General features: G+C 39.0%; 2 protein-coding genes across 2 annotated transcripts; both read left to right on the top strand.

Moving 5' to 3' along the window:
- The first annotated feature begins 90,346 nt into the window (after nucleotides 1–90,346).
- LOC145105393 (uncharacterized) lies at nucleotides 90,347–91,021 on the top strand. Its single transcript, XM_079042507.1, has one exon. It carries the CDS (start codon nucleotides 90,347–90,349, stop codon nucleotides 91,019–91,021), a length of 675 nt encoding a protein of 224 aa, XP_078898633.1.
- A 24,987-nt stretch (nucleotides 91,022–116,008) lies between these two features.
- Nucleotides 116,009–117,674, top strand: UBC27 (ubiquitin-conjugating enzyme 27). The gene is made up of 5 exons (XM_079044700.1): nucleotides 116,009–116,331; nucleotides 116,619–116,667; nucleotides 116,857–117,016; nucleotides 117,283–117,372; nucleotides 117,461–117,674. Exons 1-5 carry the CDS (start codon nucleotides 116,154–116,156, stop codon nucleotides 117,566–117,568), a joined length of 585 nt encoding a protein of 194 aa, XP_078900826.1. The 5' UTR covers nucleotides 116,009–116,153; the 3' UTR covers nucleotides 117,569–117,674.
- The last annotated feature ends 170,684 nt before the right edge of the window (nucleotides 117,675–288,358 follow it).

Here is a 288,358-nt window from a genome sequence, read left to right as displayed (position 1 = left end):
TCGAGGATAGCTATTCTAAATTCATAAAGTTTATTCGGTATAGACTCTTTTATGAATTATTTCTAGAACCCTGTGGAAGTCAGGACCCGATACACTCAGAATTAAGATAACCTTGTCTTTTCAGCTTTCGGCTTATGTCCACTGATTTAGACTTATTCCATATCATCTTTGTATTCTTTTAGCAAAGATGCCTCCTCGCAGATCAAACAGGCGCACTACTCTGATAACTCCAACTCCGCCGCCGCAATTCGATCCTGCTGATCTCCAAGCAGCGATATCCTCCGCAGTGGCAACTACTCTAGCTCATTTCGGCGAAAGTGGTACCCTCAGATCTGGTAGTGGTACCCACCTAACCAACCCCGGAGTTACTCATGGACACCCAAGGGAGTGTTCGTATAAAGACTTCATGAACTGCAAACCCAATTCCTTCGATGGAAATGGTGGAGTCATTGGTCTGATGCGATGGTTCGAGAAAACAGATTCGGTCTTCGAAATCTATTCGTGCCCTGAAGGGAGCAAAGTGAAGTTTGCTGCCTACACCTTTTCTGACAGAGCCGTGACATGGTGGAATAGCCATGTTAAGTCACAGACCCTATCAGTGGCTAACTCAATAGGTTGGGAGAACCTAAAAGAGTTAATGCTGGAAGAATACTACCCGTTGGGCGAAGTTCAAAAGCTAGAACAAGAACTATGGGAGCTCGCAATGGTCGGCTCAGACATAGTGACCTACACTGACCGGTTCAGTGACCTAGCAGCTCTATGCCCCGGGATGGTTACCCCGGAGAGCAAGAAGATAGAAAGATACATCTGGGGTCTAACCGCCCCGATCCAAGGAGATGTACTGTCTTCTAACCCAGCCACATTCGATAGTGCTAAACGCCTGGCTCAGCGGCTTATTGACCACAGAGTCCGCCATGGTGTGGAAGTCCCCGTTCCCGAGCCATCGAGGGAAGAGGACAATAGCTAGAAGTCGGGGAACAAGAGGAAGAAGAAGCGAACAACACAGGACACCCCGCAGGAGGAACAAACGAGTACTATGTACGCCGCCACAACACCTGCTACTCCAGCACCTGCCATTCGATATGCTGGAACCCTCCCGAAGTGTGGAAAGTGCAACTATCACCACACTGGAGTATGTCGGGAAATACAGTGTCTGAACTGCCACAGAAAGGGACACACAGTCCGTTGCTGCAGGGCACTGGCTCAACCGATCTCCCAAGTCCCCGGAGTTGAAGAAAACCAAGCCTGCTATGGCTGTGGTGAGAATGGACACTACCAGGAGGACTGCCTGATAACAAAGAACTCAGGAGCGGATGGACGAATTCTGATGATCACCGCAGGAGAATCGACCTTGGAGTCGCCATCAAGCAGCGGTACGTTTTCGAAATAGTAATTACTTTGAAAAAAAATTAATCTTATATTTATATAAGATTAAAACTTGGGGATAACACTTAAAAGTAATTATAATAACTCACTTATTGAAATAAGTCACAGTATTCAAGAGAACTAAGAGATCCGTTCTGAGAAGCTATGATGGCTTAGTATGTATATTAAGGGTTGTGCATAGCTAACATTTTACAGACTTAGAGTGAGTGATTCCGCCTTAATTCCTGTTCCTTGTTTGGTTGTGGATTTGAGGCAGAGTTACTCAGTCGACCGTCCAATTCATCTTAATTATCCATAACTTGTATATTCCAGGCGATCGTAGTGGTACCAAGGAGGATCGTAGTATAAAGTATCGATACTAGTTATCAAGGCACTTTCGTGGTATGTACTCGCTCATCGCGGTACGATACGTAGAACTGTTAACAACAAGGGAAAACAGAAAGCACTAGAACATTTACAAAGATTACATTTTCAAGCACACTAGGGAAGTACATCATCGTATAACAAACGTTTCTTTCAAATCGGCCAAAACTTTGTTCAGTAAAGAATCCGTTGCTATCATTCGTCATGAGTTGGCGTGGTCTTCACCATACTAAGTTCATATGTTTCTATCGCCTCGACCGTCAAGTTCGTGAAACCTTCATCATTCGTAACGACAGTCCGATCTAAACTTAAGTTTTGTCTTTCGTATTCTAAACCCCAAAGTACTCATACAAAGAGTACTTTGTCTTCCGAAACCTTGTTGTCGTATGTTTCACAGACCTTTACCACTCGTCCAACAAACCAAGTTCAAGCTCAGAGGCTAAAGAACGAATATATCCCACCTATCACTATTCAGTGTATATGCAAGGGTGGTATATGATTATGATTACGCAGATCTAGTATGTGTGTTTCCGCTCTATCTCCTGTTCCTTGTTTGGTTGTGGACCTGGGGCAGAGTCGCACATCCGACCGTCTAACTAATCCTAATTATATACAACTTGTATACATGAGGTAATGATAGATGGACCGAGTATGAATCCTCTACGGGTGGGTATTCTGCAAATCAGAGGAGCGCAACCCCAGTGGTACTGCTAAGAGAGCTAATTTCGGGACGAAATTCCATCTAACGGGGGGATGATGTGACAACCCAAAAATTTTTAAATTTTTGCCTTGTAAAGCTCAGCCAGTCAGCTCAGCTGAGTGTCAGACTCATTTCTGCTATCATTTAGCCTCGTTTAGAGTCCGTTTAAAGGTTCAAAGCTCAGTACATTCAAGCCTCGAGTATAGGAATGGATCGCGTACAATTCTGGCACCAAAATCGAGCCTTACACTCCAACCTCAGGAGTGTATGGCCGCACACCCCTCTCCTGGTAGTACACTCACGTGTACTAAGGTAGAACTCAGCCTCCTTTAATCCCTTTTCACCCTCCCAAGCCTAGAACTCGATTTTTCTCTCAACTACCATCCGGTTTTCAGCTTAGATCTTCGAGTTTGTAAGTGTTCTTCTCCCGAATTGTTGTTAATCTTCATAAACTAGTTAAATCCTTTGATTTCATCCATTTGAAATCATATTTTTTATAGATCTTCAAATCTCACCAAGAACACACACTTGTTCTTGGCGATTTTGGACCTTCTCGAGCTTCCGGATCGTAAATACCTTTTCGTTAAGCTTAGATCTTGTTAATAACACTTGTATTCATTTAATACTCATAGAAAGGACTGTAGAGTCATTTTTACTTATCTTTCATCAAAGCAGGAAATATAGGATTTTCTGGAGGAACAGGCAAACTTTCTAAACAAAACTTACTACAACTTACTACAACTTTCTTACTACTCACTTACATCACTAAAATCTTATGAAATCACCAGCTTAAATGCTGATCTACACTTTCAAAATAACTTGTATTCTCAGGAGACCAGTAGACAGGTACGTGCACTGAGATTCAGAAGATGGAGCAGTTCAGCTTCATGTCTTTTTGTTATTTGCTATGTATTCTATATTATGTGAATCACACTTTGTAAACACTTTCTTTCTAATGAAATGGTTGTTTATTACTTCGCTTACTATGATGCATGACTTATGATACTAAAAATGACGTTCTCCGCCCCAGAACGTTTCCGCCATTCCGGTTTTGGGGTGTGACAGATTGGTATCAGAGCATTGTTTATAGTGAACTATGCATATCAACCGATAAAAGATATACAAGTATAAATACAATGGGGCCGAAGTGCTCTGGATAAGAATATATTTTAAATATATAAGTATACCTTATAAAAGTATACATACTTGCTTATACATATATACATACTAGAACAAGTATCACAAGAAGAACAGAACAGAAGAAGTTAAAGGTTGAACACTATGGTCAAACCTGGACAATTATGTAATCATAGCTAGGATCAATATAGCCTGATCAACTATATTCATTCAAGATGTGACCGACATGTGTTTGGGAGTGATGTGGTGTTGCAACAGTCTTAAAACTTACCTAATTCTAGTCAAGAGAATACTAGATCAAGTACATAAGAGTTAGAATACTATAGGAGTATTCTATGATACTATAACACAATAACAAGTTTAAAACATACCAAGTTCATTACATTAAAATACTATAGGAGTATTTTAGGCACCATATAAATAACTTATGTGATAACTTAAAAGACCCTTACAGATAGGTCTATAATCTTACAATGTATACTCCCAAGGTTATATATAATTGAGAATTTATAGACTTAGAATTTGTGATCTACGCTTCACTACCTGTTCCTTGTTTGGTTGTGGTTTTGGAGTAGGATCACTTATTCGAAGGTCTATTTAATCTTGAATTATATACAACTTGTATACATTGTGCAATTATAGGAGGACTCTGTAAGGATCACCCCATAATGTTTCACTTAATCTCATAGATTCTTTAGACACATCTATTCTCGTACGACAAACCCAGATAGATGTAACTGTTGGATCAATGTCTAAGTCCATAACTATAATTGGTAAGACTTGACCCGACCCGGCATGGTCCATTTGGGTTGCATGGCATCGAGACAATTGGATAGACAAGATGAGGAAAAAGGATACTAGTGATTTATATTAATATATTATAAGTTCTAATATATTAATATATAATCATATTATTTAATTAGTATTGATCAAGAATTAATTTATAATTAATTAAGTGATCAAAAGGAACTAATTAAATATGGACTCTAAGATATATGTGTGTGATGAGCCAAGTTCATTTAGGTTGGGCTAAGCTTTCATGGATAGTCCATGGAGTGTTTAACCCATGGATCATATGAAATGAAAGGTCATGGGTATTAGGGTTTAACCCTAATCTCCACACTATATAAATATGTCCTTGGTTGGTGAAATGGGCACTAGTGTGTGTACACAAAAGGGCAAGGCCGATTTCACTAGAGAGAACCAAAGTATCCTTATTCTCAAGGTTATTCCAAGTGTTCATGGTGTTGTGTGAACCATTTGAGGTGTCACACTTGGGGCACTAGGCACTCAAGCTTTATGAAGACAAGTTACATCAAAAAAAGGTATGTATTCTATCTATTTTATTACCCAAGTATATGATATTTGTATGCTAGTATAGGGTAATATCTTGGAAACTTCATATTTGCATGTATAATAGAGAAAACATAGATCCAAGGTATTTAGGGTTGTATGTGCACCATAGGATGTTGTAGTATACTAAAACCCAACAGTGGTATCAGAGCCATGGGTTGTTTTCTGTTATATTCATCCAAATGTTTGATTTTCAAAGTTGAAAAAAAAAAGAAAAAAAACATGAAGTTTGTCAAATTTTAAGATAATTACTTGTTTTGTGAAAAACTAATTATTTGTAAAATTTGAATCATTTGCTATATGAGTTGAATTAGGTCAAATTTAGTAAAAGATAAAATGATATGATTATTTTATTAGTTTTAAAAGTTTGATCTAAATGTTTTAAGGAGTTACAAAATTTGGTGTTAATGTTTTAAAGAATTCCATAACTTATTCTTAAGTTATGGAACATGAAAAGTTTCATCATAAAACAAGCATTTAACTCCATAAGTTATGGATTATCAAAAGCTCTATGTTTCCTTGATTTATAAGTTAGTTTAGAGTAATGAAAATTTTTTTTTGTGTTTTAGTTGATTTTAATCCTAATTAATCTAAAAGTTGTTCATAAAATGTGTTTTTTTGTAACTTGTCCTCAAGTTATATGAAAACTCACATTTATGAATCTTAAAAAACTCATAAATATGCCTTAGGTTACAAAAAAAAATGAAGAGTCTTTTCTTATAAATAGTTTTTATGGCTCCATAAGTTGTCCTCAAGTTATGGATGTCCAAGAGTCTCTTCATTAAAAGTTTTAAAGCTTTACTTAAAACACATAAGTTATGAAAATCCAAGAGTTTTGAATAGTTTCAAAACTTGCCCTCAAGTTTTGGAAATTGAAAAGTTTTCTCTAATGAATACTTTAATTCCAAGTTAAGCCATTAGAATTTTAAAACTTAAAATTCAACCCTTATACTTTATAATATTATAAGTTAATAATATATATATATATATATATATATATATATATATATATATATATATATATATATATATATATATATAAGAGCAAGTCAGTCTTACCATTAGTAGGCCTCATTCACGAAGCCGGTCAATAAGGGGGGTATAAGGTTGTTGCCTATAAAATGGCAGTTTAATGGGTGTCCACTCTCACCCACCGCTTCCTTGACTGGTGGAGGGTCGTTAGCCGAACGGGTAGGACAAGGACTATAATTCTCCTTTCATTAAAAGTATTAATGATAAATACTAAGTAACTAAACTCTTATTAATACCCAATCTTAGTTACTTAGGAAAATGTGAATTTGGTGCTAACCCATGAAATTACACTTTGCACTTTGCTTAAGTCGTTAGTGGAGCGTGTGTGGTTAACCGGCACACTAACCTGGACTTAACAAGGTAGGCAAAGGGTAACTTAATATTTATCATAGTATCGGTGGAGCGTGTGTGGTTAACCGACACACTGATTAAGGGGTAAATATTAAGGGTACCAAGTATATTTGCATGGTTATTCACACCTTGTTTTGTGATCCTCGGCATCCCAGTCACAAAACCTGAAGGGCACACTCGAGATTGAAACATGCCTTTGAACAGTTCAATGAATCTCAAAGATCTAGGACTTTCAAATCCAATTAAAACCTAACAAATTATTTCTTTTTTCATGGTGGAAATTGGTGAATCGTCATTCACCTACCTTCAAATATTTTATAGCTTGGATTACGGCATCCCACTTCTAAGTTATAAAATAGTTTGTTGGGTCCTAGCCTTAATATTTCATATTGGGTGTCATATTAAGGACTTTAAATCAACTATCTTGAATATCTCCCAAAAAGATGTCTGGTCTAGACATTTATGATCTTCCCAAATCTCTTGAAACAAGCTTTCCTAAATGAAGATGATGTCCCATGGATATCATACTTCTTTCACCTCCTCCAATTATTCTCCCTAACCCACAAGTTCCTAAAAAGTTTAAGGTCACTCAAGCCCTATTGGCAAGGCAAGGTCTAGGTGTGATCACATCTTGGAGATGTAGTCACATATTGACAAGCCGGGAGAGTTGGGTGTCAAAGTATTGAGAAAGTTGGATGTTCAATCACTTTCTAAGTCAGATAGTGAGTTCCTTTGGGACTACTATGAAACAGACTATGACATGAACCTTAATGATCATATCTATTTGCTTGGTGCTGCTGAATCAGCAATGATTTGGAACGATAGTAAAGCAAATTTGATTAGAAGATCAACTTCCCAAAAACTTTATGGACAGTGACAATGGTGACACTGGAAATCCAGAAAAAGCATTCTCTTCCCAATGGAAAGGGATTGGCCATAGTCAACCCGGTTGACCAAATGGTAAAGAGAAAGGCTAAGTCTGAGATAGTCCCATTACCAAAGGGTCCATATGTTTATTTTTCCAAAGGAAGGGGCGTTGATTGCAAAGCTGCCAAATTTACCTAAGGATGTTAAAGTCAATAAGTTTGACTCTACATCAGGTAGAGCCCATTATCTAACTCTGTTAAGTTTCTATGCTGAGATTCTTATTACATGATGTGACTGGGTCACATGTTGATGTTTTAAGAATCAAAGAAAAATAAAGATAAATCTTAAAGGAAGTATATGCTGATTCTGATCGCGAAGGTGGATTTCGATCGCATCAGAATTTTGAGCAGTTGCTTAAGAAGTTATGATATATTGCTAAGGAATAGATAACAATAATTTTCCATGTGGATTGTAAGGATAAGTTTTTCCGCAAAGTTTTAAAATAAAAGACAATTGTTTAATTTTATTTATTTGAAGTATCATTACAATGGCATTTGTGGAAAATTGTTGCTTATATGATTCCACTGACAGCAATATTGGAAAATGGATTTGATTCTTTCATTTGTGGTAGTGTCTAAATTTACCAAATCAGGAAAGTTCCTCATCACCCAAGTTTCAATTGGACCGAAACTTGGAATCATGCAAGTTGAATAGTATGATGAATGAGAACTTTCAAGCATTGGAAAATCAAGACTAATTACTTGTTCACATGGATGTGTGAGTCAAGTGAAGGACTAAAGGGATCGAGTACACATTCTTGTGTACTGGTCATGTCCACCACAAAGCTCGTTAAGACTATTTGATTTACTAAAGCTTAGTAAATATGGTTATACTTACAAGTTTAAGTATAAGTCTGAAACATTGGAAAAGTCTCAATGTATGGCAGAACGAATGGGAAGAATCAAATTAGGCAGAAAGATAAAAGTTTCTCAAATCTGAAAAGATGGGAGAGTACTTTAGTATCATGTTTGTGATCATCTTAATGATTTAGAAATCATATCACAATTAGTCCTCTAAAGGTCATCTTAGTGCATTCTTATGACTAAGAAGAGGAGTCATGAATTGTTGAAATGGTTAGATCAGGAAGATGAGTCATACTTCGTTCCAAAACAATTCTTAGAGTCATACTCCAAGATTGTAACTTGAGTGACATATCTTAAAGAAAGGTTTAAAACACTTGTCAAATGTAAGAGTAAAAGTGTCCTACTCTTGTACATTTGAAATTGGTAAGTTGTGATGTTTTGGATAAAACAAAGACCAACTAAGGCCAATTGTGTGAAGTGTTTGTCTTGATAAAGAATCCGCACTATCTCTTGAATATTTGGCAAGATAGTCTTATACGTCAAGAGGATAGTGGGAGTCTTAAAGATCCTAAAAAGAATTTCAAGAACTAATCAAGAATAAAACCTGAGGTTCTTCACTAGCACACGAATTGAGGTTTATAACCTATCGTGTTGACATATTTTGTGCCCATTCCAGTTAAAGTTGGCTTTGCATAGGAGTTCTGAAAGTTTTCAATTGGTTGCATAACAACTTGGAAGCAATGGCAGGCCCTGTACTGCCAGGTGGCAAGAAGTTAAGATTGCATAAGTTCAGTCCATATGAGTTTGGATTTGTCATTATCCTTGTCTTATGACTATGGTTTTGACGATTCACATGGATAAGAACACATACACCATAAAATCTAAGGGTCATAAGGTTTCTCTCCGATTCATGAAAATGATGGTGAGGAAACACTTCCACCAAGTAGATTTGAAGCAGATGGCAAAAGGTCTAAACAATTGAGACTATGATTACGGCATCCCTTTTCATAGTTCTGAAATTGTTTAGACACACATGCATGCTATCTAAGGAAAAGTGTATGATTTTGATAAAGTTTTATCAAAGCATCTCGTATCAGAAATCTGAACTTTGGTAAGGAAGTCAATAAAGTATTGATTTCTAGAAGTCCAGCTGATTTCTGAGTACATGTCAAAGCTAGTGGAAGCATAAGTGTTATGCTAATAATCATCATGTTAGTGGGAGCATGATAATTATTGTTAGTGTTACAAGTTAGCAATGTTAATTATCGAAAACAAAAGTTTCAATTCGTGAGGCTGCAGGGATTGAAAAAGTTGTTTTGCTATAATTAAGGGAGAGGATATACTTCATTTCAGTTCTAAAGGCTTAGATTGAGACCTTAATCATCTTTAGTCAAGAATATATATATGAATTTCATGTTGGATTGGTTCAACTTAAGGAAATTCTATATATTGCGTTCTCAAAATTCGATTATGATTACGGCATCCCTCTTCATAGTCAAATTTTAAGAACATGGCAAATAAAAATATTGTAGCAAAAGACTGGTCTAGAATCATGTCTTTATGTGAGACATCATGAATCGTGTACCATTTGCTTTGGGTACATGATCGATTGCATGTGCTATAATATTTGTCATTTCTAAATTTTTCCAAATGCCGAGAGGCATTAAGAAGGGAAAAGGGCTAGAATTGGATATGACTAAAATGATTAAGCAATTGTCGAGGACAATCTGAGGTTTACCAAAGATTGGTTGCTCAGGGACAGTTGGAAGTATAGTGATAATTTTGGAAGGACCATATTGACATATTCTGAAAAGAGGCATCTCTTGTTCAGAAGTGATAGTCAAAATGATAATATGGAGTTGTCTCCATAGGTGGAAGTTATCTGTGTAAGATTAGAAAACTTAATGCAAGAAGCATGTCCAAAGCAATGTACTTTGAATATGAGACTTAGTTTCCATGGAGTTGATCTCCATTGGAATACCTTATAATGACTGTTGACAAGTCTTTGTGACTTTGTACATATTCATTACAGGAGGGTCAGTGCATATAAGTTTAAAATCTAAACAGATTTCGATAAATGATAGGAATTTGAAATTCTCACATTTTTCGATAAGGATTTGGGAGTGTGAAATTAGAATCATTGAAATTATGTTCAATTGGTTTATTTCACAAAGTAAGGATCATAGACAAACATAGAGTGCATACTTGGTGTATGGAAAAGCTATTGTTTAAGAAAAACATAGTGTACATGCTTGGAGCATGGGACAACTAGTGTTTTTAATTCAAGTATAAAGTTGATAAAACCGAAACAATGAATAATGAGTAATCAGTATGGTGATAAATAAAAGTGTTTATTTATATTCATAGGGTTTGATACCATATTTGATTCATTTATTCTTGTGTTTCACTTTGCATGTTTTGACTTCCAGAATAACTAAGTCGCTCTTCCTGAATGATTAAGTTATTCAAACCATCCACAGTCGGTCATATGTTGGAAGTAGATATGAATCAAGACTGTCATGGGTTGGTTTGTAGAGGTCCAAGTTGGTGGACAAAGCGGTGCTACAACACTCATGAGTGCTCATAAGTTCTGAGTATTGGATTCAACCCGCGCTCATTTGAATCACTTCATGGATTTTATCACGAGTGATCATGAGACGATAATATCTTATATTCTTAAAACCTAGAGATATGAGTTGTTACTATGAGTTTGTTATACATTGATTGCACGAAAACGCATTGGTAACTCGATGTTATAAAACGTGCCTTTGTGTATGATTCAACAAGTAGTAGAACAAGCCATATGAGTCGAAGTTTATCCATTCCTTTCACCTTCGAGATAAAAGCGATATCTGTGGGCCCCTCGATGATTTAGCGATGACACATGTGAGTGCTTGGCCAAGCCAGGACTGATTTGATTTGTTCAATCAGTCAGTCATCATAAATCGGAAATCGGGAAACAACAAATGGACAGAGAGAATGATTGATAATCCATGTCTCAGTCCATATGATATCTAGAATGGAGGAATATATGATCCCTTATCTAATGGACAAGTCATTGACAAAGGTCAGAGTTCATCGGCAAGGTCAGAGTTCGACAGAAGCTTTTAAGAGCTACGATTGCTAGTCAGGGTTTGAAGTCATACTCAATAATAGTTTTAGACTTATCCAAGTGGGAGACTGTTGGATCAATGTCTAAGTCCATAACTATAATTGGTAAGACTTGACCCGACCCGACATGGTCCATTTGGGTTGCATGGCATCGGGACAATTGGATAGACAAGATGAGGAAAAAGGATACTAGTGATTTATATTAATATATTATAAGTTCTAATATATTAATATATAATCATATTATTTAATTAGTATTGATCAAGAATTAATTTATAATTAATTAAGTGATCAAAAGGAACTAATTAAATATGGGCTCTAAGATATATGTGTGTGATGGGCCAAGTTCATTTAGGTTGGGCTAAGCTTTCATGGATAGTCCATGGAGTGTTTAACCCATGGATCATATGAAATGAAAGGTCATGGGTATTAGGTTTTAACCCTAATCTCCACACTATATAAAGATGTCCTTGGTTGGTGAAATGGGCACTAGTGTGTGTACACAAAAGGGCAAGGCCGATTTCACTAGAGAGAACCAAAGTATCCTTATTCTCAAGGTTATTCCAAGTGTTCATGGTGTTGTGTGAACCATTTGAGGTGTCACACTTGGGGCACTAGGCACTCAAGCTTTATGAAGACAAGTTACATCAAAAAAAGGTATGTACTCTATCTATTTTATTACCCAAGTATATGATATTTGTATGCTAGTATAGGGTAATATCTTGGAAACTTCATATTTGCATGTATAATAGAGAAAACATAGATCCAAGGTATTTAGGGTTGTATGTGCACCATAGGATGTTGTAGTATACTAAAACCCAACAGTAACCACTTCCTCATAGTAGACAATAGAGGAGTCAAGGAGGAACAAGAGCAAGTTCATGAGAAGTACTCAAAGAAGGATCAACCGAAGTAACCAAAACGTCTTACACGTCACAATAATAAATAATAATCTTGTTTAACTTAATGAGCGAGTGGAGACACTGCTCCCCTTATATGTTATTATTATTTTCTTACATGCAGCTGGTAACAATTATTCAGGCAATAGATATTCATTCGAGGATAGCTATTCTAAATTCATAAAGTTTATTCGGTATAGACTCTTTTATGAATTATTTCTAGAACCCTGTGGAAGTCAGGACCCGATACACTCAGAATTAAGATAACCTTGTCTTTTCAGCTTTCGGCTTATGTCCACTGATTTAGACTTATTCCATATCATCTTTGTATTCTTTTAGCAAAGATGCCTCCTCGCAGATCAAACAGGCGCACTACTCTGATAACTCCAACTCCGCCGCCGCAATTCGATCCTGCTGATCTCCAAGCAGCGATATCCTCCGCAGTGGCAACTACTCTAGCTCATTTCGGCGAAAGTGGTACCCTCGGATCTGGTAGTGGTACCCACCTAACCAACCCCGGAGTTACTCATGGACACCCAAGGGAGTGTTCGTATAAAGACTTCATGAACTGCAAACCCAATTCCTTCGATGGAAATGGTGGAGTCATTGGTCTGATGCGATGGTTCGAGAAAACAGATTCGGTCTTCGAAATCTATTCGTGCCCTGAAGGGAGCAAAGTGAAGTTTGCTGCCTACACCTTTTCTGACAGAGCCGTGACATGGTGGAATAGCCATGTTAAGTCACAGACCCTATCAGTGGCTAACTCAATAGGTTGGGAGAACCTAAAAGAGTTAATGCTGGAAGAATACTACCCGTTGGGCGAAGTTCAAAAGCTAGAACAAGAACTATGGGAGCTCGCAATGGTCGGCTCAGACATAGTGACCTACACTGACCGGTTCAGTGACCTAGCAGCTCTATGCCCCGGGATGGTTACCCCGGAGAGCAAGAAGATAGAAAGATACATCTGGGGTCTAACCGCCCCGATCCAAGGAGATGTACTGTCTTCTAACCCAGCCACATTCGATAGTGCTAAACGCCTGGCTCAGCGGCTTATTGACCACAGAGTCCGCCATGGTGTGGAAGTCCCCGTTCCCGAGCCATCGAGGGAAGAGGACAATAGCTAGAAGTCGGGGAACAAGAGGAAGAAGAAGCGAACAACACAGGACACCCCGCAGGAGGAACAAACGAGTACTATGTACGCCGCCACAACACCTGCTACTCCAGCACCTGCCATTCGATATGCTGGAACCCTCCCGAAGTGTGGAAAGTGCAACTATCACCACACTGGAGTATGTCGGGAAATACAGTGTCTGAACTGCCACAGAAAGGGACACACAGTCCGTTGCTGCAGGGCACTGGCTCAACCGATCTCCCAAGTCCCCGGAGTTGAAGAAAACCAAGCCTGCTATGGCTGTGGTGAGAATGGACACTACCAGGAGGACTGCCTGATAACAAAGAACTCAGGAGCGGATGGACGAATTCTGATGATCACCGCAGGAGAATCGACCTTGGAGTCGCCATCAAGCAGCGGTACGTTTTCGAAATAGTAATTACTTTGAAAAAAAATTAATCTTATATTTATATAAGATTAAAACTTGGGGATAACACTTAAAAGTAATTATAATAACTCACTTATTGAAATAAGTCACAGTATTCAAGAGAACTAAGAGATCCGTTCTGAGAAGCTATGATGGCTTAGTATGTATATTAAGGGTTGTGCATAGCTAACATTTTACAGACTTAGAGTGAGTGATTCCGCCTTAATTCCTGTTCCTTGTTTGGTTGTGGATTTGAGGCAGAGTTACTCAGTCGACCGTCCAATTCATCTTAATTATCCATAACTTGTATATTCCAGGCGATCGTAGTGGTACCAAGGAGGATCGTAGTATAAAGTATCGATACTAGTTATCAAGGCACTTTCGTGGTATGTACTCGCTCATCGCGGTACGATACGTAGAACTGTTAACAACAAGGGAAAACAGAAAGCACTAGAACATTTACAAAGATTACATTTTCAAGCACACTAGGGAAGTACATCATCGTATAACAAACATTTCTTTCAAATCGGCCAAAACTTTGTTCAGTAAAGAATCCGTTGCTATCATTCGTCATGAGTTGGCGTGGTCTTCACCATACTAAGTTCATATGTTTCTATCGCCTCGACCGTCAAGTTCGTGAAACCTTCATCATTCTTAACGACAGTCCGATCTAAACTTAAGTTTTGTCTTTCGTATTCTAAACCCCGAAGTACTCATGCAAAGAGTACTTTGTCTTCCGAAACCTTGCTGTCGTATGTTTCACAGACCTTTACCACTCGTCCAACAAACCAAGTTCAAGCTCAGAGGCTAAAGAACGAATATATCCCACCTATCACTATTCAGTGTATATGCAAGGGTGGTATATGATTATGATTACGCAGATCTAGTATGTGTGTTTCCGCTCTATCTCCTGTTCCTTGTTTGGTTGTGGACCTGGGGCAGAGTCGCACATCCGACCGTCTAACTAATCCTAATTATATACAACTTGTATACATGAGGTAATGATAGATGGACCGAGTATGAATCCTCTACGGGTGGGTATTCTGCAAATCAGAGGAGCGCAACCCCAGTGGTACTGCTAAGAGAGCTAATTTCGGGACGAAATTCCATCTAACGGGGGGATGATGTGACAACCCAAAAATTTTTAAATTTTTGCCTTGTAAAGCTCAGCCAGTCAGCTCAGCTGAGTGTCAGACTCATTTCTGCTATCATTTAGCCTCGTTTAGAGTCCGTTTAAAGGTTCAAAGCTCAGTACATTCAAGCCTCGAGTATAGGAATGGATCGCGTACAATTCTGGCACCAAAATCGAGCCTTACACTCCAACCTCAGGAGTGTATGGCCGCACACCCCTCTCCTGGTAGTACACTCACGTGTACTAAGGTAGAACTCAGCCTCCTTTAATCCCTTTTCACCCTCCCAAGCCTAGAACTCGATTTTTCTCTCAACTACCATCCGGTTTTCAGCTTAGATCTTCGAGTTTGTAAGTGTTCTTCTCCCGAATTGTTGTTAATCTTCATAAACTAGTTAAATCCTTTGATTTCATCCATTTGAAATCATATTTTTTTATAGATCTTCAAATCTCACCAAGAACACACACTTGTTCTTGGCGATTTTGGACCTTCTCGAGCTTCCGGATCGTAAATACCTTTTCGTTAAGCTTAGATCTTGTTAATAACACTTGTTTAAGTCCTTAGAACTACCCATAACTCATATTGGTATGGTGTGTGCGGCCGCACACCCAAGTGTGGTCGTACACCCCTTAAAAGACCACAAAATGGCCTCCAAAATGTGTTTCTAGCTTCACCACTTGTTGAGCAATTGTCCCACAAACCTCCCCACCTTTGGATAACGGTTTTGTTCACTCTTTACCATGAGTGTGCGGCCGCACACTCCCTGGCCGCACACCCATGGCCACACACCCATCCATTTGGACGTACACTCCCATTTAGTGAATCACATGTGATTCCAACACTTGGTCAAAGTGTTTCCTAGTCCCGTAAGGTGTTTTCTTGCATTTGGTTGCTTATAAACACTATATTTATGTCAATATAATTCATTATATGTCATTTAGGACTCGTTAAGTCTCGGGACATCATTCGTGGAACTTCTCATCCTTACGCGCGTATTCGTTTGAATCACCAACACAGGGTGAGTTCATACCCCGTAATCAATCTTTTAAACTGTTTTAAATGCTTTTAAGGGGGGAATACAAGTTGAACACAATGTTAATTGTGTAATTATTTGATATAATTGTCTTTCAAAGATTGCTTATGTCCATTATAAGTGATCAAAACATTTCAAAAACTCTTTTAAAGTTATGTTACTTTATAGTTTAGCAAAACTCCATTTTAAAAGTACCAGCATAACTTAGTAGAAAAATGAGTCTTTTCAGTAACAGTTCAAGTAAAATACTAGTCAACTATAAGGGGTATAGTTTAGGGGTTCAGTTCTTACTAGATACTAGAGCATACTATAAAGAGAATCAGGGAGGTAGAAACAATACACGATAACAAAGAGAACATACTAAGATACTATAACAGAACAAACATACTAAGATGCTATAGCATAGGAACATACTAGATCTAATTATACCAACGAATCACTAACTCATTGTTCTAAACAAAAGGTGATAGTAAAATTGGGTGTACATGATCGTATAACTTAAATGTGATCTTACACGGCCTAGCAACTGGTTTGCTGAAGTTGCGTTTGGTTCCCAGAATCTCTTGCAATGAGAGTGTATAGTACGGGTTCTATTCATCACATTATGACCTTAATAAAACAAACATGTTTTAAGGTAATCAGTACTGCAGGATGTCAATTCAAAAGACAACCGTGTACTTATAATTTCCCATTACTTTCATTTTGTAACAGTTCCACTTGAAAGTTAATGCAAACTATTTTCGAGTCAAGATAGTTGTAAACTAGGGAAAACTTACATTTTTACAACCGACACACAGAACAGTCAAGTCTAGTACATTCAGTAGAAAGGGGGCCTATAATGCTAACTTTATGATTCCTTAGTGTATGCATTCAGGAATATATATTAATCGGGTCCGACAGGTAGTAGGATGTGTGCTTTCCGCTTCATTTCCTGTTCCTTGTTTGGTTGTGGGCTTAGAGCAGATTCACCTAGCCTACTATCTATCCGATCTTAGCTATATATATGTTTCCGTATACACCAAGTAATCATAAGGGGTACCAGGTATGGGCCAGGTCATAGGACACTAATTCAATGCACCGTTTTCTAGTACAAATCATACTTTTCAAATAAAGAACTTTTGGTATTCAAAACTAGAAACTTACCCAGTAAAGGGTTTAATCCATTTTATTAAACCAATAAAACTTAAATGACCTTAGGTGGTTAATTCTATAATACCTTAGTTTATACACCAAGGTTATATATAATTAATATCCGATAGGTAGTTGGATGTGTGCTTTCCGCCTCATTTCCTGTTCCTTGCTTGGTTGTGGGCTTAGGGCAGATTCACACAATTAACTATCTGTTCGATATTAGATTATATATAACTAGTATAAACTAAGTGATTATAGAAGGAACTACTGTGGTCATCATTTTATTATAAGAAATAAGGGTTTTCTTAAAGGATCTTTTCATCAAATATAAAGGAACTATTACAGTTAACTCCGTGAGTACCGAGTGAATACGCAGGGGTTATATACAACGATGATCTAACAAACAATGGGATGTGTGCTTTCCGCTTCATTTCCTGTTCCTTGTTTGGTTGTGGGCTTAGGGCAGATACACACAATCGATTGTTTGATTACTCTGAGTTTTATATAACTTGTATTCATTTAATACTCATAGAAAGGACTGTAGAGTCATTTTTACTTATCTTTCATCAAAGCAGGAAATATAGGATTTTCTGGAGGAACAGGCAAACTTTCTAAACAAAACTTACTACAACTTTCTTACTACTCATTTACATCACTAAAATCTTATGAACTCACCAGCTTAAATGTTGATCTACGCTTTCAAAATAACTTGTATTCTCAGGAGACCAGTAGACAGGTACGCGCACTGGGATTCAGAAGATGGAGCAGTTCAGCTTCATGTCTTTTTGTTATTTGCTATGTATTCTATATTATGTGAATCACACTTTGTAAACACTTTCTTTCTAATGAAATGGTTGTTTATTACTTCGCTTACTATGATGCATGACTTGTGATACTAAACATGACGTCCTCCGCCCCAGAACGTTTCCGTCGTTCCTGTTTTGGGGTGTGACATATTCACTCCTTCACAATGCTAGTTTTCGAAAGAATTTCGGGACGAAATTCCCTCTAACGGGGGGATGATGTCACAACTGACAATTTTAGCTAGGAAATTCTATTCCTGTGTTACCATTCAACAATTGTAAAACATATACTTTAAGTAAATCTCACTCAATGCTCAGTTAGATTCATCAACTATATTTATCAAAGAGTCTGAAGCCCTAAGATCCATGGTTTAAGTCCATTTTGGACTAGGAGTTCCTTATTGGGCCTAATGGACCAATAAGCACCCAATTCAACTTTATTGGACTTAGAAGCCCTAATTGGACCCTAATTGGACCCAATCCATAAATCTAAAACATTTTGGACTATTTGGTCCTAGAATGATTCATTCTAACCCTAATGGGCCTTATTGGGCCATAACTAATCCAATTAACCTTAGTGAGCCATAAGCCATTCTTGTATTCAAATTGGGCCGTGAATGCTTCCAAGGGCCCAATGGGCCGAAAAATTCTATGCTTAGGATCCAATTGTCCTAGCTAAGGTGAATGGGCCCAAACTACTCTATCCTTTCTTCTTGGCCCAAAATCTCGGCCCATGTTTAAAAAAAAGAGAAAAGAAGAGATTAAGGGAGGGTTGACTTTGGGAGGTGCCACCTCATTTTTATTTAGAGGGTAACTAGGCCTTAAACCACCATGTATCCATAATATAATAGTCACTTCATCACTCTATCCCCTCTCCTCTTATACTCTCGGCCGAAGGAAACCACACACACACACACACATCAAACTCTCTCAAAACACTCTCAAGAATCATTCTACTACTTCCATCAAAATCTCAAAATTTGCTTGTGTTTCAAGAAGGTTTTCACAAGATAATCATCACTTCTTGGTAAGTCTTTACACATCCAAGTTTTATAATTTCATTCTCTTGTTAGATCACTCTTTTAAGCAAAGTTTTTGGTGATTTTGCTTCCTAAAACTTCTTAAGTTCGAAATCTACTCAAGAAAGCTTGCTAGGACCAAAATCTTCTTCATTTCTTCTTCAAAACCGAAACATCAAAGCAAAGGTGAGTTCATACCCCCTTGTTTTCGGTTTTTACATGTTTTTGGGGGAGAATACAAGTAAAATGTGTAGATCTATGTGTTATATGCATGTTTTGCGTGAATCCTTAGTTTATTTGGTAAAAATGTGTTAGATCTTAGTGAATCTCGAAATTTTAAGCATTATGTAACCAAGATCTAAGAACTACAACACTATATATATATATATATATATATATATATATATATATATATATATATATATCGTATTATCAAGCCAAAGGTGAACACATGTTTAAGATGCAAAAGAATTCAACAAAAACCTTGTTAAAGGCCAAAAATTGTCAAGAAAACAAAAGATAAGGGTAGAAAGTGAAAATTCTGTTTTCAAAAGGGCCAAACAGGCCCTACATGTATAAAAAGGTATTTTTATGCTAAAAATGCTTTTAAAGGGGTCAAAATGCAAATTTTAGCTTATTGGGCCAAACCTTTGGGCCTCACGGCCTATGGGCCCAATTTGCGAAAAAATGAGGTTTTGAGGTGTAAAAATGTTATTTGGCCAAAGTTTGAGTCATAAATGTAAATAAACCAAGTTTAGAGCTGAAAATGTCATTTATTTTCAAATTGGATAAAAAATGTAAAGTTTTCCAAAAATTGGGCCGAAAATGTAAACTTTTACCAAAAAGGGGCTGAAAATGTAATTTTCTGCAAAACAGGGTTTTAAATGTGAAAATATATCATTTTGGGTCAAAATTGTAAATTTACCAACATTTGGGACAAAATTGCAAACTTTTATAAATTATGGACTAAAGTGTCATTTTTACAAACTTTGGGCCTTAATTAAAGATTTGAGTATCATTAGCCAAAGATGTCATTTTTACAAAATAAAAGCCTTTTATCATCAATCTATTAAGCCTCGAACTAAAACAAACAACCGAATCAAAAGAACGAACGAAATACATCAAAAACTATTTGTTGGGCCCAATATTCACATTTCTTGGCCATTGGGCCCTAAGGGCCCAAGTGAGTGTGAAATGAGCCCAATGTGTTCCATGACATGTTTATTGGGTCTTGTGGCCCACTTACATGTTAGTTTGGGCCTAAGTTATGGACTACATGTTTATTGGGCTTTTGTGGCCCATTTACATGCCTAATGGGCCTAAATTACCCTTTTACATGTGATTGGGCCTTTGTGGCCTAGTTACATACTAATAGGGCTTGGAATGGAAATTTCATGTGTTAGTAAGCCGTAACGATACCCTTATGTAATCATAAAACTCCGTAATTTATTCAAGTACCTTTCGAATACAAAAACATCTCACAAATACGTAAACATTAAACATAATACAAAAGAGGTTAAGAATCTAGTGAGACTTGTCGGTTGGCACCACTGAGTGTACAATCGTAGCCTGTAGTTATAATCAGAGTTTCCTGGTAGGAAAGCGGGAGTTTGTGTATAGATCTATACGGGGTGACCCCCCACGCCTTAGCTGCTCGCTACAGCTAGACTATGCCAGTCTAGGGCGACAACACCCTTAGTCAAGACCGGCATTTGGAAAAATACCAAGACGGGCGACCTAGTCATTATCATGCATGGTTATAACGGCTCATATAGGGATTCAATACCTAAAGTAACTTTCGAAGATAAATTCTTTGATTGTGTCAATACAAAACAACTTATACAACGATATAAACATTTAGACATTGTTATAAAACAGAAAATATCGGATTTTCTGGGGAAATTATTCATATACACTTATCACTTATTCACAATACAATGAAACTAAACTACTCTTCTATAAACTATAACTATGAAATTCACACATGCATTTATACTTGATTTTCACAATATTTTCAGACAGCTTACAGAAAATATCAGATTTTCTGGGTTTTTATGAAAGATACAAAGACTTTTACACAAACATACTTATGAACTCATCAACATTATATATGTTGACCGTTTTCAAAATAACTTGTATTCTCAGGTAATCGTTAAGATGGAAGATATGCAAGTGTGCATGGTTTAGTTTTATGTAACAGCACTTATCGTACTTTTAACAATTAGAACTTATGTATTATAACAATGTACTTGATGTAAACAATGCCAGTTGTAATATGTAATGTTGGTGATGAATGTGTTATGCTTCATGTATATTCATTGTGATGATTATTCAATTGTTAGTCACACGAGCCCCCGGACGTTTCCGCCGTCTGGTTCGGGGGTGTGACACATCGACCCATATTCAAGAATCTAAATTACTTGTCCAACATCAAGGGTAAAAGGCCATTTTACCCTTCTCTTACATGGCCCAAAACCAAGGCCCAACCCATTTGCTCAAAAAGCCCAAATTCCTAATTGGCATCCCAAAGCCCAATATGGCCCAACTTCCTAATTGGGCCCAAAAACCATCATAGGCCTAAATCCAAGAAAGCCTATAGCCTATCAATAGCCCAAAGTCAGAAGTCTAATGGCCCAACAAGGCCCAAACCCTAAAAGTCCAAAATATGGCCCAAACTCGTGAAAGTCAACCGAAAGTCAAATTGCTGAGTATGTCGGGCGTCCTCAGACTTACGCTTAGTGTACTCCTTCCGGGGGTAGCACACATTGCGTACAAACTGAGTACGCCCCGCATACTCCGCAGATGACCAACCCAACCCATTAAACACTTAATCGGTCAAGCCATCAAGCCAAACTCTCAGATCTTATCCTAAATGGTGACTTAACACGTAAAGTTGGTATCTTTACTCCCATGCATGACTTAATGGTACTCAAAACTAAAAAAAAAACTTATTAAGGATCCAAACACATGCATGGACCAATACAACTCAGAAAGGTTGCATTTTTATGGACAAGGGACCTCAAAGGTGCTAAGATCTAACATCCATGGCTTGTGGAGTAGACCACAATCTCAAATATGGATTAAAGGACCCAAAAATGTGCAAATAACACTCTAAGTTGGATCTAGCATAAGGAACCATCCAGATGAGAGCTTTTTACCTCAAATGGCTTGCTAAGATGAAGATGAATTTGGATCTACAAGCTCAAGCCACTCCCAAGCAACCTCCAAGTGTTCTTCTTCTTCTACTTCACCAAAAACACCGCCAAAACTCACTTCCAAGCTTAAATCTCACAAATGGCAATTAGGGTTTCGATCTTAGGGTATATAGAGATGGAGGTTGTTCATTAGGAGGTCCAAGGGTGTCATAAGTTGTTTAAATAGAGCACAAACACTAAAAATTAGGTTTTGCCCCTGCATTGCGTACGCCCTGCGTACTCCCACGTACGCCCAACGTACGTGGGTGCATCCGCGATCCATCAATGGGCTAGTACGCTAAGCATACTCATAAAGTACGACCCGCGTACTAGCTAGGGACTAAAATGAGAGAATTTTTTACATTAAGGTTTAAAAGGAAACATACCAAAAATCTCGAATGTTACAATTCTCCTCCACTTGAATTAGACTTCGTCCTCGAAGCTCGCTGCCCTACATAACTCTAGCTAGTGCTCCCTTATCTTGTCCTCCGGCTCCCATGTCCATTATGAGTCCTTGCGGTGCTACCACTGAACTTTCACCAACTCAACAACCTTGTTCCTCAAGGGTTTTGTTTTTCTATCAAGAATCGTCATCGGTATCTCAATATAATTCAGGCGATCATCTACCTAAATATCCTCCAATGGAACCTCCGTAGAATCATCCACTAAATATTTCCGCAACTGAGAGACGTGAAACATGTTATGGATCTGACTAAGCTCCTTAGGAAGATCCAAACAATAAGCAACCCGGCCCACCCGGGCCTAAACCCTAAAAGGACCGATATACCTGGGGTGCTACTTGCTCCTCTTCCTGGATCGGTTGACACATTTCCAAGGTGACACATTCAGGAGAACCATATCCCCAACTTGGAACTCTAGATCCGATCGCCGCTTGTCGGCATAGCTCTTCTACTGACTCTATGTTGTCTGGAGTGTACCCCGAACCTAGTGAATCAACTCGGTAATTTAGAGTACCACTTTGGTATTCCCCATGACTCACTGACCGACCTCACCCTAACATATCAGGGTATTGTATTTCCTCCTGTAGTGCATCTCAAAAGGAGATCGATCGATGTTGGCATGATAACTATTGTTATATGAAAACTCCGCCACAGTGAGATACGTATCCCAACTCCCACCAAAATCCAATACACACTCCCGACATATGTCCTCCAAGGTCTGAATAGTCCGCTCACTCTGTCCGTCAGTCTGCGGGTGGAAAACCGTGCTGAAATGCAGACGAGTACCCAACTCCTCATGGAACCTCTTCCAAAATCTGGAAGTAAACCGGATGTCCCTGTCTGAAACCACAGAAACCAACACCCATGTCGTGCCACAACCTCCCTGATGTATATTTCAGCTAACTTCTCCATAGAGATACTCTGCACGCTGTCTGTGGCAACTTCATAATGAAATCCATGGTAATCTCTTCCCATTTCCAAAAGGGAATGTATAACGGTTGCATCTTGCCGTGAGGCTGCTGATGTTCGGCCTTGACTTTCCTGCAAGTCAAGCACCTCTCCACACACCAAGATACATCCCACTTCATATATGGCCACCAATAGTCAGGACGGAGATCTCTACACATCTTCGTCGCCCCGGGATGAATATATAATCTCGATTTGCGCGCCTCCTCCAGCAGAATGTAACGCCCCGATTCCAGGTATGGATTTACATAAAAGGTTAATTGGTTTAATGCCCTACTCGACGAGTTGGTTGCCCTACTCGTCGAGTAGCAGCGGGGTTGGAACGCGTGTTTAGTGACCTACTCGACGAGTCCACTAAGGGACTCGACGAGTAGGAGCTGGCAGATGAAACCCTAAATCTCGGGGTTTTACACCCTATTGAAGGAATGATAAGCCTCCTATGGCCTCTTTGCAGTCTTTGAGAGCCCTTAAAAACCTAATACGTGTGTGTGTGCCCATTGTGTGTTTGAAGCTTGAAGAGAGGATCCTTGGAGGGAAAAGGCTTAGAGGAGAAGGAGATTGGAGCAAGTAGAGTGTGGGAGTCAACTCTTATCTCAGTTATCATCTTCTGGAGGTAACCAAATCGCCTTTTCTTTGTGAATCTCTTCTATTGGTTGAGTTTTAGGGTTTTTGGTGAGATATTAAGTTGGAAAGATGAGCTATGGGCTAGATCTGAGGTTGTAACTTCAGATCTGGACCCTCCTTGAATTCTATAAGCATAAAGTTTCAGTTTTGGCCATGATTAAGGTCCCTCTTGAGCATGAAGTTCCATTAAGAACTTAAAATAGGCATTTAGAGCCTTTATAGCCATGCATGCACGTAAAGTTTGCAACTTTACATGATAAGCATGCCCTAGAAGCTTGGATCTGTGATTTGGAGCCGCTGCATGGCTCAAAACAAGTCTGTATGGAAAAAGGACTGAATGGACTCGGCGAGTCGCAAGGTTGACTCGGCGAGTCACATGAAGATGGCCGTGAACTCGACGAGTTGGATGAACAACTCGGCGAGTCCGATGAAGATTACCATAAGACTCGGCGAGTTGAAGAACAACTCGGCGAGTCGGATGAGTTTTCCCCAAGTTATGAATGTGTGTGTGTCCGTCGTGTGCAAAAAGGAAAACTCGACGGGTGCCCTTAGAGTTGTCGAGAATCGGAGAAACTCGACGAGTCACCTCGATGACTCGGCGAGTGGGATAGTGTTTCAAGGAACTCGACGAGTAGCTGAGGGTACTCGGCGAGTAAGGTCAACATGGACTGTTGACCTTGACTGAGGACTTTGACTTTGACCAGGGGTTGACTAGTGGGTTATGGAGTACCTTATAAGGTTAAGGACTTATGAGTATATTGTGTTATGGTATTAGGTGGTGGAGCCTGTGCCAAGTGATTCGAGAGATGGGTTTTGTCTTCCGGGTCGACATTTGCGAGGTGAGTTATCCTCACTATACTAAGGGGTCTAAGGCACCAAGGCCGGCCCATTGGATATGCTATCCTAGCAGTGTTAGATGTTGAGTATGAGTTAGTTTTGCATGCTAGTGGTTATGCCAGTTAGGTAGATCTGTAGGACTACCTGTGATGTTATGTGATTATTGCATGCTCAGTGGTTATGATATGTGTTTGTTATATGGGATGGGTTGAGGTTGTACTGCTTCGTGCGGTAGCCAACAAACCCTAGGAGCAATCCAGTTACGGGCTAAGGGAGACTCATACTGTGGGCTCGGGAGCAATCCAGTTACGGGCTAAGGGAGACTCGTATTGTGGGCTCGGAAGCATTCCAGTTACGGGCTAAGGGAGACTCGTACTGTGGGCTCGTGGGTATTTCAGTCTGTAGGGTTGTGGACCCGTTATGTGCTGTTCTGTTCAGTTTGTTATGATATGTCATGGTGTGACATGGTTATGTGGACTGTATGTGTATCGGTATTTTGGGGGTAACTCACTAAGCTCTCGGGCTTACAGTTTCAGTTTATTGTTTCAGGTACATCAGGGGATCGCGGCAAGGCGAAGGCATGATCGTACAGCTCCTCCTATTATGTTTATGTTTCTGGGAATACTCTGATAAAAATGTATTTTGAAAACAAAGTTGTAATGTTTCAATGAACTTGACATGTTTTGAAAGTTTAAATTTGTTCGAATTTTTTGGGTATTACAAGTTTGAGATTCAAAAACCCCCCAATAAGGAACCCACACCCTCTGATTGAGATTCAAAAACCCCCGGCTATCATAATCGAAGGAAGCCACCAGACCCACTATGCGCTCACTCTTTCGGTGCTCTTCCTTCATAGCCTCAACCTGAGCCTCTCAAATCTGCTCCAAGAGTGGAGTAACCACTGTCATCCTCAAAAAAATATCTCTGATTGGATCCGCGACCACCTTGCGGCTGAGAGCATCAGCCACCACATTGGCCTTACCCGGATGGTAAAGGATCTCACAATCATAATCCTTCACCACATCTAACTAACAGCGTTGTCTCATGTCCAGATTCGGCTGATCCATCAAATACCTCAGGCTCTTGTGATCCGTGTAAATAGTGTAATGGACCCCATAGAGGTAATGTCGCAAAATATTTAGGGCGAAAACTACATCCCCAAGCTCTAACTCATGTGTCGGATAATTCGCCTCATGAGGCTTTAGCTGCCTCAAAGCGTAAGCAATAACACGACCCCTCTGCATCGGAACCGCACCCCAACCCGTGATCGAAACATCACAATAAACCACAAAATCATCAACACCCTTTGGCAGGGTCAAAATCGTCGCTTCTTACAATCTCTATCTTAGGCTCTCAAAAGATGCCTGCTACTCAGGCCCCCAGTGAAAAGTGACAGTCTTCTCCGTCAATCGAATCAGAGGAACCGCTATCTAGGAGAAATCTTGAATGAACGTCCGATAGTAACCTGCAAACCCAAGGAAACTTCGAATCTCAGATTGAGACCTCGAGACCTCCCACCTCATCACAACCTCAACCATGGCCGGATCAACCAAAATACCATTCTGGTTGACAAGGTGCTCCAGAAACTGCACCTCACGCAACCAGAACTCACACTTGGAGAACTTCACATACAGTCTCTACCTCCTTAGAGTATCCAATAACTCTCTCAAGTGCTCCTCATGCTGCTCCAGGGTCTTGGAATAGACCAAGATGTCATCAATGAATACAATCATAGAACGATTTAACAGCGACTTGCACATGCAGTTTATGAGGTCCATGAATGCGGCTAGAGCACTTGTGAGCGCAAAAGGCATCACCACGAACTCGTAATGACCATAACAAGTCTGGAAGGCCATCTTCTGCACATCCTCCCCTTTGACCCTCATCTGATGATAACCCGAACATAGATCGATCTTGGAAAACCAAGATGCACCTTGAAAACTGGTCAAACAAATCATTAATCCTCGGGAGTGGATAACGGTTCTTCACCGTCAGCTTATTCAGCTCTCGGTAGTTAATACACATCCGATGTAACCCATCCTTCTTCTTCACAAACATGATTGGCGCTCCCCAAGGCGAACTACTCGGTCGAATGAACCCTTTGTCTAATAGCTCTTGCAGTTGTGTAGACAACTCTTGCATCTCTGGAGGAGCTAACCGATACGGTGCCTTAGATATCGGAGCCGCACCAGGAACCAAGTCAATCCTAAACTCCACCTGCCACTCCGTAGGCACTCCAGGAAAATCCTCCAGAAAAACATCTGGGTACTCCCGTACACTCAGCACATCATCCACAGTCGCCTTACCCTTATCCCGAGTATCCATTAAGTAGGCGACATATTCAGAACAACCCTGGTGAAGATAGCGTCTGGCCCTAGCCGCTGAACATAGAATTGGCCCACGTTGAGCACTCTCCCCATGAAGCACTAACTCTCCCACACTTGGGGTCAGAATACGTACCAACTGAAGCTCGCAATCAATCACCGCCCTATTGGGGCTCAACCATTCCATCCCTACAGTAAACTTGTTCCCGAGCAAAGGAATAGGACCCAAATCAATCGGATACTGCTCGCTGAACATATCAAGAACACAACCCCGATGAACCCTCGATACCCGAACATATAGATCATCCGCAATCTCAACTTCTAAGGGAAAATCCAGCTCCTGTGGAGCTCCAACAAACCGTTTGCTAAACGCAAGCGATACAAAAGATCGGGTAGCCCCCAATCAAACAATACCAACGCAGAGATACCGTACACAAGGAACGATCCTAAAACAAAACACATGAATATAAGCAGAGAAACTAACATAAATAAAGAGATACGTAGAAGATACATACTCGTCACCACATCAGGTGTTGCACGAGCCTCCTCGGTTGTCAGCTAAAAAGCCCTGCTCCGCACAACAAGAGCATTCGTCTTGCTCTGGCGGCCATCAGTAATCCGTAGAGTCGCTAGAGCGGGTGCTACCACTGGTCCTGCTGCCGCCAAACTCGGACAATTGGCCTTCTTATGTCTCCTATGATTGCAATGGAAGCAAATCAGATCAGATATTGGGGTGGTGATGGTAGTAGCAGTTCAATCCCTGCTAATATGACCCGTCCATCCACACTTGAAGCAGCCATAACCACCCACCTTGCACGCCCCATCATGCGTCTTACCGCACTTGCCATAGTGCCTCCATCAATGTTGGCCTCTCGATCTCAAATCAAATACATTGGGCCTCTTGCACGAACCCCCTGAACCCTGAGCCTGATCCGCCTTCCTCTTCCTCTCCATCTCTAGATCAATCTCCCTCTCTATGGCTCTTACAATCATATCCTTTAGTGTACGACAACTGGATCGGCTCACAAACTGCCAAATATCACTCCTCAGCATCTCATGGTATCTTGCCTTCTTCGTCTTGCGGAACCAACAACGCCCTCTCGTGGAACATCGTAGTGATCTCATCCACCGACTCAGTAATCTGTCAAAGGTCTTGGAGCTCCCATTGCCAACTGCTGCACCTCAATCACCGGTGTAAACTCAACTCGAAATCTCATCACAAAATCATCCTATGTCATCGAATCAACAACCGCGTCTCCCACGGCACGGCCAACCTCCTCCCACCAATCTCGAGCTCTATCTTTCAGAAGACAGGAAGCAAGTCTGACCTTTTTCCCATCGGGACAACTGCTTGAGATCGGGTCATTCTCCCCGAAGTACTCATGAGCCCCATATGCTCGGAACTTACGGAAGGTCAACGTGCGAGATCCCATCAATGACACCATCTCAAAACGAAAAGCGCTTTAGCGCTCAACAAAAATCTCCAGAATGCTCTCCTTGACCGTACCAAAGATCACTGGAGTCTGCTCAATTATGATGCGGGTAATCTCAGATGAAATGAACTCCCGCTTCTGCTCATCTAACTATCCTACTCCAGATCCCGAACCCAAACCACTGCTCGATCCTCCTCATGTGGCCACCATACTCAATGTCACACCCCCGACCGAGGCGGGGGAACACGTCGGGATGTGCGACTAAGTTCGTGGATTACAAGTAAACTGAATATATAGCACAAGTATAACAATAAACAAAATATCATTCGTATTCCATCTTGATGTTTGAATACATGGTTCTTACAGATAATAACAGTACATGAATTACCTTAACATGTAGGCAGATATAACGAAATAAAAACTAGATAATTAGGTCGCCTAATCCATGACTAACCTTCTGTCTAAGAGCTTGTTTGATGATATCCTAAGAATACATGTAGTTTAGAGGGTCAACACAAGGTTGGTGAGAGTTACCGGTTTTCTGCGGTTAGCAGTAATACATTTAAAAAGTCTAAAAAAAATATTTTCTTTGTAAGTATAACAATACTTAAAAACTGTTTTTGTAAAGAGTCTTTGAATAACTTCTGAACAACCAAAATGTATCTTTGCATAAGTAAATCCATACTTAAAATAGTTTTGAAAGAAATAAAACCCATGATTTTGTAGTAAGAGATAAGGATTCTAGTTAATGTTTGTAGTAAATCCTATAACCAAACTATGTGACGAGATGTAACCATTACAACGCTTCATTGGACATGATAGGTAAATGTTTAAGATATTTATACGGATAAAGTAGTACGGTTTAAGTTCTATGGATAAACGGATAATGTAGTACAGTTTAAGTTCTATGGATAAACGGATAAAGTAGTACAGTTTAGGAATCATGGACAAACCAATATAGTTATCTACCAGGGTTGTAGTTAGCAACTGCAGATACGGATAAACGAATATAATTATCTTCCAGGGTTGTAGTTGGCAACCGCAGATACTGATAAACAGATATAGTTATCTGCCAGGGTTGTAGTTAGCAACCACAGATACAGATAAACAGATATAATTATCTGCCAGGGTTGTAGTTAGCAACCGCAGATACAAACAAACAGATATAATTATCTGTAAAGGTTGTAGTTAGCAACCGCAGATACGGATAAACGGATATAGTTATTTTCCAGGGTTGTAGTTAGCAAGCGCAGATACGGATAAACGAATATAGTTATCTGTCAGGGTTGTAGTTAGCAACCACAGATACGGCTAAACAGATATAGTTATATGCCAAGGTTATAGTTAGCAACCACAGATACGAATAAACGGATAAAGTTATATGCCAGGGGTGTAGTTAGCAACCGCAGATACGGATAAACAGATACAATTATCTGCCAGGGTTGTAGTTAGCAACTGCAGATACGAATAAACAGATATAGTTATCTGTAGTTAGCAACCACATATACGGATAAACATATATATAATTATCTGCCAGGTTTGTAGTTAGCAACCGCATATATGGATAAAGTTGTTTTAAAAAGTTTGACTATAAGGATCATTAACTAAAGTATAGGAATGTAATTATGCAGATAAAATTCTAGTATGTTTGATAAGTATAAGCATAACAGTGCATGATATTCGTTTAAATAAGTAACAAATCTTATGGGAGTGTATGCTAATACATGTAAGAACCTAGGATACAAGTTTTATAGCTTATATATGTATATACCTATATACATATATGTAAGCACGGTATAATGTTGAAAACTATAGAGTTGATAACCGATTACGACACATGTTTTATAACAAACTTTTTATACATAAAAAGTCATATCACTTTGTAGTAGAAAGATATATCATTTTTATTAGTTGTAATATAATCATGACAACTATAATATATTTATATGACATGTGATAACCAATTTATTTGCATATGAGGTGTTATTTAATAAAATAACATAGTATAAACTAGTTATATATTTGTAAGTATTTTTCATAAACCAAATAAATTATAGTACATGTATCCCCCCCCCCCCCCGGAAATATGTAAAAGCGTTAAAATGGAGTTCTAACACTCACCTTAATGTGCAGTTACTGAGTTGTTTTTGAGTATTGGATGTGAGAATCGGGATGTGTTGTTGTGAATTTGAACCTCCGACATTAGCTTAATTTTGACGAAAGGAAAGACAATAGGAGCCTTCAGTGATGATGGGAGACATCCAAAGTGGCAGAAATTCCGAGGTCCAGAAGATTCGAAGCTTGTTGAAAATCCAGAGCTGTAGAAATCTGAAATTGATTGAGGTCCGAAGTTGGCTAAGGCCCGAATTGGTCAAGTCCGAAGTAAGTAGAAGATCCAACTAGGTATAAGTTCCGAAGGTGTTGAAGATCCGAAGCTGCGGAGTTTCGAAGTGGGTAGAAAATCTGAAGTATATAGAATCTGAAGTTGGCAGAATTCTGAAGTTGGCAAAATCCGAAGTTGGCTTGCTGTTTTCGGTTCTCTTATGCTGTTTCGAGTTGATTTCAAGAAAAGGGAGGGTTTGAATGATGTCGGTGTTTAAGGGAGAGATTATAAGGGTGGTATAGGGTGGTGGAATCAGTGGTATAAGGTGGTGTGTGTGTGTGTGTTCTAAGAGAGAGAGATAGAGAGAGTGTGTGTGTATATATATATATATATATATAGAGAGAGAGAGAGAGAGATCAAGAACTATAGAGAAGATTATAGTTGATGTTTTGGGTCTCTATTTATACTAAGAGAGTGTACATGTGTGAACGAGAGACAACATACTTCAGTCAAGTGTAAGACACACCACCTTAAGCCATGCTTGTGATTTTTAAGTTGGAGTGTAAGCAAGTAAGAAGTAAGAGAATGATGCATGTGGGTAATCAAGAGAATGGATGATAGTATGCTTCTTCTAAGCCTAGTGGGTCCTACTTGATGTTACACCCTCATTAAATGCTCAAAAGCACACATAATCGGGTGCATCGAGATCCAGATGTGGAGAATATTTTTCGAACGTGCCGATAGATTCAGTTTAATTTAAGGATTTCAACAACTCAAACGGATTAATTTTCGAGTTACGAAACTCCGGGAAATCACATTTAAAAATCCGCGTCTAAATAACCCATAACGCTCGATTTTTCGATTCTCGCGGATATTTTTGCTAAAAATATTTTGAGTATGAAATTAAATATTAGGCTATACCCTAAGTCCAAAAACGGCTCGGAATTTCCATCGGAGGTGTGTAGCTCCCTCAACGGATAGAAGCGGTTTTAACGGTTTTAAGAAAATCGGTATTATACTGGTTTTGGATTCTTAAAACGGTCATATCTTGTACATACGAACTCTGTTTTGGACGTTCTTTATATTTTCGGAAACAGGGAAACATGTACTACGAGACTAGAATGTTTGTGTTGCTCACAACTGCTTACAACGAAATTTAAGTTTTTCAGACACATTACTAGGGTTGCAATTTGAGTTGTTTGATCTGTTTATCAATTTACACGTTTGGAAGTAATATATCATCTGGTATATTATAGTAGTTGAAATGAACTCATTTATTTCACATAAGATGCACGAAAACTCAATGAGTCAAATTAACAAGAGGTTTACTGTGAACTTGATCGTTTATAGTCTTTGACCTAAATTCTGGGATGTCACACTGAAAATAGACCATATAAACCATTAGAACATACATATATATACATCGAGGAGTCCCATACTCTACAAGCTTCCTGGTATCATCGCAGCTATCCCTGACTTGAGTACGGATCCTCTGCTTCCAGTAGTACAGGTTTATACGACCTTCCACTCTATATGGACTTTCCTCAAGGACCGCTCTGAATCCTCCAAGTCACTTCCTTATCCATATATACAACCCTCAACAAGACAAGGCTCCCAACACTAAATCTCTTCCTAGGCATTTCCTAGGGAAATCACCACGCCACTCTCCGCCATCAGTTGCAGAAGGAACTCCCACTAACACCCTCTAACTAGCTCACGAATACAATTACATATCACTGACACCGGATAATTCTTCGAATGAAAGGTCTCACACTACAACAGTTGGACTCAAACAAGAGCTGCATAATATAGTTACAACTTAACTTTCTAAAATTGTTTAGTCTCAATAATATGTAACTTAGCATATTCGCTTACTAGTTAGCTGAAGTTAATGAGAGCTCCTAAAAAGCACAAGGCAAGCAGCATTCGAGCATTAAGTAATCGAAATCAAGCATAACTTAAACATGCCATCCTATCACTGACTGATTAGTACTAGCATACAAGTCTACAAGCTCATATAGCAAGCATACAAAGGCATCTCTCCTAGATCCTTAGCTCTAATATAGCATGCGATTCATATATTCACAGATCAAGCATATCATAAAACATGTATGGGTATTTTAGGAAAACTTACTTGAGCTCGGTCGATTGAATGCACCACACCCCTTTCTTTTGCTAGAAATTTCTTTTTATAAAATATTACTTTCATCAAAACCTACCAAATCCTTAGTTTGAGTTCAGTCACACCCGAGAGTGTGCCCGAATCCCTCAAACAAAGGCTCTGATACCAACTTGTAACGTCCCAAAAATTAAGGCCAAAAAATTCGATTTTTATATTAATAAAGCAATTATCCAAAACAATATCTTAAAACCATAGTAAAATCAGAGTATGTCAATATACATCCAAATACATAAGAGTTATGTAAAATGCAAACAATGTGACGGGTGCAATGCAGTCATCCCGAGCTCTTCCCCTTCGAACCAGAATTACCTGAAACATAAACTGAAAACTGTAAGCATAAAGCTTAGTGAGTTCCCCAAAATACAACATACCATACATATCAAACATATAACGGGCCTCGCCCGATATCAAGCCCTGCTCGGAATAGACCTGCCAGTCATCAGGCCCCGCCTGGCATCGACCCCGCCTAGTATACATACAAACGCATAAACACATGAAAGAATCACAAAGATAAATAGCATACAATATAATCATCAGGCCCCTCCCGGCATCGGGCTCTGTCCGGTAAACATATCATAAAACATACATGCAGAGTCACGCATACAACTAGCATCCTAATCAAAATAAACCATGAGCCAGCATTGGTGCCTTCGACCCGTTAAACACAATGAGAAAACTCACCTCAAGCTACTGAATCTCTCAAATAAAATCTCGGTTTGCTGATCCGGAAAATCCTCGTGCTAACACCATCAAATAATATTTGATTATTAATTGGACATTAACCCATATTCAAGAATATAAATTACTTATCCAACATCCAGGATAAAAGACCATTTTACCATTCTCTTACTTGGCCAAAAACCAAGGCCCAACCCATTTGCTCGAAAAGCCCAACTTCCTAATTAGGCCCAAAACCATCATGGGCGTAAATCCAAGAAAGCCCATAGCCTAGAAATGGCCCAAAGTCAGATGTCCAATAGCGCAACAAGGCTCAAACCCTAAAAGTCCAAAATATGGCCCAAACCCGTGAAAGTCAACCGAAAGTCAAACTGCTGAGTATATTGGGCATACTCAGACTTACGCTTAGCGTACTCCTTCCGGGGCCATATTTTGGACTTTTAGGGTTTGCGCAGCGTACGAGCTTAGTACGCCCAGTGTACTCTGTAGATGACCAACCAAGCCAAACTCTTAGATCTTATCCTAAATGGTGACTTAACACGTAAAGTTGGCATCTTTGCTCTCATGCATGACTTAATGGGACTCTTAACTCAAAAATAAGCTTATTAAGGATCCAAACACATACATGAACCAATATAACTCCTAAAGGTTGCATTATTATGAACAAGGGACCTCAAAAGTGTTATGGTCTAACATCCCTAGCTTTTGGAGTAGACCACAATCTCAAATATGGTTTAAAGGATCCAAAAATGCACAAATAACACCCTAAGTTGGATCTAGCATAAGGAACCATCAAGATGAGAGCTTTTTAACTCAAATGGCTTGCTAATATGAAGATGACTCTGGATCTACAAGCTCAGGCCACTCCCAAGCAACCTCCATGTGTTTTTCTTCTTCCACTTCACCAAAAACATCACCAAAACTCACTTCCAAACTCAAATCTCACAAATGGCAATTAAGGTTTCGATCTTAGGGTATAGAGAGATGGAGGTTGTTCATTAGGAGGTCCAAGGGTGTCATAAGTTGTTTAAATAGGGCGCAAACCATAAACATTAGGGTTTGCCCATGCATTACGTACAACCTGCGTACTCCCACGTACATCCAGCGTATACGGGTGCATCAGCGGTCCGTCAATGGGCTGGTACGCTAAGCGTACTCGTAGAGTACGCCCCGCGTATTACCTAGGGACTAAAATGAGATAAATTTTTACATTAAGGATTAAATGGAAACATACCAATAATCTCGAATGTTATAGCTTAAATCATTGTTCACATGTTTATATAGACTCTTCAGATCCGCCATAAGTGACGACAACTCTATTCGTCATGATTTAGAGATGTTTAAGTAAATATGGTTTTGTTTATAATATTAAAAATAATTCTAATACTTTTGAAAAGTTCATGAGTAGAAAACTAATGGAAGAATCTATTAGGTAGAAAGGTAAAAGATTCTCCAATATGTAAAGAAAGGAGAGTGCTTTAGTATCGTGTTTTATGATCATCTTAGTAATTATGGAATTATATCATAATTGAATCCTCCAAGAACATCTTAGTGAAATTGTATGATAACAAAGAGGAATCGAACATTATTGTAAATGGTTCGATCATAAGATGAGTCATACTTTGTTTCTAATCAAGTTTTAGAGCCATGCTCTAGTAACTATGAATCATATCTTGAAACTCTTATTCAATTAAGAAGGATGATAACACCTCATAATATGTAGAGTAAAGAATGAATTCCTTACTCTAGCACATTTGGAATTGGATTTGTGATGTTTTTTGTTGATCTAGAAACAAAAGATAAATTAAGTCCTATTCTATGAAGTGTTTTCTTGTCGAATGTAGGAACCCATTTTTATACGAACGGTGGATGCGGAAGTAAGATATCTCGAGATTAATCGTGTTTTTGTAAGTATGAACACGAAGAACATATTATGAGTTCATGGAAGAAGGCTAAGAACAAAGAGAGATAATAATAATATTAATGAAGAACATGGTGGGAGACAAACTCTCCCTGGGTGGGAGAACCCACTAACTTTTCTCTCTCTCAAGATTACATGATGAGAAGTGCATTATAATAAAATGACCATCTCTCCCTTTATATATGAGGGAGAGACAAATACACCAACAATACAATAAAGGGAAAATACAACCTAATAAACACTCATTATTTGTGGAGCATTTACATGCACCAACATTCTCTCCCTAAATGCTTACAAATGATGAGAGATCCAATAAGTGATACAAGGCTATAATAGAGTAATCCGACTAGCAAGTGTGGTAATAAAATGAAACATAATGAGAACCAAATGTTGAAATGTCTTTGAAACTTTGAAGTGTCTGTGAAGTCTGAAACTGGCCATGAATCTCTAAAATGAAGGTCTTCGGCTTCAAAGCACAACCGATGAAGCAGGAAAAATAAGATCCAAATCTTCAAACCAGTCATAATCACCGGAAGAAAAAGGTCACCATGAACAAGTAGAAGATCCAATAAAAGAAAACACTTCGGCTTCAAAAGTCTAAAAAACATCTCGAGTTCTCGAATCATAATACACCAAAATTCTTCAAAGAATATCCTGCTAAAAATGTGAAGCATCCATAAAATGAAGTCCGGATAAAAATAATGTGAGTCCAAAAACATGGTCCAGCAATGCCAAAAATTTGATCCAAGGATCAAAAATAAGTGCCACATCACATCGCCAAAATAATCTTCGTCTTCAACATATCACAAATCCAAACTCGTGAAACCATAAGATCTGAAACGGATGCGAACACAAAATCATCCTATGGTAGAGTCCGAATAATGAAAAATCTGAATCGGAAATTGAGTAATGCCGACAATTTGATCCGTAAAGACCAAAAATAAGTGCCACATCGCATCACTAAATAAATAATCGTCTTCAGAAGTCTTCAAAAATCCAAACTCAAACAATCATAAGAACCAAATCCGGATGATATTCTCTCCCTATTTTTGATAACCAATGACCGGATATCAAAAATCAACAAATCATCGGATGGAGAGTGTCGGATACCAAGAGCTAAGAGAAGCTCTCCCTAGATGTATGAAGGGTCTCGATAAGAAACGAGAAAGAGTAAAAGAGATACTCTTGCGGTCATGAGGAGGAGGGTGACATAGTTGTTGAAGCTGTGCTGAGAAAAATAATCTGTTGTGCCAAAAATATATATCCAAATATCCAAACTGCGGTGCCGGAATACTTGAAGTGGTCTTCAATAGAGAATAAAGTCCACATGCTCAAGATACATGATTCGTCAACCAAAAATCAAAAGCGCCAAGTCATAATATCCCATAAAGTGAAGAATGCGAAACAACTTTGTTGATCAATCGTCGTTGCGGTGCAAGCATCACAAAGAATAATATGAAGTCCGAATGCGGTAGGAGTATTCTTCCAAAAATAATCGGCATGAAATGAACCAATGTGACAATCCAAGGTTCGGTTGTGGCAAAAATTGGTGTTAAATAAAATAGTTGGATTAAAAAAAAAATTGGTTTTAATAAAAAAAAATGGCTAAATAAAATAATTGGCATAAATAAAAAAAATAATTAGCTGAATAAAAAAAATTGGCGTTAAAAAAAATTGGCTGAAATAAATAAAAAAAACTGGCATAAAAAAACTGAATAAAACAAATTTATCGTTAAAAAAAATAAGGGGTTGGAAGGAATAAGGGAAAGGGGATAAAAGGTTAAGGAAGAAGGAGGGAAGGAGGGGAGGGGAGGAGGAAGAAGGAGAGGGGGAGGAACGAGGGAGGGGCTGAAGGAGGAGGAGGGAGATCCGAAGTCTGCTGGGAGGGTTGCGGAGTGATAAGGTTGGTTGCGGGTCTAAGGTGGGTGCGGTGGGGGTCTTGGGTGCGGACGAGGGTGGGAGGCGGAGGTGCTGACTGCGGTGCGAGGAGGCTGGCTGTGGTAGGTGCGTGCTTGCGGTCCGAACTGCTGATGGGCAAGAGGGCGAGGGCCTGCGGACCAAGGCTTCGGCCCGAGGCTGCGGTCCGAGTTCTTCTATCAGCAGTCAAGGATGGACTTCGGTCAGCAGGGAAGGGGGCTGCGGTCTCTCGGCTGCGGACCAAGAGGCTGCGGGTATAGCTTCGGATCAGAGGCTGAGAACGGGTGCTGAGAGACTTCTTAGGAGACTCCGGTAGGAAGTTTTTGGCTGCGGTTCTGGGCTCCGAGAAGGGCTGAATATATGACGAAAAATGCTATTTTTCCATGAAAAATGGTACCGCAAAGGCCATTTATTCATATTTTAATGAGGGAATCTTTTATAAAGCATTTTAAGTCAAAAGGTGGTCTTGGGAAGGCAAAAAGAAGAGTGTGCAGGTGGGTTTTAGGGACAAAAGGTGATGGGATTTGTCATAGTCACATGGTTTTTGCTTGGGAAGGCAAATATGAGTGAATTACTCTTTACCCAAAAGAGCAAAAAGGACAAAGTGCTTTTTTCAAACACAATATACGTCCAATATTTCTTCAATTAAAAATCTACAGCAAGAATAAAGAGGAATAAAAGTCTTCATACCTCAAGAAGATTCATAAGCTGCTGGGTAGAATAAAAATCACTATCTTCAAGAAAATAAGCCCATTATTTTGTGTCTTCTCATCCAAGAATAAAAGAACTCCTGGAGCAAATTCTTCAACAATTTGGAGACCACAAAAAATAATTCTCTTCCCATTTTTCTTCATTTCTTCAACAACAAAAATAATAATCTTTTAAGAACATCTTTTTCCAGCAACAAATAGAATGAGCAGCAGCAGCAACAATTTATTTTTACTAAGATTTGAGTCAACCCAGAAGATAGAACTAAGAACGAACTCATAAAAAAAATTCCGGTTTGGAACCCAAAAATTTTTCTCGCAGAAACACGGAAAAATCACAAGATAATCACCGAATGGGAGTCATTCCCTTGAACTAATCGTGAGATCTTCAAGGTACGGCTCTGATACCAATTGTAGGAACCCATTTTTATACGAACGGTGGATGCGGAAGTAAGATATCTCGAGATTAATCGTGTTTTTGTAAGTATGAACACGAAGAACATATTATGAGTTCATGGAAGAAGGCTAAGAACAAAGAGAGATAATAATAATATTAATGAAGAACATGGTGGGAGAGAAACTCTCCCTGGGTGGGAGAACCCACCAACTTTTCTCTCTCTCTAGATTACATGATGAGAAGTGCATTATGAGAAATGACCATCTCTCCCTTTATATATGAGGGAGAGACAAATACACCAACAATACAATAAAGGGAAAATACAACCTAATAAACACTCATTATTTGTGGAGCATTTACATGCACCAACATCCGCAAGAACAATTAAATATTTGTTTTAGCTCTTCAAGGAATGGTCCTTGAGGAAAAAGTCATATATCAAGAAGGCATTTGTAGTCATGTTGATCTTGAGTTGCAAGAGTCGACCGACAATGATCCTTTTAGTTATCACTAGCATGCGACCTGAGATTGATAACTTGTTGTGTTTAATAGACATTTTCTTATTTTTTTGCACTACCAGTTGAGCAAGAAATGTTTATGAGTTCTATGTCCTTCATTTAACTTCAAAAGTAAGGCATTTTGGTCAGTGAAAGTACACTGATCAATATGGGTGAGCTGCTAAGAACGTGGAAGCGCTAATGAGCTCTTGTGCTGCCAGATGGTAAAAAAATTGATAACGAAGTTCAGTCCATGAAGGAAAACTTAATTTGAATTTGATTTGTCCTAAACCTTGTCTTATAACTATAGGTTGGAAATGACATATTCGCATGGATGGGAACGTATGCACCATCAAATCTAGGTGGCAAAGGTTTTGCTCTAGTTTATGAAAATGGTTATGAGGAAACACTTTTGCTAGTAGATTTTAAGGATTTGATAAATATCAATATGGATACTGGTTGTATTGTAACATCCCAAAAATTTCAGCAAATTTAAACTTTTCAAAACAACCCATTTATTAACAAAGTGTTTACAAAAACATTGATTCCTAAAACATGATCTAAAATCAGAGTCTCCCAAGATACAATCTGTTGTAAAACCAAGGATGTGTACGGGCATGCCTTCGCCTTGCCACGAATCATCTGAGGAACCTGAAACCATAACAAAACTATAAACACAAAGCTTAGTGAGTTTCCCCAAAATACCAATACATAACAAACAAATATCATATATACAACAACAACATACTACGGGTCTAATCAACCATCGGGTTGGAATACCCTAAGCCCTCAACCATCAGGTTAGAATGCCAATATACTATGGGTCTAATCAACCATTGGGTTGGAATACCCCAGGCCCTCAACCATCAGGTTGGAAAGCCAACATACTACGGGTCTAATCATCCTTGGGATAGGATACACCAGGCCTATTGACTGATGCACAAAGCAATCTAATCTCACCACATGTCATTCAATCATATCAGGTCCAATCAACCATCGAGCTGGAATACCCCGAGCCCAGTCAACCATCAGGTTGGAATGCCAATATACAACGGGTCTAATCATCCTAGGGATGGAATACCCTACGGACCAATCAACCATCAGGTTAGAATGCCCCCAGTCTGTTGGCTCACACACATAGCAGTAAAACCTCAACCACCAATCAACATATAATCAGTCATCAGATAATCGGGCAGATCTACATATCACTAAGCATATCAACATCCTATCTACCGAGGTACCAATCTAACAGATCATAACAACATAGCAACATCCTATATACCAGGATACCGATCTAAGAGATCTAGCAGATCACTACAGCATAACATGCACAACATGATATCAATCCAATGGGTCGACATTGGTGCCTTCGACCCGCAAGCACGGTGAGGGAAACTCACCTTGACAGCTGAACCCACGAATAATCTATGACCGCAGATCCGCTAGAAACCCCTCGCTATCAAACAAACTGTTGGATTAGATGTCTAAGCCCATAACTATTATTGGTATGTACTGGACCTGATAGTAGCATGGTCCATTTGGGTTGCATAACATCAGGACAATTTGTTAGGATGGACTTTTGAGAAGAGGTTATATATGATTTATTAATATATAATAAGTTCTAATATATTAATATGAACTCATATGATTTAATTAATATTGATCAAGAATTAGTTTGGAATTAATTTAGTGATCAAAAGAGACTAATTAAATCTATGGGGACTAATTATGGTAATTGGTTATATTTATATGTGTTGGGCTTATGATCCATATTGGACTAAGTTTATGTACGGATACATAAAGAGTTGGGCCACATGAACCATGGATCATAAAACCTATGGGTATGGATTTGGGTTATACCCATGACTCTTGGAATCCTACATATAAATATAAGCTCCATAACCTAAAAACGCATAATTCTAGCTCTTGGAGTTCATGGAGGTGTTTTTGGTGCATGGAAATTCTCTCTCAAGAGTCACCTTTGTCCTAGGTGAGTTGTGATTCCATTTGAGGTGCAACACCTAGGGTACTAAGTTCTTAAAGGCCAAAGTCTTCCTAGCAACATCAACAACATCAAGAGGTATGTCTAAAACTTGTCTTATTATACATATGTTATTTGTATGCTAGTTGTAGGCTTAAAGCTTTGGAAACCATATGCATGTATAATTAGAGAAAACATAGATCCAAAGCTTTTAGGGTTGTATGTGCACCATAGGATGTTGTAGTATACAAAACCCAACAGTGGTATCAGATTCATGGGTTGTTTTCTATTATATTTGATGCTTGGTTATGTTTTCAAAGATTGAAAAAATCGTTTTTGTGGATTCTGTCTGATCACCACGAGGTGGTCAAAATTACCACGAGGTGGTGACGGGTCTGGCAGATTTTTGGATTTCTTAGCTTAATTTGGATTTGGATAATTGCCATAAAATATTTTCTTGATAAAAATTCGATTTTATGTTGTGAAAATAATTATCCTCATCCAAATAAAAGATAATTGTCATAGTTTCAAGATTTTATTAGTTTATGTAATAGACTAATTTCTTGTAAATAGTTTATATGAATTATCTTGTTATTATGAGTTTAATCTATATCATGGAAAAATTATTTGATTATTGTGTTAATTGAAATATTTGATCTTAATGGTTTTTATGAACTCCATAACTTGTCCTCAAGTTATGGAAAATGAAGAGTTTTTTCTTTTAAAAGTTCATTAAGATTCATAGGTTATGAAAAAAATGAAAGGTCTTATTTTAATGTCATCTAAAAATAGTTTTCTGTCTTCCATAACTTGTCCTCAAGTTATGGAACTTGAAAAGTCTTCCATAAAAACCATATTAAACTCATAAGTTATGGAAACCAAGAGTTTTTGAATTGTTCAAAACTTGCCTTCAAGTTTTGGAATTTGTAAAGTTACCCCCCCCCCTGTATACTTTAATTCCAATCCTTAGAATTTTAAAAGTTTAAAATTCAACCCTTATACTATTATAATATTATAGGTTTAATATTTATATATATGTATAAGAGTAAGTCAGTCTTACCGTTAGTAGGCCTCATTCATGAAGCCGGTTTATAAGGGGGGTATAAGGTTACTACCTATAAAATGGCAGTTTAATGGGTGTGCACTCTCACCCACCGCTTCCTTGACTGGTGGAGGGTCGTTAGCCGAACGGGTAGGACAGGACATTAACTCTCCCTTCATCAAAAATATAATGATAAATATAAAGTAACTAAACTTTATTAAATTCCCAATCTTAGTTACTTTAGGAAAATGTGAATTTGGTGCTAACCCATGAAATTGCACTTTGCACCTTGTTAAGTTGTTAGTGGAGCATGTGTGGTTAACCGACACACTAATATGGGACTGACAATGTGTGACAAAGGGTAGCTTCATGTTAATCATAGATCAATGGAGCGTGTGTGGTTAACCGGCGCATTGATTAGGTGGTTGTAACATTAAGTGTACGAAGTTAATTTGCATGGTTATTCACTCCTTGTTTGTGATCCTCGGCATCCCAATCACAAACTTGAAGGGCACAATCGAGATTTAAACATGCCATTGAATAGTTCAATGAATCTCAAAAGATCTAGGAGTTTCAATTCATTTAAAACCTAATGTTAAATTTCGTTTTTTCATGGTGCAAATTGGTAAATCGTCATTTACCTACCTTCAAATATTTTGTAGCTTGGATTACATGTAACACCCAGTTTTGAAAGTGCTCGTTTGTGTCTTCGGAGGCCAAGGGTATAAGCGTAATCTGGAAATTCGGTCTTTTATGGGTCTCGGGTTTTATCCAAAAGGTTTTAAGGCTTGGGGTGTAGTTTGGAGCGTAGGGCTTCATGCTACATTTTCGTAGATATAAAGTTCGTCGGAAACAGACTTAGAACGAAGAAGTTATAGGAATGCGAAGTTGTTGGCAGAATCGATCCCTGAATGGAAAAGTGTTCATGCAAGGTGGCAGCCAGGTGAGTACGCCCAACGTAAGCTGGGGTACGCCCAACGTAGGGGTGTAAGGTGGACGCGGGTGTTGGAGGCGTACGCCCAACGTACGCTCAGAGTTTCTAAACCCTAATTTTAGGGCAATGCCACTATAAAAGGAATAATATGCCTCTTTAGCCAGCCTCCATTTCATCTTTAGGCAGCCACCACGAAACCCTAATCCTCCCATGAGTGTTCTTGGAGCTTTGGAGGCCATTAGAGAGCATTATGGTGTTGTGAATCTATTTTCCAAGCAAGTGAAGAGCAAGGCATGGTGGTGGTTCAAAGGAGAGATTGTAGATCTGGGATTGTTGCTTCATTTCTTACCATTTCAAGGTATAAAGATCTAAACTTGGTGATTATCTTCTTAGATCTCTTAGATTGAGTTTTTGGACGAGTTTGGTCCAAAGGTTGAAGCTTTGTGATTCAATCCGATTTCTAGGAATTGGAGTTGCTACTCTCAGTTCTAAATGGGTCCTTAAGGCAGAAAGTTGCCATCTTGGAGGTCTTAATGGGTTCATGCATGAGTTAAGACCATTTCCATGGAAGTAGATTATCATTTTTGGAGTTTGAGCTTATGTGGGTCATGCAAAGCCATCAAGTAAGCAACTTTATGGTTTTAGACGTTGAAGAGGACTTGGATCTGAAATTGTAGCTTATGGAGTAGAGTATTAAGCACTTAATGGAAAAGTGGCTTAACAGAGGAGTACGTTGGGCGTACATGCAGGTACGCGCAGCGTACACCACCCTCAGCCAGTACGCTTAGCGTACAAGGGAGTACGCCCCACATACTCATCAGTTATGGGCTTGGAGTGTTTAGGGCCTCGGGTTGGGCCAGGCAGTGGACTTTGGGCCTTTAGGCCTTAGTGGATCATCAGAAGTCAGATGTTTGGGCTTAAGGTAAGGCCCATTGGAGGGGTTGGGCCCAATTTGGCAAATTGGGCCATTAATGGGCCACTAGTGGGCTTGGAAAGCCTACCTAATGTTGGGCTTTTATTTTGGGATTGGGCCTTAGTTTTGGATCGTACTGGGCCAGGGGTAAAATGGTCATTTTACCCCATGCATGGATTAAGGATTTTGGTATGGGATCCAATTGCTAATTAGGTATATTGTTTGGTAGTGACAGCTCGGGAAGCTGGCGGGGCAGCAGCTAAGGAATTCATGCAGGAAGCTTCTGCAATGCGAGGTGAGTCTTCTCACCATACCAATGGGTCCAAGGCACCAAGGCCGGCCAATTTTATGTTATGTGGTACACTAGCTGTAGTAGAGATATGCGGTATGATAGTTAGCTTTATGCTAAGTGGTATGCTAGTGATTATATGATATGTGGTATGCTAGTTGTCTTTGTGATACTTGCATGGAAGACCATGTGGGGTAGCCCATGGCACAATGGTATAAGACCCTGGGGGAGCCTACGGCAGCCTTACAGGTTTATGTACGTGTTATGTGTAGATACTTCTGTGATACATGATATGCTATTTGATTATATATGATATTAGCAGGGAAAGACCATGGGGGGAGCCCATGGCACTTGGATGTAAGACCATGTGGGGGAGCCCATGGCTGTCCGGCAGGGAAAGACCATGGGGGGAGCACATGGCACTTGGATGTAAGACCATGTGGGGGAGCCCATGGCGTCCTTATGCATGATATGTGGTAGAGATAGCTTTTATAGCTAATGTTATATGGTAGAGATAGCTTTATGGCTGATATGTTATGTGATATGTGGTAGAGATAGCTTTTATAGCTAATGTTATATGGTAGAGATAGCTTTATGGCTAATATGTTATGTGGTATGCGGTAGAGATAACTTCTATAGCTAATATGATATGTGTTATGTGGATTGTGTGTGGGGCATGCTCTGAGGGACTCACTAAGCTTTGTGCTTACGGTTTACAGTTTTGGTTTCAGGTATCATCAGTTTGGAAAAGAAGAGCTCGGATTGATCGCAGTGCACACACCTATGATTTCCGCAATGAATGATTTTGGGATGAACTCTGATAAATGATTTAGTTATCGATGATTTGAAATGTTTGAAGTAAATGGTATCAATGTTTTAGCTATATTAAAAATGAAATTTTTTTACCCTTGATTTTTGGGTCGTTACATTACGGCATCCCTCTTCCATGTTATAAAATATTGTGTTGGGTCCTAGCCTTAATATTTCATATTGGGTGTTATATTAAGGGCTTAAATCAACTAAACTTGAATTTTTCCCTCATAGATGTCTAGTTATGACAACTATGGTCTTCCTTATCTTTTTGGATAAAGCTATCCTAATGAAGATGATATCCTAAATGGCGATCAAGGTGAAGTCCACTATCTAACTCTATTAGGATGGTAAAAGTCAAAAAATTTGACTATGCTTCAGGTAAAGTCCACTATCTAACTCTATTAAGTTCCTATTTGGAGATTCTTATTACATGACGTGACTAGGTCGCATTTTGATGTTTTGTAGAATCGAAAAATGAGAGGAAGCTTAGAAGAAGAGTATGCTGAATCTGATCGCGAAGATGGATTTCGATCGCATGATTCGAAGATCAGGATTTTGAGCTGCTGCTTAAGAGTTATGATAGATTGCTTAGGAATAGATAACAACATAGTTTTCATATGTATTTGCATTCTAAGGATAAGTTTTTCCGCAACTTTAAAATAAAAGGAAAATTTTGATTTTATTTATTTTAAGTATCCTTACAATGGGATTTGTGAAAATTGTTGTTTATATGATTCCATTGATAGCAATATTGGAAAATGGATTTGATTCTTTCGTTTGTGGTAGTATCATAATTTACCAAATAAGGAAAGATTCTCATCAACCAAGTTTCAGTTGGATAGAAACTCGGGATCATGCAACTTGTTTGTATGATGAATGAGAATTTTCATCTTTGGGAAATTAAGACTAATTCCTTGTTCACATGTATATGTGAGTCAAGTGAAGGACTAGGAGATCGGGTACACTTGGTTGTGTGCTGATCAGGTCCACCACAAAGAACGATAAGGCTATTCGTCATGATTTACTAACGTTTAGTAAATATGGTTGTGCTTACAAGTTTAAGTATAATTCTGAAACATTGGAAAAGTTTCAATGTATGGCAGGACGAATGGAATAATCAAATTAGGCAGAAAGATAAAAGTTTCTCCAATATGAAAAGATGAGAGAGTACTTCAGTATCATGTTTTATGATCATCTTAATGATTAGGAAAAACCATATCACAATTGATCCTCTAAGGACATCTTAGTGCAATTGTTTGACTAAGAAGAGGAATCGTGAATTGTTGAGATGGTTAAATCAAAAGATGAATCATACTTCGTTCCAAAATTGAGTCTTAGAATAATACTCCAAGATCGAGCCTTGAGTAACATAATGTTAAGAAGGTTTAAAACACTTATCAAATGTAGAGTACAATGTTTTCTACTCTTGTACATTTGAAATTGGTGAGTTGTGATGTTTTGGATAAAACAAAGACCAACTAAGGCCAATTGTGTGAAGTGTTTGTCTTGATAAGAATCCGCACAAACTCTTGAATATTTGCTTTGTCAAGGAATGGTTCTTGATAAGAGAATCTTATATGTCAAGAGGTCAGTGGGAGTCTTAAAGATCTTGAAAAGTTTCAAGAACTAATCAAGGGTATTGTTTATCACTAGCACACGACTTGAGGTTTATAGCCTATCGTGTTGAAATATTCTTGTTTTTGTGCCCATTCCAGTTAAAGTTGACTATGCATGTGAGTTCTATGAGTTCTAAGTTGTTTGCATAACTACTTGGAAGCAATGGTAGGCCCTTGTGCTGCCAGGTGGCAAGAAGTTAAGATTGAACAAGTTCAGTCCATATGAGTTTGGATTTGTCACTAACCTCCTCTTGTGGTTATGCTTTTGACAAAATCATTATGGATAGGAACACATACACCATAAAATCTAAGTGTCATAAGGTTCTCTTCAATTCATGAAAATGATGGAGAGGAAACGCTTTCACTAAGTAGATTTTAAGGAGATAGAAATTGTAATATTTTCATTCTCAAATATTATGATTACGGCATCCCTTTTCATAATTCGAATTATGAGCAATGGCAAAGGTCTAAACATTTGAGACTATGATTACAACATCCCTTTTCATAGTTCTAAAATTGTTTAGACACACATATGAGCTATCTAAGGAAATGTGTATAATTTTGGGAAGCTTAGATAAAGTCTTATCGAAGCATCTCGTATTAGAAACCTGAACTTTGGTAATGAAAGTCAATAAACTATTGATTTCTAGAAGTCCAGCTGATTTCTGGATACATGTCAAAGCTAGTGGGAGCATAAGTGTTATGCTGATAAGAATATAATTATCATGTTAGTGGGATCATGATTATTATGTTAAGTTTTGCAAGTTAGCAATGTTAATTATAGAAAACAAAAGTTTCAATTTGCAAAGTTGCAGGGTTTGAAAAGTTGTTTTGCAATAATTAAGGGAGAGGAAATTATACTTCATTCCAATTCTAAAAGCTTAAATTGAGATTTTAATCAAATTTAGTCAAGTATATATATGAATGTTATGTTGGAATGGTTCAACATAAGGAAATTCTATATATGGAAATATTAATTGTGTTCTCAATATTCGATTATGATTACGGCATCCATCTTCTTAGTTCGAATTTTGAGAACATGGCTAATAGAAAAAATTATAGCAAAAGACTGGTCTAGGATCATGTCTTTATGTGAGACATTATGAATCGTATCCCATATGCTTCGGGTGTAGGATCATTTGCATATGCTATAATATTTCTATGTGTTCTGAATTTTCCAAATGCCTAGGGCATTAAGAGGGAAAAAGGACCAGAACTATATATGACTAAAATGATTAAGCAATTGTTGAGGACAATCTGAGGCTTACCAAAGATTGGTTGCTCATGGATAGTTGGAAGTATAGTGAAGGACCATATTGACATATTCTGAAAAGAGGCAACTCTTGTTCAGAAGTGATAGTCAAAATGGGAATATGGAAATGTTTCCATAAGTGGAAGTTATTCTTTAAATCTGTGTAAGATTAGAAAACTTAATGCAAGAAGCATGTTAAAAGGAATGTACTTTGAATGTGAGACTTCGTTTCCATGGAATTGCTCTCCATTGGAATGCTTTGTAAAATTTGTTGCCAAGTCTTTGTGACTTTTGTGCATAGTCATTACAAGAGGATCATTGCATGTAAGTTTAGAATCTAACAGATTGGAAAAGAATCTTTTATTCTTACATTTGTCGTAAGGATTTGGAATTGTGAAATGAGAATCATTGAAATGTTTTCAATTGATCTATTCCACAAAGAAAGGACCATAGGTAAACATAGTGTGCATGCTTGTAGCATGGGACACCTATTGTTTTAGTTCAAGTATTAAGTTGATTAATTGAAACACTATACAATGAAGAATGAGTAATCAATATGACTCAAAAGTTTTGGGGCCATATAGGATTAGTATTATTCTTGTGTTTCACTTTGCATGTTTTGACTTCCCGAATAACTAGGTTATTCAAACCGTCCACAGTCGATCATACTTTGGAAGTATGTATTGAGACAAGACTGTCATGAATGGGTCTGTAGTATGTCTAGATGTTTCAGACATAGCTGCAGTATTCATGAGTGCTCCTGGAATAAGATTCGAGTATTGGATTAAACCCATGCTCATTTGAATCACTTCATGGATTTTATCACGAGTGATCATGAGACGATAATATCTTATATTCTTCAAACGGAGACGTGTAAGTTTTAGTTGTGAGTCGGTTGCGCATTGACATATGTAAACGCACCAGTAACTTGGATGTTATAAAACATATCGTTGTGTGTAATTTGATGAGTGATTACAAGCGAGCATTTGGGTTGAAGTTTATCCGTTCCTTTTACCCCATGTGGATAAAAGCGATATATGTGGGCCCCTCGATGATTTAGTGATGACAACCCTAAGTGCTCGGTCGGGCCTGGACTGATTTGATTTGTTCAATTAGTCGGTCGTCACAAATCAGGAATCGAGAAACAACAGATGGACAGAGATAATGATTTTAATCCATGTTTCAGTCCATATGATATCTAGAATGGAGGAATATATGATCCCTTATCTAATGGACACGTCATTGACTAGGTCATAGTTCGATAGCGGCTTTTAAGAGCTACGATTGCGGGTCGGGATTTTGGAGTCGTATTTGCAATAATAGTTTTAGACTTATCCAAGTGGGAGACTGTTGGATTAGATGTCTAAGCCCATAACTATTATTGGTATGTACTCGACCCGAGAGTAGCATGGTCCATTTGGGTTGCATAACATCAGGACAATTTGTTAGGATGGACTTTTGAGAAGAGGTTATATATGATTTATTAATATATTATAAGTTCTAATATATTAATATGAAATCATATGATTTAATTAGTATTGATCAAGAATTAGTTTGAAATTAATTTAGAGATCAAAAGAGACTAATTAAATCTATGGGGACTAATTATGGTAATTGGTTATATTTATATGTGTTGGGCTTATGATCCATATTGGACAATGTTTATGTATGGATACATAAAGAGTTGGGCCACATGAACCATGGATCATAAAACTTATGGGTATGGATTTGGGTTATACCCAATTTGTTAGGATGGACTTTTGAGAAGAGGTTATATATGATTTATAAATATATTATAAGTTCTAATATATTAATATGAAATCATATGATTTAATTAGTATTGATCAAGAATTAGTTTGAAATTAATTTAGAGATCAAAAGAGACTAATTAAATCTATGGGGACTAATTATGGTAATTGGTTATATTTATATGTGTTGGGCTTATGATCCATATTGGACTAAGTTTATGTATGGATACATAAAGAGTTGGGCCACATGAACCATGGATCATAAAACTTATGGGTATGGATTTGGGTTATACCCATGACTCTTGGAATCCTACATATAAATATAAGCTTCATAACCTAAAAACGCATACTTCTAGCTCTTGGAGTTCATGGAGTTGTTTTTGATGCATGGAAATTCTCTCTTAAGAGTCACCTTTGTCCTAGGTGAGTTGTGATTCCATTTGAGGTGCAACACTTGGGGCACTAAGTTCTTAAAGGACAAAGTCTTCCTAGCATCATCAACAACATCAAGAGGTATGTCTAAAACTTGTCTTATTATACATATGTTATTTGTATGCTAGTTGTAGGCTTAAAGCTTTGGAAACTATATGCATGTATAATTAGAGAAAACATAGATCCAAAGCTTTTAGGGTTGTATGTGCACCATAGGATGTTGTAGTATACAAAACCCAACACAAACAACACCCAATTAACAATTGAGTTTCAAACCAAATCCATTAATCCATAAACGGTCCAACTTATCAGGCCCACTAATAGCCCAAGCGCATTGGGCCCACTAAGGCCCAACAAGGCAAGCCCAATAAATATATACAACTTTCATGAAAGTCCTCAGCCCAACCAACTAAGCCCAAAACTCAAACAAGTCCCAAAATCAAAGCCCCAAAGTCCAATGATCCATAAAGCCCAATTCCCAACTGATCAGACGTACGTACGGCGTACATGGCTTGTACGCACGACGTACGTCGCTGGTCCAAAAATGAGCATCATAGCTGGAACGCGCGGCGTTCCCCAGTGGTACGCACGACGTTCCCGGCGACCACCCAAAAGTCATTCTAATTACTTAATCCTTTAAGCCAAACGACCAAAACCTCATAATGGCTAAGTATAAGTGACTTTATCCATAAAAGCGAAGGCTTTAAGCCTTTGCATGGCTTAATGAAGCCCAAACAGCAAAGATGAACTCCAAATGTCAAAATCACTCCAAAAATGTCTTAAAATTTCTTAATACCTTAAGACCTCTATCCAAACTTCCAAATCTGATTTCAAGGGACTTCTTAAGTCATAAAGTTTCCAACTTTATGACTTAGCATAACTCAATGGGACCCAAATCAAAACCCTAAGTCCCGAACTTCATCAAATGACTACCAAATCATGCATGGAAGGTTTCTACCCATCAAGATCCAAACTTTATGACTCCATAACCTCAACAAGGATCAAATATGAAGCTCAAAGGTTATGTAGTAACTTCTACTCATAAGAACCACCTCAAAGGGACCAAAACCATAACAAAATACCACTTAGCTAGATCTACATGAAAGAGTTGTCAAGTTTAAGACTTTATACCTCCAGAAGATTGATCTAGGTGCACAAAGCTTGGATCCAAAAGCTCTGAGTCAAGCAATGACTCTTCAAGAAGTTCCTTATTCCTCCTCAAGCACAAAAAATACTCATAAATCACTTTAAAGCTCAAGAATCACCCAAATGGAGGCTAGGGTTTCGTTCTTAAGGTTAGAGAGGATGGAGGCTAAAGGAAATGAGGGTTGGAGGTGAGTTAAGGTCTTTAAATAGGGTACAAGACCCTAAATTAGGGTTTTAATCTGGCTTGATGAACGTAGCATGTTACCTTGGGGAACGCAGGGCGTTCCCAAATGCTCCCACGTCCAAATTCCCGTGTACGCCATGCGTACCTCCCATGCATACCCTGTTTGGCCAAACCATTCTAACTTCAAATGATCATAACTTTTGCATCCCTTATCCGTTTTCGACGTTCTTTATATCCATGGAAAGGTAACGAGAAGCCCTACACTACTATAAACTTTATTTACTCTGAAAACCAACCGAAATTAAATCCAATATTCATAAAAGGCCCTAACCAATGCCTTTACTGACACCCTTGGGCTCTAAAGCACAAACCGAACCCTTTCACCACATAACCAACATTACCCACATCCAAATGGGTCTAAACCTTTCTTCCCAAAGGCCCTAAGACTTATGATAACTGATGATCGGGCCACGACCCCGAATAATGAAGCAATTCGAAACCGAGTGTTACATGTATTAATTGCATTCTCAAATTCACAATATGATTATGACATCCCTCTTCATATTTCAAATTGTGAGGAGCGGCAACGAATGGTTTAAACTTTTAGGAGATATGTTTATCACATCTTGAAAGCGTTTCAACTCATACACTGTCTGAATAAAGTGAATAAGCTTGAGAAGCCTAATAAGAGACTTGACAAAGCATCACGAAATAGGAATTTCCATTTCCATGAGAAAGTCAAAGGGTATTGATTTCTATAAGTCCAATTGATTCTGAGTATAAGTCAAAGGATATATAGTTCATAGTTTACAGATCAGTTATGCATTTCTTTGCTCAAACGCATCTCGTAACTGGATGTTATAAAGGGTTATTTCATATGTGATTTGACATATAAATTATATGACTATATAGTCAAATTAATTCGTTCCTTTTGCCTTAACAGTAAAAGCGATATATGTTGGCTCTTCAAGGATTTGAGTTGATCTATGAAAACCAGGCGTCTGGTCTAGACTAAATTGATGTGTTTAATTTTCTAGTCTAAATTGATCACAAATAGTTAGTCGGGAAACAAATAAATGAGCATGAGGTTAATCATTTAATCCATGACTTGGTTCATACGATATCTTAAGAATGAAGCAATAGCTGATCACTTATCTATACTTGCAATTGTAGTTACAGACTTATCCAAGTGGGAGACTATTGGATTAAGGTGTCTAACCCAGTAACTAAACTGATATATTCTTGTAATTAGAAGCAAAGTCGTTTTTGGATTGCACTCATAACTAAAACTTGTTTAGAATGACATTTATAGAGAAAGGATGATTTATAAGATTTTTTATATGATTAATAAACTAATTGGAAATTGTGAGGAAATGATTTGTTAATATATTATATGATTTATATATTAATTGAAAATACACAGATGGTTTATTAGTTTAATATGTGATTAATAAATTAATATTCAATTGTTAAAGTAAATGATTTGTGAATTTACCTGATTAACAAATTAATAAGAAATCAATTAGAAATAATTAATTATTAATCAGAATTAATCTGGAATTAATTTGGGTATAATAGGAATTAATTAAAGGTGTAAGGTGTGAATTGTAATTATTTAATAGTTGAACAAAAGAGGCAATTCTAGAACTATCCAAGGGTGGACAGTTTTTGGAGCGTTTCTAGGGTTTCTAGAAGCCTTATGGATATTAATAAGGAAAAGATTTAAATTGGAATTAAATCAATTATTTAATTATTCAAATATTGCTTTGTCCCTAAGTTACCTAAACTATAAATAGGACCTATTGGACACTCAAATCCATGGTTCTCTCTTCCAAGAGGGTTATGAACGAAATTCTCATATCTCCTCAAGTGTCTTCAAGTTCTAGGGTTTTGGTGTGAGCCATTAGAGACATCATCCGTTTGGTGCTAGCTTTCCAAGCTCTTCAAAGGAAGGATTAAAGTAACTTGTTTGCTACAACAAGTTTGAGGTATGTAAACCCTTAACCTTAATTTCTAGATTTCGAAATTTCTAGGGTTAATATTAGGTTTTTGTTATTCAAAGTATGTTGCCCTAATATGAAGACATAGATCCTTTTAGGTTGCATGTGCCCTTCTTAATTGTTAAGTGATTTTCTGCATTGAGAATTTTGTTGTAATCTAATAAACCCAACAAATTCCACATCATACTTTCGGAAGTAAGTAATGAATCAAGACTATCGTGAATTGATTGTAGATTCTCCATAAAGATTACACATTGCATAGGATTGCTATAATATTCATGAGTACTTAGAAAATTGAGATTTTGAGTATTGGACAAACTCACGCTTAGAGATTACTTCATGGATTCAATCATGAGTAATTCTAAGACGATAATATTTCTATTCTTCAAACGAAGATACATAACTTGTAACTTGGAAGTCGATTATGAATTGGCATTGCGAAAACGCATCAGTGAAATGATGTTATAAAATGTAGTATTATGTATGATTTAGTGAGTAAAGGTTATAGTTATGTAGTCAAATTTTATTCGTTCTTTTTTCCTTATCAGGAAAATCGATATCTTTAGGCCCCTCGGTGATTTGATTTGATCTATGAAAAACCAGGCGCCTGGTTTGGACTAAATTGATGCGTTCAGTTTCGTAGTCTGAAATTGATCACAAATCGAGAAAATTGGGAAACAAATAAATGAACATGAGGTTGATCATTTAATCCATGACTCAGTTCATACTATATCTTGTAGAACGAAGGAATAGCTGGTCATTTATCTTAGAGCCAACGTTTGATTTGAATTAGAGTCCGGTAGTAGCTTGGGAAGCACACTTCGATGTTTGGTTCAAGGTTATACTTGTAATTGTAGTTATATACTTATTTAAGTGGGAGACTGTTAGATTAAGGTGTCTAAGCTCATAAATAAGTTGGTATATTCATGTAATTGGAAGCAATGTCCTTTTTGGATTGCCCTCATAACTGGAATTTGATTAGAATGACATTTGTAGAGAGAGATAATGATTTATTAGATTATTATATGATTAAGAAAGTAATTGGAACTTTTGAGGAAATGATTTGTTAATATATTATATGATTAATGCAGTATATTAATTGGAAACAAATAATTGATTTGTTAATTTATATAATTAATAAATTAATATGAAATCAATTAGAATTAGTTAATTGTTAATCAGAATTAATCTGGAATTAAATTTGGATTGATTGGAATTAATTAAAGGTGCAAGAGGTGGATGGTAATTGTTCAGTAGTTGAACAAAAGAGGCAATCTAGAACCATCCAAGGGTGGATGATTTTGGGAGTTCTTCTAGGGTTTCCAGAAGCCTCTTGGATGTTAATAAGGAAAGGATTTGAATTGGAATTAAATCTATTATTTAATTATTCAAATCTTGTTTTGTCTCCAAGTTACCTATACTATAAATAGGACCCCTTGGGCATAAAATTTGGTGGTTACTCTTGACAAGGAGAATATTAACAAAAAAATATACCTATCCTCCTTTCTCCTCACTTGTCTTCTAGTTTTAGGGTTTGGGTGTGAGCCGTAGAGTCATCATCCTTTTGGTGCTAGATTTCCAAGCTCGTAAAAGGAAGTATTCAAGTAACTTATTTCCTATAAAAAGTTTAAGGTGTGTAAACCCTTAACCTTGGTTTCCTAATTTCTAAATTGCTAGAGTTTTTTTTATTAAAAGTATGTTTCCTTCAAAGTGAAAGACATAGATCCTTTTAGGTTACATGTGCCCTTCTTAGTTGTTAAGTGATTTTCCGCATTGAGCATTTTTTTTGTAACCTAATAAACCCTTCAGTAATGCAATACCTTTCCTTTTCATTTGTGTCCATGGGGACTTATACCAAATGGACATAACTTTTTGGCACATAGAACGCCTAAGAGGTTCAGTTGTCGACGTTTTATATTCATCCATTGGAATCTCTTTTACATCCGACGATTGGATATGTGGATTCGGATGCTCAAGGTCATGATTTAGCGGTTGTTTGGGTGTGCCTGACTCTTAATCATGCTCCCACATGTCGTTGTTATATGTCGTACCCGCATATTGCACTATAAGTGCATGTACAGTTCCATAGTTTTTAAATAAAAACAATGAAAAAACTTAAGGACCCTAAAGTTAAATAAAAATTATATGGGAGTGAAATAGTTAACAATGTATCTCCACCCCCCTTCGAGGTACGAAAATCGTGTTCGAGAGTCTTATTGATAAGTTTTAGAAGCATGGATAAAGTAGTGTCATGCTCTGCGACATTCACCGACCTCGTTTTGCAAGTCAGTAATAATTCATTCTTTATCAATTGATGGTTCAGATCCTGGCGGTGGTGGCGGCGATGGAATATCTATTCGTGCCTTCTTTTGTCGAGGCTCGTGGGTAGGGGGTGTATGTATGATGGTGTGAGGGAAGGTGCCTTGTGAACTTCTATGTCGGGAAAATCAGGGCGATCAATCCACGCTAAGCTAACTATTCACCATTCAGCACGACTCTCAACTTCTGTTGGCTCCAACTTCTGTACGAGTCTGTTATCCTGCTAACAAAATTATAAAACTATAAATAAACATAAATTATATATATATATATATATATATATATATATATATCATAAAATATTAAAATATATAAGTAGCCATACGTCGTCGATTTTTATAAACTGGTTGCACTAAGTCTTTTGTAAAGGCTTCAGTTTCGACCATGTAACAGCCCGAGGGATCACATTCTCTTGTCGGATACCAAACAAACTGGTCACAGGAAAACTTTCAAGAATCCATATCTGAAAAAATCATTTATTAGAATGTTAGCAAACAAAAAAATAATAAACTGAATCATGTAATTACCTTGAAAGCATATAAAAATCCGTTTAGGGTGTAGGTCATTTTTTGAGGTTGTTTCTCTTTCCGTCCCACTGGATGTATATGCTTGACAATCTTATTGAATACAATAATTAGTTTAGGGTTCAAATGATTCCAAATTACCCTCCCCGTGGATATATACGACATAAAAAACTCCCAATTAAAATTCTAAAAAATATTACTAATGACAATTAGTTAATCTTAATTATAATCAGTAATAAATTAACGACAAGATATCTATTGAATTCATCAAAGTTGGATACCAAAGACAAATATTTGTCTAAAATAGGTTGTTTCGTCAACCACCCATTTAGCACCTTCTCTAACAGATATAAGAGACATACACAGACCACATCCTCGTTTGATAAGTTATTAAGCGAATTATTAAACACCTTCTTCACATCGTCTCATTTGACGGTGACATTCCTCGAGACCATAGGAAACACATGAGGACGGAAGGCATCGTCTGAACCGAACGCAGGAAATTAATATCCAAAACAGAAGCCGATAACAATACAAAATTCTTTCTTCCCGAAAAACGGCTCGTAACCCCCAATCTCAAAAACCATTTCTTTTGCTTCGCTTCGGGGGTCCGTGATAACTTCGTGGCAAAAGACATAATGTAGAAGCAAAGGATACCTATCTACATTAGGAATGTCTAACCACCTACCAAAACATGAATTCCAGAACATAGTCTCGCATGTTAGGCTGTCTTTCAATGTCGCAAGAATTTCCCTGCCGACTTTGCGATTACAAGACAGTGTAACGAATGCATCAAAAACCCTTTCGTGTTGCACAAATAAAAAATTTCTTATAACCCAACTTCGGAACGAAAACTGACCAATATTCCAGACCAGTTTCGAACTAGTTCATCATGTTCCGAACAAGATTTTCGCATTGCGGAGCGTTCCAAAATGAAATTTTATGTTCTGAAACAATACATTTCGATGTAAGCTAACAATATCTAAACATCTAAACTACTTTTGGGTTGGTCCTACTGCAATGGCATCTTTAATTAAAAACTCTTGAACGTTTTCAGTTAATTCCGGAGGTGTTCTACACATTCCAGAATAGTAGTTCTCAGTGAATAATCATGTATAGAAACAAGCAAACTAGGTTTTTGAGTGAAGAACGTACTCATAAAATAATTGAGTCATAGTAGTCATCTTCCATGTTGAAGTTGTGTGTCGGAGAACGAAATCGAAATCAGAATCGCGTCGGAAAGTCGAAGAAAGATCCGGAATGAAGTCGGCGGTCCAGATGTTTTCAAAATATATTTCGAATTTTGAAATTCAAATTTCCGATCCGGAACACGTACGTAAACTCCGGAATGGGCATTCCGAAAGCAACGAAAAGGGTCGGCCCATCCGAAAACGAGATCGAAATACGTTCCGTAAAAACTCATTCCAAAGAATATGATTATTTAAAAAAAATGGGTTATATAATCTTAAAACACACAAAATAATGGTTAATTTACTCAATTTCCCTAAAATATACCTCATTTTTTTCCTTATGAAAATGTCTTTTTTTTAATTTAACTTTTATTTTTTAATATAAAAACAATATTAATTTACTAAATAAAAAAAAATAAAAAATTAGTTTACTAAAATAAAAATAAGATCTAAATTACAAAAAATTAACATATTGTATTGACTAAAAATTAAAATTTGAAAACTACATAACAATGAAATAAAATAAATTACATTGATTAGAAAACTCGTCGTCCAAACAATGACGGTCTTGAAGCGCCGTTTGGGACATGAAATAAAAGCTATTCACCGAAATTAAACATTTTTTGATCGTAAAGTATTGAACAAGATGACACTAATCGTCGTCTTTTGTATTATGCGATTATATATATATATATATATATATATATATATATATATATATATATATATATATATATATATATATATGCTTAGGTTATTTTATTTTTACTAACTATTGTGTGCCAGAATGCACAGATCTGGACCAACGGATGGAATTAATCAATGGACATGATTTGAGAGTGTATGATACTACAATGTGATAGCATCTACCATACAATCACACAATTTTTAGCAAAAGGGTATTTTGGACAATTAACTACATTTATAAAATAAATTTTTCGGATTTAGGCATAATTAATTCTCCTAATTTAAAAAATCTGATTTTTTTTAATTGATTCAATTTTAATTTTAACTTAATTTGTAAACATAACCGATTTTATTCTGTCAGAATATTTTTTTTGTTAGAAAGATTATCTTTCAGAATTTTATTCTGTTAGAATATTATTGAAGAATAACAAAATTCTTGAAAAAATAACAACATTCTAATATATTCTTATACATCCGAACTTAAATACAAATTCATACATATTCTTACAGACTAAAAGTCTTATACATTTTAATATAATTATACATATTTTAAAAGAATATCAACAAAAATGAATAAAATTCTAAAAAAATAACAACATTCTTAAATCGTGAGTATGATCAAACTTTATTCATTCTTCAAGTTATTCCTATTAGGTCTTCAACGCATTCTTCCAGCAATTCCTATCACAAATACAACAAAAACTAATACTGGTTAAAAACATTTACTTGCAATTAACTATCACTTTATATATTCTAGTAGAATACATAGAATACATTCTGGCTGAATACATAGATTTTATTCTGGCATAATACATTCTGATATAATACATATAATACATTCAAAAGTATCGTATTTACTGCTAATACACTTTTAGATTCCAAATATACAATAACGAAGGACAATAGAAATTGGAATTCAAAATCACAAATTGAACGAAAATAATACACAGACAAATTAATTACCTTTTTAAACAATTACATAAAACATGTGTTGCTAGTAATTCCGACAGAATGCATACCACAAGGTTAAATTCGTTAAACTATCTTTCAGGCATTTCAACAAACACTTGTTAGGCATTATCATCAAACAAGCCAAAATTCATCTAACAATTAATTAAGTTAGAATAATAATGTGGGTGCTAGGTGTGTATCAACAAAGACCATGATCCTTATAAATAGACAAAGAAATCATCAAAAAAAATGTTAAAAACCAATATGCGTATAATATATGCAATACATTCATGTAATCCTAAAATTGCAATGAAAAAGATGGAGTCTTATATATAGGCATTTCATCGAACATTTAGAGGGCAGCACACATGTTATATGACAGAATACATATTGCATAAAATATATGTTACTAGTAATTCTGACAGGATACATGTTGTATGACATAATACATTCTCACAAAATATGACATAATACATAGAATATGACAGAATACATAGAATACATTTTGACAAAATACATAGAATACATAGAATATGGCATAATACATAGAATATAACATAATCCATGTCTAAGATTACTAGAAACTATGTTTTAAATATGGAATTAGTCGATTTTTGAGAATTTGGCTTGAAACATCTCTTATGCATTTTATTAAACACCTTCTGTGCATTATCAAATTATCCTAGCTTTACCTTGAAATACAATGTCAACCACCTTCAACAAGTTGTATTAAACACCAAACACCTTCATAACACCAGAAATTGAACCGAAAGCAGGAGAAAGATTCATGATATCATGGGAAATCGATAGAAATCGATTACAGATGTTGAGATAATCAGAAATCAAATGCAGCTATACCAAACTTGAATTAAGAGAACGTATATCCGATTCCACTAGTGAATTTCCAGAACTGGGAGATCTTAATTGGAAAGGACTTACTTGCTTGGTTCAAATAAAATGCAAAGAAATACATACAAACAGATTGCAATCATCGATTTTTCAGAAATGTCGTTCACAAAATCATTTATCCAAAACCAAATACATAAAATTGATTAAATAAAAAAAAGGACTTCAATAGAAGAAAAAGAAACCTACAGGCTGATTGGAGAAGAAATTTATCCGTAGTCATGGGTCTGGAAACTTGATGATTGATAGTGGAGATGATGGCCGCCATGGTGGGTTTCTTCTCCTGGTATAATGAAGGAGTCGATGGTGAAGATTGAAGAAGCAATTTAAGGACGAATGGTGAGTGTTTTTCTAGGGTTAACAAACTAGTTTCACTGGACATTAAACGTTTTAAATATTTACCAAAATTAAATTTAGCCAATATTACTATTATACCCTTTTCTGATTTATTATTGAATTTATTTTTTCTTAATTCTGATTGGTTGTTAGAGGCACACAATACTTGTTGAAAACATTTGAACCTAGCTCTCTCTCTCTCTCTCTCTCTCTCTCTCTCTCTCTCTCTCTCTATATATATATATATATATATATATATATATATATATATATATATATATATATATATATATATATATATATATATATATATATATATAGGGAATGGTTATTTCGAAAACAAAAAAAACCCTAAAAATCATAAAAATACATAAAAAAAATACTTAGAGATCACAGAACTTTTTTTTTTAAATTTTTTTATAGAAAAATCGCAGCTTTTTTAATAAAATCGCAGAAAAAAAAATCAATTTTTTAAAGAAAATTTGGTTTTTTTTTTTAAAAAAAAAAATCAGCGATTTTATACTAAAAGCTGCGATTTTTTCATAAAAAAATTCAAAAAAAAGTTTTGTGATCTCTAAGTATTTTTTTTTATGTATTTTTATGATTTTTTAGGGTTTTTTTGTTATATATATATATATATATATATATATATATATATATATATATATATATATATATATATATATATATATATATATATATATATATATATCCAAAATCAACATAGAACCAAATATTACCATAGAACCACATGAAATTGACTAATGTTTATAACTAGACATACATATTCATCTATGAACATATGTATTATTAGTTATGAACATAAAAAATGTTCATAAATGACCATAATTATTTTCATGTGGTTTTATTGTTCTATGGTGTATATATATATATATATATATATATATATATATATATATATATGTGTGTGTGTGTGTGTGTGTGTGTGTGTGTGTGTGTGTGTGTGTGTTCAAATGAGAAATATATTTATTGTGGAAAACAGTGAGAATGAATTATAGCCAATTTGTAACACCCCTTATTGGGTGAGAATGAATTAATTGTATAGCTATCGGTCCCGAAACATTTTAACGGGTTTCGTTGTTAAAAATACGAGGTGTCAATGAGTATCAAAACAGAGGTGCAAACTCCCAACAAACCAGAGTCTTCTAGATATTTGGCACCTAAAATACTCCAAATCCTTAAATATGAACACATATCAAAGTAAGTCGAGAAATGATTTTTCCTAGTGAGTTATCTGAGGTTGATTTATTTAGAGCAAGGGATAACAATCCAACCTACACAAATCAAACATCCGTAAATAATCATAAACACATGAAATTATAAGGTTTAACCACCCACTCAAACAAAGGGGTCTTATATGGCTAAAATATTTACTTTATGAAAATATTTCCAAAAAGAACGCATAAGTCCCACAAATTTCTTAAAAAAGGATAAATGAAGTTTAGAACACATATAAGATGCAATGCAACTATTCCCACCCTTGTCAATCTCATAAATCCAAATCACCATCGACAGGAGAATATGTAGAGCTCACGACGGACGACAACGTCAAATTTTTCCCAATTAATTGTATGTTCCTTATAAGAACCCGAAATTTAGAGAATGTTGATTTTTTTTGTCAGATATTGACCAAAAGGGCAAAATGGTTATTAATAAGAATTTAGTGAGAATATGAAGTTATGACTACATGAAAATGGCCAAGATAAGTTTAGGTAACTTAGAGGTTAGATGAGTAAGTTCAAGAAAAAGAATGCATAATAATATGTATTTTGGATCAAAAGGGTAAAATTAGTATTTTATGCTTTTTAGGCTAAGTTTGTGACATAATAGATTATGACCCTTATTAATTCAGTGATAAATGACTTAACAAAGTTATAGATTATGTTCCCACCTTCGTATGGATATAAAGATGATAGAAAATGGGTTAGGAATGAAGAAGTTATGAATGTTAGAAGTTGGAGGAAAAGTTGTCCCCAAAGTTGGAATGGAATCATCAATGCACTTTGTTGATCTCTAGGTACCGCGGCGCGGTACATAGATCACCGCGATGTAGTGAGTGATGAAAAGGATTCAAACATAGTTCTTCTTCATAACAGAGAAAAGGCAATATATTGTTCCCCGTGACACGGTGTATGGGCACCACAATGCGGTAGAAAGACCCACCATTGCGCGGTATCGTAGATTTAAATCAGATTTTAGTCCTGTTAGAGCTCATTTCGATCATTTTAAAGGTAAAATCTATTGGGAGCTCAAAGGTGGTGATTTTTCTGGAAGCTAGAGATGGTGGGTTGTTAGGATTTTCATCCTCTCCACATTAAGGTATGATTTCTCCACTTTTGGTGAAATGTGTAGTTAGGTTAAATTGATTGAATCAATAAACCCATAACCTGATTATGATGTAGATGAGAGGTTTAGATTCTTTAGTCAAGCTTAGAAAGTAATTTCCATGGTGGAATCAATCCAATGAGATTTAGGTTTTGAAAACCTAACTAGTAATTATGAATTGATGCATTATATGTAGATTATAATGAATTAGGTATTATGGGATGCCTAATTCATTGGTTATGTGAGATTAGAATAAGAAAATGACAAGTTAGAATAATGATGCATTAGGTGGTCATTTTGACGATAAGAGTCGTTAAGCTCTTAATAGGCTAAGACAAGTATCAAGAGACTTGTATATATATGTATGGATAGGCTTATGAGCAAGAAGATGGATCAAGAATGCATAAATTGAAGAAAAGAGCCAAGAAGGCTAGTTAGTCTGTACTAACTAATAAGGTGAGTTATATCTCTTTCACTCACTCTCTTTAGATTATGTTATGTATTTATTTATATACTTGTATGTATGTTGGTGTGTAAGAGTCATGTATCTGAGCATGACACAGAGGAAGAGAAGATATGATTATATAGATTATAATCCTAATTTTATTTGCGGTTATACATGTAAGATCATGTATATGAGCATGTGTGTATAAGCAAAGTACGTAGAGTTGTGTAAGAAAGAATAAAGGTATTATAAGTGATACCTGAAAAGAATAGATGAAGAATGAATGTGATTATATGTAATATAATCATATGTATGAGTTATAGTGAAAAGAGTAGCCTTTAATACCCAAGAGATAGTAGAGAGTTACATAAGATGATTATTATGCAGTATATTCATAAAAGTATGTATGTATGTCTAGAAATTAATGATATTGTGTAGGATACCTATATGTTACTAGACATAGAAAAAGATTAATTACTTAATGAGTTAAGTACTAGAGATGTACTGGAATATCTCTTGATGACATAAAGAGATAAAATGTCTAGAGTCACATAATAGAGATAGAGATGTTTAGAAGAATGATTCATTCAAGAATGAGAGAGAGGTTCCTTTAGAAATAAAGAGTATAATCCCTTCAGGAATAAGAGTATGGTTCCTTTGTGAATGATTTTATGTCCCTGTGGGGAAAAGATATAATGATCCCTTTGGGGATGTAGATAGATGATTCCCACGAGAATCAAGATTAGGTATGATTAGATTAGAGAAGATAGAGCAGAGGCTCCTTAATAGGAACAAGATAAAAGAGTTCTTTGTAAGAACTTAATAGTAATTCGTGAGGGATTTAGAGTAAGGAGTCAGTTAGGGATTCAAGAGTAGAAGAAAGATTAAGGATCCATGAGAGATCACAAGATAGAGGAGTAAAACTAGATGAGTATACATGGTAGCATAGTGGGATGTTTTTCCCTTAGAGGGTAGATGAGATTAGAGTTGAGATGTGGCTGTTGGGTCTAGATGAGAACATAATGATGAGGAATTGGAGTGAAGAATAGATGAAGAGTAAGAAAATTATGATGCAGACATGCTAAGAGTAAGAGATATGAGAGGAACATAGTAAGAAAAAGAAAAGAGCATGCACAAAGTAAATAATAGATAAAGTATAGAGGAGATAAAGCAGAAAGGATACATAGTAGAGAGAAGATAGAGTAGAGAAGGGACAGAGCAGAGAAGAGGCCGGGTAGAGAAGAGATAGAGGTAGAGACAAAGATTGAGAATGTGCAAAGCAAGAGATGAGTCTGAGAAAAGGCCAAGAAAGAGTAATAAATGAGGAGAAAAAGTAGAAAAGAAGAGCAGAGTATGGAAAGAGTAGAGACAGATGATAGAGTATGTAAAGATGAGAAAAGATAGAAAATATAGTTAAATGAGAAAGTATAATAGTGTACACTAGGAAAAAAAGAGTTAGAGTATGCTCAGAGTATGAGAAAAAAGATAAAGATGAAAGATAAGAAAAGTAGAAAGAATAACTCACCAGACACATTGTGTCTGATGTTGTAGATATGTTTTATGTTTTGTAGGTTCAGGTAGCAACAGTCGTGGTACAAGAGGATAAGATAAGAGCACAAGGACATAGATTAGATTATATAATTATATTTCCTTGTTATTCTTTTATGTAATAGATTTTTATTGTAAACCCCTGATTTACCCTGGGAATTAAAGTGTTTTAACTTTAGTAGAATTCCACAATGTAAGAAAAACTCTGATATTTCCCCTAGATATTTGTATAGAAAATCCAAGTCCTTACAATAAGTATCAGAGCCATAGTTTAAGTGAATTAGGTTTCGTGTATCCATTCCTAGTCTTAAACCTTGGAAGATAGATGAGAAGCAGAGATTATGAGCTAGTTTGTGATGAAATATGCAAACAGATGCAAGGTACACGACTGAAGATATGTGAAAATAAAGAACCTAAAGAGTATGAGTTTAGTAGATTGACCAATCTTGAAGGTTTGGGTCCAGAATGTTAGAGAAGAAATAAAGAAAGGTCATTTTGTGAAATGATAAGAACGGGCTCAGTGTGAGAAAGAAGAAAGATAATAAAAGTAGAAAGAATAACTCACCAGACACATTGTGTCTGATGTTGTAGATATGTTTTATGTTTTGTAGGTTTAAGTAGGAACAATCGTGGTACAAGAGGAGAAAAGATGAGCACAAGCACATAGATTAGATTATTTAATTATATTTCCTTGCTTTTCTTTTATGTAATAGATTTTTATTATAAACCTATGATTTACACTGGGAATTAAACTGTTTTAATTTTAGTCGAATTACACAATGTAACAAAAATTATGATATTTACCTTAAATATTTGTATAGAAAATCTGGGTCCTTACATTCCTCTTGTATAAAAATGATGGTCGGATGTGAAGAGCTCATCATAAACGATATTGTCAACTTTGCACTAACATCCACAAACTAGGCACTAGGAGCTATCACTCTAGGCCACACAAGAGGTATCGAACCTCTAATTATGCAAGTGAGGATTTTGTAGAAATCTACACAAAAAAAACATACAAACTTGTCCATTTGGGTACCCGAGATCACATAATCACACCTATTCTTACATGATATGCAAAAATTGGATGCTTGAATCATTTTTTAAGAATATAAGCTTTTTAATTTTATAATAAAACCATTTTCCATATATAATATTTAATAAACACGCATATACATATAGTATTCAAGTAGCAAGCAAAATCATTTAAGGAAAACTCGAAAAAAATTCAAAATAAGGTAGGAGATGTATGTTCTTGGTAACCCACCTTCGTCTAAAGCTTCCAAAATCACTTCTTTTCCAGTGAAGGTTCTCCTCAATCAAAACCTAAATGATTTAGGGTAGGTAAATAAAATGACCAAAATACCCCTATAGGTCTACACAAGTTTTAAAATCCTAAAATTCCATTTTTCTATCCTTGTATAATTTATAGAAGCCATTGGCCACCAATCGGATAGCCGAAACTCAAGAATGAACAAAGTATGAAAATTTCTCAAAAGAGTTAACACGAGCCATCTCAAAATAACATTCCCTATGTAAAAATAACATTCCCCACCCCCCCGTGTCAATACCACATGTCTTCATTCATTATTTTCTTTCTTATTTGCAGATTGTACTTTGCATCAACATTTATATTATTCTTTGTGGTTTTTCTAACATGTATAGAAGTTTTTAAAACCCTTAGAATACCCTTTAATTAATCCATTATGTCCATCAATTCAAAGGGTTCATGAAACACCAATAGGAGGGTTATGAGCTTATTTGCGTGTAAGATCAGCTATGATTCATTTTGTAACGACCTGAATTTCTACCATCTAATTAACTAGGGAATTATCATAGTTTTCTACTAAATGAAAAACTCTATTAAAATTTAAAACACTCTACATCCTAAGTTATATTTGGGTTTACTATAAAATATTACATTTAAATTAAAGCATAAAGAAATATACAAGTAATAAAACTACTCCTATCTAAATTCATTGTGCTCTTATCTTCTTCACGTACACCGGTTGCTACTTGAACCTGCAAAACCTGAAAAATCTCTACAACATCAAACAACAATGTATGGTGAGTTATATTCTTTCTATTTTCATGTTCATCTACTGTTTCCATCTTTCATACTCTAATCTTTCTTATTCTCTTCTTTTTCATGCTCTACATTCAAAACTTTTATTCTCATAGTAGAGACTGTCAATCTTTCTCATCTCATCAAATCCATCTATTTTACTCTTCTTCTCATCTTTACTTTCTACTCTTTCTATCTCTCACCTCTTCTATCTCTTTTCTTCTATTTGTTCTCATGCCGTAACATTCTATTCTTTCATTCTCATACTCTATCCTATGCTCTTATTTAATAGCACACATTGTTATTCTTTTCAGTCGTCTATCTCTTCTATCTTTCTTAGCCTCTTCTCAGGCTCATCTCATACTCTACACATATTCTATCTCTGCCTTTACATCTATCTTTTCTCTTTTCTTTTCTTCATCTTTCTATATCTCTCCATACTTTATCTCATCTCATCTTTCTCTACTATTCTCTATCTTTATGCATTCTCTTATCTGTCTCTTGCTATGTTCTTCTCGTAACTCTGACTCTTAGTATGCCTTCTCATACTCATCTTGCTTCATCTAATACTTCTCATCTCAATCCCTCACAGGTCCCTTGGAATTCTCTTTTTTCCTTTGAATCCCTCATGGATTCCTTACTCTTAATCCCTCACATATTATCTTTAAGTTCTTACAAAGAAATTTGTTATCGTGTTCCTCTTAGGGAACTTTTTTCTATATTCTCTAACCATACTCAAACTCTATTCCCGCGGGAATCATCTATCTACATCCCCCAAAGGGATCATCATCTCTTTCCCTGTAGGGACATAATCTCATTCCCAAAGGAATCATACTATTGTCCCCTAAAGGAATCAACTTTCTAACATCTCTCTCTCTCTCTTTCTACTACGTGACTCATCACATAATACTAGTCCCAAGGACAATCTATCTCTTTATCTCATCACATAATACATGAAAGGAAGGTATCCTTCGTGTTAACAGTCTGACTCAAAAAGACCTGAGTCTAACCATTGTATCATTGGTGAGAGGTCATTAAGGACATGACTCATCGATCTGTTACAATGGTCAAAGTAAGGACCTTACTTTAGGTTAAGAAAGAGTAGGAGTTTCCAATGATATCAAATTTAGAAGGAAGAACAAATGCAGCACCGTCAACGGTCAATAAGTCTAAGAGTTAGAAACTCAATAGAAAAGAGACATTAAATATTATGATTACCACCTACAATGGAAAGTTAACGTGCGGAGTCATTATACAAGCCTTGTTTTGTTGATGATTCTGGGACGTAATCATCCTAAGGGAGAGATAATTATAACGCTCGCAAGATAGGGCTAGATGATTAAGGAATAATAGGATAATTAATAGTTACAACGATAGTTAGACATTATCAAAGAAGGATTATTTAGGGAAATTAATCTAAACGAAAGTCGTAGTAGTCGTGAAACTCAGAGTGTGCATATAGAGAACGTCCAAATCTGACTTCATCAGAGAAAGTTATGATTTTTACACATTTCAGCGCACCAGTATACGGCTCAGAAACCGAAGTAGAGATCGGTTGAATATTAGGAAAAACAATCTAAACGAGAGTTGAAGATCTCGTCCATATGATTCCGTCGATATGAAGATGGTCGAGAACGGATATTGTCACACCCCCAAACCGAGATGGCGGAAACATTCAGGGGCGGAGGACGTCATGTACAGTATCATAACAATGCACAATAGTAAAACAAGCAACAACATCCATTGCATTAATAATATAGTTAATACAAGTGTGTTCTGTGTAAAGTTGTAAGACACCAAAAATATATCAAAATAAAAGACGAGTCTTGAACATGCTCCGTCTTCTCAAAAGCTAGTCCAGTGTACCTGTCTACTGGTGACCTGAGAATACAAGCTATTTTGAAAGAGAGTATCAACATTTAAGTTGGTGAATTCATAAGTGTTTTAGTCTCAAATGTTTGTAGTTGTTTCATGAAAATGTTTGTGTTTGTCTATTGAAATGTTTGTATACTTCCCAGAAAATCCTATATTTTCTTCTAAAAATGAAAGTAGTCTTCTACCCAAGACCCGACTGTTTTGTATGTTTGTTCTCTTGTAATAGTGTAAAATGTATGTTTGTACTTGGAATAGTATAAAATGTAAATGGGAAAAATGAAGTTTTCCAATAGTTTTGTACAAAATACACTACTGATGCAATAACTACCTTGAAAACCGAACTGGTTAATTTAGGTTAAAATGTGATAAATTTATAACCATGTATGATTGACTAGTGTAAAACACGATGTTCTTCAGGCATCAAAAAAGTTATGACATTTGTCACCCGTAGACTTGCAGGTCCTACTGTAGCTAGCAGCAAGGTGTAGGATTGTCAATCCAGTATAGATCTATACACAAACTCACGCTCTCCCTCCAGGAGACTCTGGTTATAAGAGTGTGACATAGCAAGTATATTGCTATGTACTGAAATAGTTTCATCACGTTTTAGTTATCTTGTTCACCTATTGTATGTAAGTTCCTTTCTGTTCTTTGTAAAAGAATAGTATACTTGTATGACTAGTAATAGTATGTATGTATTGACTCATATATGTTTCTCTGATCTAGAAGTAGTATGTAGTGATCCTCTAAACTATACCTATTATAGTTTACTAGTGTGTTTGTTTGAATTGTTATTGATTTGTAGAAAAGACTCAATTGTTCAACATAAGCAACTGACTTAAGTATATTCCTTAAAATAGGGTTTAATATTCATGTAGATATTCAATAAGTATTAACTATGATTTAGCCGACAGTTGGACTAGTGATCTTACCCTAAGCCCACAACCAAACAAGGAACAAGAGTTACAGTATTTAGCAATAGTCCTATGCCCATTAAAGCATTTTTATACATAAATAGATACACGAATATGATTTTTAATAAAAACAGAAATCTAATAAATAGTTTTAAAACGGTTTTAACAAGTGTTTGAGTATAAGAAGTCCTTTAGTTTGATGTTTTGACATGTAAGTGGTTAACACAATTATATCGTGTTCTAATTGTATTCTCCCCCTAAAAAACATTTAACACTGTAATTTGTAGGGGTATGAACTCACCTTTTTAGGAGTGATTCGATATAGGAAGATAAGTTTCACGGGTGAAGTCCCGAAGCACAAACGAGTCCTATTTGGCATACCAAGACATATATATGTATATATTTAGTGATCATAATCATAAATATAGCAAGGAAACGGATTGAGTTGCAAGCTTAACTTAAAAAAGAGGGTGCTAGAGTCGAAAAGGGAAGGCTGGAAGGAGTTCACGGCTTGATGTTCTTGACAAATGGCGAGGATGCAAGGGTTCACGGACCAAGAACACTTGATGTTCTTGAGTTCACGACCCAATGATCTTGGAGATTAAGAACACTAGAGGATCCTTAGCAATATCTTGAAGAAGATTCAAAGGAAATGGATGATAGTTGAGAGGAAAGTATTCTTGGTTGAAGATCCTTGGGAGAAAGCCTTATGTTTGCGGTTAGAAAGGGCAGAAGTGAAGTAAAATCAGCTAACTCTCATATATATAGGAGGGGAGGTTCACGACCGTACACCGAGCATTCACAGCCCGAGGCCCATTCACGGTCCGAAGCCTGTTCACGACCCGAAGGTTGTTCACGGTCCTCGGTTCCACTTGACTTTCCTTCATAAACCCTAACACTCATATATACAAGTTCCATACATTTTTAGCTCCTTAATGTAACTATATTAAGATAATAAAAGAAATAAGTTTGACCCTTGATTGAATGTTTGACTTTTACAAGATAGAAATTACGGGTTGTCACAGATATCATATGAGAAAGTTAATGATTTTTTTAACAAACTTTAACAGTCTAAGTCTGTTAAAAACATAGCTTTAAAAATAAAGTCAAAATTATCCAATAGAGTCTAAAAAAAGTTAAAGATCTCGTCGAGAGCTTTCCAGGGATATAAAGAACGTCGAAAACGAAGCTCGTATGAAGAATATACGATTTTCTAAATTTTTTCGAGAAGCGCCACGCGCAGGTGGGTTGCACGGCATGCACCTTCTAGAAGGTGGGGTGTGGACCACCATATTTGTGACATGTGGCAGAAAAGGGGAGGAGCAACATCTCAGGTGTGTGCGGCGCACAGACTGTGCGCGTCACATAATTATGCTATAAATAGACTTCAACTACTCATTTGCTTCCTCACTCCCCATCATCCTCTTTATCGAAATTCTTTCGATTTTAGCCCATTTCTCTTAGTTTCTAACCTGCGGTGAAGCCCTATGACACCTCTAAGTACTTATTTGAGTAATAGCCTTCGAGTAGGAGATCCCGAGTCAGTATTCTGCCCACTTAGATTCTAGAACCTCTGTAAGTTAAGCTACACTTAGTTCATGTGAAGTGTAAGTTTTAATTATAGTCATAGTTGTTATTATGAATCTATAATTAAGGTTTATTGGTAATTCCAAGTCGTTATACTGATTGATCTACTTATGGGAGTGATGTCTACGCTGGATTTAGTGAGGTGTTTAATGTTTTCCAAACAGTATACTCTGTATACTAAACGGACCCTACCTCCGATATGATCCTACCTAGTTATTTAGATCTTGAAGTAGACTTTGGGATTATTAAGGAATGTAAACCTTTAGGATAATAGTTCCATGAAGTATGAAATAAGACTAAGACTTAGCGCCGTGTAAATCTAGGTCTGTTGGAAAAGGGTGTAAGGCGAAGCTCTGTCCAATTCACTAATCACCAAACACTTTGTTAGGTGAGTGCATAGTCCCTTTCATGAACATTATTTAATATATGTATTAATTAAAAATTAAATATCTGCTAGAAGTCGTATGTGAATTATGTGCTTATTGCCTGAATTATATGTTAGGATATATACTATGCTATGTGCGAACACAGCATGGTTCTATTTTATATTAGGATTAAATAGATAACATCATATAATAGTATTAAAAAGGATAATTGCTAAGAAGATAAAAGAATAATAATACCAAAGGCGTTGTAAGGATTATAAATACCCTAGAATTAGGTTAGTGTCACCTCAAGAATAGATTTGGTATTAAGGTTGGTTACAGACGTTGTAATCTAGTCTAGGGATAAACTTACGCTCGTGGAAGATACCTAGCTCAATTAAGTTTGATATTAGGTAGTCTCATTAGGAGAATGTGAGTAACCTAGGAACAGAGAGTAAAGTTCTGTTCCATGACACTATCAGGTGTCGATGTATGGTAGCTACGTACGGGATGACCATAAAGGGTGGGTCCCGATCAGGAGACTGTTAGCGGTATATCTGGTCACCCCCAAAGTAGGTGACAACACTTGATCATTCTATATAGTCTTGTGAATTATGTTGCTAGTGTGATCTCATTACTCACAAAGGTAGATGAATTGGAAAACCATATTCATCAAATACTCTAACGGTCCATAAGCCTTTATGACTTAAAACGACAAAGGATTCCCATATCTGTGTAGTCAACGATTCATCAGGCGAGATAATTTCTCTCTGATAATCACTGTTTAAGATATGTAAGGATCGATAGAAATGAATAGTCTAGGATCTGTGAGGATTGATAGAAATGGATAGTCTAGGATCTGTGAGGATCGATAGAAATGGATAGTCTAGGATCTGTGAGGATCGGTAGGAATGGATATGTAGGAATGGTTATTGTATGGTAACGGTTGATTTGCAGGTCTAATAATTATGGAATATTATCATATAAATATCATGGGATTGAAATCCCTATGTATCTCACTAGGTTTCCCCAACCTGACCAGCTCAGTTCATATGTATCACAGGTATCAAGACATAAGCCACTGGAACTTGATTAGGATGCTGAGTGATTAAGAGACAGCCTGCAATAGTATTCAGGACCATCAGGTCTTTACGTTGTAACTTATGTATCTGTATTGATTATGACATCCTTAGGGTTTTAACATTTTGGAAACAAACATTTGTAATCAAAATGATCTTTTGTACTGGGATTTCTCCGCAAATATAAATAAATGATTTTTAAAGAGTAAAGAAAAGTTTTATTTGGTTCTGCAAATTAGAGGATGTCACAGTTGGTATCATAGAATTAGTTTAAGCAAACTAGGAATTTGTAGGATTTCTATACTTAAATTTAGGTGTTAAGCAATGATGATGATATATGTGTCTAGGATAGTTTAGGTTCTAAACCCAAATAGACATAATCACTAGGATATTTTAGGGTATAGACCTTAAATAATATTAAGTGCTAAAAAAGAAATTAATATATATAGCATAACGTAGGATAAATACCTTATTTGCTATAACATGCACTAGCTTACTTTAGGATAAGATGCCTAATTTGCTTTTATGTGCCAAATTAATTGTAGTATAGCATGCCTTATATTACCATCTAGGTTGCTATTATTAGATTTAAGGTTTTTTGTCGACCTAGTATTAGGTAATTTTATGTGTCCATATTTCTAAACGTTTAATTACGATATTAGAACTGACACATAACTTTTTGGAGTAATAAGGAGGATTTCGCGTCTAAATCTTTTATATCTATATTTTCGTCTCAATACAATGAACGCCTTCTCAGGTATACATAACGTCATGGTCAGGACACATAATGGAGTAGGAAATGATATGGAAGACCGAAACCCTGAACCGGTTACGAGGGAAGGAGTTCAAGCTATGATTCAAGCAAAGGAAGGAGACTACATTGGGAATGTAGAATCGTTAACGGTTAGGAAGGATGACTCCAAGAAAGAGGTTGATAGAGAAGGATGTAAGTATGAAGACTTCATGGAATCCCAACCACCAAGACTTTCTGGGGAATGAACACCAGTAGCAGTTATGGATTAGATCTACAAAATGGAGGCAGTGTTCGAGAGCTGTGACTGTGGTGACCATTTGAAAACAATCTTCACATCCAGACAGCTAAAGACTAGAGTATTAAGTTGGTGGAAGTGGTTGGCTAATGCTATGCCAAAAGGAGAGGCAAGGACGATATATTGGGAGAACTTCCATGTGCATTTGAAGGAGAAGTACTGCTCATAAAGAGACCTTCTATAAATTGCAAATGAATTCCAAAACCTGAAGAAATGAAAGATGAGTGTCATAGAGTATGCTACAACCTTTTTCGAAAAGATGGAATTAGTTGCTTACCAAGTTCCTATTGAACTCTCCAAGATAGAGAAATTTGCTAATGGATTACCAATGGATTTCGGTCCTTTGGTAAAGCAAGCAACTACCTTGGGAGTAGCTATACAAGTTGTCGGGTCATTGGAATACATAGTTAAAAGGAAAATCGCCACCAAGGATGAAGTTGGGGAGAAGAGGAAGGGTAAAGAAATTTCGGAACCAAATAAGAGGGGAAGATTTCCAAAATGTAACCATAACGACAAGAAGCCTGGGTATGGAAATAAAGAAATATGGTGCGAAAATGCAGAAAGAAGCATTTTGGACAATGCTCAGAAGCTGTAACCTGCTTTAGGTGTGGAAAATTTGGCCACTATGCTAACTACTCTGCAGTCATGGCATGTTTCAAGTGTGGAGAATTCGGCCATTTCAGGGAGGATTGCCCGAATAAGAAAGGAGCGACACAAGCATCGCAAAAGTATCTGAAGATAGTAAAGGAATAAGCACATGACACTTCAGGAAGTTAGGGGTAGGAAGCTACCTACCCAAATTCAAGATATGGAGTAGTCATCGTATATAGATAGTAGTAGGATGAGAAGCCTAATATAGAGAGGCATATTGTATGAATAAATGTTGTAATTATTTCGAAAGTTATAAAATTTCTAGTCATATTACATCGTTTTGTAGCATTAAGAAATTATGATTTCAACATAATGGGTTGGTTAAGAATAAATTTTAGTATAATGTGCCTTGTAAAGTAGGACACTACACGAGAAAGAATTTATACCAATGGTTGGAAAGTGAAAATGCGGTTAAGGATACGATTGGAAGAAATCGTAGTAGAGTCTAGGAAATTTTTTGTATATGATTACTTGGACACATCTATATGTGTTAAACTGAATTTGTGATCGTAGGAAATAGTAACTTAGGAAAACCGTGAGACAACTTTTGGGACGAGTATGAGTAGGTGTGGAAGATAGTATGGGCCCGTACTACCGGAAGCACATGACTCGTACTTGGATCAGGAGGAGTCACAAGGTTACTTAGGCACTAGTGATTGCATTCAGTCTTGTTCATTTCCATCATTACCTTTGTTTCGGTGATGATTTCTATTCCAAACCTAGTAGTCAAAGCAATCGAATCTGACTAATCTATGAAGTAATTTCGTCATAGAGTCCGACTTTAGATTGAAGGAAAAGATAGTCAAAGCGATCGATAGAAGTATCGCAGTCACCGTATCCTGTAGCTAGAAGTGCTACATGCTAGAATGTGATTGTATCATGTTAGAACATGAAGGAAGATATCCTTCGTGTTAAGAGTCTAACTCAAAAAGACCTGAGTCTAACCATTGTATCATCGGTGAGAGATCATTTAGGACATGAACCATCGATCTGTTACAATGGTGAGAGTAAGGACCTTAATTTAGGTTAAGAAAGAGTAGGAGTTTCCAATGAAGATCAAATTTAGAAGGAATAATAGATGCAACAACGTCAACGGTCAATAAGTCTAAGAGTTATAAACTCAATAGAAAAGAAACATTAGATGTTACGATTACCACCTAGGATGGAAAGTTAACATGTGGAGTTACTATACAAGCCCTATTTTCTTGATAATTCCCGAAAATAATCATCATAAGGGGGAGATAATTGCAACGCCCGCAAGGTAGGGCTAGATGATTAAGGAATAATAGGATAATTAATAGTCACAACAATAATTAGACATTATCAAAGAAGGATTATTTAGGGAAAATAATCTAAATGATAGTGGTAGTAGTCGTTAAACCAAGAGCGTGCATATAGAGAACGTCCAAATCTGACTTCATCAAAGGAAGTTATGATTTTAAAAGTTTCAAAGCAGTAGTATACGGCTCAGAAACCGAAGTAGAGATCGGTTGATTGTTACGAAAAACAATCTAAACGAGAGTTGAAGATCTCGTCCATATGGTAACGTCGATATAAAGACAGTCAAGAACGGATATCATATGAGAAAGTTATTAATGTTTAACAGACTTTACCAGTCTAATCCTATTTAAAATATAGCTTTAAAAATAAAGTCAAAATTAGCCAAGGAGTCTAAACGAAAGTTGTAGATCTCGTCGAGAGCTTTCCGGTGATATAAAGTCAAAATTAGCATAGAGAGTCACCATCAGCTCAGTGCCACGGTTCGACATAATAAGACCACCATGTTTCGGCATCATTAAGTGTCACCATCGGCCGATGCCATGGTTCGACCTATAAAGCCACCATGGCTAATCACCACAGTTTGGCATAGTGAGTCACCATCGGCCGAAGCCATGGTTTGACCTAAAAACCCACCATGGTCTTCATATCATGGGTGACCTAAATATGGATCATTTTGGTTCATACGATTTTTGTGTTATAATTCAGCATAATATAAGTCTGAAGCAAGACCAGACGTCGACTTGCTCCTACTTCAGACTTGGGGGACTTGTTGGACAACTCCCTTTTCTCGACATATCGATTATATATGACACCTACAAAAGCGCCATGGTCTTCATACCACGGGACTACTGATAGTCCGAAGGGTTGCTAATAACCCGTGAGGTATGTTGTTAATCCATACGACATGTTGTTAGCCACTGAGATTGCTGATAGTCCCCAGGGTTGCTAAAGACTCATAGTTGTTGTTATATGTTGTATTGTATGAGATATTTGGGGAACTCACTAAGTTTTGTGCTTACAGTTGTGGATTAAATATTTTTGCATGTACTCATTTGGTTTGCGAAGGCAGGACTATACACACACATCAACAATTTTATGATTAGAGATTCTATGTTATCTTCATTATAACTTTGATTTATGAATTATGATTTTTGAACAAATGATTTATTTGAATGTATCATTATTAAAAATGAAAATTTTATTCTGAATTTGCTGGATGTTACATAAATGGGTTGAAAGAGAAAAAAATATATATATTTCCATATATCACTTTTATATATGTAAAGGCCCAACTAAGACAAAATAATGAAGGATCGACCGGCCCAAAATTTGTGTTTCTTGCTTTCCATCTTATCTTCGTTTTTTATTTCATATTTTATATAATTTTTATGCTTGCAAATTTCATTATTTATAAATCCAATTAAAGCATTGATGTTCAGTTGTTCATCATTTTTTATTTTGTTTGTGTTTTAACATTCTTGGTAAAACTACTAATTGATTAGGTGATTTCTTGTGTGCCTAATATTTTTGGTAATCATTTAATTGATTATTGGCATAAATAGGTATGTAATTTTCTTTATATCTATCAAATTTTATTCTCTTTGTGGTTTTATTTGTATTTAATAGTTAACATTTTATAAATACTATAAGAGACATAACCTTAAATCTCTATCTGAAAAAAGAAAGTATGAATAAGGATTTGCTGTACACATAATCCTCATATGGTATTTGTATTCCTTTTTTTTTCGGTTCCAATTTTGAATCGAATTCGAATTCATAATTTAACCTGACAATATTATAAATATTGTTTGTTTTTTAAATGGCTTATGGATATCATTAATTTACAACTATATAAGTTTTGTATGTAAGTTATAATGATTACTTAAATTAACATATACACTGTTATGAATATTGATCAACATTTTGTATGTGTAGATATATGATAATATCATGATTTTGTACAATAAAATATAAATTTCAATAGAATATGATTGAAATGAAAAATAAATAGATAGTTTAAAATAATAAAGCAATATTATATAAAATAACAAAAAAGATAATTAAAAATCATAAATTTCCGAAAAGTTCTTATGACACAACATTGGATGTATAAGTATGTATTAATTAAATAAAAACAGTATTTTATATTAAATACACAACTTTAAAATGAGTTTGGAGGCTTGAAAGCGTGTAATCGATCAAGACCCAGATGTCAAGTTTGCAACCCGTGAAAAATTTACATCTTATTCGAAGCTTATGGTTAATTTTGTTCTCATGATATAACTAATGCATATTAAAAAAAAAAAAATAAAAAAAAAAAAAAAAAAAAAAAAAACTTGTATTTAAATAAGAATGTGGTTTTTAAACGAAAAAAATATATTTATACGGTTTAAAATGTAATAAAAAATATATTTATACGGCTTCAAATGTAAATGGTCAATATTGAACAAAATTGGATAAATGATGTTCTGTTTGAAATAAAAAAAAATAGTGTCAAAACTGAAAGAAAAAATTAAATTTAGTGTCAAAATCGAAAAAAAAAATGAAAACTTAATGTCTTTTGTGGGAAAATTCAATTTTAACACGTCAGCATGTCATGTTAGCATGTCACGTCATCAAAAACTGAAACATCACATGTCACGTCAACATATAACCAGGTTGACCGGTCAAGTGGTCTGAATTGTAAAAAATTAGAAAACAGTGTAAAATTTGAGACAAAAAAAAACCACAATATTAAATTAGAATTTTAGTGTAAACTTAATGTCTTTTGTGTCATTTACCCTTCTTGCTATAATTAAAAGAAAAGAAGGAATGATTCTATAAGAAATAAATTGCAATACAATTTAATGCTCGACGTATATGAACTTTTTTTAAAAAAATTTAACAAATAACAATGACATTTCACCATATCTATTTATTTCTTTATTAAAGTGCTCAGTTTGATTTCTTTTTATTACCACATTGTACTTTTTATAGTGTAATATTGTAACCTGAAGAAAAATGTAAGTATAATTTTGTTGATTTTATAGCATTTATTTGTTTATCAAAGCACCCTAGTTTGATTCATCTGCACTTGTATGGATCCGCCTTTATACCCTTTCTTTGACAATTGTTTAACTTGTATGTAATTTTATCCAACAATAAAAAAGACTCCTTTTTCTGACATAGAAATAAAGGCAACAAAGAAACATCAATTTACAGATAAGAAAACCAATTTAAAGAATGAGAGTTTTGCAACAAAAAAAATCCATAATTACACTTTTCTGAAGCCATGGAAGATTTATGGTTACTGAGAAAATCAAATGCAAAAATGTTAATAAAATTTGTAAATAGGTCCCTTCCCCATCTAAGTAAGCTTCTAATCCCAATACTCACAGTGCCCTCATTACCTTCTTGCAAACACAACTTACTTGAATCCTGATGTAATATATTTAGTTTATATAAACAAAAAATCATCATCTATGTCTACATAAAGGGAATAAAGACAATATTGGATCAGATACCATGCATATATAAACCAGAGAATGATAATAATATATCACTTTTTTCATCGATGACAATAACCATAACTTGTAGCAGCCACTTCATGTATTGAAAACTAACTACTATCTGCCCTGTAAACGTTGTTCCTATCAACAATGAAAATGAATCAGAAGTTGCTAACCGTATTCAAAGACACAAAAAGTCAGTAATCCACGACAACCTAATTACAAAACAATAGGAAGACTACTTTTCTTTCTCTTTTGGTGAACTGCTTTCCTTCTTGCCCTTCTTCCCTGCCACTTTATATGTTTAATCATTTGAATCTAATAACATGTTAAATATCAATAGAACATTAAAAGAAATATATTACTTTTATATGTTTAATCATTTGAATTCTTGCTTGATCCCCGATCTCTTCTTCAATTCTAATTAACTGCACAAAACTTGACATTATTATTAAACCCCACATATCCTCCTAATAATCAGGACTCTGGACTCTAGACTAAGTGCTTGTTTCTTTTTTACTCAATGTGTGAAGCACTTAATCTTGACAGCTATACGTGACTACATGAGTGTTAATTTGGACAGAATGACAAAAAAAAAATTCAAACCTGATTGTACTTGGCTAAGCGCTCTCCTCTACAAGATGCGCCTGCTTTTATCTGACTCGTGCCAAGACCCACTGATAAATCGGCTAAAAAAGAATCATCAGTTTCTCCACTTCTTTGTGATATTACCACACCCCAATTACCATCTTTTTCCATCTTCACTACTTCAATGGCTTCTGTCACACTCCCAATTTGGTTCACCTGCATGTGTTTGTTTACAAATTATTCTTAACATTCATTTTTGTATACAACATTTCTCCATTTTGTCCTTGTTGATATGTGCTTTTACTTTTTTGATATTTGACTAATACTCTATCCGGTTTTATTTTATTTTATTTATTCTTTACCTTGAGAAGAAGGGCATTGCAAGCATGTTCTTCGATGGCTCTTTCGACATGTTTAGAATTTGACATCAACAAGTCATCTCCAACAACCTACATATAAAATAATAGTCATGTAAGAGATTTAGGGCGTGTTTGGTTCGTGGATTCCAACAGAATTGGAATTCAAGATTCCACTCAAGGGTGTGTTTGGTTGCCAAATGGAAACAATTCATTTTCATCAAATTCGTGTTTGATGTATTTCACCATTCCTAAGGCCAAGTGGGAGGAATTCAATTACATTCTTCCTCACTGTAACTTGTCACCGAGTATAGCTGAATTTTTTTCTTTCAAATTTTGTTTTGAAAAGTTTCTTCTTGCAAATTTGGTGCATATTGAGGTTTTCATAATACTTATGGTCCCTATTCTAAGTAAAATGACTATTTTTGGGACAAATAGTAGTCATTCTTACTTGGAGCAGGGACCAAAACTTTATAAGACATTAGACATGCCTAGTGATATCAAGAGTTGAGGTAAAAAGATCACAAAATATTAATCAGAAGACATTAGACATGCCTGGTGATATCAAGAGCAAGGCCACCATCTTCACCAACATTACATCCATGTGCACCATATTTCCCTGCAATAACAGCCTGCATTGAATTCAATAGATAAACAATTTTTCAAAAAGAAGATAGAATGAGAAGGAAATAATGGATTGGTATGATGAGCAACTCACCTTCAAATGATGATATGTTTCAGATCCCATTTGCATTGCCTCCTCAAATCCCTGTGACCCAAATGGAAGAATCATAATCTCCTGATCATATTAAAACAAAACTCTCAAAAGATTTAACAACATTGAGAAATGAGAATCGATCAATATAAACAGTTCAATCAATAAAGAAACATGCCTGCTTGGATCCTCGAGATAAAAAGAGGGGAAAATGATTGGAGAGCTGTCGAAAGAAGGGGAAGCGTTGGTGGAGCGAGATGAATAGAAAACGAAATATCCATCATAAGGCTAATCAAATTTATAAGCCATGTCTTGCAATCTATTCACCTTTTTGGAATACGTCAAGAAGCAATCAACAAATTAAAAATTGTACACACCCAATGTCTATTGATAGAAAATCGATCTGAAACTTAGAGAAGGAGATAACAATCAACATATTATGGATACAAACCCATGTCTTGCAATCCACTCACCTTTTTGGTCATTTTCATCATCATATACTGCCATAACAATGGAGGTGCAGTGGTGGTGATGGAGTATACTTATCAAATTCAAATAAATCATCTCGGAATCCAAAATCACTCAAGAAGATTTGAAAATTTTGATAAAGAGTAAATTAAAGAAAATAAGCTTGTTAATTTTGATAAAGTGACAATCAACGCCCTAAAATCGAACAAAAAGGCGATTAAAAAACACTCTTATACAAACTTACCAAAACTTATCAGTCAGTGGAGGTTTCACCATTTACGATAAAACCTTCAAAATGACGGTTGCAAAGAATCGATGGTTAATGTCGTTGGAAGCAGGAGAAATAGAGAAGAAGAAAATGATTGATATTGAAGATTAGGGGAAAACGTAACCTGCTGAATTCATTTGGAAAAACAATCATTTCCTAAAACAATCGGTTCCTAAATTAAAGGCATTTAATATGAGCATTCCAGTTTAAATGGATGAAGAGGATTAGGGATTTAAGAGAGATAAATCGATAAGATGAAGCAGATTAGGGTTTAAGAGAGATAAATAGAGAAGAACACAGTTGAAAAGGAAACCGTTTAGGGATTTTTGATGCGTAAATTGCGACCGAGAATTTGGGAGAGTTTGAATTTTGATTTTGATTTTATGGAGAAGAAGAAACATCGGCGAGCGGTAAAATGAATTAAGAAGAATGTGAAGATGAAGCGAACCATGGATTTTATTGTAGCCTAAGGATAAGGGCAGTATTGGTATTTCACTTCAAAATTTTGAGCGGGAAGAATTGATTGGGAGGTGCTTAGAGAATGCCACGTGTCAATTAAGGTCTTATTTATTAGGATAGGAGATGTGACTTTTAAAATGCCCAATTTTAATAAATTGAATTAGTCTTTAGAAAAATGGGAGGGGGAGGGGGCACAACCCTTCTCGCCCTATAGAATGTATGCCCAGTGAGGTAAACCAAAGAAAAGAAGTAAAAGAGATGGACAATATTATTAAATAGTAATAATGTACAGCGTACTTATTACTTAAAAAAAATAAAAGGGGTGGACAATATTATTAAATAGTAATAATGTACAACTTACTTATTATGATGTAATCCATTTTTTATCTAAAATTTTGGTTCCGTCTTTGGTCCCAAATTTTCATTACGCCATGTCTTTGGATTTCTCACACGATCATTTTAAAGAATCGACCCAACTCTTCTTGTGTTTGATTCATGCCCTACATACCTCTAATCTTACGCCCCACCTTAACAAAATCTCAAATTTTTTATTGTTTATTCTTAATCGCATCCTTTCTAATAAATGAAAGTTTTTTTTGTCACTTGTCACACTGTCATTCAATTTGCCAAATATAATTTTGTGGTTATTTTGAATTTTTTTCCCACATTTCATTTTATGAGTTTTCTATTTTATTAAATTTCACGTAATATTTTAATGTAATAATTGCAATAAATATAGTAATAAATGGATATCAATTTCATTAATAAACTTACCTTTTAATTTCAAAATTCTCAAAATTAAAGCTCGTTACTTTCTTTTATTTATATAAATTATTTGTTTAAATTTAAAAGATAAAAAAAACATTTTCATTATAATAATTCATTATTTTTCTTATCTTCTCTGATAAATGAAGATTTTTTTTGCCACTTGTCACATTCTCATTCAATTTGCCAAATATCATTTTATGGTTATTTTGAATTTTTTTTCCACATGTAATTTTATGAGTTTTCTATTTTATTAAATTTCACATAATATTTTAATGTAATAATTGCAATAAATGTAGTAATAAATGGATATCAATTTCATTAATAAACTTACCTTTTAATTTCAAAATTTCCAAAATTAAAGCTCGTTACTTTCTTTTATTTATATAAATTATTTGTTTGAATTTAAAAGATAAAAAAACATTTTCATTATAATAATTCATTATTTTTTTATTTTCTTATAAATTCAAAGTTCTTAAATATTTTGACATTTATATTTAGCTTTTTTTTAATTAACCCATGTAATAGATGGGTCTCACAACTAGTTTGTCAACAAACATCCAATTTAAGGTATTAATCGGTTTATTGAATCTCATTTTAGTTTGATTCATGTTGTTTTTTGTTGTGCCAAATTTAACTCGTTTTGTTTGCTAACTTCATATTAATTCGATTTTTTGGTGGTTGTGTGAAATTGAATATAGTTTTGTTTGTTAAAGAGATTGTCATAATGAACAAAGTGTTCGATCATTTTTTAAAATTGGAGCTGGAAATATTTGTTATGTATAAATGATTACGGGTGACTCATTTTTATAAAACTGGAGCTGGAAATATTTGTTATGTATAAATGATTACGGGTGACTCACTAGCATAAGTGAGTTATTTTACGTTAAGTTTTTTTAGTTGTTACGGATATCGTATTTGATTTTTTTACATTCATTATTGAACATATTTTTCAACTAATATGATTTTCATATTTCTTTATGATTGGATCTATTTATAAATTATTCTTTTATACTATAATTATGTTTTTTCAATACAAAACATGTATATAAGAAATGTTACTTGACAATTATATAAAACTAGACATATACTGGATTAGGAACATCAGGATGGTCACTCGCTATGAGGACAATGAATATGTCCTCGACAAGGAGCTTAAGGAAATCGATGAGTCTTCTGCAACTCCTGAGGAGATCACTGAGTTTAGGACTCATGAGAAGGATGCCACCAAGGTGTCTTGTATCATGTTGGCCACCATGACATCTGAACTCCAAAAGTCCTATGAGGACTTCTACCCTTTTGAGATGCACCGGGACCTGATGGAAAGATACCATCAGAGTGCTCGTCAAGAGAGGTATGAAATCATCTCTTCCATGATAACAACAAGAATGAAGGATGGTGAACCCATCACCGGCCACTTGCAGAAAATGCAAAGGTTTGTGGACCGGTTCCTAAAGCTAAATGTGGACTTCCCTGAGGAGCTGGCTATAGATATCATTCTACACTCCTTACCTCCATGTTATGATCAGTTCCGCATGACCTATCATATGAACAAGGAGGAGGTCACACTTAGCAAACTTCAAGGGCTTTTGAGGATTGCCGAAATTGGTCTCAAAGGTAAAAATGTTGTTTCTACTCCTACCGCAACTGCCCCTGTTCTGGCAATTGGACAAGGGAAAGGGAAGAATAGGAAGGCTCCCTCAAAGAGCCGCAAGGGAAAGTCTCTTTATGGATCCTCTTCAAGTGGGACCAAGGCTGGTTCTGCTGCTCCCTCTTCCATTCCTAAGGAAGTAGAGTGTTTCTATTGTCATGAGAAAGGGCACTGGAAGCGAAGCTGCCCCAAATACTTGCAGGATGTCAAGGATGGGAAGGTTAAACCCACCCATGCATGTATTTATACTATTCTATCTAAAAACTTACCACATTCTAATTCTTGGGTTCTTGACACAGGTTGTGGATTTCACATTTGTTCTGATGTGCAGGGCCTAAAAAGAAGTAAGGATGTGGAGCACAGGAAGATAAACTTGATCATGGGGAATAGGAAGGTTTCACCTGTCACAAAGATTGGAGTTTACTCTTTATTGATTAGTAGTGGGTTAGAAATAGATTTTAATAATTGTTGCTACTCGTCTGAAATGGCGAGAAATATTATTTCCTTTCATGGTTTGTACAAACAAGGTTTTAGTTTTTCATTTGATAATGAAATTGGTGCTATTAATGCTTATTATAATGGTGTTTTTTTTATTTTAAAGCATTACCTTGTAATGCTGTATATGAAATTGTGATGGTTGTAGACAACTTAGGATATAATATGTTGAACATTGATTCTTCCAATGAATTGGATAAGGCATGCTTGTGGCATTGTCGTCATGAGAAAGGGCACTGGAAGCGAAGCTGCCCCAAATACTTGCAGGATGTCAAGGATGGGAAGGTTAAACCCACCCATGCATGTATTTATACTATTCTATCTAAAAACTCATCACATTCTAACTCTTGGGTTCTTGACACAGGTTGTGGATTTCACATTTGTTCTGATGTGCATGGCCTAAAAAGAAGTAAGGATGTGGAGCATGGGAAGATAAACTTGATCATGGGGAATAGGAAGGTTTCACATGTCACCAATATTGGAGGTTACTCTTTATTGCTTAGTAGTGGGTTAGAAATAGATTTGAATAATTGTTGCTACTCGTCTGAAAGGGCGAGAAATATTATTTCCTTTCATGGTTTGTACAAACAAGGTTTTAGTTTTTCATTTGATAATGAAATTGGTGCTATTAATGCTTATTATAATGGTGTTTTTTATTTTAAAGCATTACCTTGTAATGATGTATATGAAATTGTGATGGTTGTAGACAACTTAGGATATACTGTGTTGCACATTGATTCTTCCAATGAATTGGATAAGGCATGCTTCAACTCCAAATGGCTGGAGTTTTGGAGTCATCTGACTTAAGGTCGGATGACACTTGCGAATCTTGCTTACTTGGAAAGATGACCAAGTCACCCTTCACTGGTACTTGTGAAAGGGGTGAAGGTTTGTTGGATCTCATACACACCGATGTGTGTGGGACCTTCAGAACTGCCACAGGGGATGCTAACCGCTTCTATGTGACTTTTACTGATGATTATAGTAGATATGGATATGTCTACTTAATCAAACATAAGTCAGAAACCTTTGAGAAATTCAAAGAGTTTAAACAAGAAGTGGAGAATCAGTTGGGCAGGAAGGTAAAGATGCTCCGATCCGATCGGGGTGGTGAGTATCTTAGTATCGAGTTCCAAGAAAAAACACCTCTCCGGTCACTAACCAAGGAAGTTTGGGATCTTTAGGACTCCAGGATCCATCTGCTCTGGTCACTATTACAGAACTCTTCTCTATGATGAGGAAAATGACGCAACAGATGACCTAGTAGCAAGAGGAAAATAGAACAATAGAGAAGTGCAGAGAATGAAGGTGGAATTTCAGAGATCCCAGGAAAAGACGCCCACATGTATACAACCAAGGATCCTGAACTTTGATAATGCAGGATCCTCAGGAAATCACCAGGAGAACACAACTCCTGCTACTGTTGCGTCACCCTGGGGGACAAATATGAACAATCGAGCATCTACGATCAATGATCTCCATGAGCCTTTCAATACTCCTAGAAACCTTGATTCTAGTAACTTCCTAAACAACAATACTGTCAATACTAAATCTGCTAACGTTGATGCAGGAATAAATCCAAACATGGCTAGGGAACTTCAGCAGTTGAGACAGATGATCTCAAGTGTACCCGGGGTAGTCCAACCCATACCAGAAGCATCTCCAACAAGTCACAGGATCTCGATATTTGCTCCCACGATAGCTAATACCGAAGTTCCTAAGCTCTTCCAAACTCCTAGCATGAAGCCTTACAATGGAACTACGAATCCTGAAGAGCACGTAGCACAATACCGAGAATGGATGGAGATCATTCCCATCCCAGGGAACTTGAAGGAAGCTTGCCTATGCAAGGGCTTTGGTTCAACCCTTACGAGATCAACTCTCAAATGGCTGCTAAATGTTCCTCCATAATCCATTAAATCATTTGCACACTTAGTCAATATTTTCAATAACCAGTTTTCTTGCAGCAGAACCCTCGAGAAGATCACTAGTGATCTATATCGAGTGGTTCAGGATCCTAAGGAATGACTAAGGGATCTTGTTAACAGGTTTGGCAGGGAAGCTATAAGCATCCCCAACATCGACATGGTGAATTCTGTAGAGGCCTTCAATATGGGACTAAGGAAGGATTCACCCTTCTATGAAGACCTTGTGATGACCCCATGCAAGAGATTGGACGAAGTCAGGTGCCGGGCCTTGAGGTTCATAAGGCTTGAAGAGTATAAAGAAATCCAGAAGTGAAGCAACCCTTCAATTCAATACGAGAATCCCAATAGGAAGGCCGAATCCTCGGACCCAAGATCCTACAAATCGAAGCGCTACTCCAAACCGGACCATCACAGGATTAATTCCCTCGAAGATGAAGGAGAGGAAGAGGAGCTCCCTAAGATCACTAAATATTGTTTTTCTGTGGATATTTCAGGTTTAATCTATGCTATGCAGGATCTCAGAGATAAAGCAAGGTGGCCAAAAAAGGATAACAAGTCCACCAGTTGGAAAGACAAATCCAAATGGTGTGCTTACCACGAAGAGTTCGGTCACATGACGGAGGATTGCATAGCCCTAAGAAAGGAAATCAGCCACTTCCTTAGCAAGGGGCATCTCAAATATATCCTCGGGAGAAAGAAAGAAAAGTCCAAGGAGAACAACCAGGATGGTTACAAGATCCCAGAGAAACCAGGATCTCCACCCCCAAACGCCAAGATAATTAACGTTATCTCAGACAGATCTAACATTTGTGGTACTTCTTATTCTCAGGCTAAAAGATACGTCAAGGTCACTAAAACAGAGAATGAGGATAAATTACGAAGGAATATCGTGGTTGGCAATGATAAGGAAATCACATTCGACGAGATGGACAGGGAAAGGATTCAGGATCCTCACCATGACGGACTCGTGATAACACTGTACATGACCAACCATTTCGTTAGAAGGATCCTTGTTGAAGGAGGATCCTCGGTCAATATCGTACTCCTAGACACACTAAAAAGGATGAACATCCCGAAATCAGAGATAATCAAAAGATCCTTGGTCCTCATAGGATTTAGCGGGGAAACGAAACACTATTGGGGAGATAAAGCTACCAATATACATAGAGCGGGTAAATTCTATACAAAATTTCTAGGTAGACCGTGGATCCACGAGATGAAAGCGGTGCCATCAACATATCATCAGTGTCTAAAAATTCCTACTCCATGGGGAACAGTAAAGATCATGGGAGATCAACAAGAATCGAAGGAATGTTATAAAACCTCTATGAAGCCTACGAACAAACCCCAGCAAGCATAGCAATTAAGGCAGAGGGCACGACATGTTCTAGAAACCAAGGAACAAGATGTGAAGGAAATGCCCCTGAGCATCGAGGATCCTGAAGCTAAAGTCCTCATAGGATCCTCAATACCCGAGCAAATCGAGCAATACCAGTTAAAATTCCTTCGAACCAGAAGTAAGACATTCGCATGGAAACATGAAGATATGACAGGTATAGACAAGAATATTATCACTCACAAACTTAATATTGATCCTTCATTCACACCAATACACCAAAAGAGAAGGAAGTTTGCACCTGAAAGGAATCAGATCATCCAAGAAGAAGTAGAGAAGCTCCTCAAGACAAGAATGATCAAGGAAGTAAAGTTCCCAAGATGGCTAGCTAACGTGGTTGTCGTACAAACGAAAAACAGCAAATGGCGAGTATGCGTAGACTACACGAATCTTAACAAGGCTTGTCCTAAGGATCCTTTCCCTCTACCACATATTGACTCTATGATAGATGCAACGGATGGCGACGAACTCTTAACCTTCATGGATGCTTCAGCAGGATTCCAACAAATCCAGATGGAACCATCCAATCAAGTAGATACAATGTTTATAACGCCAACATGTATATATTGTTACACTGCAATGCCTTTTGGTCGCAAAAATGCAGGTGCAACATATCAAAGATTGGTGAATCGGATGTTCAAAGACAAGCTGGGGGACACCATGGAAGTCTGTATTGACGACATGGTGGTGGAGTCAGTAAAAGCTGAAGATCATCTCAGGGATCTCAAAGAAGCCTTAGACATTCTAGACGAATACAATATGAAGCTGAATCCACTCAAATGCCACTTTGGGATGAAGTCGGGCAAGTTCCTTGGGTATATGGTAACCAAGAGAGGAATATAAGTAAGCCCGGAGCAGATCAAAGCAATCATCGAGCTGAAATCCCCATCTTCAACAAAAGACATCCAAAGGCTAACCGGGAGAGTAGTGGCACTCAACAGATTCATTTCAAGATCCTCAGAAAGGTGTAAGCCCTTCTATGATATCTTGAAGAAAAATAAGAGGTTCGAATGGACTGAAGAGCACGAAAAAGATTTTTAGGAACTCAAAAGATACTTAAGTTCCGCACCATTACTAGTAAAGCCTATAGATGGAGAACCACTTCTCCTCTACCTCTCGGTATCCTCAAACGCGGTAAGCGTTGTCCTGCCCAAGGATCTCAATGGAGACCAACATCCTATCTACTATGTAAGTAAAAGTCTTCTGGATCCTGAGACCATGTATCCTCTGTTGGGTTTTGAGCATTCTAACACTTCCTAAGTGTACATGCAACCCTAATAAACCTTGGATCTATGTTTGTCTAAAATACATGCAAAATTTGTTTTCCAAGGTTTATAACTTATCTAGCATGGCATGGGGAACTTTTAAACATAAAAGAACTAGATGAATTACATACCTTTGTTTGTGAATTGATTCCTTAGGAGTTTGAGAGCCAAGCACCAATAATGTGAATGCCTCAAATGGAAATCACAAATCACCACAAACTTGGAAAACTTATGAGAGAGTATATCTATGCTCTAGAAATCGGCCACCTTTCTTCACACACACTTGGGTGTCATTTCATGCATCACAAGCTTGTTTATATAGTGCACATGATTAGGGTAAACCCTAATAACCCATGTCTTTTCCTTTCCAAGGATCCATGGGTTAAGAGCTCCATGGATCATCCATGGACTCCCATATAAGCTTAGCCCATTACCATAATGAGTGTTAGCCCACACTATATAAATATAATAGCCCATGTTTAATTAGTCACCATTTGATCACTAAATTAATTCATAATTAATTTAAGACGAATACTAATTAAATAATACAATTTCATATTAATATATTATAACTTATAATATATTAATAAGCCGCAAATATACTCTTCTCATAATGTTATCCATATAAATAGTTCGGGTGAAGTGCAACCCAAATGGACCATGCCGGGTCGGGTCAAGTATATACCAAATAAGTTATGGACTTAGACACCTTATCGAACATCCTCATCTCGTGAAACTAATTCTTGCGTTAGTAACTGCTTCTACTAAATTAAGACATTTTTTCTAGACACATACTATACATGTGAAAACTAATTATCCTTTTAAGAATGTTATGAGAAAACCAGGTATGCCAGGAAGGATGGAAAAATGGTCAGTAAAGTTAATCATGTTTGACATTAAATATGAACCAAGATCCGCCATAAAATCACAAGCATTAGCAGACTTTGTGGTTGACTTTAGTGATGATTTACAAAACGAAGTAGACATGGAATCCAAACAACTCCTAGAAGATGAACACTTGGGAAAATGGACATTGTTCACAGATGGAGATTCAAACCAAAAAGGAACAGGGCTAGGGATCATACAAAAATCGCCACAGGGGGACATCCTACCCCAGGCGGTAAGTTGCGAATTCAACACTACCAACAACGAAGCAGAATATGAAGCATTAATCATAGGACTACTATTGGCTAAGGATCTTCAAGTATTTGTTGATTCTTTATTATTAACTAATCACTTCAACGGATCTTATGCAATGAAAGGTGAAAGATTACCACTATACCTGGAAATCCTCAAAAAATTAGCCTCTGATTTTGAAAATTTTAGCGTAACCCAAGTTCCCAGAGAAGAAAACACAGAAGCAGACGCATTAGCCAACCTAGGATCCTCCTTAAGGATCCCACCAGAAATGAAGATCCCCATAACCCACATAATAACTCCAGCCATAGAAGCCTTCTCCGACAAATCCGATGATCCTGAACAACCAATAAGCGTAGTAGCCATTGAAGATCCTGACCCTCAGATCCCTCCTTAAAGGGACCCCAACGAACAAGATCCTTAAAGAAGTCCAAGATCATGGACCCAACCCACTATGGAGTATCTCAAAAATTGCACGATTCCAACAGAAGAAAAAAGTTAAAGAGCATTCATAACAAGAGTCATAAGATTTGTAATAATCCAAGGTGAACTCTATAAAAAGTCTATGACAGGTCCATACCTTAGATGCTTGGAAGATCCTGAAGCTGTAGAAGTCTTGAAGGACATACATGAAGGAGACTGTGGCAATCACACTGGGGGCAGAACCTTATGCTCCAAGATACTAAGAACAAGATACTACTGGCCAACCATGAAGAGAGATTCTTTTCTACATGCTCAAAAGTGTGATGCTTCCCAAAGACATAGAAACATCCTGCATCAAGCAACAGAACCTCTACATCCTATTATCTCTCCATGGCCATTCATGAAATGGAGAATGGATATAGTGATAAAATTACCAATAGCCCTAGGAGGAAAAGTCTTCATGGTAGTGATGACTGATTACTTCTCAAAGTGGATCGAAGTTGAAGCCTTCGTTCAGGTAAGAGACAAAGAGGTAGTCTCATTTATTAAACGTAATATCTTGACTAGGTTCGGGATCCTGGCTGAAATCATATGCGACAATGGATCCTAATTCATAAGCAAAAGGACAAGATACTTTTGCATAAGTTGGCGGATCAAAATGATAATGTCCACTCCTATTCATCCCTAAGCTAATGGTCAAGCAGAATCCAACAATAAAATAATTGTAAACAACTTGAAGAAAAGGCTGGATAAGAAGAAAGGAAGATGGGCAGAAGAGCATCCTTTCATCTTATGGGCAGATAGTGTTGGATTAGGTGTCTAAGCCCATAACTATAATTGGTATGTACTTGATTTGATTTGTAGCATGGTCCTTTTGGGTTGCCTTCACTCATGCAACTTGACAAGATGATTAGAGAGAGAGAGAGAGAGAGAGAGTAAGATTTATTATAAGGATAATAAATTGGTACTCGAAATGATTTTATTAATATATTATAAGATTAATATATTATTTAGAAATCATATTATTCATTAGTAATTAATTAGAAATTAATTTGATATTAATTTTGGGATTAGAGGAACTGATTAATAATGGAGGGGCAATTTTGCAAATCATTGATAGTTGCAAAGTTGGGTTGATGGACTCCTATGGGAGGACTGGACGAAATCTATAGGAGGCCCTATAGAATTCGTCCAAGGCTTCTAATTGAGGAGGTCCATGGACTGCTTAAGTCCTAAACAAGGAAATTAGGGTTTCCACTTGAAAACCCTAGCAACCACAACTATTTAAAGACCCTCATGCATGGATTTTTGGCCACTCTTGTCTTTGGAAGAACCCTGGCCGATTTCTAGCATCTCTCCTACTCATCCTTTGCATTGGGTGTTTGTAACTCCATTAGAGGTGCAACACTTGGGGCACTAGGCTTTTAGAAGTCAAGATCAAGCAAGGATTGTTCTTGTTATTACAATATAAGAAGTGAGGTTATCTTCTAACCCTAATATATATGTGAATTTCGAAATTGTATATACTAGATCTAGGGTTATTGCTTTGGTGTTCATATTTGTATGTTCAATTGAGAAAAACTTAGATCCAAAGCAATTAGGGTTGCATGATCACATAGAAATGTAGATATGCTCAAAACCCATTAGTGGTATCAGAGCCTAGGATGTTTTTCAATTGAATTGGTGCAAGAGTGAACTGTCCAAAGCAGAAAAATTCGAAACTTGCTGTCTGGAGGCTGAACTCGATGAGTTGGGTGAACCTGATGAGTTCCTTTCCCAACTCGACGAGTTGACTCGTCAGATTCCAGATTTTTCGAATTTCTGATCAGATTTTGAATAGGATAATCACCATAACTTGTTTTTATTGTCTAAATTCGATTTTTCTTATTGGTAACTTGATATCCTTATCAAATTAAAGGATTGGGTTAATTTTGGATAATATAAGATTATTTTGATTCAAAGATTTAACCTAGATTTTGAAAAGTTTCAAATTACACCCTTTTGGTTTTATAGTTTGAATTTGAAATTAAAAGTTTTAATTTTTTGGAAATTTAAATGGTAAAACCCTAATATTTTTAATAGTTTAAAAATACACCCTCATGGATTTTATTAATTAATGAATTAAGTGTTTTAATTAAAAGACTATTAATAAATCCATAGATAGGTTTGGATTTAATTAAATTAAAAGATTAATTTATTAAAAGATTAAACCACTTAGTATTTTAAATGTATAAAATACACCCTTATACTATATAAGATTAAATGTTTAATTATATATATATGTATAAGAAAAGGTCAGTGTTACCATTAGTAGGCCTCATTCACGAAGCTGATCTATAAGGGGTGTTTAAAGAAGCGGCATGTAAAATGACCGCCATTGGGTATCCACTCTTAACCACCGCACTCTTGACTAGTGGAGGGTCGTTAGCCGAACGGGTAGGATAGGACATTAAATTCTCATTAAAAGTATAATGAATTATAAAGTAACTAAATGCTTTTATAAATTCACAATCTTAGTTACTTTAGGAAAATGTGAATTTGATGCTAACCCATGAAATTGCACATTGCACCTTATTGGTCGTTAGTGGAGCGTGTGTGGTTAACCGGCACACTAATATGGGACTAATGAAGGAGGGCAATGGGTAGCTCGTAAATTATCGTTGATCAAATGGAGCATGTGTGGTTAACCGGCACATTGATTAGATGATAAATGACATCGAGAGTACCAAGCTGATTTGCATGGTTATTCACACCTTGTTTGTGATCCTCGGTATCCCAGTCACAAACTTGAAGGGCATAATCAAGATTAAACATTCTGTTGAAAATTTCAATAAATCTCAAAAGATCTAGGAATTTCATTTAAAACCCAATTCATTTAAAATTTCGTTTTCATGGTGGAATTAGTAAATCGTCATTTACCTACCTTCAAATAATTTGCAATTGGATTACGGCATCCCTCTTCCGAATTGTAAATTATTGTGTTGGGTCCTAGCCTTAATATTTCATTTAGGTGTTATATTAAGGAGTAAATCAACTAACTTGAATTTCTCTCTTTGTAGATGTCTAGTTCTGACAACTATGGTCTTCCTCATCCTTTTGGAAAAAGCTTTCCGTCTGAAGATGATATTTCACGTGTCGATTAAGGTGAAAGATCAATCCATTCTTCGTGCATTGGTGGAACTGGAAATCATACTTCTCTTCCTCTACCTCCTTTAGTGATTCTCCCTAACCCACGTTTTTGTCGACTTGAAAAGTTCAAGGTCACTCAAGCCCTATTAGCATGCAAGCATCGAGATGGAAGTCCTGTGTGTGCACACGTTCTGAAGATGAAACTGCATATTGACAGAATGGGAATGTGGGGTGTCGTTTTCCCGAGGAAGTTGGCCGTTGACTTGGTTCTTCAATCACTTCCTGAGTCGTATAGTCAGTTCGTTAAGTACTACTATATGACAGACCACGACGTGGCCCTTATTAATCTGACATATTTGCTAATTGCTGCTGAAACGACAATGATTTGGCGCACTGGTAAAGCAAAATTGATTAGAAGATCTACCTGCCAAATTTCCATGGACATAGGTAATGACAACGTTGATAGTCCAGAAATGATTTCTTCTCTTAAGGGAGAGAAATTAGCCAAGGTCAAAAGGTTTGACCGTAAAAGAAAGGCTGATTCTGAGATAGTTCCATGTGTCACTCCTAAAGATTCCATTTGTTTCTACATCTAATTGAAGGGGCATTGGAAGCGAAGCTGCCTTGGCTACCTGTGAGATCTAAGAGATGGTAAAGTCAAACTGTATGACTCTACTTCAGGTACATTCACTATCTAACTCTATTAAGTTCCTATTTATAGATTCTTATTACATGATGTAAAGTTACATTTTGATGTTTTGCAGAATCTAAGAGAAAGAAGGAAGCTTAAAAGAAAAATAACCTGAGTCTGATCATAAAGAAGTGGATTTCGGTCGCATGGTTCGATGATCATATTTTTGAGCTGCTACTTAGGAGTTATGATACATTGCTTAGAAATATCTGGAAACATAGTTTTCGTATGTATTTTCGTTGTAAGGACAAGTTTTCCGCACATTATTAATAAAACTGTTTTATTTACTTTATGTTTCCTTGCAATGGCATTTATGGAAAATTGGTGTTTATATATTTCTATTAGTAGCAATGTTGAAATGGATTTGATTCTTGGTTATATCGTTTGTGATAGTGTCGTAATTTGCCAAATGAGGAAGGATTCTCATCACCTAAGTTTCAATTGGACAGAAACTTGGAATCATATGATTTAAATTGTATGATGTATGAGAATCTTGATCCTTGGGAAATTGGAACTGATTCCTTGTTTACATATGTATGTGATTCAAGTGAAATACTGAAGGATCTAGTGCACATTGATGTGGACTGGTCAGATCTACCACAAAGGACGATAAGTCTATTCGTCATGATTTACTGATGGTTCAGTAAATATGGTTATCCTTACAAGATTAAGTGTAATTCCAATACCTTGAAAAGTTTCAAAGTATAGCAGAACGAGTAAGAAGAATCAATTAGGCAGAAAGATAAAAGTTTCTCCAATCTGAAAGGAAAGGAGAGTGCTTTAGTATCGTGTTTTATGATCATCCTAATGATTATGGAACCATGTCACAATTTATCCTCTAATGACACCTTAGTGCATTTACATGACTGAGAAGAGGAATCAAGAATTGCTGAAATGGTTAAATCGAGAAGATGAGTCATATTTCGTTCCAAAATCGAGTCTTAGAGTCATACTATAGTTACTCCAATTTTTACCTTGAGTGACATGTTCTAAGTAGGTTTATAACACCTTATGAAATGTGGAGTAGAAACTTTTCTTTCTCTTGCACATTTGAAATTGGTAGTTGTGATGTTTTGACTAAAATAGAAACCAATTAAGACCAATTATATGAAGTGTTTCTTGATAAGAACCTGCACTAACTCTTGAATATTTGTTTGTCAATGAATGTTCCTTGACAGAGAATCTTATATGTCAAGAGGTCATTGGGAGTCTTAATGGTCTTGAATAGTTTCAAGAACTAATCAAGAATAAACCTTTTAGTTATCACTAGCACACGACCTGAGGTTAACAACCTATTGTGTTGACATGTTCTTATTTCTGTGCCTATTCCAGTTAAATTGATTATTCATGTGAGTTCTATGAGTTCTCATTTAATTGCATAAGGCAAAGCACCTTGATCATTGAAAGTACATTGATCAGTGTGGGTGAGCTGCTCAATAACCTGGAAGCACTGGTAGGCCCTTGTGCTGCCAGATGGCAAGAAATTAAGAATAAGCACGTTCAGTCCATATGAGTTTGAATTTGTCATAAACCTTGTATTATGATAGTGGTTCGAAATGACAAGTTCACATGGATAGGAACACATACACCAAAAAATCTAAGTGGTAAGAGGTTTCTCTCCACTTCATGAAAATGATTGAGAGGAAACACGTTCACTAATAGATTTTAAAGGATTAGAGTTAGCGGTTGTGATAATTGCGTTCTCAAATTCGAGTATGATTACGGCATCCCTTTTCATAGTTCGAATTGTGAGAAATGGCAAATAGTTTGAACATTTGGGACTTATCGCTATAAGTTCTGAAAAGGTTTAGACACATACATAAACTGTCTAATGAAAGGTGTATGAGCTTGAGAAGTCTAGATAGAGACTTATCGAAGCATCACGTATCATAAATCTGAACTTTGGTAAGAAATTCAATAGGTATTGATTTCTAGAAGTCCAGTTCATTTCTGGATACATGTCAAAGCTAGTGGGAGAATAATTGTTATGCAAGTAAGAACATAATTATTATGCTAGTGGGAGCATGATTGTTATGTTAAGTGTTGCAAAGAAGCAATGCTAATTATAGGAAACAAAGTTCTAAATTTGCAAAGTTACAGAATTTGGAAATTGTTTCTCTATAGTAAGGCATAAGGGAGAGGGCATTAATACTTCATTTCGAATCTAAAAGCTTAGATTGAAATTTTAATCAAACTTAATCATGGACATATATGAATATGATGTTGAAATGTTTCAACGTAGGAAATTCTATATATGGAAATATTATAGCAAGAGACTATCATGTCTTTATGTAAGACATTATGAATCGTATCCCATATGCTTCGGGTATAGGATCGATTGCATATGCTATAATATTCGCCTGTTCTGATTTTTCCAAATGCCTAGCGCATTAAGAGGGAAAAAGGACTAGAACCAGATATTACTAAAGTTGTCAAACAACTGTCAAGGACAATCTAAGGTTTACCGAAGATTGGTTGCTTGTAGGCAGTTGTAAGTATAGTAATGGATGGACCATATTGATATAATTCTGAATAGATAGGATTCTATTAAGAATGGATTGGCATATGGAAATTGAGGAAATGTTTCCATGATGGGAGTTGGATGTTAAGAATCTATGTGTAAGTTAGAAAATTCTATGCAAGAAGGATATTCAAGGAATGTACTTTGAATGTGAGACTTCATTTCCGAGGAATTGTCTTGTAACAATCTCAAATGGAATGCTTTGTAATATCATTGGCCGAGTCTCTGCGACTTTGGTGCCTAGACATTACAAAAGGATCATTGCATGTAATTTTAGACTCTAACAAATTCTAAAAGTGGCAAGAATTTGGGATTCTTACACTTGTGATAAGGATTTGAAATTGTGAAATGAGCATCATTGGAAATGTGTTCACTTGATCTACTTCACAAAGGAAAGGACCATAGATAAATATAGTGTGCATGCTTGGAGCATGGGATGACTATTGTTTTAACTCAAGTATTGAGTTGATTGGTCGAAACGGTAAACAATGATTAAGGTCTAATTAATATGGTGATTAATTAATAAGTGTTTTATTTATATTCAAAAGTTTTGAGACCATATTGGATTAGGTTATTCTTGTGTTTCACTTCGCATGTTTTACTTCCCGAATAATAAGATTATTCAAACATCAATAGTTGATCATACTTTGGAAGTAAGTAATGAGGTAAGACTGTCATGAATCCGACTGTAGATTGTCTAAAGTTCTTAGACATAGCAAATGTTTGATGCAGTGTTCATGAGTACTCCTGAAATAGGATTTGAGTATTGGATTAAACCCATGCTCATTAGAATCATTTCATGGATTCTATCACGAGTGATTTTGAGACGATAATATCTTATATTCTTGAAACGGAGACATATAGTTGTCGTTTACAAGTCGGTTGTGCATTGATAATATGTAAACTCATAAATAACTTGATGTTATAAAATGTATTGTTGTGTGTGATTTGATGAGTAAATAGTAGAAGCATATGATTCTAAGTTTATCCGTTCATTTTACCCTAAATGGGATAAAAGCGATATTTATGGGCCCCTCGATGATTTAGTGATGACATCTTAAGCGCTTGGCCAAGCCTGGACTGATTTGATTTGTTCAATTAGTCAGTCGTCATAAATCGGAAATCGAGAAACAAACCTTGGACGTAGAGAATGATTATAATCCATGTATCGTTTCCATATGATATCTTGTAGAAAGGAGGAATATTTTATCACTTATCTAAAGGACTCGTTACTGATAAGATCAAAGTTCGACAACAACTTTTGAAAGCTACGATTGCTGGTCATATTCTGAAGTCATACTTGCAATAATAGTTATTAGACTTATCCAAGCGGGAGACTGTTGGATTAGGTGTCTAAGCCCATAACTATAATTGGTATGTACTTGATTTGATTTGTAGCATGGTCCTTTTTGGTTGCCTTCACTCATGCAACTTCACAGGATGACTAGAGAGAGTAGGATTTATTATAAGAATAATAAATTGGTACTCGAAATGATTTTATTAATATATTATAAGATTAATATATTATTTGGAAATCATATTATTAATTAGTAATTAATCAGAAATTAATTTGATATTAATTTTGGGATTAGCGGAACTGATTAATAATGGAGGTGCAGTTTTGAAAATCATTGATACTTGTAAAGTTGGGTTGATGGACTCCTATGGGAGGACTGGACGAAATATATAGGAGGCCCTATAGAATTCGTCCAAGGCTTTTAATTGAGGATGTCCATGGACTTCTTAAGGCCTAAGCAAGGAAATTATGGTTTCCACTTGAAAACCCTAGCTGCCACAACTATTTAAAGACCCTCATGCATGGATTTTCGACCACTCTTGTCTTTGGAAGAACCCTGGCAGATTTCTAGCATCTCTCCTACTCATCCTTTGCATTGGGTGTTTGTGACTCCATTAGAGGTGCAACACTTGGGGCACTAGGCTTTCAGAAGTCAAGATCAAGGAAGGATTGTTCTTGTTATTACAATATAACAAGTGAGGTAATCTTCTAACCCTAATATATATGTGAATTTCGAAATTGTATATACTAGATCTAGGGTTATTGCTTTGGTGTTCATATTTGTATGTTCAATAGAGAAAAACTTAGATCCAAAGCAATTAGGGTTGCATGATCACATAGGAATGTAGATATGCTCAAAACACATCAGATAGGACCACGTCCAAAGTAGCCACAGGTTAGACCCCTACTCTTTGGTGTTTGGGACAGAAGCGGTGATCCCTACCGAAGTAGTGATCTCGACGGCAAGATACTTGTTCCAAGATCAAGAAAATAATGACAGGATCCTAGCCCAGGATCTTGACACTATTGATGAACTTAGAGATCTTGCCAAAATACGCATTGTCTCTCATCAACAAAGGATAACCAAGGCTTACAACAAGAACATAAAAGTCAGAAGATTCCAAATAGGAGACTTGGTATTAAGTAAGACATTCCAAAATACCAAGAATCCTAGCGCAGGTAAATTAGCCCCTAAATGGGAAGGACCATATCTCATAGATGCTGAGGCAGGAAAAGGAGCATATTGACTAGCAACACTTGAAGGAGATATTTTGCCAAGATCCTGGAATACCATACATCTCAAAGCATAGCATGTGTGAATAAGACCAATTAGTCGTCAACAAAACCAAGGTTCACACATTCTTTGCCTTAAACTCTTTGTCATTACTTATTCTCCCCTCGAATACATTACTAACTTAAGCATCGGAGGGGCGTTAGCTAGAGTAACGCCCACCCCTAGCTAACGTTTACTATCGAGAATAAGGTACAAATAAGAATCCTCATGATCCTAAAACATAAGGATCCTCGAGGTTGAACATCTCGAAACATAAGGATCCTCGAGGCCGAAGATCCTGAAACATAAGGATCTCGATACACAAATACCTCAACATCTTAACAAATCCATTATATCAACGGTATGATTTTCAAACTATTATATACACGAGCTAGAGACTGATCATCTCTCTTACGTTTAAGGGTACTTAATCCCCTCTAAGGTTTAAAGAGTTAATTACCTCTTTCGCACGGACTAAGGTTTATACATCTCTCTTGAGCGCACGATATCTAACTATGGGATACGGATAAGGGGAGCATTTCATGATGCAGTGGCTTGGAAACCCTCTTATCATTGAACATAAGTTAAGATCCTTAAGGTTTATAGCATTTTCATGTTATCCAAAATTGGGATCCTACCCCAGTAGTTACTTAAGGTTTATAACATCTTCATGTTATCTAAAATTGGGATCTTGCCCCATAAATTACATAAGCTTTATAACATCTTCATGTTATTACACGTTGGGAATTTTCCCCAGAAAATACACACGAATCATAACATTTTTATAAATAAGGATACTTCCCAAGAGATACGTCACGAATTGGGATCCTCCCCAGTACATAACATTAGATATGTTATTAGTCGAATTTGTGGTATTACCCAAGAATATTGTTGAAGTCCATAACCTAAACATGTTATCTTAAGAAGGGAATTCCCCCGTATGATCTAATGATTAAGGATCCTCATATTTAAGGATCCTCATCTTTATGGATCCTCATCATTAAGGATCCTCATCGATCCTCATTGGTGAAGAGCCTTATTATCAGAAATCAACAGCAAACTTAAGTTCTTTTCGAAGTTGAGATTTATCCTCAGTAAATTCCAAGGTTGAAGAACTTATGATGCTTAAGGAAAAACTTGGAGATAATCAGGTTCCATCTATCCTTATTCTCAAAAAATTCTAGATAAAGCTTAAGGATCCTAAACTTTATAGGATCCTAAGCGAAAACCATTTGGTTATCAGAATTCAAGCACGCTAAAAATAATTCACTAAGAGTATTTTGCTTCGGGATTATTTACAGAAACCTAGTTTTCCGGGATCCTAATTATTCAAGGATCCTAATATCATAACAATCATGCAGAAAAATCAAAAGAGAGATATGAAAGGAAAATACTACCATGACATTCAAAAAAGGGTTGCGCACCAACCCAACCAAAAGATTAATTGTTTTACCATTAATAATAAAAACAAAAACTACTTAAGCTAATTTTTTGTAGGCCTAGACCTTAGCTTGGTCATCATCGGCTGTACCCTTCTTCTCCCCTCCTTCAGTCAGCCGCAGTATAGGATCCTGGTTAGCGGTAACAGGCTTGCCAGTCAATTTGGCTAGTGCCTCGCGCCAACCGTCCACGTTCCAGGAACCTGCATTTTCGAGATCCTGTGCGGGACAGATCTTGGCCTCCCAAACAGCCACTGCAGCACTGACCTTAGCACCAGAGATCACTTCCTCCATCTCGTTCAAGTGCTCCTCCTCCTTCTCCGCCTTCTCCTTGCTGAGCAACTCCACTCTCCTCAACAGATCCTCATTGGTCGCTTTCCACATCCTCTCCTGTCCCTGAAGGGTTTGTTCTGCCCTCTCCGCCTAGATCCATAGATCAAGGGAAATATGACCAGAGACCTAAAACAAAGACATAGTAGGTCAGAAAAAGGTAGAATAAAATATAGAACGAGAATAACCCTAATACTTATAGCTTGGGAGAAAGAGACCAATTTCAAGTGCGCTTCCTCAACTCCAAGGCTCTCCAAGGATAGACCTGCTGACTTGACAATTTTTCTTTTCCAAGATCCCGGGGTCTTCACTGTCAAGTCAGTAGCCGATTTCTTAGGAGGAAGAGAGGATCATCTTTTCTCCTTCTTCACCGTCAACTGATCCTTCGACATGGTTGTGTCCAGATCAGCAAATGTGAAGCGAGCACTGGAACGAGTGACCTTGGATCCTACATAATAATATGACAGAAGATCACTAAAAATTTCACCGCAAGCAAAAAGAACCAAGGATCCTTACCTATTGACATGAGGTCAGTGCCAGAAGAGCTTTCCTGCAGGATGGTTTGATCAAATCGGAAGGATCTCTCAGGTTCAGACAAGGCCAAGAACTTAATCTTCTCTTCAGAATCCTCGGTGATGGGAACGAGCTCTTCGAACTTGAAAGTTGTAAAGAAGCAAACAAAATAAGAAGATGTGAATTCCAGGATCCTTATATTAATATTAATGAATCCTACCCTTTTTAACCCATGCATCCGGCAGGAGATCCCCATTGGGAACAGAGTCGCGTCTCAGAAAGAGGTATTTTTCTTTCCAAGCCCCATCGTTATGCTTGGTTTTCAGGACTAGAGGAGATCTGTGGGTTTTGAACTTGAGGAGGAAGTGAGAATTCCCAAAGGTTGTGAGATCGTATACGCAGGCCAATTCGGAAAGGCCAATATCAAGGCATTTTGAGTTATTTACCTGGTCGATCCAATATAGGATCCTCCAGACAATCGGCATGGCCTGTATATACGAGATCCCGGTCACCCTGAAGAATTCAGAGACTATCCCGAGGAAAGGGTATCTCAAACACAAGGATAAGGGGTACTCAGGAAAGCACACCCAGGTGGGAGAAACAAATTCTGGCTGAATAAGAGGATCGAAGGACCTGAAAACAGCCTCGGAAGGAAAAGCTCCATTGAGTCCTAAAGACTCAATATCATCATCGCCGAAGGAACACATCTCCTCGTAGGAGAGGATCCCATGGTCGATGAAGTCATCGTTGGGAAAGGCTAAGATGTTTTTGCGAGAAACGGCCATTTTTCTAACCATAACGGAAGAAATGAAAACGTAGAAATAGTTACCTTCTGAGGAATCGCTGGTACTCGAAAAGTAGCACAGGTAAAGAAAGACGAGTAAAGAATGAAGGAGATGATCACGTCTATTTATACTAAGGAATTGAGACTGATTTGACTGTTAACGACAAGTTATCTACCCGTTGGATTTCAAAATTACCTAGCCGTTGAGGGTTAATTCTGAAAAATTACTCTTCTATCTCCTTTTATCTTTTTAATTTAAGTTATTCCTTTTGTTGATATATGGTCCATTAGCATGGACTGGACCGCTCTAGCGTGCCAACCTTGCCTGGTGCGCTCCCGCCAGCCCCGCCTGGCTCTCCCTTGCCAGCCTTGCTAGGGACTCCCTTGCCAGCCTTGTTGGGGTTCTCTCGTCGGCCCGACCTGGCGCTCCCTGGCCTGGCTCTCCTTTGCCAGCCTTGCTGGAGACTCTCCCGCCGGCCCGGCCTGGCACTCCCTTTCCAGCCTTCCCTGGTGCGCGCCTGCCAGCCTTGCCTGGTACGCGCTCGCCAGGCTCGCCCGGCGCCTCCGGGCGGCCTCGCCCAGCTCCTTGCTAGCTGGGCCTGAATTAGGCTGGCCCAAGGCCTGACCTAATTCCCCTTAACCTAATTGTCCCCTATATAATGAATAGTATCTTCTCCATGGAGAGGGGATCTTCCCCTTGGCTCAACCGCCGCCCTATACTCTGGCCGGGTGGCTCAGCCGCCACCCGCCGCCGTCAGCCACCATACACAACCACCAGCACCAAGGTGGTTCTCTCTAGCTAAAGAGAACCATCTCAGATCTACTAGATGATCTAACTTGACCGTCGGAGCCCACTCCCGGGGCACAGTCCCTGGGGCGGCCCTAACGGCCTTGTCTGTTGTGACCTCGCAGATCCGTCTCCGACGTAGAAGCATCTTCTCAGAGCAGGTGGTCGGAGCCGATGTCGCATCATTTGGCGCCATCCATGGGACTCAAACGAGCAGAAATCATCTCGTTCTTATCTAGATCTGCTCAGATCTGTCGTTTCAGCTAAGGTTTTCCTCAGATCTGTTCATTTCTAGTACCATTTGGTTCAGATCCATTTGGCTTTGGCCAAGATCTGTTCAGATCAATTTGGTTCTTGGCAAGATCTTTTCAGATCTGTCTAACCATCGTTCAGATCTCTTGATTTGCTTAGTTTTATGCACAGATCTTTTGATTTACTTGTTTTTTCGCTCAGATCTTTTGATCTGTTTGAGTTTTCTCGCTTAGATCTTCAGATCTACCTCGTTTTTTTGCTCAAATATCTAGATATGTTTCGTTTTAGATCATTTGAGCAACACTCAAGTTTTAAAAGACTTCATAAGATCTAATTTTCATCTATGTTTTGATGGGTTCTTCAGCAAGTAGTGAAGAAAGAATTTCTTATGAGTTCTTAACCCATTTTCGTTTTTATTTTGGTGTTTTTTCAAGCAATCTGAGAAGAAATGAAGTTTTCATGGTGTTTTACCTCATCTCCAGTTGTTTTCCTAAAAGAAACCGTTTTTGGTTTCTGATATTCTTGGCAAAACTATGTTGAAGTTGTTTATTTAATGTTTCCTTCAAAGCTTAAAGAAGGAAAACGAATTTTTTTACAGATCTTCTCTTGCTCACATCTTGATAGCTTGTTGAGCAAGCTGAAGAAGAAAAGAAAGTTTATGAGAAAAAACCCTTTCAGATTCATTTTTGTTTATGTTTTGGTGTTTTCAGCAAGTCTGAAAAGAAAAGAAATTTTTGTTGTTTATTGGGTAGAAGTTTGGGAAAAGAACAGAAGTTTTTATGAGTTCTATCTTATTCCAGCTTATCTTGATGGTTTATTGAGCAAGATGAGGGGAAAATAAGTCTCTATAAGCTTTTATTCTATTTTCAGTTCATGATTAGCAAGAAAATCTTTTAGTTCATAATTTACTACGAACAAGACCTTCTCAGGTCTGTTTTGTTAATGTTTTGAGGTTTGTTCAGTAAGTTTCAGGGGAAAAGAAGCTTTTTACCTCATTTTTCAGTCCATATATTATCAAAATTCATTTTAGTAATGAGTTTCTATATACAAGTTTGTTTAAATTTAGAATTCAAGTTGTGCTACTTGTACATTCTAAAACCCATCTGATAGCATTTTTACCTCAAAGACCCTACCCTTTCATAAAGTCTGAAGCTTAGTAAAAAAAAGGAAGAAAGTCGTGTGTGTTTTTATTGCAAGATACATTTCATTATCTTTTACCACACTCAAAAAATACAAATTACCATATCACTTTCACAGTTTACAGCACAAGAAATAGTATAAAAAAATGAGAGAAATAGTTGTGTAGAAGCATCTTCACCAGTCGTCCCAAGTTAGCCGACAACCTCTGTTACCTTCTCCAACTAGAACTGCAACCCCGACCACCGCTGCTCCGACTTCCACCCACATGCGACAGATCCGGAGAAAGGAAAAAACGGGGGAAGGAGCCACCATCGTGAATCCCTATCTCCAATCGATACAATTTTCTCTTTTGGCTCTCTCTTTTCGGCACATAGCAGGAAGAGGCAAGAGAAAAGGAAAATGAACAGTGGACCATGTGCGCTTGTGCACAATCTGTTTAACAAAAAAAATAAAACGCAATCTGGGCTTACAACTTGTATGTTGGGCTATTACCATCTATTATACGAGAATGGGCTTTAGTAATCTTGGGTTTTTCTTTTAAACTTGTCTATTTTATTGGGTTGTCTCAATAGAAATGAATGGCCCACTCCTGCAAGATAATAGACAACAATTTAACGATGACATGTCATAAGCTCCGCTCAACACAAAATGTTTTCAAAAAAATGCATTGCGACTCAGGCTCTCCCGACATTTAAAAAAAATCAAAGCTCGTGCGCTCCAATCCAGTCAAGCTAAATCTGATTCTATAAGATGTGGTCTGACCATCTCAATGTTTTCAAAAAAAAAGGAGGGGGAGGAGTAGTACACTACTACTACTACTCGTGAAGCGTTCTGAAATAACCATCAACAATTGTGTTGCTCGGCTATTAGCAGCTATGTTGACCAACTTCAGGAAGTCTCGCTGCTCAACTCTCAACACCCGCACTGCCTGGACCTCAGCAGTCGTGTAGCCCGACCCTCACCGGCCATGCGACCCAGCTCAGCAGCTGCAAAGCCTAGTCATCAGCAGTTACGTTGTCTGACTCCCAGCAGTCGTGTTGCCCAGTTCTCGACAGTCGCGCTACCCAACTCTTTTCAGCGTTTGCATCACTTAACTCCTTGCAACAGCTGTATACCTCAGTTTTCAGAGGCTATATATCCGTCATCCCTTTTCTTCTCCTCCTCTAAGAAAAAGAGGGGGAGAAGGGTTGGTACGACACTATACAGAAGTGATTTTTTATTCCGAAGGGGTAGAGTTAAAGTATATGAGAGCCGGTACCGTACGTAATAGTACATTCTCGAGGTGACATTAGATTGAAAGGGCAGTCTTGTAGTTTAACCCTTGGGAGTCTCGTCGCCCAGCTCAATAGTCGTGCTCCTCATCCATCGCTAGCAGCTCGCTGCCCGGCCTTCAGCGGCCCTGTTGCTCTACTCCCGACAATACTCCCATTACACACCTCCTGACAACAGCTCAACTGTCCGGCTCCCAGTAGCCTCACTACATGGCTCTCAACAAAGTCATTAGAAGACGAGGCATCAATCGTCACTACAACTAATGATGCAGTGAAGCATCAAGCGCCATTACACTTCAACCCAGACTGGTCACCCAAGCAGGACACATAGATAGTAGGCTGCTATGCCCAGCCCGCAAGTTTCAACATCCTCGCCCTGAGTCGCCTGGCTTCTCAGCCCGAATCCATTATAGCGGCAAGCTCCACATGCGAGGTTCAATACCCTCGCCTTTAGTCGTCTGGCTTCTCAGCCCGACTCCATTATAGCGGCAAGCTCCGCATGCGAGGTTCAATACCCTCGCCTTGAGTCGTCTGGTTTCTCGGTCCGACTCTGATATAGCGGCAAGCTCCGCATGTGAGGTTTAGCATCCTTGCCTTGATTCGTATGGCTTTTTAGAAATCTCCGCATGCGAGGTTCAGTACCGTCATCTTGAGTCGTCTGGCTTCTCAGCCCGACTCCATTATAGCGCCAAGCTCCGCATGCGAGGTTCAGCACCCTCGCCTTGGGTCGTCTGGCTTCTCAGCTCAACCCCATCAGCGGAATGCTCTGCCAACGAGGTTCAAAGGCTCGCAACCTCTGCCTACATGATCCCACACGATGCTCTCCCGCGTGATGTATCTATGATCGCAGGCAGCCAAGCCCGATCCATTCCATGCGATGTTCTCTCGCGTGATGTATCTACGATCGCTGGCAGTCAAGCCCGATCCATTCCATGCAATGCTTTCCAACGTGATGCATTTGCGATCGCTTGCAGCCAATCCCGATCTATTCCACGCAATGTTCCCTCGCGTGATCTATCTACGATCGCTGGCACTCAAGCCCGATCCATTCCACGCGATGCTCTCCCGCATGACGTATTTACGATCGTTGGCAGCTAGGCCCAATCTATTCCACGTGATGCTCTCCTATGACATCTCCATGATCGCTAACTGCTAAGCCCAAGCTTTTCTTCTAAGTCGCGCATCGTCGTGCACCATAAGTCGTGCATTACAAGCTTATTCCACGCCCTACACCATGCTCTCGGTGTTTCCTCTCTCACAATCATCATAGTTCTCTTGTGCTCGGACGATCAACGAAGCGTTTTCTACATTACATCTTGCTATATCAAGGTTATTCTCCAGCAAGAAGGTTATCAAGACAGCAGCCCTGCAACCTACAACCTCTCAACATCTCTGTTGCCTGGCCCTCGTTAACGGCCTCGCTGCGCAACCCTTACCTGTAGCCTCGTCGCGTATCCCTCAACATCTTCATTGCTTGGCTCTCGGCAACGGCCTCGCTGCACAACCCTTACCTTTAGCCTCGCCGTGTATCCCTCAGCATCTTCACTACCTGGATCTCGACAACAATCTCGCTGCATATTTCCTACCAATAGCCTCACTGCTTTCCCCTCAACAATTCTATTGTCTGGCTATCGGCAATAGTCTCGTTGTGTGATCCCCACCAGCAACCCAACCGCCCAGATCTGAGAATATCTGCCACTTCTATCACGGTCAATAGCCTCACGGCCTACTGGTTGACAACATCCATATCGTACAAAGAGTTTTTCGCCACCTTTTTATGCCAACAACTTCGTCGCGTATTGATATAGCAACCTTGATTTATTCGTCATAGTCTGATCTGACTACCTATGCTACCCACATCAGACTGGGGGGAATCCAGTTAGGTATAGTGTACTTTGGAAACACCTTCAGGACGGTTACTGGTTCTCATGCAAAGAAGACTATGTAGATGGTTATCGGTGACATTCTGTTCGTGCGTAACTACAACAATGGTTGCGTCGGATAATAGTCTTAGGGACTGAAGGGCAAGCTTACGCTTCTCAGCTACCTTGGCCCGACGCACTATCGACATTATTGTCGCATAGCAGCCCCGCTCCGTATAGCATTATCAGTAGCCTCGCTCTACATGATCGCAACAACAGCTACGTTGCATCATATCAACCAGATTGTACTCCTAACAAGGAAAGGTCATTCAGCCAACCCATGCTCGACTCATTGCGCATCGCCACGATTCTCGTGGGAAAGGTTCGGTCGTTTCTTTTCATTCTTTGACATATTGGTGCTTTGTCTAGTCCGATCTGATCGGACTAGGGGGACTTGATGACACGTGGTTTATACGACTGAGTCCAGTCCAATGTCATTGACCGCATACCAATAACATCGGACTGGTGGGACTTGTTGATATATGATCCATTAGCATGGCCTAGACAGCTCTGGCGCGCCAGCCTCGCCTGGCGCCCCCTTGCCAGCCTCGTTGGGGACTCTCATGCTGATTTATATGACTAAGTCCAGTCCAATGCGATTGGCCGCGTACCAATAACATCGGACTGGGGGGACTTGTTGATATATGGTCCATTAGCATGGCCTGGACCACTCTAGCATGCCAGCCTTGCCTGGTGCGCTCCCGCCAGCCCTGCCTGGCTCTCCCTTGCCAGCCTTGCTGGGGTTCTCCAGCCGTCCCGACTTGGCACTCCCTGACCTGGCTCTCCCTTGCCAGCCTTGCTGGGGAATCCATTGCCAGCCTTGCTGGGGACTCTCCTACCAGCCCGGCCTGGTACTCCCTTGCCAGTCTTCCCTGTTGCGTGCCTGCCAGCCTTGCCTGGTGCGCGCTCGCCAGGCTCGCCCGATGCCTCCAGGCGGCCTCGCCCAACTCCTTGCTAGTTGGGCCTGAATTGGGCTGGCCCAAGGCCTGACCTAATTCCCCTTGACCTAATTATCCCCTATATAATGAATAGTATCTCCTCCATGGAGAGGGGATCTTCCCCTTGGCTCAGCCGCCGCCCTATACTCCGGCCGGGTGGCTCAGCCGCCACCCGCCGCCGTCAGCCACCATATACCACCACCAGCACCAAGGTGGTTCTCTCTAGCTAAAGAGAACCATCTCAGATCTACTTGATGATCTAACTTGACCGTCAGAGCCCGCTCCCGGGGCACCGTCCCTGGGGCGTTTCTAACGGCCTTTTCTATTGTGACCTCGCAGATCCGTCTCCGGCGTAGAAGCATCTTCTCAGAGCAGGTGGTCGGAGCCGATGTCGCATCACCTTTAATATTTTCGAAATTAACTCTTACATTTTCAGGAATAACTTGGGGGAAATTGTTAGGGCCAGGATCCTCAAAGCCTTTAGGACTCTCAACCCTCATCAAATATTCAGGATCCTCAACTATCTCAGGATCCTGACTATTACAATTATTATTATTTACTAATATTTATAACGGTTATATTTTGTTCTTAATCAACACATGTGCAGAAATAGTCAAGAGAAGACTTTATCTCAACGGAGTTTCGTCTCAACTATGCTAAAGACCCGGAATACCAAGTCAAGTGACGTTCGTGAAGCTGGTCATGGAGGATCCCAGAAATATCGGACATCTTGTTATCTAGTTTAGATTATAAATTGACACTTGTATCTCGCACACAACACATTGTTTTTTACTCTGAGCTTACGACTCAAATTTATTTACATGTTCTTACTAGAATATTCTCTGTAGTCACCATATTTCATTAATAAAATCATCAAGGCAGGTGATCATTATCACATCCCAAGGTTTTGTGTTGGGGATCCTAGCAAGGATCAATGGCTTTACTTGTAAACCACTGTGTAGTTCTCTTTACCATTTACCATTGCACAATTCGAGCATCACAACCTCTAATTCAATTTGGTTGATTAGTACTTGTGTAATTCTTGACCAAAACAATATGCATGCATAAGGCAACTAGCATTGAGAGTAGAGGTTCCTAACATGGATAGTAGTAAGTGAGCTTAGGATGTCCTTTGTTTGTTATGTGGCTTGGAGTGTTACTGGATGAATGTTGCTTGCTTTATGCTTTGTGGAACTCTTTGTAATGTGAGTTAACTATTAAGTGAAAGTCACACCTTGCAAAGGTTAAATAATCTTAGAGTGACAAATTTGACTCTATTGCACAGCTCTCGTTTGAGTTTAACCGTTGTAGGGTTGAGTCTGTTACTTGAAGGATTATCTAAGCTTTGTGGCATGTGATTATGTTCATGAAGTAGTTAGCTGATATTAGTGGGAACTCTTCAACAGCTGATGACAGGGTGAAGTCAGAACCTAGGAGATCATAGGAAGTGCTTTAGTGGGTTTGGTTGCGCTGATTAGCAAGTACTTGGAGTACCGGTTTGAGAAGTCAACTTGGAGGATTCGAGATAACACTTGAGGAAAGTATGGATAGGTGTGGAAGGTAGTATTGGTCCCATACTACTAAAAGCACATGATCCATACTCGAATCGAGGGGCGTCACGAAGAATCTAGGAAGCATGTGGCGGAGGATTTGGTTCGGGATCAGGTGCTGGCACTGAGCCGATTGATGAGTAGATGTGGGAGTTCATCTCGTCGGAGATCACTCACAGTATTTTGGAGCAGACTCTTGTGATCTTCGGTTCGGTCAAATAGGAAATCATGGAGATTTTGGATGAGCGTTTGGGCGCGTTCCGCATTGAGATTATGATTATTGTGGGAACTTGCACTCTTTCCTTTCGCGAGTTCCGTGTTTGTGGAGCTCCTAATTTATTTGGGGAGAAGGACCCCATTTCTAGTAGGAGGTAGTTAGCGGACATGGTGAATGCTTTTCGGACGAGTTTCTGCCCCGATGGGTCGAAGGTCAGATTTGCTTCCTGTTTTCAAAAAGGCAGAGCTCGAGATTGGTAGGAGGAGGTAGATTTCACTTTGGGAGGCGAAGCCATTACGACAATGACTTGGGATAAGTTTGTTACCCAGTTTAGGGTGGAGTTTGCCCCATCCAGTGAGGTGTACCAGTTTAGGGTGGAGCAAACCAGCAAACCGACCTAATCGATAATTGTTTTAATCGTAATTGAGGTTAAACTAGGAAATCTTTTCAACTTCTGATTACTTGAAATTAAAGGAAAGAACAAACAAATATTACTAAATCACTGTTTGATTACAGAGATTGAAACCGTATTAATTTCAAGTAGACTTAAAAAAAACTCTTATGCAAATGATTGATGCGTTGCTTTTTTTTCCTATTTATTTCACATTTAGTGCAAATTGACCAAATTTCTTGACAAATCTTTGAATGTGGATTCTAATCATTGTGTATCCTATTGTTTTAGGTAGAAATCGGAGGTTGTTGCGGTTGAAAAAAACAGAGCCATGTGGGTGACGATGATCTGCAGAATACAAATGGAATTCAGAATATGTAATCTCAAGTTGAAGTAAATCAAGTTGATGATAGTTGTATAATTTGCATAATATCATTCAGGAGCATATTTGAAATGAAAATTTAATCCATAAAAACTATGCATCTATTAAATGCATAGTTATAGTAATAAATATGTTACAAAAGTTCTCTAACGTTAACTGATTTTTCAAATGAAATATAAAATAAAAATGGAATTCAACATATGTAATCTTAAATTTGATTGTATAATCAAGTTGATAAGAGTTACTTCATTTACATTAAAATACCGTTTTCTTTTTCAAATCTTTCAGTTTATACATTGAATTTAGAAGCTTTGAATGTATGCATCATACCTACTCTGGTAACTTGTTAATTAATAAGATGTATTATTATGGCCTTGTTATGATATGGATTGGTAATCATTTGGATAATATCAGGATAAAGTTAGCTGGTTGTAATATCACTTTTTGTTGGGTTATATGTCATGTGGATGATTTTACCCCTACGATAATCTTTTATCGTCTAATGGTAGTTTAGTGTAATTGTGATGTCGATTGCAGGTATATGAGAATAAATAAGTCCTTTTATAAATTGGTTATCTACAAATTATGTATTAGCATGAGAATTTTGCAAATTTTGCAAATTTTATATTCATTTATGTGTGTGTATGTTAATGTGATTGTATCTGAACGTATGTTGATTCAACATTATTATTTTAGCTAGAGGTGAATTGAAAGTTACATTGAGAACAAGATTTTTTGGTCATTTATGTTTTAAAATTTTGGTATGGATTGATGATTAGATAACTGTTGTATGATGTGCTTGCTAGTTAATTTGAGGGTTAATCAAGGTGAAATATTGTATGGAATGAGACATTATTGAGGCTTGAGCATAAGATTTGTAGTCAAAATGAAAGTAGAATCATTGATTTAATTAGAAGCCTAGCTTATTATACATAAATCTATGACTCTATATGCTAATTAGTTTACTAGAATTGCTAGTATTTAGTGTTTAATGTTTGTTTGTGATATTTTGTTACTGATTGGAAATGGGGTTAATTTAAAATAATAGAGTCCAGACAAAGTTGTAACGTCTTTTCAAATTTCGGGTGGTAAACCGGGTGTTACAGAATGCATATGCAAATTGATATGCACAAGAATAAGTATATGCATAAGCATTTGAATAAGTATATGCATATGCATAACAATAAGTATACATATAAGCCAATTAAATACATATGATTATGCTTATGTATATACATATACATATGCATAAGAACGAGTATATGGCATATGCATATTCATATGCATAAGAATAAGTATATGCATATGCATATGAGTAAGTATATACATATGCATAAGAATAAGTATATACATATGCATATGAATAAGTATAGGTATATGAATAAGAATAAGTACGACACATGCATATTCAAATGCATATGAATAAGAATAATAAAGACTTATTTTGTTGCTAATTACACTCTGTTCATCAACGCATCATCCATAGAAAAATATGAAACATATATTACATACACCTCTAACTTACTACATACATATATAGATTGAAATACATAAACACCAAACCATAATGGAAAAATAGAAACATTTACAAACAGGGATGATTTTTGGTAAATAAAATCAGTAGTCAGGGACCAATTTTATTCATATAACTTATTATAGGGACCATATGTTTGACATCTAACAATTGCGCTTATTTCAGGCAGTCAATGGAAAATGACATTTAAAAGTAATAGTTGCTGGTTAATTTAGCTGGACTCTAAAATTGATTAAAAATAAGTACATGATTTAGTTATGATGAACTAATACATTCTTGAGTATGTTTCACTTCTGTCAAGGGCATTTATGTCCAAGTTTAAAGCATGAAAAGTGTGTCCAAGTGCTAAATGTAACTCAAGGGCATTTCTGTCCATGTTTACAAAATGGAACCTTTGGCAATTTTTTTCTAGGTTTACAATTTACAACTCAGGGGTATTTGTGTCCATGAAATAAATGGAACTAATGGATATTTGATTCCGGTTGCGAAAATAGAACCAATGTAAATGATGCATACCAAGAAAATGTTAAATGTTGAATACCAAGAAAATGAAACACGTGATGTTGCATACCTGATCTTTTTCCAACTATGCCCTCTAATTTTGCATCTTAACAAATGCCTTTGCTAATCGATAAAGGAGGGCAATTCGGTAATTTAGATCCCCGAGCCATATAATCCAACTTAAAACCAACGTATAATTTATCATTATCTTATTACGAGTATAAAAAGTTAGAACAGTAAGAAAAAAAAGAACTTGTTTGATGCAATAACATACTCACTGTTAGTAAAAAAATCATTAAAAAGTATGGTTGAGATTTTTTTTACCTGTTGTGGTTTCTTGATTGCAAGGGCTTCCATGTCAAAGAAGCTACCTATTGGTCATATATTATGAAGCTTTTCAGTTACCAAATTAGTGAAACTAAAACGGATACGTGCTTTTCTTTTATTAAACATGAAATGTTTACTGAAAATTCGGAAGAATAATTGAAACAAACAGTTAGTGTGCATGGAGCCCTAAACATAAAATCAACAACAAAAGAAACTAAAACCATCCAGAAGCTACTGATAAATTGATATTAACAGCAAAATAGTAATACACAATGTTAATGTGGCTAAGTCCTAATTCATAACAAAACAAGATAAAAATTTCGGATAAACAAACGTATTATCGATTGACATAAAAAACAAACGAAATCAGGTTAAGCAATAGGAAAACGAGAATTTATGATAAAATCGATCTATTTACTTGATAAGTCAAAAAAATCAATCGTGAATCAATAGATGATTACTGAAGAAAACGTGAAACAAATTTCTTTATTAATATGTTATTCTGGTTCTGCAACAAGTTGATTAACGATGTGAATTGAAAGAACAAATAGATGGAAAGTTTCAATTTATCGGAAATACAAAGCTAGAATCAATCAGATGTTGAGAAGATTGTAAACAAATGATACAGCGATGAAAAACCATATGAAAAAACATCTGCATTAATCTAATGCATATGTATAGTGAAAACTTTGTTCGATCTGGAATTTAACTAATTGACATTGTGTAAAAAGATTAAAAACGAAATATTGAAATGGATTAAGATCCCTTATTTAGATTGAAACGTATTATAAATGATATTGAAGGAGTTAGCAAGTTCGTTGGGAGTTACTGGTTTGTTGGTTTGCTCCTCCAAAAAGAGTTAGCTTCGTTGGTTTGCTCCTCCAAAAAGAGTTCGCTTCGTTGGGAGTCAGCTGGTTTGTTGGTTTTCTCCTTCAAAAAGAGTTCGCTGGTGATATATATATATATATATATATATATATATATATATATATATATATATATATATATATCCTCTACTGTAATAAATGAAAATCTTTTTGTCATATGTTATACTCTCATTAATTTGGTCACATGTCATTTTGTGGTTATTTCCATTTTATTAAATTCCAGATAATATTTAAATATAATAATTACAATAAATGTAATAATAAATGCATATCAATTTCAATAATTGACTTTCCTTCTAATTTCAACATTTTTAAATTAAAACTTTATTAGTTTCCTTTGTTTATTTATCTAAATTATTTGTTTAAATTTAAAAGAGATAAAAAAACACTTTAATTTTAATAATTCAATATTTTCCTAATTTTATTTATAAATTCAAACTTTTTTAAATATTTAGAATTTTCATATTTAATTTTTTTTAAATGAACCCATATAATGGGTCTTATAGGTAGTATATATATATATATTTTTTCTTGTAAAACGATGATGATGGAGTAGAAGATTTTCAAATTCCTGCCATATATACAAGGAAATGAAATTTAAAATGTAAATATTTACAAATCCTAGTACTTGTAAGTTTACAAACTAATATTCTTATTCCGTACCATTCCTTCAAAAGGTTCATCGATCACTTACGCAATTACTCGAACCACAAATATGCACCGATCTTATACACCGGTGTAGGAGTAGACGATTTTCGAATTCCTCACGAGTGTAGAACGAAAATTTTTATACAAAGAAATTAAAAATTAAAAATTACAAATATAAAAGTTCACAAATTCTACTACAAGTGGAAGGACCACTTCCTTGCTTTGTTTATACTCCACTTTACCTTGCTTTCTCAATCACCGAAATCGACCCACAAAGGTAAATTCGTAAACCCTAAAGAGAGAAACCGCGAGTGTGTGAGGTAAAGATCGCAAAAACCTGCGTATAACGTTTCCCTCTTTTGAAAACCCAATTGCGAAGAAGATGGTGGACTTTAGTAGAGTGCAAAAGGAGCTTCAAGAATGTAACAGAGACATTAATGTCTCGGGTATAAGCGTAAACCCTAAATCCGACAATCTCACCAATTTGATCGGCACAATTCCCGGCCCGATTGGTACTCCGTACGAAGGCGGAACCTTCAAGATTGATATCAATTTACCTGGTAATATATTAAATTTATAGTAATGCTACTCAAATTTAGGTTTTCAGTCGAATGTTTATCATCTTAATTCCAATTTCTGATAGATAAACATTAGCTAAGCTTGGATTCCATGTACGATCGATTCCATAGCTTGCATACTTGAAACCATTTGTTCGATCACCAAATTTGAAAACTTTTATTTGTCGAATCAGGGATTAATCGATTATACCATAATCGATTCTGAATTTATGATTGTTAATCTTCATTTTCGGAAGGCACATCAATTGTTTATATCGTATAAATTGCAGATGGATACCCTTTCGAGCCACCAAAGATGAAATTCGCAACTAAAGTTTGGTATGTATTTCCATATTGATTCATTTGTCATTATAACTGTTCCATTGATTCTCTAAACACACTAAGCATAATGTTGTAATTGTCCTTACACTTTCTTCCTTTTTTAGTTTTTCTTCCAAACATGACAAGATACTGCTATTAATTAAACATCATTGAAGGTTATTTACATCTTAACAACTTAATTTGAAGGCACCCAAACATCAGCAGCCAAAGTGGAGCCATTTGTTTGGACATTTTGAAAGATCAATGGAGTCCAGCACTTACTTTGAAGACAGCACTTCTTTCCATACAGGCTTTACTCTCTGCCCCTGAACCTGATGATCCACAAGATGCTGTAGTAGCTCAACAGGTATAAATTTTGAAATTTCTTTCATTTTTCTTATCAAAAAGTGATAACATAAGTTCATGTATTTGTATATTAAAGCTTCTTAATTTCATTTCTTTCCATTACTTTCAGTCTTTTTCATATTAAGACACTATACTTAACAAAATTCACATAATTATAGCAATTGTAGTTTCAATCTTTTTCTCATTAATACATTTCATTTTCTCTTTATAAAACTAGGTTGCTATTTTGCATCTGTGTGGATTTATTTTTTATTCGTTGTTTTTCAGTATCTTAAAGACTATCAGACTTTTGCAAGCACAGCTCGATACTGGACAGAGTCTTTTGCAAAAACATCATCTCTTGGGGTTGAAGAGAAGGTATGTATTATAATAATTATTATTGTTATTATTATTTATGAGCGAAATATTAATAATATAATGAGATTATGTTTAAATATTGGAATAGGTACAAAAGCTTGTGGAGATGGGGTTCCCTGAAGGGTTGGTTAGGAGTACTCTGGAAGTTGTTGGTGGTGATGAAAATATGGCTTTAGAGAAGTTATGTTCTGGCTAAAATATATAAATTATTATTATTATATATTATATGTAGTCGAATTTAAATTCCCATTTGTGAACACACGAAAACTTTTGAAAATGAAAAATATTTGTTATCAGAAGAATTGTGTTAAATGTTATTGTTTTGTTGCAATATTGATCTAAGAGTGTATAAATTATATAATCCATAGTAATGTAGTAGTGTAATAAAGATCGGGTACTTTATATTTCACACTTGCTTTATATTTCTTTTTAACTACATATTAAATAAAAAAGTTAAACACATGTATAATAATTTATATGAAAATAGTTATATTTGTTAATATGTGTTTCACTAACTATTATATTATAAAACAAATTAATGAATATATTGTTAATATGTGTTTCACTAACTATTATATTATAAAACAAATTAATGAATATATAATAAAGATTCTGTTATTGACTGGTTTACTTTTTATATTTTATAATTTGCTAACAAGTTCTATTAGTTAATAAGTTTTATAATACATTTTTTTAATGAAAAAATAGGTTAAAGGGTTCAAACCCAATAACTAGTTGTGACTACAGGCTTGATAAGTAGTAACATTGGTTAGAGATGTACAAACACGATTTGTTTCTCTAAATCGGATCGGTTTTGGTCAATAAATGTCTAAATTGGATTGAGCTAAAACCCGATCGATTTCAAGCCCGTTTCTAAGCAAAATTATCCAAATTAATAGGAGCTTGTTAGGATCGGTTTCGACAGTTTTTTATATTTTGCCGAACTTGCTTTTGGTGTCATAATTTAACGAAGCTTTCATGGTTGATCAGAAATTGGTCAATAAGTAAAACTCATGGCTAAGTCATTAGGTAATGTATTTTCCGGGCATTCGGGACCGTTTAAGAGGCTAAACGGTATTTTTAACTTTTAATTTTTAGAAAAAGAGAAAATTACAAAAATAGTCTAATCCCTTAATTACTTTGTAAAAAAAAAAAAAAAAAACCCAAATTACAAAAATAACCATCAAAATTGCAGATGGATTCAGCCCATCTGTGATTTTACTTGTCCATCTGCGAACGTACAAGTCGCTAAAGCACATCTGTGCTTTAGCGACTTTTACGTTCGCAGATGGACTCAGTCTAGCTGTGATTTTAAGTCCATCTGCGATTTCCCCGTTTTCAGGGGTATAAAAACGTAATGTGGGGGAGCCCATGACATTCCAGGTAAAGACTATGAGGGGAGCCCATGACACTTGGATGTCAGACCATGTGGGGGAGCCCATGACATTCCAGATAAAGACCATGGGGGGAGCCCATGACACTTGGATGTCAGACCATGTGGGGGAGCCCATGGCATTCCAGGCAAAGACCATGGGAGGAGCCCATGACACATAGGTGTAAGACCATGTGGGGGAGCCCATGACATCCTGGAGTAAGTGTGACAACCGTCAAATTCTGGTCTAGTCAAAGTCAAATAAAGTCAACAAGTCAAACCCGTCAACTCTACTAACTCTTGTATACTAGGGTTCACTTTATGAAATTACTGTACAACTCACTATTTTAATAAGAAATCATCACTTGAAAAGTTTGTATTTTTAGATTTCTTGAACCCTAATCGGGGTAAGTAAGGTAGCAAAGCGATAAAACACTATTACATACCCTTCGGGGGTGTATAAGACTCTTAAACATGGCTAAACGGGGTTTGCGGACCTTGCGTTTCAAAGCCAAACACTCAAAAAGGCCACAAAAGGAATCTCTGCCAAATCTCTCCAAGTATGTCAAATCTCTCCCAAATCTCTCCAAGTATGCCAAATCTCTCCAAGTATCTCAAATCTCTCCCAAATCTCTCCAAGTATGTCAAATCTCTCCCAAATCTCTCCAAGTATGCCAAATCTCTCCAAGTATGTCAAATCTCTCCCAAATCTCTCCAAGTATGCCAAATCTCTCCAAGTATCTCAAATCTCTCCCAAATCTCTCCAAGTATGCCAAATCTCTCCAAGTATGTCAAATCTCTCCCAAATCTCTCTCAAAACCTCTTTTGAAATTTTTGTAATCATTTGGGGCATCCCGACACTTGACTTGGTGAAAAACCATTCGAAACGGGATGATACCTTGGAAAATAGCCTTTTAGGGCCGAAGCCTCTCTATTGGGACCAAACCCTCCTTGAGCCGAAGCTCCAAAGACCAAAACCGAAGTCCCCTTAAGGAACCGCATCCATCAGACCGAAACGACTAAGGACCGGAATTGCTGAGGACCGAGGCTGATGAAGACCGCAGCGCTGAACCGAACCCGAAACTGGAGCACCGGACCTGACCCCCGCCTTCGGTCCCTTCTGATGAGATCGCCTGCGGTAACTGCTCGGACCGAAGTCCTTCCCCCTCCGGTTCTAAGGCTGCTAAGACCGGAACCTCGCCCCTGACTGCGGATTTTCCCATTTTCCACCCGGTTTTCGACCACGACTCCGTTTTAAGTCCGTTTTTAATTATTTTAACGAAGGATTTTCACCCAAACTTATATTTTGACATATAAGACCCCATATATTCATAAATTAAGCATATTTTTAGGGAAATCCTTATTTAAGAATAAAAATCTATTAAGTTAGATCTTGTGGTGGAGTGTTGACTTTGCCTTAGTGTATGACACAAGCAACCACCCCATGCCCACTCCATGACCAACCATTGTCCTTCCACCATACTTAGTCACTTCCATCGTCCTTCCCATCATTTTCTTCCAGCCATACACTTGAACAAAAGGTAGAATCATTATCTCTCCTCTCTCATTTCTCTTATTTCCACCAAAGAACAAACACCTTTCTCTCTCACTTCTCTCTCTCTCAACTTTGAGATTCAAGGGCTGATCATCAAGTTTTCTTTCATTTTTGGTAAGTGATATTATCCTCCTTATGATTATTTCACTTCCTTCTACTCAAATCATAGATATCTTACACAAACATCATCACATTCATGTTAGATCTTCGAACCTTCAAGACATCTTCTTAGTGTTCTTGAGTAGAACACTTCTTTTCTTCAACATCCATCCACTAAGAACACACAAGGTGAGTTCATACCCCTATCTTTTCATGTTTTTCTTAAGTTTTAAGGGGGGGGGGGGGGGGGGAATACAAGTTAAAACACCAAGAACACAACTAAACTCATTTAACAGCCTTCATCAGAAAAGTTTAACTCCATTCACGGACTGTTTTGGTTAACTTACACATTTTAGTTCTCAAAACTGTATTAGGTGCAAATAGTTCAGGTTCATACCTTTAAAATGACTACTTGCACATCTCCATACGATTTTTCTACAATTTATGGTGATTTTTACAAAACTGCCTATCATTTCAAGAACAAATCCGGACCAGTCTGTGATTAAGGACTTTTTCACACAAGTTGGAGGTCACTAAAAATCATAATAAAATTTATGAACAAACTAGACTCATTTTCCAAACTCTCAGAATTTACAGATTCTGATTTGGACCTTTGATGATTTTTCTATAAATTTTCTAAGAACAGTAATAGAAATGTTAATACTAGAAAAATGCTATCAATTTCATTTGCACCTTGTAACTTGTTGAGCAAGGTGTGTATCATTATGTGAATATATGTTTTTACATTATGTTTCATTTCTTCTTGATGAATTGACATACATCAGAAAACAAATGGAGTTTACCTTCACAAGTATGGTAATTAAGTTATTGTTATAAACAAAGTTTACCTCCATTGTATACAAACATTTGATAAACTATGGAAGTATAGTTTATGTTGCTTTTACATTATAAACGATTATAATAAACTATAATAGGTATAGTTTATGTCTCATTACATTTCAAACTCTTTACCTAAGGTTTTCAGTTCACGTAAATCTGTTAATGAATAAATTTGTGAGACATTCGCTTCGCGTTACATCCAAGTAACGAAATCAAAAGTCCTGTAAATTGTAACCAGAGTCTCTTGTAGGGAGAACGTGATAGTTGTGTATAGATCTATATTGGGTCTGACAAACCCACACCTGAGCTGCATGCAACAGCTAGACCGGCAGGTCTGGGGTGACAAGTGTCATTTAACTTGCGACGCCTGAAGAACGTCGTATTACGAGGCCGTCTGAGTCATAGTATGGTTATAATAACTCACATGTGGTATTAACAAAACATAAGATTTACGGGTTTTACTTCTAAATTTAACGAGTTTATATCGATTTAAACTTGCATAAATTTCTTTAAGTATAGTAAAATACTTGTACACTTCGGTCTTGACTTTTAAGACTACAATGCATTACATAAGAAAATATGGGATCTTTCTTGAAAAAACATCATTTTTACAAGAAAAGGATTTTAGCATCACCTTCAAAAGTTATGAACTCACCAACTTAATTGTTGACACTCTTTCAAAACTACTTGTATTCTCAGGAAATCAATAAACATGTAACCAAGTGCTTTTGAGGATGGGACGTAAGGCGTCAAACATTTCATTTTTGTCAACATAATGTAATTGATTTGGAAACATGTAAACTCATACAATGATGGAACTCGTTCAATTATATTTATGTTGGTTGTGTTTACTTTGATCACTATTGCAAATTGTTGTTATGATACTATACATGAAGTCCTCCACCCCCGGACGTTTCCGCCATCCTTGGTTTGGGGGTGTGACAGTAAGACCCTGGGAGGAGCCCATGACATCCCTATATGTTTATAAGCATGGCTTATGTGATTGATATGGTTTATGTAGCTGATATAGCTAATATAGATTATGTGGTTATGTGGATTGTGCGGGGTATGCTCTAGGGAACTCACTAAGCTTCGTGCTTACAATTTTATTTATTGTTATCATCGGTTTGGAAAGGAAGGGTCCGATTTGATCGCAGTGCACACACCCATGTTTTCCGCAATGAGTGATTTTGGGAGGAACTCTCATAAATGTTTTACTTAGCGATGTTGTGGAATATTTGGAATAAATGATATCTATGTTTTGACTTTATTAAAAATGCAATTTTTACTCTTGATTTTTGGGTCGTTACACGTTGGTATCAGAGCCTTGGTTTGAGGGATTGAGACATACTTGCGGGTGTGTCTGAACTCAAACTGAGGATCTGTAAAGTTTTCAAAAGAAAAATGTTTTCAAGGAAAGAGTTTTCTAAGACAAGAAAGGGTGTGGTGCATGCAATCGGCCGAGCTCAAGTAAGTTTTCCCCAGAATACCCATATATGTTATCTGTTATGACTTGATTTATGAATTTGTGAATCGCATGCTAGTTAGGGCTAGGAGAGATGCCTTTACATGTTGTATGAGCTGGTAGACTTGCATGCTAGTGCTGATCAGTCAGTGATAGATTGGCCTGATATGTGATGCTTGTAGCCTTGGGGATATTGGATGACATGCTATAATGAGAATGATTATTGGTATTGGTAACTACTAACTGTATGCTTTGACAATTGTATACGGTTAGGATCTTATAGCCTTAGAATAACTGATTTGGCCTTATTTCCTGCTCTGTGTACAATTTACATGCATAAGGCAGCCGGCAGTGAGGGTGTATGTGGAGAGCATGAGTCTTGGTATGTAGGCTGAATGTCCTTTGATAGTTTCACGGGTTGAAGATTACCTTAGGGAAAGCCTAGGATGAGATTAGTGACAGGAGTTACCTGATCGTGAATTATATGTGTGGATAGACTGGCTTGATTAGTGTATGCTGGTTAGATTTACCGTTACCTGAATGCTGCTTGCTTTGTGCTTTGTGGGATTCCTAGTGATGTGGATCAACTACTAAGTGAATATGTTAAGTCACATGCAGTACATGTTAAATAATCTAAGAGTGATGGATTTGACCCTATTGCGCAACTCTCGTCTGAGTCCAACCGTTCTAGGGTTGAATCTTTTACTCGAAAGATTATCCGATCTTTGTTGTATGTGACTATATTCATGAGGTAGTTGGTCGACATTGGTGGGAATCTTTTAGCAGCTGAGGGCAGGATGAGGATGGGAACCTAGGAAAGCCTAGGATATGCTCCAATGAGTTTAGTGGGGCGGTTCGGTGAAGTTGGGAACCTAGGGGGAGCCTAAGAATGCTTCAGTGGATATCGTGCTGCTGTTTAGCAGATATTTGGTGTATCAATGGAGTCGGCGACTTAGAGGATTCGGGAGGATTGCTGAGGAAAGTATGGATAGGTATGGAAGGTAGTATTGGGCCCGCACTACTGAAAGCACATGATCCATACTCGAATCGGTGAGATTCTTGGAGAATCTAAGAAGCCTATGGGAAGGAGAATTATTGGTTATGCTTGGACCGTGGGAATAGCTGCTGTGCAGAGTGAGGATGATCACGCATGGGGAAGGACCAGGGTTTGGTCCCGACTCCGGTGTTGAGCTAGTTAGTGGAAGGACTGCCAGGGTTTTGGGTTCGCCTTGGATCTCTTGTATCAGGCGGCAAGGATTGATTACACGATCTATTGTGCTTTCGGGATTGGAGACTATGTCTTGGGAGTAGTTTGTAGCTCGGTTTAGGGCAGAGGTTGTTTCAGCTACTGCAGTTCAGCCGTGGAAGATTGAGTTGTTGAGTGTGTCAGGGAGCGAGACCCTGAATGATATGATTTCTAGAGCCCGAGAGCGGGGGACTAATTTGGAGCACTTAGGAATGGGATCTGGATTCTGGCTCCGGCTTAGGAGCAGGACCTGGGCCAATCGATGTGCGATCACAGGAGTTAATCTCATCGGAGATTACTCGCAGAGTTTTGGAATGGACCTCTGTGGTCTTTCGTTCACCCAATGAAGGGATTTTAGGAGCTCTCGATAGTCGTCTCGGGGCCTTTCGGGCCGAGATTGTCGCGGGGGCAGTTAGGGGCTCATCTGGAGCCCAAAGCCTGTGGATCCCTATAACCTTTCAGGCTAAAGGATCCTACTGTTAGTTCCTGTCATTGGGATCAGAAGGAAGTGTTGCACCATATCCTCAGGATGGTCGAGGTAACTCAGGAGGAGGTGGTCGGGATTCCTTCAGATGTTTGCGGATATGCTATCTTCTGCCACTTCAAGTGGATATCGGGAATTTGCATCGCTTTGGAATTGTGATAAATTAGATCTCGGGACGGTTCTCTGCTATTGTCTGCGTTATCAATGGTTTTCAGATGCCATTCTACATGCTGAGGAGTCTTTGAGGAATCTTCAGACGGACGTATCTTGCGGAGTGGGTCCCGCGTGTACCGTTATTGTTCCAGGTCTTTCTCGGAATCTGTTCAGGGGTCTGGGTTGCTACAGGTGTAGCAGGGTTAGTCACGTCAGCAGGGATTTCCCACAGGGGGCAAGCCCGTTATATTTTTGTTGTGAAAAGGTGGGCGACAAGGAGGTCGACTATCTGATGATCAGGGAGGAGCGGTGAGTGCACCTGCTCCGGTTATTTTGAGGATCACCGACGGACGAGAGTTTAGGGCAGGAGCCCCAGCAGAGAGGGGCCACACTTTGCAGTGCCATACAGGGGAGATCGGAACTTCAACAAGCGAGGATGCGAGGTATGTACCCTTTTGCCTTCCTTCCAGCTTTACCTGTATTTGTGGCGGTTATCTTGCATCAGTGTGATGTAAGCGTATCGTTGGGTTGTTATCTCTGTTTGTGGTTGAGTTATTTATATTCAAGAAGAGTTATATTTCATCTGCATACCATGAATCTTCGGTGGAGTTGTATGAGGTCGTACCCTTATAAGTAGCGGATTCCTAGTGTTCGAATGTCATATTGGGCGTAGCCGGGGTTGGTTCAAGGGCTTGTACGAGGGAATTATGATTAGGTTTGATTAGACTTAGTATTTGTGCTTGGAAGGGCATTCGGGGTTGCCGAGGGAAGAGAGAGTTGTTACTGAAGTTTTGGTTAGAGTATCCGTCCTTTGGACTTCGAGATCTGGATGTGATATCAGTTTAAGCATTTGGAATCATTGATGTTGTTAGGATTCAAGAAGTGTTAGCTAGTTTTAGGAAGGGTTACTTAGGGTGCACTAGCTTTGGTAAGCACCGATCGTCAGCAGATTGATCATTGGAACGTAAGAAGGATTGGGAATCCTTCAATTTTCATGTGCCAAGCGGAATTAGTTGAATCTAAGTGGGGGAGAACCGTCCAGGTATCCAGGACAGAAGCAAGGGTGAAACTAGGATGCATTTCGCATCCCCATCGGGGAAGGGAAGGCGACCCTAGTGGCTATCTGAATGTAGGATTCTGCGGGTGGGGAGTTCGAGAAACTCCCCAACATTTGGATCGTGTCTTTTTGACATCAGATAGAAGGCTTTGGGGGAGGGAACCAGGTTAGGTTCCAGTCAGTACTTGAGTCCAGTTGGGATGTTAGACCGCGAGAGTGTGCAACGTTGAGATGGGTTCGGATTGGTAAATGTGCGATAGGGCCATGGGCAGCGGTTGAGTAGTGTGGAAAGTGTTGTAAGACTGTGGGGGAGCCATAGTATTCACTAGCAGCCAGATAGTGTGGAAAGTGTTGTAAGACTGTGCCACACCCCCAAACCGAAACGGCGGAAACGTTCGGGGGTGGAGGACGTCATGCATAGTATCACAACAATTACATCATAGTAATCAAAGTAAACACAACCATTACATTGAATAAGTAAATTATTTACATCTGTTTGATACATAGTTTGTAAACATCAAAAGTATAGAAAAATATAAAAGACGTGACTCTATACGCTCCGTCTTCTCAAAAGTCAGCGGGAGTACCTATCTACTGATTTCCTGTGAATACAAGCGGTTTTGAAAAGAGTATCAACATTAAAGCTGGTGAGTTCATAAGCACGTTTTTGTAATGAAAACCTGTTGAAGAATCCATGAAAATGTTTGTGTGTTTCCAAGAAAATCCAATATTTTCTTTAGTAAAAGCGTGATAATACCAATTCCTTTTATAACCACTTAATTTATACTAGTTATGTATAAACCAATATCGAACAGACAGTTGATTATTTGGATCTGCCCTAAGCCCACAACCAAACAAGGAACAGGAAATAAGGCGGAAACCACACATTCCACAGTCTATCAGATATTCTTCATACATAACCCAGATGCATAAACTAAGGAATTATAGAATTAACTATGAATGTTTGTTACTGTATCCTGTTGTAGAATATGAAAAAGGGTAGTTTGTATGCTTGGTTACTACCAGATGTGTTGTATAGTGAGTTCTGTATGAAAACCTCTGTATAGAATGTTCTGTATAAAAAACCCTGGCTACCTCCAGTATGTATAGTAGTTTTGTTACTTATAGTAAAACCATGTATTCAAATTCACTGGAATCCTCGAGTTGTAATGTATGATAGTTCTATTAATGAGAATAAAACTAATTGAAGAATGAATTTCCATAAACAATTGGTTAGTTTATACTATTGTGAGTTCGTATAACCATGCTTGATATGACATAGTTACCTTTACGACGTTCTTCAAGTGTCAGATATATGACGTTTGTCACCTCAGGCACGCCTGCCTAACTGTAGCTAGCAGTTCAGGTGTGAGATTGTCAGTCCCGAATAGATCTATTCATAAATCTCACGCTCTCCCTCCAGGAGACTCTGGTTATACTGTGTTAGGATTTAGTTCAGTACCCCGAAGGGTACAAAGTGAAGTAGTGTCTCACAATCCTCTATTAACTAGTTTACGTGTAGTGTTGAGATGTTCCCTTGTACTAGAAATCATATATATACTTTACAGAGTAATAATAATTATACTTAAATAATTATTTAGTGTGGTACTCATGTATTCAGAAAGTAGTGACGTATACCATAAACTATATATGTCATAGTTTAAATGATTGTTAATGTAAAATCCTGAAATGATAAAACTGTGTATTGAAATCCCAAACTATACCTATTATAGTTTGCATGCGTGTTAAGTACTCGGTTCGTGTATTGTTCTGAAAACTATGTAATTATAGTTGTGAGTTGAAAGCTTCCTTTATGCTTAGCATGTTACAAAAGGGATAAGATATCTAAATATTCTATAAAATGTGGTAATCAATTGCATAAGTTTTAATCCTGTTTGAAATTCTATGAATAAAGTTCATAAAACTATTTGTATTTAGCTTGTATCCCCCCTTCAAAACGTTAAAATAATAATAGCGTAGGGGTATGAACTCACTGTTGGTGGTGTGTAAGTGCCGGACAACGAGACTGGAAATGAGGACCCTCGAGTTGTCTCACGTGAAGTTAACGGAATCCTAATAATAATTAAACACATATTTGTATTTAAATTAGTGAATCCATTAGTTAAAGTGTTAGAAAAACACTTGCTTTTGGTTAAGGAATGTTACCGAGACTCGATCGAAGTGGAAAAGTGGATTTGCAACCAAGATTCACGAAGTAGGGCTGATTGCGGCCGTGTAGACATTACGATCGTGAACTGTTGTCGGCCGTGAACGGTTCACTGTCTTCGAAGGGTTTACGGTCTTTGAAGGGTTCACGACCTGTTCTTGGTGTACTTGGCGTTCTTGGTGAAATTTGAAGATTTGAAGGGTGTTCGGCCGTGAACTCAAGAACAGCAATGCTTGATTTTGATGAAAAGACGGATGTTTGATAGAGGGAATTTCGTGTTATAATTTTAGAGAGAGAAAGTGTGTTTTCGGCCAGAAATGTGTAAATGAGGGGTAAGAGCACATATATATAGGCCGGGTTCGGGTTGTCACATCATCCCCCCGATAGAGGGAATTTCGTCTCGAAATTCTAAAACAAATACAATTATGGATTAGGGAAAGAGATGTGGATACTTCTGTTTCATCTGGTCTTCGCGCTCCCAAGTGAATTCAGGTCCCCGCTTGGCATTCCAGCGAACCTTCACTATCGGGATGCAACTCTGTTTCGTTCGCTTGACTTCCCTATCCATAATTTTGACTGGCTCTTCCATGAAGTTAAGACTCTCATTGACCTCGATTTCATCGAGTTGAATCACAAGAGTCTCGTCGGATAGACACTTTTTGAGGTTCGACACGTGGAAGACGGGATGTACGTTGCTAAGTTCTTGGGGTAAACGAAGTTTGTAAGATACGGGGCCGATCCTGGCGAGGATCTCGAAAGGCCGAATGTATCTCGGATTCAGCTTTCCACGCTTTCTGAAGCGTATCATGCCTTTCCAGGGTGAGACCTTTAACAGAACGTGGTCACCAACCTGGAACTCCAAAGGTTTTCGTCTCTTGTCGGCGTAGCTCTTTTGTCTATCTCTTGAAGCCTTTAGTCGTTCCCGAATTTGTACGATCTTTTATGTGGTTTCTCGGATGATTTATGGGCCAGTGAGAGTGCTATTGGGGACTTGACCTCTAGCTAGCTGTGTATCACCCACCTCAGCCCAACACAGAGGGGATCTACACTTACGGCCATAGAGGGCTTCGAAAGGAGCAACCTTGATGCTAGTGTGATGGCTGTTGTTGTAAGAGAACTCGACTAGCGGTAAGTGGGTATCCCACGACTTACCAGAGTCTATAACGCACACTCTCAGCATGTCATCTAGGGTTTGAATGGTTCTCTCACTCTGCCTGTCCGTCTATGGATGGTAAGCTGTGCTCATATCCAGCTTTGTCACAAGAGCCTTCTGAAGTGACTGCCAAAATCTCGAGGTCAATCTGCTATCTCTGTCCGAGATAATGGACACAAGCACATCATGCAGTCGAACTATCTCTTGGATGTAGATTCGGGTCAGTCTTTCCATCTTGAATGTTTCTTTGATTGGCAGGAAGTGGGCAGACTTAGTCAATCTGTCGACGATTACCCAGATAGTGTCATGGCCACTCGGGGTCTTGGGCAGTTTGGTGATGAAGTCCATAGTAATTCGTTCCCACTTCCACTCAGGTATTTCTGGCTGATGAAGCAAACCTGAGGGCTTTTGATTTTCTACCTTGACTCTGGCGCAAGTTAGGCACTTGCCTACGAAGGTAGCAATCTCTGCTTTCATGTTTGGCCACCAATATAGCTTTTTGAGATCTAGATACATCTTATCCGAACACTGGTGAACAGAATATCGAGTTTTGTGGGCTTCATTCATGACCACATCTCTGTAACCACCGAACTTTGGTGTCCAGATCCGGTCCATGAAATAACGAAACCCGACACCCTTGATTTCGAAGATCTTGTCCATTCCTCTCAAAGCTTCCTCTGCCACATTATGTGGCTTCAAGGCTTCCAGCTGAGCCTCTTTGATCTGTGTGGCTAGATGCGAATGGATTGTCATGGTTAGTGCCTTCAGCTTACGACCTGAGTATTCCTTCTGGCTAAGGGCGTCCGCTACTACATTGGCCTTGCCCGGATGATAGTGAATTTCGCACTCGTAATCATTGAGTAGTTCTACCCATCGCCGTTGTCTCATGTTGAGCTCCTTCTGATCAAAGATATGTTGTAGGCTTTTATGGTCGGTGAAGATAGTGCACTTGGTACCGTAAAGGTAATGTCTCCAATTCTTTGATTCGAAGACCACTGCTCCCAACTCCAGATCGTGAGTTGTATAATTTACTTCGTGTGCTTTCAGCTGTCTCGAGGCATATGCAATGACTTTTCCTCGTTGCATGAGCACACAGCCTAGGCCCTGAATGGATGCATCGCAGTAGACAATGAAGTCCTCCGTCCCTTCTGGCAGAGACAAGATAGGTGCGCTGCATAAGGCCTGCTTCAATGTTTGGAACACAGTGTCTTGACTTTCTCCCCAACTAAAGGTTACACCTTTCTGAGTCAGGGCGGTCAGAGGCTTAGCAATCCTGGAAAAATTCTGGATAAACCTGCGATAGTAGTCAGTGAGACCCAATAATTGGCGGATTTCTGTGGGTGTCTTCGGTGCTGACCAATTCTCGATCGCTTTAATTTTGGAAGGGTCCACGTGTATGCCTTCCTTGCTAACCATGTGACCAAGGAAAGTTACTTTTCTGATCCAGAATTCGCACTTTGAGAATTTTGCATATAGTTTCTCCGCCGTTAGAGTTCCCAGCAGTTGCCTCAAATGCTGTCTGTGATCTTCCTCACTCTGAGAATAGACAAGTATATCATCTATGAATACTATCATGAACTTGTCTAGGAACGGGCGGCACACCCGATTCATCAGATCCATGAATACCACGGGTGCGTTGGTTAGACCAAGGGCATCACTACAAACTCGTAGTGACCATACCGAGTTCGGAAAGTTGTTTTCGGAAGATCACTCTCCAAGACTCATAGCTGATGGTACGCTGATCTTAGGTCTATCTTTGAGAAGTAGCTGGCTCCTTGGAGTTGATTGAAGAGGTCGTCGATTCTGGGTAGGGGGTAGCGGTTTTTGATGGTAAGCTTGTTCAGTTCGCGATAATCGATGCACATCTGAAAGGACCCATCTTTCTTTTTCACAAATAAGACCGGGGCTCCCCAGGGTGAGGAACTTGGTCTGATGAATCCCTTGTAGAGTAGTTCATTGAGCTGGATGGATAAGTCTTGCATTTCTGTCGGCGCTAGACGGTAAGGGGATTTAGCTACGGAGGTATCTCCGGGGATTAAGTCGATTCGGAACTCGACTTGGCGCTCGGGAGGGATTTAGGGAAGATTTTCGGGGAAGACATCAGGATAACTGCAGACTTCGGGGATGCTCTCGAGGTCTTTTACTTCCTATTTCTCGCTAACAACATGGGCTAGGAATGCATGGCACTCCTTTTGCAGATATTTCTGGGATATGATGCATGAAATGATACGAAGGCCTGAACTGAGTTTATCACCATAGATAATGAGGGCTTCGCCAGATGGCAGATTGAGATGGATGGATTTTTCATAACAAAGAATATCAGCACGATTGGGGCTCAACCAATCCATGCTGATGATGACATTGAAGATTTTTATGGATACTGGCATAAGGTCGATTGGAAAAGAATGGTCGTTTAGGGTAAGGGTACAACCTATGAATACGTCGTTAGTGCTCTCTTTCTTTCCGTTAGCCATCTCGATGGTAAATGTTTCGGTTAAAGGTTAGGACTTATGCTTGAGTAGATGTTTAAATGCATGACTAACAAAACTTCTCTCCACACCAGAATCGAAAAGAATGCATGCATAAGAGTTGTCGAGGAGGAACGTACCCGTAACCACAGTGGGATCAGCTACAACTTCCTCCTGGCCCATAGCTAGAACCCTCCCTGTGTTGCTAGCAGTTGTTGCCTTAGGGTAATTCCTATTGAAGTGCCCAGTCTCTCCACAACCATAGCAGGCTTGGCGTACTCCCGCTCCGGGACCTTGATTGGCTGGTTGTGCTGGGGTTTTGCAATAACGAGCTGTGTGGCCCTTCTTGCCACAGCTGTTGCATTGCAAATCACGGCAAGGTCCGTGATGATGAAAATTGCACTTGTCGCACTTGGGAAGAGTACCAGCATATCTACTGGCAGGTGCTTGTGCGGTTGGAACAGCAGCAGGAGTAGTAGCAGCGTGGACTGCCACTGTTTGTTATTTCTTGGAGGGCTCCTGCGAAGACTGGACCTTACGCTTGTTCCAAAACTTTTTCTTCCCACCACTCGCCTTTGGTGGTTCAGGAACGGCTGCTACTGTTTCATGATCAATCCCGTGATCTATAAGAGTCTGTGCTAGACACTGGGCGCTGTCTAATGTGATAGGTTTAGAAGCCAAGACGTTCCCTTGAGTTGGGGGTGTCAATCCCCATATGTACCTCTCAATCTTTTTGTTTTCCGGGGTGACCATCCCGGGACAGAGAAGAGCCGGGTCGCTGAACCTAGAGGTGTATGCAGCAATGTCGGAACCCTTCATCTTCAGGTTCCAGAGCTCGTGCTCTAGCTTTTGCATCTTTCCCCTTGGGCAATACTCCGCAAGCATTAACTATTTCAAACTCTCCCAATCCATGGCATTAGCCACCGATAGAATTAGGGATTTGACTCGGCTATTCCACCAAGTCAGGGCTCTATCAGTGAAGGTGCAGGCGGCAAACTTCACTTTGCTTGCCTCAGAGCATGAACAGATCTCGAAATTTGATTCGATCTTCTCGAACCAACGAGTTAGGGCAATCACACCTCCATTGCCATCAAAGGATTTGGGTTTAGCGTTCATAAAGTCTTTGTAGGAACACTCCTTCGGGTGTCCCTGTCCACCATCAACATTACTGAGGTTGGATCCACTTCCCGACCCGCCAGAGCCGCCAGGATTCATCTGCGACATTGCGACAGCCACATCGGCTGTAACTGCTGCCTGGAACATGACAGGATCGAACTGAGGAGGCGGCGACGGTGGAGGATCGTTGTTCTTTCTGTTGGGTCTCTTCCTGGGAGGCATCTTTTTTCTAAAAGATACAAGAGGAAAATGACGATAAGCCTCCTACATCGTTAACATAGATCTACAAATAAGGTTTACTAACATAAAACAAGGAATTGTAGGTCATTCATTTGTGAGGATTAGTACTACTTGTAACAATTCTGTGCAGTGTTATAGAACTGTAAAATACTCCTATAGTATTTTAACTCTGTATTTCATTAGTATCGGATTTGGTGAGTTTTAGACTTGTCGTAACACCACAGTCACTCCCAAACACATGTTGATCATATCTCGGACAAATATAGTTGATCAGGTTATATTGGCCCCACATATGATTACATAACTATTCAGGTTTAACCGTAGTGCCCAACTCGTCTTAAATACTTTAATGTAGTTCTTATTATGATGCAGCTTCTAGTATGTATGTATACTTGTATACTTCTTGTAAAATACTTAAATTTTAAAAGAATACTTTTAGTTTCAGAGCGCTTCTGCCCCTTTAGTGTTTATAGTTGTATACCATGTAAGGTTCGGTATACTTAGTTTACTATAAACAGTAACTCTGATACCAATCTGTCACACCCCCAAAACGAAACGGCGGAAACGTTCGGGGGTGGAGGACGACATGTATAGTATCACAACAATTGCATCATAGTAATCAAAGTAAACACAACCATTACATTGAATAAGTAAATTATTTACATCTGTTTGATACATAGTTTGTAAACATCAAAAGTATAGAAAAATATAAAAGACGTGACTCTATACGCTCCGTCTTCTCAAAAGTCAGCGGGAGTACCTGTCTACTGATTTCCTGTGAATACAAGCGGTTTTGAAAAGAGTATCAACATTAAAGCTGGTGAGTTCATAAGCACGTTTTTGTAATGAAAACCTGTTGAAGAATCCATGAAAATGTTTGTGTTTCCAAGAAAATCCAATATTTTCTTTAGTAAAAGCGTGATAATACCAATTCCTTTTATAACCACTTAATTCATACTAGTTATGTATAAACCAATATCGAACAGACAGTTGATTATTTGGATCTGCCCTAAGCCCACAACCAAACAAGGAACAGGAAATGAGGCGGAAACCACACATTCCACAGTCTATCAGATATTCTTCATACATAACCCAGATGCATAAACTAAGGAATTATAGAATTAACTATGAATGTTTGTTACTGTATCCTGTTGTAGAATATGAAAAGGGTAGTTTGTATGCTTGGTTACTACCAGATGTGTTGTATAGTGAGTTCTGTATGAAAACCTCTGTATAGAATGTTCTGTATAAAAAACCCTGGCTACCTCCAGTATGTATAGTAGTTTTGTTACTTATAGTAAAACCATGTATTCAAATTCACTGGAATCCTCGAGTTGTAATGTATGATAGTTCTATTAATGAAAATAAAACTAATTGAAGAATGAATTTCCATAAACAATTGGTTAGTTTATACTATTGTGAGTTCGTATAACCATGCTTGATATGACCTAGTTACCTTTACGACGTTCTTCAAGTGTCGGATATGTGACATTTGTCACCTCAGGCACGCCTGCCTAACTGTAGCTAGCAGTTCAGGTGTGAGATTGTCAGTCCCGAATAGATCTATTCACAAATCTCACGCTCTCCCTCCAGGAGACTCTGGTTATACTGTGTTAGGATTTAGTTCAGTACCCCGAAGGGTACAAAGTGAAGTAGTGTCTCACAATCCTCTATTAACTAGTTTACGTGTAGTGTTGAGATGTTCCCTTGTACTAGAAATCGTATATATACTTTACAGAGTAATAATAATTATACTTAAATAATTATTTAGTGTGGTACTCATGTATTCAGAAAGTAGTGATGTATACCATAAACTATATCTGTCATAGTTTAAATGATTGTTAATGTAAAATCCTGAAATGATAAAACTGTGTATTGAAATCCCAAACTATACCTATTATAGCTTGCATGTGTGTTAAGTACTCGGTTCGTGTATTGTTCTGAAAACTATGCAATTATAGTTGTGAGTTGAAAGCTTCCCTTATGCTCAACATGTTACAAAAGGGATAAGATATCTAAACATTTTATAAAATGTGGTAATCAATTGCATAATTTTTAATCATGTTTGAAATTCTATGACTAAAGTTCATAAAACTATTTGTGTTTAGCTTGCCCCCTTGAAAACGTTAAAATAATAAAAGCGTAGGGGTATGAACTCACTGTTAGTGGTGTGTAAGTGCCGGACAACGAGACTGGAAATGAGGACCCTCGAGTTGTCGCATGCGAAGTTAATGGAATCCTAATAATAATTAAACACATATTTGTATTTAAATTACCGAATCCATTAGTTAAAGTGTTAGAAAAACACTTGCTTTTGGTTAAGGAATGTTACCGAGATTCGATCGAAGCGGAAAAGTGGGTTTGCAGCCAAGATTCATGAAGTAGGGCTGATTGCGGCCGTGTAGAGATTACGGTCATGAACTGTTCTTGGCCGTGAACGGTTCACTGTCTTCGAAGGGTTTACGGTCTTTGAAGGTTTCACGGCCTGTTGTTGGTGTTCTTGGTGAAATTTGAAGATTTAAAGGGTGTTCGGCCGTGAACTCAAGAACAACAACGCTTGATTTTGATGAAAAGACGGATGTTTGATGCTCCAAAACGTGTTCTAAGGTGGATGGAGTGATAGATGAAGAGAAATCATGGGTTTTTCGGGTGATAATTTTAGAGAGAGAAGTGCTTTTTCGGCCAGAAATGTGTAAATGAGGGGTAGGAGCACATATATAGAGGCTGGGTGTATGGTCGGTGGTGGGGTCCACCAAGCCATTGATGGTCGTGAAGGGTTCACGGCCGTGAACATGATTGCGGCCGTGAACACCGAGTTGCTCGAGACTTGGCTGGTTTTCGAAGAAAAACTTGATTTTCGCAAAATTCTAGACCCGACACTTATATAAGTTTAATTTATATAACCTAAGTTGTTTTTCAGCCCTTACAAGTTTGAAAAAAGAAATTAAATTCGAAATTTTATTAATGGGATTTGACTTTCGTTGACTGAAAAGGTTCGGGTTGTCACAGACTGCGGGGGAGCCGTAGCATTCAATAGCAACCGGATAACATGGGAAGTGTTGTAAGACTGCGGGATCGCCGTAGCATTCACGAATTCTTTTAGATGATTTAGGCCAGGGTAGGCCAGTTCGCAAGGTTGTGGGTAGGCCACAACTTAATTAGAATCAGGAAACGGTAGGTCGTTAGTGATCGGGGATGAGGTATGACTACAATTGTTCTGGTAGCACTCACTTTTCGTATTGGATTTGAAGACGACGGATTGTCGGACTATTATGATCAGATGCATCAGAAGGGTTGATGGAGCCATGAGTGGCAGTATATCTAGGGAAGTTATGACTAGACGAAGCATCCTTCGGAGGTCGTGTGGGGCGAGTGTGAGGTTGCCCGTTGGTTCAGAAACCAGGCAAGAATCCGGTATTCCGGATATGGGCGTTCTGCATCTGGTTATGGTAAGTGAATTCATTCAGTTGACAACATCAAGATAATCAGGACTGGAGATGTTTTTCGGTCAATCATTCCTAGAGTAAAATTGTACGGTACGATTACAGCATGGATGGTCTGTTGGGGAGTCAGACCAATGTAAGGTGTCAAGATCCGGGAAGGAAGAAGTAGTTTTCTGCTTGAGACAAAGGAGTTATCCTTCATCAGAATTGGGGAAGGTCTGGTTTGGATGGGTTCAGTTGCCTTGGGGAGGCCATTGGACGATCGGGGTGACGGCTGTGTCCCTCAGGATGTCGGGTGTCAGTATTCGTTGGGTTCAGAACGGGTTGTCGATTATTGGTAAGAGTTGTATACTCAAGTTTCATCATGGTTGTAGTGCTCACAAGGCTTCACCCTAAAGGAGTGACACCCGATTCGGGAAGCAGGGATGAAGGCCATGTATAGTGATTCTGTCAGGATTTGGCCCCGATGGCCAAGGGGTGCATCATGTAGGATTGTGGTGGAAGCTCAGACTGATTCATAGTGCCTACTATGTTTTAGCCACGGAAGTGTTTGGAAGAGGACTCTACTGTGCTTCCTTATAGTCGATATTCAGGCAAAGGAGCGCCTGAATCATGGGAGGAAGTTAGTGCTAGTTATCAAACAGAAAATGCAGGCCATGAGGAAGTAAGGTAGTAAGGTTAGTGAAGGTGCAGTAGGAAACATTATTCGGGTCATAGTAGGTAATGGAAGTCGTGGGCGTGGCGCGTGAGCAACAACCGGATGATAAGATGAGGAAGCATTGTCCAGGCCTTTTGCATCCGAAAAACATCGAGGACGAAGTTTAGTTCAAGTGGAGGAGATTTGTAATGCTTGGTTTATCTATTATTCAGTTTTCAACATTTTTAGAGTTTTAGACTGGGACTCGAAGAGTTGGGGAGCTCCAACTCATCGAGTAGAGATCATTTTGGACGTGGGACTTAGGGTCTGCTCGACGAGTTGGAAGACCCTAACTCAACGAGTAGACGTTGTAAAGGAAAGCCCTAATTTTCAGGGTTTTGTACCCTATTTAAAGAACTTATGGCTCATTTTTGGCCTCCCTTATTGTCCTTATAGCCCAGAGAAAACCCTAGTTCGAACCATATACCCTCTTGAGTGTGTGTGTGAGCCTTGGAGAGTGATTTTGGTGTTTGTTGGTGCATTTCTTGAAGATTGAAGAAATTGAAGTGAGGAGGAGGCTATAGATCCGACATCTACCTTGTGATAGCAACCATTTGGAGTTAAAAAGTCTTTACCTTGACCTCTTGTTTCTAAGATCTTCTCCCATGGAAGTTTAGTGGATTTTAGCCCATTTTGGAACCATTTTCGGAGTTCAGCATGATTTGAAGTTGTGACTTCAGATCTGGACACCTTAGGCCTCCTTGGGCCTAAAGATTCAAGATTTATCAAACTTTGGCCATCCTCCATGCCCTAAACCTTCTATTAAGCTTAGTTTTAGGGTTTTAGCCTCTTGAGGCCTTGCATGCACGTAAAGTTAGCAACTTTACATGATATTTAAGTCCTAAGGGACTGGATCTGTAGTTTGGGGCTTTAGATTCGACCGGAAAGGCTGAATGTGTTAAGACAGGGGAAACTTGACGAGTTGCCCTGACGACTCGACGAGTTGGGACGGGTTTCCCCGTTTTCTGGATTCTGAGCGAACTCGGCGAGTTGATGAGATAACTCGGCGAGTTGTCTAGGGTTTTACCCAGTTTTCTGAACATTGAAGGAACTCGACGAGTTGATAGATGCACTCGACGAGTTGGGTCAACATGGACTATTGACCTTGATTGTTGATTGTTAACTTTGACCTTTGACTTTGGGCAAGTTAGTCCCAAGGGGTGCTTGGAGTAAACCAAATTATAGTGAAGGAGATTATGGGATTAGGGTAAGGCCCGTAAGGGGTTTGGGCCCAATTTGGAAAATTGGGCTATTGATGGATTTATGGACATTATAGTGTTGGGCTTTTGTTTTGGGATTGGGCCTCAGTTTTGGATCATAATAGGCCAGGGGTAGAATGGTCATTTTACCCCATGTATGGATTAGGGATTATAGTATGGAACCCAATTGCTAATTGGGTATATTGATTGGTATTGATAGCTCGGGAAGTCGGCGGGGCAACAACTAAGGATGTCATTCGGGAAGCTTTTGCATTCGAGGTGGGTCTCCTCACCATACCAATGGGTCTAAGGCACCAAGGCCGGTCCATTTAGTGATATGCGATACACTAGTTGATGTAGTGATATGTGGTATGCTACTTGGTTATGTGTTATGTATCATGCTAATTGGTTATGTGATATTTGCATGAAAGACCATGGGGGAGCCCATGACACTTGGATGTTAGACCATGTGGGGGAGCCCATGGCATTCCAGGTAAAGACCATGGGGTAGCCCATGACACTTGGATGTCAGACAATGTGGGGGAGCCCATGGCATTCCAGGTAAAGACCATGGGGGAGCCCATGGCACTTGGATGTCAGACCATGTGGGGGAGCCCATGGCATTCCAGGTAAAGACCATGGGGGGAGCCCATGACACTTGGATGCTAGACCATGTGGGGGAGCCCATGACATTCTAGGAAAAGACCATGGGAGGAGCCCATGGGACATAGGTGTAAGACCATGTGGGGGAGCCCATGACATCGTGGAGTAAGACCCAGGGAGGAGCCCACGACATCCCTATATGTTTATATGCATGGCTTATGTGATTGATATGGTTTATGTATCTGATATAGCTAATATGGATTATGTGGTTATGTGGATTGTACGGGGTATGCTCTGGAGAACTCACTAAGCTTCGTGCTTACATTTTTGTTTATTGTTTCAGGTATCATCGGTTTGGAAAGAAAGGGCCCGACTTGATCGCAGTGCACACACTCATGTTTTCTGCAATGAGTGATTTTGGGAGGAACTCTGATAAATGTTTTAATTAGCGATGTTGTGGAATGTTTGGAATAAATGATATCTATGTTTCGACTATATTAAAAATGAAATTTTTACCCTTGATTTTTGGGTCTTTAGATGAAAACCAGTTTCAGCCAAACCGATTTCTAAATCGGATCGCATCAATAACTAGTTTTTTGTGCATCTCTAATATCGGTTAGTAACTTACGTTGAAGTAATAGTTTAATCTATTTATTGATTTATTTTCCGATTATTATTATTATTAAACTCGTCAATTTGTCAAAACTTTCAAGAATTCTAGTAAAAATATGTTTTGCAGACTAGCTGATAAGCTAACCGAAACATATAAGAGGGCATATAATGGAATGTACAAAAATATGTTTATTGTAATCAATTGGTTTATGTGAGATTTTTTTTAAAGAAAATTATAAGCTAGTTGAAAAGCTACTATAAAAAGTTTGCTAAAATGCTAACTTACAAAGTACTTTTTGTTTGCTAAATATTATAACCTTAAAAAAACTCAAGAAAATTGTTGTCTTATAAACTAGTTATTATTAGAATTTAAGGGTGTCGAATAATAGTTGACTTGAATATTTCAAGGATCGTGATTGTATCATTTTTCGAAATGTACAATCCGTCTATGTTGCATAGGGTACACGAATTCAAAAGTAGGATAATCCAAGAGCTTCAATTGTAACCATTACACGCCTAATCATAATTTTGTGATTTGTGAATTCCATATACAATTTTTTCCACAAAGTAACGATGCAAATTTTTTTTTATGTAAGTTGTCTGCCACATCAATCTTCCTTGGACCCCGCTTGAGGAGCTACCCCCAAACCCCGCTAGAGGGGTTTCCCTTATAACCCTGTTCCAAGAGGCGCTGCCCGAGAACCCGTATTCCAGAGTTCATATTTATCAATTCAACTGTGTACCCCGCTGTCACACCCCCGAACCAGGATGGCAGAAACGTTTGGGGGCGGATGACGTCATTGTATAGTATCATAACAATTGAATATGAATGAAGCATAGCAACCAAACGACATACATTGAGATAACAAACTTACATTGTTTACATATTGTATTTTTTCACAAATTACACAAAAGTGACAGAAATGTAAATCCCATAATGCACCAAAAATATCCAAATCCCATGGTCCAAGTACCTGCTTACTGGTTTCCTAAGAATACAAGTCATTTTGAAAATCGTCAACATTGAATGTTGGTGAGTTCATAAGCATATTTGTATGAAAAACATTTGTGACGTCTTTGTTTAAAAATGGTTTGTGTATCTCTAGAAAATCCGATATTTTATATGAAAATGAATTGTAAAACTTGTTCCACACTGTGAACATATGCATGCATGTCTTTGGTTTTCCTTTGTTTGTAATTGTAAAGCGTATGTTCCCAAAAAATCCAATATTTTCTGTTGTATGAAAAATTATGGTCTTAAACCCTAGACCAGTAATGAAAACAGTAGTGTATCGAGAGGAAAAATGCAGTTTTATTTTATAAAACCGGTGAAGTGTAAGCTCCCCGTAAATCAAGATAGTATTGTTAATCCTTAAGTGAGTTATTATAACCATGTTTGATGTGACTGTTATGCCTGTTACGACGTTCTTCAGGCGTCAGAATCAATAATATATTTGTCACCTAAATTGGCCCCGTCTAGCTGTAGCGAACAACTCAGGTGTAGGGGTGTCAATCCCTGTATAGATCTATACACAACTATCTCGCTCTCCCTCCAGGAGACTCTGGTTATAATGCAGGACTTAGAATGTACACTAGGTAGGTACGGTGAAGATAGTGTCTCACTAGAGCCTTAACGGATTTACGCGAACTTTGACTCCTCTTATTGAATAATGAAAATGACATTACTAGTGTGAATTTATGACTGATATTTTATGACACGCGATTCACATGTTTCATGACTCACTGTTTATGACATGCGTTTTACAGATTTCATGACATGTAATTTATTACTCATGCTTTATGAGCTTTATGATAGGCAGATTATGACACGCGAAGTTTTCTGTCATAACTTCTGTTTTGTATATCATTTTGGTTAAATTATTTATATTACTTTTTATAAATAATCATTAGTGAACATATCTATTTGTAATATATGTTGTGAAAATAACATAATGTTTGAAGTTTTAAGCCATCAAAATAGTGACAACATAGTTACGACTATTTTACTATTAAATATTATTTTTAACAAAATATCAAAGCTTTGTAGTTTGTTTAACACACCATAACCGGTTTTAAAGTTTTGTAACACAAAATTTTTTAATTTTTTTTTACTCTAAGAAGTCACGATTTTTACTATGCCCATTTAATAACTTTAAAACTTATTTTTATTCAAACATTGGTGTAAAGTTCAAGAGGTGAACATGCATATGTCCATGAGTTAAACATGCTTAAACATATGCATGCCATGAATTCGACATTTTGAAGTGAATAAACCAAGACCACAAAAATATTATGTAACAAAGATGTCAACAACACTTATTTCATGATTTTTATGTAGCTATCACATGATAAAAGCCTTATTATCCAAGGATCTGTTTCATTTTCAACGCATAACTATGATGCATGCAATTATCCAAAGGATAAACTTATTCTAGCATACATGAAGCTTGTAAATCATGATTTGAAGGTGTGTAAGTATGAGATATTCAACATCATAAGCACAAATTGTTACATAAACACGTAGGTACATACAAATATCCAAAGGCTAAACGAAACTTGACTTGTATTCCCCGCCACCCCCCCCCCCCCGAAAAGTATGAAAAACACGAAAAGATGGGGATATGAAGCTCACTTTGAAGATTTCGTGAGTTGTAGGAAGAAGGAGAAAGAACTTGTTGAGCCTAGCCTTGTGTAACTTGAAGGTCACTTGAAAATTTCAAGTGCTCTAAGGATCATACACACGAAAATGAGTGTGTAAATGGAATGATCTTAACACAAACATGAATAAAAGCACTTTGAGTTTCACAAGGAACTTACCAAAATGCCTAGGACCGATTTTGTGGTGATGATGCTCGAAATTTTGAGAGAAGAGATGAGAGGAATTTCTTGAGAGCAAATTGAGTGAAATGAATTTCTGATGTGTGTGTGTGTGTGTTCGGCTGCAAGTATAAGAGGGAGAAGGGAATTGAGTGCCTTGTTGCATGTGGGGTATTTGTGGGTGTTGCATGGAGGCATGGAGGTTAATACAATGCTTAGCCTGGTTGTTCTATAGTTTTAAGGGGGCAAAGTCATGAGGTGTCACCACCTTTTACCATTTCTTTTCTCTTTTTTTTTGTCTTGACTCCCAACCGAAACACTAGGAGGTTTTCGGCCATAGAGGCTTCCCAAGGGGGTTTTCGGTTTTAGGGTGGCCGAAAACACCCTATGTTCTTAATGGATTTTCGGTTTGGAGTGTGTATGAGCTTTTGAACTTAATTGGGCCCAATAAGGGAGTTTTCGGTCCAATAAGGCCCAAAAGAATTGGTTTTTTCGGCCTAGAGTGTTTGGGCCAAGAATTCTTGGGCCAAGGCCCAAAATTTATTCGGTTTAGCTATTGGATCAAGTTTTTGGGCTTGCAAGAGGCTATTTCAACTTGATTCTTAGTGTATGCTCATATATATTCAAATAACATTGTAGTTTGAGTTTCACTAATTTGATGCACTAAGGTTAGATAGAGAAAATTTTTTTGTACATAAATCACCATCTCAACCCTAAATTTGCTAGTTGTGACATCATCCCCCCATTAGAGGGAATTTCGTCACGAAATTCGTTCTAAAGCAGTTTTCACGAAGTAGGGAAGAGATGTGGGTATTTCAACATCATTTGGTCTTCGCGTTCGCAGGTGAACTAAGGTCCTCGTTTGGAACTCCATCGGACCTTCACAATGGGGATGCGACTTTGTTTTGTTCGCTTCACCTCCCTGTCCATTATTTCAACTGGTTCCTCAATGAAATGGAGGTTCTCATTCACCTCAATCTCATCAAGCGGAATAAAGAGAGTTTCGTCTAGGGGTGTAAACGAGCCGAGCCGAGCTCGACCCTAACCAAGCTCGTGCTCGGCTCGTTTAATTTTGAAGAAGCTTGAGCTCGAGCTCGAGCTCGATTCGAGCCTTAAAATGAAGCTCGAGCTCGGTTCTTGAATAATTTAGTGAGCCCGCGAGCCAAAACTAGCCTATATATATATATATATATATATATATATATATATATATATATATATATATATATATATATATATATATATATATATATATATATATATAGGCTCATTTAGGCTCGCGATCCCACTAATTGAAGCTCGGATCGAGCTCGTTTAATAAACGAGCCTCATATTTAGGCTCGAGCTTGGCTCGGGCTCATTTAATTCGATCTCGAGTCGAGCTTTCAACGAGTCGATCTCGAGTAGCTCGCAAGTAGCTCGGCTCACTTACACCCGTAGTTTCGTCAGATAGAATTTCTTCAAGTTTGACACATGAAAGACAGGGTGTACGTTGCGGAGCTCTGGTGGTAACTGCAGCTTGTAAGCCACCGGACCGATCCTGGCAAGGATCTCGAATGGTACGATGTATCTTGGATTCAATTTTCCCCGCCTTCCAAAGCGTATCATCCCTTTCCAGGGAGAGACCTTAACAGCACGCGATCACTGACTTGAAATTCCAGAGGCTTCCGTCGTCTGTCAGGGTAGCTCTTCTGTCGGTCTCTGGACGCCTGGAGTCGTTCCCTAATCTGAAAAATCTTCTCAGTTGTTTCCCTGATAGTCTCGGGCCCAGTAAGAGTGATGTTTGGTACCTGCCCCTTTTCCAATTGTGTATCCCGCACCTCAGCCCAACAGAAGGGTGATCTGCATTTACGTCCTTATAGGGCCTCAAATGGAGCGACCTTGATACTTGTGTGATAGCTATTGTTGTATGAAAATTCCACCAGCGGCAAGTGGGCATCGTCTGCCTTGCCGAAATCCATCACACAAGCCCTTAGCATATCCTCCAATGTTTGGATGGTCCTCTCACTCTAACCATCCGTTTGGGGATGGTAGGCAGTGCTCATGTCAAGCTGAGTTCCTAACGATCTCTGGAGTGACTGCCAAAATCGTGATGTAAATCTACTATCCCTATCAGAGATAATAGATATCGGCACGCCATGTAATATCACAACCTCCTTTATGTAGATCCGGGTTAGCTTTTCCATTTTATACGTTTCCTTTATTGGCAGGAAATGAGCGGATTTAGTTAACCGATTGACAATCACCCAAATGGCGTCCAGTCCGTCAGCCGTTTTAGGTAATTTGGTTATAAAATCCATTGTTATTCGTTACCATTTCCACGCGGGTATCTCTGGTTATTGTAGGAGACCCGAGGGCTTCTGATACTCTACATTAACCTTAGCGCAAGTCAGGCACTTGCTCACGTAGGTAGCAATTTCAGCTTTCATATTTGGCCACTAATAGTGTTGTTTGAGATCCAAGTACATTTTATAGGAACCCGGATGGACGGAGTACTTTGTTTTGTGTGCTTCATTTATAACCACTTCTCTGAACCCACCGAACTTCGGTGTCCAGATCCGGTCCATGAGGTAGTGGGCTCTGTCATCCTTGGTTGTAAGGTTCTTGTCCATCCCACACAAGGCTTCGTTTGCGATGTTTTCTGGTTTCAAGGCTTCCAGTTGAGCCTCCTTGATTTGTGAAGACAAGTGTGAGTGGATGGTCATTGTTAGCGTTCTTACTCGGCGACCCGAGTACTATTTCCGTCTTAGGGCATCAGCCACCACATTCGCTTTTCCCGGATGGTAGCGGATCTCGCAGTCGTAATTGTTCAGCAACTCGACCCATCGCCGCTGCCTCATATTTAACTCTTTCTGGTTTAGGATATGTTGGAGGCTTTTGTGATCCGTGAAAACTGTGCATTTTGTCCCGTAGAGATAGTGCCTCCAAGTTTTTAGAGCGAAGACCACAACTCCCAACTCAAGATCGTGAGTGGTGTAGTTCACTTCATGGGTCTTCAGTCTCCTGGACGCATAGGCTATAACTTTCCCGCGCTGCATAAGTACACAGCCTAACCCCTGATTGGAAGCGTCACAATACACCACAAAATCTTCTGTCCCTTCTGGGAGAGTCAAGACAGGGGCACTGCATAGAGCTTGTTTCAAGGTTTGGAAAGCAACTTCTTGTTTCTTCTCCCAGATGAAAGGTACACCCTTTTGTGTTAAGGCAGTGAGTAGCTTGGCGATCTTGGAGAAATTATGTATAAACCTCCTGTAGTAACCAATGAGGCCTAAGAATTGCCTGATCTCCGTTGGGATTCTTGGAGTTTCCCAGCCCTCGATTGCTTTGACCTTGGAAGGTTCCACATGTATTCCCTCTTCACTGACCACATGTCCCAGAAAATCCACTCTGCGGATCTAGAACTCGCATTTGGAGAATTTCGCGTACAACTTCTCCGCCCTTAGTGTTTCCAAAACCTGCCGCAGATGTTGGTTGTGTTCTTCTTTACTTCGTGAATAGATGAGTATATCATCGATAAAAACGATCACGAAGTTGTCGAGGTAGGGTCGTCAGACTCGGTTCATCAGGTCCATAAATGCTGTAGGCACATTTGTCAGACCGAATGGCATCACTACGAATTCATAGTGGCCATAACGGGTTCGGAATGCAGTCTTGGGGATGTCTTCTTCTAGGACCAGTAGTTGGTGGTATCCGGACCTCAAATCTATCTTTGAAAAGCAACTTGCTCCTTAAAGCTGGTCAAATAGATCATCAATCTGGGGAAGAGGGTATCGGTTCTTAACGGTGAGCTTGTTGAGTTCACGATAATCGATGCACACACGAAACGACCCATCATTCTTCTTTACGAATAAGACCGGAGCTCCACAGGGTGAGAAGCTTGGCCTAATAAACCCCTTGTCCAGTAAATCACTTAATTGACGGGAAAGCTCTTGCATCTCCGTATGAACTAATCAGTATGGCGATTTGGCAATTGGTGTGGCTCCGGGTATCAAGTCGATCCGAAATTCGACTTTGCGCTCGGGAGGTATTCCCAGAAGGTCTTCGGGAAACACATCGGGAAAATCGCACACCTCGAGAATATCTTAAATGTTATTTTCTTCTTTCTTTTTATCAGCCACATGAGCTAAGAAGGCGTGGTTTTTCTTGTATAAACACTTCTGTGCTTTGATACACGAGATGAGGCGAAGGTTTGTACCGGTTTTGTTGCCATATATAACTAGGGTTTCGTTGTCGGGTAGGTGAAGGCGAACAGCCTTCTCGTAACACATAATATCGGCTCGGTGGGGGATTAACCAGTCCATGCCGATGATCACATCAAAACTTCTAATAGTAATAGGCATTAAGTTGATTTGAAATGAGTGATTATTAAGTGTTAAAGTGCACCCTATGAATACGTCGTTGGTTGTTTATGTCTTCCCATTAGTCATTTCCACCGTGAAAGTTTCATTTAACTTTTGGGGATTTTGATTGAGTAGATGTTTGAACTTATGACTAACAAAACTTCTTTCTGCCCCACTATCAAACAAAATGCATGCATAGATGTTGTTGAGGAGGAACATACCAGTGAATATTGTCGAATCCTTCACAGCCTCTTCATGTCCTATTCGGCCTGTTCCCCCTGTGTTTTTGTTGTAGGCCTTTGGACAGTTTCTTTTGTAGTGACCAGGTTCTCCACACCCATAACATGCTTGACCTACACCAGCATTGGTAGGTTGATTGTTCGGATGTGTCGGTGACTTGCAGTATCGGGAAGTGTGCCCTTTCTTTTTGCAGGTTGAGCATTGCATCTCCCTATAGGCTCCGTGGGGGTGGAAGAGGCATTTGTCGCACTTTAGCAGATTACCGGCATATTGCTCTGTGGGGGCTGATGTGGCAGGAGCAGTAGCGGCATGAACTGCCACAATTTGTTGCTTTTTGGAGAATTCGTGAGTTTGCGTCCCTTTTCTCTTGTTTCTCGTGTTTTTCTTGTTATCATTCCCTTTCTTCGGTTCAGTGACGGAAGTCCTCGTGCCCTTTTGCACCCCATGGTCATATAGCTTTTGCACAGGGCGTTTGGCACTGTCGAACGTTGTTGGGTTTGCAGCGATCACATTCCCTTGAATCGGGGGAGTTAGCCCCCAAATGAAATGTTCGACCTTATTACTTTCAGAGGTGATCATTCTCGGACACAAGATCGCCAGATCGCTGAACCTGGCAATGTAAGCTTCAATGTCAGAATCCTTTACAGTGAGATTCCAAAATTCTTGCGCAAGTTTTTGTACCTCCCCTCTAGGGAAGTACTCTTCAAGAATCATGGTCTTGAGGTCCTCCCAAGCCATTGAGTTCGCCACTGGGAGTGTTAGAACCTTGATGTGGCCATTCCACCACGAGAGAGCTCTATCAGCAAAAGTACAGGTTGTGAATTTCACTTTGCTTTCTTCCGGACATCCGCAAATCTCGAAAAACTGATTCCGTTTTCTCAAACCATCGAGTTAGGGCTATGAAACCCCCGCTCCTGTTGAATGGCCTTGGCTTCCCGTTCGTGAAGTCTTTATATGAACATACACGCTGAGGCCCTTGATTAACCCCGTTATTGGAACTGCCCGTTCTATTCACACTTCCGCCTCCATTTCCACCATTGTTGTTGATATGTGCTAGTGCTGCAGTGACTGCAGCTGAAACTGCCACATGGAATGCAGCCGAATCCATTTGTGGTGGTGGCGAAGGTGGCGGTGGTGCTGTCTCGTTGTTCTTGCATCGGGTGTATCTTCAGGGCGACATTCTACTGCCACAAGTGGAATTTGTTAAGTTTTTGATAAAGGTTATGATGTGGATACTATTGTAATAAAATATTGCATTTAGATATGTCAGATATAGTGATTATCGAATGTTATTTTGTGCATACAATTGAAACCTTGTTTTACCAAATAAAAATGAATATGTAAGACATAGCAGATAACAACATCCATAAATAAAACACATGTTTGTTTCATTAACAATAAAGTTTTGGTACATAACTTTTTTGGAAAATTATACCTTTATAAGGTCTACAATACATCATGATAATAATCCAATAGCATAACGACCCTCTGAATAGTGTAATCACTTAGACGTAGGGTCGGTCCTACATACAAAATAAAAGAAAAGGGGTAGCACTAACGCATACCCAAACATCTAGTCTATCATCGGGTGAGTAAGATAGATCCTACTCACATTGAGTCGTCCCCTGCGGAGGTTGGGATGAAGTAGAGGCACCCTGCAGCTCGGCTAGTCGGCGCTCAGCTACCCGAACCCTCTCCTCAAGGGCAGCATGCCTCACCTGGTATTCCTTTACTTCCGCTCGTGCGGTAGTAAGGTGCTCAATGAGTCGGTCCATAGGGTAGTAATCCCTCTGGAGGTCTCGAGTGCGTGCGTCCGTGACCGCTCCAGCAGCTCTCATCTCCATCACCTAGTTGGCTGTCACCTGAGACTGGTCTCCAATGTCTGAGATCCTCCGGACCATGACGGGAAGGGCTCGGTCCATGGGTCCTCCATGGCGAAGGTCGTAAAATCCTCGCTCCATCCCGAAAGGTGTACGCTGCCCCTGGTGCCGGCTCCATCTCTCCAGATCATATGCCGAGGGGGACGTAGGGCCATTGTATACCCATCGATGCGCTGGTACCCTAGCCATGTAGGGAGGGTCGATGACTTCGGACTCTGCGTCCGAATCATCCTCCTCCTCCTCCTCGACCTCCTCATCGATCTCCTCTTCCTCGAACTCCTCCATGACCTCTTCCAGATCCTCCTCTGGGTCCTCCTCTATCTACCCCCGTTCCCCTGGTTAGGGAAGTAGGGGTCTCCAGGGAGATGAAATCCTGCCATCAATCTATACGAGAATATAAGTATAAGAAGTACATGAAAGGCTCATAATGCGCTAAAATACTCCTATAGTATTTTAATTCTTTATGTTTGGTTTCCTAGTGCTTTTTTGTATAAGGTTGGTAAGTTTTAGATTCGTTTTCCACCTCGACCACTCCTTAAACACATGTTGGTCATATCTCGAATAAATAGTTTATCAGGCTATATTTACATAACAGTCTAAGTTTAATCGCAATGTCCAACTCTTCTAACTACTTCTTATTATATATTATTCTCTAATATTCATGTATGTTTGTACACCTTATAAAATACTTATATTTTTAAAGTATACTTTTAGTCAGAGTGTTTTAGTCCCATTGTATTTTTAGTTGTATATCTTGTATGGTTAGATATACTAGTTCACTATAAACAATGCTCTGATACCAATCTGTCACACCCCCGAACCAGGACAGCGGAAACGTCCGGGGCGGATGATGTCATTGTATAGTATCATAAGAATTGAATATGAATGAAGCATAGAAACCAAACGAAATACATTGAGATAACAAAATTACATTGTTTACATATTGTATTTGTTCACAAATTACACAAAAGTGACAGAAATGTAAATCCCATAATGCAGCAAAATATCCAAATCCCATGGTCCAAGTACCTGTTTACTGGTTTCCTGAGAATACAAGTCATTTTGAAAATCGTCAACATTGAATGTTGGTGAGTACATAAGCATATTTGTATGAAAAGAATTGTAACATATTTGTTTAAAAATGGTTTGTGTATCTCCAGAAAATCCGATATTTTCTATGTAAATGATTTGTAAAACTTGTTCCAAACCGTGAATATATGCATGCATGTCTTTGGTTTTCATTTGTTTGTAATTATAAAGCGTATGTTCCCAGAAAATCCAATATTTTATGTTGTATGAAAAATTGTGGTCTTAAACCCTAGACCAGTAATGAAAACAGTAGTGTATCGAGAGGAAAAATGCAGTTTTATTTTATAAAGCCGGTGAAGTGTAAGCTCCCCGTAAATCAAGATGGTATTGTTAATCCCTAAGTGAGTTATTATAACCATGCTTGATGTGACTGTTATGCTTGTTACGACGTTTTTCAGGCGTCAGAATCGATAAGATATTTGTCACCCTAGACTGGCCCCGTCTAGCTGTAGCGAACAGCTCAGGTGTGGGGGTGTCAATCCCCGTATAGATCTATACACAACTATCTCGCTCTCCCTCCAGGAGACTCTGGTTATAATGTAGGACTTAGAATGTACACTAGGTAGGTACGGTGAAGATAGTGTCTCACTAGAGCCTTAACGGATTTATGCGAACTTTGACTCCTCTTATTGAATAATGAAAATGACATTACTAGTGTGAATTTATGACTGATGTTTTATGACACGCGATTCACATGTTTCATGACTCGCTATTTATGACATGCGTTTTACAGATTTCATGACATGCAATTTATTACTCATGCTTTATGAGCTTTATGATAGGCAGATTATGACACGCGAAGTTTTCTGTCATAACTTCTGTTTTGTATATCATTTTGGTTAAATTATTTATATTACTTTTTATAAATAATCATTAGTGAACATATCTATTTGTAACATATTTTGTGAAAATAACATAATGTTTTAAGTTTTAAGCCATCAAAATAGTGACAACATAGTTACGACTATTTTACTATTAAATATTATTTTTAGCAAAATATCAAAGCTTTGTAGTTTGTTTAACACCCCATAACCGTTTTTAAAGTTTTGTAACACAAAATTTTTTATTTTTTTTTTACTCTAAGAAGTCACGATTTTTACTATACCCATTTATAACTTTAAAACTTATTTTTATTCAAACATTGGTGTAAAGTTCAAGAGGTGAACATGCATATGACCATGAGTTAAACATGCTTAAACATATACATGCTATGAATTTGACATTTTGGAGTGAATAAACCAAGACCACAAAAGTATTATGTAACAAAGATGTCAACAACACTGATGTCACGATTTTTATGTAGTGTCACACGATAAAAGCCTTATTATCCAAGGATTTGTTTCATTTTCAACGCATAACTATGATGCATGCAATTATCCAAAGGATAAACTTATTCTAGCATACATGAAGCTTGTAAATCATGATTTTAAGGTGTGTAAGTATGAGATATTCAACATCATAAGCACAAATTGTTACATAAACATGTAGGTGCATGCAAATATCCAAAGGTTAAACAAAACTAGACTTGTATTACCCGCCACCCCCCCCCCCCCCCCGAAAAGTATGAAAAACACGAAAAGATGGGGATATGAAGCTCACCTTGAAGATCTCGTGAGTTGTAGGAAGAAGAAGAAAGAAGTTGTTGAGCCTGGCCGTGTGTAACTTGAAGGTCACTTGAAAATTTCAAGTGCTCTAAGGATCATACACACGAAAATGAGTGTGTAAATGGAATGATCTTAACACAAACATGAATAAAAGCACTTTGAGTTTCACAAGGAACTTACCAAAATGCCTAGGACCGATTTTGTGGTGATGATGCTCGAAATTTTGAGAGAAGAGATGAGAGGAATTTATTAAGAGCAAAGTGAGTGGAATGAATTTGTGACGTGTGTGTGTGTGCTCGGCCGCAAGTATATGAGGGAGAAGGAAATTGAGTGCCTTGTTGCATGTGGGGTATTTGTGGGTGTTGCATGGAGGCATGGAGGTTAATCTAATGCTTAGCTTGGTTGTTGTATAGTTATAAGGGTGCAAAGTCATGAGGTGTCACCACCTTTTACCATTTCTTTTCTCTTTTTTTTTTTCTGTTTTTCTTGACTCCCAACCGAAACCCTAGGAGGTTTTCGGCCATAGAGGCTTCCCAATGTAGTTTGATTCTTAATGTATGCACATATGTATTCAAATAACATTATAGTTTGAATTTCACTAATTTGATGCAGTAAGGTTACATAGAGAAAATTGTTTTGTACATAAATCACCATCTCAACCCTAAATTTGCTAGTTGTGACACCCGCACCTTCAATCTTGCAAATTAAATTGAACTAAATTTGCCTCGATACTTAAACCAACTACACTAAAGTATATTGATAACAGTAAAATCACCAACAATTATAACATAAAATGAAAAAGGATTTTACATTACATTTGAGTTAAAAAACGATATACAATTTTGTTATTGTATTTTATTATTAAATATCTAAAGCTTTTCAATCTTTACAGAAAAAGAGTACTTACGCTAAAATTACATTTATCAGTCAAGTGATTTTTGATTAATGATGAAGAAATTCAATGTGACACGGAACGAAATGAAGAATAAAGAATAAATAAAATGTTGCAGTGATATTTTATTATTGAAGTGAAGGTGCGTCAAAAACGGTTTACAAATCTTTTTATAAAGTCTGAGCTAAATTTTACATGCATTGCTAAATTACTTGAATATCTTCTTAATTAAGCTGTTAAATAAGGATAGAAAAATAGAAATCAAGGAAACATATATCTTGTAAAATGATGTAAGAAAATTTGTTAAAATTTGTGGGAAATTGGAATTGGAGGCCTACGCAAACATTATTTCTAAGGACTAGGAGGTAAGCTGCTTTCTTTTAACACCCGTTTTCCATAGCGGATCAGTTAAAGATTTATTGGAGTCTAAGCTATGGTTTTTGGGGAAAACCACATGTCATGAAGTGACATTGCAACTTAATGGGGGATCACATATGGCTTGGTTGCCACGCCGTGGCATGTGGATGGCCACGACATGACAGTTTTTGCATCCCAAGCCCATAATTTTTAGGGTTTCTTCCATATTTAAAGGCCTTATCTGTAAAGTTAGATCATCTCCCTCAGCCCCACCCTCTTATCTCGAAACCCTAGCCTCTCTTCTTGTTTTTTGAGCTCTTTGTTGGTGTTTTGGTAATTTGAAGGTTGAAGGAAGGCTTTGATGAACAAAGGATTAACTAGCATCTTGTCTCCATCTCTTGGTGCATCTTCTGGACTTGGGTAAGTCTCTAAGTTCCCACCTTTATGGTTCATCCTTGTAGATCAATACATTTGAACTTATTTCCTTCATATTATGTTGATATGAATGGTTGGTTTTGATAAGTTGGCAACTTTATCACTTCTTGAGCTCCATAGGTCATCATATGTTTCAGATCTAGACTTTCATGTTGATTGGTGCCATGCATGGAGTTTTTGATGGGTTTTATAGGTTATAAAAAAATTACATGTAAGCGCGAAAACACTTAAACCCTTAAGTTCACATGTAACCTAGAAAGGATCTATGTTTTCTCTATTGATATCAATAAACTATGAACATCAAGAAACCTAAGAGAAACCTATTATAATTGAAATATACATAGGATTAGGGTTACATACCTTTTATTTGTTGTAGCATACAAATCACTTCAATCCCTTGTGTTTATTGGTCTTGGAAAGCTAGCACCAAAAGGATAATGCCTCTAATGGCTCATACATAAAACTAGAAACCCTATAATGAGGATGATAGAGGAAATATGAGGGAAATTTTATTCTTATGCCTTTAGGTAATGTGGTGAACGAAAATAGCACGCCAAGGGGTCCTATTATAGTTTAGGTAACTTGTAGGCAAAGCAAGATTTGAATTGATTAAATAATAGATTTAGTCGTAATTCAAATCCTTTCCTTTTATGCAACCAGGAGGCTTCCAGAAACCCTCTAAAACCATCAATACCATGGAGGGTTCTTGAATTACTTCTTTTATTCAACTATTGAACAAATACAATTCATCCCTTGCACCATTAATTAATTCAAATTAATTCCAAATTAATTCTAGATTAATTCTGACTAATAACTAATCAATTCTAATTGATTTTACATTAATTTATTAATCATATAAATTAACAAATCAATTATTTAACAATTGATCTCCTATTAATTTATTAATCACATAATAAATCAACAAATCAGTTGTCTATTTCAAATTAATATATTAATCACATAATATATTAACAAATTATTTTCCTATAATTTCCAATTAGTTTATTAATCATATAATGATCTAATAAATTATACATTTAACTCCTAATATTAGTTCTAGCTATTTCTAGTCATGAGGGCAACCTAAAAAGGACTTTGCTTCTAATTACAAGAATATACCAATTTAGTTACTAGCTTAGATACCTTAATCCAACAGTCTTGACTCCATTTATTACCCTATTTTGACCTAGTTTTGGAGAGACATGCATTGGACATGCATGTCCATAAAGTAAGGATATTTATCGTTCATTTGAGGGGAAGGAAGCCTTTTGGAAAGTTGGAGTGAAGGACTTAATGGATTAAGTCCTTAATAACGAAAATGGCTTCGGTCAGTGACTATGACGTGACCAAGGAATGACCACGACATGGTGGACTCCAGCTTCATGATTGTTTTGTCCGTACATACCCACAACATGGCCAAGGAGGGTCCACGACATGACGATGTCCTATATGTCGTCTTTTTGTCTTGTCATGCCCACGACGTGGCCAATAGGTCTCCACATCGTGGTGGCTGTTGATTTGGTTGACTATTGACTTTTGACCAGTTTGACCTTGGGTCAAAATTAGAGGATTTGGATTGTTGATTGCGGATTTATCTCTTTTGGTGTTAGTAGGCTCGTAGAATTGAGTAGTGCAGGGTCTATGAGAGTTGTTGTGCTTTTCCAGTTATTTAGTTCAGGTGAGTTTCTCATTATGCCACATATCCCACTATATATCATATGCATGGAAGGATAGAGATACTGTTAGGGTATAAGTATGCTAGTTGACGAGGATAACTCCTTTTATTGCATGTTCTATTTAGAACACTTGGTGTCTTGGTATGCTAAAAATGGTAGGGTCTTGCCTATTGATCGTATGATATTGTTAGGAGTTATGTTTGATTAGGGTAATTGGGGAATTATGTATGTTTGACCAGCGAAGGACTTAAATGAGAAATGGTTGATGGCAGGGTAACTAGGGAAGACTATATGCTAGTTTATGCTATGTGTTTATGTTATATGATTATGTAGTAATGATAGATTTGGTTCTACACAGTCTAAGTTGGATAATCTGACAAACCTTGGTCTAATTCATGATTATGATGTTCTTGTCTAATTGTTCGCTCTCGGGTGGATCATCGGTTTGACTATCTATCTGATCCTTGACTACATGTGACTCTATGTAATGTATGGAAGACCATGATCTGCCCATGGAAAATGTATGGAAGACCAAATCTGGCCATTACAATTGTATGGAAGACCATGATCTGGCCACTGGCACTTGTACAAGTAAAGACCAGGATTTGGCTCTTGGCAATGGCAAGGAAAGACCACGATGTGTGTAACACCCTACTTTTAATACTTCTGTAAATTGTAATATTAAGCTATTATTATGAAATATGAAGTAGAAATATATTACTTTTGAGCCAAAATAATCATCAAAAACATGTAGAAGACATAAATATGATTTCAGTATATATATATATATATATATATATATATATATATATATATATATATATATATATATATATATATATATATATATATATATATATATATATATATATATATATATATATATATATAACGCTTGTTCCAGGTATCATTTATTTTTCAAGTTTTTAGGGTTTTGCACTAGGACTCGACGAGTTGGGGAGCTCCAACTCAGCAAGTAGAGATCAATTTGGACGCGGGACTTAGGGTCTACTCGACGAGTTGGAAGGCCCCATCTCGATGAGTAGACATTGTAAAGGAGAACCTTAATTTTCAGGGGTTTGTACCCTATTTAAGGAACTTATGGATCATTTGTGGCCTCCCTCATCGTCCTAACTATCCAGAGAGAAACCCTAGCCATGCTTTAGTGCCTTCTTGAGTGTGTGAGAGCTTGGGAGAGTGAATCTTGTGCTTTTTGGAAGGAAACTTGAAGATTAAAGAGATTGAAGTGAGGAGAGGGCTTTAGATTCGACATCTACTTGGTGTTAGCATTCATTTGGAGGTAAAAAGTTGCTACCTTGATCTCTATTTGCTTAGATCTCATCCTATGAAAGTATATGGTCACTTTTGGTGCAAAATGGTTTCATACTCAGATTTGGACTTGTCATGAGGACATGGTTCAGATCTGGACATCTCTAGGCCTCCATGGACAAAAAGTTTCTCACTTTATCTAGTCTAAACCTTTTTCCATGCCCTAAACCTTGTATGGCCTTAGTTTTAGTCTTTTGGCCTCTTGAGGCCTTGCATGCACGTAAATTTTGCAACTTTATGTGGTATTTCAGTCCTAAGGGACTGGATCTGTAGTTTGGAGGTTTGGATTTGACTGGAAGGACTGATTATGTTAAGACAAGGGAAAACTCAACGAGTTGCCCTGGCAACTCGGCGAGTTGGATCGAGTTTTCCCGTTTTTGGTCTGACGAGTAACTCGACGAGTTTATAAGATAACTCGGCGAGTTGGTTAGAGTTTTCCTCGGTTTTCTGAACACTGAAGGAACTCGACGAGTTCCTAGATGCACTCGACGAGTTGGGTCAACATGGACTGTTGACCTTGACCGTTGACTTTGACTTTGACCATGGTTGACCAAGTTAGACTTTTAAGGTTTTGAAGGGTTGAGTTGTATACTAAGGAGTTGTTTATGATTAGGGAGTTGGAAGAGCTGATACTCAGAGCTTAGACCTATTCAGCTATAGTTTGCATTTGAGGTGAGTCTTCTCACCATACCAATGGGTCTAAGGCACCATGGCCGGCCCATTTTATGATATGTGGATTATTGCTTGATTATGCGTTAAGTTGGTATGACATTCACATGAAAGACCCCGGGGGGTTCCCGTGGCAATAGATTGAGACCATGTGGGGGTTCCCATGGCATTTGGTGTAAGACCTTGGAGGGTTTCCATGGCATCCTAGTATATTTGCATGTTTAGCTTGTATGATATTTCCTTAATTAGTGAAGAACATGTGGGGGTTCCCATGGCAGGAAGACCATGTGGGGGTTCCCATGGCAGGTAGTTAAGACCACGTTAGGGTTCCAGTGGCATTAGGTATAATACCTTGAAGGGTTTCCATGGCATCCTTCTATATTGATATGCATGGCTTATGTGGTTTATGTAGCTTTTATAGCTAATATGAATTATGTGATTATGTGGTTTGTGTGGGGTATGCTCTGGGGAACTCACTAAGCATTATCTTACAAGTTGTTGATTTGTTTCAGGTACTTCTGAGCCTAAGGGAAAGGGCAAGGCTTGATGGCGCGACATGCACTCTCTTAGGCGTTTTTATGGGACACCCCGCTATTTGAAATAAAATGATAATGTTATGAATTTGAAAACAATTGTTCTTGAGATTTTGTGGTTTATTGGAAATGTTTTGATGATTTAAAAATGAAAAATTTTTTTGGAAAAATTGGGTTGTTACACTCCTCGATATACAGACAGTCGAGAACGGAGCCTGTATGAAAGAGTTATGATTTTTATACAGGTTTTAACAGTCTAAGCCCTTTAAAAAATAAAATTAAAAATAAATTGAGAATTAGCCGAGAAAGTCTAAATGAAAGTTATAGTACTCTTCGATGGTTACGTGTGGATATAAATAACGTCGAAAATGAAGCTCGTATGAGAAATATATGATTTTTTGAAAAATATGAAAAGTTGTATGCGCACAGGGTCGCGTTGCGTCCTTCTAGAAGCTGGCGACGCGGACCACCGATCAGGCAACATGTTGTAGGCCAGGTTCCACCCAACCCACCTAACAAAAGGCAAGGTGTACCCTGCTTGAAATCACCCATTAAATACCCTTAATCATCTTCACTTATCACATCCATTTCCCACACATCTCTCTCAAAATCCAACTTCTAGAGCTACTTTAGGGGTTCTGAGGGATCCCCATTAGTGAAGTATTGTGACGTAGTAGATACTGACATATAAAAGTCTAAATGAAAGCTCAGTATCGAATTTTTACAAGCGTAAATCCTGGTTTTCTCTAGAAACTCTCTGTAAGTTAGGCTACACTTACAATGCTATAAGTGTAACTTACGTTTATAATCATACTCATTATTATAAATGTGTAAATAAGATTTACTAGTAATTCCCGATATAATACTGATTGATCTACTTACGGGAGAGGTGTCTAGAATGGTCACGTTGGCTTGGTTGTTGGATTTCAGAAAGCTATAGCCGAAATGATCATGCCTCCCAACTGTCCTGCCTAGTTGATCCTTATTTGATATAACTCTTAGTATTTATTGGGATTAGTGAAAGATCTAGCCTTTCATTACCAGATTCCCATAGGGACTAATAAGCTATAGTAACATTGTTTAATACTTGCCGAGGCGCGTTGCTCGCTAATTGGATTACTCGGTTAGCTGTTAACCACTTAAGAAATTGTCTAGGTGAGTTCTTCTCACTATATTGTATACTCCAATATGTATCCTTTGTATGTTAAGATTGTTGGATTAGGTGTCTAAGCCCATAAATATTTTGGTATGTACTTGACCCGATTATGAGCATGGTCCTTTTGGGTTGCCTTCACCATAGCAACTGATAGGATGAATTAAGGAGAAAGAGGATTAATTATGATTTATTAATATATTATATGAATAATATATTAAAAGAGAAATCATATTGTTTAATTAATATTGATCAAGAATTAATTTAGAATTAATTTTGTGGTCAAAAGGGATTAATAAAACTTAGGGGACTGGAATTTCAATTATAAGATAATTGGTTTTGGGTTGTAGATCCCTTAGGAATAAGGTGGACGAATTCAACGTGGAAGCCGACTTAGAAATCGTCCAGGCCTTGATTCTGGAAGGATCTAAAGGGAAGCTTGGTGGCTAAGCAATCCAATTAGGGTTTTGACTAAAACCCTAGCAGCTCACCTATAAAAAGAACCCTAAGGCTCCCAAAATTCGGACCTATGCTTCTCAAGAGTGCCTTGGACGAATTTTGTGCCTCCTCCTCCGTCTCCAAAGTCATCTTGTTGCTTATGGTGTTTGTGACTCCATTAGAGGTGCAACACTTGGGGAACTAAGCTTTCAAGAGTCAAGATCAAGAAGGCTTGTGATTGTTATTGCTACATAACAATCAAGGTAAGATCTAAACCCTAATTACATGTTAATTTCGATTATAGTATGCTAGATCTAGGGTTTATGAGCTTTGGATGATTATTGCATGTACAACTAGATAAACTATATCCAAAGCTTTAGGGTTTGCATGTGCACCATAGGATTGATGTAATGCTCATAACCCATCAGTGGTATCAGAGCCTAGGCTGTTTATCTAATGTATTTGATGCTAATGTGAATTGTTCAAAGCTGGAAAATTGTCGTTTTTGCTTTCTGCCTGACACCACGAGGTGGTGTCGGGTCAGATGGCAGTTTTTTTTGGGATTTTGACCTATTTCGGCTTGGGATAAGTACCAAAAATGCTTTTTAACAGATAAAATCCGATTTTTTCATTGTGGCATTGATTATCCTAATCCAAATAGTAGATAATTGTCAAAATTAAGATAATTACTTGTTTTATAAGATAAAGATTAATTATTTGTACTTTTGATTTGAATTATCTTGTAAGGAAATTGAATTAGGTCAAATTTAGATAATCACCAATTATTTGATTAATTGAATTATTTGTAATTTGATCTAGAAGGTTTTGAAAAGTTTCAAAACTTGTCCTCAAGTTTTGGAATTTAAAATTTAATTAAAAGGTCTTAATTTTGAAATATTAAATTCTAAAACCTTAGTATTTTGAAAAGTTCGAATTACACCTTTATGGTTTTTTAAAATTAATAAGTGTGTAATTAAAAGAGAGTTAATAAATCCATAATGTAATGGTTTATATTTAATAAAATTAAAGGTATAATTTATTAGATTAAACCACCTAGTATTTTAAAAGTGTAAAATACACCCTTATACTATATAAAATTAAAAGTCTAATATTATATATGTATGAGTAAATACTCAGTCTTACCGTTAGTAGGCCTCATTCACGAAGCTGGTCTATAAGGGGTGTTTAATGAAGCGGCCTGTAAAATGACCGCCATTGGGTATCCACTCTTACCCACCGCACTCATGACTAGTGGAGGGTCGTTAGACGAACGGGTAGGATAGGAAATAACCTTCCATTATAAGTATAATGTAATACAAGTAACTAAACCTTTTATAAATTCCCAAATCTTAGTTACTTAGGAAAAATGTGAATTTGATGCTAACCCATGAAATTACACTTTGCACCTTGCCCAGACGTTAGTGGAAAGTGTGTGGTTAACCGGGACACTGATTTGGGACTGGCAAGGATGGCAGAGGGTGACTCGATGTTTGCCATAGATCAATGGAGCGTGTGTGGTTAACCGGCACATTGATTAGGTGATAGTGACATTGAGGGTACCAAGTATATTTGCATGGTTATTCACACCTTGTTTGTGATCCTCGGCATCCCAGTCACAAACTTGAAGGGCATAATCGAGATTAAACATGCCATTGAAAAGTTCAATGAATCTCAAAAGATTTAGGAGTTTCAATTCATCTAAAACCTAATTTTTTTTTTTCGTTTTTCATGGTGGAAATTGGTAAATCGTCATTTACCTACCTTCAAATATTCTGCAACTGGATTACGGCATCCCTCTTCCAAGTTGTAGAATATTGTGTTGGGTCCTAGCCTTAATATCTCATTTGGGTATTTTATTAAGGACTCAATCAACTAACTTGAATTTTCTCCCCTTGTAGATTTCTAGTTATGACAACTATGGTCTTCCCAAATCCTTTGGAAAAGGTTTTCCACATGAAGATGATGTTCCACGATTGGATTGTGGAAATGGAAATCATGCTTCACTTCATTCACCTCCTCCAATTATTCTCTCTGACCCACAAGTTCGAAGACTTGAAAAGTTCAAGATCACTCAAGCCCTATTGGAAAAAAAGACATGAAAATGGAAAGTCTATATGTGCTCACGTCTTGGACATGAGGTTGCATTTTGACAAATTGGGAAAGTTGGGTGTCGAAGTCTCAAGGAAGTTGGCTGTTGACTGGGTTCTTCAATCACTTCCTGACTCATATAGTGAGTTCATTAGAGAGTACTATATGATGAACCACGACATGACCCTGATTGATTTGACTTATATGCTTATTGCTGCTGAATCAGCGATGATTTGGCGCACTGGTCAAGCAAATCTGTCTGGTAAATCAATGTCCCAAACTTCCATGGACATTGACAATGGCAACATTGGAAGTCCAGAAAGGTTTTCTCTAGGCAAGAGAAAGGCTAAGTCTGAGATTGTCCCATGTACCATTCCAAAAGAGTCATTTGTTTCTATTGTCAAGAGAAGGGGCATTGGATGCGAAGCTGCCAGATTTACCTGAGAGATCGTGAAGATGGGAGAGTCAAGATGTATGACTCTGCTTCAGGTAAAATCCACTATCTAACTCTATTAAGTTTTCTGTTTTAGATTCTTAACACATGATGTGATAAGATTGCATTTTGATGTGTTGTAGGATCGAAGAAAATAAAGGAAGCTTAAAGGAAGAAGTGAGCTAAGTCTGATCGTGAAGAAATGGATTTTGATCGCATGATTCGATGATCGGATTTTTGAGATGCTGCTTAGAGTTATGATAGATTGCTTAGGAATAAGTAATAGCATAGTTTTCATTTGAATTTGCGTTGTAAGGACAAGTTTTCCGCACCTTTTTATAAATAAAATAAATTTTGAGCTTTGTCTTATTTATATCTCCTTGCAGTGTCATTTGTGAAAATTGATGCTTGTGTGTTTCTATTATAAGCAATATTAAGTGGATGTGATTCTTAGTTATGTTATTTATGGTAGTGTCATAATTTTCTAAGTAAGGAAAGATTCCCATTGCCCAAGTTTCAATTGGACAGAAGCTTGGAATCATATGATTTGAGTTATGTGATGTATGGAAATCTTGGTACTTAGGAAATTAAGACTAATTCCTTGTTCGCATAAGTATGTGAGTCAAGTAAAAGACTAGGAGATCTGGTATGCAATGTTGTGCACCAGTCAAGTCCACCACAAATAACAATAAGATTATTCGTCATGATTTACTAAAAGTCTAGTAAATGTGGTTATGCTTATAAGATTAAGTGTAATTCTGAATCATTGAAAAGTTTTAATGAATGGCAGAACAAATAAGAAGAATTAATTGGGCAGAAAGATAAAAGTTTCTCCAATCTGAAAAGATGGGAGAGTACTTTAGTATCATGTTTTATGATCGTCTCATTGATTATGAAACCATATCACAATTGATCCTCTAAGTAAATCTTAGTGCACTAGTATAGCTAAGAAGAGGAATCAGGAATTTTTGAAGTGGTTAAATCAAAAGGTGAATCATACTTCGTTCCAAAATCAAGTCTTAGAATCGTACTCCAAGATTGTGAGATTGAGTGACACGCCTTCAGTAAGTTTAAAACACTCATCAAGTATGGAGTAGGAAAGGTTATCTTATTCCTACACATTTGAAATTGGTAAGTTGTGATGTCTTGGATAAGACAAAGACCGACTAAGACCAATTGTATGAATTGTTGTCTTGATAAGAATCCGCACTAACTCTTGAGTATTTGTTTATCAAGAAATGTTTCTTGACAAGGGAATCTTATATGTCAAGAGGTTAGTGGGAGTCTTAATGATCTTGAAAAGCTTCAAGAATTGATCAATCTGTAGTTGACATATTCTTGTTTTCTGTGCCATTCCAGTTAAGTTAACTATGCATGTGAGTTCTGTGAGTTCTCATTTGAATGCATAGAGGCAAAGCACCTTGATTAATGAAAGTTCATTGATCTGTATAGGTGAGTTGCTTAACAACTTGGAAGCAATGGTGGGCACTCGTGCTGCCATGAGGCAAGAAATAAAGATTGAAAAAGTTCAGTCCATATGAGTTTGGATTTGTCACAAACCTTGTCTTATGATTATGGTTATGACAAATTCACATGGATAGGAACACATACACCATAAAATCTTAGTGTCATAAGGTTTCTCTCCTTCATGAAAATGATTGTGTGGAAACGCTTTCACTAAGAGAGATTTTAAGGAGATAGCAATTGTGATATTTGCGTTCTCAAATTCGATTATGATTACGACATCCCTCTTCATGGTTTAGAAGCTTTGATAAAGGTTTATCGAACCAGCTAATTTCTAAATACATGTCAAAGCTAGTGGGAGCATAAGTGTTATGCTGGTAAGGACATAATAATCATGTTAGTGGGAGCATGATCATTATGTTGCAAGTTAGCAATATTAATTTTAGAGAAACAAAAAGTTTAATTCGCAAAGTTGCAGAGGTTGAAAAGTTGTTTTGCTATAATTAAGGGAGAGGAACTTATACTTCATTTCAAATCTAAAAGCTTAGATCGAGAAATTTTAATCAAATTTAGTCAAAGGACATATACGAATGGTATGTTGAAAAGATTCAACATAAGGAAATTCTATATATGGCAATATTATAGCTAGAGACTAGTAAAGTATCATGTCTTTATGTAAGACATTATGTATCGTATCCCATACGCTTCGGGTATAGGATCGATTGCATATGTTGTAATATTCGTCTGTTCTGATTTACCGAATGCCTAGGGCATTAAGAGGGAAAAAGGAACAGAACCGGATATGACTAAAAATAATTAAACAACTGTCAAGGACAATCTAAGGTTCGCCAAGGATTGGTCACTTGTGGGCAGTTGGAAGTATTGTAATGGATGGACCATATCGACATTATTATAAATAGATGGGATTCTATTTAGAATGAGTTGTTATATGGAAAATATGGAAATGTTTCCATAATGGGAGTTGGATATTAAGAATCTATGTAGATTAGAAACTTTTATGCAAGAAGGATGTTCAAAGGAAAGTACTTTGAATGTGAGACTTCATAGAGTACTTTGTAATTTCATTGGCAAAGTCTTGGTAACTTTGGTGCTTTGACATTACAAAAGGATCATTGCATAAAATGTTTGAAACTAACACGTTCTAATAATGGCAAGAATTTGATATTCTTACACTTATGATAGGGATTGGGAATTGTGAAATGAGCATCATTGGAAATGTATTCATTTGATCTATTTCACAAAGTAAGGACCATAGGAAAACAGAGTGTGCATGGTTGGAGCATGGGACAACTGTTGTTATAATTCGAGTAATAAGTTGATTATCCGAAACATTATACAATGAATAATGAGTAATCAATATGGTGATTAAATAAAGGTTTTTTATTTATACTCAAAAGTTTGGGGCCATATAGGATTAGTGTTATTCTTGTGTTTCACTTTGCATGTTTTGACTTTCCGAATAATAAGATTATTCAAACCATCCACAGTCGCTCATACTTTGGAAGTAGGTATGAAAGAAGACCGTCATGAATTGGCTTGTAGATTATCTAAAGTGTATTAGACATAGCAAAAGTCCGCTGCAACGTTCATGAGTACTTGTGAAATAAGATTTGAGTATTGGATTAAACCCATGTTCACTTGAATCACTTCATGGATTTTATCACGAGTGATTAGTGAGACGATAATATCTTATATTATTGAAACTAAGACGTGTAAGTTGTAGTTTGCAAGTCGGTTGCACATTGATAATATGTAAACGCACTAGTAACTTGGTGTTATAAAACATATTGTTATGTGTGATTTGATAAGTAAGTACAAGCGAGCATTTGAGTCGAGGTTTATCCGTTCCTTTTACCCAAAGTGGGATAAAAGCGGTATTTGTGGGCCCCTCGATGATTTTGTGATGACACCCTAAGCGCTTGGCCAAGCCGGGACTAAGTTGATGTGTTCAATTGTAGTATGTTGTCAGTCGTCATAAATCGGAAATCGGGAAACAGCACATGAACAGAGAGTATGATTAAAATCCATGTCTCAGTTCATACGATATCTAGAATGGAGGAATATATGATCCCTTATCTAAAGGACGCGTTACTGATAAGATTAGAGTTGACAGCGGCTTTTGAAAGCTACGATTGCTGATCAGGTTCTGAAGTCGTACTTGCAAAATAGTTATTAGATTTATCCAAGTGGGAGACTGTTGGATTAGGTGTCTAAGCCCATAACTATTTTGGTATGTACTTGACTCGATTATCAGCATGGTCCTTTTGGGTTGCCTTCACCATAGCAACTGATAGGATGAATTAAGGAGAAAGAGGATTAATTATGATTTATTAATATATTATATGAATAATATATTAAAAGAGAAATCATATTGTTTAATTAATATTGATCAAGAATTAATTTAGAATTAATTTTATGGTCAAAAGAGATTAATTAAACTTAGGGGACTGGAATTGCAATTATAATATAATTGGTTTTGGGTTGTATATCCCTTAGGAATAAGGTGGACGAATTCAAGGTGGAAGCCCACTTAGAAATCGTCCAGGCCTTGATTCTGGAAGGATCTAAAGGCCAGCTTGGTGGCTAAGCAATCCAATTAGGGTTTTGACTGAAACCTTAGCAGCTCACCTATAAAAGGAACCCTAAGGCTCCCAAAATTCGGCCCTATGCTTCTCAAGAGTGCCTTGGACGAATTTTGTGCCTCCTCCTCCCTCTCCTAAGTCATCTTGTTGCTTATGGTGTTTGTGACTCCATTAGAGGTGCAACACTTGGGGAACTAAGCTTTCAAGAGTCAAGATCAAGAAGGTTTGTGATTGTTATTGCTACATAACAATCAAGGTAAGATCTAAACCCTAATTACATGTTAATTTCGATTATAGTATGCTAGATCTAGGGTTTATGAGCTTTGGATGATTATTGCACGTACAACTAGATAAACTAGATCCAAAGCTTTAGGGTTTGCATGTGCACCATAGGATTGATGTAATGCTCATAACCCATCAAGGATATAGTTGCCTTGTAGTATGAAGTTAGGCCACTAGACTAGCTTAGTTAGTTGCTTATCGTGTTGAACTGTTTGTCTGTTATATAAGTGTGTGTGTGTATATATATATATATATATATATATATATATATATATATATATATATATATATATATGTAGGAGTTGAGGGCGGACCAGCTTTATGCTGAAAGCCATTATGTGTATGCATTGTATATGTATTGTGGTATATGGTATCTTGGGGGAACTCACAAAGACTTAACTTACAGTTGTTGAATAACTACTTTTCAGGTTGTTCTTCGGATCGAGGAAAGGCTCATGCATGACTGTACCTGCATTGGAGGTATTAATAATGTTTTAAGACTTTCACTAAAACTCTCTTTTATAAATAAATATAATATAATGGTTTGTAAGACTTAGGTTTTAATTAAATAAAAACGAAAAATTTTCCTTGAAATTTGAGACGTTACAAGTTGGTATCAGAGCCCTAGTTTGAGAGAATTGGATGAGCACTCGTTTGATTCCAGACTCAAACTAAGGATCTAAACATCAAATAAACCTTTTTATACAATAAATCATGCAAAAAGGTAAAGAATGTGATGCGTACAGTTAATTGGAGCCCAGAAATGAAGGTGATTTCCCAAAATATCCATATTGTTATATCTGTTGATATATGATCTGTTAGAAATGTATGCTAATGTGTAGGCTAGGGATATTTCAGGAATTATAGGAATAAGAATTACAAGATATCTAAGATGCCTTATAGCCTAGAGGATTGCTTGTTATTTGCTTCTTAGAACCTATATTGATGCTGATTAATTATTTTAAAAATACGTTAGGTTGTATGCTCCCAAAATTAATTAGTTTTAAGTTGCCCGATTCAGCGCTATTGCGCAGCTCTTTTTTGAATCCAACTGTTGTAGTGTCAGATCTTATAGTTGATAGATTGTTCGATTTTAGTGGCATCTAATCGTATTTCGTCCGATAATTAGTTAGAGTTAGTAGAAGTTCTTCCTCGGATGATAGCATGATAAAGCGGAAAGAATCCTAGGAGAGAAATCTAGGAAGTGAGAAATTAGGCCCTTGTAACACTAAGTATGTGAAAAGGCCTATCAGTAGGAAAGTGTAGTAACTTAGAAATATTGGGTCAATTCTTGGATCTAGTATGGATAAGTGTGGAAGGTAGTTTGGTCCCGTACTACCAGAAGCATAGGATCCATATAGGAATCAAGAAAAGTTGAAAAGTTACAAAGGAATTGAGAAGGATTGAATGTTACTCCAAGATAACTCAATAAATTTGTGTTGATTTAGTCTCAATTATATCTCCAACATGGTGATGATCACTAGAGCAAGCAGTTCTGCTTCTGGATCGAAAGGGTCATGACCGAGCGAGATTGATATGCGCGATTAGATAGAGGCGACGGTATCTGCAGCCATAAGAGAAATGATTCTAGAGATGTTCGGATCTATCAAAACCGAACTAATCGACATGTTTGATTAAAGGTATGTTGTTGGTTCCAGTACCACCACCGTCACAACCACTATTATTGTCGCTGCTGCAGCTTCACCTTGAGAGAAGGAGATGACTTATCGAGAGTTTAATAACACCAAGCCCCCAAAGTTTGATGGTGTTATAGATCCGAGTGTTGCAATGAGATGGATCTCATATGTAGAAGGGTGCTTCTACACTTGTGCATGTACAACAACCCAAAAGTTTAGATATGCGTAAAATCTCCTCCGTCATGGAGCGAACGACTAGTGGAACTTTGTCATGAAGGACTAATCGCCTACAGAGAAAAGATCAGTGACCTAGGAGCAGTTTGTTGAAAAGTTAAGGGAAGAGTATGTCCCGCTGGTGGAAAGGGATTGACTAGCTCAGGAATTATTATCACTCAAGCAGAAAACTGAATCGGTGATGGAGATCACCAAGATGTTCACTGAGAGATCCTTGTTCTGCCCCGAGTATGCAACCTAGGAACAAGTGAAAATGTCTCGTTATTTGAGCATGCTCAAGACTGACATCAGGGAGTTTGTATCAAATAATCGATACAAGACTTTAGTTGAGATGCAGGAGCATATCAGGAGGAGAGAAATTGAATTGGAGACCCAAACGAAGGAGAAGAGGCAGACTCCGACACCGTCTCATCTGACATCCAAGAAGTTCAAATCCACTGTGTAACATCTCAAAAATCATAACCAATTTAAACTTTTCAAATCAACCCATTTACTAATAAGAGTGTTTACAAAACCATTGTTTCCAAAACATAGTTCAAAATAAAGTTTCCCAAGATCAACAACATAAAACCAGGATGTGTACGATCACGCCTTCGCCTTCCCACGATCCTCGGAAGTACTTGAAAACATAAACAAACAAGCATGTTGGGTCCAATCAGTCATCGGACTGGGATACCCCCAGGTCCACAGCCATCGGTATGGATTACCCCTGGCCCAATCAGCCATCGGACTGGAATTCCAATATACAACGTGTACACTCACTCATCGGACTGGAACACCCTCAGGCCCTCAGTACGAGTCTAGCATACCAACTGGGCCCTTAGCTCGTATCTGGAATGCTCTCGAGCCCTCATTATGAGTCTGGCATGCCAATCAGCCCTCAATTCATATCTGGAATGCTCCCGGGTTTGTTGGCTACATCAAAAAGCAGTACAACCTCAACCCAACACAATATGTCGACATATAAATAACAGATAAACATAGAATCAGTCAAAAGGCAAAACGGACAGATCTACAGATCACTTCCACATAGCAACATCCTATAAACTAGGATATAGATCTAAAAGATCACTACTACATAGCAACATACGATAAACCAGGATATCAATCTAATAACCCAAAAGTACAGCGAGGAAACTCAACTCACAGACTGAACAATAGCTGATGAGGTCCCGACTTTGAATCTTAACTGTAACCATCACCTATCCATCCAAATGACCAATTCTCAAACACAATCAAAAATACCCAAAATACCCCTAGGTCAAACTTGGTCAACCTTGGTGAAAGTCAACGTGTCAACATAGCCGATTTAACTCAGCCGAGTTGACTCAGGTCTCGTATATGGGGCGTACTCTGGGGGTACGTGGGGCGTACAAGTGTCCAAGGCATCAGGTCCATATCTGCGTACGCACAGCGTACCCTGCGGTACGCCCAGCGCCGCAGCTGCCCTCTTCTTAACCCATTCAACCCTTATTTCTTCGACTTAATGCATCCAATTACATATCCAAGTCTAAAATATCCTCAAAGGTCATAAAGTTTCCAACTTTATGACTTTGCGTTGTCATTAAGGGCTTAAAACACAAAAACTCAACATCTTAATGCATTAAGACCTTCTATAGCACGCATGGAGCAAAACTAACCATCAAGACCACATTTTTATGACTTAAGACCCCTCCTAAGGTTTGAAAGGATGACTTATTGGGTCAAGAACATGCCATGCTCAAGAATCACCATTATTGGGAAAAAAGTGCCTTAAAGAAAGTAATGTCTAGATCTACAAGATGGAGTGATCGGGATGCAAACTTTATACCTCTTGGAGGTTGTTAACAATAAGGAAATCCCAGATCCAAGATGCTTCCAAGCTCTAAGATCTTCTCACCACCTTCTTCTTCAAGAAAACTTCCAAACACTCCAATGGACTCAAAAATCACTCTTCTCACTTAGGGTTTTCTTGGGGTTGTTTTTCACAGAGTGAGGTTGATGAAGAAATGAGAGATGAAGCTATAATGGGGTTTAAATATGGAACAAACCCTAAAAATTAGGGTTCGTACATTCCTTACATACGCCCCGTATACAAGGTGTATGCCCAACGTACCAGGGCGTGCCCTAGTACTCCTAGCGTACACAATGTACGATCAACGTACTGCACTTGGGAAAAATCACCATATTGCCACTATGGGCCATTTTGCAATCCATTTCAATCCCAAGGGCCAAGATGCAATATTATTAAAATATAGGGTCAAAATTAGAAGTACCTCATCATTGGGATGTTACAATTCTCCCTCAATTGAACTAGACTTCGTTCTCGAAGTCGGCTGCAGCGAATAACTCAGGATAATGCTCCCGCGTCTCAGCCTCCGACTCCTAGGTCCACTCGGAGCCTCTCCGGTGTTGCCACTGAACCTTTACCAAAGGTATATCATTGTTGCGCAGGACCTTCATCTTTCTCTCCAATATAGTCACCGGCCTCTCAATATAATTCAGGCGTCCATCGACCTGAATATCGTCCAAAGGGACCAATGCCTCACTATCCAACACACACTCCCACAACTGGGAGACATGGAAAGTGTTGTGGATCTGACTGAGCTCACTCGACAAATCCAACTGGTAGGCCACCCTTCCCACCCTGACGATCACCCAGAGAGGTCTAATATACTGGGGACCCAATTTCCCCTATTCCTGAAGCGTATCACACCGTTTCAGGGTGAGACCTTCAGTAATATCATATCGCCGACATGAAATTCCAACTTCGATCGACGCCGGTCGGAATAACTCTTTTGCCGACTCTGAACTGTTTGCAGTATCTGCCTGATTTTTTGAATAAGCTCCGTGGTCTGAAGGACTACTTCTGTCCTTCCCATGACCCTGTGACCAACCTCTCCCCAACATACCAGAGTTTGACATCTATGACCATACAAGAGCTCAAAAGGTGGGGCACCAATGCTAGAGTGATAGATATTGTTATAGGAAAACTACGCAAGAGGTAGGTAGGAATCCCAACTCCACCAAAATCTATGACACAAGCATGCAACATATCCTCAAGTTTATGGATGGTCCGCTCATACTGACCGTCAGTTTGCGGGGTGATAATTCGTGCTGAAATATAGCCTTGTGCCCAGTTCCTCGTGGAACTTCTGCTAGAATCAGGAAGTTAACTGAACATCTCGGTCTGAAACAATGGAGACCGGAACCTCACGGAAAGCAACAATCTCTCGGACATACACATCAGCCGACTTTTCGGCCGATGATCTCTCCCTGATGGCCAAAAAGTGGGCACTCTTGGTCACTCGATCCACGATGACCCATATAGCATCGAAACCCATGGCAGTCTTTGGCAACTTGGTGATAAAATCCATAGTGATCTGTTCCCGCTTCCACTTGGAAACCTCCAAAGACTGCAGCTTTCCATGCGGCATCTGATGCTCGGGCTTGACCATCCTACACGTCAAGAACCTCTCTACGTACCAAGCTATCTCCCTCTTCATACATGGCCACCAATAACTCAACCTCAAATCCTGATACATCTTGGTGGCTCCCGGGTGTATAGAAAAGTGAGACTTATGAGCCTTATTTAACACTAACGTCCTGATCCTACCAGAAACCAGAACCCAAACCCGACCGTACCGGGTCAACAACCCCCGACTATCGGTGACAAACCTGTCGATCTCCCCCTTGATCCTTTCCTATTTCCAGTTCTCCTTCGTAACTCCCTCTGCCTATGCCTCTCTGATCAAACCTAAAGTTGAGAATCAACTGATATCCTCATACACCTTTCTCCCACTAAAGATCCAGCTGACTTGCGGCTCAAGGTATCCGCTACCACATTCGCTTTCCCCGGATGGTAAATGATCTCGCAGTCATAATCCTTGACCACATCCAGCCACCTGCGCTGCCACATGTTCAGGTTCGGCTGGTCCATAAGATATCACAAACTCTTGTGATCCGTGTAAACGGTATAACAGACCCTATAAAGATAATGTCTCCAAATCTTGAGGGCAAACACCATTTCCCCCAACTCCAGGTCATGAGTAGGATATCGCGCCTCATGCAGCTTCAGCTGCCGAGAAGCATAAGCAATCATTCGTCCCCTCTACATAAGGACCGCCCCCAAACTAGTGATGGATGCATCACAAAATACCACAAGGTCCTCGACAACCTCTAGAAGGGTCAATACCAGGGCCTCATATAACCTCCATATCAGCGTCTCAAAAGCAACCTGCTACTCAGGGCCCCATCGGAAATCCACCCCCTTCCTCGGCAGATGATTGATGGTATTGCAATCTTGGAGAAGTCCTGAATAAATCTCCCATGGTATGCTGCCAAACCAAAGAAACTCATGATCTCCGAGGGAGATTTCGGAGCCTCCCACTGCATCACAGCCTCAATCTTGGTCGGATTGACCAAAATCCCATCTTGGATAACGAGATGTCCCAGGAACTGGACCTCTCGTAACGAAAACTCACACTTCGAGAACTTGGCATACAACTGTTCCTGCCTCAATACTCCCAGAAGCTCTCAAAGGTGATCTTCATGCTGCTCTGTGGTCTTGGAATACACCAAGATATCATCAACGAACACAATAACAGATCGGTCGAGCATTGGCCTGCACACCCGGTTCATCAAACCTATAAACACTGCAGACGCATTGGTGAGCCCAAATGGCATCACCACGAACTCGTAATGCCCATAACGAGTTTGGAATGTGGTCTTCTCCACGTCCTACTCTCTCACTCTCACCTGATGATATTCGTACCTTACATCGATCTTGGAGAACCAAGATACACCCTGCAATTGATCAAAGAGGTCATCAATCTGTGGAAGGGGATAACAGTTCTTCACTGTTAACTTGTTCAACTTCTGGTAATCAATGCACATTCGGTGTGAACCATCCTTATTCTTGATGAATAGTATCGGTGCTCCCCACGGCGAACTGCTCGGTCCAATGAACTGCTTGCCTAACAGCTCCTGAAGTCGAGAGGACAACTCCTGCATCTCGGGTGGTGCAAGCAGTATGACGCCACGCACCTGGCACTAGATCAATCCTGAACTCAACCTGCCTCTTAGGAGGCACACCAGGTAACTCCTCCGGCAATACATGGACAAACTCCCTAACAACTGGCACATCTGAAACCAAGACCTTCTCCCTCACCCGAGTACCAACCACATACGCCAGATAACCCCCACACCCATGTTGAATGTACTGGCGAGCCCTGGCTGCCGAACAAAAACCCTGAACCAACCCTGGTACCCTTTCCATAGATAACCAGTTCTCCCCCACTTGGGGTTCGAACTACTACTCGCTGGCCCTCATAATCAATCATGGTACCAAACCTGCTCAGCCAATCCATCCCCACTATCACGCATACATCCCCCATGGGGATATGGATTGTAATATCCGTTCTCTGAGGTATCGGCTTAAACTATTTATTAGGTTTGGACTTGATTGTGTGGGCTTATTTTTGGGCTTGGTGGTGGCTTGAGGCGGAAGGATTGTAGACTTACGCTGGGCGTACGGGATATGCATGTCGGGCGAAAGTCAGCTGAAGGTCAACGCAAAGGTGGTGCTACGCCAAGCGTAATAAGGGGTTACGCCCAACGTAACCTCGGCAGAACAAAACCCTATTTTTTTAGGGTTGCAACCCTATTTAATCAACTTAAACCCTCTTGATTGAACCCTATCCAGCCCCCACTCCCTCTTCAACCCTAATCTCGTTCCTTTAGCTTGTGTGTGTGTGTGTGTTTGTGGCTCATTTGTGTGTCTTTTTGAAGCTTTTGGTGGAGAAGAAGCTTTGAAGGAGGAAGATTTGGTGCTTCTAGCTCTTGGATCTGAGTTCTACTTAAGTTGGTGTATCTTCCAGAGGTATCAAGTTCAAAACTTGCTCATTGTTTGTTCTAGTTCTTGTGTCCTTTTTAGGGTTTTATGTCCCAAGTATGGAACTTTGTGAGTTTGGTGAACTCCACAGATTTTCTTCTGACCTTTTAGGTGTATTAGAGTGTTTTGATCCATAAAAATCACAGCTTGGACGTTTAGATCTCTCCATGCATAAGTTGTGTGACCTTTTGTGTTAAGGAAGATAGAGTTTGTGGGTTTGAGCTTTGTCTAGCCATGAAAAGGCTTAAGGTCAGTGAATTTATGGTTTAAAACACTTCATTTTACTTGGATCTATGTTTAGAACTTGTGTATTAAAGATTAAGACCTTGTTTAAGAAGTTTGAAGTCTAGTTGATTACGCCGAGCGTAACTCCTGATACGCCTAGCGTACCCAGGAGAGCCCCCGATCTGCGTGTGTTCTAAGGCGTACTCCCAGCGAACGATGAGGAACGCCCAGCGTTCGCCTGCTGGGTTAACTTCCGTTGACTTTTGGGTTTAGAGTCAAGTTTGTGGGCTTTTGGCCAAGGAGGGGCAAAATGGTATTTTTACCCTTCTGAGATTTAGTTGAGAGGCTTGGTCAAGGATTTTGAGGATGTTATTATTATTTATTAATTAGAGTTAAATGTGGCGTATTTTAGGCAAAGTTTAGACCGGCAGTTCGGGTGCGAGATTTATTCGCTTTTCTGCGTGAGGTGAGTCTTCTCACTATACTTACCTGTGTGGTAATTTATGTATGACCGGATGGTCTTGTTTTCTTATAACCAGATATGTGTTTTTGCATTTCTGTCTTTGTGACTTATGCTATTATATTAATTGAGTGAGACCGGAGGGTCCATAACGAGATGTGAGACCGGAGGGTCTTCAGTAAGACACGAGACCGGAGGGTCCTTATCGAGATATAGCCACGAGAGGCTAATTATTTATGTATGTGGTATTTTGGGGAACTCACAAAGCTTTGTGCTTACAATGTTGATTTAAATGTGTTTCAGGTACATCTCAGGACCGCGGGAAGGCAAAGGCATGATTGTACACATTTGCGGGACGATGTGGATTTATGAGGATTTTGGGATACTCTGATTTTGATTTATGATGATATGTATTTGACACTTTTATTTTGTCATGGGATGGTTTTATAAACTATGTTTTGGGAGATGTAAAAATGAAAATTTTGTTTTGAAATTTGAGGTGTTACAATTTGGTATCAGAGCCTTGGTTTGAGGGATTCGGGCACACCCTCGGGGTATGTTTGGACTTAAACCGAGGAGTTGATAAAATTTTCAAAAAGAAATTATTTTCTTAAAAATATTTTTCCAAAAGATTAAAGGACTTTTAATAGAAAAGCAGGACGAAGCAGTGTGTATAATCAGCCAGAGCCCTAGCGGTGATTTCCCAAAATACTCTTACTCGATTATATTATGAGATGAGTTATTATTGAGCTGTTTGAACTACATGCTAGATGATAGGCTAGGTATCTTCAGGAAGTATGTTTCCTGATTTGTGATGCTTTAGCCTAGGAGGTTGTTCTTTGATTGAACCCATCCTTGCTATTTGCTTTGTGCATGCTGCTTAGTTGTACATGGTTAAGACTTTATAGCCTTAGAATGCATGATTTAGCCTTTCTTCCTGTTCCTTGTTTTGTTGTGGACTTGAGGATGAATCATTTAATCGACTGTCTATCAAACCCTATATCATGTACGATTGGTGTGCGTGGAGTAGATGGCGAGAATGGCGGAGATCCTTGCGAGGCAGTTTGGCGATGAGGAGTAGTCTAGGATGAGTGCCTAGATGCTTAGTTTGAGAAGTTTGCAGAGTGAGTAGTCAGGTATCCATGTGGGATAGGTTACTTGTGACTTAGGGTCTTAAGAGGACGACTTGGGACAAATACGGATTGGTGTGGAAGGTAGTATTGGGCATGTACTACTGAAAGCACCGGATCCGTACGCGACTCAAGAAGAAATATTAGGATGCTAGGGAGCTTGTAGGAATGTGTAAGTATTGTGTGTACACTTTAGCCTGTCCCTGATGATTTCTGTGTTTATGTTTCAGAGAGAGTATGGTGGTTACCCGAGGTTCAGGCTCCATCAACCCCGAGAGGCCGAGTGCCAGTGATGATGAGATCCGCAGGATTCTTGCTGAGGAGGTGGCCGCAGCTATTAGGAAGGCCATTCCAGAGATGTTCGGGTCTATTAAGACCACGTTGATCAACACTTTTGATGAGCGCTATGCTGCCGTCACTGAGGCTGCTGCTGTCGCATCCGTTTATGCTATGAGCCCTCAGGGGGGCGATTCATTGATGTTCCGAGAGTTCAACAACATGAAGCTGCCAGAGTTTGATTGGACCCAGGACCTGAGTGTTGTGATGAGATGGATTTCTGATGTTGAGGGATGTTTTTATACATGTTCATGCCCTGAGAACCTGAAGGGTCGATTTGCACTGAACCAACTTCGCTTGGGGGCGGAGGACTAGTGGAAGTTTGTGATGACTGATTATTCTCCTGCAAAGCATGCTGCAGTGACTTGGGAGAGGTTTACCGAGCCGTTTCGAGACGAGTTCGTTCCCCAAGTGGTGAGGGAACGGTTGGCCCAGCAGTTTCTTTCTCTCAGAAAGAAGACAGAGACGGTGATTGAGATCACTAGGATGTTTCACGAGAGGGCATTATTTTACCCTGAGCACGTGTCTACAGAGCAGGCATGTGTGATCCGGTACTTGAGCATTTTTAGGAGGGATATTCAGGAGTTCGTGGAGAACTCATCTTATCAGAAATTGGATGAGCTTCAGACCAATGCCAGAAGGAGGGAGATCGAGCTGGAGACTCATACGAGGGAGGAGAGAGAGTCTCAGGGGAGAGACAGGAGGCCAGTGTAGTCGCAGCCGGCGACCAAGCGGTTCAAGCCTGTTGATTCTAGAGCAGGAGGCCAAAATCGCCGCACTTGTGGCAAGTACGGTAAGAGTCACGAGGGATCTTTCCGGTCAGGGATTTGCTTCAAATGCAGCAAGGAGGGCATATGGCGAAGCATTGCTCCAAGGGATTTTCGGTTTGCTTTCATTGCAACCAGACTGGACACAGGAGGGCTGAGTGGCCTCGGCTCACTCAGGGTTCAGCTCATGCTCCTTCTCCTGCTACCTTATGTATTACTGATGGTCGACCGGGGAAGACTGAGGCTCTGAAAGCTTGTGGGAGAGCATTTCAGCTGACTACAGAGGAGGTCCGCGCAACACCTGATGTTGTTGCTAGTATGTTTCTCTTTATTATATTGTCGATTTGAATTGTTATACTTATATTGTTTCATGTTAGGTACCTTCCTTGTGAATTATGTGCCTGCTTTAGTGCTATTTGACTCGGGTGCGATTCGATCCTGTATGTCTTTACCCTTTAGTCGATGTTTTAGCATCAGGCGCGAGGTCTTGAGTCGGCCATTGAGGGTTTCCATAGCTGATGAGCATGCGGTTTTTGCTACTCATATCTTTCGGGGATGTGCTTTTGAGATTTTTGGTGTTGAGTTTCCGATTGATCTGGTTCCGATACAATGGGGGATGTTTGTGTTATAGTGGGCATGGATTGGTTGAGCCGATTTGGGGCTTTGATTGATTGCGAGCGACAAATGGTGATGGTTCGAGACTCCAGTGGAGGAATGCTTACCATTTATGGTGAGGGTACTAGATCCGGACCAACCTTCTATTCTGCCGCCAGGGCAAGACAGAGTTTACAGTATGGGGGAATGGGTTTTCTGGCATATGTGGTGGATACTCGGGTTGTGGAGAAGGGTCGACTTCTGTTTCTGATGTTCCGGTAATATGTGACTTTCCTGATGTTTTCCCCGAGGAGTTACAGGGTGTGCCTCCCGAGAGGCAGGTGGAATTCCGGATCGATCTGATTCCAGGGCCGGAACCTATCACCAAGGCAACGTGTCGTCTTGCACCACCCAAGATGCAGGAGTTATCATCACAGCTTCAGGAGTTGTTGGGGAAGGGGTTCATTCGGCCGAGTAGTTCGCCGTGTGGAGCACCGATCCTTTTTGTCAAGAAAAAAGATGGTTCACACCGGATGTGCATTGATTACCAGGAGTTGAACAAGTTGACAGTGAAGAACTGCTCAAGGATTGATGATCTTTTTGATCAGTTGTAGGGGGCATCTTGGTTTTCCAAAATTGATTTGAGATCGGGATATCATCAGATGAGGGTTCGCGAGGAGTATATTCAGAAGATGTGTAACACCCATAGAATCAAGCCAATTTAAAACTTTTAAAAACATTTCAACCCATTAAAAATCATTACATCTTTGTTTTCAAAATGTATAATATCAGAGTTTTCCCAGAAACATAAACAAAACATGAGGATCTGTACGATCATGTCTTCACCTTGCCGCGGTCCCCTGATGTACCTGAAACAATAAACTGAAATTGTAAGCCCGAAAGCTTAGTGAGTTCCCCCAAAAATACCCATACCCGCAACAACACATATAATCATAAACAGCATACTATGGGTCCCGTCAACCTTCGGGATGGAATACCCCAGATCCTCAACCATTCGGTTGGAATGCCAACATACTATGGGTCCAATCATCCTCGGGATGGAATACCCCAGGCCCATAACAAACAGGTTGGAATGCCCACATACTATGAGTCCAGTCATCCTCGGGATGAAATACTCACGGACCACAACCAACAAGTTGGAATGCCCAGGTCTATTGGCTTTCACACAAAGCAGATAAGCCTCAACCGCCAAACAAACACGTACACATATAATAGATAATCACATAACAGTCTATAAACAACAACTGATCTAACGGATCGTACCACATACCACATAATATTATCCTACCCTCTAGGATACTGAACTAACAGGTCATACCACATGTCACATAATGTCATCCTACCCTCTAGGATACCGATCTAACAGATCATACCAGCATAAGATAACCAATAACAATTCAAAGGGCCGGCCTTGGTGCCTTAGACCCTTGAGTATAGTGAGGATAACTCACCTCACAATGTCGCACTGAAAATGATAGGCTCAACTCCCGAATCACCAACACGAACTCCACCACCTATTGTTACCATAAAACCCTTTTTCCATAAATTTCAAAATTACCAAAATACCCCCAGAGGTCAACTGGTCAACCCTTGGTCAATTTCAAAGTCCACAGTCAAAGTCAACAGTCCATGTTGACCCGACTCGTCGAGTGTAGTTCACCGACTCATCGAGTCCTTCCTGAACTCGAGAAGTCGTGAAATCCCTGGTTGACTCGTCGAGTTCCCTATAACTCGCCGAGTTCATGCATGTCCAAAGGTTGGGAAAAACCCTAGCCGACTCGCCGAGTCATTCGACTGACTCGCCGAGCCCAAGGCAAACTTCATCGGACTCGCCAAGTTGTTCATCAACTCGTCGAGTTCATGACCATCTTCATATGACTCGCCGAGTCGACCTTGCGACTCGCCGAGTCCCTTCAATCATACAGATGCTTTTTAAGCCATGCTAAGGCTCCATATTGTAGATCCAGCTTCCCAAGGCATGTTTATCATGTAAAGTTGCAAACTTTACGTGCATGCAAGGTGATAATGACCTAAAACAAGCTAAAAAAGGGGTTCTAGGCAAGAGAGCTTCACCAACATGCTAAAGACTGAGACTTTATGATGATAAGGGCCAAGATGAGCCTAGATCTGAAGTTGCAACTTCAGACCTTGGTTCATCACTCGAAATGCAACACCAAATGCCCAAAATGGCCCCAAAACATAAAATAGAAAGGGGGTTCAACTAGAAGAAGCTCAAGGTGATGACTTGATACCTACAAATGGTGATAAACTGAGGTAGACTTCAGATCCCCAGTTGTTCCTTGTTCAAAGCTTCTTGATCTTCCAACCTTTCCTCACCAAAATCCCTCTTCCAAGCTAAGAAGCACACCAATATAGAGAACAACACGAATTAGGGTTTCTAAATTCGAGGGGAGCAGTAAGAGAGGCTAAGGGGGATAAGTGATCCTTAAATAGGGTGGAAAACCCTGAATTTTAGGGTTTCATCTACCAGCTCCTACTCGTCGAGTCCCTTATTGGACTCGGCGAGTAGGTCACTAAAATACGCGGACCAACCCGCTACTACTAGACGATTAGGGCAACCAACTCGTCGAGTAGACCTTGAAAACAATTAAAATTATTATTTTAATTCAATACCTAAGAATCGGGGTGTTACAATTCTCCCCCACTTGAACTAGACTTCGTCCTCGAAGTCTGCCGCAACGAACAGCTCCGGATAGTGCTCCCGCATCTCTGCCTCTGGCTCCCAAGTCCACTCGGATCCTCTCCGATGCTCCCACTGTACCTTTACCAAAGGTATCTCCTTGTTCTGCAGAACCTTCCTCTTCCTCTCCAGAACGGCCACAGGCCTCTCCACATAATTCAGGCGCTCGTCGACCTAAATATTATCCAACGATACTACCGTCTCCTGATCCATAATGCATTTTCGTAATTGCGAAACGTGAAAAGTGTTGTAGATCCGACTAAGCTCCTCTGGTAGCTCTAGCCTGTAAGCCACCTTGCCAAGCCTGGCAATGATCCTGAACGGCCCGATGTAACGGGGACCCAGTTTCCCCCTCTTCCTGAAGCGGATCACACCCTTCCAGGGTGAGACTTTCAGGAGTACCATATCGCCCACCTGAAACTCTAACTCAGATCGACGTTTGTCAGCGTAACTCTTTTATCGACTCTGTGCGGTCTGCAGTCACTGCCTAATCTGCTGAATCTTCTCGGTAGTCTACAAGACTACCTCTGTCCGTCCCATCAACTTGTGTCCGACCTCACCCCAACAGACTGGGGTGCGAGATCTTCGTCCGTACAACAGCTCGAAAGGTGTGGCGCCAATGCTGGAATGATAGTTTTTGTTGTAGGCGAACTCCGCAAGCGGTAGGTGGGAATCCCAGCTCCCACCGAAGTCAATGACACACGCCCTCAACATGTCCTCGAGGGTCTGAATAGTCTGCTCGCTCAGACCGTCTGTCCAGGATTGAAATGCTATGCTGAAGTGCAACCGCGTGCCCAGTTCCTCGTGGAACTTCTGCCAAAATCGGGAGGTAAATCTAACATCCTGGTCGGAGACAATGGACACCGGAACCCCATGGCGAGCCACAATCTTGCGGACATACACGTCGGCCAACTTCTCGGCCGACGAACTCTCCCGTATGGCCAAGAAATGGGCACTCTTGGTCAATCGATCCATGATGACCCATATGGAATCAAACCCCTTCGCCGTCCTCGGCAGCTTGGTAATAAAATCCATCGTGATTTGTTCCCATTTCCACATGGGAATCTCCAGGGGCTGCAGTTTGCCATGCGGCCTCTAATGCTCGGCCTTGACTATCTTACAGGTCAAGCACCTCTCGACGTACCAAGCGATTTCTTACTCCATGCACGGCCACCAGTAGCTCAAACTCAAATCCCGATACATCTTGGTGGCCCCCGGGTGAATAGAGAAGTGAGACTCATGAGCCTCCTCCATGACCGTCTGTCTGGCCCCACCAGTCATCGGAACCCATACCCAACCGCATCGGGTCAACAACCCCCGGCTATCCTGCACAAATCGGGCGTTCTCGCCCCTGATCCTCTCCAGTTTCCAATTCTCTGGTCGCATACCCTCCACCTGAGCATCTCTGAACAAACCCACAAGCGGGGAATCTACTGTTATCCTCATACATATCGATGGGGTGGGAGTCCCAACTGACTTGCGGCTCAGAGCGTCCGCTACCACATTCACTTTACCGGGGTGGTAAAGGATCTCGCAATCGTAGTCCTTGACTACATCCAGCCACCTGCGCTGCCTCATGTTCAGGTTCGGCTGATCCATGATATGTATCAGGCTCTTGTGATCCGTGTAAATGGTACAACCGACCCCACATAGGTAATGTCTCCATATCTTGAGAGCGAACACCGCCGCCCCTAGCTCTAAATCATGTGTAAGGTATCTCGTCTCATGCGGCTTCAACTACCGTGATGCATAACCTATCACCCGTCCCCTCTGCATGAGGACCGCTCCTAGCCCCGTGATGGATGCATCACAGTACATCACAAAATCCTCGAATCTCTCCGGAAGAGTCAAGACTGGAGCCTCACATAGATGCTGTCTGAGGGTCTCAAACGCCCTCTGTTGCTCGGGGCCCCACCGGAAATCCACCCCTTTCCTCGTCAGACGAGTTAGAGGTACTGCAATCTTGGAGAAATCCTGTATGAATCTCCGGTAGTATCCTGCTAATCCTAAAAAGCTCCTGATGTCTGAGGGAGATTTCGGAACCTCCCACTGCATAACTGCTTCGATTTTGGTCGGGTCGAACAAAATCCCATCCTGGTTAATGAGTTGCCCGTGGAACTGGACCTCTAGTAACCAAAACTCGCATTTCGAGAACTTGGCATAAAGCCGTTCTCGCCTCAGAACTCCCAATAACTCCCGCAGATGCTCCTCATGCTGCTCTCGGGTCTTGGAATACACCAAGATATCGTCGATAAACACTATGACCGAGCGATCGAGCATCGGTCTGCAGACCCGATTCATCAGGTCGATGAATACTGCTGGCGCGTTGGTGAGGCATCACCACGAACTCGTAATGTCCATAACGATTTCAGAACGCGGTCTTCTCCACGTCCTCCTCTATGACCCTGACCTGATGATACCCAGACCTAAAGTCTATCTTGGAAAACCAAGATGCACCCTGCAATTGATCGAAAAGATCATCTATCCTTGGGAGTGTATAACGGTTTTTCACCGTTAACTTGTTCAACTCCCGGTGCGAACCATCCTTCTTCCTAACGAAGAGTATCAGTGCTCCCCATGGGGAACTGCTAGGTCGAATGAACTGCTTGCCCAGCAGTTCCTGCAGCTGTGATGACAACTCTTGCATCTCTGGTGGTGCCAACCGGTACGGCGCCTTGGCTATAGGGGCCGCGCCTGGCACTAGGTCAATTCTGAACTCGACCTGCCTCTCCAGAGGTACTCCGGGTAATTCCTCTGGGAACACATCAGCGAACTCTCTAACCACTGGAACCTCTGAAACTAGAGTCTGATCCCTGTCCCACGTATCCACCACATATGCTAAATAACCCGCACACCCGTGCTGAATGTACTACCGAGCCCTGGCAGCTGAACAAAACCCTGAATCCACTCTGGTGCCCTCGCCATAAACAATCAGTTCTCCCCCACTTGGGGTTCGAACTACCACTCTCTGGCCCTCGCAATCTATCATGGCACCAAAATGGCTAAGCCAATCCATCCCTACGATCATGCATACCTCCCCCATGGGAATCGGTATCAAATCTATCGGAAAGGACACTCCGAAGATCTCCAACTCGCACCCTCGATAGATCGAGTAAGCAGAAACTTCGTGTTCGTTGGCGATAGAGACTCGCAACGGACACTCTAGCTCGCCCACTGGCACACCAAACTCCCTACTAAAAGTCTGAGATACGAAAGATCGACTCGCCCCCGAGTCAAATAAAACCAAAGCAGGCAAGGAGTTCACTAAAAATGTACCTAATCATAGGTACAACGGATAAGCATAAAACAGATATAATAAATGGGAGTAAGGATAGAAACATACCAGCAACCACATATGGTGCTGCCCTGGCCTCCTCGGCTGTAAGCTGGAAGGCACGACCCTGAGTCTTAGGAGGCTCTGCCCTGAATGGTCTCCCATCGGTAATCCTCAAAGTAGTCGGTGCTGGAGCCTTCGCCGGCTTGGCGGCTAGTAGAGGACACTGGGCATTCATATGGCCCACCTGCTCACAATGATAGCAAAGCCTGACTCCGAAAGTCGGAGTCGGCTGCCTCCAATCCCTGGCCAGATGGCCCTGCTTGCCACATCGGTGGCACCCACTCCCTGCTCGGCACGTCCCTGAATGAGCCTTCCCGCACTTCCCACAAGTCCGGCATGACTGTCCCCCAGTCCTGGTATCAGCAGTCTTGGACCGCTTCGGCGCCGGCTGCAACTGTGTCGGGGCCTGCCGCTGCTCCCTCAACTGCAGCTCAAGCTCTAACTCACGCCACCTAGCGGCCTCCTGTAACTCCAGTAGAGTATCGCATCTCTGAGTGGCAACAAACTGACGGATGTCAGTCTTGAGCATGCTCAGATAGCGTGTCATCTGAGCCTGCTCCGAGGCAAACTCTGGGAAAAACATCGCCCTCTCAGTAAACATACGGGTGATTTTCGTCACCGTCTCAGTACCCTGTCTCAGCTCCAAAAACTCTTGAGATAACCGATCACGCTCGACCCTCGGAATGTATCGAGCACGGAACATGTCCCTAAACTGTTCCCAAGTAACAGCAGCTCTCTGGTCATCCGTATACGACCCCGTCATCAATCTCCACCAGTCCTTTGCCCCGGACCTCAGCAGGTTCAGGGCACATCTGACCTTCTGGTCAGTAGGACATGAACATGTAAAGAAACACCCTTCCACATCTGACAGCCACCTCATGGCTACAATGGGATCCTGAGTACCATCAAAAGTCGGGGGCTTCGTGTTATCGAAGTCCCGGTACTGGAAGCCCCGACTGGCTCCTCCCCCTCCTGCCGCTGTTACAGCCGCGGTAGCTGCAGCGGCAGCTGTCTCAGCAAGGGCTGCATATCTGTCATCAAATTACTCAATCATAGCGGACTTAATAGTCCCAAAAAACTCCGGAATCTGACCCCGGACAATCTCAACCACCTCCTCGCAGGTGATCTCCCTGACCCGATCCTCTATCAACACTGGCCCCTCCTGGCCGATAATCTCAGGTGCCGTTGGGGCCTCCTGATCACCCTGTCCTGATCCCGATCCGGATCTAGTCGTGAAACGCCTCGTAAGCACCATACTGAAACATAACATGAAGATATCAGACAATCCGCATAAATAATCGGGAACCAACTCCCGACTAAACCCTAGGGGTTGTGACTTCCTTGCTATGCGTATGGGTCCTGTGCTTTCAGTAGTATGGGCCCCTACTACCTTCCACACCTACCCATATTTGTCTTAAGTATCACCACAACACCCTAACCCCATACGCACGTGGTGGTAGCTCAACCTCACTCCTATAGGAAGGTTATGATGGGTTTTGAGCATTCTAACACTCTTATGGTGTACATGCAACCCTAGAAACCTTGGATCTATGTTTGACTAAGATACATGCAAATAATTATTTTTCCAAGGTTCTTATCCTATCTAGCATGACATGGGGAACTTGAATCAAATAAAGCTAGTAGAATTACTTACCTTGTAGTTGTAGTTGATTGCTTGGAGTTTTAGAGCCTAGCACCAATAGTGTGGATGCCTCAAATGGAAATCACAAATCACCACAAACTTGGAATTTTGAGAGAATAGTAATCACCTTTCTTGAAATCGGCCCTCTTACTTTACTCACCACAACTAGTGTGATTTCAAGAACCAAAGCCTCCTTTATATAGTGTGGTGGATTAGGGTTACATCCATGTAAACCCTAATACCCATGTCTTTTCATTTCCATGAGATCCATGGGTTAAAGCTCCATGGAGTATCCATGGACTTTCCATGCAAGCCTAGCCCATTCCAAATAAGCATTAGCCCACACTATATAAATACAAGAGCCCATATTTAATTAGTCATACTTTTTATCTCTAAATTAATTCTAAATTAATTATAGATCAACACTAATTAAATAATATGATTTTATATTAATATATTAGAACTTATAATATATTAATAAATCATAACTTATACTATTCTCAAAAGATTATCCGTAAATTGTTCGGGTGAAGTGCAACCCAAATGGACCATGCCGGGTCGGGTCAAGTACATACCAAATATAGTTATGGACTTAGACACTATCTCCAACAGTCTCCCACTTGGATAAGTCTAATAACTATAGTTGCAAGTATGACTTCAGGAACCGATCAGCAATTGTAGCTCTTAAAACTCTGTTGAACTATGAAGCGCCATTTTAGATAAATGATCATATAATCCTCTGTTCTAGATATCAGCTGGACAAATACATGGAACATGGTCTTGCTTATTGTCCAGCATTTGTTTCCCGATTTCCGATTTGTTTGACATAGAACTTAACTGAACACATCAATTTAGTTCTGACCGGGCCCGGTACATAGGTCAAAACAAAATCATCGAGGGGCCCAGATATCGCTTCTAATTCTAGAAGGAACAGATAAACTTTGACTCATATGTTTGCTCTACTACTTGTTGAATTACACACAAAAGCACGGTTTATAACATCGAGTTACCAATGCGTTTTCATGCAATCAATGCATAACCAACTCATAGGCAACAAATCATATCTCTAGGTTTGAAGACTTATATGATATTACCGTCTCACGATCACTCGAGATAAATTCCATGAAGTGATACAAGTGAGCGTGGGTTGAATCCAATACTCAGAACTTATGAGCACTCATGAGTGCTGTAGCCCCGCTTTGTCTAACATCTTAGACCTCTACAAGCCAACCCATGACAGTCTTGATTCATATCTACTTCCAACATATGACCGACTATGGAGAGTTTGAATAATATGATATAAACCATAACATAACTATTCTGGAAGTCAAAACATGCAAAAAGAAATAATAGTAAACGATTGACAAGAGATAGCAACACTTTACTCATAAATAACAGCTTTTATTTATCATCAAATGTCAATTACATTTTACAAATTTCAAGATTATCTAACTACTAAAACTAATATCATCCTTCAGCCCTATGCTCCGAGCATGCTGGAGATGCTTAGCCCGAGTCAGTCCCTTCGTGAGGGGATCTGTTGGGTTCTCATCCGATGATACCCTATTTGCCACAAGGATTCCTTCTTCTATTCGATGTCTAATGAAGTGATATTTTCTGTCAATGTGTCTGGATCTCCCATGATCTCTTGGTTCCTTGGCTAAGGCAACCGCACTATTGCTGTCACAGAAAATCTCCATTGGCTCCTTTATAGCTGGTACAACTCCAAGGTCTCCGATGAAGTTCTTTAGCCATATAGCCTCCTTTGCTGCCTCGCTTGCTGCTATATACTCTGATTCACAAGTGGAATCAGCCACTGTCTCCTGCTTGGAACTTTTCCAAGTAATTGCCCTTCCGTTTAGAGTAAAGACCCAGCCCGACTGAGAGCGGAAATTATCCCTGTCAGTCTGAAAGATAGCATCACTGTACCCTACAACTCTCAAGTTCTCACTGCCACCAAGGGTAAGGACCCAGTCCTTAGTCCTCCGTAGGTACTTGAGGATATTCTTTACCGCAGTCCAGTGTGCCTTGCCAGGGTTCCCCTGATACCTGCTAACCATGCTCAAAGCAAAGGCTACATCAGGTCGAGTACACGTCATAGCATACATGATCGATCCTACAGGTGAAGCATAAGGTATTCGACTCATTTCTGCTATCTCAGCCTCAGTACTAGGGCTTTGTGTCTTACTCAATCTGGCGTTACTCTGGATGGGTAACTCTCCTTTCTTGGAGTTATGCATGTTGAACCTTTTCAACACTTTGTCCACATAGGTGCTTTGACTAAGTCCAATTAGTCTTTTACTCCTGTTTCTCAAAATCCTTATCCCTAGGATATAGGCAGCTTCTCCAAGGTCCTTCATAGCGAAACACTTCCCAAGCCAGGACTTTACTTCCTACAGGGTTGGGATGTCATTTCCTATGAGTAGTATGTCATCCACATACAGTACCAAAAAGCTGACTATACTCCCACTAGCCTTGATATAGACACAAGATTCATCTTCACTCCTTGAAAAGCCAAATTCTTTGATTTTCTCATCAAAGCAAAGATTCCATCTGCGAGGTGCCTGTTTTAATCCATAAATGGATTTCTCGAGCTTACACACTCTACTGGGGTACTCTGTACTGACAAAACCCTCTGGCTGAACCATGTAAACATCTTCAACCAACTTTCCATTAAGGAAAACGGTTTTGACATCCATTTGCCATATTTCATAATCATGAAATGCAGCAATGGCTAACAGAACCCTAATAGACTTAATCTTGGCCACTGGTGAAAAGGTCTCATCATAATCAACTCCCGGAGTTTGAGAATAACCCTTTGCAACCAGTCGTGCCTTATAAGTGTGTACATTACCATCCATGTCGGTCTTCTTCTTGAAGATCCATTTGAACCCAACTATCTTACGATCAGGTACATTGTCAACCAAGTTCCAAACTTGATTGTCATACATGGACTGTATCTCGCTATCCATAGCCTCTTTCCATTTAGCAGCCTCAGGGCCTGCCATGGCTTCCGTGTAGCTGTTAGGTTCATCCAGATTTACCAGTGTGTTATCACTGATAAGTGTCTCACCTTCTGCAGTAATATGAAAACCATAATAATGCTCAGGTGCATTCCTAACTCTGGTGGAACGCCTCAGAGGTATAGATTCTTCAGTCGGCTCAACAGGAGTTTTCTCCTCAGGTTGAGGGCTAGGGTTTGAGGTTCCTTCACCACTTGACTCTTGAATTTACTCAAGGTCAATTTGCCTCCCACTGTCTCCTTGGCTCATAAATTCTCTCTCTCGAAAGAATCCTCTTCTTGCTACAAAGACCACATTATCACTGGATCTGTAGAAGATGTAACCAAAGGATTTCTGTGGGTAGCCGATGAAAATACACCTTTCGCTTTGGGTTTCGAGCTTATCGTGAGTCTCGCGTCTCACGAAAGCCTCGCAACCCCAAATCTTGATGTGGTCTAGATTGGGAACTTTTCCAGTCCACACCTCGTGAGGTGTTTTGGCAACCTTCTTTGTAGGGACTAGATTAAGGATATGGGCGGCAGTCTCTAAGGTATACCCCCAAAATGATATTGGTAGCGAAGCTCGACTCATCATGGAACAAACCATGTCCAACAAGGTCCGATTGCGCCTCTCAGCTACACCATTCAACTGTGGTGTCCTAGGAGGTGTTAATTGTGAGACAATCCCACATTCCTTAAGATGGTCAAGGAACTCAGTACTAAGATACTCACCACCACGATCGGATCGAAGCATCTTAATGTTCCTGCTCAACTGATTCTCCACTTCTTGCTTAAACTCTTTGAATTTCTCAAAGGTTTCTGACTTATGCTTGATTAGGTAGACATATCCATATCTACTAAAATCATCAGTAAAAGTCACATACAACCGATTAGCATCTCTTGTGGCGGTTCTGAAGGGTCCACATACATCCGTGTGTATGAGGTCCAACAAACCTTCACCCCTAGCACAAGTGCCAGTAAAAGGTGATTTTGTCATTTTACCAAGCAAACAAGATTCACAACTATCATCTGACTTTAGGTCAAATGACTCCAAGACTCCATCCTTTTGGAGTTGGCCTATGCGTTTCTTGCTTACATGTCCAAGACGACAATGCCATAAGGATGCTTTATCTAAGCTAGTGGAAGAGTTAATACACAATACATTATTTCCTAGATTATCTACAACAGATACAGTTTCATACACGCCATCACAAGGTAATGCTTTAAAATAAAGAACATTATTAAAGAAAGCATCAATACTACCTATGGGTGAGCAAAAACCGAACCGACTAAAGAAAAACCGACAAAACCGCAATAAACCGCAACCGAAAAACCGAAACCGATGCAAAAACCAATGGTGCGGATTTAATTTTTGCAAAAACCGAATGTCATCGGTGCAGTGCGGTTTCTATCCAAAAAACCGGTCCACCAAAACCGAACCGCACCGCAAGCGTGTATAGTAATAAATCAATCAATGTATATTATATACATGCTATTTAAAATACTTATAAACGATAATATATTTATTATATGTTTGTTTTGTGTTTGTGTAAGACTATATGAGGTGCAAAAGAAATGTTCTATTATTAGCCAAACGTACTAATCGATTACATGAAATAAGCTTGTAACAAATTACGTCAGAATCAACCAACTTTCAATTATTAATTAGTTTGTGAGAGTAATCACATGTTGTATTTTAAGCGACTTACAATTTTTGATTATGTATTTTTATTTTGAGCTGAAAATGAATGGTTTAAAAAAAACAGCACAATACAAGCTTACATGCACATGGTTTTCAATTCTTACAATTTTAAAAAACCGCACCAAAAAACATAAAAAACTACACCAAATTGTAAACACGGTTTAAAACTGAAACTGCACCGATACAAACCGAAACCGCATTTAAAAACCGAAAAACCGAACCATTGCAAAACCGCACCCAACGGTTTTAAGAATGCGAAAACCGCACCATGCGGTTTGCGGTTCGGTTTGGCCTTAAAACCGCACCAAACCGCACCATGCTCACCCCTAATACTACCATTATTATTATCAAAATAAAAGGTAAAACCTTGTTTATACAATGCATGAAAGGAAATAACATTTCTTGCCATTTCTGGCGAATAATAACATTTATTCAAATCTAATGTAAACCCACTATTTAGCACTAAGGAATAAACTCCTATCTTGGTGACAGGTGAAGCTTTCCTGTTTCCCATGATCAAGTTTATCTTTCCCTACTCCACATTCTCACTTCTTTTTAGTCCCTGCAAATCACAACATATGTGAATACCACAACCTGTATCAAGGACCCAAGACTTAGAATGAGGTGAGTTATTAGACAATATAGTGTATATACCTGCATGGTTGGGTTTTACTTTCCCATCCTTCAAATCTTGCTGGTACTTTGGGCAGTTTCGCTTCCAGTGCGACTTTTCATGGCAATAGAAGCATTCAGTCTCATTAGGGTTAGCAGAAGGAGTGACATAACCTTTCTTGGTTTTGCTTGAAGAGGAGCCTTCAAGGGTCTTACCCTTGGTACCCTTAGAAGGGTTCTTTCTCTTCTTCCCTTTGCCATGCCCGATTGCCAAGACATTGGCCGCAGTTGGAGTAGGAGTAGGAGTAGTAACAACCGACTTACCCTTTAGACCACTTTCGGCGGTCTTCAAGAGTCCTTGAAGTTTGCTGAGGGTGACTTCTTCCTTGTTCATGTGATATGTCATGTGCAATTTATCATAACACGATGGCAAGGAGTGCAAAATGATGTCTATTGCTAACTCCTCAGGGAAGTTCACATTCAGCTTCAGTAAACGGTCCACATACCTTTGCATTTTCTGCATGTGGCCCGTGATGGGTTCACCATCCTTCATTCGGGTTGTTATCATGGAGGAGATTATTTCATATCGCTCTTGACGAGCACTTTAATGGTAGCGGTCCATCAAGTCCTGGTGCATCTCAAAAGGATAATAGTCCTCATAGGACTTTTGGAGCTCGGCTGTCATGGTTGCCATCATGATGCATGCCACTTTTGTAGCATCTCTTTCATGTACCTCATATTCAGCAAGCTCTTCAGGAGTAGCAGTTGGCTTGGGTACCTTCAGCTCCTTGTCGAGAACATATTCTTTGTTCTCATACCGAGTGACCATCCTGATGTTTCTGATCCAATCTGTAAGTTGGACCCATCAAAGATGACTCTCCCACAAAGATTCATGAGAGAGAATGAGCTAGTAGGGTTTGAGCCAGAAACATTGTTATTGGAAAACATCTGAAAAGAAGAGGGAATAGATTAGATTAGATATAGAGATAGTCCTTAACAAAACACCCAAATGTAATATTAAGGCTAGGACCCAACACAATATTTTATAACTTAGAAGAGGGATGCCGTAATCTAAGCTATAAGATATTTGAAGGTAGGTGAATGACGATTCACCAATTTCCACCATGAATAACGAAATATTTAATTAGGTTTTAATTGGTTTAGAAACTCCTAGATTCTTTGAGATTCATTGAACTTTCTTCAATGGCATGTTTCAATCTCGAGTGTGCCCTTCAAGTTTTGTGACGGGGATGCCGATGATCACAAAACAAGGTGTGAAGTAACCATGCAAATTACTTGGTACCCTTAATGTATTACCCCTCAATCGATGTGCCAGTTAACCACACACGCTCCATCGATACTATGATAAACATTAAGTCACCCTTTACCTACCTTGTTAAGTTCAAGTTAGTGTGCCGGTTAACCACACACGCTCTACTAACGACTTAAACAAAGTGTAAAGTGTAATTTCATGGATTAGCACCTTATTCACATTTTTCCTAAAATAACTAAGATTGGGAATTCAATAAAGTTTAGTTACTTTAGTATTATCATTATACTTTTAATGAGAATTTATAAGTCCTTGTCCTACCCGTTCGGCTAACGACCCTCCACCGATCAAGGAAGCGGTGGGTGAGAGTGGACACCCATTAAGTTGCCATTTTATAGGCAACAAACTTATACCCCCCTTATAGACCGGCTTCGTGAATGAGGCGTACTAGCGGTAAGAAGACTTGATCTTATACATATATAAATATTATTAAACTTATAATATTATAAAGTATAAGGGTTGAATTTTAACTTTTAAAATTCTAGGGGTTGGAACTAAAGTTTTTAATATGACTTTACATGTTCCAAAACTTGAGGGCAAGTTTTGTAAACTTTCAAAACTTTTCATTTCTCATAACTTATGAGTTAATGGTTATTAAAAATGAAGACTCTTCATTTTTTGTAACCTATGTGTTCTTTTAATGGTTATTTATAAATGTGACTTTTGGTTATCCATAACTTAAGAACTAGTTATGGACTCCATTAAAACACATAAAGATCAAGAATTAATCTAATCAATTATTAGCACATAATTTCTATGATCTTCTAAACTCATATGTTTATGAATGTTCATATCAAAAATTTCAAGAATCGTAAGTACATATACAAAACTTGAAATTTTGATACGAGCTTTTGAACAAAACTTCGATTTTCAAGTTTTTTTTTTCTCATCAAGTATCAAATAAACAAACCTGGCTCTGATACCACTGATGGGTTTTGAGCATTCTAACACTCCTATGGTGTACATGCAACCCTAGAAACCTTGGATCTATGTTTGACTAAGATACATGCAAATAATTATTTTTCCAAGGTTCTTATCCAATCTAGCATGGCATGGGGAACTTGAATCAAATAAAGCTAGTAGAATTACTTACCTTGTAGTTGTAGTTGATTGCTTGGAGTTTTAGAGCCTAGCACCAATAGTGTGGATGCCTCAAATGGAAATCACAAATCACCACAAACTTGGAATTTTGAGAGAATAGTAATCACCTTTCTTGAAATCGGCCCTCTTACTTTACTCACCACAACTAGTGTGATTTCAAGAACCAAAGCCTCCTTTATATAGTGTGGTGGATTAGGGTTACATCCATGTAAACCCCAATACCCATGTCTTTTCATTTCCATGAGATCCATGGGTTAAAGCTCCATAGAGTATCCATGGACTTTCCATGCAAGCCTAGCCCATTCCAAATAAGCATTAGCCCACACTATATAAATACAAGAGCCCATATTTAATTAGTCATACTTTTTATCTCTAAATTAATTCTAAATTAATTATAGATCAACACTAATTAAATAATATGATTTTATATTAATATATTAGAACTTATAATATATTAATAAATCATAACTTATACTATTCTCAAAAGATTATCCGTAAATTGTTCGGGTGAAGTGCAACCCAAATGGACCATGCCGGGTCGGGTCAAGTACATACCAAATATAGTTATGGACTTAGACACTATCTCCAACAGGTTAACTGTCTCACAACTGACCTTCCGGTCTCACACAACCCACCCATCCATAAAACTTCCACCAACCCTGCAGCACTAGCGTATGCTAGCCATACATAACGTTGGACCCTATAGACTTTCGAATATCCAATCCTACCCTAAGCTCCCAATCAAACAAGAACAGAACATAAGGCCAAATCAAACATTCTCAGGCTATAAGATCTTAATTATGTATAACCGTGATGCATACACTAAGCAACTACAGTAATGATGTCAATCTCATATAAAGGAAACCCTAGGCTAGCAGGCATCATGTAATTAGGCAATTCTATCATGCAATTTCTGAAGATCCTTACCCTAGCACTAGCATGTTGTTCTAACATATCACATAATAAAATAACTGTATGGTATTTTGGGGTCTAATTACTGGCTCCGGCTGATCGTACACCCTGCATCCTCCTTTACTTATTTTGAAAACCATTTAAAAAATCATTTTAAAATCCTTTCCTTGATTTGAGACTGGATTCACACGAGTGTTCCTCCAATTCACCTAAACCAAGGATCTGATACCAACTTGTAACACCCATAGAATCAAGCCAATTTAAAACTTTTAAAAACATTTCAACCCATTAAAAATCATTACATCTTTGTTTTCAAAATGTATAATATTAGATTTTTCCCAGAAACATAAACAAAACATGAGGAGCTGTACGATCATGCCTTCGCCTTGCCGCGATCCCCTGATGTACCTGAAACAATAAACTGAAATTGTAAGCCTGAAAGCTTAGTACCCATACCCGCAACAACACATATAATCATAAACAGCATACTATGGGTCCAGTCAACCATCGGGTTGGAATACCCCAGGCCCTCAACCATTCGGTTGGAATGCCAACATACTATAGGTCCAATCATCCTTAGGATGGAATACTTCAGGCCCACAACCAACAGGTTGGAATGCCCACATACTATGAGTCCAGTCATCCTCGGGATGGAATACTCACGGCCCACAACCAACAGGTTGGAATGCCCAGGTCTATTGGCTTTCTCACAAAGCAGGTAAGCCTCAACCGCCAAACAAACATGTGTGGATATAACAGATAATCACATAACAGTCTATAAACAACAACTGATCTAACGGATCGTACCACATACCACATAATATTATCCTACCCTCTAGGATATCGAACTAACAGGTCATACCACATGTGACATAATGTCATCCTACCCTCTAGGATACCGATCTATCAGATCATACCAGCATAACATAACCAATAACAATTCAAAGGGTCGGCCTTGGTGCCTTAGACCCTTGAGTATAGTGAGGATAACTCACCTCACAATGTCGCAATGAAAATGATAGGCTCAACTCTCGAATCACCAACACGAACTCCACCACCTATAGTTACCATAAAACCCTTTTTCCATAAATTTCCAAATTACCAAAATGCCCCCAGAGGTCAACTGGTCAACCCTTGGTCAAAGTCAAAGTCCACAGTCAAAGTCAACAGTCCATGTTGACCCGACTCGTCGAGTGTAGTTCACCGACTCGTTGAGTCCTTCCTGAACTCGAGAAGTCATGAAATCATTGGTTGACTCGTCCAGTTCCCCTATAAATCATCGAGTTCATGCATGTCCAAAGGTTGGGAAAAACCCTAGCCGACTCGCCGAATCATTCGACTGACTCGCCGAGCCCAAGGCAAACTTCATCGGACTCGCCGAGTTGTTTATCAACTCGTCAAGTTCATGACCATCTTCATATGACTCGCCGAGTCCCTTCAATCCTTCATCCATACATATGCTTTTTAAGCCATGCTAAGGCTCCATATTGTAGATCCAGCTTCGCAAGGCATGTTTATCACGTAAAGTTGCAAACTTTACATGCATGCAAGATGATAATGACCTAAAACAAGCTAAAGAAGGGGTTCTATGCAAAAGAGCTTCACCAACATGCTAAAGACTAAGACTTTATGATGATAAGGGCCAAGATGAGCCTAGATCTGAAGTTGCAACTTCAGATCTTGGTTCATCACTCGAAATGCAACACCAAATGCCCAAAATGGTCCCAAAACTCAAAATAGAAAGGGGGTTAAACTAGAAGAAGCTCAAGGTGATGACTTGATACCTCCAAATGGTGATAAACTGAGGTAGACTTCAGATCCCCATCTGTTCCTTGTTCAAAGCTTCTTGATCTTCCAACCTTTCCTCACCAAAATCCCTCTTCCAAGCTAAGAAGCACACCAATATAGAGAACAACATGAATTAGGGTTTCTGAATTCGAGGGGAGCAGTAAGAGAGGCTAAGGAGGATAAGTGATCCTTAAATAGGGTGCAAAACCCCGAAATTTATGGTTTCATCTGCCAGCTCCTACACGTCGAGTCCCTTATTGGGCTCGGCGAGTAGGTCACTAAAATACGCGGACCAACCCGCTGCTACTCGACGAGTAAGGCAACCAACTCGTCGAGTAGACCTTGAAAACAATTAAAATTCTTATTTTAATTCAATACCTGAGAATCGGGGTGTTACAATTCTCCCCCACTTGAACTAGACTTCGTCCTCGAAGTCTGCTGTGGCGAACAGCTCCTGATAGTGCTCCCGCATCTCTGCCTCTGGCTCCGAAGTCCACTCGGATCCTCTCCGATGCTCCCACTGTACCTTTACCAAAGGTATCTCCTTGTTCCGCAGAACCTTCCTCTTCCTCTCCAGAATGGCCACGGGCCTCTCCACATAATTCATGTGCTCATCGACCTGAATATCATCCAACGATACTACCGTCTCCTGATCCATAATGCATTTTTGCAATTACGAAAAGTGAAAAGTGTTGTGGATCCGACTAAGCTCCTCCGGCAGCTCTAGCCTGTAAGCCACCTTGCTAACCCTGGCAATGATCCTGAACGGCCCGATGTACAGGGACCCAATTTCCCCCTCTTCCTGACACACGCCCTCAACATGTCCTCGAGGGTCTGAATAGTCAATGACACATGCCCTCAACATGTCCTCGAGGGTCTGAATAGTCTGTTCGCTCTGACCGTCTGTCTGGGGGTGAAATGTTGTGCTGAAGTGCAATCGCATGCCTAATTCCTCGTGGAACTTCTTCCAGAAGCGGGAGGTAAATCTAACATCCCGGTCGGAGACAATGGAGACTGGAACCCCATGGTGAGCCACAATCTCACGAACATACATGTCGGCCAAATTCTCGGCCGACGAACTCTCCCGTATGGCCAAGAAATGGGCACTCTAGGTCAATCGATCCACGATGACCCATATGGCATCAAACCCCTTCGCCGTCCTCGGCAGCTTGGTAATAAAATCCATCGTGATATGTTCCCATTTCCACATGGGAATCTCCAGGGGCTGCAGTTTGCCATGCGGCCTCTGATGCTCGGCCTTGACCCTGAGTCGGAGAGCAACGAGTGCCTCGATACGAGATGTATTTGTGAGGATGACAGTGATGACTCCAGTCTTGGATGTCATCAAGGAGGCTCAACCGAAGGCTATAAAAGAAGAAAACTATAAGAGTGAGCGGGTGATGGGGCAGATTTCGGCATTTGATGTAGACAGTAAGGAGATTTTGACTCTTCATGGGCGAATATGGGTGCCATATGCAGGTGGTTCCTGACGGATTTTGATGGAGGAAGCCCACAAGTTGAGGTTTTCTATCCACCCGAGGGCCACAAAGATGTATCTTGATCTGAAGCATAACTATTGGTGGCCCTACATGAAGAGAGATATGGCAAGGTTTGTAGAGAGATGTTTAACCTGTCGAAAGGTCAAGGCAGAGAACCAGCACCCTCATGGCAAGTTGCAACCTCTGTAGATTCCCCTATGGAAGTGGGAACAAATTTCTATGGAATTCATTCCTAAGTTTCCTAGGACTGCAATGGGTGTTGACACTATCTGGGTGATAGTGGATCGCCTAACGAATAGCACTCACTTCTTAGCTATAAGTGAGAACTCTTTTGCAGTGAAGTTGGCCGAGATCTATGTTTGTGAGGTGGTGGCTCGGCATGGACCGAAATCTATTATGTGTGACCCGGATGTGCGTTTTACTTCCCGATTCTGGAAGAGGTTTCATGAGGAGTTGGGTACCCGGCTACATTTTAGCACCGCGTATCATCCGCAGACCGATGGGCAGAGTGAGTGGAAAATTCAAACACTTGAGGGTATGATGAGAGCTTGCATCATTGATTTTTGTGGGAGCTGGGACTCCTATCTTCCCGTGGCCGAGTTTTCTTACAACAAAAGCCATCATTTCAGCATTGGTATGCCTCCCTTTAAGCTCTTATATAGGAGGAGGTGTCGGAATCCTATATGTTGGGGAGAGGTCGGACAGAGGGTCGTGGAGAGCACTGAGATAGTGCTCAAGACGACAAAACTTATCCAACATGTTAGACATAGATTGTTGATGACCCAGAGTCGTCAGAAGATTTAAGCAGACCGGTGGCATTCTGAGCTAGAGTTTCAGGTTAGTGACTTTGTTCTCCTGAAGGTATCACTTTGGAAGGGTGTGATCCGATTCAGGAAGCGGGGCAAGTTGGGCCCCAGATTCATTGGTCCTTTCAGAGTGATTGCTCGAGTGGGAAAGCTAGCTTACCGATTAGAGCTGCCTAAAGAGCTAAGTCAGATTCATGAAACCTTCCACGTCTCTTAGTTGAGGAAGTGTGCAGCTGAGGAGATGGTTGTGGTCCCTTTAGAGGACGTTCAGGTTGATGATCACCTGAATTATATTGAGAGGCCGGTGGCGATTTTAGATAGGAGAGTGAAGACCTTGAGGAACAAGGTAGTGGACTTGGTGAAGGTGCAGTGGCAGCACCGCGTAAGGATTCGGAGTGAACTTGGGCGCCTGAGGCTGAGGTGAAGTAACACTACCCAGAGTTGTTTGCAACATCGTACTTCGAGGGCGTAGTCTAATCCAAGTGGGGAGATATGTAACATCCGTTCTCTGAGGTATGGGCTTAACCTATTTATTGGGTTTGGACTTGATTGTGTGGGCTTATTTTTGGGCTTTATGGTGGCGTGAGGCGGAAGGGTTGTTGACTTAAGTTGGGCGTACAGGCTATGTACGTCGGGCGTAAGTTAGCGGAAGGCCAACACGGAGGCGGCGCTACACCAAGCGTAACAAGGGGTTGCGCCCAGCGTAACCTTGGCAGAGCAAAACCCTATTTTTTTAGGGTTGCACCCCTATTTAATCACCTTAAACCATTTTTATAAAGCCCTAGCCAGCCCCCACTACCTCTTCAACCATAATCTCATTCCTTTAGCTTGTGTGTGTGTTTGTTTGTGGCTCATTTGTGTGTCCTTTTGAAGCGTTTGGTGGAGAAGAAGCTTTGAAGGAAGAAGAGTTGGTGCTTCTAGCTCTTGGATCTGAGTTCTACTTCAGTTGGTGCATCTTCCAGAGGTATCAAGTTCAAAACTTGCTCATTGTTTGTTCTAGTTCTTTTTTTGGGTCCTTTTTAGGTTTTTATGTCCCAAGAATGGAACTTTGTGAGTTTGGTGAACTTTGGAGCTTTTCTTCTGTTCTTTTAGGTGTATTAGAGTGTTTTGATCCATAAAAATGAGTGCTTGGACGTTTATATCTCTCCATGCATGAGTTGTGTGACCTTTTATGTTAAGGAAGATAGAGTTTTGGGTTTGAGCTTTGTCTAGCCATGAAAATGCTTAAATTCGATGACTTTATGCTTTAAGACACTTCATTTGAGTTGGATCTGCATTTGGAACTTGTGTCTTAAAAATTAAGACCTTGTTTAAGAAGTTTGAAGTCTCGTCGATTACGCCGAGTGTAACTCCTGGAAAGCCCAGCGTACCGAGGAGATCCCCCCCCCCATCCGCGTGTAGTCTAAGGAGTACGCTGCCCAGCGTGCGATGAGGAACGTCCAACGTTCGCCTGCTCGGTTGACTTCCGTTGACTTTTGGGTTTAGGGTCAAGTTTGTGGGCTTTTGGCCAAGGAGGGGTAAAACGGTCTTTTTACCCTTCTGAGATTTAATTGAGAGGCTTGGTCTAGCATTTCGAGGCTATTGTTATTATTTATTAATTAGAGTTAAATGTGGCGTATCTTAGGCGGAGTTTAGACCGACAGTTCGGGTGTGAGATTTATTCGCTTTTGTTCGTGAGGTGAGTCTTTTCACTATACTTACTTGTGTTGTAATTTATGTATGATTGGAGGGTCTTGTTTTCTTATACTGAGATATGTGTTTTTGTATTTCTGTCTTTGTGACATATGTTGTTATATTAATTGAGTGAGACCGGAGGGTCCTTATCGAGATATAGCCATGAGATGCTAATTGTTTATGTCTGTGGTATTTTGGGGAACTCACTAAGCTTTGTTCTTATAGTGTCGATTTACGTATGTTTCAGGTACATCTCACGACCGCTGGAAAGCGAATGCATGATTGTACACATTCGCGGGATGATGAGGATTTATGAGGATTTTGGGGTACCGTGACTTTGATTTATGATGATATGTATTTGACACTTTTATTTTGGAATGGGATAGTTTTATAAACTATGTTTTGGGAGATTTAAAAATGAAAATATTGTTTTGAAATTTGAAACATCCCAAAAACATGGTCCCAAAAAGTTCATTTTAATAATAGATAAAATAGCATTTTTCAATATCAACCAAACATTCAAATAAAACCAATGTATCAATTGTCATAAAATCGGAGTGCAACATCATAAGCGGAAATCTCAATGGTGTGTGTGATGCAGTCAACCCGAGCCCTTCCCTTTGCAACCGGAAGTACCTGAAACATAAACTGAAAACAGTAAGCACAAAGCTTAGTGACTCTTCCCCAAACTACCACATACCATACATACAATAACATGTAATGGGCCCCACCCAGTTATCGGGACCCGCCCGGTCATCGAGCTAAGCTCGGAAAGTGTATAAACACATACACATGCAATATACATACATTACATACAAATAATCATCAGGCTCCGGCCGGCATCCGACCATAGCCCGGAAAGCATATAAACACATACACATGTAAGAGTCATGAAGACAGCTAGCATACTAACAAAGCATAAACATGGGCGGGCATTGGTGCCTTTGACCCGTTAAACCCAATGAGGAAACTCACCTCGAATACAGAAGGTAGCTGAACAGATCCCGGCTCCGAATATCGACTCTACTAAACCCCTAAACATAAAACATTTCCTTAACTACAACACAAAATGCCCAAAATCCCCTTATAGGTAAATCTCGGTCAAAGACTAAAGTCAAAGTCAAAGTCAACGATCCGAGTTGACCCAACTCGCCTAGTTATCCTTCAACTCACCGAGTTTATCCATTAGTCTGCAAAGTCAGGAAGAAACTGATCCAACTCACCGAGTTCATCCATAAACTCGCCGAGTTCGCCAGAAATCCAACATCTTAATTCATTAAGCCGACCTTATCGAAGCTAATAGCTTCACAACTCAGATCTTAACTGAAATGGCCTCAAGAAGGATAAAGTTTCCAACTTTACCCCTAAGAAACACCAAAATGGGTCCAAAACCCAAACCGTAGGCTTAAAAGGGGTAAGGACATAATCATTAAGCACTAAATCACCAAAGGCATAGCTCCAAACTGCTGATCTGGCCCTAAAAGCTGAATGACTACGTAAAGTTTCCAACTTTACACTCATGCATGACTAAGAGAGGCTCAAATACTCAAAAGAGGCCAAAAGAAGGACTTAATGAATGCATGAAGCCCTTAAGACCATAAAGTTGGCACCATTATGCCCAAAGAGCTCATGAAGATCATAGATCTAAAAGAATAAACACTTGGGACTTCTACTTCCCCAACAACCACCCATCCATGGCTAAAAGCATACAATCTAACCCAAGAATATATCTAATAAAATATTAAGCAAGGTTAGAAATTTATACCCGAAATATGCTGGAAATAGAGCAGAGAATCAAGATCTGAAAGCTCCTGCTTGAACCACCACCTTGCACCAAGCTTCTCTTCCTTAAATAAGCTTCAAACACACCAAAACATACCGACAATGAGCTCACAACACTCAAGGAGGCTCTAGGGTTTCGAGATTAGGGTTAGGGGCTATGGAGGCTGGGAATGAGGCCAACACCTGGGACTTAAGGTGTTTAAATAGGGTGCAAAACCCTAAAATTAGGGTTTCCTTCCCAGCTGCCAACTCGCCGAGTTGAGTCACCTCAACTCGTCGAGTTGACTCATTAAAGTTCGCGGCCAAAACAACTTCGACACGTTGAGTTGAGGCTTCCAACTCGATGAGCGCCTCCAAGAAAATGAAAATAATTGAAAATAATTTCATACCAAAAACCAGGCGTTACAAAATTTAAGGTGTTACAGGGCGCAGATCAATCAGATAAGGCACCCCGAAGATCTCTAATACACAACCCTGATATACACTAGATGCAGAAACCCCATGTTTGTCGTCTATAGAAACCCGCAACGGACACTCTAACTCCCCAATAGGCATATCAAAATCCCTACCAAACGTCTGGGATACAAAGACCGACTCGCACCCGAGTCAATAAGCACAAGAGCAGGCATATAGTTCACTAGGAAGGTACCTAACAGAATCATAAATATAAGCATACCATAAAATAATCGATAGAATTATAAATAGAAACATACCTATCACGACATATGGAGTTGTCGTGGTATCCTCTCCAATGAGCTGAAAAGCACGACCTTGAGCCCTCGGGGGCTCCGCCTTGCCCTGGCTCCTATCAGTGATCCTCAGAGTGGCTAGTGTTGGGGCCTACGTCGGATTGGCGGTGAGCAATGGATAGTTGTCCTTTACAAGGTCAACCTGGTTGTAGTCGTAGCAAATCCTGGTGCTGGGTACTGGAGCCTCCTGACGGAAATCCCTCGCAATGTGACCCTGCCTGCCACATTTGTGGCATCCAGAAGAATATCAGCAAGCACCATCATGAACCTTGCCGCACTTCCCACAAGTACGGCCCCTCTGACTCCCAGATCTAACATCAGCGGCCTTAAACTGCTTTGGCGCAGGTTGCAACTGCGCCGGGGTCTACCTCTGCTCCCTGGTCCAGAGCTCCATCTCAATTTACTGCCGCCTAGCGTCCTCCTGAAACTCCACCGGTGAACCATAACGCTGAGTAGACACAAACTGACGAATGTCCGTCTTGAGCATGCTCGAGTACCGGGTCATCTGAGCTTGCTAAGAAGCAGCAGACTCAGGGCAAAACATAACTCTCTCTGTAAACATCTTGGTGATCTTCGTCACCGACTCGGTCCCCTGTCTCAAATCCACATACTCATGGGCCAACGTCTCCCACTCCACCAACAGAACATATCTCGAGCGGAACATCTCAAAGAACTTCTGCCATGATACGACAGCTCGCTGCTCTGGGTTTTATGAACTAGTAACCATCCTCCACCAATCCTTCGCTCTAGACCGAAGAAGGTTCAGAGTGAACTTGTCCTTCTGGTCAGCTGGGCAAGAGCAAGTAAAGAAACATCCCTCAACATCTGATAGCCACCTCATGGCAATAATCGGATCCTGAACCTCGTTAAACATCGGGGGCTTTGTATTTTCGAAGTCTCGGTACTAGAAAGCCCTCCCAGCGCCAATCCCCACAGCAGCAACAGTTGTGGTGGCTGCAGCAGTAGCAGCCTCAGAAAGTGCAGTGTATCCCTCATCGAAGAACTCCATCATAGCGGTCTTGATAGACCCAAATAGCTCCAGTATCTGCTCCCGAACAATACAAACAACCTCCCCACGGAGGATCTCCCTAACCCGGTCCTCAGTCAATCTTGGCCCATCCTGGCCACCTGCTCCGGCTCCTGATCCAGATCCTGACTCAAATCACCTCGTAACCACCATACTGAAAATAAACCAGGGAGATATCAAATAAAACGCATATCATACCATAGGAACCATTTCCCAACAAACCCTAGGGGTTGTGACTTCCCTGCTACGCATACGGGTCCTGTGCTTCTAGTAGTAAGGGCCAATACTACCTTACACACCTACCCATATTTGTCTCAGGAGATCATCACAACAACCCTAACAATACTCACTGGAATACACATACACCCTATTCTCACTTCCTAGAGAAAGGCTAGACATCCCTCAACGGGTCGGTTGACTCCACATAACTCATCCATGAAACTTCCACCAACCTTGTAGCACTCGTGTATGCTAATCATACATAACACGGGATCCTATAGACAGTCGAATACTTGATTATACACGAAGCCCACAACCCAAGAAGAGATCTAAGAAAATATTAAGCAAGGTTAGAACTTTATACTCGAAATGTGCTGGAAATGGAGCAGAGAATCAAGATTTGAAAGCTCCTACTTGAACCACCACCTTGCACCAAGATTCTCTTCCTTCAATGAGCTTTAGACACACCAAAACACACCCACAATGAGCTCAAAACACTCAAGGAGGCTCTAGGGTTTCGAGATTAGGGTTAGGGGATATGGAGGCTGGGAATGAGGCCAACACTTGGGACTTAAGGTGTTTAAATAGGGTGCAAAACCCAAAAATTAGGGTTTCCTTCCCAGCTGCCAACTCGTCGAGTTGAGGCACCTCAAGTCGTCGAGTTGACTCATTAAACTTTGCGGCCAAAAAAACTTCTACACGTCGAGTTAAGGCTTCCAACTCCATGAGTTCCTCCAAGAAAATGCAAATAATTGAAAATAATTTCATACCAGAAACCAGGTGTTACAATTCTCCCCCACATGAATGAAACTTCTTCCTTGAAGTCCGTTGTCTCAAACAATCCTGGGTAATGCTCCCTCATCTCCTCCTCGGGCTCCCAAGTGCACTCTGACCCCTTGCGATGCAGCCACTGCACCTTCACTAGCTCTACTACCTTGTTCCTCAAGGTTTTCTTCTTCTGGTCTAATATTGCCACTGGTTTCTCAACATAATTCAGGCGGTCATCCACCTGAATATCCTCCATGGGTACAACTGTGGAATCATCCACCAAACACTTCTGCAAAAGAGAGACATGGAATGTGCTATGAATCTGGCTGAGCTCGGCTGGATGGTCAAAACGATACACAACCCGGGCCACCCGAGCCAAAACCCTGAAGGGACCGATATACCTGGGGCAAACCGGATGACACCTTTCAATTGTGACACCTTCAGGAGAACCATATCTCCCTCCTGGAACTCTAAGTCTGACTGGTTCTTGTCGGCATAGCTCTTCTTCCGACTCTGAGCTGTCTGGAGCCTACTCCGAACCTGCTGAATCAGCTCAGTAGTCTTGAGTACCACCTCGGTACTCCCCATGACTCGTTGACCGACCTCGCCCCAATGGATCAAGGTCCTACATTTCCTCCCGTAGATCATCTCAAAAGGAGGTCAATCAATGCTAGCGTGATAACTGTTATTATACGAAAATTCCGCAAACGGAAGATACGTATCCCAACTCCCACCAAAATCCAATATCCGCTCACTCTGCCCATTGGTATGTGGGTAAAAAGTTGTACTAAAGTGGAGACGAGTGCCCATATCGTCTTGAAACCGCTTCCAAAATCTGGAAGTAAAACGAACATCCAAGTCTGAAACCACCGATACCGGCACCCCATGACGTGCCACCACTTCACGAACATAAATCTCAGATAGCTTCTATACAGAAATACTCTCCTGGATCAGGATGAAGTGCGCGCTCTTGGTCAATCGATCCACGATGACCCAAATAGAATCCACTCCGCGTGCGGTCCTGGGAAGCTTCGTGATAAATCCATCGTGATATCTTCCCATTTCCATAAAGGAATCTCCAACGACTGCATCTTACCATGAGGTCGCTGATGCTCGGCCTTGACTTTCCTGCAAGTCAAGCACCACTCCACAAACCATGCTATATCCCGCTTCATGAAAGGCCACCAATAATCAAGACGATGATCCATATACATCTTCGTCGCCCCGGGGTGGATGGAGAATCTCGACTTGTAAGCCTCCTCATCAGAACTTGGTGTGCACCGCCCCAATAAGGAACCCAGACCCTCAGATGCAGAGTCAACAATCCTCGGCTATCAAAATCGAAGGAAGCCACCTGACCCACAATCCGCTCGCTCTTCCGGTGCTCTTTATTCATAGCCTCACCTTGTGCCTCACAAATCCGCTCCAACAACGGAGCAACCACAGTCATTCTCTAGCATAAATCTCAAATCGGAGTCGCGGCGCCTTGTGGCTGAGAGCATCGACCACCACACTACCCTTTCTCGGGTGATAAAGGATCTCACAATCATAATCCTTCACCACATCTAGTAAACGACATTGTCGCATGTTTAGGTTCGGCTAATCCATCAAATACCTCAGGATCTTGTGGTCCGTGTAAATAGTACAACGAACCCCATAGAGGTAGTGCCACGAAATCTTGAGAGCGAAAACTATAGCCCCCAGCTCTAAATTATGCGTCGGATAATTCGCCTCATGAGGCTTCAACTGCCTAGAAGCCTAAGCGATCACGCGACCCCGCTGCATCAATACTGCCCTAAACCCGTGATCGAGGCATCACAATAGACCACAAAATCATCGACACCCTCCGGCAAGGTCAGAATCGGCGCCTCACATAATCGCTGCCTAAGAGTCTCGAAAGCTGCCTGCTGCTCAGGCCCCCAACAAAACGTCGTCGACTTCTTGGTCAGTCAGGTCAACAGAACAGCAATCTTGGAGAAATACTAGATGGATCTCCGATAGTAACCCGCCAACCCAAGGAAACTCCGAATCTCGGATGGAGACCTCGGAACCTCCCACTGCATCACGACCTCAACCTTGGTCGGATCGACCAGAATACCCTTCTAGTTGATAAGGTGCCCTAGAAACTGTACCTCGCGCAACCAGAACTCACACTTGGAGAACTTTGCAAAAAGTATCTCCTCCTCAATGTCTCAAGCACCTCTCTCAAGTGTTCCTCATGCTGCTCCTGAGTCTTGGAATAAACCAAGATGTCATCAATAAAGACTATCACAGACCGATCCAGCATCGGTCTGCACACGTAGTTCATGAGATCTATGAACGCGGTCAGAGAATTGGTGACCCCAAAAGGCATCACCACGAACTCATAATGACCATATCGAGTCCGGAAAGCTGTCTTCTGCACATCCTCGTCCTTGAATCGCATCTGATGATAACCCGATCGCAGATCGATCTTGGAGAACCAAGATGCACCCTGAAGCTGGTCGAAAAGATCATCAATCCTCGGGAGGGGATAACGGTTCTTCACGTTACCTTATTAAACTCCCGATAGTCGATACACATCCTGGGATCCGTCCTTCTTCTTCATAAACAGAATCGGGGCTCCCCAAGGAGAACTGCTCGACCTAATAAATGCCATCTCTAATAGCTCCAGCAGCTGTGTAGACAACTCTTGCATCTCAGGAGGAGCCAACCGATATGGTACTTTGGATATCGGAGCTGCACCCGGAATCAAATCAATCCTGAACTCCACCTGCCTCTCTGGAGGTACCCCAGGCAAATCCTCCGGAAACATGTCCGGATACTCTCTCACAATCGACACAACGTCCAAGGTCGCCTTACCCAACTCCCGAGTATCCATGACATAAACGCCATAACCCTAACAACCCTGATGAAGATAGCGTCTGGCTCTCGCTGCTGAACACATAATCGGCCCACGCTACGGTCTCTCACCCTGAATCACCAACTCTCCCCCACTTGGGGTCTAAATCCGCACTAACTGCTGCTCACAGTCGATCACCACCCTATTAGGGCTCAACCAATCCATGCCCACGATGACCTTGTTCCTTCGCAAAGGAATAGGAACCAGATCAACTGGATACCGCTCACTAAACAGCTGAAGAGTACAATCCTGATGAATCCCCGCAACCCTGGCTGTCCTATCATTAGTAATCTCCACATCAAGAGTACGATCCATGGTCGTTGTCGAGGCCAACAAAATTAATACCCTAAATATTACACACTAAAATAGTGTATAGTGGTAAAGGGATCGTATCCACGGAGATTGGTTCAATTTAAATCTCTATGCAAATCAGTTGCTCAAGTACTTGCAAAACAAAAGTAAAAGTAAAATGAGGGAGGGAGGTTTAATTCTTTTTGCTTGTTTGACAAAATTAAAACTAGCTAGAATGTAAATATGACAAGTAAACCAGTAAAAGATTTGATTAAAATCAATGAAGTGGAATTGGTTGATTTTGGGATACACCACATGGATGACATAGTTGACTTATCATTAGACTAAAAGGAACAACACTTGTGAATTGATTTAACTTGGCTATAGCAATTCATAAGCACAAATTACCTCAACTCTTCTTAGATATTAAAATGGTTGGAGGAGCTCTAACACATTTCCTTAATTAAAGTCACAAAATCAATGAAGCATATAATCTTGTGAAAATCAATTAGCTTTGAGTTCTAAGAGTTACCAAGTCCATAAGATAATCAAATGCTTACATTATCATTATGGAGGAAACATTCCCATGGTTTAAATGAAATGAAAACAAACATAGAAACCATTTGTCGCTTATCAATCTCAAAGTCCATTACTTAACCAAGAAATTGATCAACAAAAATAAATGTTTATTCTTATAAGCTCATGATCAAAGATAAACAAACATAAAAAGATGTTTAACTAGAGAACATTTCCATAAACTTCAAACACAAGGTAATAATAGTCTTCAAAACAACCAATCATCCATGGGATTAAACCCTAATCAACCAAATGAGAATTTAGCCAAGGATGGCCAAAATAAAAGAAATACAAGGTAATTTAGAAATACCAAACATTGTTCTAAGTGCAATATGGAAAGAAATAACACCAATCTTCAAATTCTCCCCAAGTGTTCTTGAGAGCAAAAGAGTAGTTTTTCCCCAAGTGTTCTTGAGAGCAAAAGAGTAGTTTTTCCCCCCAAGTGATTGTGATGAAAAATGCTTCAAATTTCCAGCAAAAAGGCTTCATTTCCGGATTCAAAAAGTTCCCAAAAGCTACCCACCAACCTTCCAAAAATAGAGTCAATAAGTCAAAACTTGGGTTCACTTCAGCACCGTTCACGCAGACCGCGTATGGATCCACGCGGACCGTATGGGTCTCGCTGATTGAATGCTTTAGCCCATTAAAAATACAATCCAGTCCAATTTTCTAATTTATGCTCCAGCCCACATGCATAACTCTTGAGAGCCCAATTGTGCTATTCCAAAGCCTCCAATGATGATCCAACACTCCTTCAATCTTCCATAGCTCGAGTCCTTGTCCAAAGATTAAGCCCAACACGCTTCTTGCTTATATTGACACCGAGCCCAATTGCACCACCTCAAGTTCACAAGCAATCCACAAGCCTCGAATTGTCCCGTACTCCTTCCATACCTCCAGTAACAAATAGTCTTTAATAAATCCTGCAAATAAGCTCAAAAGACTGGAAAGCACCCGGTAAAGGAAAAAAATAATAAAAGAGAAAATATGCATGAAGCCTAACTAAAATGAGATGGTTTTACTAAAAATAAACTATTAAAAGAAGTAATAAAAACAAAACTATCAATCCGTCTCCCCTGGAGCTCCAACAAATCTCTTACTAAGCGCAAGAGATCCAAAAGATCGGGTAGCCCCGAATCGGATAATACCAAAGCATAGATACCATTCACGAGGAACGATCCTAAAATAAAGCACATAAACATAATCAACAATTTAATATATATAAAGAGATAAGGAGAAGACACATACCCGTCACAACATCAGGAGCTGCACGTGCCTCCTCCGCCGTCAACTGGAAAGCCTTGCTCTTCGCCGCTGACGCCTCTGCCCGGCCCTGGCTGTCGTCAATAATCCTCAATGTCGCAGGGGCGGGTACTGATACTGGTCCTTTCGTAGCCAAACTCCGACAATGGGCCTTCCTGTGGCCCCTCTGATTGCACTGAAAGCAAATCAGTTCAGATATCGGAGTGATAGGGGTGGTAGCAGTACAATCTCTGCTGATATGACCAGTCTGTCCGCACTTGAAGCAGCCAAAACCACCCGCTCTGCACGTCCCCTCGTGCAACTTGTTGCACCTGCCACATCGGCTACAACCATGCTGGCCTTTCAGTCTAGAATCAGATACCTTCGGCCGCTTGCCCGAACCCTCAATACTTGCTACAGAATCCGACATCCACTTCCTCTCCATCTCCAAGTCAATCTCCCTCTCCCTAGCCCTCGTTATCATGTCTTCCAGTGTCTTGCAGCTGGATCGACTAAAAAACTGACAAATATCACTCCTCGGCATCTCATGGTACCAGGCCTTCTTCATCTCCTCGTCTGCCGCATACTGCGGAACTAGAAGTGCCCTCTCCCTGAACATAACGGTGATCTCAATCACCGACTCAGTAGTCTGACGGAGATCCTGGAACTCTCACGCCAGCTGCTGCACCTCAATCACTGGTGAAAACTTGACTCAGAATCTGGTTGAGAAATCACCCCAGGTCATCGAATCAATAGCAGCATCATCTCCTATAGCATGCCCTACCTCCTCCCACCAATCATGTGCCCTGTCCTTCAGGAGGCAAGAAGCTAGTCTGAACTTGTCCCCCTCGGGGCAGCAGCTGTTACGAAAGGCGTTGGTAACATCTTCCAACCACCTACTGCTCGCAATGGGGTCCCTAGTCCCATGATAGTCGGGCACTCCACATGCCCGAAACTACCTGAAGGCCAATCAAAGCCACAATCTCAGTGCGGAACGCGCTCAACCTCTCATCAAGAATCTCCAGAATACCCTCCTTGACCGAGCCAAAGATCACAGGAGTCTGGTCAAGGATACTGTGCATAATCTCAGACGAGATGAAATCCTTCGTCTAGTCGTCAACATGTCCGGCTCCAGAACCTTATCCTGAACCCTCCCCGGCACCGGAACTGCCCACTGGCCTGCCTCGCAATTCCACCATACTAAAAATAAACCATAAGATTATCATAATAAGCATCAATGCGCATATCAGGGAAATCATAACTACACAAGCTCCCTGGCTTCATTGCAACCCTCCTTGAATTAAGTACGGATCCTCTACTTCCAGTAGTATGGGCCCATACTACCTTCCACATATATCCATACTCTCCTCAAGTAGTGCCTTAACTCAACCAATTTGCCTCATAACTAACTGATCCCTCACAGCTAGGGCTCCCAGCACTAAATCTCAACCTAGGTTTTCCAAGGTCAACTCCACACCACTATCCGCCATAAGCTGCAGAAGGAACTCTGGTTATCCTCCTCTAAATAGCTCACGAATACAATTACATATTATAAAAACTAGATAATTCTTCGAATGAAAGGTCTCACACTACAACAGTTGGACTTAGAAAAGAACTGTGCAATAGAGTTAAATCTAACCTTATGAAATTATTTAGTTTTCATAATATGTAACTTAGCATAGTTGATTACTAGTTAACTGAAATTATCAAGAATTCCTAAAAGCACAAAGCAAGCAGCATTTGAGTATCAAGTAATCAAAACAAAGCGTAACCTGATCAGGCAATCCTATTGCTGACTGATAAGCACTAGCATGCAAATCTATAAGTTCAAAAGCAAGCATACAAATTCATCTTTCCTAGATCCTTAGCCCTAATCTAGCATGCAATTCACAATTCAAAGCATATCATAACATGTATAGGTATTTTGGGATAACTTACTTTAGCTCGGTCGATTGCATGCACCACACCATTTTTCTCTTTTAGAAATCCTTTTATAAAAATATTTTTCTTTTGAAAATTTTCATCAAGTCCTTAGTTTGAGTTCAAACACACGCGAGAGCATGCCCGAATCCCTCAAACCAAGGCTCTGATACCAACTTGAAACATCCCAAAAACATGGTCCCAAAAAATTCATTTTAATAATAGATAAAATAGCATTTTCCAATATCATCCAAACATTCAAATAAAACCAATGTATCAATTTTTATAAAATCATAGTGCAACATCATGAGCGGAAATCTCAATGGTGTGCGCGATGCAGTCAAACCGAGCCCTTCCCTTTTCAACCGAAAGTATCCAAAACATAAATTGAAAATAGTAAGCACAAAGCTTAGTGAGTCATCCCCAAACTACCACATACCATACATACAATAACATGTAATGGGCCCTGCCAAGTCATCAGGCCGCATCCTGTCATCGGGACCCGCCCGGTCATTGGGCTAAGCTCGGAAAGCGTATAAACACATACACATAAAATATACATACATAGCATACAAATAATCATCAGGCTCCGCCCAGCATCGGGCCTTAGCCCGGAAAGCACATAAACACATACACATGCAAGAGTCATGAAGACAGATAGCATACTAACATAGCATAAACATGGGCCGGCATTGGTGCCTTCGACCCGCTAAACCCAGTGAGGAAACTCACCTCAAATACAAAAGGTAGTTGAATGCATCCCGGCTCCGAATATCGACTCTACTAAACCCCTAAACATAAAAGATTTCCTTACGTACAACATAAAATGCCCAAAAGCCCCTTATGGGTCAAACATGGTCAAAGACTAAAGTCAAAGTCAAAGTCAACGATCCAAGTTGACCCAACTCGCCGAGTTGTCCTTCAACTCGCTGAGTTTATTCATTAGTCTGCAAAGTCGGGAAGAAACCGATCCAACTCGCCGAGTTTATCCATAAACTCATCGAGTTCTACAGAAATCCAACATCTTAATTCATTAAGTCGACCTTATTGAAGCTAAGAGCTTCATAACTCAGATCTTAACTGAAATGGCCTCAAGAAGGGTAAAGTTTCCAACTTTACCCCTAAGAACCACCAAAATAGGTCCAAAACCCAAACCGTAGGCTTAAAAGGGGTAAGGAATTAATCATTAAGCACTGAATCACCAAAGGCATAGCCCCAAACTGCTGATCTAGCCCTAAAAGCTGATTGACTACGTAAAGTTTCCAACTTTACACTCATGCATGACTAGGAGAGGCTCAAATGCTCAAAAGACGCCAAAAGAACGACTTAATGAATGAATGAAGCCCTTCAGACCATAAAGTTGGCACCTTCATTCCAAAAGAGCTCAAGAAGATCATAGATCTGAAAGAATAAACACTTGGGACTTCTACTTCCCCAACAACCACCCATCCATGGCTAAAAGCATACAATCTAACCCAAGAAGAGATCTAAGCAAATATTAAGCAAGGTTAGAACGTTATACCCGAAATATGCTGGAAATAGAGCAAGAATCAAGATCTGAAAGCTCTTACTTGAACCACCACCTTGCACCATGCTTCTCTTCCTTCAATGAGCTTCAAACACACCAAAACACACCCACAATGAGCTCACAACACTCAAGGAGTCTCTAGGGTTTCGAGATTAGGGTTGGGGGCTATGGAGGCTGGGAATGAGAGCAACACTTGGGACTTAAGGTGTTTAAATAGGGTGCAAAACCCTAAAATTAGGGTTTCCTTCCCAGCTACCAACTCGCCGAGTTGAGGCACCTCAACTCGTCGAGTTGACTCATTAAACTTCGCGGCCAAAACAACTTCGACACGTCGAGTTGAGCCTTCCAACTCGACGAGTTCCTCCAAGAAAATGAAAATAATTGAAAATAATTTCATACCAGAAACCAACTGTTACAAAATTTGAGGTGTTACAGGGATCAGATCAATCGGATAAGGCACCCCAAAGATCTCCAATACATAACCCTGATATACATTGGATGCAGAAACCCCGTGTTCGTCGGTGATAGAAACCCGCAACGGACACTCTAACTCCCCAATAGGCATATCAAAATCCCTACCAAACGTCTGGGATACAAAAGATTGACTCGCACCCGAGTCAATAAGCACAAGAGTAGGTAAATAGTTCACTAGGAAGTTACCTAACAGAATCATAAATATAAGCATACCATAAAATAATCGATAGAACTATAAATAGAAACATACCCATCACGACATATGGAGCTGTCGTGGTCTCCTCTGCAATGAGCTGAAAAGCACGACCTCAAGCCCTTGGGGGCTCCGCCTTGCCCTGGCTCCCTTAGTGATCCTCAGAGTGGCTAGTGTCGGGGCTTGCGCCAGATTGGCGGTGAGCAATGGATAGTTGTCCTTTGCATGGTCAACCTGGTTGTAGTCGTAGAAAATCATGGTGCTGGGTACTGGATCCTGATGATGGCAATCCCTCGCAACGTGGCCCTGCCTGCCACATTTGTGGCATCCAGAAGAAGATCAGCAAGCACCATCATGAACCTTGTCGCACTTCCTACAAGTGCGGCCCCTCTGACTCCCAGATCTAACATCAGTGACCTTGAACCGCTTTGGCGCAGGTTGCGACTGCGTCGGGGCCTACCTCTGCTCCCTTGTGTGGAGCTCCATCTCAATCTCCTGCCGCCTAGCATCCTCCTGAAACTCCACCAGTGAACCATAACGTTGAGTAGACATAAACTGACGGATGTCAGTCTTGAGCATGCTTGAGTACCGGGTCATCTGAGCTTGCTAAGAAGCAGCAGACTCAGGGCAAAACATAACTCTCTCTGTAAACATCTTTTTGATCTCCGTCACCAACTCGGTCCCCTGTCTCAAATCCACGTACTCATGGGCCAACCTCTCCCACTCCACCAACGGAACATATCTCGAGCGGAACATCTCAAAGAACTTCTCCCATGATACTACAGCTCGCTGCTCTGGGGTTTATGAACTAGTAACCATCCTCCACCAATCCTTTGCTCTAGACCGAAGAAGGTTCAGAGTGCACTTGACCTTCTGGTCAGCTGGGCAAGAGCAAGTAAAGAAACATCCCTCAACATCTGACAGCCACCTCATGGCAATAATCGGATCCTGAACCCCATCAAACATCGAGGTCTTTTTATTTATGAAGTCTCGGTACTAGAAAGCCCCCCCCAGCGCCAATCCCCACAGCAGCAACAGCTGCGATGGATGCAGAAGCAGCAGCCTCAGAAAATGCAGCGTAACGGACATCGAATAACTCCATCATAGCGGTCTTGATAGACCCAAATAGCTCTGATATCTGCTCCCGAACAATACAAACAACCTCCCCATGGAGGATCTCCCTAACCCAGTCCTCAGTCAATTTTCGCCCATCCTGGCCACCTGCTCCGGCTCCTGATCCAGATCCTGACTCAAATACTTCGTAACCACCATACTGAAAATAAACCAGGGAGATATCAAATAAAACGCATATCATACCATAGGAACCATTTCCCAACAAACCCTAGGGGTTGTGACTTCTCTGCTACGCATACGGGTCCTGTGCTTCTAGTAGTAAGGGCCTATACTACCTTCCCCACCTACCCGTATTTGTCTCAGGAGATCATCACAAACACCCTAACAATACTCACTGGAATACGCATACACCATATTCTCACTTCCTATGTGGAAGTGGGAAGAGATCACTATGGACTTCATCACGATGTTACCGAGGACAGCGAGGGGTGTGGACGCCATATGGGTTATCGTGGATAGGCTGACAAAGAGTGCCCACTTTATTCCGATTTCTGAGAGCATCTCCGCTGAGAAATTAGCGGATATTTACGTGCGAGAGGTGGTGGCTAGGTACGGGGTGCCAGTGTCAGTAGTTCCAGACCGAGATGTCCGGTTTACATCTACATTCTGGAAGAAGTTCCACGAGGAACTGGGCACTCAGTTACATTTCAGCACAGCGCAGCTCCCCCAGACAGACGGCCAGAGTGAGAGGACGATCCAGACACTTGAGGATATGCTTCAGGCATGCATGTTGGATTTTGGAGGGAGTTCAGATACATACCTCCCACTAGTAGAGTTTTCATATAACAATAGTTATCATGCTAGTATTGACTGACCACCGTTCAATTTGTTGTATGGTCGGAGGTGTAGGACCCTGGTTTGTTGGGGCGAGGTTGGACACTAAGTCATGGGAAGCACTGAAGTAGTGCTCAAGACTACCGGGTTGATTCAGCAGGTGCGCGACCAGCTGCGAGTCGCACAGAGCCGTCAGAAAAGTTATGATGACCGGCGACGATCAGATCTTGAGTTCCAGGTGGGGGACTTTATGTTACTAAAACTGTCGCCATGAAAGGGAGTCATCAGGTTTCGGAAGAGAGGCAAGTTAAGGCCATGATATATTGGCCCGTTCTGGGTTACTGCCCGGGTAGGCAAGGTGGCCTATCGCTTGGATCTACCGGACGAGCTTACTCAGATACACAACACCTTCCATATGTCTCAGCTTTGAAAGTGTGTCACAGACGAGGCCGCGGTGGTTTCTCTGGACAATATTCAGGTGGACGAGAGCCTGAACTACATTGAGAGGCCTATTGCGATTCTGGATCAGGAAGATGAAGGTTCTTTGAAACAAGGAAGTGAAGTTAGTAAAGGTGTAATGGCAGCAACGAAGGGGCTCCGAATGGACATGGGAGCCTGATGAATCAAAGAATCAAGTATAAAACAAATCAGAGTTTGAAATCAATTATGAATGCGAGATTGAACACCAGATGTAAATATGATCTTGTTTCAGCTCTATTACGCTTTCGAATGTTTACAGAGAATAAAGATAGGTCTGTAAAAACTCTTCTCTGACTCTAGTAAATATCCCTATTTATAGGGAACCAAAAGCGTACAAAAAAATATACTAAGGCATAGACACTAACGCTTCGAATAAAAACGCTTTAGTAAAATACATTACAAAACATTCGAAGAGTTCAGAATACAATTCGACTTATTACAATAATTCGACCCTTACAATCTCCCCCTTTGTAATCAAAGTCGAACTACTTAATTTGTAAGAAGTTGGATGGAATACAGCATCACTCTTCGAATCTCCGTGTACTAGGAGATTATCTTCTTCAGCTCTTTCTTATCTCCTTCATTGTTCTTCTTACAGTGATTCATACGAACAATTAAATTTGTATATTGAGACGTTGAATACCTTTTCACTTCGCATGCCTGGAACAAGAAACGTTTTGCTTTACCAGCCTTGTCTTTTCCTGCGAAGACCATTCCAAAAGGCTTCAGGCAAATTTCACCATCATCATACTTCTTCGATTCTGCCTGAGTCTTCGTAGGAGCCATTGGAGCTTTAATTTCCATACCTTTAGCCGTAGCTAACTCCACATCTGTAAGAGCCAAGCACTCATAGTAATTTTCGATGAAAATCTTGATGTGAGCAACCCCGAGCTTGAATTCATTAGGTTCTGTGTTTTGAAGGTATGAAAATGATTTGTCTTTTAAAATTAATGCAACTTGTATAAGATCATACAAGTTCATTAATGGAAAATCTGCAACAGTAAACTCACAAATATTTCCATTTGCCCTGGCAACCACATACTTGAAATTTTGGACTGTGTTTTCGAATACCACATCCTTTTTCATACTGATCACTTTCTTGATTTTAATCAATGACCACACTTCCTCGGGGGTTTTGCAAGAACAGCATGAAAACGAATTTTCATGTGTGTACCTTCATCCTTTTCTTTAAAATTTCCTTCTGCTTTGAACTGAGGCATGATGAACATCATTTCGTTTATTGGAAAATCCAGCTGGCTTGCATCAGTATTTGTGACCAGATAACTTTGTTTTGGTTTCTTCTCAAACGAATACATGTGATTATACGCTACCTTGGCCTCAATTGTTTCGTAATTGTAGTGTTTGGATGGATCACCTTTGTCCATTCCCTTCGGATCACCAGCACGCTGAGCCATAATGCTTTGAATCAACCTTAGTTTTTCAATTTTAGCTTCTACTTCAGCCTTCTTTTCTTCTTTCGACTTTTCCACAACAATCGATTTCCCTTTATCTTTCAAGGCTGAAGTATCAATTACATCTTTTGGTTTCGAACCACTCTCACCAGTCTCTGTAGATTTACCAATTACAATTCCTTTCGAAATAGGTCTTGTAATAGGTAACGTTGTAACGACTGTTGAAGTAACCATCCCAGCAGAAACTATAACTGGCTTTGTTGTTGAGATCTTTGAAGAAAATACCTTTCCTACAACTTTCGCATCTTCATCACTCGCCTTCGATTCACCAGTTTTTCTTTCTCCCCCTTGCACCCCTGTGAAAACAGGTGGGGCATATGTTGTTGGAAGAAGGCTTGTAATGCGAAATATAGGAGCGAGTTGCTTGTTGAGAAGTGCTTCGAATTGTATGAATTTTTTAGATAAAAATTCAGGAGTAATTAGGGACGAAGAAACCGGCTTGACTGATAGATCTTTTAACTCTTTTAACAAAGTGATCACTTCCAAAAAGTTGGCACTTTCGGATGTTGAAAGTTGAGTTAGTTGTGGACTCAAATTTTCATACAATTTAACAAATCGTGTGACTGCATCACAAATGATATCAACCTTTTGATTCAGAGAAGCATAATCTTGTTGAAAATTTCCAATTTCTTTTTGCATGTCTTCGCGGAGTTCACGAATTTACAAATTGACATCCTCCCTTACTTTCTTCACTTCTTGAAAAAAAGAACATGTCGTTCTTTTGTGACATTCTTCAATTCTTTCACATCACTGGTAAACTTTGAATTTTGAGAATTGATTCGAAGTTCATTATTTTGATCATTATGATCAATCTTCTCCAAAATTCGAGATTCAGAGTCTTTAATCATCCCCGATACTTTACTGACAATTCTGGCTTCGAACATTTTCAACAATGAATCAACCTCCAAACTTGAAACAGACGAACCACCCCCCAGATCAGCTTGAGATTGAATTATAGAATTCAACTTCTGATTCAGAATTTTAAATTGCTTCATGGTCAGCAGCATATGATCTGGAAACTCCTCTTCCTCTTCATGAAATTCTAATTCTTCAAACGTACCTCCAAACCCCTCAGTATCAGTTTCTGTCTCCATAAAAATGGTTTCTTGAACATTCGAATTCGGTTTGGGTGTGTCCGTGGATTGAGAAGAAAAAATAGAAGTGAATGGTTGATTGATAATATTTTCAAAGGTAGGGGAATCAGTGGTTGATGTAATGGGAATAGTAGATTGTGATAAAGAAACAATACTTTCGAAGGGAGCAGGAGTAGTTTGACCTTGAGCTTCATTTTTTGCATCTCCATCACCTATATTGACATTTGCATCCGTATCAGATACGTTTGCAGGGATGCCTGAAGTTCGTACCGCCTCAGAAACAGATTTGGCAACCGAATCTTCGGGTGGTATGATGACTGTCTGCTCATGAGTTGAACGTCCTGCGGGAGGAGTTAACTCTGGTGTTTCTGGAATTCTTTCACCATCATCTTCTGTTGACTCGGTAGAAATCACGAGTTTTCGTGTCTTCTTCTTCTTCTTCTTTGACAAATGTTTTGCCATATCCTCAGCCCTTCGTTTCTTGGACACCGGAGAAACAGGTGCTGACACTTCTCTAATTAAAACACATTGATGAGTGATTTGAGGTTTTCGAACCACTTTATGTGTAGGAGACTTGCTTTTATGGGTTGACTTCATTTTGATTCTTCGAAACATACCAGTCTTCGAAGGAATGACTACATGCTCTTGTGTTTCTTCAATAATAGACTCAATCACTTGAGTCTCATCAACAGACACTTCAACTGTTTCAGGCTTCTTCTTTGGAGATTTCGAAGATTTTAACTCTGTTTCAGTCTTCTTCGTCTTCTTGGATTGCTTATCATCTCTTCCCAATAGTATGCCAGTTTCGATTGTAGAATCAATGGTCTTCAAATATGCCACCAAGACAGAATTCGAAGGATCAACTCTTTTAAGCATTGCATCGGGAATACGAGCAACTGATGGAAAATTTTCAGCCTATCTGTGACATCCTTCGGATAGTGATACGATTGAAAAACGGCTTTTTCTTCATCATTGGGTACCAAAATTCCTTCCTTGTTGTAAAAGTATTGCAAAATCAAGCTCCAGTATCTTGCACACGAAATACCATGAATAGCATTCGTGTGTTCTACACCCTTTTGGAATTCCTTCCATAATTGTGTAGAATAATCTACTTGAAGATCATAATAGATTCCAGCAACCATTGCATAAACCTCCATTCTTCCTTTATCAAGACCAACTGTTCTCCCAGTTAAACATCTTAGAAAAATTCCAAATAAGAAATTCCATAGTCGTGGAAGACTAGATTTCTTAAAATCACTGATCTTTGATAGTGGAGGCTGATATCCCATCTCATTAAACATATTGACAATTTGAGGAAATGTGAAAGCAACATATGGAGGTGAATTCGGAATTTCAAGAATTTGGAAAAAAAAATTCTTGGATAGCCTGACCTTTTTGTCGTTCACCAGATGAAAAGTAATCGTATCAGAAGCTTTGTTGTAAGTAGCAGTTGATCCTGCTTGAGAAAGCCAGGACATTGGAACAGAGAATTAACTGAACATCGCCTTAGACAAAACAGAGTTCTTCAAGGCAACGATTAGCATATTCAATTCTTCTGGGTATTGAGAAACATCACCCTCCAAGTGTTAGTTTGTTGCTTGAATCTTCATTATTGGTAATGAAGAGGCATCTTCAGTGGTATGAGAATCAACATGAACAGAAGTCGCCATTGTTAGGGTTTGAAGATTTTGATGATCAGAGAATTTGGGAATTTTTCTTTTTGATCGCGTAAACTGATAATGAACCCTTGAATCCCCTTTTATATATAACCCTGAAGTTTGAATTTGAAGCGGGATAGGTATTTAATGATATCCGACGTGGCACCTTGAAAATCGGACCATTACTGCGTAAAAGTAGCCATGCGTCAAAAAGTAGCTGTCACATCTCCTTGAAAATCGGACAGAATACCATACGTCATTTATAAACAACCTTTATTGTTATCCCCAAGATGATTGTAACCGTCAGAACCCTTCGTATAGAAGCAAGGCTCTTTCACTTTTGGGATGAAAAGCGAAGTCATATGCCAGATGTTTGAAATCATCAGCCTGAGTTGGTATTACTCAGAACCTCAAGGATTTCGTGAGTGCAGTGTTCCAAAGAATGTAGACAAGAAACAAAGATAAGAAAAATTTGGGATATTGTGATGTCAAAATTTCAATTTGACACAAAAGCAGATGAAATCCCGGGCAAAGATTGCTTTGTTAATCATTAAGAAAAATGATCAACAGCTTGTGTAGGTTCCCGTGAATTACAATCGAGTACTTGTTGATAAGTATCGAAGGGCTTCTTTTATAATGCTTCGTGGGTAGGAAAAAATTTCGTTACATATCATCCTAAACATAAGGTGAGAAATTGTAATAGAAATTACTTGTTTAACCAGTGTAGTCAGTGACAAGTGTGTTTTGAAAAATTTTAAGTGACATGGACTTTCGAATGAAACTCACACGAAAATCTTATTCAAGAAAAAAATTTATGCTGGATCTTGTTGGGTAACAAACATCATGGTTTTCGAATGTTTGATCAAGACCACTCATTTGAAATGAATATGATTTGGAGTTTCGAATTTTGGTACTGAAACAAATGTTTCGTGAAAATCTGGAACATTGTTCCCCTTCAATTCCTTAAAAGTATATTGAAAATTGGGTTTCACTTTCATCACGGTCTCATGATGTCAGATCATAAACACAGATTTTTGATATGTCTAAGTCTCGATGGGTTTGATCAGAGACCTCTCGAACATATGTCTTCGTGTGTGATCGTGTAAGAACTTTATAGGTGAAAACGATTGATGTAAGACACGAAAAGTACATCTGTTATATTTGGACCAAACAGTAAACTCTTAACTCATTTTGAGAAGAGTCAGGTAGCTCAGAGACTAATGTGAATATAAGCCTGATTGGGAAGAAATTTTCGTATGAATAATTTCATTAAGGCTTTCGTACACACACATTGAGTCATTGGAGGCTTTTGGACAACATGCAGCAGCATGCTTCTAGGGACAACTTAGCTAGTTCAAGTGATGAAAAATGTATTGATGCATACGAAAAAAAATGTACCTGACCCTAGAACTGCAAGCATAATCCAATTTATATCTTCATGATGTTCTGCAACAAAATACTAAAAAGAAATAAGAATCAAAATATTTTTGTTGTTTTGAATTTTTCGAAAGTAGAGACAGAACAAACAAAAATCTTTTTGGATTTTTTTAAGTTTTCAAAAATTAAATGACAAAACAAAAGAAAATCTTTTTGGATTTTTGATTTTTCGAAAATTGAATGACAAAACAAAAGAAAATCTTTTTGGATTTTTGATTTTTCGAAAATTGAATGACAAAACAAAAGAAAATCTTTTTGGATTTTTGATTTTTCGAAAATTGAATGACAAAACAAAAGAAAATCTTTTTGGATTTTTGATTTTTCGAAAATTGAAAATAAACTGTACTTGTTGCAAAAATACGAAATTTTATCATCCCCTTATAAGTGACAAATGTACGAATTCGAAGGGGTCGAAGCGTTGACTATGAACAGTAACCTCTGAATCAACCCTTAAAACAAGTGACAAATGTACGAATTCGAAGGGGTCGAAGCGTTGACTATGAACACTAACCTCTGAATGCTGACGGATATTGCTTTGTCTTTCATTCAGCGCCTCTGAATCATTCCTGGTCATTCATCATTCGCCTTTTTCACATGGAACAGAATTTCCATCGATCATTCCAAGTCCTTCTATAATTTTCACAAGGGATTTTTCATCTAAAAGTTTCGTGAAAATATCAGCTAACTGATCAGTTGTTTTCACGAAATGTACTTCAATATTCCCATCCTCCACGTGATCCTTGATGAAATGATAACGAAGTGCTATATGTGTAGTCTTCGAATGCTGCACAGGATTATGATAAATTCGTATTGCACTTTGAGAATCACAATATAATGGAATCTTTTTCATATTGATTGCATAATCACGCAATTGACTTTGAATCCATATAATTTTGTGAAGTGCAAGCAGCAGCAGCCACATATTCTGCTTCAGCTGTTGAAATGGATACACATGTTTGCTTTTTCGATTGCCAGCTCACCAATTTGCCATCTAGAAATTGACATCCACCACTTGTGCTTTTTCGATCAAGATTACATTCACCCAAGTCTGCATCCGAATATGCTTGTACAAAGAACCCAGTTTTCGAAGGATACCACAATCCTAACGAAAATTTTCCTTTAAGATAACGAAATATATTCTTCACAGCAGTGAGATGTGGTTCTCGTGGATTAGACTGATACCTAGCACAATTGCACACGGAAAACATGATATCAGGTCTACTTGCTGTAAGATAAAGTAATGAACCAATCATGCTCCTATAAAGAGTTATGTCAACTGCAGGTTTATCTAACGAAGGTGTCAACTTTATGCCAGTTACCATTGGAACTCGTAACTTTGTGCTATTCGTCAATCCAAACTTTTCTAGCAGATTCTTCGTATATTTTTCTTGATTAATAAAAATTCCTTCTCTGCTTTGACGAATATTCAAACCAAGAAAATTATTGATTTTTCTCATCATACTCATTTCGAACTTACTTTTCATCACATCTTCGAATTCTCTAGGTAAAGCAGGGTCAGTTGAGCCAAAAATAATATCATCAACATAAATTTGAACAAGCATTAGATGATCCCCAACTTTCTTTCGAAATAATGTGGGATCAACATATCCTTGTTTAAATTTAGATTGTTTCAAAAATGAAGTAAGAGTTGCATACCATGCTCGTGGTGCTTGTTTCAAACCATAAACTGCCTTATCTAAAATATAAACATAATTTGGAAATTCCTCGTTAATAAAACCCGGACGTTGTTCCACGTAAACTGTTTCTTCAAGCTCTCCATTTAAAAATGCACACTTTACGTCCATTTGATAAACATTAAAGTCTTTGTGAGCTGCATAAGCTAGAAATATACGAACCGCCTCGAGTCTTGCGACAGGGGCAAAAGTTTCTTCATAGTCGATTCCTTCTTGTTGTGAATATCCTTTAACAACAAGTCTGGCTTTGTTTCGAACAATATGTCCATCTTTGTCGGTTTTATTTTTAAAAATCCATTTTAACCCGACAATCGAAACATTTTCAGGTTTAGGAATTAATCTCCAAACCTTGTTTCGTTCAAATTCAGAAAATTCAGATTGCATTGCAACAACCCAATCTGAGTGTTCCATTGCAACCTTAACTGTTTTTGGTTCAATTTTATAGATGAAAACATTGAACATGCAAAATTCATGATGAGTATTTAATACCTCATTCTTTGCACGAACTTGAGCTCTTGTTAAAACACCCTCTTGTGGATTCCCAATCACTTGATTCTTCGGATGATCTCTTGTCCATTTTTCCATTGGCGGATATGCTGGATCAAATTCCAAAGGGGCATCTTTGTATATATCATTATTCTCTGAACCTACAATCGAACAAACATCATCAAAATAATTATTATTCTCAATGTTTTCTAAATGCTCCCCCTCAACATTATGCTCCCTCTCAACATCACGCTCCCCCTCAACATTAGCATTCACTCTTCCATTCTCCCCCTCGAAAGAATGCTCTTCCTCAACTAGAGTATTCGAATCCAATTGCTCCCTCTCCACTCGATTGTTTTGCATACTTTCGTCTTTCTCTGGAGAAGTTGATGTTGAATCATTAGTAAGCTTTGTTAGTTCAGAGAGATGATTATCATTTGCATTTATTTCAGCATCAACTGCATGATCTGAAATTCCAAAAATTAAATCATAATCAATATCTAAGGTTTGTGAGGATTCAGATTCATCTTGTATGTTGTTCAGAATAGGATGATTTTCAAACTGCAATGTAGTTTGTTTAATGTAGTAATCATCAAATGTAAGATTAAAAGTTTCTTCAACTTTTCGTGTTCTTTTGTTCAACACACGATATGCGACTGAATTATGCGAATATCCCAAGAAAATCCCTTCATCTGCTTTAGCTTGAAATTTCGTAAGATTATCCTTGAGATTCATAATGAAACACCTGCATCCGAAAACATGAAAAAATTTGACGTTAGGTTTTCGATTGTTGAAAATTTCATATTGAGTAATGTTAAAACGACGATGAATGAAAGATCTGTTTTGAGTGAAACATGCGGTGGATACTGCTTCAGCCCAAAGGTATTGTGGAAGATTCGCATATGCCAACATAGTCCTTACTGCTTCGCATAGAGACCTATTTCTTCGTTCAACAACACCATTTTGTTGTGGTGTGTATGGAGATGAAAAGTTATGCGAAATTCCTTTGTCCACCAAAAATGAATCAAGGACCTTGTTCTTAAATTCAGTTCCATGATCACTCTTAATTTTTCGAACAATCTTCTTCAATGTTGTTTTCATCTTTTTGATAAAGTCAATCATGATTTGTGCAACTTCGGATTTAAGCCTGAGAAAATAAACCCACGTAAATCTGGAAAAGTCATCAACAATAACTAAAATGTACCTTTTCTTGTTGAGAGTTGAAACGGTTGAAGGACCACACAAATCAATATATAAGAGCTCCAAAGATGCAACAATTTTCGAATCTATCGTAATTGGATGACCTTGTTTATGTTGCTTTCCAACTTCAAAAGCTGCACATAAAGAATCATTGTCAAATTTAAGTACAGGTAAACCTCTTACCAAATCTTGTACCACTAGTTTATTGATGTTTCGAAAATTGATATGAGAGAGTCTTCGATGCCAAAGCCAACTTAAGTCTGATGTTGCTTTCGAAAGAAGACATATAGCAGGTTTCCCTACTATCGGATTGATGTCCAAAGTGAACATGTCACCTTTCCTTTTGGATTTCAGTAACACTTCTTTTGTGTTGACATTCGAAATAACACTTCCTTCTTCGTTAAAAAGAACTTGATTGCCAGTGCCCACAACAAGTTGGGAAACACTTATCAAGTTATGTTGAAGACCTTCAACATACGTCACACGATTCACTGTGAATTGTCCGTTCGTGATCTTCCCATATCCTTTGACTTGACATTTTTGATTGTTCCCAAACTTCACAACTCCAGCATTTTTTAGAGTTCGAAAATCACGTAAATTCTCCTTCTTCCCAGTCATGTGACGAGAGCAACCACTATCGATGTACCATTTATTATCATATTGCTCGTCACATAGTACCTACAATCAATGGAAAATTTTAGGTACCCAAGACTTTTTGGGTCCTTGGAAATTAGATTTCAATTTCGAATGAAATGAAGAACTTTTAACCCAATCACAAACTGTGGTTTTGAGACTATCAATTAAGTTTACATCTTTATTTAAAGGAACCGAAACATAAGTTTTTGATGGTTTCGAATGTTCACTGACATTAACCTTCGAATTCTGAGTTTGTGAATGAACATTCTTTGCTTTTATTACTGGTTTCCAAGCTTTGACTGATATGTTCGAATCCTTAGAAGATGAACTGCCGTTTGATGAAGTATTCACATACTTCTCATATACTTCGTGAATTTGCTCCTTTGAAAATGTATTCGACTGATACATCTTTCCTTTGCCTTCAAGCCAATGATCAATGTTCTTCCTTGAAGTTATTCCTTTTTCTCGTGAAATTTTCATAGTTGCTTTCTTCATTTGATTAGGAAAATTTGGCTTTTGAGGAACAAAATCAACTTTTGGATTTGTTATAAAAGATTGAGCATATGATGTATCAACTGTTGATTTAAAATGTTGACGTTGAAGAAATTTTTTATTTGGATTTGAGTTATTTGAAAATTTTCTTGAAATATTAGTTTCTGAAACTTTCAAAAACCTTGGTTGTTTATGCACTTTAGACTTTGAATGATTTGATTGAGATGAATGTTGAGGTTTTGTTGAAAAAGAGGATTTTTAGTTTTGAAAACATTTTTGGGTGATTGTGATTCAAACATCTTTTGAGACTCAACATTTTGCCAAAATATTTTCTTTCTTGCTTGTCTTTTTGAAATGTTGTTTTCTTTCAAAAATCTGTCAATTTGATCTTTGAATTCCTTGGAGTTTAGTTTGACAACTTTTTCATTTTCCTTTATAACTTGTTTTGAATTCTCTTTTTCAATTTTTGGTTTTTCAACCCATTTTCTTTGTGGTTTTTGACGTTGAAACACGTACGAATTCTTTGTTAGGTTGTTTTCAACTGTGCTTTGATTTGCGAAAAAACCTTCATCAGTTGTTTTTGAATTATCCTCCTCAACTAATTTCTTTAATTCTGGTTTTATATTCTCAACATTTCCAGTTGTTACGAAAACTTGATTTGGGAAAATGACATCATCTGTACACTTGAAATTTGGATAAACCACAGTATTTGTTTCAAGATAATGTTCACCTTTTTCAGTCTTTACTTGTTCGAACTTTTGTGTATCACCATACACCTGATCAACCACTATTCGTGGAGTTTCTTCTTCCTTTGAAGATTTCTTTTCCTTCGAAATTTTCTCTTCATTTTCATCATCGCTATCATCAGTTTGACTGTCTTTGATATCCACGAAGTTCATATATCAATTTCTTTCTCAACCATCAAATCCTTAACTATTTCTTTTCCTTTAAATGTAGATGCAACATTAACAACAGACAACTGGGAACAATCAACATCCTCAAGTTCACTAATTTCACTAATATTGTCAGAATTATCTTCAATATCAGCAAAATTAGATTGAGAATCAGATGTTGAATTCTCAGTCTTTTTCAAAATTTGAATTTGTTCAGATTTAGTCAAAGTATCATTCACTATGTTAACTAATTCATTCGCATCAAGACATTCATCAATTTTGACAATTCCATATTTATATCTATCATCAGGAACTTTGTCAAAATCAGCTATAATTTGCTCACAATCATACGAAATATTATCTACCTTAGCTCTTTCGTATGCTTTAAAAGGTAGTAACTTTCTATGTTGCTCTTTACTTATTTCACATGAATGATGTAAATCAGTTAATTTTCCATAAAGTCTTTTAGCAGCATTACAATAAATGTTTCTTTGTGCTAGCAAAAGTTTGACATCACTTGATAAAATATCCCTATCACACATAATATTTGTTATTTGTAATTCCAAACAATCAATTTTACTTATTTTCATTTCTAATCGCTTTTTGGTCTCTAACAACTCCATTGACAACTTGTTGGCCTCATTGCTAGCAGACACAACAACTGAATCAAAATAAATAACCATCTCATCAAAAGATATTAGTTCAGAATCATAAGCATGTGTAGAAATATTGAAAGATTCGAGAATTTTACGTACTTTTGTTGTCATTGGGGATTTATCTGCTGTCTTGGATACGAAGCATCGTCCTTTCACTTCGAATTCCTCGTCATCTGAGTCCTCCTCCATTTTCGCATACATTGCTCCATGTGTTGGATTCCTCATTTCTTCATCATCTGATCTGGATGACCAAATTTGATACGTTCCATCTTCATCCTCATGTTCACCTTTTGCAACCAATGACAAGTTTTTGGCTTTTGCACGAACCTCCTCAAGCTTCTCTGCATAATACACCTCATCTTTAACTTTATTTTTCCTCTCATCCTTCTTTCGAAGCATACAATCATTCGCAAGATGATTAGCTCCGTTGCAATAATGACAATCTACACCAGCATCACCTTTCAGCTTTTTCTCGATTTTCCTTTAGACATTTTCGAATCTTTCTTCTCAATTTTCTTTTTCTCCTCAACAACAGTTTTACTTACAGCATTTCCTTTTACCTCAGTTTTGTGTGTCTTCAACTGATTGTACAAATCATTGAGAGTTGATGTATCAAAACTTTGTTGATTCTTCACCATCATACTTACGCTTCTATATTTTTTTCGAAGACCCATCACAAAAATGAGATTGAATTCCATTGAAGTCCTGGTAATTCCATAGCGATTACAATGATAGATTAACTCGTTCAGTCGATCATAGTAGACTTCAATTGTTTCACCTTCTTTTTGTCTGAAATCTTTCAGCTCAACCAAACACTGTTTGACTGAATTGATTTTCGTCTTCTCACTTCCTTGAAACTTATCTTTCAGATTGTTCCAGATCTCTTTTGCAGTTGTACAACTCCTTATATAATTGTACACAACTGGAGGTAAAGCTCCTCGCAATTCTCTTATACACCTCTTCTCCAGTTTCTTCAGACGATCAGTTTGATTATCAACAACAGAACTTGTAGTTGATCAACCAATTGCTTGAACAATCACTGGAACATTAACATTTCCAGTGATACATGACCATAATTCTTCATCAAGACCATTCAGATAATCCTGCATACGATCAGCCCACTGATCATAGTATTCAGGGATTAGCATTGGAATTTTGGTTGATGATCCTAACAGATGAGAAAACGAGGTCATCGAATTGAGATTGAAACTCGCCATTGTTGTACGGAAGTTGATTTTGAAAATTCTTAAGAAGATTTGGAAATTTGAAAACAAACTAGTTGAATCAAATCGAAATTGCTAGAAGAACACTCGATTCAACAATTCAAATGCAGAATCAAATCACATACTAATATCTAGACAAATTTTTCACGATCAAAAAGTGCGGAAACTTTCGAACCAAAAATTTGATTCAAAAACTTTTTGAATGGATGAAAATCAGATCACAGATGTGATTCCTGCTCTGATACCAATTAATGAATCAAAGAATCAAGTATAAAACAAATCAGAGTTTGAAATCAATTAAGAATGTGAGATTGAACACCAGATGTAAATATGATCTTGTTTCAGCTCTATTACGCTTTCGAATGTTTACAGAGAATAAAGACAGCTCTGTAAAAACTCTTCTCTAACTCTAGTAAATATCCCTATTTATAGGGAACCGAAAGCGTACAAAAAAATATACTAAGGCATAGACACTAACGCTTCGAATAAAAACGCCTTAGTAAAATACATTACAAAACATTCGAAGAGTTCAGAATAAAATTCGACATATTACAATAATTCGACCCTTACACTACCCAGACTTATTTGGATCACTACCCAGACTTATTTGGATCAGCAGACTTCGAGGACGAAGTCTAGCTCAAGTGGGGGAGATTTGTAACACGTGTTCCAGGTATTATTTAATTTTCTAAGTTTGAGGGTTTTTTGCTGGGACGCGACGAGTTGAGGAGCTCTAACTCGTCGAGTAGAGATCATTTATGAGGACACGGGATTTAGATCCTACTCGACGAGTCGGAAGGCCCCGACTCGACGAGTAGGTGCTGTAAAGAGAAACCCCAATTTTCAGGTATTTGTACCCTATTTAAAGAACTTATGGCTCATTTGCAGCCTCTTTCATCGTTCTTACAGCCCAAAGAAACCCTAGTTCGATCCTTGCACCTTCTTGAGTGAGAGAGAGAACTTTTGAGAGTGATTTTGGTGTGGTTGTGAAGGATTTTGGAGCTTGAAGAAGAAGGAGCAAAGAAAGAGGCAGTAGATCCGACATCTACTCTGTATTGGCGACCATCTTGAGGTAGTTGAGTTAGAGTTGTGCGTTGGGACTTATTGGATCTTATCTTGTCAGTTCAGCATTCACGAGAGGTGAGTCTCCTCACCATACCAATGGATCTAAGGCACCAAGGTCGGCCCATTTTGTGATATGTGGTACACTAGTTGATGTAGAGATATGTGGTATGATAGTTAGCTATATGCTAAATGGTATTCTAGTTATTTATGTGATACTTGCAGGGAAGACCATAGGGGAGCCCATGGCACTTGGATATAAAACCATGTGGGGGAGCCCATGGCTTGTCAGCTAAAGACCATGGGGGAGCCCATGGCACTTAGATGAAAGACCATGTGGGGGAGCCCATGGCTTGTCAGCTAAAGACCATAGGGGAGCCCATGGCACTTCGGTGTAAGACCATGTGGGGGAGCTCATGGCATCCTTATATGTTTGTATGCGTGGCTGATGTGGTTTATGTTGCTTTTATAGCTAATATGATTATGTGATTATGTGGAATGTGTGGGGTATGCTCTGGGGAACTCACTAAGAATTAGATTACAGTTTGTTGATTGTTTCACATACTTCCGAGCCCAAGGGCAAGGGCAAGGCTTGATGGCGCGGCATGCACTCTCTCTCAAGCGTTTTTATGGGACACTCTGATGACTGGAATAATATTGTTATTGTTATGAATTTACAAACAAATGTATTTGAGATTTCATGGTTTATGGGAAATGTTTTTGACTATTTTAAAATGAAAAATTTCTTTTGAAAATTGGGTCGTTATATCCAAGCTCTTCTCACCATCTTCTTCTTCTTCAAGAACACTTCCAAACACTCTAATGGACTCAAAAAGCATGCTTCTCACTTAGGGTTTGCTTGGGGTCGTTTTTCACAGAGGGAGGCTGATGAAGAAATGAGACATGAAGCTATAATGGGGTTTAAATATGGACCAACCCCTAAAAATTAGGGTTTGCAAATTCCTTACGTACGCCCCGCGTACGAGGTGTACGCCCAGCATACTAGGGCGCGCCCTAGTATACCTAGCGTACACAACGTACGCTCAGCGTACTATACTTGGCAAAATCACCATAATGCCACTATGGGCCATTTTGCAATCCTTTTCAATCCTAAGGGACAAGATGCAATATTATTCAAACATAGGGGTAAATTAGAAGTATCCCATCATTAGGATGTCACACGTTGGTTCAAGGTTCGGAGGTCAGAAGGGGCCCACTTGAAACAAGTACGGAAAGCTCCATGATGGTCCTTGCCGAGTAGGACCTGGGTGCCACAAATGTGGCAAGGAAGGGCATTATGCCAGGGACTACAAACAGAACATGCGGGTCTGTTTCAATTGTAACCAGCTAGGTCACTTCAAGGCTGAATGTCCTATTCTGAAGCCAATAGGTGCAATACAGGCTCCAGCACCTGCAACATTGAGGATAGCCGATGGGCGACAGGGCAAAGTTGAGGCTCCAAGGGTCAAGGATCGAGCCTTTCAGCTCACGGTATAAGAAGCGAAAGAGGTGTCGAATGTCGTAGCTGGTACGTTTCTAGCCAAAGAGGTTTCCTAAAATAACGCTTCGGGCCTTTTTAAGAATTTTTTAGTTTTTTTCGGTACTTATAAGTATTTATAATTATTTAATTCTTGTGAATATTTTTGCGTATTTATGCGTATTTATAACTTTACAAAAAAAATCACGATGTTTAAACTTTCAAATAAAAAATGTATTTTACCACATAATTCACAACGGAAGTACATTTTCAAAATGAATGAACAAAATTAATTACCATTTCATGCAAACTACTATTACAAAAACAACTACCATTTCATGCAAACTACAATTACCATTATCAAAGAAATATGAAAAGACATTACAATTTCATTCAAACATGTACCAACTAATCCATGACATTCAGAGTAAAGTTAAACAAAAGAGCAACACAACCAATATAAATGACAAACAAAAACAACACAAACAAGACTAATCAAAAGCTCAAAAGGTCCTATGGTCAACGAAATAGGGTTGGCGAGCTTTTTTGTTTCTCGTACCTTGACAAGACAATATCAATGACCATCTCTACTTTATTGTCACTCTCGTTTTCTTCATGAAGACAACCCACTGCTTTTTTCATTTCTACACTTTGAGGAATCCTCTGCAAATTGTGCATCATTTTGGTCCTTGTTTCTTGATATGAAGTAAGACACAATTTATCAACATGATGAACTGGCTTTATTTATTCCCCCTTTTAAATCTCGTCCCCAAAATGCATCACAAGCTATGTGTTGTACTCTTCAGGAGTCATGTTCGGGTTGTTGTTGTTGAAGGTTCATCTAAATGATTCATAAAAGTTGCATTAATTCTAATTTTTTATAGGAATTACAAGCATGGAAAACAACGCTTTCCTCTAATCATAACCCTTACCTCTAATCACGACCTTCCCTTACCTAGCTATGCCTAATTTATTTATTTGACTAAGAAGGCACTAAAGAGTCTAATCACCACCAAAATGTCGTATCTTTATTAATAAAATAAATAACCCATGTGGTATTAACCTCTTTATATAATAAATCAAATAGTGGTTAATTTCACCATATTTTCCAAAAAACATATAAATCAACTGTCATCATCGACAAATGGCAAGAATGTTTCCCCACAATGACTACCTCATGGTACCAGTCAAACATAATATTTGGAAGGAGCAAGAGAAAAGAAAACTTATTTGGATAGTGCGACATAAGTCTTAGCAGGGTATGGAATAAGAAAGCAAATGGCAGAGCAGTTAGTTGGCTTCTCTCCCTCGGTCAAACGGTTCATAGCGCAATGGTGTTGAATCTGGTGGATGTTCTTGAGGAAGGATTGGAAAGGAGGAAGGAGATGATACGCTGCTAAGGAGAACGATGAATGTTTATTATGGGGTTTAGAATGTTTTTGTGTTGAAATTTTTTGAAGCTTTATAGTTTAAAGTCACTGCTTGTATTTTGTTTCAGGCGACTAATATATAAATTGAGTGTTTTGTGTATGATTTTGCTTTAAATATTACTGTTTACAAATACAAAGGTGAGTTTCTACCTCAGATTTGAAAAACTCGCCATCTGAAAACCTACCCTAGTTGAAGCCTCATGACACCTTTTCTAAACTCTTCTGAAAATTGGAGGAAATGAGGCGTATGAATGGGGTTGGCTAAAAAGACACCCATTTTTACCATTTAGACAACCCTAATTAATTTTGAAGTATTTTTATTGGTTGAAATTGCATTGTTTTCCGAAAAAACTGATTACAAGTAGTTTACTATAGGTTGACTTTTTATAAAAATGATGAGAGGGTGTCTAAGGGGTGTCTTATTAGCAGCACCCCGTATGAATACGTGAGTTTTCACCTCGGGTTTGAAGAAATATTCTTAAAATCATAGTTGATAATGTGACTAAATGAGGGGGGAGAGAGAGGTTTGTTCCCTTCCGTGAGTGTGAAAGAAAGTTGGGAACAATATCGAAAAGAGAGAAGGTGAAGGGTCAAGGTGACAAGTAAAGGGTCGGTGTTCAACTGTTCATGTGGCAAGTCACGTTGGCATTTAGCTTCATTCAACTACTAAAGTGGCAAGGCACAAAAGTCATGTTGTTGACGTGGCATAGATTAATAGCTTCAATGTAACAAAGTTAGCTAAAAGGACTAGACGAGTTAGTTTTTAAAACCATATAGATCCGGCGGGTGCGTTGCGTGTCTGGTAGTTGATACTTGTACTAACAGTCTAACAAACCACATGGAACCAACAATATAATTTTGTCTAAAATCCTCCTTAATAAATGAAGGTTTTTTTTTGCCACATGTCAATCTCTCATGAGTTTTGACACATGTAATTTTGCGATTAATTCTTACAAATTAATTTCCACTTGGCATTTTATGGTAATTTTTGATTTTTTTAATTAACTATTCTAATTTTTAGGTTATAGAAAGTAATTAATGTGTTATTAATTTGTTTCCTTATATTTTTAAATTAAATTTTGATATGTTTCCTTCAATATATAATTCAAAATTGATATTTTTCTTTCAAATTTCATTGTCATTTTAGTCAAATGGTCTACATATAAAAGATAATCAAATTTTATTGTTTTTCATTGGTAAACTAAAAAAATGGTTATGTGGCCAAAATATAATTATTTTTATGTAGTTTCTTTTATTAGTATAAATTGATTTATTTATTTATTCATCATTTTGTTTGTATATATTTTGAAATTTCATTTTAAAAAATATTTAATTTTTACACATTGATATTTAACATTTTCATTAAAAAAAATACTTAATATTCATATTTTTATATATAATTATTTTTTTAATCAACCCGTGTAGTACACGGGTCTCACACCTAGTACAATAATAACATATAAGACCTTAACATTTATTAAAATGTCGGATTTTTTTTCTACATGATTCGTTCGGTTCCCATTAATGTTAAATATTAGTGTCAAATGGTTTAGACTAAACGTCAAAATTTGACCAGCATATTAGGATGTGGTTGCCACAAGAAAATAAACAATTTGAATCGTTCAAACTTCAAATTTCAAACAGCCATCGCCCTCAATATTTTACTTTTATTGGGCAAAATAAGATAGTATTTTCGTATATCCTATACTTATTTAAACAAAACACAAAAAATTATATATTAGTATATTAATAATAACTATATCGTCATATATCTCTGCCTAAAATAAATAATCTTACAATATCAAAATGAGTAGCGTGAGACAAAAATAGGTTTACAAACAAGTAAATTAAAAGATCGAATAGAATTATAAGTTTACAGCTAAGGTTCCGTTTGATAGTTGTTGTCTGAAAAAGTTTCTAGAAAAGAAACCATGTTGTTTGATTATACATGAATGTGTTGAATGATAAAAAATGACAATATTACCCTGTTGTTCTATACTGTAATTGATGAATTTGCTGAATAATTATAAAAAACACACAAATTGTCATACAAAATCAAATTAAACAATAATAACAAAAATTCAACATGTATCTTTTTTTAAGCAAATCAAGATTACAAAAAAAAATAAAAAAAATAAAAAAGTTTTACAACTAAAAATAAAACATAAAGATGTCCACTTTTTTTTGTTACAAATTAAAAGAGAGAAAAGGCATCATTGGAGTAAAAAAAAGTGGATTAAAAGCGTGTTTTTTTGTTAGGGTATAATTGTTCAAAGCTTCATTCAGCCCATAAAATCATGGTTTTTGGACTTTCTCGGAACGACATATTTTATAAGTAAATATCATTTTTTATACAAATCAAACACTCTTTTCGGCTCATTCAACCAAAAATATCTGTTTGGACCTTAAAATATGTCTATCAAACAGGACCTAAGTTTATAAGTTTTATATATTTTGACTTGCTGAGATAAAAACATAATAACACAAAATCGACACATTTCTAAATAAATCGGTTAAATTGTTACCTCTATATACTTAAATTAAAGACAGAATTTCGTATATACCCTTGTTAAACGTCGAAATATCATATTTGCCCGCCCTAAACATCTAAATATCATATTTGCCCTTCTTAATATTCTTAAATATAATATATTCCAAAATCTATTTTTTTATAATTTTTATTGATTTATAATTCTTTTCCGTAATATTAAATAATTATAATTAAAAAATACATTTTAATTGGACAATAATGCCCTTAATACTTACGAGCCCATATCACGTTTGCCCAATACATCTCAATCACGATGGCAGCTTCCAATCCTACATCACAGTTCTTCCCTGATGCGTAACCTTCTTGTTCGTCGAACCTTCTTCTTGCAATCCCACGTAGCGCACGCATCAGGTACATAAAGTCGACCCTCTTACTATTTTCCCTCTCTCCAATTTCGTCTGTGTTGTTGATTAATTTGTTTTGAAATTCTAATTGGAATTAGGGCATGATTTTGAATTAGATTGGTTATGAAAAGTTGGCACTTTCTTCCCACCCTATGAACCGAATGAGTCAAACTCCAAAACTATACGACTTGACATGGCCAAGTCGAGTAAATAATTCTGACCGCCAAAATTTGATTTGCAGGTCTCTCATGCCAATAGATCCATTCAAATTCATTTATAGTCTTATTCCTTTTAGTTTAAAGAATTTGTTGCACTGAAATACGCAAAAGGAAATAAAAAAGGAAAAGGTCTTTGAATCGTCACTGTTCTTTCAGCAACTACCAAATGATTTCTTTTGTTTTATCAAATAGTTTCTTTGTTATTGTTGGTATTTGATTCACACATGTGTTCCTCAAAATCAAGTCTTCATCTTTGTGACATCCTCATTTTCACGGTCAGAAAAGACCGATTGGTTTATGCTTTATTTAAAAATCAGAGTACCCTTTTTATAAAACTGTTGCGGAATTTGTTCCCAGAAAAACATGATAAACGTGTTATCAAAGCATTTCCGAAGAAATGTATTTCATTTCTTTTAAAACTTTGGGATGTCATCGTCAATACAGAAACATAAGCAGAAACAGACCTTACATTCATTTACACTAGTGATCTACATCTCCTTAATCTCTCAGTGTAAAGTAGCTTCGTATCGACACCTATGATACAAATAAACTTGAGTGGGTTAGGTTGGGAAACGTGATGAGTACATAGGGTTTTCAACCCACAATAATGTAATTATGTTTAATCATTAAACAATCAACCCAATTATCCATCCACATTATCCTCTTTATTTCTTAAGGATCTATCCTAAGAATCATTCATCATTCACTCATTCATTCCTACGGATTATCCTAAGGAATAGGCACGAAGTCCATCGTTTGCCTAATGACACATCTGTCAATGTTATCTATTAAGCACAGCTGCCAATATTATCATTTAGGCGCAGCTACTAGAATTATGACATTCTCTATTAGGCGAAGCTGCTAATATTGTCCTTTTGGGCGCAGCTCCCAGGGTTATGATGTTCTCTATTAGGCGCAATTGTCGATACTACCTTTTGAGTGCAGCTGCTAGGATGTTTAGAGTACATCGTAGATCAAAACATCTACAGGTTGTGGCACAGTTGCCAATGCTCATCTATAGGGTACTAAGTCCATTGCTACCAATGTTCACCTATAGGGCACTATGTCCATAACTGCCAATGTTCCTCTATATCAGCTTTCATCCCTTATCATTCATCTACCCATGTTTTACCCAACATATTTTGTAGATATAAAAAACATATACAGTTTAAATCATTTAAAACATGTATAAGATCATTCATCTAGCATAGATATCAAGTAAACAGATAATATGCACACATAGCACGTAATTTATATAAAATACTTCATATATATGTGTAAGATGAAAGTAACTATTCACTCACTTGTCAAAGTGATGATTCCAAACTCGGGCAGCGCTTCGCTTCTAACGATTCTATTTTCCTTCGACGAAACCTAGCATTATTATCGCTAAGTTTTAGTCTAATCTTTATTGCGAATAATTATTAGTCTAGATTCATCATTTACTCGAAGTCTACTTTCATGATCTATCAAGTAAGGAACAACCAGGTAGGATCATATCGGAGGTAGGGTTCGTTTGGTATACGAAGTATACTGTTTGGAAATCCTACTTTAAACACCTCGCCAAATCACAGCCTAGACATCATCCCCGTAAGTATATCAATCAGTATAACGACTTGGAATCACTGATAAATCTTGTATATAAGTTCATAATAACAATAATGAACTTAAACATAAGTTATACTTAAAGTAGGCTGAGCATAACTCACTTACCGGGGGGTTTGGCTAGGAACCGGTCTCTGCGGGGGCGGAACTTCTGAGCTGAAATCTCTTCTTCTCGGAGCCTTCTGGCGCTCCGAGACTCGCCTCTAGCACTTAGAAGTTGCTAGGGATTGGGAGGGAGAGATTGGGAGTGTTGAGAGAGAAAGAAGGGTGAAGGTGTGAAGAAAATGGAAGATTTTCGCCTCTATTTATAGGTTGTCTGGGGCCAATCCACGTCGTGGCCTTGCGTAGGCACAAGGCTTCGCCTGGTGCTGACATGTGGCGCTGGACGTAGGTAAAACAGCCAATTTTAAAAAAATTCATAACTTTCGCATACGAGCTCCGTTTTCGACGTTCTTTATATCCACGTGTAGGTATTGACAAGGTCTAAAACTCTCTTTTTGACTCCATTGGCTAACTCTTGACCGATTTTAAATTGAACAGTATGAGAAGATTACACTGTTAAATGACCGTGTAAAATTCATAACTTCTACATACGGACTCCGTTTTCGTCTGTCTTTTTATCACTGAGCTCCTATTAATGGGATCTTCATTTCTCATTTAGGTTGTGTCGGCTAAAAATCGATCGATCTAAAATTCAAATTTCGGGTTGTGCACTACTATGTTAAATCTTAAAAAAATCATAACTTCCTCATACAAAGTCAGATTTGGACGTTCTTTTTATGTACGCTCTCGGTTAAACGTATACTACGGCTTTCGTTTAGATCCCTAAGGCTAAAAAGTATTTTATCGCAAACTCACTTTTTACGTCACACAGCGTCGTGTCGGTTTTGCCGTAAAACTTCGACATGTAATAACTTCTTCGTTATAACTCGAATTTTAGCGTTTTTTATATGTACAGAACGCTTGTAACATATACTATAACTTAGTGAAGAGTATTCCTTCTAAATAATCTTCTATCAAAAAGTCATTTTTGACGCTTATTGTCTCAAAATTGACTAGCCCGAATCTGCGAGCGTTACAATCTTTGATGATCGTAGCTGTTTTAGCGTTAATCTTGTTAAAAATTACATTGATCGGCATTATTGGTGTTGAATTCATACAGGTTTTAAGTGATCTCCTGGAAGATTTAGATAAAAATTGGTATCTCAAAGGAGATCCAAAATTTTGGTGTTGTTATCTTAATGATTCTAGCTTTGAACTAATTTGTTACTCAGCTGGAAACGTTGCTAGTTTATGGGTTAAGGACTTAATATGGACAGCCATACATTGTTGTTTCTTTTCCACTTATTATGGACAAAATGAATACATATGATTCTAATAAAAATGGATTTTGATATTTTTATTACTTTTAATATGAATTTGATCTTCGATATGATTTATCTATAGGGTTTTGCAAGTGTTGCTCTCAAATTTGGAGTTGTTGGTGGTGTACTTTTCCCATGGGGAAGTGAATTGTTGAAAACACCCACATCTTTACTTGACCAAAACGCCAATTGAAAATAAACTCTGAAGATACAACTACAAATTTTGAAAGTCATGAAAGAGATTTTGTTGGTGGAGATGTTGTTTTTACTGAATTTGCAAAATTTTCTTTTAATCTCCCTTTGAAGGTGTTGAGAAGTAGCTAATACCTAATCTCAAGAAATTAAAGACATTTTGTAGAAAAATATAATTACTTTACTTTGTTATTGTTTATTAGATTTATAGTTGGTAGTAACATTTTCTTGACATTATCCATTTGTTATTGTTATAAGCAAAGTATGTTGCTAAAAAAGGGTTGTAAGAAAAGTATGTTGCTAAAAAACGCTTGTAAGAAAGGTATGTTGCTAAAAAAGGGTTGTAAGAAAAGTATGTTGCTAAAAAAAGGGTTGTATGCAAAGTATGTTGCTAAAAAATGCTTGTAAGAAAAGTATGTTGCTAAAAAGGCTTGTAAGAAAAGTATGTTGCTAAAAAAATGCTTGTTAAATTTCACATCATACATTATAATATCAGGAGATTTACTCCATACATTACATTACATGGTCATAACAAGTTACATCAAACTACCAAAAAGTCTATCAACATAAATGGTATCGTCTATAGCTAAACCACTTCAAGTAGTATCTTGTGAAGAAATTTCTTTCTTCCTTCTAACTTCACACTTTCTTTCTAATGCTGATACTTCCAACTTATGGACCTCTTCACTGTGATATACCTGAAAATAGCATTAAAGATTTATGATCAGCAATAGTTAGTTTATTTGATTTCATAAATATGTTAGGATAACACATAATCACTATTTCATAATAAAGATAACAATTTATGATAAAAGCATTCTACTTCCATGTCTTCATATTACATCATTTTACTTTCTACAATATGGGTAGCGTTTTCAAAATATAATGTCCTAATAAGAAAATGAAAGTTTATCTCAGTAGATAACTTTTCTAAAGTAAAATGCCTTAACAGGAAAGAAACTAGAAGTATAATGTTGCAATAGGAATTGTTTGTATTTGCACCACCACAGTTTGTATGACATCATCATGCTCAAAATCCAAGAAATCATTAGTCAAAAAAACTGCCCTTTCACTTGCTATGTCACCTAAAACAGTTTCTTTACCTATTAACATAAATCTCCCATGAACAAACTTTCAAGAATCAGAATCTTAAAACAAATATTCCACATAATAAATTGAATCAACATCTGATTTAGGGTTTTCAACCGCCATTGAACCACCTAAATCCACCACCTTTCCTCTAATAACAGCGTATTTATAAATAAGTTACTTCATTTTCATACATTAGTGTTTTTGTATTTACAACACAGAATAAATCTTTGTTATGGTAGAGTGACATTCAATCGAACACTTGGTGTGTTGTGTGCACTAACTGTGAGCTTGCAAACAGTAACGAAATTAATTCCAATTTTCTTCCTATACTCTAAATCTGACAATAGATTCTTCAAATCAGATTTAGTTACCCTGCTAGGAACACATTCACATGGACAATTCAATCAACAACAACAAAATTGAAGATATGGAAAATAGGAATGGGTTGAAGTCTATTTTCCCTGATGCGAGTGTGCGAAAATAAGGGGAATAAGGATGTTGTGTGCTGCAATCGGAAGGAAGTATTAACAGGTTGCGATCGGAAGGAAGTTGCGATCAGAGCGTAAAAACATGAATATGAAGCTGCGATCGATAATCCCATGTGAACATGTATATTAGAAATTAGAACTAAGGGCATTATTGTTCATTTACAATGTTTTTTTTAATTATAATGATTTAAAAACATTAAGAATGACAAATATGACATTTAGAGTTTAGGTCAGGCAAATACGATATTTAGATGTTTAGCAAGGGCGTATACAAAAATTCTGCCTAAATTAAATTTTAACAAAATTATTACTATATGATTTTGAAACTATGAATATATTAGTGGTGTTTTTAATTCGTATAGAATCGAAAAGAATCTGAAATGCAACTTGCTTTGAATAATATATCTTCTTTATCTTTAGAAAATGATATCGTAGTCAATCATTCTTTTCCACACAATAAATCTCTTATGTGATAACAAATAGTTTTCCTTGAGTTATCATTTCTCATTTAACATCATATAGGAAAATTGCAGAGTGAGCTTTGGGCCGATAATAACAATAATAAATATATACTAACCCCCTCCCTTAGATTAGTTTGAATTGGAGAGTTGTCCGAATATTCAAACTGGACTGAAAACTTAGAAATGAAGAAGACGAAATTCCTTTGGTTAAGATGTCCACATATTAAGAAGACGAATGGACATGTAGCACCCATAGTTGACCATCACGCTTTATTACGAACAAAATTGATGTCAATCTCGATATGCTTAGTGTGTTTATGTTGAAATTGATTTGAAGAGAGATAAACGACATTTATATAACACACTAAAAAAATTGTGGTAATGAGAATTGGTTTATGTAGTTCCCGGGGGAGGCTGTGAAGCCAACATGTCTCAGCAACAACATTGGCCACTCCACGTTACTTTGCTTCAGCACTAGATCAGTAAATGACCCATTGGAATTTAGAAGACCATGATAAGAGATTTGAACCAAGGAACACATAAAAATCCACATATAGATCTTTTAGAAGTGGGAAAACCTGCTCAATCGACATCATATTAGGCCACAAGACCATGGGATGAGGATGTAAACAGTTGAAGTTCGCGGATGCTCGTACCTTTAATGTACCTCGAATCTGCTTGAGTGTCGCAAAATGTGGCTCACAAGGATCATGCAGATATAGAAAAATAGTGTGTACTGTGTGTAGGAGAAACACCCCTCATGTGAACTAAAACATTAGTAACTTCTTTTAAAACGTTAAAACATTTTAAAAACTAGTGTTGCGGAATTTGGTCATAAAACTTAATTAAATAGTTTAAGTTCAAAAGTTAATAGTTTTAAATGCAAGGGTGATCAATTAAATATCATTACAAAAGTTAAAATAAACCATAACAAGCTATGTACTTCTAGATTGTCAAGCAGTCTCTAACCATAGATCTCTTTCTCATCTGCGAAAACATGTCAAAACAATATTGTTAGGTTTGGCAAGCTAGTGATTCATACCAGAATTAGACTTTGGAATAGAATTAGGGAATGTCAGTAACCCAATTCTTAAATCTAATTCCCAAAACATTTAAAAACACTTTCAACAAATAAGAATAGATGAGTTAAGAATTTTATATCAAGTCTCAGTTTATAACAATGTAAATGCATATGAATCTAAATTGCAACTCAAATTCTTTTTTTTCCAATAAGGCCCTCTAATTATAGGGTCCAAATGGTTTATGATTTCTCTTGGATTGAGGCTACTTACTTCAACTTGTTGTTGTTGACTAAATCAATTGTGACCACAAAGATTAAACAATAGGAACTAGTCCTTAAATGTCTATAGAATCATGTGACCATTACCATAACTTTCATGGTTTAACCCCTGATTTTCGAAAAAGGGTTTAGCGAATAAAATGAACTATTATATAATTTAAGTTATACTTTTTAGGTTGAATAGGTACATAAATAAATAAAAGGCATTATATAAGTTTAAATTAATTAATAATAATTAAAGTAATAGTAATTAAATTAATAAATATTAAATCTAATGATGGACTAAAGGGGTTAAAATTAGAAACTTAATTTGTTAAGGCTTTTACCATATGGACTGTTTTTGCCAAATTGGAAAGTCTAGGGGCTGAAGTGTAAAAATGTTTAATGCGTTTGGTTGAAGACCGAAGCCCCAAATCTTTTCTTATGAGCTTAATGTGAGAATAGTGTTATTTATGTGTTGAATTAAACAAGTTCGTAACCCATTAAGTGGTTTATTATTTTGTTATGAAAATACTTAATTTATGCTTACATTCCACTGAAATAGAGGTTTATGAACTTAACCATTTAGTACTTAATGAGTTGAGTATAATGTAGGATCAAACTTGTTGGTTTTTCAAATTTCTGAAATTGTCTCCTAACTTTGAAAAATCAATTAAAATCATTGGATTGTCCAAATTGCTTGAAAAACATGTCTCTAGAAAAATATGGATGTCTAATTCATCCATACCAAGGGCTTGATATGATTCTAAACACAAATGTATAGGTTTTCAATGAACACATGTTGTCATGAAAAATACTTAGTTTATGCTTACATTCCATTGAAATAGATGTAACACCCGATTCCTGGTACGCAGTTAATTCAAGCATTTCTTGTGTTTTTCTCTAGGACTCGACGAGTTGGAGGCCTACTCCACGAGTAGAGTCGAGACCCGCGGACAGTTTTAGTGACCTACTCCACGAGTCGGAGACTGACTCGGCAAGTAGGTGTTGTTTGAGTGAAACCTTAAATCTGAGGGTTTGCACCCTATTTAAACACCTTATCTCAGCCTCCATCGTCCCTTATACTCCAAGAAGACATCATATCGAAACCCTAGCTGTTTTTGTGTGTTCTAAGGCCATTTTGGTGTTTTTTGGTGGGTTGTAAAGCTTAAGAAGAGGAAAGGAGCTTTTGAGACCAAGGGAAACAAGAAGATCCAGAGTTTGGAGCTCATTTTCAGCTTATTGGAGGTATGAAGCTGAACCTTTGTCTATAGATCTTGATTTTTGGGCCTTTTCCTTCATCTTTCTAAGCCCTAGAGAGATGGTATTCGGGATTTAGTGTTGGAAGTCAGTGTATGCTTTAGATCCAGGTCTATTGGGGGGTTTTATGGCACAAAGGTGCCCATTTTGTTGCCATGAACACCCCATGCACCATGGAGGCCATCTTTTATGGCTTTTTGGGCCAAAGACCCCTTGCATGTGTACCAAGTTTGGAACTTGACGTATGAAATGGACATTAGGGGGCTACATCTATGGTTTTGAGGCATTAAGGCCCATTGAAATCGACTGTATAGTATTGCTCAAGGATGGACTCGACGAGTTGTTCTTGGGACTAGACGAGTCGCGGTGTATTGACCACCAAATCCTTTCTGTGGATGGACCAGTTGTTAGAGAGGAAAGTCCCGTAGATGTTTAGACGCGAAAGGGGACCTGGGAATCATGGGGCTCGACGAGTGCATGAGCAGGCTCGGCGAGTCCAAGGCAATCTCCCAATCTTTGAAGATGGACTCGACGAGTTGTTCATACAGCTCGGCGAGTCATAGACCGGACACGTTCTTATGAGGGAGATGAACTTGCCAAGTTCAAGAAGGAACTCGACGAGTCGGATGAAGATGGTCCCGATGTTTTGAATGAAGGAGAACCCGTCGAGTTCTTGCTAGACTCGACGAGTGGGGTCGGGGTTGGATCAGGATAGCGGAGTATGGACTCGACGAGTTGGTAGATCAACTCGGCGAGTCAGGTCAACTGGGTGTTGACTTTGACCAATGTTGACTTTGCCTGGTTTTGGTATTGACCCGGGTTAGGGTTGTATTAACTGTTTGATGACTTGAGGGTTGTCGTGTAGGGATTGAGGAGTCGAGGAGAGTCGGCCTTCACGCCAAGGACAGTTCAGACACTACGCGACATCGAGGTGCGTTACCTTCCAGTAGAACTGGGTCTAAGGCACCAAGGCCGGCCCACTAGTGAATGATAGTTGGGGCGATTATCTCTGTGATAATTGTCTGGTCTGTTATTGTTAGATATGTGAGTATGCTAGTTTGTTAGATATGTGAGTATGCTAGTTACTATGTTATGTGAGATAGTATCAGTAGAAGGGGACTAGTCCCCGATTCGGTCGCTAGGACCAATGGGTAGGTCGGACACCCCAGATATGTCTGACACATTGATTATGATATGATACTATGTGTTAGTAGTAGGGGTGAAATAGTCCCCGAGTTCGGTTGAGATAGACCGGAGGGTAGGTCAGCACCCCAGAATAGCTTGACATGGGTAGGTCAGCACCCTAGAATGGCTCGACATGGGTAGATCAGCACCCCAGAATGGCTTGACATGGGTAGGACGGGCGCCCCAGAATTACCCGGCAATATGTATGATATGTGATTGTATGGTATGTGGTATGATGGGGGAACTCACTAAGCTTTGTGCTTACAGTTTTAGTTTTGGTTTCAGGTACCTCTTCGTCTAAGGGGAAGGAGCCGGCGGTGTAGAAGCGCATCACACACACACACACATGGTTTCGGCATGGAGTTTTCTGGGAATGTACTCTGATTTATTTTACTTTTGACGATATGATTTTCAGACACATTGTTAAGTTTCTTTTTACAAATGACATGGCATGGGAAATGTTTTGGTAAACTATGTTGTGAATTACTTAATTAAAAATGAAATTTTTGGGCTTGAAATGTGGGATGTTACAATAGAGGTTTATGAACTTAACCATTTATTACTTAATGAGATGAGTAGAATGTAGGATCAAACTTGTTGGTTTTGCAAAATTTTTTAAATTGTCCCTTAACTTTCAAAAATCAATTAAAATCATTGGATTGTCTAAATTGCTTGAAAAACATGTCTATAGAAAAATATGGATGTCTAATTTCATCCATACCAAGGGCTTGATCTGATTCTTAACAAAAATGTACATGTTTTCAATGAACACAAGTTGATCCAGAAAATCTACTAATCATTTGAGTCATTTTGTAAAAATCAAAACTAAATCTGAGGAACTCCAAATTGCATGAATAATATGTATCTGGAAAGGTATGGATTTCTAGTTGATTTCTTCACAAGGCCTTAGTCTGATTCTATTCCCAAGTTTGATGGAATTGGCATTCCTTACATATTGGTTTAGAAATATGGTCGTTTGCAATAGCCATCTTCTAAAATATGTAAATAATTCTAGAACAATCTAATTTGCATAAGGACAGGGAATGAGTTTAGATTAAGGAGTCTAGTTTAACATATATTTTTTTCCATGGAATGATCGTCATTCCTTATAGTGTATTGGTGACCATTTACACTGATTTGTCTAGAAAAGCGGTCAACTTTTATAGTAAATTCGTGAAATCAATAGAAAATGATAGAAAAAGTAATTAGATTATGTATTTTATATCCATGGATCGGTAAATGAATGTTATTTAATTATTAATATCAATATTTCATGAGAATGAGGTTGAGGTTGAGAGGGGTAAACCAGTCCACAAACCGATTGTTATAACAATTTTAAAAGTAAAAATAAAATGTAAAAGTAAGTATTATTAAGTACTACCTAAAAAATGAACTAAGTAGATATTACAGATGTATTATAGGTGTTTATAGAGTTGGGAGTTCATATTAGACCATGATCGTAATATTTCTATTTTCTCTGTATTGTTCATATGAGTTACATTAACTCTCTATTATGTTGACTATGTTTGTGTATGTGTAATTTTTACCATGACAAGCCCTTCGCTGGAAGTGGTTAAGGTTTATCTAACCATGACAAACCCTTTCAGGAAAGTGGTTGAACCAAATGGTCATGACAAGCCCTTCGGAGGAAGTGACCAGATTTCATTGATGTAATGTATGAGATAAGCCTTACGGGGGAATTAGCTTATCAGTATAGGGTTGGTACAAACAATATGTGTTTAAGTGATATATGATATGTGTTATGTGCTAATTTATATGTTATGTGGAAATATATGATTGATGTAATGGGTGAGTTATGTATGCTCTGTAAGCATTTCTGCTTACCCGTTGTTTATTAATCTTTTCACGACCCTCCAAGGTAACCAAATGAAGGACCCGGAATGATGGCAGTTAGCATTTCGCATTCGCATGGATTTTCAGTATTATTACTTTTATGACATTCGTTTATGTAAATGGAGAATATGACTTATACAGTTTTGGATATGAAACATTTTTTAGTAACTTTGATATTATATCTCGAAACGTTTAATAAAATTATCTTTAATGTTTTCTTTATAAATGATTTTGATTGTAATTAAAGTTCAAAAGTAATAGTATTAACTATATTCTTTTCAAAGGTGTTGCTTTTACTAATGGATTTTATTAAATGTCATGTTTTTATATATTAATTGTTTTAGGATATAGTTTTTTAATTAAGACGTTACAAGTTAGTATCAGAGCATGGTTTGAGGGATTTAAGTATACATTATGTGTGTTTAAACTCAAACCAATGCTCAAGCTTTGAAATTTTTTTTTAAATAAGTTGAGTTTTGAATAAATAAATTTCATTACAATTGGTCAAGTTTTGAAAAAAAAAGCTCAAAATTTTTTAAAGAAGTTTCAAAGGAATTTTTCGGAAGAACACCTTTTTATAGAAATAAATTCTAAATTGTTTGGTTAGGAACGTGAACTTAGTCTCATTGCATGCTTTTGTTTGATTGTTTCTCTCAGGCTTGGAACATTGTTCTATGATCTAACTTAAATTGTAAGAAAGGAAAGAGAATGTGAAACGTGCAGTCATTCAAAGTTCAATGATCAGTGAGCTACATTAATCAACGATATGTTTTACAAGTTATAAGGATTATGCTTATGTAATTGATGATGTTAAGCATGCTAGAACTGCCAAAATATGAGTAAATGTTTTGTGTACATTATCTGATAATATTTGTGTTAGATGACATTTTATGCATCTTTTATAATAGTTTATAATAGTGTTTTGTACCATATTATATGTGTCTATATCCGCTTTAGTGTAAATAATGGACAACTTATGTTTTTTGTTAAAATTCTCATACTACTCAAAATTTTATGTCGTTTTCAGATATTTTGAAGGGAACAATATTCTGGAAGCTTTTGGAAGCAACTTGGATGCATTTTTGGAGCTTAATTGAGCTAAAAAGGCCTAAAAGATGGAAGCTGGATTAAAATAGTTGAAATAGAAGTTTTCGAGTCTGAATTGCACGTTTTTGCAATTACGTGATTGCAGTCAAAGTTACACGATTAGAAAACACGATCAGAAACACAATCATGTTTCTGTCCCAAGGATTTCCCGAAGCCAAAACATGATTTTTGGATGCTCGAACTCAAAACACGATCACAATGGCCAAAACATGATCGTGTTTCCCCGTTATATGATCGTATTTTTGGTCAAAATCCCACCCCCTCCCCTAAAGGCATCCTACTTCATTACAAGTTAATCTGGAGCATTTTCCTGAGACCGACTTATTTTTCGGTGCGACAAACATTTCTCGGTGAGATTTAAATTCGGAAAATATCTTCAGAATCTTCTCCAGCTTTATTGGTCTGACTTCAAGGCTAATTTTGGACTAGATAGAAGTCGAATTAGCAAAAAGGCCCTCACACTTGAGTTGTAGGAATTTTGTCTATTTTCCAGAACATATATAAAATCTTTAATTGGAATTACGAGTCAAAAGTTATGGCCTAAATACCGCAGATTCCATCAGTGAATTTATAATTTAGCAAGTCCTTTCCTGTTTTGTCAAACTAATCAATTTAGTTTCATTTTAACCAATTTTCTTTCATTTTCATTAACATGAACTTTTTACCTACAAAAGATAAATATAAATAAGGATAAATTACACCAATCGTCCCTCGTGCATATGTCAGAAAGCGTGTTTAGTCCCTATTTTAAAAAATTAACTCGGACCGTCCCTCGGGTTGTTTTTTCTTGCACGCTTAGTCCCTCCGTACATAAAAAGACCATTTGGCCCTTATTTATTATTTTTTGATTTTTTTCTATTTATTTGTTGTTTATTAATTATTTATTTATAAAAAATAAAGAAATACTCTTACAACTCTTTCTCTTATCTATTACTCTTTTAGTAACCTCCCAGTAACCAACATTCATCGCCATCGGGAACCACCATCCACCGTCACCATAAACCACCGTTCACCGCCATTGGAGACCACCATCCAACGTCGATTACCACCGGTTCTCTCCATCTCTCTTTTTCTCTCTCTCTCTCTGACCTTTCTCACTCGTCATTATCCCCTCTCAAAACTCTGGTACCTTCACCTATGACCGACAATACCTCCTGAACAACCATCATTCGACTACCACTAAAAACCACCATTCACCACCACCTAACAAAACCAAAACAAACCTGTAATCAACACCAAACAGACAATGGAGCTCCATCTGAAACCCTAGGCTGTTTTTGAAAACCTAAGCGGCGTTTGTTCGAAACTTAGGCAATAGGGATCTGGAGAGACGAAGATGTTCCTGAGACGGTGAAGGTTCAAAACAACTCACCTCTGAGACAAACGGTGTACGTCACACTTCCAGATCTGTGAGCTTTGACGAACTACCATCTCCGTCTCCAGATTTTAGCTCCAGTGAACCATTGATAAACCCCAATCCAGCACCACCATTTTCGAAATGATGGCTAACAAACCCGATTCTATGAACGTTCATCGGCAGATCTTAGTGGTTCATAGACGTCTTTCCACAGATAAACTATCTGATTATCGTCGTAAATTGGTTCTACAAAGGCAGCAATTAAAAGGTTTAACTGATAATGTTAATCCGTTCATTTTTTTATTGTTGATTGCGATGATATCAAGGTTTACATAGAGTCGATTAGGATTAGGTTGATGTATTATAACGATTTAAGGAGGAATCTGATGAAGGATGATGTTCCTAGGGTTCTTGGTATCTTGAAGGTAAAAGAAGTAGTGGAATGTGACGGAGCTGAGAGAGAAAAAAGAAATAAGAGTAAATTAAAAGTGAATTATAATTAACAAGGGATTGGAATTACTTTTTTTATTTTTTATTTCTTTTAAATACAAAATCAATTATAATTAAATTAAAAATAAGACAAAAGGGCATAATAGTCATTTTATGTCGCATAAGGGATGAAACGTGCAAATTAAAACTAACGAGGGATGAAACGTGCAACTTTTAACCAAACGAGGGACGGTCCGAGTTAATTTTTGAAAATAGGGACTAAACACGCTTTCTGGCATGTGCACGAGGGACGATTGGTGTAATTTACCCTATAAATAAATCTAACACCTTTTGTCCTATTTTAACTATAGAAATGCCTATAAAATGTCTATAAAATATATATAATTTAGCACATATCAATAAGTAAGTTATTAGTGATGAATTTGATCTATTCAACAATAGATTATATCATACCGGGAAAGAATTCATTGCACCCCTAGGCACAAGTTATCATCGTACCGGGCTTATAACATTATCGTTTATTTGTGACAAAACTGCAAGATTGGTCCCTATGGTATTCAAAAAACTTTGGATTGGGTCCACAAACTTTCCCACTTGCATAGAAGGTCCAAAATCAATGTTTTTTTTCCGTGATTTTGGTCCTAAACTTAAGAAATTTTTGTAGTTTTGGTCCATGGAGCACTTAAATTGACTGTTTTGCCCTTTAAATTTCTTTTTTTGTATTTTTTATATTTTTATTTTATAAATATTAATGCAAAAAAAAAAAGAATTAAGTTGGCTCACCCCATCTCTCTCTCTTTCTTTCTTTCTCTCTCTCTCTCTCTCTCTCTCGCTCTTTCTTTCTTTCTCTCTCTCTACCCACCGGAGCCCTCCCCCCTTCTCTCTCTTCCTCCTCATCCTCATCATCCTCCTCCTCCTCTTCCTCCTCCTCCGCCTCCTGATCCCCCTCTCTTAAAATAAAACGCTACCTCTTGAATTAATATGAAAGTCGAACCAAATTTCAAACGCCTCTTTGGAAAGAGGACCTCTTAAACACACACACACACATACACATATCTACATGATATGAGATTAAAAACCTCAGATTTCATCTAAGAGCTCGAGATTTCCGCCATTATTACAATGTCAAGCTTTAATACCATCGAATTCAAGCAACAAGCTCACTGGTTTTGCCTGTTTTAATGGTGAAAAGGTCCAACTAAACACAATCATCAACAACACCAAATTCTCATCGAACGATGAGTCAATGATGAGATGATGAACTGGTAATGCAGGCGACGACTGCATATTCTCCATCCTCCATCTTCATCGGTGAATGCATCTCCTCCCTCTTCCTTCCTTCATCCACATTTTCGATCTGCATTTTCTTCCTCCTCCCTTTCCACTAAAATCATCAACTAAAAGTGAAGATTTCACATTGGATTCAGAGGATGGACATCCGAGAAGAAGACTGTGCAATTGTGAAATTGCGATCTGGGTTTTGGATCGGGATGTGAAACGGCAGAGTGGATTTTCAATGTGTGTGTTTTACCAACAAAGGAAGAAGAAGATTGTCGGAAATGGGTCAGCTGTGGGGAAAAGGACGGCGGCGGCAGCTTGGTCTCGTCGGAGAGAGTAAATGAAGGTGAGAGAGAAAGGGTCGAGAGAATGAAGAAGGTGAGGAGAGGAGTGAATGAGTGGTTGTTGTTTTTTTAGTTAGTAAAATATTTAAAAAAATATATGAAAAAAATCAAAAAACAATTTAAAAGGGCAAAACAGTCTTTTTAAGTATTTTAGGACCAAAACCACCGAAAATTCATGATTTCAGACTTTCCATGCAAGTCGAAAACTTTTTAGACCTTATCTACAGTTTTTTGAATACCATAAGGGCCAATTTTGAAGTTTTGTCTTTATTTGTCTCACCACATAATCCAAGAGTTTTAGATAATTTGATGGAGTTCACTTTTGTGCCCCAAGAGATATAACAATACATTTATAGCAAGTTTTATGTTATTTGTAATAACGGATGATCTTTGACCTAGCGATATCCAAGTATGGTTGAAATGTGTCTCTTCCCAAACAGGTGAGGTTGAAGTCTCGTGATAGACAAATATATAAAATTAAGAATAGGATCAGATATATATTACCCGCTCCAAAAAAATCTAGAATAAATTTTAATTATAGTTCTTTTATCTTTTGTTACAATAACTAATATAATTTCAGTTTTTTTTTTTTGGAAACGGCAATTAATATAAATATCTCCTGTGCCTTGAATTAAACCTAGGACCTCCTAGTTATTTGTTAGATTAGGAACCTCATTGTTAGCCAAATGGACTAACCCCAACTTGTATATAATTTCAACTAAGATATAAAATTCTTATTAATATCTTCATGCTATAAATTTTAATTATAGTTCTTTTATCTTTTAGTTATATGTACGGAATCTAAATACCTAAAACACGCGTAAATGGCATTTTCACAGGAACTGGTGCATTAATTTCTTAAAAGCTTGTTTTGAAAATGAAAGTGTTTGTAGGTGCATATGTCATTGAATGGGTTGGACCAAATGTCCATTCGTTATTCTTCTACTTATTTCAAAGCGGTAGTCCCTTTCTTCACCATTTTCTGTTGACTCTTGTAGTCTTTTTTATTATTATTATTATTATTATTATTATTATTATTATTATTATTATTTTATTTTTAAAAATTGTTCACTACGATGGCTCTTCTAACTAAAAATATCAATAATTTTATATTGACTTATTTCAAAATAATATAACGTCCTTTAAATCTTTTTTCATAATTACTTGTTTATTTATCAATAATCATTTCTTATAATTTTATAGAATTTACAAATCTTATAAAAAAGATTCTCTATTTAAAAATTAAGGTAAAAAAATCTGGAAAACAAAAATTTTATGCTTTCAAAACACTGAGACTTATGCCGTTTAGTAGTAATCTCTGTTTATTAACATCTTATGTCTTGTTTCGATGGTGATGTTCTGTTACACTTCCATTGCAACAAGGATGCGATAATTATTAAGTTTTTTTTGTAGAAAGAGAATTTTTTTTAGAAAGAGGATAATTATTAAGTTATGTACTTATGTTTCTTATTCAACTATGAACAACTTTTCTTGTTATGAGATATTGTGATTTACCATGTTTTGTATGCGTTTATCTTTTTCTTTAAGGTGGCTTTTCATTTTTCTATTTTGTCTTTATGTTTCTAAAACGTAAACCTTTTCTCCATTGCATAAAGTAACTTTCTGAAACCTATAAACATAGATAACGTGGTTTTGACACTTGGAAAAGAAAAAGGGAATTAATATTTTTCAATCGATTCAGGGTATGTTTGATAAAACTAAGCTGAAAGTTGGTACCAAAGGGCTTCTAGTATAACGGCATCAGGTGTTGTCATCCCTCATCGGGTCGAAGGTTCAAGTATTATCGTTGACATATGTGAAATTAAGGAAGAGTTTAGGAATAGATTAGATTTGTCGTTAAAAAAAAACTGAAAGCTAGTAGCTTTAAGTTGTAGTTTTCATTTGTTATATGAGTGTTTGACTAATTTTTATTTGTTATACGAGTATTTGACAAAAACAACTGAAAAGTTTTGAAATGTATAAAATTATATAAAATGACACTCGTCTAAATGCTAAATGTGAAACATAATAAATTAAAAATGATTTTCTAAACTATAATTTTAGAAATTTAGAAAATTTACATAACTGTGTTCCATTACAAAAATCAAAAGTCAAATTGCAACGTAAAATTACTGATAAAATCACCGACGTTGAACGTTCCATATTAAAGTAGCAATATCATTGCGAAAACACTTCATATTATTAGATTATCTATATAAATGTTCATTACTTGTGTCATTACCGCGAACATCATCGGGTTCATCACGTGGTATGCAGTCTGGATGTTGTTCAACGAAATCAAAAATTGTTGCTTGCTTAGAGTTACCACAAATGTAATTATACAAGGCAAACCTATCACATATGTGTATATGAATGTTCATAAGTGTGTATACGAATGTCCCTAACATCTTTATTAGAAAAAATATAATGTAAGTGTGTATATGAATATCCCTAACTTTTCAACAGGTGACACTTTATCACTTGACTTTAATCCAGAATTGTAATCAAGTTATTGGCAAATCTTCATGAACACTCTTGGATGCATTTTAAATGCAGTAACATATTGTAACATCTCGTTTGTTAAATAAATAAATAGATAAATTTGATGAATGAATAGTAGCCCTAAAATCCATAATATTTAGTGGGGTGTTGGTTTTGGGAGCCAAATGTTATAATCGGATTATTCGGGGGTCAAAGTGTAATTTTCGGGCCACTTTGTAAATATTTCTAGGGGCGGGGGCTGGTTGGTAATTGTTGGGACTTAAATTGAAAGGGGTTTTAATTGCTGAGGGTAACGGGTAACTTATTGGGCTTGTATTGTAATGAATTATTAAAGATAGGGGTTGTTTGGTAAATATTGTACTTAAGTTGGAAATGTTTTAAGGAGGAGGGACCAAACTTGGAAAATTGGCACAAGTTAGAAACGAGACACGAGACTAACCCGTATCCCTTCCCCATGTCTTTTTTTTAAACAACCCTAACCCTAACATTGTGATACAGCCGCCATGTGTGAAGTCCAGCCGCCACCCTTGTGCCCTCGCACTCCACCCATCGCCACCTCCTCGTCGCATGGTCGTCGAACACCACCACTGTCGCTCCTGTCGCCGGCGAAGTCAAGGTGCAGCGATAACTATCGTGGGCAGCTGAGAAGACCGCCGAAGACCGAGGATTGGGAGGCATTCGTCCTTGCGTGGCATCGTGAACAACCGGAAACACTTGGTAAGATTGGCTTCTTCTCCTCTCCGTCGTCTCTCTCGCTGTTTGACGTCGTGTACGTTATTGTTGCCGCTGGTGGCTTTTGGGCTGCCGTGGTTGTCATTTCCGGTGACGCCAGCCAGAAGGCGGCCGAATTTTAGATGCTCGAGTATATTTATGATGTTAAGGTGTTTTTAGTGTTGTTTGCGCTATATAGGGCCGGAAACCCACCGCCACCACCTCATGGTGGTGGATGCCACCCTTTGCCGCCACCATCCACCGTAGGAGGTGGCTGTGTGTGTGTGTTTATTATGTGTGAAGTAGTATGTGTGATTTATGGGTAGGAACCACCACCACCATTGGAAATGGTGGTTGCCGCCGCCGATCACCACCGTCGGAGGTGGCCGTGGGTGGTGCCCAGCCTAGTGGAACCCTAATGGACCTAAACACTTGACCTTGGACTGGGCTGGTTCGTTATTGGGCTAGAAACCCTAATTAGGGTTTAGAAAACCCTAATTTTGGGTTTGTTGGTTTGGACCTATTGGGACCCGTGTTTGGACTAGTAGACTGAAGTTATGACTCATACCGATACCATTGTATCATGACTTAGTGGGATAATTGACTGAATGGGTTAAGTCCTTTATGGGTTAAGCGAGAACACTTAACCCTAATCGTCATTTTATGTGAAAACCCTAATTTGCTTGGGCCTTTCTATTGGGCTTTGATGATTGGGCTATTGATGGGCCATCTAAGAACAATCATGTGGACTAGAAAATTTAGATAGGCTTTAGGGTAAGGCCCATATGAGGGTTTGGGCCCAATTTGGAAAATTGGGCCATAGTTGGGCCATTAGTGGACTTTTGTGGACCCATTTGGTATGGGCCTTGGTGGGCTCAATGGGCTTGGGTTATTTATAGGTCGAATGAGTGGACTATATTTAGACCTAATATGTGAAGGTTGGGTCTTAGATCCTAATGAGGTTAATTGTGGGTTTGGCTCAATGTTAGAGGCTGAAGTACAACAGCAGCATTTATAGGATATGTTCGCCATCCGAGGTGAGTCTTCTCACTATACTTACCCGTGTGCTAATTTATGTGTGACCGGAGGGTCTTAATTACATTATTGACCGGAGTGTCTTAGTACATTATTGACCGGAGGGTCTTAGTACAGTGTAGACCGGAGGGTCTTATTTGTTATAATGTGATATGTGTTATTGTGCATACTGCCTTTGTGACTTATGCTGTTATAGTATTTTGTGTATATGATGATCTTATGTGCTTGTATTGAGACATGTGTTATCATGTATTCTGTCTTGTGATATATGCTATATTATTCGGTGCCTTACTGAGTAGGACCGGAGGGTCCGAACCGAGTTATGAGACCAGAGGGTCTCCATTGAGATATAGGACCGGAGGGTCCAACCCAAGCTGTGAGACCGAAGGGTCTTCACTGAGACACATGACCGTCCACACTAAGCCGTGAGATCGGAGGGTCCTCACCGAGACGCATGAGACCGGAGGGTCCATGTCGAGTTATAACCATGAGAGGCTTATTATTTGTGTACGTGGTATTTTGGGGAACTCACTAAGCTTTGTGCTAACCGTGTTGTGTGATATGTGTTTCGGGTACTTCTCAGGATAGCGGGAAGGCGCCGGCTTGATTGTACACACCGATTCGAGACTATGTGGATGATTCTGGGATAGTGACATTATTATGTGGATTTGTGTTAACACTTGAAACAATTATGTTTTTGAGAAATATACTATGAGTTTTTATGTGTTTTAAAAATGAAAATTTTGGTTTGAAAATTTACGTTGTTACAAGTTGGTATCAGAGCCTTGGTTTGAGGGATTCAGATGTGCTCTCGGTATGTCTGAACTCAAACTGAGGATTTGATAAAAAAAATTTCTAAAAAGAAATGATTATTCTAAAACGAGTAAGAGTTTTAAAGAGAAAACGAGATGGAGCAGTGTGTACAATCAGCTAGAGCCCGAACGGTGATTTCCCAAAATACCATTATTTGTTCAAATAATAATATATATATTTACGAGATATTAGTGATGCATGCTAGAGGATAGGCTAGGTATTTCATACTTTAGGGCTAGAGTTGCCTGATTTGTGATGCCTTAGCCTAGGAGTTGTTGCTATCTGTTATGTGCCTTGAGTATGTGCTGAGTAGGAGTATCTAGCAGGAATCTTTTAGAGAGATCTTTGAGTAGTGGAGTAATCTAGGAGAGATACCTAGATGTGCTTTTGGAGGAATCTACTAAGAGGGTAGTTAGATGCCACGAGAGGTGGGGTTGCCTGAGTCGGCGATGCATTTTTAGTTGTGGATAGAGCGAGAGGAGTTACATGCCAAAGTGGTTTTATGTGCTGCTGGAGGTTATTCAATGCCCGAATGCTGCTTGCTGTGTGCTTTGTGGAACTCTTGATGATGGGAGTCAGCTATCGAGTGAATATGACGATATCCAGGAGGTAGATGGCTGGCATCATGAGGAGTTCTTCAACAGCTGATGGCAGAGAAGTGTGAGAACCTAGGAAGATCCTAGGGAGATACCTTAGTCAGATGAGTACGTTGATAGAGGAGAGTATTCGCTGGAGAGCGACCATGTACAATGGGAATGGTGATCGAGAAGGTTGAGCAGCTATTTAGGAAACCTGGAACGATCCGTGTGGAAAGTATGGGTAGATGTGGCAGGTAGTATGGGCCCATACTACTGAAAGCAGAGGACTCATACTCGAAACACGAAGAATTCTGTAGGTTCTAAGTAGCAGGATGAAGAGAAATAACATGGTTCGGGTACCATGATTCGTAGCAGAGTGTGTTTTCGCCTTTATCAGTTATCCGGTTGTGATTATTCAAACTGGAAGTGGGTATGGGAGATTGTGAGGCCAGAGGGCCATGTCGGTTGAGCTTAAATGGAGTATGACCTGTGTGGGAAAATTTGAGTTTAGATCTCGAGGGTTTTGATTGGTAAGGTGCCAGTTGGAGTCGCAAGACCCAAATAGGGGGTGGAGATGATGCATCGTGGAGGATTGCAGTCTAAGTCAAGTGGTCGGGCGATGGCCTGTGATGTCAAAGTTTTATATTGAGGATGATGTTGTTCCTGTTTCCCATTTTGAGAGGATGGATGAGTGAGCCTCTGATGTCAGGGATTAGAGGAAGACCCGTGGGGGACCAGTTAGTTGCAATATTGGCACCAAGGGTATTTTTGTTGTATGAGAGCATTGGGCTACATTCTTATGTCGGGAAGGAGTCATCAGTGGGTACTGTGACCAACGAGGGCTCAAATATGCCTTGTTTGAGTTTGGTAAGTCGTATCAGCAACTGTTTCAGGAAAACGAGAGGAGTATATCGAGATGACGGCTTTCGTGGCTATGCAGCGGATCAACTGTGAGAGTGAGGTCTCCCGTGCTATGTCGATTCTTGCAGTGGGGTGATGATTGATGATTCAGAGAATGAAGTGTGTGATAGTCCATTATTTCCAGAAAAGGAGGAAGTGCTATTCTAGGACCGTCGGAATAATTGCATGTGCAGCCGGACGAGGTTTTGGGTGACTGGAGACAGTCACATTGAGAAGTTCCGAGGATATCATATGAGATTCGGGATATATGGAGTTGCTTAGTCTTTGTTTGGAAGATCATCAAGTGTTATGTAGTACGTTCCAAGAGTCAAGTGTGGTGTATCTGGTGAAACAGTCTGTGGAGTAGACTGTTGACATGTCATTGGCCGATGGTTCGAACCCTAAGTGGGGGAGAACTAGGTATTCTGTTGAGAGGATCAACAATTTTTTCAAGTTGCGGTTAGAAGATTTGGTTATGGGGATCCGCGGTACGGACATATGAGACTTGGGTTTATTGGTGGACGAGGCAAGGTGCAGAGCGAGATGATGCATATTGTACGTGTTCAAGACAGAACGAGTGTATCCACGGCAAGTAGCCGTTGGTCAGGGATCTTATTGTGGTTAGGGACTCTTCGGGTTTGCAATGGTTGAGTTCGAGGTGGTTGGTTCGTTGAGGTCCAGTTTCGATTGTTGAGATTTTCTAGTTCGGTGTATAGATTGTTATCTATACTCCGGGAGGGGCAACAGTTGATTTGTCAATCAACTTCAGCGTCGGTATGAGTAGTTTCACATGGGATTGATCAGTAGAGTATGGGATTTAGGATTGTTGTTGACGTGTTCTCAGTCACCGACAATTCCTTCGTACTTCAAGTATGAGTTGAAATGCTTCAAGGGTTCCGAGTGGTGAAAGCTGAAGATCTGAGGTAGTGGCAAGCTAGCCTGAGATTCTGTGGTGGTGTATCGAGGTATCCGAGTATGATGCCCTAACTTGTTGGATTATTTTAAGACTCGGGTTTGTGAGGCGGCAAGTGGAGTATCGAGTGATTATTGTTCCAGTGGGAACACATCAGCTAATTATCATCGGATGGAGATTGTCCAAGAATGTGAATTGTATCAAGGGAAAGTGTTTTGTTGCGGTGATTGTTGTTAGGGATAGTGATGCTTAATCTGGGTGGGTGTGTGCACCTATCCATGATGGATCACGGAGAATTAGTTTAGTGAACGCATTATGGTGATGGTTTAATGATGAGATTGTGGGGTGATAAGAGAGTGGAGGGATCCAGGTGGGAGTAATCACTTGGGATTATCGGGGAAAAACCATGGGGTGAGCCCATGGTGAGAGAGTGAGTGATGTAAGACTGCGGGGAGCCGTAGAAATCACGAGTCGGTGAGAGAGTATCGTAGGACTACGGGGAGCCGTAGCAATTGCGATTCAGCGAGGGAGTGTCTTAAGACTGCGGGGAGCCGTAGTATTCACTAGTCAAAGTGTGGAATAGAGGAGTTCTTAGGTTGGGTTGCCTTGACGACTGAGTCCTTGGGAACCTAGTGGTCGGGCCAGGGACGAGACTGGTGTCTCCATGATGGTCGGGATCCGTTATATATCGAATTAGGGAGAGGTTGTCGCAACTCAGAAGGAATTAGAGAAGTAATGTACGCATAGATTCGCGGATCACGGGTCGTGAGTTGAGTGTCAGATTGGAGATGAGTGGTTCCAATTCTGCTGTTGAAACAGACTATCGAGTTTGAGTTTGGCCCTATCTGTGTAAAGGATAGATGAGTTGAGATTTCGGATTCCTGATGGATTTCTTTTTGAGTGGTTAAGGTTTCCATCTGATGTTCTAGACCTGGGAGGGTCAGTTCGTTTGGATTGAGAAGGACCGCAGCACGCATGAAGTTAGTGAGCGTTAGACGATAGAGGTCGGGAGGGATGTGTGACTACAGATCGATTGTAATATTGCTTGGAGTAAAGCGAGCTTAGTGGTTGCATGTACAATGTGGTTGGTTGAGATAACTCTGTTGGATTGAACGGCTGGGGATATACTCGGGCTTGTGGCCATGTCGTTCAAAATCATCATGCTAATCCCAAAATGGCCCATAGTCCATCCATGGCCCAAGGTCAGAAGTCAAATGGCCCAACATGGCCCAAACCCTAAAAGCCCAAAATAATCTCGAGTTGAAAAAACCCAAACGAAGAAAACCCACTTCACCGAGTACGCTCGGCGTACTCCTCGTATGCGTGGCATATGAGTGTTGAATCGAAAACGTGCAGTTGACCCAGTACACACAGTGTACCAGGGATTATGCCGCGCATACCGGCCAGACCCCCATTTGTCCAATTTTGTCTTAACCACTTAAGCTCTGAACATCCAAACCTTAGATCTACTTCATTTCAAGGTATTAATGCATAAAGTTGGCATCTTTATCACCTTGCATGTCTTAATGGGACCCAAAACCTGATTTTGTCCATTAATACCCATAATAAGGACTCTAACTCATGCATGGACCAATATGATTCATCAAGATGGCACCTTTTTACACAAGGAACATCATAGGGGTTAAGATCTAGCATCCTAGCTCATGGAGTGTCTAAAACTCCCAAAGAGAACCCAAAAGACCATAATAAGCTCAAAAAACAAGCCCTAATATCAATCTAACTCAGGGAGGTTCTAAGATAAGAACTTTATACCTTCTGGAGCTAGCCAATTTGATGAAGATTCTGGATCTACAACCTCAAGTCCAACCAAAGCTTGGTCACCAAGAACCACCTTCTTCAATGCACACAAAACAACACAAAATTACTTCCAAAGCTCAAGAACACACTATGGGAGGCTAGGGTTTCGATCTTAGGGTATAGGGGAGTGGAGGCTGATCAATAGAGGGTACAAGAGTTTTATAAGTTGCTTAAATAGGGAACAAACCCTAAAAACTAGGGTTTGCCCCTGCATTACGTACCCAATGCGTACTCCCACGTACGCCCCGCGTACGTGGGTGAACCCGCGATCCTGAGATGAGTTAGTATGTTAAGTGTACTCATAGAGTACGCCCCGCATACTAGCTAGGGACCAAAAAGATATAAATTTTGCATTAAGGGGGGTTAAAATGGAAACATACCAAATCTCGAATGTTACAACAGCTTCAAGAGATTAGCCTTTAGTCTGACCCATCAAGAGGTTCGTTGAGGAATGATGGTTCAGAAGGCTGACCTTCCCAAGGCAGAGGGTAGAAAAAGGAAATTTGGAAAGGAGGCCAAAGGGAAGGCTAGGCAGTCATCAGAGAAGAAGCGGGAAGTGATTCTAGCGTTTATAGTTGAAGCACCCTTGGTGGGGACTACTTCAGGAGGTAGGCCTAAGTGTAAGGAATGTAGGTATCATCACCATGGAGCATGTTGGGTCAGTACCAACTGCAGCAAGAGAGGTCATCTTGCAAACAAGTGTAGAACCCCATACAATCGAGATAGTCGAGCGTGCAGTGAGTGTAAGGAAATTAGACACGTTAGGAGGGATTATCCAAAATTAAGAGGTCAGGGAGGTGCTACTAGAGGCAGGGTATTTGTTATCGGAGTGAGGGAGGCCGTCGAATATCCGACGGTAGTGACGAGTACGTTCCTAATCAATAAATTGTATGCAAATATTTTTGATACCGGCACCGATAGAAGCTATATTACTCACGAATTTAGGAAGTTATTAGATCACCCCTCTAGTAAACTTAGGGAAGCCTATAGAGTAGAAATGAACAACGGCCAAGCCGGTAGTGTTAGGGAAATACTTAGGAATTGTACCTTATCTCTAAACTCTCATCCCTTTCTCGTCGACCTTATGCCAATGGTCATTGGAAGTTTCGACATCATTATCGGCATGGACTGGTTATCCACTAACCACGTCAAGGTGTTATGCTTTGAGAAGACCCTACATCTAACCTTACCCAACGGAGAATCCGCGATCATCTTCGGCGACAAGCCTAGTAGAAACCTTAGGATCATCTCGTGCATGAAGGCTAGGAAATACTTGCAGAAAAAGTGTTCGCCTTCTTAGCTCATATTGTCAATAGGAAAGACAGTAAGAAGAAAAAAGATTGAGGAAGTACCTTAGGTGTGCGAATTCCCTGAATATCTACCCAGTCTACCGCCAGTTCGTCAAGTAGAGTTTAGGATTGATCTGGTCCCAGGAGCTAGCCCGGTAGCCAAGTCTTCTTATAGATTAGCACCCTCGGAGATGCAAAAGCTCTCCAGCCAACTACAATAACTTACTGACAAGGGTTTCATCAGACCAAGATTTTCGCGTTGGGGAGCACCTGTTTTATTTGTCAAGAAGAAGGACGGATCTTTTCGAATGTGCGTATACTACAGAGAGCTAAATAAGTTGAACATTAAGAATAGATATCCACTACCCCGAATAGAGGATCCCTTCGATCAATTGAAAAGGTCCAGTTACTTCTCTAAGATCGACTTGAGATCAAGATATCATCAACTTCGAGTCATGGAAGAGGAAATTCCAAAGTCTGCGTTCAGAACACGCTACGATCATTATGAATTCTTGGTCATGCCTTTCGGATTGACTAATTCCTCGATTGTATTTATGGATCTTATGAATCGAGTGTGTAAACCCTATTTGGATAAATTGGTGATTGTATTCATCGACAATATGCTGGTATACTCACGAACCAAGGAAGAGCATGGGTAACACCTTCGAGTAATCCTATAGTTGTTAAGGAAAGAAAAGTTGTACTCCAAATTTTCTAAGTGTGAATTTCGGTAAAGAGAAGTACACTTTCTTGGGCACATGGTGAACAATAAAGGAATTCATGTCGACCCTTCTAAGATAGAAGCGGTCGAGAATTGGGAAGCGCCCAAGACACCAATGGAAGTGCGTCAATTTCTAGGACTGGCCGACTACTACTGGAGATTTATAGAGAATTTCTCTCGCATAGCCTAACCCCTCACAATGTTAAACCAAAAGGAAGTAAGATTCATTTGGGAAGACAGTCAGGAAGCAGCTTTCCAAAAGCTGAAGGACATGTTGTGTAGTGCACCACTACTATCTCTTCCAAAAGGCAATGATGACTTCGTAGTATTATGCGATGCATAACACCAATGAATGGGATACGTATTGATGCAAAGGGAGAAGGTCATATCCTAGGCCTCAAGAAAACTTAAGGTGCATGAAAACAACTACACCACCCACGACCTAGAGTTGGGAGTGGTAGTTTTTGCCCTGAAGATCTGGCGTCATTACCTTTACGGAACAAAGTGTGTGGTATACACGGATCAAAAGAGTCTGCAACAATCTTCAATCAGAAAGAACTCAACATAAGGCAGAGAAGATGGTTGGAATTGTTGAACGGCTATGATTGTGAAATTCGCTACCACCCAGAAAAGGCTAATGTCGTAGCTGACGCTTTGAGACGTAAGGAACAAGTGAAACCTCATAGAGTGAAAGCACTTACAATGACTATTCAGTTAAATCTAATCTCCCATATTAGAAGTGCTCAGCTTAAGGCTTTAACGGAAGGAAACGTTAAAGAAGAAAGCCTCATAGGTATGGAAAAACAGCTCGAAGTAAAGAATGATGGAACGAGATATTTACACGGTTCATGAAATATGGCGGAGTCAAGGAACTAGTCTTAGATGAAGCTCATAATACTTGATATTCCATTCATCCATGAGCAGACAATATGTATCTAGACCTAAAGGCCCATTATTGGTGGACGAACATGAAGGCTGAGATTGCGACCTAAGTAAGCAAGTGCCTAACATGTTCGAAGGTCAAGGCAGAACATCAACGACCCTCAAGATTATTACAGCAACCAAATATTCCCGTGTGGAAATGGGAGCAAATTGCAATGGACTTTGTCACAAAGTTGCCAAAGACTACCGCATGTTATGACACTATATAGGTAGTTGTCGATAGATTAACCAAATATGCCCACTTTATACCTATAAAAGAGACGGACAAGATGGATAAGCTGACCAGAACGTAACTTAAAGAGATTTCCATATTACATGCGGGTACCCTTATCCATTATCTCTAACAGACATAGTAAGTTTACCTCTTGTTTCTGGCGGAGCTTGCAGGAATCCATTGGTACGCGCATGTATATGAGTACAACTTATGATCCAAAAACCGATGGTTAAAGCGAAAGGACCATTCAAACGTTGGAATACATGCTCAGAGCATGTGTGATAGATTTTAGGAATGCATGGGATACTCACCTACCCTTGGTCGAGTTTTCATAAACCAATAGTTATCACAAGCGCATCAAAGCAGCGCCGTTTGAAGCACTATATGGTCAGAAATGTCGTTTTCCCTTTTGTTGGATGGAAGTTAGGGACACCAAACTAGCCAAGACGTTCGCAGGGGATACCTTATGAACAAGGCCTAAAATCATCCACGAGACGACAGAAAAGATAGTGCAAATAAAGGAACACATGAAGGAAGCACATGATTGACAAAAGAGCTACACCGACGTGAGGTGTAAACCCCTAGAATTCCAAGTGGGAGATAGGGTGATGATCAAAGTATCTCCTTGGAAAGGAGTTATAAGGTTCGGAAGGCGAGGTAAACTAAACCCAAGATACATAGGGTCACTCGAGATCCTTGAAAGGATAGGTCCAGTTGCATATCGACTTAGATTACCTTTAGAGCTTAATAACATGTACGATGTCTTTCATGTGTCAAATCTAAAAAATTCCTTTCTGACGATACGCTCATCATTCCACTTGATGAAATTCAGGTTAACCCTGAGCTGAACTTCATCGAAGAGTCTGTCGAAATAATGAATAGAGAGGTCAAATGACTCAAGCAGAGTCGGATTCCCATAGTTAAGGTACGATGGAACTCCAAGCGAGGACCAGAGTACACGTGGGAACGAGAAGACCAAATGAAGAACAAATAACCTCACTTGTTCTAAAAGAAATCCATCGACAAGGTCAAATTTCGGGAGGAAATTTCCTAAACAGGGGGAGAGAATGTGACAACCCTGAGAAATTCGGTCACTAGTCACTGTTAGGAAATAATAGGAAAATAAATGTAACAGAAAGCATTGTAATATTCAATTTTTAAGATAATAAGAATCAGATATGTTGTTACATTTATTTGCTAAAAATTGTCAATTAGGCTCTAAAAATTAGCAATCAAAAAGTTGTGACGTTTTTCGATTCAGTTAACATACTTGGATAGTACTTATTAACATGATTTGAAGGATATAAGATTCGTAAAAATCCGACTCCGAAGGACAGAGTTATGGATTTTATAAAAATAGAAATCAACCATTTAGTTAAAATTAATTACGTCAAAACGGTACTTAGAGATTGGTTGAGTTTTGACTAAAAGTGAAAAAAGGAGTTTCGTAGTACTCATCAAGATATAAACTTTAGGAAAAAGTTTGTCGAAAACGAGATCCATATGGGTAAGTTATGATTTTTATAAAATCATTAATTCTTACCCCCGTTGGGCTCGAAAATGAAAGTCAAAACTGGCTAAAACAACCAAAAGGAAAGTTGTAGTATTCGTTGATATCATCACATAGATATAGATAGGGTCTAGATTGGAGCACACATATGATTTTTTATAAAATCATTACTTGTTCGTCAAGTGCGCTCCTCCGCGCAACGCGCACCTCTGCGCGTCGCGCACCTAACATCGGATTCAGATAGATTGCGAGTGACGTGGCTGAGTAGGTTGGTGAAATGTGGAAACTTCCTGTGGAGCCACTATGTTTGAGTGCACGTCGCGCATAGGAAATGCACGACGCACACCCCCAAAACTTGACTAAAAATAGAAGGTTGTGCCATTCAGTTCCAGCACACCTTCATTCACTTCTCTCTTTCTCTCTGGCACGTGTGCTACCTGTAACATCCCAAAAATACAGACCAAAAATTTCTTTTTTTTAAAAAAAAATCATCTATATCAAAACCATAAGTCATCCATAATCATATAGAAAACCACAAACCGTGTATCTCAAAACATCGTGTTAAAATACTGTATCAAAATCATATAAAAATATCAGAGTCTAGACATCCCAGGCAGAAGCTATGGTGTGTGTCATGCGATCATCCCGAGCCCTTCCCATTGCTAGTGGAAGTACCCGAAACCAAAACTGAAATCTGTAAGCACGAAGCTTAGTGAGTTCCCCAAACTACCACATACCATACAAATAACATGCAACTAGGAGATACGGGCCCTGCCCACTCTCATGGAGATTCGGGCCCCGCCCACACTCCACTGTCTAGGAGATTCGGGCCCCACCCGTACTCCGTTGTCTAGGAGATCCGGGCCCCGCCCACACTCCACTGTCTAGGAGATTCGGGCCCCGCCCACACTTTGCTACCAACATGCATATAAGTATCACATAGACAACAAGTACATCTACCAAACAATCACATATCTATACTTAAATAATACTATGAGAATCGGGCCCCACCCACTCTAAACTACTATGAGCTTCGGGCCCCGCCCACACATAGCTACTATATATGAGCATCAGGCCCCGCCCACTCTAAGCTACTACATATCACTTATACGGGCCGGTCTTGGTGCCGTAAACCCTTTCCTACTGAAGGAAACTCACCTCGCAAGACTGACTGCTGAAAACTCGAGCGAGGAATCCCTGTCTGCTGCTTCGGCGACTCTCCGGCTATCATTTCCATAACAACACTTAATCAGAATCTACTAATCCTCTCTTAGGGTAAAATAACCATTTTACCCCCGGTCAACGTCAAAGGCAAAGTCAAGGTCAACTCCCCAGTCAACCCAACTCGTCGAGTTATCTCCCAACTTGGCGAGTTCCTGAACGCTTAAACCCATGGTCAACTGAGTCAACTCATCGAGTCCCCTAACAGACTCGTCGAGTTCTTGTTGTCAAAAAAATCGGGAAACACGCTACGACTCATCGAGTTCCCTTATGGACTCGACGATTCCTTCTGTCTGTTTGGCCATCTTAACAGATTAAGCCCCTATTTTCTAGATCCAAGGTTCTTAGCTCGTTTGTCCACAGGAAAGGCCTTCCTAAGGGTAAAGTTTCCAACTTTACCCATTCATAGCTCCTCTAAAAGGGGTTTAGACAAAACCCTAATTCCTATGATACATGCATCTTGTCCAAAAGGCCATATAATCTCAATTTCATGCATACAAACCCAGATCTAAGGTCTTAGCTTCCGTTGGACACATAAAGCTTCGAACTTTCCTTCCATGCATGGTCTTTTAGGGCTAAAAAGACCATAAACTTGCTCATATGTTACATTGGGCTTCCATGGTCATAAAGTTTGCACCTTTATGCCATGGAACCCTTTCTAGATCCTAGATCTGAGATATGATCCACTTGGGATGTCCCAACCCCAAGGACCAAGGTTCTTGACCCAAAGCTTTCATAATATGGAATTAACTAGATCTAAGAGAAGAAAGATCAAGTTGGAAGCTTGATTACCAGAAAATGCAGCAAATGAAGTGTAGCTCCTGGATCTACTCCTTCCTCTTTGAGTCTTCAAACTTCTACTTCTTCTACAAGCTTCACAATGCACAAACACACTCAAAAATGGCAAGAACTAGCTCAAGATCACTTATGGCGGATTAGGGTTTCGATAATAGGGTTTGGAGGTGATGGAGGCTGTGGTGGAGGCCAGTTATGATGCTTAAATAGGGTGCAAACCCTGAAAATTAGGGTTTCCTCCTGATGGACCTACTCGCCGAGTCCAGGCTCAGACTCGTCGATTAGACCACTTAAACCCCACGATCAAGCTGGCATCTACTCGACGAGTTAGGGCTACCAACTCGTCGAGTATCTCTTACAAAATGAATACTTTAAATAGAGTAAATGCGTACCAGGAACGGGGCATTACAATTCTCCCCCACTTGTCTTAGACTTCGTCCTCGAAGTCTGTTGCATTTGAAAACAACTTCGGGTAGTGCTCTCTCATCTCCTCCTCGGGCTCCCATGTCCATTCTGAACCCTTGCGGTGCTGCCACTGCACCTTCACTAACTCCACCCTCTTGTTCCTCAGCTCCTTCGTCTTGCGATCTAGAATCGCCAATGGTCTCTTGATGTAGTTCAGGCTGTCATTAACCTGAATATCCTCAAGGGGTACCACTGTTGAATCATCCACTAAGCACTACCACAACTGGGAAACATGGAAAGTGTTGTGGATCAGGTTGAGCTCTGCTGGAAGATCTAACCGGTAAGCAACCCGACCCACCCGGGCAATACCCTAAACGGACCTATGAACCTGGGGCCCAGCTTTCCTCGCTTCCGGAACCTGATAACACCCTTCCAGGGTGACACATTCAGGAGGACCATATCGCCCACCTGGAACTCCAAGTCTGAATGTCGCTTGTTGGCATAGCTCTTTTGCCGACTCTGAGCAGTCTGGAGCCTGCTCCGGACCTGCTGGATCCGCTCAGTGGTCTTGATTAATACCTCCATACTCCCCATAACTCTCTGACCGACCTTACCCCAATAGATTGGGGTCCTACACTTCCTCCCATAGAGCATCTCAAAGGGAGGTCGGGCTATGCTGGCATGGTAACTGTTGTTATACGAAAATTCTGCTAACGGAAGATACGTATCCCAACTGCCACCGAAATCTAACACGCATGCACGAAGCATGTCCTCGAGAGTCTGAATCGTTCTCTCGCTCTGCCCGTCCGTCTGGGGATGGAAAGTGGTGCTGAAGTGGAGACGAGTACCCATCTCCTCGTGAAACCGCTTCAAAAATCTGGAAGTAAAACGGATATCTCGGTATGACACCACCGAGACAGGCACTCCATGACGTGCCACTATGTCTCGAACATAAATCTCGGCTAACTTCTCGGCCGAGATGCTCTCCTAGATCGGTATGAAATGGGCGCTCTTTGTCAACCGATCCACGATGACCCATATCGAATCGACCCCACGTGCGGTCCTGGGAAGCTTAGTGATGAAATCCATACTAATGTCCACCCACTTCCACACAGGGATGTCTAATGGTTGCATCTTAACGTGAGGCCTCTGGTGCTCTGCCTTGACCTTCCTGCAGGCCAGGAATCTCTCTACGTACCAAGCTACATCCAGCTTCATGCAGGGCCACCAGTAATCGGGTCGAAGATCTCTGTACATCTTCGTCGCCCCAGGATGGATGGAGAACCTCCACTTATGGGCCTCATCGATCAGAACCTGCCGTACTCCGCCCCAGTACGGAACCCAGACCCTCCCATGCAGGGTCAACAACCCTCGGCTGTCATAATCAAACGAGGCCACCCGGCTTACAATCCGCTCACACTTCTGACGCTCTTCCTTCAGGCCCTAGACCTGCGCCTCTCGGATCTGTTCCAGTAATGGAGTAATCACTGTCATCCTTAGACAGATGTCTCAGATCGGGGTCGCTACCGCCTTGCGGCTCAGGGCATCGGCCACTACGTTGGCCTTGCCCGGGTGGTAAAGGATCTCACAATCATAGTCCTTCACCAAATCTAACCACCGACGCTGCCTCATGTTCATATTCGGCTGATCCATGAGGTATCTCAAACTCTTGTGATTTGTGTAAATGGTACACTAGACCCCATAGAGGTAATGCCGCCAAATCTTGAGGGCGAACACCACTGCCCCCAGCTCTAAATCGTGCGTCAGATAGTTAGCCTCGTGAGGCTTCAACTGTCTCGCGGCATAAGCTATCACGTGACCCCGCTGCATCAACACTGCTCCCATGCCTGTGATCGAAGCATCACAGTAGACTACGAAGTCATCTCCACCCTCTGGCAGAGTGAGAATAGGTTCCTCGCACAATCGCTGCCTGAGCGTCTCAAAGGTTGCCTGCTGCTCAGGTCCCCAATGAAAAACTACTGACTTCTTGGTCAGTCGAGTCAACATAACTACAATCTTGGAGAAGTCCTGAATAAAGCTACTATAATACCCTGCCAGACCCAAGAAACTCCGAATCTCAGTTGGAGACCTCGAAATCTCCCACTGCATCACAGCCTCTATCTTGGTCGGATCGACCAGAATACCATTCTGGTTGACGAGATTCCCAAGGAACTGCAACTCGCGCAACCATAACTCACACTTGGAGAACTTCGCATAGAGTCTCTCCCTCCTCGGTGTCTCCAGCACCTCCCTCAGGTGCTCCTCATGCTGCTCCTGAGTCTTGGAGTAAACCAAGATGTCATCAATGGAGACTATTACAGATCGATCCAGCATCGGTCTGCACACACGGTTCATGAGGTCCATGAACGCGGCTGGAGCATTAGTGAGCCCAAACGGCATCACCACAAACTCATAATGACCATAGCGAGTCCTAAAAGCTGTCTTCTGCACATCATCATCCCTAACTTGCATCTGGTGATAACGTGACCGTAGATCAATCTTGGAGAACCAAGATGCTCCCTGAAGCTGATCAAACAAATCATCTATCCTCAGAAGTGGGTAATGGTTCTTCACCGTTACCTTGTTCAGCTCCCGGTAATCGATACATATGCGATGTGACCCGTCCTTCTTCTTCACAAACAGGATCGGGGCTCCCCATGGTGAACTGCTCAGCCTGATGAAACCCTTGTCTAGCAGCTCCTGCAGCTGCGTAGACAACTCCTGCATCTCGAGATGAGCCAACCGATATGGTGCCTTGGCTATCGGAGCCGCACCAGGGACCAGGTCAATCCTAAACTCAACCTGTCTCCCCGAAGGTACCCCAGGTAAATCCTCTGGGAATATGTCCGGGTACTCTCGCACTACCGGTACATCATCAACGGTCGCCTTACCCTTATCCCGGGTATCCATGACATAGGCGACGTATCCTGCGCAACCCTGCTGGAGGTGGCGCCTCGCCCTCGCTGCTGAACATAAGATCGGTCCACGTTGTGACCTCTCGCCCTGAATCACTAGCTCTTCCCCACTAGGAGTATGAACCCTCACTAGCTGCTGCTCACAATCAATCTCTGCCTCATTGGAGCTCAACCAATCCATACCCACCATGACCTTATTCCCACGCAGGGGAATAGGAACCAGATCCATTGAAAAAGGCTGATCGAATAACTGTAACGTACATCCTCTATGAAACCTCGCAACCCTGACAGTCCTATCATCTGCTATCTCTACATCAAGTGGGCAATCCAGCTCTACCGGAGCTCTACTAAATCGCTTGCTAAGTGCGAGCGACACAAAAGATCGGGTAGCCCCTAGTCAAACAATACCATAGCTGATATGTCGTTTTCTAAGAACGATCCTATACACAAACATACAAATATGAGTAATAATCAGAAATAATAAAGAGATAATGGAGAAGATATGTACCTGTAACCACATCAGGGGCTGCACGTGCCTTCTCTGCTGTCAACTGGAAGGCTCTGCTCTTCGCCGATGGCGCCTCAGCCCGGCCCTGACGGCGGTCTGTAATCCTCAAAGTGGTAGGAGCGGGTGACACCACCTGTCCTGCTGATGCTAGACTCGGACACCGGGACTTCTTGTGTCCCCTCTGATTGCAATGAAAGCAAATCAGATCAGATGTTGTAGTGGTGGTGGTAGTAGCAGTACAATCTCTGCTGACATGTCCAGTTCGGCCGCACTTGAAGCAGCCCGAACTCCCCGCCCTACACGGCCCCTCATGCCCCATATCGCACTTGCCACAGCGGCCTCGGCCCTGCTGGCCCTTCCCTTGGGAATCTACCTTGGGCCTCTTGCCCGAACCCTCTGTGCCAGACACTGTCTCTGGATTCCTCTTCCTCTTCATCTCCAAATCAATCTCCCTCTCATGAGCCCTCGCTATCATATCCTCTAGCGTCCTGCAGCTGGATCGGCTCACAAACTGTCTGATATCACTCCTCAGCATCTCATGGTGTGACAAATGGCATTTTAGCTAGGAAATTCTATTCCTGTGTAACCATTCAACTATTGTAAAACTTATATTCTAAGTAAATCTCACTCAATGCACATTTAGATTCAGCATTCATGTTCATCAAAGATTCTGAAGCCCTAAGATCCATGGTTTAAGTCCATATTGGACTAGGAGTTCCTTATTGGGCCTAATGGACCAATAAGCACCCAATTCAACTTTATTGGACTTAGAAGCCCTAATTTGATCCTAATTGGACCCAATCCATAAATCTAAAACATTTTGGACCATTTGGGTCTAGAATGATTCATTCTAACCCTAATGGGCCTTATTGGGCCATAACTAATCCAATTAACCTTAGTGAGCCATAAGCCCATTCTTTTGCTCTAACTGGGCCGTGAATGCTTCCAAGAGCCCAATGGGCCGAAAATTTTATGTTTAGGATCCAAATATCCTAGCTAAAGTTAATGGGCCCAATCTACTCCAACTCTTTCTTCTTGGCCTAAAATCTCGACCCATGTATAAAACAGAAAAAAAGGAAAAGAAGATATTAAGGGGGGGTTGACCTTGGGAGGTGCCACCTCATTTTTGTTTAGAAGATAACTAGGCAATTATTCATCATATAACCAAGCACACTCATGTTTCCATGCACTCCACTTCTCTCTCTTTTTCTTCCCATCGGCCGAGAGCAAGATCAAGAACACACACACACACACACACATTTTCAAAACACACTCTCTAACACTCTCAAGAATATCCCTCTTCTTCCACAAATATTTCGAGATCTGGTGTGTGTCATCAAGAGGTTCTCTTTTAGATCATCACTCTTTGGTAAATTGTTATCATACTTAAGTCTTTGGTTTCATCCTTAAGCTAAGAACACTCTCTTATGAAGCTTCATTTCGTGATCTAACACCCTAGAAACCATCCAAGTCCGAAAACTACTTCAAGGTGTTGCTAGGACCAAAATCTTCTTCAAAACCGAAACATCAAAGCAAAGGTGAGTTCATACCCCCTTGTTTTCGGTTTTCATATGATTTTTGGGGGAGAATGCAAGTAAAATGTGTAGATCTATGTGTTATATACATGTTTTGTGTGAATTCTTAGCTTATTTGGTAAAAATGTGTTAGATCTTAGTGAATCTCGAAATTTTAAAGTACTATGTAGCAAAGATCTAAGAACTACAACACTATATATATCATATTATCAAGCCAAAGGTGAACACATGTTTAAAATGCAAAGGAATCCAACAAAAACCTTGTTAAAGGTCAAAATTGTCAAGAAAACAAAAGATAAGGGTAAAAAGTGAAAATTCTATTTTTAAAAGGGCCAAACAGGTCCTACATGTATAAAAAGGTATTTTTATGCTAAACATACTTTTAAAAGGATCAAAAATGCAAATTTAAGCTTATTGGGCCAAACTTTTGGGCCTCACGGCCTTTGGGCCCAATTTGCGAAACAAATGAAGATTTGAGGTTTAAAAATGTTATTTGGCCAAATTTTGAGTCATAAATGTAAATAAACCAAATTTAGAGGTGAAAATATCATTTATTTTCAAATTGGACCAAAAATGTAAAGTTTTCCAAAATTGGGCCGAAAATGTAAACTTTTACCAATAAGGGGCTGAAAATGTAATTTTCTATGAAACAGGGTTTTAAATGTGAAAATATAACATTTTGGGTCAAAACCGTAAATTTACAGACATTTGGGACAAAATTGCAAACTTTTATAAATTATGGACTAAAGCGTCATTTTTACAAAACTTTGGGCCTTAATTAAAGATTGGAGTATTATTGGCCAAAAATGTCATTTTTACAAAATGAAAGCTTTATATCATCAATCTATTAAGCCTCGAACTAAAACAAACAACCGAATCAAACGAACGAACAAAATACGTCAAAAACTATTTATTGGGCCCAATATTCACATTTCTTTGCCATTGGGCCCTAAGGGCCCAATTAAGTGTGTATTGAGCCCAATGTTTTCCATGACATGTTTATTGGGTCTTGTGGCCCACTTACATGTTAATTTGGGACTAAGTTATGGATTACATGTTTATTGGGCTTTTGTGGCCCATTTACATGCCTATTGGGCCTAAATTACCCTTTTACATGTGATTGGGCCTTTGTGGCCAAATTTCATACTAATAGGGCTTGGAATGGAAATTTCATGTGTTAGTAAGCCGTAACGATACCCTTATAAACTCCGTAAACTTATTCAAGTACCTTTCGAATACAAAAACATCTCTCAAATACGTAAACATTAAACATAATACAAAAAGAGGTTAAGAATCTAGTGAGACTTGTCGGTTGGCACCACTGAGTGTACAATCGTAGCCTGTAGTTATAATCAGAGTTTCCTGGAAGGAAAGCAGGAGTTTGTGTATAGATCTATACGAGGTGACCCCCCACGCCTTAGCTGTTCGCTACAGCTAGACTAGGCCAGTCTAGGGCGACAACATCCTTAGCAAGACCGACATTTGGAAAAATACCAAGACGGGCGACCTAGTCATTATCATGCATGGTTATAACGGCTCATATAGGGATTCAATACCAAAAGATAACCTTTTGAAGATAAACTCTTTAATTGTGTTAATGCAAAACGACTTATTTAACGATACAAGAATTTAGACGTTGTTATAAAACAAAAAATATCGGATTTTCTGAGGAAATTATTCATATACAATTATCATTTATTCAAAATACAATGAATCTAAACTACACTCTTACAAGTTTTATCTATTAAATTCACACATGCATTTATACTCGATTTTCACATCATTTTCAAAACATTTTACAGAAAATATCGGATTTTCTGGGTTTTTATGAAATATACAAAGACTTTTACTCAAATATACTTATGAACTCACCAACATTATATATGTTGACCGTTTTTAAAATAACTTGTATTCTCAGGTAATCGTTAAGCTGGAAGATATGCAAGTGTGTATGGTTTCGTTTTATGTAATAGCACTTATCGCACTTTTAACAATTTGAACTTATGTATTTTAACAATGTACTTGATGTGGACAATGCTAGTTGTGTTATGTAATGTTGGTGATGATTTTGTTATGATTCATGTATATTAATTGTGATGATTATTCAATTGTTAGTCACACTAGCCCCCGGACGTTTCCGCCGTCTGGTTCGGGGGTCTGACAGGTTGGTATCAGAGCAATGTTTATAGTGAACTAGCATATCTAACCATACATGATATGCAACTATAAACACAATGGGACTAAATAACTCTGAACAAAACAAAAATCTCACACTTATGTGCGCATACTAGGATAATAATCTAACATCATCTAATAAAAGCTTCTGGAGGAAATTGAACACTATGATTAAACCCGGGCAGTTATGTAGTCATATTAGGGATAAATATAGCCTGATCAACTATATTTATTCAGAATATGACCAACATGTGTTCGGGAGTAATCATAGCGGGAAATGAATCCAAAAGCCTACCTTACTCTCCAAAACTCTAGGGAACCCAAAACATAAATAACTAAAAATATACTATAGGAAATATTCAAAACGTGATTTATTTACGCACCCTCGTGCAGTCAGTATGGCTGGTTTCCACCACCCTAGAGATCGCTACTTTCCCAATCAGGTAAATAACGGATGGCTAGAGGAATCCGACGAGGAACCTGAAGAGGACCCCGTGGAAGAGGAGGAACCGGAAGAAGAAATTGAAGAGGGACCTGCGGAATCTGTGGCAGATATTGAAGAAGAAGAGTCTGGTGACGACAGCGGCGATGATTCAGACACTGAGTCTGTAGTCATCAACCCACCATACCCAGTGAGGGTGCCAGCTCACCGGATGGGACCTAACGGCCCTACCCCTCCCTAGGGTATCGACATTTGGAGATGGAGCAGACAACAGGGACAGCGACCCCCGTTTGGCATGGCTCGTGAGTTCTATGAATTAAGGGATGGAGGATCGGCTGACCGATCACTTCCAGTCATGGTGAGACGATTGAGGGACACTGGCAATCTGGCTTAGAGCACCGCCGACCAGATGCACCAGATGCGGACTAGGGTTGAGCGGGCGGAGCAGGAAACACGAGAGGTTATCCGGGAGTTCCACATGAGGCAGGTGAGGTGGGAGAGTCGACTTCGAGACTCGGAGCGACAGGTGGCTCGCCTTCAGGGAGCATCTACTTCCTCAGCACCACCTCCTGGCACATCCCACCATGACTAGGACCAGTAGTAGCTATCATTAGTATTAGGTTTCTCTTAGGCGTACCATGCCACGTACTACCGACTCTATGTTTAAGTGATCACACTACTCATAGAGTCGTTATGCTGCCGGATTTTTATTTTCCTTATGTATTGTATGCCTTCTGGCAAATTTTCATGTATCAAAATTCTTAGAATTAATGAAAATGCTCTATGTTTTATCATGACTTGTCGCCTGATATGTGTTTTATTTTCCTTGTTTTAATGTTAATGCATGAAAGTACTTAAATACACACACTATACCCCTAGTCTATAGGATCACAAACTCGCAAAACGATAGGCACTCAACATCTTTCCATTCCATAACAGAAAGATGCCTAAAAGACCCAACTGAGGAAACAACGCAACACCGACCCCACCTGAGATAAACTCGGTTGCATTCCAGGCAGCAGTGTCCGCTGCGGTCACTGCAACACTTGCGAAGATTCGCAATGGAAACAATGGAGAAGGCAATGGGCAAGGAGCCGGAAGCACCAATCAAGGGACAAACCACGGAGCCGCACGAGCATGCACCTACAAAGATTTCGCCAACGCCAAACCTCGGACCTTTAATGGGACAGGAGGTGTAATAGCCCTGAAGAGATGGATCGAGAAGGTAGAATCCGTCTTCGAAATCTGCGGATGTTCGGATGAGTGTAAGGTCAAGTTCACAGCCTGCACGTTCATTGACCAAGCCCTTTCCTGGTGGAATGTGTGACAACCCGATACTCCAAGTCAATGTATTGTTCAAAAGTCAAATGTTATAATCTATTTTGGAATCATTAAAAATAGCGTCAAAAATAAAGTGTTCGAAAGTCTCAATTGGGATACATAAAATGTTAGATATTGTGTTAAGGTTTTCAGAAATATAAAGAACACTCAAATCCGAGTTATAACGAAGAAGTTATGACCAATCGAAAATCCGCGACACAACCGGTAAAACACTGTTAAGCGTAAAAAGTGAAATTTCAATAAAATACTATGTAGCCTTAGGTATCTAAACGAAAGTCGTAGATTATGTTAAACCGTGAGCGTGTATAAAAAGAACGCCCAAATCTGACTTCGTATGAGGAAGTTATGATTTTTCCAAGTTTCGGATATAGCAGTAGACAGCTAAAAACTCGAAATAGAGATCAAGCGATTTTTAGCCGACGCAACCTAAACGAGAATTGAAGATCTCGACAATAGTAGTACAACGGTAAAAAGACAGACGAAAACGGACATCGGATGAAGAGGTTATGAATTTTTAACCGATTAAATCAAAATTAGCCGACGGAGTCTAAACGAAAGTTATAAAGTATATTCTCACCTACGCGTGGATATAAAGAACGTCGAAAACGGAGCTCGTATGCGAAAGTTACAGATTTTCAAAGTTTTGGGCACACACTTCGAGGCTTATCCGAAGGATTACGCCCCGCGAACTTCGGAGTACGCCCAGCGTACCCAATGCACGGCCTCGGATCGGCCACGTCGCCCCTACACCCTCTACTTCCGTCCCATCCAAAGACCAGCGACTAGTGAGGTCATCACTGACGTACGCCCCGCGTACGAGGGTACTCACAGCGTACGAGGTACGCCCCTCGTACTTCAGAGTACGCCCAGCGTACGAAGCCTGGCAGCCCTCCTATAAATAGCATGCGAGACTTCCGACTTTTACTTGCTCATTTACTATCTTCTCTCCCAAACTTCATACTTCTACCCTCTCGAGACTATCCCGACATCCCAGATTCATATCCAAGCTCTGACGGAAGTTCGAAGCCCCGAGAGTCCCGAAAAATTCACCACTTTCCGGTCGGAGTGCCGCCCGAGAAAATCTCGTTTTCTTCAAATCACCACACTTTACAGGTGAGTTCATACCCCTACATTTTCACGTCTTTTTCATGTTTTAGGGGGGAAATACAAGTGAAACACGAGAAAAACTTATGTTAAAATACGCATCGTTATATATGGTTTCAAATACTTTACCTACATTTTGTTTATAAATGTTAAACAACATTAATACCAACGTTACACTTTACATGCAAAGTTGATATTACATCGAGTTTTTATCACCAAATGGAACACACTTTTTAAAAACTATAATAGGTATAGTTTACAAGTTATTCATGACATCTTTACATAAACACTGTAAAAAGGAAACACTTTCGTTTACAAGAAACATGGACTTTTCATTCCGTAAATCTATTGATACTAAGTTTTGTGAGACATCCGGCTTCACCGTACTCTCAAGTACGCATTTCAAGTCCTGTATTATAAACCATAATCTCTTGTAGGGAGAGCATGATACTTGTGTATAGATCTATACGGGATTAACAATCCCGCACCTAAACTGTTAGCTACAGTTAGACCGGCAGGTCTGGGGTGACAAACGTCATAACACTGCAACGCCTGAAGAACGTTGTTACAGGCAGTCTGGGTCAATAGCATGGTTATAAAACTCACATGGAGTATCGAAATATTTTTGATTTACGAGACTCTTAAATGCATTTTGTAATTACATTATATATGTATAAATCCACATTCACCATTTTAGCATGAAAGATACTATTGCATTCCAGCCTTTGGAACTTTTTCAAACTATCACACATACATAGAAAATATTGGATTTTCTGGAAAAACACGTTCAGTTATTTTTACCGAAAGACATACAAATTTTAGTACAAAAACGCTTATGAACTCACCAACTTAATTGTTGACACTTTTTCAAAACTACTTGTATTTCTCAGGGAATCAGTAATACAGGTAAACATCAGCTTTTGGAGAAGGAACGCTAAAGCGTCAGTTGTCAAAACATTTTAAATCATCATATTTTTAATATTCTTTTGAAACATGTATTACATGCAACAATGTAACTTTTTATTATATTTATGATGGTTGGGTTTACTTTCTTTACAAATATTCAACTGTTATGATACTACGTGAAGTCAACCACCCCCGAATGTTTCCGCCATTCTGGTTTGGGGTGTGACAGATTGGTATCAGAGCATTGTTTATAGTGAACTAAGTATATCGAACCACATAAGATATACAAACTATAAATGCAAAGGGACTAAAACCCTTTGACAAAACGTTTTCACAAACTATACTTTTAATAAATTAAAATGATATATATTTTTATTTTTATAAAAATATAAGTACACGCATGCATCGGTCTCGTATCATAGCTAAAATTTTACAAAAGTATTAAGGCAAGTTGCGACGCTACGATTAGGCCTCGGGGTATGTAATCAGATCGAGAATAAATATAGCCTGATCAACTATATTTATCCTGGATGTGACCAACGTATGTCGAGGAATGGTCGTAGTGAGCAACAAGTCAAAAACTTACCAAAAGAAAATACTAGAATCAAACTTACAAATTTGAAATACTATAGGAGTATTTTATAAAACCATAAGAACTATAATAATCGTGCGAACCTCGATATCTAGTTAAAATTAGGAATCGTCAAATTTATAAAAAATTTACTTATCAAAAATTTCCCTTTTTACTCCCAAGTTTTATATATAATTCTCTTGCCTCTATTCTCGACCAGACAAAATGGCAGGATTTCACATTCCCGGGGATCCCTACTACCCTAACCAGGGTAATGGAGGTTGGATTGAGGAAGACCCAGAGGAAGATCCTCAAGAGATTCCCGAGGAAGAGCCAGAGGAGGATTCCGAAGAGGATCCCGAGGAAGACCCAGACGAAGAGTCAGAAGAGGAAGGAGATGGTGGGAGCACTGACTCGGAACCCGAGATCTACAATCCTCCCCGAGGAGCAGCAAATCCCCGAATGAACTTTCAGGGCCTGGCGCCCCGTTGGGCTGTGGACCTGAAACGATGGAGCAAGGAACAAGGATAACGACCACCTTACGGCATAGGACGAGGCTTTTATAACCTCGGCAACAGGGGTTCGGCTGACAGGGCACTCCCTGTCATGGTTCGTCGCATTGCCAACCAAGGCGAGCAAGCAAGAGTGAATGCCAGCCAACTCTTGGACATTGGGGCCATCGCTGCTGTCACTGCGGTACGTCTTTGTCGTCTGGACGAAGAACATGAGCGAACAATAGAGCACACCTTTTCCCTTCAGAAGGACATTACTGCTGCTAGAGCCGAAGTAAGGGAGTTCCGTAAAATCCAAGCCGCAATGGAGAGGCGCATTATCGAGGATGAACGTCAAGTAGCCCGAGCTCAGACTTCCAAAACCACATACCATGGTCCGCAGCGTGGCACCCGCTCGGAGTAGAGCGCGTACTTCTGGCGCTATGTATATATAATTATCGACTAAGTGTTGGTGTTACTCTTTCTTTTTAAATGTAAACCCGACGGATTGTGACTGCACAATTCGGGCGGGCCCAAATGCTGTCAAATTTTCCCATTTTCATTGATGTACCCTAGACCGATGTAAGGTCAAATTTTCCTGATCGTTGTATCTAATATTAACATCAATGATGATTGACACGCATTTATTATTTCTTTGAGTATTCCATTAAGCTCTTAAAATAAATCATACACTTATTATTGAAAGTTTCCATTAACTTACAAAATTCGGTAATGTTCGGAACGCAAAACATATAGTACTAAGACTTTCCATAATCATTTCTGAAGACTTATCAAGAATTCGTCTCTTAACTTATGGCAGAATCATGCCGCCAAGAAGGAATCCTCGACGCTTCAATACTACAGGAGCACCAACACCACCTCCATCGATGGATGCTGCTACCTTTCAGGCTGTTGTAACAGCTGCCGTAACCGCAGCAATGGCACAAATGAGTAACAACGGATCAGGAGGAGGAATAAATAGCTCTACTAATGGCCAAAACCAGGGTCGTTCCGGGGAATGTACTTACAAGGACTTCTCCAACAGCAAACCTATCCCCTTTAATGGAACCGGGGGAGTAATGGCTCTATCCCAATGGATAGAGAAAATGGAAGCCGTATTCGAAATCTGCTCATGCCCCGAAGAGAGCAAAGTAAAATTTGCCGCATGTACTTTCTCCGAACGAGCCCTAACGTGGTGGAATGGCCACATCAAGTCACTAACTCTGGTGGTGGCAAACTCCATGGGTTGGGAGAACCTGAAGCAAATGCTACTGCGAGAGTACTGCCCAAGGGGCGAGATCCAGAAGCTTGAACAGGAGCTTTGGGGCCTGACTATGGTAGGCTCGGACATCACAACCTATACGAATAGGTTCAGTGACTTGACAATACTTTGCCCAGGGATGATGGCCCTAGAAAGCAAGAAGGTGGAAAGGTATATCTGGGGGCTGTCGCCCCAGCTTCGAGGAAGTGTGCTAGCTTCCAAACCCACAACGTTCGACAGTGCCAAACAACTGGCACAGTCCCTCGTTGATCATGGGGTCTGCCAAGATGTCACAACCATCGTCCCAGAACCAACCAAAGGAAGCAACAACAATAACAGCAATGCCAACAACAACAACAAGAAGTTTTGGAACAAGAGGAAACGCCAAACTTCGCAAGAACCTTCAAAGAAACAAATAGTGGCGGTCCATGCCGCTACTGCCCCCACTGCTGTCCCTGTTACCCCTACGCCGGTAAAACAATATGTTGGGTACCTACCAAAGTGAAACAAACGCAATTACCATCACAACGGAAATTGTCGGGAGATGCACTGTAAAAACTGCGACAGGAAAGGGCACACTGCCCGTTTCTGTAAGGCACCGGCGCGACCAATCACCCAAGTTCCTGGTGCTGGAGTGAGCCAGGCATGTTATGTGTGCGGGGAAACTGGGCACTACAAGAGGGATTGACCTAAGGCAAAGAATGTTGGTGGCGTAGTAAGAGTGCTGGCAATAGGGCAAAACGAGGCAATAGTTGATCTCGCAGTGGTTACGGGTACGTTTCTCCTCAACAACATTTACGCATGCATACTCTTTGACTGTGGTGCGGAGATAAGTTTCATGAGTCATAAGTTCAAACACTTACTTAATCAAAAACCTCAAGCACTCAATAAGATATTTACAGTAGAAATGGCAAACGGTAAAACAGAAAGCACAAACGATTTGTATGTAGGCTGCACACTAGCTCTAAATGAACACTTTTTCCAAATCGATCTAATGTCGATCACCATAAGAAGCTTTGATGTCATCATCGGTATGGACTGGTTAAGCCTTCACCATGCCGATATTCTGTGTCACGAAAGGGCTTTTCGCCTAAATCTGCCAAGTGGCGAAACTCTTGTCATTTATGGTGACAAACCCGGTACCAATTTACAAATCATCTCTTGCGTCAAATCCCGAAAATACCTGCGCAAAGAATATCATGCCTTCCTATCCCACGTGGTAGACAAGAAACGAGAAGTGAAAGACATTAAAGACATTCTGGAAGTCTGCAATTTCCCCGACATTTTCCCTGAAGATCATCCAGGAGTCCCACCAGAACGTCAAGTCGAGTTCAAAATCGACTTGATTCCCGGAGCTACCCCAGTAGCAAAATCGCCGTACCGTCTAGCACCGGCAGAAATGTAGGAATTATCCAGCCAGCTGAACGAGCTTCTAAGCAAAGGATTTATCATATCGAGCTTCTCACCTTGGGGAGCACCGGTTCTGTTCGTAAAGAAGAAGGACGGATCTTTTCGCATGTGCATCGATTACCGGGAACTGAACAAACTCACGATCAAGAACCGATATCCCTTACCGCGCATAGACGATCTGTTCGACCAACTACAAGGAGCGAGCTACTTCTCAAAGATCAATTTAAGATCTGGGTATCACCAGCTGCGAGTCCTGGAAGGAGACATTCCCAAAACGGCATTTCGAACTCGCTACGGTCACTACGAGTTTGTAGTGATGCCCTTTGGATTGACAAATGTGTCGGCGGTGTTCATGGACTTGATGAACCGAGTATGTCGTCCTTTCCTGGACAAATTTGTGATCGTGTTCATAAATGATATACTCGTCTATTCAAGGAGCAAAGAGGAACATAGGCAACACCTCTGACAGGTCTTGGAAACATTAAGGACAGAGAAGCTATACGCAAAATTCTCAAAGTGCGAATTTTGGATTCGGAAAGTAGATTTCCTAGGTCACGTGGTCAGCAAGGAGGGGATACACGTGGACCCTTCCAAAATCAAGGCAATCGAGAACTGGACAACTCCAAGGACTCCAACGGAAATCCGACAATTCTTGGGCCTCGTTGGGTATTACCGGAGGTTCATACAAAACTTCTCGAAGATTGCTAACTCCAAGGATCTGGACGCCGAAGTTTGGCGGATTCAGAGATGTTGTCATGAATGAAGCCCATAAGACTCGATACTCTGTACATCCCGGTTCAGACAAGATGTACCTGGATCTCAAGAAACTGTATTGGTGGCCAAACATGAAAGCCAAAATCGCTACCTATGTAGGCAAATGTCTGACTTGCGCCAAGGTCAAGGTAGAGTATCAAAAACCCTCGGGATTGTTGCAACAACCGGAAATACCCGAGTGGAAGTGGGAGCGGATAACCATGGATTTCATAACCAAGTTACCCAAGACAGCGGGTGGACTTGACACCATCTGGGTGATCGTCGACAGGTTAACCAAATCCGCGCACTTCCTACCAATAAAGGAAACGGATAAGCTGGAGAAACTAACTAGAACATACATCAGGGAGATTGTACGACTGCATGGTGTACCAATATCTATTATCTCGGACCGAGATAGTAGATTCACCTCGAGGTTCTGGCAGTCACTACAAAAATCTCTAGGAACGAGGCTAGACATGAGTACCGCCTACCACCCACAAACTGACGGCCAGAGTGAGAGAACCATTCAAACCTTAGAAGATATGCTTAGAGCTTGTGTGATCGATTTTGGTAAGGCTTGGGATACCCATTTACCATTGGTCGAGTTCTCGTACAACAATATCTACCACACTAGCATCAAGGTTGCCCCATTCGAAGCCCTCTATGGCCGCAAGTGTAGATCACCTCTGTACTGGGCTGAAGTGGGTGACACGCAACTTGCTAGAGGTCAAGTACCCGACAACACTCTAACTGGCCCAAAAATCATAAGGGAAACTACCGAGAAGATTGTCAAAATCCGAGAACGACTAAAGGCTTCAAGAGACAGACAAAAGAGTTATGCGGATAAAAGACGGAAACCCTTGGAATTCCAGGTTGGGGACCGGGTGCTATTGAAAGTCTCACCCTAGAAGGGATTAATACATTTCGGAAAGCATGGGAAACTAAACCCAAGGTATATCGGACCCTTCGAGATCCTTTCCAGGATCGGCCCGGTGGCATACAAACTTAGATTACCGTAGGAACTCAATAACGTACACCCTACCTTTCACGTGTCGAACCTAAAGAAGTGCTTATCCGATGAGACCCTCGTCATCCCTCTGGACGAAATTGAAATCAACGAGAGTCTCCACTTCGTGGAAGAGCCTGTAGAGATCATGGATCAAGAAATTAAGAGAACAAAACAAAGTCGCATACCCATAGTGAAAGTCCGTTGGAATGCCAAGCGAGGACCTGAATACACCTGGGAGCGCGAAGATCAAATGAAACAAAAATACCCGCATCTTTTCCCTAGTCATTATATACTTAATGTAGAATTAATTTCGGGACAAAATTCCCTCTAACGGGGGGATTATGTGACAACCTGATACTCCAAGTCAATGTATTGTTCAAAAGTCAAATGTTATAATCTATTTTGGAATCATTAAAAATAACGTCAAAAATAAAGTGTTCTAAAGTCTCAATTGGGATACATAAAATGTTAGATATTGTGTCAAGGTTTTCAGAAATATAAAGAACACTCAAATCCGAGTTATAACGAAGAAGTTATGACCAATCGAAAATCCGCGACACAACCGGTAAAACACTGTTAAGCGTAAAAAGTGAAATTTCGATAAAATACTTTTTAGCCTTAGGTATCTAAACGAAAGTCGTAGATTAAGTTAAACCGTGAGCGTGTATAAAAATAACGCCCAAATCTGACTTCGTATGAGCAAGTTATGATTTTTCTAAGTTTCGGATATAGCAGTAGACAGTTAAAACTCGAAATAGAGATCGAGCGATTTTTAGCCGACGCAACCTAAACGAGAATTGAAGATCTCGACAATAGTAGTACAACGGTAAAAAGACAGACGAAAACGGACATCGGATGAAGAAGTTATGAATTTTTAACGGATTTATCCTGTCCCGGCCTATTAAAAATATAATAGTAAAAATTTAAGTCAAAATTAGCCGACGGAGTCTAAACGAAAGTTGTAGAGTATATTCTCACCTACGCGTGATATAAAGAACGTCGAAAACGGATCTCGTATGCAAAAGTTATGGATTTTCAAAGTTTTGGGCACACACTTCGAGGCTTATCCGAAGGATTACGCCCCGCGTACTTCAGAGTACGCCCAGTGTACCCAATGCACGGCCTCGGATCGGCCATGTCGCCCCTACACCCTCTACTTCCGTCCCATCCGAAGACCAGCGACCAGTGACGTCGTCGCTGACGTACGCCCCGCGTACTTCGGAGTACGCCCAGCGTACGAAGCCTGGCAGCCCTCCTATAAATAGCATGCGAGACTTCCGACTTTTACTTGCTCATTTACTATCTTCTCTCCCAAACTTTATACTTCTACCCTCTCGAGACTATCCCGACATCCCGGTTTTACATCCAAGCTCTGACAGAAGTTCGAAGCCCCGAGAATCCCGAAAAATTCACCACTTTCCGGTCGGAGTGCCGCCCGAGAAAATCTCGTTTTCTTCAAATCACCACACTTTACAGGTGAGTTCATACCCCTACATTTTCACGTCTTTTTCATGTTTTAGGGGGAAAATACAAGTGAAACACGAGAAAAACTTATGTTAAAATACGCATCGTTATATATGGTTTCAAATACTTTACCTACATTTTGTTTATAAATGTTAAACAACATTAATACCAACGTTACACTTTACATGCAAAGTTGATATTACATCGAGTTTTTATCACCAAATGGAACACACTTTTGAAAAACTATAATAGGTATAGTTTACGAGTTATTCATGACATCTTTACACAAACACTGTAAAAAGGAAACACTTTCGTTTACAAGAAACGTGGACTTTTCATTCTTTAAATCTATTGATACTAAGTTTTGTGAGACATCCGACTTCACCGTACTCTCAAGTACGCATTTCAAGTCCTGTATTATAAACCATAATCTCTTGTAGGGAGAGCGTGATACTTGTGTATAGATCTATACTGGATTGACAATCCCGCACCTAAACTGTTAGCTACAGTTAGACCAGTAGGTCTGGGGTGACAAACGTCATAACACTGCAATGCCTGAAGAACGTTGTTACAGGCAATCTGGGTCAATAGCATGGTTATAAAACTCACATGGAGTATCGAAATATTTTTGATTTACGAAACTCTTAAATGCATTCCGTAATTACATTATATATGTAAAAATCCAGATTCACCATTTTAGCATGAAAGATACTATTGCATTCCAGCCTTTGGAACTTTTTCAAACTATCACACATACATAGAAAATATTGGATTTTCTGGGAAAACACGTTCAATTATTTTTACCGAAAGACATACAAATTTTAGTACAAAAACGCTTATGAACGCACCAACTTAATTGTTGACACTTTTTCAAAACTACTTGTATTTTACAGGGAATCAGTAATACATGTAAACATCAGCTTTTGGAGAAGGAACGCTAAGGCGTCAGTTGTCAAAACATTTTAAATCATCATATTTGTAATATTCTTTTGAAACATGTATTACATGCAACAATGTAACTTTTTATTATATTTATGATGGTTGGGTTTACTTTCTTTACAAATATTCAACTGTTATGATACTACGTGAAGTCACCCACCCCCGAATATTTCTGCCATTCTGGTTTGGGGGTGTGACAGAATGGCCATGTGGAGGGTGATAGTTTCGTTTTTATTACTTCTTTTCAGAGTTTATTTTTAGTCAAAGCCATCTCATTTTCGTTAATCTTCATGCATATTTTCTCTTTTTGTTATTTTTCTCCTTTACCGGGTGCTTTCCAGTCTTTCGAGCTTAAATGCAGGATTTATCGAAGACTTTTTATTATTGGAGGCATGGAAGGAGTGCGGGACTTTTGGAGGCTTGCAGTTTTCTTGTGGACTTGAAGTGGTGTGATTGGGCATTTTGTCAACATAATCAAAGGAGCAAGTTGGCCTTAATTTTAGATGAAGAATGATGATGATGTGAAGAGAATTCTGAGTTATAGAAGATCAAGGAAGCAATAGCCCATCTTGGGAGAGTCAAGAAGACACAATTGGGCTATCAAGAACCGTTACATGTGGGTTGGACCAAGAAATAAAGGAGCAAAAACTAGAAGGCCAATCAAATGGGCCAAATGGCCCAGAATCCACGCGGTCCACGTGGATTTACAAATGGTCCGCGTGGATCGCACTGTGAAGCATCCGAATTTTTAACTTTTTGACTCTATTTTGGGAAGGTTGGTGGAATGCTTTTGGGGGACTTTTGGATTCGATTTTTGACCACTTTTACCAGAGATTTGGGGGGGGGGGGGAGATTCATTATCAACTCATGAAGAGCAACTCTATTTTCTCTAAAGAAGGCTTGAGAAGAACTTGAAGATTTTGAAGATTAGTGTTTTATCTTGCACTTTGAATCATGTTTGGTATCTCTAAACCATCTTGCATTTCTTTTACTTTGGCCATGGTTGGCTAAACTTTCATTTGGTTGATTAGGGTTTAACCCATGGATGATTAGTTGCTTTGAAGACTTATTATTATCTTGTGTTTGAAGTTTATGGAAATGTTTTCTAGTTAAACATCTTGTTGTGTTTATTTATCTTTGATCATGGGCTTAGATGAATGAATGCTTATTTTTGTTGACTAATTTCTTGGTTAAGTAATGGACCCTCAAATTAGTAAGCAACAAATGGTTTATATGTTTGTTTTCATTTCATTTAGACCATGTAAATGTTTCCTCCATAATGATAATGTAAGCATTTGATTATCTTTTGGACTTGGTAACTCTTAGAACTTAAAGCTAATTGATTTTCACAAGATTACATGCTTCATTGATTTTGTGACTTTAATTAAGGAAATGTGTTAGAGCTCCTCTAGCCATTTTAATAACAATGAAGAGTTGAGGTAATTTGTTCTTATTAATTTCTATAGCTAAGTTAAACTAATTCACAAGATCTACTCCATTTAGTCTAATGATAAGTCAACTATGTCATCCATGTGGTGTATCCAAAAATCAACCAATTTCACTTCATTGAATTTAATCAAATATTTTACTTTTTTACTTGTCATATTTACATTCTAGCTAGTTTTAGTTCTCTCAAACAATCAAAAAGAATTAAATCCCCCATATTTACTTTTACTTTTGTTTTACAAGTACTTGAACAAGATTTTCATAGAGTTATAAAATTGAACCAATCTTCGTGGATACGATCCCTTTACCACTATACACTATTTTAGTGTGTGATATTTAGGGTATTTATTTTGTTGGCCTCGACAACCACCAAATTTTGGCGCCGTTGCCGGGGATCGGTTTATATTTAATCAGTTTGTTTCTCTATGCCTAGATCTCATTGTGCAGGTACTCTAGTTTAAAACTCAAAAATTTTAAAAAGTATGGTTCGGAAATGAACACTCCTTGCATTGAAGATAAACTTTCTAAGCTAGCTCAGTTAGTTATGATGATTGAAAGTGACCAAAGTGTGCAACCCAAGCCTCTTCTTTGTGATAATTGCGCCCAAAATGGACATCATTCTGACATGTGTCCATATTTAAAAGGAGAATGGGAGGAAGTGCAAGAAAGGGGAAGTTATTACGGTCAAATCAATGGAGTTATGATCAACCTCAATATGATCAATGGTGGGACAACAACCAAGCTCGGGGATACAACCAATACCAAAGTCCATACCAAGATTGGAGAAATGACCAATACCAACCAACTCCACAATTCCAACATCCATGTCCTCCACCTCTTCAACAAGCTGAACCGCCAAGCATGTCCTTAGAGGAGATTGTGAAGAGCATTGCCACTTCTACCCAAAATTTCCAGGAAACAACGCAAGCTAGCCTAAAAAACTTTGAGAAACAAATAACACAACTTGCTCAAACAATAAGTATAATGGAAGCTCAAGACAAACTACCTTCTGAAGAGAGCCCATGGCATAGCACATGTGTTATTCCTTTAAAAGATGAGAAAAGTTTTGATGGCCTAAGAGTGTTATATGAAGAAGTGGAAGAAGGAGTAGAAGTGGAAGAGGCTAACAAGGAGGAAGAAGAAGACATTGAGAAAGTTGACAATGAAACTATAGAGGAAGTGTTGGGGTTAACGAAAGAGAGATTGAGCCACCCACTACCATTGAGAAACTAACTCCAGTGGTAGAACAACCACAAGATCCGGAGACGATAAATCTGTCGGACCCTTCAAAGGATACGTA

This window comes from Lactuca virosa, chromosome 4, assembly GCF_052849685.1.
Source record: "Lactuca virosa cultivar CGN04683 chromosome 4, Lactuca_virosa_CGN04683_v6, whole genome shotgun sequence".
In the NCBI taxonomy this organism is placed as follows: domain Eukaryota; kingdom Viridiplantae; phylum Streptophyta; class Magnoliopsida; order Asterales; family Asteraceae; genus Lactuca; species Lactuca virosa.
The sequence above is the reverse complement of the archived record's forward strand: the minus strand, read 5'-3'. Positions and strand labels throughout refer to the sequence as shown.

Excerpts from the sequence above, each read along its gene's own strand:
- UBC27 (XM_079044700.1), top strand. The coding sequence starts at position 116,154 with ATGGTGGACTTTAGTAGAGTGCAAAAGGAGCTTCAAGAATGTAACAGA. Across the intron at positions 116,668-116,856 it reads AAATTCGCAACTAAAGTTTG|GCACCCAAACATCAGCAGCC; the intron begins GTATGTATTTCC and ends CTTAATTTGAAG. Across the intron at positions 117,373-117,460 it reads CTCTTGGGGTTGAAGAGAAG|GTACAAAAGCTTGTGGAGAT; the intron begins GTATGTATTATA and ends ATATTGGAATAG.
- LOC145105393 (XM_079042507.1), top strand. The coding sequence starts at position 90,347 with ATGGAAAAATGGTCAGTAAAGTTAATCATGTTTGACATTAAATATGAA.